General features: G+C 39.3%; 1 protein-coding gene and 1 long non-coding RNA gene across 6 annotated transcripts; both read left to right on the top strand.

Annotated features, from left to right (window-relative positions):
• The first annotated feature begins 44,222 nt into the window (after positions 1-44,222).
• Positions 44,223-89,330, top strand: LOC137166953 (uncharacterized). Its single transcript, XR_010923898.1, has 3 exons — positions 44,223-44,326; positions 79,046-79,154; positions 89,230-89,330. It is a non-coding gene; the product is annotated as an uncharacterized lncRNA (long non-coding RNA).
• An 11,065-nt stretch (positions 89,331-100,395) lies between these two features.
• PRR16 (proline rich 16) lies at positions 100,396-236,041 on the top strand. 5 transcript variants are annotated; one of them, XM_067568916.1, is made up of 4 exons: positions 100,396-100,464; positions 101,708-103,418; positions 233,072-233,134; positions 235,171-236,041. In XM_067568916.1, exons 2-4 carry the CDS (start codon positions 103,254-103,256, stop codon positions 235,936-235,938), a joined length of 996 nt encoding a protein of 331 aa, XP_067425017.1. In that variant the 5' UTR covers positions 100,396-100,464; positions 101,708-103,253; the 3' UTR covers positions 235,939-236,041. The 5 variants fall into 5 exon arrangements, with proteins under 5 accessions (XP_067425017.1, XP_067425019.1, XP_067425018.1 ...); XM_067568919.1 differs by lacking the exon at positions 100,396-100,464 and adding an exon at positions 189,369-189,459 and having other exon boundaries at positions 103,310-103,418; XM_067568918.1 differs by lacking the exon at positions 233,072-233,134 and having other exon boundaries at positions 100,398-100,464.
• The last annotated feature ends 24,234 nt before the right edge of the window (positions 236,042-260,275 follow it).

The raw sequence follows: 260,275 nt of genomic DNA, 5'->3' as shown, positions 1-260,275 counted from the left end.
CATAAGACCATTAGAGTTAACAGTAAAAATGATGTCAAAAGCCACTAGGTTTCTTTTTTCCCCTCTGGGAAGCAAAATGGATTGAAACACGCACTGACAAAGCAAGGGGATAGGATTGAGATAAAGCTAAATGGACAGATGACAAATATTTTTCATTGCACATGAAGCTTAAATTTGAACTCGTGTTTGTTGTCACCAGTAGGATCTGCAAAGCTAATATCTTGTCCACCATGCAGAAAATTTACACTTTACCATCCACAGATTTCTTACATATTTATCTCTTTTTTTCACAATTGATCTGTTACTTTTCCTTTCACTCTTTTTTATTCCCCTTTTAATCAGAGTCCAGAAACTCTCCCAGTCTGGAATTGGCAGAATGATTGTGATTGTAATAAATAAAGAATAGGGGAAGATGTGGAGAAGATCTGAAGTGCCACATCTTGTCACTCTTTCCCAGTATGCCACTCTGTTTCTGTAAAAACTTTTTTATAGCACCCCTACTAGCAGTAACTACTACTTTAATTGGTGAGTAATCCCAGTTAAATTAGTGAAGCTACTTACCAAGTAAGGACTCACTTGGAGAGAATTGGGCCAGGATTGGGCCGGTAGGTTGTACGGCATCTTCCTTCATGTCTTGTACAGTACTGACCACCCCATCAGTTCTTAACAAACAGCGGTAGTATGCACCAGCTGAATCCAAAATGAGTTTCATGCTTGGAACAATTGCAGGATGTGCCTCAAATTTAAGAAAGTATTCTGAAAACAGGGCATTGTTTGCACGTCTACTATACACACATGCAGTTTTAGGAGGCTTGTCTCCACTTGCTGTGTATGACTAACTCTCATTAACTTTAAGGAGAATGACATGCATCCAGCAAGGGGAGAATGATCCTTTAAAACTAAAATCTGGAAGTGTTTCCTTCAACCTCTTTCTTTAAGAAATAATCAATTAAAGTTACAGCACCAATTTTATCAGAAGGTAAAAAACAATGCTTGTTTTGCTGTCTGTCTCCCAAGTATAGATCTTTTAAGTAGTAAAAAGGAACAGATTTTTAAAATAAAAATGCCATCTTATATATATAGATACTATGTTCTTATTTTAAAATGCAGCAGGCTTGTCATGCATGGAAGCTTGCCTCTTATACTGTATCTGATGGTTCATAGAGCTCCTTTTAGATTGGTCACAGGACAGACAAAGCCTGATCCAGTGCCCACAGAAGTCAATAGAGATACTTCAATTGTCATTGGATCAGTACCTGTGCTCTAGTGAGTATCAAAAGCTGCATTGGATAGAGGGTTTTTTGTGCATTCGCTTAAATATATGGTTAATTTAAATTTAATTTGTGGATTGGGTCATTCTTTCTTCAGTCAATAGATGCATATCCTGTTTGTTATTAGAACAAGCACAATATATGGCCATTTAAATTGGGTATTAAGTGAAGCAAATTACTAAACATTAAAGCAAACTGTTCCTTTTAGCACAGTTCAATGGTTGTACTGTTGGTTTAAATCCTTGCATACTGTGTGCTTGATTCATTATCTTAGTAATGAATGACTCTGTACACCTTGCAGATTTATACAGAAGAATGTTGGACATGTCACAGAGAAACATTAGTGTACCTTTGTCAACCCACTGTATACCAGTCAGCCCAGTTCAGCAGAAAAATGAATTTATTTATGTGAGAATAGAAGCAAAGCTTTTATAAATTAATCCAACCCAGAACTGCATTAGTGATCGCATATCCCCCAACATACCTAAACAATATGAGTTATTTCCAGTAGCTTTTACTTTCAAATATACAGGAAGCTCTTTATATCTACACTAAACCAAAAGTACCTTTCTCAACAGGACTTGATTTTATGAGAATAAAGGTTTTGCCATGTCTCTTTCAAAGAAGGTATCATTTTAGGGACACCACAAAGACAAATTGTATGTATTGGAACCAATTATGCCTCCGTAGATGTTATACTGCACATACACTAATGCATTTTGGGGGGAGTTTGTAGGCCAGGGGAATATTAAATGCATGTAAACTAAATACCAGTTACAATACATGGTGTCACAGACTGTTTCATTATGACTGATAATGTGGAAGCAAGCACTGAGATATTTGTTATAAACAACAATATTACTTCGAAATTTTAGGACAGTTTTTGTACTTACTGTATAGAATAATCTTATAAGCTTTTGTTCCTGTTTAAGATGATCATAATGTCTCATATGCAATAATTAAAATATGCCAGTTTGTTTCCTTCATTCCTGCCATATTCAGTGACCAAATGGGACTTCTTGTATTTAGGGAGATGGAATAAATGGGCCAAAGATGTTAACATAACCCAGTCACTGTCCAACATTAAACAGTGTTGAACAAGGTCTGGTATACAGAGACCTCAGCCTGTTTAGTACCCTGGAAAACACACCTTTTTAACCTTTTATTAAAGATACAGAAAAGCATTTGAAATGTAAAGCATTAAATACAGCTTTCATTTTAACAACATTCCTTGTTCCCTTTCCTTTTGTTTGACAGTGTCTTCGATGGTATCAAAGGTAGTAAAAACTGTTCTTATGGGGAAAAGATAAGTTAATTGAGATAGTTACTGGTGGTGGTGTTAAAGTCTGATCCCATTTCATCCCTGGTGGTGGCTGGGATTCAGCTGGAATAGTTTTGGGCCAAATAATTGAATCTTTACTTACTAAAGTCAGTTGCTCTTTTGCCTGAAAAAAGCCTGCAGGATCTGGTTATTAACAATAGATGGATATCTAAATATTGAAATAAGTGGTTTAAATAATCCTCCAGTCTATCATGTACAGCTCATCTGAATCTCTTTTGCTGGAAATCTTGCAAAAACAGAGTTTCAAAAAGGAGCTCTTCATGGTTCCAGAAGGGTCAGAAATAGAGCAAAAAATTCAGATATGATATTTCTGGTCTTCACTGGAACTAGGCGATGCCAGAAGTGTGAAAGAATTTAAAAAAGCAAACAAAAAGTTAACAGAAGTGTTTCGATCCTCACAAATGGTTCAGTATGGAACTAGGTTCACATTTTATCCAACTTGGTTTGTCTGAGCAACTCTAATTTTTTGATGCATGGTATAGGGGACTATTTGTTCTAGATGACAGGGAAGAGACAGGCAGTGCTTCCATTCTGACAGTGTTATCCCTTTCACAAAAGCAGTTTATAAAATCTGTCCTTTTATAAAATGATCCCATTATAGAATACGAAATCAGATATTTCATACTGAAATTATGAATGTGAGCTAGAGCAATATGAACTTCCTCAAGCATTAGATCATTTAATTGGGACTCTATTTCCCAAAATTTTATAAAGGATTTCAGTGTCTTACCATTAATTCTTTATAATAAAAAAAGAGAAACTGCACTACAAAATTTGATAAAAGATAGCGAGGAATTGGGCTTGTAATTAAGATACTCCAGCCTGTCACATAATAATAAAGTACACTTTAGCAGTGCCACTTTTTTTAAAGTGCTTCTGTAATGTCAGGAATTCTTCCTCTCCCACTGCTTATCATTCCTCCTCTTCTTGCCACACTCATTAGGAGAGACATGGTTTTTTATTATTATTCTTTATTATAAGGAAACAGTCCAGACAGAAAACATTTTTTCTTCTGATTATTTACTATAAGGGCCTGGGGAGAATTTCTACCTGGAGTCAGGAAACAAGTTGTGAGAAGGAAAGTAGAGAGAGAAGCAGAGAGGCAGTGTGATCCAGGAGAATAATGTAGTGGATTAGGGTTCAAGAGACCTGGGTTCTGACTATGCTACCTATCTCTTTAATATTGCAAACTTTTTGGGGGAGATCGTTTCTTGTTTATATAGAACCTAGCACAAAGCGCTGCTACAGCAATACTGCTGTTAATAAATTACTGGGGTTGGGAGGACTGTTTCCTGTGAGCAGGGTTATTTTACTCTCTCTTGCTCTATTGTTGTGTTATGTTCATGGTGTACACACACACAGAAGTTAAATAAAAAACATAAAAAACTATTGTTGGAAGGTTGCAGTGTAGCACCACTTTAGTTCTTAGAATTCATAGAAGAATGGCCATACCAGGCCAGACCAATGATCCATCTATCCCAGTATCCTGTCTTCCGACAGTGTACAATGCCAGGTGCTTCAGGGAATGAATAGAACAGATAATCATTAAGTGATCCATCCTGTCACCCATTCCCACCTTCTGGCATTCTGACAAATAGCCATTGATGGACCTATTCTTCATGAATTTATCTAGTTCTTTTTTGAACCCTGTTATAGTCTTGGCCTTCACAACATCCTCTGGCAAGGAGTTCCCCAGGTTGACTGTGCATTGTGTGAAGAAATATTTCCTTTTGTTCATTTTAAACCTGCTGCTTATTAATTTCATTTAGTGACCCCTAGTTCTTGTGTTATGAAAAGGAGTAAATAATACTTCCTTATTTACTTTCTCCACACTAGTCATGATTTTCTAGACCTCTATCATATCCCCCCTTAGTCGTCTCTTTTCTAAGATGAAAAAGTCCCAGTCTTATTAATCTCTTCTCATAAGAAAGCTTTTTCATATCCGTAATCATCTTACTTTCCCTTTTCTGTACCTTTTCCAATTCCAATATATCTTTTTTGAGATGGATGACCAGAACTGCACGCAGTATTCAAAATCTGGGTGTACCATGGATTTATAAAGAGGCAATATGATATTTTCTGTCATATTATCTATCCCTTTCCTAATGGTTTCCAATATTCTGTTAGCTTTTTTGGCTGCCGCTGCATATTGAGTGGATGTTTTCAGAGAACTATTCACAATGACTCCAAGATCTCCTTTCTTGAGTGGTAACAGCTAATTTGGACCCCATCATTTTATATGTATAGTTGGGATTATATTTTCCAATGTGCATTACTTTGCCTTTATCAACATTGAATTTCATCTGCCATTTTGTTGCCCAATCACCCAGTTTTGTAAGATCTCTTTGACACTCTCCACAGTCTGCTTTGGTCTTACAAAACTACTCAAAATAGTTATCATCTGCAAATGTTGCCACCACCATTTACCTTTCTCCATTCTGAAAACTGACCATTTATTCCTGTCCTTTGTTTCCTATCTTTTAGCCAGTTACTCCTCCAGGAGAGGACCTTCCCTCTTATCCCATGATGGCTTACTTTACTTAAGAACCTTTGGTGAGGGACCTTGTCAAAGGCTTTCTGAAAATCTAAGTACACGGTATCCACTAGATCACCCTCGTCCACATGCTTTTTGATACTCCCACCCCCCCAAAGAATTCTAGTTGATTGGTGAGGCATGATTTCCCTTTACAAAAACTATGTTGACTCTTCCCCCAACAAATTGTGTTAATCTATTTGTCTGATAATTCTGTTCTTTACTATTGTTTCAACCAATTTGCCTGATACTGCAGTTAGGCTTACTGGCCTGTAATTGCCAGGATTGCCTCTGGTGCCTTTTTAAAAAATTGACATCACATTAGCAATCTTCCAGTCATCTGGTACAGAAACTGATTTAAAAGGTAAAAGTTACATAACACAGTTTAATAGTTCTGCAATTTCACATTTGTGTTCCTTCAGAACTCTTGGGTGAATACCATAGGCTCCTGGTGACTTATTATTGTTTAATGTATCAATTTGTTCCAAAACCACCTCTAGTGCCACCTCAGTCTGGGACAGTTCCTCAGATTTGTCACCTAAAAAGAATGACTCAGATTTGGGAATCTCCCTCACATCCTCAGCCAAGAAGACCGATGCAAAAAATTCATTTAGTTTCTCCGCAATAGCCTTATCTTCCTTGAGTACTCCTTTAGCATCTCAATCATCCAGTGGCCCCACTGGTTGTTTAGTAGGCTTCCTGCTTCTGATGTACAGAAAATTTTTTTTGCTGTTACTTTGAGTCTTTGGTTAGCTGTTCTTCAAAGTATTTCTTGGCTTTCCCATTTATACTTTTACACTTCACTTGCCAGATTTTATGCTTCTTTCTATTTTCCTCAATAGGATTTAACTTCCACTTTTTAAAGGATGCCTTTTTGCCTTTAACTTCTTTTTTTACTTTGTGGTTTAGCCACAGTTTCCTCTTTTTTGGTTCTCTTACTATGTTTTTTAATTTGGAGTATACATTTAAATTGAGCCTCTATTATGATGTCTTTAAAAAGTTTCCATGCAGCTTGCAGGGATTTCACTTTTTGCACTGTACCTTTTTAATTTCTTTTTAACTAACTTCCGTGGTGGTCTGCTTTGGTGTTTCTCCCCCACACAGAGATGTTAAATGTTATTATGTTATGGTCACTATTACCAAGTGGTTCAGCTATATTCACCTCTTGGACTAGATCCAGTGCTCCACTTAGGACTAAATCAAGAATTGCCTCTCCTCTTGGGGATTCCAGGACTATATCTGCGCCAAGAAGCAGTCATTTAAGGTGTCCAGAAACTTTCTCTCTGCATCTTGTCCTGACATGGTGAAATGTGCCATGTCAATATGGGGATAGTTGAAATCCCCCATTATCATTAAGTTTTTTTTTAATTTGTATTGCCTCTCTAACCTCTCTGAGCATTTTCAGTCACTATCACCATCGTGGTCAGGTGGTTGGTAGTATATCCTTACTGTTATATTCTTATTATTCAAGCATGGATTTACTATCCATAGAGATTCTATAGCACAGTTTGATTCATTTAAGATTTTTACTTCATTTGACTCTATACTTCCTTTCACATATAGTGCTGCTCCCCCACCAGTATGACCTATTCTGTCCTTCCGATATATCTTGTATTCAGAATGATAACACACAAGAACCCAAAAACAGAGAGACACAAGCAGGCTGTGCCATTTAAGAAAACATAGGCACAACTCCATCTGCCTTACTTTTGGCAAGTTGTTTCCAAACTGACTCTGATCACAAGCAGGACCAGGAAACCTTTGTGCTTTCAAAGTGATAGCTCTACAACTTTAATACAGTCTTCCATATACCACAAGTTGGTCTTTTCAATTATGTGATAACTTATGCCCATTTACCCAGCCTCAGTGATACATGTGCTGAGGTGCAATTAGGATAACTCTGTTCATGAAGGATGAGGGCCTAACGTAAGAGGGAGGGTCACTGTTTTGCAAAGAGGAAGGCTCAGGGTTGGTACTCAGTGTGGGATTTGATTGATTCATGCAATTAGAAAGAGAATATTGGCCTTCCTATTTCCTAATGTAAAAAAAAAACCATCCATCTCAGTCCTGGATAGGCTCTCCGCATAAGGGTGAATTTCATCGATGGCTTCTGGTAAAAATAACACTGAAGATAGCAATAGAATTGTCATGATTTTTGGAAAAATCAACTTTTTATCATGAGCAGTAGATAAATCCACTCCCAACCCAAATAATGTATCTCTTCTTAGAAAGAAACAGAAATATTTAAAGTGGCCTGTTTACCCTGTACAGAAATATATAATTGATATACAGACACTTAAACAGTAATTGGGATTGATTTATGTTGTTTTAAACAGGAGTTGGTTTGGTGATTACACCCACTCCTTTGCAAGCTATTCTGCTCACTGCCACTGCAGAATGATTGACAGGTTTGCCTGCCTGAAAATATATATAGGATTGAGGGCTGGCAACTTTAAAGATATATACCACAAATAATACATTTTACTTTGGAGAAATAGATAGAGGTTCCTGAGGCATAATCCACAGATTAACCTTTGCTCCTTGCTAGGCTAGTTGACATTTGTATTCATAGAACTAGATCACTAGTAAAGAATTTAGTTCAGAGTTCCTTTTATTATCGCGGGTATTCAGAGCATTTAAGAAAGCTACATGTTAAAATGCAATTTCTGTGCGTACAAATTAATTCCAAACTATGATGGCTGCAACCCCACAGAGCCCGGAATATGTTTAGTCTCTTTCTTTTGAAACACTTTAGTGGACATAATGAACACTAAAGCGTAAACAGGTGAATCTGCATCTCCCTTATGGGTCTATTAAACATAGTCAGAAATGAACTTTCTTTGTCCAGATTTAGCTACCAAGACCCACATAGGGCATCAGGTTACTGAATAACTGAGTGTCTGTTATTTTATTTATTGCACCGTCAAATGTAGGTATCTGCTACTGCTCATGCTTGACTGCCTTGTTCAGGTCTCATGGATCTAAGCACAATCACAGCACTGTTGGGCCTGGTTTCTGCACTGCCAGAATGTACTCCACTGTCTAGTAGGATCAACTAATTTTGACAATCAGACCTCAATTTTCCAATATCAAAATCTTTAGACAATCAGTTTCACAGTGAAACTGGAAATTTAGTTTGAGCATTTGAGATCCGTAGAGATCCACTTTAATCTTCAAATTGCCTATATCCATTAAATGTACCTTGTATATTCCCTTTTTCCACTGAAAAGGGGGTGAGGGTAAAAAATGAAAATGATAACTCCAACGTTTTTAATTTTGAATTGAATTGAAATGAATTTTCTTTGTTTTAACAAAATTGGAATACTTCAAGGTACATTTTTTACAAGCATTTTTGTATAGTTCGAAAAGCCATTTTTAATCAGGAAATGTGTTGACAAAATTTCAATTTGTTCTATTTACAATGTGAGGTGTAACAAATATGTGCCTGAATCTACATTCTGTTACACCAAAACTGATGAAACAAAACGGAGATTCTAGCTCTTTGTATCCTCAACCATGATGTAGTACAGGTTCTTGCACTGTCTTTTTGTTTCACTTCCATCATCAATTTCCAGGTGATGTGTGTGAGGTGTTTTCAGAGCTCTGCCTCTTCTAATGTTCTTGTTGGTGTTACATTAATTTGTATATCAATGTCCATTTTAAACTTAGCCTGTTAAGAGGAGGGAGATCAGGACATATCCCTCTGAGAAAGGACAAACAATTAAGCCTGAGGAGGGCAAAGAGCAACGCTATTGCAGAGGGCTGATGGCTGTTTTGTGTTTGGACTTATTTTTACATTGAAAGGAGAGGACTCTTATTGGGTTGGGCTAAATGGCTAAACCCCAAAGCACTAAAATTCCCCAATCACCAAGACAAAAAGAAATCACCAAGACCAAGGTGAAATAGAGGCAGCACTATGTCCTGATGCCTGCGGGTGGTAAAGTGTAGTTACACGTAACATGCATCTGGCTTGTGCTGTTACAGGTTTTGCCTGTTTTAAGGTATCATGTCAGTTTGTTTTTTTTAAACTAGCTGAAAGCATGGTCAGTTTCTTCTTTAGCCTTGGATTTTAGTTCAGACTGCATATTCAAACTACAAACAGCATGTTTGGAAGTTACTGAGGTTACTGAAATAGATATCGGTAATAAGCTGTGGTACCTAGAGTTTGAAAAAGCTGTGATCTTTTGTTAGCAGCATGTGAGCTAAATGAAAGGATAAGACCTTCTCTGCTCATTCAAGGTTTAAGATGAGTCTGTCCCCTGGGATTTAAACTACAAGGATAAGAATAGTCTGATCTATCAAAAGCCACCACTGCCAAGAGCTGTCACTGCTATTCTGACACTAAAAAACAGTTTCATCTCTTGCCATACTGAATTGTTTTAGTGTTAGCCAAATGTACAGTTAGGCAGGAGCAAATCAGAGAAATCCCCAGGTAATATCAATGAAACGGTCTAGTTTCCGTGTTGAGTGTGCTGTAGGCACATACTAAAGACAGCCTTCTGCTTGCGGGCAACTTTAAAAAAAAAAAAAAAAAAAAAAAAAAAGGTATTTTTAAATGGACAACATCCAGTAGTACCATGTCACATATTGATTAAACTGGCTTTTTGTTGTCTGCAAACCACATTCCTTTATTTTTGGTCCTCTTTAATTGAAATAATACAATCTGTAACAAAAACACAAACCAGTTTACCACAAAAATATACAGTACTATGGGATACTTTCCTTAATGCGAAATTCAGCTAGTATGTCAATTCTGCACAAAGATGGAAGAATATAGTACTATTATTTTAAGGACAAATGCTTCTAACCAAATGAAATAATGTGACATATATCTTAATAAGTGTTGTGTTTCCAGTTCCATCAGTGCTTCTAGTAGCAGCACTGGCAGCTGCAGTGATGTCTGCAATCCCTATAATATTTTAGTCAAACTCTGAATTAGGAGTACATCCACAACTGAGACGAGTGAGGACAAAACGCTATAAGAACAGTTGTCGCAAAGGGTAAATTATATACCATCCCAGCTATGTATATATTCCCTAGAAACGTTGGCACATCAGGTAATAGCCTTGTGCTATTGGCAGATATTTTCATTCCATGTAGCAGAAACTGTTGCTTGAATAAGACTGAAACACTCCATTAAGAAATGGTCACTCTTGTGCTATAGGCTGAATTCCCTCCTCTGTATTTGTTCAGCCCTGTGTTTTTTACAGACCAGAAATATACAACAGGGAGAAAACATGGTCTGTCACTTCATAACACTGTAGAATACATTGTGGCCAATTTACAACATTAAGATGCAGAGATGCAAGGCAAAAAATGCATGAGGAGAATTGATAATAACTGACAAGTGCTTGAAGCTCTGCCATGCTAGCAAGGAACTGATTTCACTAATGTGGTTCCCTGTTATCCCATGGCTGTCACTGGAACAGGTGTTTACCTTGCCCCATTGGATCCTGATGCAGATCAGACATAATTCTTTAGTCTTTAAATGTTGGTACTATAGGTTTATTTTTGTCACATCTCTAAGTAAGTAATCTCTTGGTTTTGTTCACCCAAATATTATACTGCACAATAGAGAATATATCAGATATCTATTAAACTTCCTTCTAATCTAATACCACCCTCTTTTCTTTTACAAGCCCTTTCTCATTGGCTTTCCTCCTCAGCAGCTGGTATTTTATTCCCTGGCTAACATTCCCAGTATCCTTAGTAGAAAGAGTGAACAACTCTGTAGCTCAATGGTTCTCAACCCATGGCCGACAGTCACTTGCGGCCCAATCAGCACACAGCTGCAGCCCAGGTGACGTCCTCAGGGCCTTACAGGTAGTGTGTTTATATATTTTGTGGCTGCAGACCACATAACACAGAGAGCTGCATATATGGCCCACAATGGTAAACAGATTGAGAAGCACTGCTGTAGCTTCTTCAGTCATTGTGTTTTCTGGGCAAATAATTGAACTATTTAACTTTAGCAGATATGTTCAATATTGCACCAAAGTGAGCTTTCATTTAACAGTGAACAAACATAAAATTCAAACCCATATTTCACTACTGCATTCATTTCTCCTTCTATAAAATGGTGCCATATCCATGTTATATAATATGACTTTAATACTCTCATGAAAATCTTATCCTTAAATATCTCACTTTCTGAATAGGGTTCATTCAGCTCTGATTGTTCTCCAGATCATCATCAGTTATTCATTAATACCTGATGGAAAGAGGTCAGCTGGCCCATTTAGCTTGCTCTAACATTCTTACTGAAGGTACCTTTATTGAATGTTATTGAAGGTACCTTACTGCTTAATATGTTTGTTAGAGTTTTCCTTCAAATGTTCTCTATGACTAGCATAATCAGTTCTTTGTCACGTTAGCATCTGATCATGAAAAGGAATTCTCAAGTATGTGGGAGCTAGAGTCTTGATTCACAAATTATTTTATCCCATCACTCCCAGTTCTTTTGTTAGACCCACACTATTTTGACATAAGGTATATAATATGTAACCTATATTAGAAATGTGTACAATTTAGAGATTGTCAAATTAATCTTCAGAAACATTCTCTGCTTTTGAAACAAAACATAAAATGGCTGCTTCTCTTGCAGCAGAGAGGTACTCCTTTACATTTAAAAGTACAGTCCACAAAACTGATCGTTTAATTTTATAGCTACATATACCTCAATATGACTCTTAAGATTAGTTGTTGTTGGGTTTTTTTTTTTTTTGAGGTCTTGCTTTTCAAAGATCAAGCTACCAAAAACCCAATCTTGTAACTATTCCTACTTCTTGCTTTAGCAGAACACAACCAAACTAGATTATCTCTTAATTTCCTAAACCTCAATTGGAACACAAAATAAAATACTTTATAAAAGCGCAAGAAATTTTAAGTGATATGGGATTATTCCTTTAACATAAGAAACATTTCCTATAACCTAAATTTCATTATGTTTAATTGCTGATGCAAATAATTTGCAGTAGTATGAGTGACATGATGTCAAGGTGATATGGGTTGAAGGTAAATTTGGGTCAGAAACCACAGATATCATAGTAGTGAGGGACAGTCCCGAGGGCTGGCTCAAACCTCTTTACAAATCTAAGTTAAGCTTTTTGACATTACACATGTGAATTAGTTAACCATTGAAAGTGAAGTAATTAAGAAAATCATGGCAATTCAATACATTTGCAGACTGATGGTAATATGTCTTCCATTAGCTAACTCTTCCCTTCTCCATCTATGAGTAGTAATAGGTCCTTCCTTCACTAATGTAAATTCGTTAGTTACAACTGTGTAATGAAAACAACTACATTGTCACAGCATATAAATACCCTATACATTCATTTTATTGCAGGTCTACCAAAATGACCAGATATTGTAGACAAATGTGATGCCATCACTTCTAATAGTGAGAGATGGGCCTGAGATACAAAGTTGGGTTGGAGTCTGGAAACTTGGGTTGGAAGTGAGTCTGGAGTTCTGATTTGGGTCTTTGGTCTGGCCCATTATACTATAAAGCTGGGGTCTAGCTATAAAACTTGGGTCTGGATTCAGAATTTGAACCTCTCTAGAGCCAGGGATGTTTGGATCCAGGGCTGTCTGGGGGCCATCAAATATGGAAAACTCACAGGTCAAATTATACTTAAAATGAGGTTTCACCACCAGTTTACTGCAGTTGAATATTTATACTCTGCAGCCCAAAGATATAATCAAGCAGCTTCTTGCTCTGTGGTCCTGTCCATATGAAAATGTGTTTATGGAGACTTTAGACATAATGATTTGTGTGTATAGGGAAAATCATCACATTTCCATGAGTATAAAGAATTATTAAATCAAATCGTCTTCACCAGCAGAAAATGTAGAATGCAACAGGTATGGGAAAGATGCATAATTATATTTCCCAAAGACGTAAATACAGGATCATAGCAAAAATGTATGTAACTGTTTGTGGCCATTGAATATGCCTTACCATTCTCTGGATTGGCTATCTCAGCAAGAAAATGTCACATCGGTGTGTGAAGGAAATCACTAGCAGCACTGATACGCTAAATTTATTACAGAGAAAATTGTTAAAAATTAAGATTAATTTGTATTCCTTTGTTTAGATCTTAATGTATTTTATTGTCTCTCCTTCTCAGTGCTGTATTTTTGTATACAGTAGGTTCATTATATATAGCAAGTACGGCTGCAAAGAATGGGCATATGGGGATGGGGTGGATACTCAGTGCTCTTAGACAAAAATGAGATTTGGAGCCATTCTTTCATTTTTGCTCCTTTCCTCTTACTGACCCACGAATCTGAGAAACTCTTCCCCACTCAACCAATCCTCTGGTTCCTTTTCTATTTCATTTCTTAAGGCATCTATTTTTTTTGCTCATTTGTGTGCCTTTAGTGAACACCAGAATCCTATTAATCAGCTTCAGTAATGTTCTGGAAGTGCTATGACACAGGCATAATGGATACTATGTCACAGAGACACACGATCTCTTAGCATTGGATCTCAAACTTAACTATGGTTTGAGGTTTGATCTGTATATTCAAACTCTCTCTTCCGTTTTTCTAAATAGCTTCTTTTATTCATCTCTTACAATAGCCATCCTTTCTATCTACAATAAGGCTCAAAATTCCTCCTTCCCAAAGTTGCCCTCTCACTTGGTAGGAGAGGGGGTGGCTGGCAAGAAGGAGGAAGAAATCACCTGAGCTGATGGGCTGGCTGGTGGGACTAGGTAAGCCCCTGTGTGCCTGAGATGGGTACATAAATCCTGTCCCTCTTGCCTGATCCCCCTCTCATGCTCTAAGTTGACATGGATAGAGGGGCATGCTGTGAAGTCAGTGGATATCCTCTTATGGTTGTTGGCCAGGGAGGGGCCATGTGAATGCAACAGTGTGCACCTGAGGGAAATAATTTGGACGCTTATTAAAGGAGTAAGACATAAAGTTAAGGATAAAGTCAAGTCCAGAGAAGCTGAAAGGCCTTCACAGGTAGACAAGACCACAAGATGAGTAAATTGGATGGCAGCTAAATTGCATGAGTGCCCATTGTGAAGTTACAATGGGCTCACGGCATACAGGTGACTAGTTGCTGGCATTCAAATGTGTATATATGTATGTTAGGCCTCCAAATGAAAATGGAAGTCCAACAGTGCTAGTTTTGATGTTTATCCAATTTTCAGAAGCAAGGGAACAGGTCATGAGAGCTGTTGTTTGGACCTACAAGCACAGTATTGTGCATTGGGCCCACAGATGGGCAGCCAGTTCTTCTAGAGGTTCAGAGCTAGACCTTGGTGCAGAGGTGAATTTGAGTTGGCAGAGGCTTGCTCTGGGACCAGATGATGCCACCTTTACACTCTTTGGCAGCCAGAAAGCAACTACCTGAAATTATTGTACAACTAAGTGGAAAAGATTTGGGATTTTGTAAGGGGGTTGAAGAGAAAGTTAGGGCAGATCCAGGACCTTTTCCCAATTGGTCTTAAATTCTACAGTGGAGGGTCTGATGGGAAGCTCCCAGACCTCCATGGACTGAGAAATCCAGAAGATGTGAATTATTGGGGGTAGGGGGTAGAAGTTGGGTAATTACTCACCAAAATATGTCATTTGGTACCTGAGTTATCCAGGAACAATGAGGTACACCTCTCCAACTGGGAACCTGCTACATTTTTGGTCAAAAATGTTCAGGATTGAAATGCTGATTATTTGGAAACTGTTGGGAGGCAGCCAAGCTGTCTTTTGGTGCCTCTTTGTGGCTGATGCCCAGGATTCATTACATAGAGGTTCTGATAAACTAGAACTGAAAGTAGATATGTGGAAGACATCCCCTAAAGATGATACAGATGAGACTGGAGTTCCTAAAGTCTGATGCAGTGAAGAGTCAACCCCTTTTTCCTAACTCCCACTCATATGTGGGGAAGTTAGTGGGGTCCTAGCAATTGTCTGGGGACCAGCTGTGTAGGTGGGGGGGGGGGGGGGGGCTGAAGGCAGACTTTGACCAGGTGGAAATGATTAAAGAAGATTCACAACCTCCACTATGAGTTATTGCCAGATAGTTCCCAAATAAATTAAGTTAATAAAGTTACAGCCTAATTAAACCACTCTACTTGCATCTTGCCTTTCTTTGCCTTTCTTTACCGTGTGCTCAGGACTATGTGAATTTGCAGCTCCACTGTCATTCTTAGCTTCAGAAATGGGAAGTACTGGCAGGGTCCCCACATAGGGGGGAAAAAGGTACACTTTACCAGGGCTCGGAGGGGCCTGGCTTATGCTGCAACTCCCATTACCATGAGGAAAAAAGGTTTCATGGCTCATGAAATTGTATGTATGGGATTAGGGATTGTGGTATGTGTGTGGAAGAGGGCCTGTGTTGCAAGTTTGTACTGGGCCCGAAAATATTATGCTTGGGCCCTGAGTGCTGGTAGGTCTGAGTTGTTCCCTCTGTTTTTCTTGAATTAGCTCAGTGTGGCCTATGACTAAAGTTGAGGTTTTGTGAGTGATGTTTGGGGTTGGTGGGGACTATACATGTTTATGCTAGAAGAATCCCAAATAAATTAGATTGTTAAAGCAACATTTCAAAAAGTGGAGCTGCAAAAGTCAGAAAATATTGGTCTTAGAAAAGTACCTGAAAAATTCAATTGTCCTGTGAAGTGTTATTGTCCCAAGTTTTGGGATTAAATTCAGATTTTACAATCTATCATTGCAATGTAAAAAAGAAGGATTTTAGTCCTCCTTTAAGTGAAAATCTGAACACAGCCTTATTTATGGTACTGCTACAGATGCCTGTGTAATTCAGATGCACTGTTTCCTGAGCACCTTGATATTTAATGTTAAGGCTTTGGAGTTTCATTGGAATTTACAATATTACTCCTCTAAGGGCCTTCAAATGTTACAAGACTGTCTATATAAAGAATAACAGTAAACTGAAAATAGAATGATAGATAACTTGACAAACAAAAGCCTTGCATAGGTAAAAAGATTTCCCTAGGCAGCTAGGGTTCTGAATGCTTAACTCATCATGTAAGTTACAAAAATTACTTATGGATGTCTGCATTGACATAGTGATTACTCTTACAAACCAAATGATGTGCCTGCTTCTTCCTGCATATCCCATGTTTACCTCATTGTTTTGTAAAGTGCATTGCTATAGCTTTTTATGGTAAGAATTATATACAACCATAACAGCAAGTTAACATTACATACAACAATTCCACAAAAGATTCCCTTTTGTAAACAGCCCTTTTCATAACAAAGAAGAAATGTTCTTTTCTAAAGAATTAATTTCCATTTCAGGGATCAAATTGTTGCTGATTATGGCATCTAACTGAATAATTGCTGCTGAAGTGCTGAACATGCTGCTGCCATGCAAGACAGAATGGAAGTGTCAGCTAGGTAACTGGAACTTACCTGTAGGGGTAGTGTAGTAGTAGCTGTGTTGGACCCAGGATATTAGAGAATCGAGGTGGGTGAGGTAATATCTTTTTTTGGACCAACTTCTGTTGGTGAGAGAGGCAAGTTTTTGAGCCTCACAGAGCTCTTCTTTAGGGCTGGTACCCAGGGCCCCCAAGGGTACACTTTACCAGAGCCCAGAGGCCCGGGGGGGCCTGGCCCAGGCTGCAACCCCCAGGGGTACGTGGGGTGGGGGAGGGCAGTATTACAAGTTTGTAGTAGGCCCAAAAAAATTATGCTTGGGCCCTGCTGATACTTCACCCAACTTGTTTCTGTAGAGATAATGACAGTTCCCAGGTAACCACCCTAAAATATTCCAAAACACATTTTTCAAAAATTAAAATTGTACACATATATTCTTGCATCTGAGATTATTAGATTGGTCTTCAGCCTCTTGTCTAAATTTTTTACTAAATTCTAGACAATTTCATCTTTAATTCAAGATTAAATTCCTCAATAAATCCTCATTAAGTTCTAGTGTTTCACTGGAGTTTGTAATTAGGAAAATATATTTCCATCTTCTAGGGCTAGTGGACTGTTACAGTTTAAGATTCATATGCATTGAAAGCATTTTGATTTTGTGATTAAGACAAATAAGCTTCTTCCTCTCCAGAGATGCCAGACTTTTTTATAATTCATACATGGAGAATACAGAAGTATTGATGAATTGTTTATTAAAATGAGTTTAATACACAAATATGAAAGAGTGATGCTGACACAGACTTATGACATTCTTCTCATGAACAAGGAAACATGAGCATTAACAAGGACTTTTTCAGTAACATTAAAACAAATATTTTATTACTATTTATTATTTTATATTTTGGTAGTGCCAAAAACGTGCAAAGCACTCTGCCTGTAGAGGTAAGCATAGCTTCAAATAGAGTAATGTTTAGGAAGATAATGGAACAAGGGTGAGTGGAAGAGAAATAAAAAAATAAATAAGGCACATTTAGATCTATTGGAGTTTTTCTATTAACTGTAATGAGCATTGGGTCAGGCCCCAAAAGATCAGGGTGATGACAGAATCATGTCTTGTTAGTTGCATTAAATTCTTCTCCCACCATCCTCCTTCCAGCATTTAACCCTCATGTATTCCTTAGGGCAATCTCCAACTTAATTTCCAATGTCATTATGCCCCTGTGTACTTACACTCAATCCCTTCCATCATCATAGATGAGCGACTTTTTTCTCATAAGATACATAAAGCAAGTGACTTAGTCAGCTAGCTTCTTGCAGACATTGCAGAAGTAGTTCTTCCAGAGGGATTAAAGTGAGGTGAATTGGCTTTGCAGACCAGTACAAGAGGGACTTTCCATGCATAAGGGAGTGTTGTAAAAGAAAGCATGGAGGTAGTTGCATTAGAAGCAGACATCTGGATAGTTTTTGCCACAGTCAACAACTTTTAAAGTACTGTACTTTTTCTACTATTGCAATGAGTCTTTCTTCATCTGTGGGATTTTTAAGTTCGCTTTCAGTTATTTTTAAGTGTGTTGTTTTGAAACTCAGTCCAAGTCTTACAGGTATAGTAAAATCTGCACACCAAGAACCTGCAAGATTATTAGCATTTCACAAGTGGTAGGCCCTATTTTTCTTCCTCAGTTTGGGGATGGAACAAGAAGGAAAAATTGGATGGCTTTTTCTATCCATTAAGGTTTCTTAGACCGTGTCTACACTAGCACTTATGACAGCATAACAGCTTGTGTGGACAGCACTATGTCAACAGCAGACATAGTTTTTTTCACACTTCTGAACAACAAACGTTTTGCTGCTATAAGTGCCAGGGTAGGCAAGGCCTTATTGAATCTGGAAAGAGCTGATGATTCACAGGAACCACTGAAGCAGGCTTCAGCTACATCCAAAATAAGCAACACTTTTGGTCTGGTCAGTAGTTATTTGATCCTAGGTGAATACAAAAAGAATAAAAATGTCATTAAAGGCATGTAAAATCTCTAGGTTTCTCAGGTAGCTGCTGCACATACATAGCCAGTCTTGAATTAACTTCAATAACAAGAAGGAAGAACAGTACACACAAACATTTTGTAACTTGCTGTATACAGAGAAACAGTGTTAGGGGAGTTCTGTTATTCATTCTAATACACTACAACTTCCTCTAACTCCCTGACTTCAGTTTTTTAACCTTAACAATCAGATGGCATAAGATGCTTCAATAACATTATTTCATAGGTGGATGTTGAATGTTCTACTCAATAAATGGTACTATAAAGTATAAATTCTTTAATTAACAAATAATCTTGAAGATGGATGGGTAACTGTCTCTCTAGCTGGGTAACCTTGAAAAAGTTCCTGGATGATCTTTTTTGATTGTGGGGTGCAATTTCTTGAGTCGTCTGAATTATGGCATCTATAGTCAGCTCAGGAGTACTGGAGAGCAATGGAGCTATGATAATTTAAATTAGTTGAGGATCTGTCCCCTGTAACTGGTTATCACTTTCCTGCCCATGACAACAGAGAACCTGTAGAAGTCTCTACAGTTCTGTCTTGTAACTCTGGAGTCGGTAACAAATTTGTGGCTCTGCTATGCAATTAATCTGTATGGTTGAACCAATCTTTGACATCTGTAATCTTTAGTGTGTACAGTCCAGGATTTAAGTGTGACTGAACAAGTTGCTAGGACCATATTTTGGTCTCCATGGATGTCTCTTGCCCAAATAAAATGCACATGAGATGACATGTTGTCTACTGGCAGTTTGTTTTACTTGCTTCTTATAAAGGGATTCCCAAAGGTTTAGTTTCAGGAGTTCCAGTCAAGAATGAATGATTCATCCAAACACTAAAACAGATGGTGCCTTGCTAGTGCAGCTGTATGGAGTATTTCTGGATGCAAATAAGAACCTGGACAATGTTTTTTCTCTCGAGTGCCCTTTTATGCCCTTTCATAGATTGTAATCCTCTATCTAACATTTGAACAAACTGTCCTAATAATCCATTGGAGGATGGATGGTATGCAGTTTAGCCACTAAAAACTGCAGTAAATAAACCTGAAGGAAGAGAGAAAAAATTGCATAATAAAAGGAAAAGTCAAGAAAAACATTAATTGATAATTAAATATTTAAAAATGAGAGGGAAAGATGAAAACACTGCCATAATTCTTTAGCATTGGCAATGATTCTGAACAGTGTAACTTAGATCTAGATGTATTCTGGAAATTTCTTAGGAGCATCAGACATCAAAGATGACTCAGAAGGGAGAGCCATGTTGATGCAGTGTGTGGGAGAGTAGATATACACCATCTATGAGTTTCTGTCTGAAACTAGAGATAATTATGCATTGGAATTTAAAATGCTAATTGAGTATTTTGGCCCACCACAAGAATTTGTATGAAGTGATTGTATATTTCATCAAGCAAGACATCAATCAGGTCAGAAATTAAACACTTCCTAGACCTGGCTATGCCAACTAGCTGCCGTGTATGACAGTGCTGATGTGGACAGAGATATAAAGACAGAGATATAAATCAATGGGAATAGGAATAGGGTTTGGTCTGTAATCTGATTGCCCTAAACCACACCTCTTCAAGGCTATGTAGATGAACTTTAGGGGATCTGGCTGTGATAGTCAAGGACATGCTTGACACTATGTAGAGTAGTCTTAAATCCTTCCTGTGTAGCAGTAAGATAGTGATTTAAAGTGTTGTAATTAAAATACAGAAAGGAAAAAAATTGACAAGGGATTTCATCACTTCTCACACATTTTACTCAAGATACAATAGCTGATCTCATTTAATATTTGTACAAGAAGCCTTTATCTATCTAGACTGCAGTCTTTCCATTAAATCCACATTGACATTAGAGGAAATTTGTTATCTTTATGTATTACTGAGAAGGATACACTAAATTATATTATTTTATTTACAGTCTAAAAAGTATAATAGGAGCAGTCTCTTGAGCAAGCACCACCCATGGGAATGAGGATGTGTAGTGTATGACCCTTCAATCACACTTTTAACAAAGAATATCAGAACAAGAAAGTTAAGTGTGAGTTAAAGATGGGGAGGGGAATGAGTTGGAGATAATATGTAAATATCAAGAAAGCACACTTTACATTGCATGTTTATGACTTATTGTTAGACATTCACTGCTTTTTAAATGATTCAGCATGTTCTTGTCCTAATTCTGATTAGGTTATACACACTCAAAAACCATTAAATTCTGTCCTTTTCACTTCAGCAGAATTACATTGTGTCCAAGCAAGGTTATAATGTAATGTCTATACAATTAATGGCATATATTGTATGTATGGTTATAGTGAAGTGGACTTAAAGGAATATGATATTTCCAGGACATCTGCCTCTTAAATGTGTCCAGGTATACTAATTTCTTGCATTCCATTGATTTCTTTTAACATGCATTTTGTTAAGAATATACCAATTGAAATGTTGAGGACCAATATTTTATCTCTTTTAAAAGCTCCTTGGACTACATCTCCTGACTGAGGACAATTTTCTTCAAGAGGTGTTCCCATTAACAGTACTCCTTGTTGGCCAGCTGTTGTTATGGAGGAAGATACTGTTCATTCACCTCTTTATAGAGTTAAGCAAGTTACCATAATACAGCTGTTGGTGTTTTCCTGCATGGGTTAGACCAGTCAGTTTTCTTATTTGTAAACTGGCCCTTCTCAACCTCAATAGTGTAAAATAATCCATTAATATTAGTTAAAAATTTTAAATGGACTCACTTTTTAATTTATTCACTCCCCTTTTGGGAATAAAGGTCTAATTCTGCTACTCCTACCCATGTTGAGGAGTACATTTCTCTATTAGTGAATTGGCCCGTTAATTAAATACTATAATAAAAGGATTGCGTGCAGAACAAAAATGTTTCCACTTTCACAAACAATGGGTTTGACTTAACTGAAGTGTAGGAGCTGTAGTAAGAGGGGATATGAGACTGATGCTTGTCAGGCATCAAGTCAGAGAATAGAAATCTGTGAAAGATAAGTCTATGCCTATTGTGATAGAGAGCCCCAGATCCCAAAACCCACTCATAAATGCTAGGAAACAGTCTACTGTGGGGTAGAAGGGAGAGGAGGGAACCACTTTGGGCTGCTTACTCTAAAAAGGTATGGCCAATGCCAAAGAAAACCAAGAGCAAAACAATACATGGTTTGACCTTCTCCAGGTTGGGAGGAAGTGGAGAGATGTTTCTCCCTAAAGCAACAGTCTCCTTCTGACATAATTGCCTCTGTATTTACTCCCTAATGATTGATCCCAGCTGTTGCAGCATCCTGCCCCTTGAGAACTATTCCACAGGATCCTACATTTCCTCTCATTCTGGAAAGCCTACCCTGTTTTATAAGGAAACTGGAACATGGGAAAACATGACCCTGATGGCATCTCTGCTGGACCCAGAAGGTCTGTACTGACAATCACTACTGTCCATTACAAGATGGCTAGTGATTTTATAACCATTTATAGTACACAGTAAGTGGGATTCGTCTGCTCAATTTTGATGTGAGAACAATGTGCTATACACATGAGAGCAGAAGCGGATACAAGTGCTGGCTGTCATAAATGTAAATTCTAAAGAGATGTACAAAAGAAAACTTTCTAATGTTACACTAAGAAAAATGGAGGTAGTGTTGAAAAATTATAGTCAAGGTGAGATAAAAGTTTTATGATACTTTCTGGTAAATGTAAAGTAGAAGGGTACTTATTTACTGACCATTACTATTAATTTTCAAAAGGAAAGGTCCTTAACTAATTGCAGTGAGTGGCTTAACAAGATAAATCTGATTGGAGTACTGAGCACTATATGTAGGATCTGATGACCATATTAAAACAACTCAACTCTTTGATACAAACATCATTTTGTGAAAGGCATAAAAGCAAAACAACATCAGGAGAAATATCATTCCTAAATTTCTTATGGCTTATCTGTGCCTTGTTTTCTTAGAACCTGGAGAAAGGCACTTAAAAGAATTGCATCTGCTGAGTTTAGTGAAAGGGCTGCACCAGTTGTGCATTCCTAATGAAAATACGAGGATTTATGGGGGCTATAAAGTCATTTCCCTTCTGTTTAGACAAATATGACCCGGAAATATTTGTTTAAATTTGCAGGATCATGAAGTTTATCCAGCTTGTCTTGTCTCCAGCATAACAACAGTCAGTATTAGAGGGAGATTCTCCCTGTATGCTAGATTGTTTTGTCAGAAAAAGTCAGCTTTTTGTGGCAAAACAGTGCTGGTGTGCATACCAGCAAAACTTGTCGACAAAACTTTCTAGTGTAGACAAGGCTTTAGGTACGTAGGAATTACCATAGTAGGTCAAACGTGAAGTTCATTTAGTTCAGTATTCTGTCTCCAACAGTGTCCGGTACCAGAAACTTCAGCGAACAGAAGAATGGTCACGCTGGGTCAGATCAATGGTCCATCTAGCCAAGTATCCTGTCTTCCGACAGTGGCCGGTGCCAGATGCTTCACAGGGAATTAACAGAACAGGGCAATTATTGAGTGATCCATCTCCTATTGTCCAGTCTCAGCTTCTGGCTGTTGGAGATAGACACCCAGAGCATGGGGTTGTGTTCCTGAACATCTTATCTAATAGCTATTGTGCCCTATCCTCCATGAACTTGGAAGCAGGTGTAGCTGGAGTTGGTTTGGAGATGTGAACCCAGGAAATAGCCTGGATTTACTTTTGGAAATAAGGATACTAACATAATTATATTTTTTGGTATTTTATTTTAATCTTGTTCTCATGAATTCAAGATATTTTGATTTATTAAAAAGATGTCAAACTTAACCTTATGGGCACAGATTTAATTGATGATCAATCCCTTATATGTAAGTGGAGTTACCAGTCTAAAGAACAGCTGCTCTGTGAATACCCAGATTATTGTGGTCATAATGTCATTTGTTAACTATGAAACTTTATTATACATCTAAAAAAATAATCTTTCCAATAGCGTACAGCATGCACTGCAGGTCCAAACCAGCAAAGACAAGTTTGAGTGTATTCAGCATTCATATACACATTCATTCCAAATTCCTAAATGATAAAAGTGGAATATGGATGCATTTTACGGTAGATAGCCTAATGAAAGCTGTTGGAATGATGATTCAAATGGTCTGATTCTTTTTTTACTCACACTGGTGTAAATAGGGAATATCATCATTTCCGACATTGAAATCATATAGGCCTGATCTAAACACAGAGTTGCACTGATTTATCTAAAGGTGTGATTTTGTTTAAACAGATTTTGTTAAACAATTTTGTTATGCAACTTCATGTGTGGCCACTCTTATATTGATTTAAATCTAGTTTATATCAGTTTAACTTGTGCCAGTAAATTTATAGGGGCAAGCTAAATTGATAATAACCAGTTTTAAAATAAATATGTGCATGCACAAAGGGGTTTGCACTGGTTTAACTAAACTAGTGCAAGTTTGTGTGAAAACAAGACCATACTTACATTAAATTGTTATAAGTGAGAGGAGAATCGGGCCTAAAATATATAGGCAGAGCAATATTATAAGTTGATATAATTTTAATAGGGTTTTTGACTTTTCATTATGCTCTGTGACTTACCTATATAATCCTGTAATAGTTTGATATATATGTGCAGGTCATGTACATTACCACCTCCAGCTGTACTTCAGTTCTCCCTGAGGAAGACAGAGTAGCCGAAATAGTGGAGTGAGCAGATGAACCGATCTTTATATTTAATATAAGACATAATGCTGACATTAAGAACTCCTGTACTTTAAGATCTTATTCCAAACACTTGTAGGATTTAGACAATAATGAAAAAGATTGCACTTACTGGATCCTGGCTTTTATATCCAGTGAGAAAATACACTGTTGCCTCGAGGTCAAAAAATGGATTTCTAATCTCCTTGTTTCTTTGATATAAACATAAGAACACCTATTGAGTCAGAATCTTTCATAGAAGAAACCCTTACTTACAACCATATTTATATAGTCAGCTAGTCTGACTTCAGCAAATAAAGCCAACTTTTTCTGTTTTGTGCAGTTGGCTATAATAGATGTTAAGCATAACTTGCACCATCTACTTAAAAGACAGTACTACGGTACTTGTCTGCTTTCAACGATCTCCGTTCCTGCTAAATTATATTCTGGCTAGGAAAACACTCTACAGGAAACTCTCATATTATTATTTGGTGTAAACAATGCAGTCAAGCCAAGCCACAGTGTTCTTATCCACAATGTTCAAGGCACAAAGACCTCCAGGAAGTTGAGTCATTTTGCAGTCCCCCACAGTGTGTGTCATGGTTTCTGGGTGCCCACATCGACACAGTGGACTGTCTCTAAAATGCCACCTAAATTCTGCTGCAACACAAATTACATGTGTGGTATGAAACCAGTTCAAAAAGGAATTGTGACATAATACATTTAAAATGAAAGATGACATTATGACACACTAGTCCATGGAAGTTTATTTTTTGTTCAACATCTTCATTAATGATATGGAGGATGGGGTTGATTGCACCCTCAGCAAGTTTGTAGATGACACTAAGCTAGGGGGAGTAGTAGATACCCTGGAAGGTAGGGATAGGATACAGAGTGACCTAGACAAAATGGAGGATTGAGCCAAAAGAAATCTGATGAGGTTCAACAAGGACAAATGCAGAGTCCTCCACTTAGGAAGGAAGAATCCTATGCACAGCTACAGACTGGGGACTGACGAGCTAGGTAGCAGTTCTGCAGAAAAGGACTTGGGGGTTACAGTGGATAAGAAGCTGGATATGAATCAGCAGTGTGCCCTGGTTGCCAAGAAGGCTAATAGCATATTGGGCTGCATTAGTAGAAGCATTGCCAGCAGATCGAGGGAAGTGATTATTCCCCTCTATTCGGCATTGATGAGACCGCATTTGGAGTAGTGTGTCCAGTTTTGGGTCCCCCACTACGAAAAGGATGTGGAGAAGTTGGAGAGAGTCCAGGGAAGGGCAACAAAAATGATTAGGGGGCTGGAGCATATGATTTATGAGGAGAGGCTGAGGGGAACTAGGCTTGTTTAGTCTGCAGAAGAGAAGAATGAGGGGGGATTTGATAGCAGCCTTTAACTACCTGAAAGGGGGTTCCAGGGAGGATGGAGCTAGGCTGTTCTCCATGGTAGTAGATGACAGAACAAGGAGCAATGGTCTCAAGTTGCAGTGGGGGAGATCTAGGTTGGACATTAGGAAAATGTTTTTCACTAGGAGGTGGTGAAGCACTGGAATGGGTTACCTAGGGAGTTGGTGGAATCTCCATCCTTAGAGGTTTTTAAGGCCCAGCTTGACAAAGTCTTGGCTGGGATGATTTAGCTGAGGTTAGTCCTGCTTTGAGCAGGGGTTGGACTAGATGAGCTCCCGAGGTCCCTTCCAACTCTAATATTCTATGAATCTATGATTTGACACAATACATTGTATGGACTCATTTTTTTCCCAAGTATTAAGAATTTGGAGTATTTGAATAATGTTTTTTCAGCTTTGTATATTGTGATGGCTCACAAAGTATTCTCATTCACTGCGCTTACAGTCTGTAGCTTCAAGGTGGCAATATGATCCTGGTGGGCAGAACTTCAAGCCTCCATGAAGCTTTATTAAAGTCAGTGGGACTCTGTATGCTTGCGGAGGTCTATCTTTGCAGTTCATATTGTAACTGGAGGATTTTTCCTTAGATTCCTTAATGCCAAATTTTAAGAGAATGAGCCTGCCTAATAAAGGTAGTTGCCTTTGGAGTGGAGAACACCCAAAAGAGGTGTAGCAGCACTTCTGATTGTGAAAGAGCTCTTAAAGGCACAGTGAGCAGTATTAGTATTGCTTAGACTCTATGAGTTATCTTGCATTCCAGCCCTGTCAACCAGTTTTGTAAAATCTAGTTCTATCAATGTCCCTGCCGTCCATGTGTATCTGTGTGTGTGTTTTGCCATTTTCTCTAGCGCAACTGCCACATTGATACAAGACCTCATACAATGGCTATCTCAATGCCAAGAAAAAAGTTACATGCAGGGCCATGAAGAGCCACAAGTGGTATTTCCCAGCTGTAGACCGAACAGTTCAGAAATCATGTACATATGCACTGTAATGTACCCTGTGTGCTTAAAAAAACAAAACTACTTATCAAGATAGGGAGACTTCTGAAAATCAGGGCCAGATGAACCATATAAAACCCCCAATCTCTATTCAATTGCAGTAGTTTTTCTAGATGCAGTATGTTCTCTGAATTCAGAAGAGTAAGAAGGAAAAAAAGGACCTTAAGTTTCATCTGTATTAATCAAATCTCTTAAAAACAGGACTGTTTTTGGGAAATCTCTGTATTAGGTCTAGTTTGTTGTAGATAATTGACTTTCTGCCTCTCCTGCTTTCTGAAAGCTAACTTCCTAGAGGATAGCAATAATTGGAAAATAAAATAGGTGTATCATGGTGTGTCACAACACTTACAGACAGTCTGCTGTACTCAAATTTACTAGAGATTGCAATTTTATCCGGCAAAATTATAACCAATAGGAAGTTTGTATAGAACTTAACGTATATTTAGGGGATTAAGTGGCTTGCACTCCATTTAAAAGTACTTTTAATAATATATAGTTTATAGAATTTAATGTTAAAAAATAATTAATTAAATGCTAATGTGAATCTGTTCTGATCTGGTTCAGTAGTCTGAAATTGATGATTATTACGGTGAAAATCTATCTTCCTCCTCCAACAATTTTTTTTTAAAAAAGCTCTTTAAACTGTATAATAAAATTTTTACTGAAGTAAAGACTTGCTTAAGAATTCAGCAGGATATTTAAAAAAAAATTGATTTGAAAATGCCTTGAAGAGGTCAGATGTTCTGTCTCTTTTTATCTCATACCTTCTTAGTACTTATGAAGTGCAAATCACTATTATATCTATGCATGAACTACGTATTTTAAAAACACAAGAAAACTTACTATATAGGATTCCAGCTACTCTTACTTAAAGATAGAAGTACCAGGTTGTTCTTTAGCTCTGTCGTTACAGGAAGGCCTGCTTGAAGAAATGGATTTTGTATCACACTCTGAATTCAACTCCAGTTTATTCAGACCTTTGAAGACTAGAACCGGGGTTCAGAGTTCCCAGATTTTCTTGATTTAAAAGGCTGGATGTTGCTTGTTGAACAAGTTGAAAGACACCCGAGCTTGAGCTAGTGAAAATCACCACAGCTTCATAGAAGTCAGCAGTGGCTTGCTGATTTATACCGGTTCAGGATCTGACATACCTACTTCACTTATTAACATATGTCAAAAATAGACCCATAAACAAGTGATTGTGTAGTGCACTCTCTTTGATCATGTCAGGGTTTCTTAATCATGTCATTCATTCTTTCAAGCTAAGCTTTACATCTTTTTACCAGTGTCTTATAATTATATTTTTAGCAATCATAACATTTACATTTAATCCTTGTTTATACAGATGATGTAATAGACACTTTTCAGAAATAACATAATATTATATGTCTTATATGGCTAGTTTTCTAGAGTTTAGAGTCCCACCATCTTTTTAAAGGGGCAATCCAGAGTTTACCTTACATAAACAGATGTCATGGCACTGAATATGGAAAATGCAGAAAGATGGATACGTTTTTGTGGGGAGGGGAAGAGGAAACGCTACAGAGAAGGCAGGAAAATCAAGGCCATTAGTTCTTATGCAGCAATTTCAATTGTTTTAATAATACAATTTATTTCCTGATACCTATTCTGAATCTATTCAAGTCAATGAAATACCATTCATTTACCATGTTCATTGATTTGTAAAGGTACTTTCACTTATCCAATAATTATCCATCCTTTATCATTTTTTTTTTAATTCAAACTGCATTTATATTTTAGATGAATCACACATTTCTCACCAAAAACATTCCTGGATGAAAGCCTACATAGTCTTGGTTCTGTATTTCAATTTACTCAGCCTAGCTGGACCAAAAAAAAAAAAAAAAAAAAAAAAATCAAGTGCCCTGCTACATATTTAAAATATATACAATAAGAGTAAAAGGTGACTAAAACTCATTGCTGGCTTTTTACACAAAGAATTGAATAGAGAAACTGTTAAATTCACTTCTCTTTTGACTCTTAATTGTTTAGAAAACAGTGATAATTTGAAAATTTGGTGCAGGACAAAAGATGACCGCCCTGAGTTAGAGCAAGAGAGAAGAGGTGGAAATACAGAAAACTGAAATAAAGGAGAAACTGAACAGAAATGAAAGTAAGAGTTGAATAGCAGACACGGGGAGTTAATATAGAGTAGACAGTGAGGCAGAGACTGGGAAGTGAGGAACAGAAACTCATCAATGGCCATTGTGACAGGCTAAGATTTGAAAGGAATAACTGAAGGAAGTCTTAGAAAGAGGTGTGTCATAGGTTAATGGAGGGCTTCCACTTCCAGAAACACTAACTGTTGGGAGGAACTGGTGAAAGGAACCAAAGAGACTTCAGCATCCTCAGAGCCATTTATTCAATAGTCCTGCTGCTGCAGTTGTCACTCGGAAGATTCAGAGGTGTAAATATCTGCAATGGAGGTGATTTTTTTCCAAACCAGAAGTTCTGACAACTAGAGGGTTAAAGACTGGTGAGTTTTTTTCCCCCTATTGTCTTGAAAATGCTTGAAAGTAACTAAGTTTAATGGAAGCTCTTCTGAAAGGTTTCTGCACCAGAAGAGGGGATTATACTTCATTCCAATTTGGGTCTACGTTTAATTTTCATGAAAAGATTGGGTGTACTGGGTTACATCTGTAATATTAAAATGCAGAGGAAAGATTAAAGATAAAACATGATGCTCATGGCAAATTAGAGATGCATTTTGTTTCAAATACAAGATTTGCTAATGCCCACTTAGCCTGCTGAAGGGAACAAAGCTGATGGCCATTATTTTGTTTTAATGCCCACTTTTAGATATACTGGTTTTTGCACATTGTCTATAGACAGTTCAGAATTTGTCTTCACACACCAGAGGTCCTTACTTTGTATAATTTGGCTATATGTGCAGGAAGTGCACAGTCTAGCCCCAAATACATTAAAACAGTACAAGTACAAGAAATTGCAATATATAATATTAGGGCCAAATCCTGAGGTACTGCTGCAGAACCCAATTCTGGAACCCTTATTTGAAGAGGAAGATATTACTCAAAGTTAGGGTGGCAAAACTGGAGCCTTATTTTTTTACTCAGTCCTTACTTAGACAAGCTTCCATTCATTGCAATGGAAGTTAGGGAGTCCTTCCCGGTGAGGAACAATATATGGAATTATAAGGGAAAAAAAGGAAGATAGTAGCAATAAAGTTATGTTTTGGGATTTATTAGCTGGTGACTAATCTGCAAATAGGAATCTAGACACAAGGGGAAGAATGAGTCAGGAAAGCATCATGAGAGCAAATATCACTTATACTATGAGACACACTCAAGCTATGTCTAAGGAGCAGTAGTGAATCTTTGGAGAGCTTTCTGTGAATTCCTATTTCAGGGTATGTCATGCAAATTAATAATAATAAGAAGAATGAATCAATAATACTAAAACCTGGTTTTCAGTGGACTTCATATTACTCCAGTGTTTCATTCTTAGTAAAATAAGAGGCCCTAGATAATCCTACTGGGTGGCGTTCTCATCCAAATAGGCTTTATCTTTTTTTTTTCTCTATATGGAAATAATGGGAATGAAGAAGTGTAGGTCCTCCACTTTAGGAGCAAAGGAGAGCTAATAACTGATGACATCAAGAAAGCTAAGGTGCTTAATGTGCTATTTTTGAGGTGCTTAATGCCTATTTTGCTTCAGTCTTCACTAAAAAGGTTAATGATGACCAAATACTCAACACAATTAATATTAATGACAAAGGGGGAGGAATGCAAGCCAAAATAGAGAGAGAAAATATTTAGATAAGTGTTTTTAAGTCAACAGGGCCTGATGAAATTCATTCTAAAGTACTTAAAGAACTAGCTGAAGCAATCTCAGAGCCATTAGCAATTGTCTTTGAGAACTCCTGGAGGACAGGGGTGGTCCCAGAAGACTGGAGAGGGCCAACATGGTATCAATCTTTAGAAAAGGGAATAAGAAGGACTTATAGACCAGTCAGCCTAATTTTAATACCTGAAAAGATACTGGAGCAAGTTATTAAACAATCAATTTGTAAACATCTGGGAAATAATAGGGTTATAAGGAATAGTCAGTATGAATTTGTCAAGAACGAATTATGCCAAACCAACTTAATTTCCTTCTTTGATATGACTACTGACCTACTGGATGGGGGGAAGCAGTAGACATGATATACCATGATTTTAGTATGACACAGTCCCATGTGATAGTCTCATAAGCAAACTAAGGAAAGGTAGTCTAGATGAATTTACTGTAAGGTGGATGCGTAATTTGGTTGAAAGACTGTACTCCAAGAGCAGCTATCAAGGGTTTGGCGAAAAATGGAAGGGCATATCTAGTGGGGTCCCATGGTGTCAGTGCTGGGTCCAGTACTATTCAATCTTTTCATTAATGACTTTGATAATGGAGTAGTGAGTATGCTTGCAAAATTTGCAGATGACACCAGCCTGGGAAGGGTTGCATGCACTTTGGAGGACAGGGTTAAAATTCAAAATGACCTTGACAAATTGGAGAATTGGTCTGAATTCAACATGTTGAAATTCAATAAAGACAAGTGCAAAGTACTTCACTTAGGAAGTAAAAATTAAATGCACATCTACAAAATGAGGAATAACTATCTAGGTGGTAGTACTGCTGAAAAGGATCTGGAGTTATAATGGACCAAAAACTGAGTGAGGCATCAATGTGTTGTAGCTGCAAAATAAAAAGGCTAATATGATTCTGGGGTTCGTTAATGGGAGTGTTGTATGTCAGACACAGGAGGTAATTGTCCTACTCTGCTTGGCACTGGGGAGGCTCCAGCTGGAGTACTGTGTCCAATTTAGGAAAGATGTGGACAAATTGGAAAGAGCAGAGCAACAAAAATGGTTAAAGGTTTAGAAAACCTGACCTATGATGAAAGGTAAAAAAAAAAAATAAAATTGGGCATGTAAAGTCTTGAGAAAAGCAAATTGACGCAGGACTTCATAATAGTCTTCCAATATGTTAAAGGTTGTTATAAAGAGAATAGTGATCAACTGTTCTCCATGTCTACTGATGATAGGACAAGAAGTAATCAGCTTAATCTGCAGCAAGGGAGATTTAGGTTAGATGTTAGGAAAAACTTTCTAACTGTAAGGACTAGAATAAACTTTTGAATAGGCTTCAAAGGGAGATTGTGGAGTCCCTGTCATTGTAAGCTTTTAAAACCAGTTGGACGAACACCTGTCAGGGATGATCTAGGTTTACTTGGTCCTGCCACAGTGCAGGGGGCTGGACTTGATGACACAAGGTCCCTTCCAGCCCTGCATGTCTATGATTCTATAATTTTCATTAATAAGAGTGGGAATTATATGTACACATACTTACGTGGTTCTCCTCAGACTTACACCAGTGTAAATCAGGAGTAACTCCATTAAACCCAGAGGAATTACACCAGTGAAAGTGTAATTAATAAAAATAATAATAAAATGACATCAGGGACCCAATTTGCAACAAATCACTGAAACAGGTGTGAAGTGATCACAGTGTGGAAGGGTCAGCTCTATCTCCAGGAACCCTGGCTGACGAAGGGAAACGCAGAAAGGGGAACTGGCCCTGGAGGACTGGGAGGAGAAGGACTGGAGAAGAAGAATATCTAGGTATTGGGTGCAGAGAATATCTGATTATTTCTAGGCCAATGGGCTGGTACAGAGCTAGAAAGAGAGAAAACATGCTGAGGCCTGATCACACATTGTGCAGTGTTGCTGCTGCTGCTGTGGTTGAAAGGAGCCGTTCAAGCACAGCCCAAAACTAAAGTAAGGGGATTGATCCAGGTAGCAAGCCAAGGGTCTGGCTGCAGCCAAACTGCAGTAGCAACCTAGACCCAACAGAGGAGTCCTGACCAGCACAGTGTCCATAGGCAATGCAGCACACTTCAAGCTCACACTGTGTCGAAGCAACAGCAACTAGTTTGTTTCTGAGAGACTTTGGCTGAGGGGTTGGTTGGACACTTAATCTGTTCAGAGAATACTGATCTGTCTGTCTATATGTCAGGTACTTGGTTCATTGTAATATTGCTGGGCGGATGTATGTATGAGTACCGAAGGCTGTCCCTACCCCAAAATAATCCCTGATACTAATTGATGGTTTGTGTCAGCTCAGATGAAAGTGTTATGTCATTGTTGAGTGTAGCTCTTGTTTATGGGGTTAATTCCTGCCTCCTGTGGAACGGAACCAAGGTGTTTGGGCCTAATCAGAGGTAAATGGGGTTTTCTTAGGCACAAAGTGTGGGATTCACGATCTACATAACCCTCACCACCCATCTTACCAAGGCAAGTAGTAAGTTCATTGTCAGCTGAAGTTCCTAAATCAATACTGGAAGTCTTTCTAAACCAAAAATGACTGAGTTCACTGCTGTTCTCTTGCATAAGACTGACGACTAATTCCTTCCATTGCAAGCATTACTGGGTGAAATCCCATGGCTTATGTTATGTATGATGTCAGGCTAGATGATCAAAGTAGTCCATTTTGGCATTAAAATCTATTAGCCTGATTCACTCTCATTTAAAATGGTATAAATCAGGGTTCCTCCTTTGAAGCCAATGAAGTTACATCAATGCAAAACTAGTGTAAATGTGAAGAGAATCAGGCCCTATGAATCCATAAAAAGCCAAGTCCAGCCCTCCTGTGTGGGTGAAGGTGTCTCCCCAGGAACATAACTGATGTTCTTTCGCTGCACCAACTGGAGCAGGATTTGAGAAGCCTGCACAGGCTAGACCAGTGTATATATTGCTAAACCGATTTATTGTGAATTACAGGGGTGCATTGCTAAATTAATTTATTCTGAATCATTTACCAAATTTTATTTGTATCTCACTCGGTAGATCACTTACAAAGCTAGTCACATGTGAAATCTCAACATGCTCATGTACATGTGTAACTGTTTTATATGAATACAACATCCAAAGAGACCCTGCTACCATAGAAAGCAGAACTGAAAACATGATTCTGATGTATTTTACATGATCTTTAATCCAAAAATGTTCACTCACTTGTATTTCTTACTAAGCTTCTGACAGGAACCAACTTGAATATTTAAAAAACCATGCAGAAAAATGTCAAACCACAGAATGCAGTGAATGCTAGCCTTGAGATGGCTAGCATGGTTAATGATACTCTTCCAGCAAACTCTTCAAGTGCAATGTAGAGATGGGACCAACCAAAACATCACATTTCATACTCCCAAACTGTATGGGGCTGGCTTATCTCTATTATAATAAAACATTTTGGCCCCATCCCCCCCCAACTTCAAACTCAGTTAGCATATCCCAAATGGAAGGTTGCTTTTAAGGCAATTTAGTGTCCTCTCAATTCATACTGTTCTGGGCCAGTTGCCATCACGTTAGAATATCTTGAGAACTAACTTAAGCCAACTGTTTATAGCCCCAAAGACACCAGCCTCAAAGATGTGTCAGACCAGTTCAAAGTTACCATAATGTAGGGGATAGGATAATCAGGTCTACACAGTGTAGTATTTATGGTAATCTGTAAACTTGCATCTGAACACGTTACTGTCCCTGAAGGTCACCTTCTCAATCCATGGGGTAATCATGTTCCACCACGAAATTCTTATCTCCAGTCAGAGTGGTATGTCTTATGTTGTATTTGACTGTGACACACCAGTGATGACAGACTTAAACAGCTGCTATGGACAAGGCTAGCTCTGACCCTGTCAGTCATTTCAGGGGTGGAATAAGGGTTTAAAAGCAGCAAGTTCCAGATAGTTTCTGAGAATCTCTGGGAGAAAGCAGTCAGTAGCGCTACAGTTCCCCAAGACAGACTCCGGAAGCCTTCAGGGAAACTGCCTTCAGTTCACTGACCTCTTCCCTCCCCACCCAGGCCTACATGGAGACAACAGACTGGTACACCAGAAGGGTAGGATAGGTTCGGCAAGCCCCTAGGCGAGGCATTAGGCAGTTGGTACTGCTAGCTTCTACCCCTTCTGGGGTTAGGGAATCTAGTGCAATACTAAAACTAGGGTCTTGGGAGCCAAGAGCCCCATACCCTTCAAATGCAGTTGGGTAGTTTGACTCAATTTTGTATCACACAGGCTCCTGCTTAGGCAGATGATGGCACCCTAAGGATTTTTCAATGTCCAGACAGTAGGCGGTCAGCAGCTCGAGAACTGTTACAGTGACATTCTTCAATTAATAACAGATTTCTTTATCCACAATATGACATCTGTTCATTATCTGCATATTACAAAAGCTAATCTGTATACATCCAGTAAGAGAAATCCAGCTACACATTATTTGTAAGCAATTCTAATAATAGTTCATACTGTCTAGTCATCCGTTCAACCTACGTAATTAGATTGAGTTAATGCTCTATCTAATAGTTCTAATTAAAAGCCATTTTGTTTCAAGCAACAGTCCCACTTTTCATTAGAACTATCTATGGCAGTCCTCGTTACTGTAGTACTTGATTCTACGTTCTCCAACATTCTATCCTTTAGCAGGGTCGAATCAGTGCTATTTTAGTTTAGCGTTCTGGCCTCATGGCTTCACAATTTCCAGCATTGAACACATCACTTCCAGATGTTCACTCATAGTATTCTAATACACCAGGGATTCTGTTTGTGCCATTATTGTGATAGAGTTGTTTTTCCCTATCCAGACCCCTCTTTTTCCAGAGATTTACAACTTGGCCATAAAACCTTGCTCCAGGCTAAAACTTGGCATATACATTTCAACCCAGGAACAACTTTTCCCTGAACATTGGAAAAAAAAAAAAAACTTGCTTGAAAACATTTGGATGATGTAGTCATGTAAGTTTAAAAAACAACCATTTCTTTAGGAAATGTCTTCACTGTTTTTGCTGAGATGTGGACTGGAATTTTCAAAAGCACCTAAGGCCAGGTCTACACTGCTGTAAAACACCTGCAGCTGGCCTGAATCAACTGACTTGGGCTCACAGGGCTCTGGCTGTGGGGCTATAAATCTGAAGAGTAGATATTTGGGCTCAGGCTGGAGCCCAGGCTCTGAGACCCCCTTGAAAAGAGAAGGTCCCAGAGTCTGGCTTCCAGTCAAGCCCGAATGTCTACACTTCAGTTTTATAGCTCCACAATCTGAGCACTGTGAACCCGAGTCAGCTTATCTGGGCCCACCGTGGATGTTTTATTGCAGTGTAGACATATCCAATGTGACTTAGGAGTAGAGCTGGTCAGGAGCATTTCAGTGATGTCAGAATTTATCAACTGGTCAAAATCTAAATGTTTCACAGAAACAGTTTCCTTTGAATTAAGTTCTTCCAAAATCCAGGCAGAGGTCTATTGGTTTCCTGCCATCTTCCCTGCCCAGCTCCTTGGTGAGCTGCTGGGGAGCCCTGGCTTCCAACGTCTGAGGCTCCAAGGCAGTCCATCATGCAGACTGCCTCAGGGCTGGACTCTAGGATTTCCAGGGTCTGTGGCCATGGCGCAGTCCTCCCTGTAGCCTGCCCCTCAGCTGGGGATCCAAGGGCTTTTCCTTTCATGGAAAATTTTGAAATTTTGTGGTTTTCTTCTTAATTGAATAAATGTAGGCAATCACTACCACTTTGTCCTATGTTTATAGGGAGTTCACAGCACTAATTGTCTTAGAAGGAGAGCCTTATTGAAACATGATGGTTTAGAATGAGGATTCTTTTATCTACAAATGGCTGCCTAACAGGGCAGAACTAGATACTACAGATTTTCTCATGGTAAAACATAAAAACAGAAAATTCAGACAGACAGATTATTCTTGCAACAGTTCTTATCTACAGTATTTGAATTACTCATTATGGGCTACACTGTAAACCTCTTCTGCTGGTGAGCAGTTACTCTCAGATACCTTTGTGTGTATTTTAAAACATATTTCCATGATGAGATCCTTTAGTATCTGTTTCTGCCTTGTTAGAAGAAAATTTGACTTCAGTGGGACTACTCTTGTGAATAACTGCTCATCAATGTGAGTAAGAGCTTCACAATCTGGCCCAATATTATTACACCTCTGGAAGATCTAGGATAAACTATTTGGTTCACCAAAAGTCATGCAGTGGAGAAAAAGATATATAATATATATAATCTCAATTTGTGATTTTAGGTTTTGTTTGCAAAATATGTGCACCTCAGTAGTACATGAGCATGATGATGATATTAAAAACATGATCTACAGACAAAGCCCTCATCTAGGAAGCCTAGATTTAAATATTTCACAGCCTGACAATAAATACATTCTCAGGGCAGAGTCACTAATGAAAGTGGAATTTCCACATCCATGCTCCAAAGGTGAATGACCTGTCCTTGAATTAAAATAGCTTTTTCTCATATTTGCTTTGGGTGAGCAATTACACATTCATTAAGAATGAGTAAAAAGATCTTCAGTTCTCTGCTTATGGATTTTAAAAAATGAAGTTTATCAGGTCCCCTCACTAAACATGTATTCATTTGTGATTCTTTCAATTGCTATACACTGTGATCATTATAATCACATTAGTTTGTGATCCCTCTAAGTAATCTAATATCTATGGCATTCTTTATTTTTAGACTTGTGCCAGGGAATTTGATTGAGATGAATCATCATCTTTTGGTTAGTGTTTTAGTGGTCAAGCTTCTGAATGATAGTTTAATTCTACATCATTATTGTACAGTGATACACAAATGCAATCCATGACTGAAATGAGTCAGCTTCTGTACCAGAAGACTGGAAGATAGCTAATGAGATGCCAATTTTTAAAAAAGGCTCTAAAGGCAATCCCAGCAATCACAGGCTGGTAAGCCTAACCAGACAAACTGGTTGAAACTATAGTAAAGAATAGAATTATCAAATGCATAGAGTCAACATAGTGTTTGATGAGGCATGATTTCCCTTTACAATCTACTAGAATTCTTTGAGGGGGTCAACAAGCATGTGGACAAGGGTGATCCAGTGAATACAATGTATTTAGATTTTCAGAAAGCCTTTGACAAGATCCCTCGCCAAAAGTTCGTAAGCAAAGTAAGCGGTTTTGGGATAAGAAAGAAGGTCCTCTCCTGGATGAGTAACTGGTTAAAAGATAGGAAACAAAGCGTAGGAATAAATGGTCAGTTTTCAGAATGGAGTGAGGTAAATAGTGGTGTTCCCTAGGGATCTGTACTGGGACCGGTACTGTTCAACATATTCATAAATGATTTGGAAAAAGGGATAAACAGTGAAGTGGCAACATTTGCAGATGATAACTGTCATGAGTAATTTTGTAAGTCCAAAGCAGACTGTGAAGAGTGACGAAGGGATCTCAAAAAACTGGGTTATTGAACAACAAAATTGTAGATGAAATTCAATGTTAATAAATGCAAAGTAATGCACTTTTGAAAACATGATCCCAACTATACATATAAAATGAGCTGTTACCACTCAAGAAAGAGATCTTGGAGTCATTGTGGATAGTTCTCTGAAAACATCCACTTAGTGTGCAGCAGCAATCAAAAAAGCTAAAAGAATGTTGGGAATCATTAGGAAAAGGATAGAAGATACGACAGAAAGTATTGTATAAGTTTATGGTACACCCACATCTTGAATACTATGTGCCGATCTGGTCATCCCGTCTAAAAAAGATATATCAGAACTGGAAAAGGTACAGAATAGGATAACAAAAGTGATTAGGGGTATGGAAAAGCTTCCATATGAGAAGAGATTAATAAGACTGGGATTTTTCAGTTTGGAAAAGAGACGACTAAGGGGGGATATGATAGAGAACTATAAAATCATGACTGGGGTGGATAAAGTATTATAATTACTTCTTCTGATAACACAAAAACTAGGGTTCACGAAATGAAATTAATAGGCAGCTGGTTTAAAACGAACAAAAGGAAATATTTCTTCACACAGTGCATAGTCAACCTGGAACTCCTTGCCTGAGGATGTTGTAAAGGCCAGGACTATAATGGGGGTTCAAAAAAAAAAACTAGATAAGTTCATGGAGGATACGTCCTTCAATGTCTTTTAGCCAGGATGGGCAGAGATTGCCTTTTGCCAGAGACTGGGAATGGCTGATGGGATGGATTACTTGATGATTACCTGTTCTATTCATTCCCTCTGAAGCACCTGGCATTGTCCACCATCAGAAGACAGGATACTGGGCTAGATGGACCATTGGTCTGACCCAGTATGGCTGTTCTTATGTTCTTATATATATCTAAATCCCCTAATGATTTCTCCTACACGTTTCAGATGGGAATTACTCACATCAGCCACATCCAATTGTCTTATGGAAAGTCATTCCACAATAATTTATAGTGAAATACAGAAGCAGTGTTATTATTGGCAGCATTAGTCATACATGTTTTATGTACATGAGGAGATAAATCAAAACCTCCTTCCTATGTAAATGCCATAGGGTTTCTGGGGTGTTGATAATTAGCACCTTCAACCACATCTCCACAGAAAATAGAATTCTAAGTATTTTCTATGGAAAAGCTATTTTGTATAATTTGAATTTTCTAAAATGTATTAGTTATCATTTCCATAATTTTTCAAACTAGCTTTTGATTTTTTAGGTACCTCAGTTTTTTGGTGCCCAACATGAGACACCTTGTGCCTAAGTTGTGTTATGATTCAGGACACATTGTGATTGCATCAGTTACTGAGTTTACAGTAACAATCAATCTACATATTCTGGAATGTGTTTTGTGTGTTTTCTATATTGCTTCATTGATAAAAGGGAGTGCATGGGCAGAGAGCATTGCCCTTGGCACTCAGAATATTCAGGGAATGGATTTATAGTAGCACAGAGATCTTTCAGAATATGCTGCTAGTGCCATGTTTCTGTTAGAAAATCAATACAATTCATTTTCCAAGAAAGGTGCATGTAGAAGCCGATGAATAGCGTATGATAATGTTGACTGCTCATTTCTGTGGTGTTTCTTATGGTAGTTGAAAAGATCCTGTTGCCAGGAAGCATAAAATTGTTGTTTGTTACCTAGACAACCACAGGTGAGGCAAGATTAGATTTGACTTTTCAAATCCCCATTGTTTAGAGATTAGGAATGATTTGTCAAAACTATACCTCTGAAACTTGTCTCTAAGAAAGATTTAAAAATCAGATGCTTTGCCTGTATATTTTATGTTCTGGATATGCCTCTTCTCTTGCATTTGTTTTACTACAAACAATAAAAATATTTTCCAAGTGCCTCTGCAACGCTGTGTGAGTCAAAATATTTCCCTGTGCTTGCTCACGCTCCTGCTTTCTCATACAGGATGTGTGTGTTTCTTAACAAGCATGACAAACCAAGGACTTTTAAAGCAAACCAATTGATTCCACATGCAAATCCCATGACTGCAGTTAAATGCTGAATTAGATGACCAAGTCCATTTCGTAAGTGCTGAAAATTACAATTATGTGCCTAGCTGGACAGCCAGATGGTTCTGTTCAGAGTCTGAATCAGAATGATTTCTTCTTTTTTCATCATTAGCTGAGATTTGTTTGAATTGTAAATGGCAATGAGTCTACCAAGAAAATACATAAACACTCTCAGAACAACTTTGCAAGTGGTCTCCTTGCCCTGGCCCTTTTTCTTCTGATTTTCTTTCCTTCCCTTGGTCCCCCTGATGACCCCTTGAGTGGCAGTCCACAAGGTCAGTGCTCCTGGGATTGCAAACATAGCATGAAAGGAGAGAAGAAGAGGAGCCAGGGAACAGCCATTCTCCGTGGAATGCTCCTCTCTGTAACTCCTGGATTTCCAACTGGCAACTTGATTGGTTATTAAAGCTACTTGAAGTTGTAGCTGAGCAGTCGTGGGGAAGTAGCCATGTCAGTACAGAGCTGCACTGTACTGTACTAGAGCTGTTGGTTTGTCATGCTTGACTGCCGAAGGTAGGGAAGACAGCTTTGTGGAGACAACAGTAGGGTCTTCACATTTTTCCTGAGATGAGCAGCTTTTGGGTCACGATCCTTTGCCCTTATATAACAGTACTGAGGAGTAGATAGAAAAAAATCTCATAACCCTACAGAAAAACCACACAGTTACTCCATGAGGTTCACCCACTACACTAAGAAAAAATAGGGGAGGTGACACTAACTTGAACATTTGGTTTCTGTGTATATACCGACTCAGAACTTGCACATATTTTCTTATTCTTCCATTTTTACTATATTTCAGTTGTAAATATCAATCTCTGTTGTTGTCTGTTTTGTTGAGAACTGTCTGACTTATTGTTCTATTTAAAATTAAAGCTTAACATTTTATTTGCCAAATTACTTTTCTTTTTAATGTAGTTCTTCTGTGTTAATCTTAGGTTCAGCATTTTGGTGTTTGTGAAAAGTGTTTTATTTTAGTTACAATAAAACAAAATACAGCAAAGCCTGGCCTGTATAAAAGAACCACAGCCGTTCACTTCTTGGCCTCCTTTCTACTAATATTGCCAACAAGGGTAGCACTTATGAGTCTGTTTTTTATTACATGGAAATGCACTTACCACACAAATTCATTTCACATAAATCCCTCTCCATCAAATGATAACCATAACAACACTTGTTAAGTATCTGCCTCAGTACAATTCAGATCTGTGACTTATGAAATGTTCTGTCTCCTCTTAGTAATTTCTGGAGTTGTCCAATCCCTTTTATGGTATATTTGTACAATCTTTAGTGTGGATGCACTTGTGGAACCTTAGATTCGACACACTGCAGAAATATACGTGATAATTATGACTGAAGTTTATTGTAATAACAAAACTGATATTGGCTTCCAGGCAAGCATAACAGTGCACTTTAGAAAAGGGGCTAAGTATAATTTTCCCAGTTTCATATGCAAGGAAACTAAGGCACAAAATTAGGTGACTTAAAGTCACAGGATAAATCAGTGGCAGAATGGTGAATAGAACCGAAGTCTTCTGTCACCTAGTCCAGGACCCGTTCCACTGGAATAACCTGGCTTCTCATTGGGTCCCTCTAACTCATACACAGGAAGTGGCTAGGTAACTCCCTAGGATTTTACCAAAATATTTTGCAATTTCCTTTTAACACTGTTGATAATGGTGGGGAGGAGAACTGCCGCATTGTAAGGAAAAACTATATAAGTAGAGAAGAGTTCAAAGCTAGTGGACAATTGCAAAAAGGTTTCTAAAAAGAAATTAATTACACAACCTGATCCTTGATATGTAGGCTGAATTGACCTAGAAGCCTGTAAAGAACAAATTCACTGACGGTTTGCAACTTAATCCAGTTTCTGAGCTTCAAGATCAACATACAGGCTGTCGCTCAAGAACTTTCTAAAGACGTTTAGAGTTCTCTTAATTTCAAGGATTAGTGCTGCTATTGGAATGAAAGAATAAGGGGTTTTGTGAATTTATCCAAGTGAAATAAATTGTGTGGATATTTTTCTTTCTAAGACATGAACTTTATGTCCAGATTTACTTTTGCAATGTCAAGGTCTGCAATAAACATGGCATACTGGGTAAAAAGAGATAATGCTCTAGGGTACATAGCCTAAGTGATTTATTAGGGTGTCCAGGTTTCATTTTAAACACCCACTGATCCAATCATCATTCTCAGTGTAAAAAAGTAAAAAATAGTCAATATGTCTACACCGCAAAAAGAAAACCTGCAGCAGTGAGTCTCGGAGCCCGAATTAAGTGACTTGGGCTTGTGGGGCTCACATTCTGGGGCTAAAAATAGCAGTGTAGACATTCCTGCTTGGGCTCTGAAAAGAGGAAATTCTCCTTCTATTATATATTTGAAGAAGTTTTCTCCTTGCTGGAGTCATTTCCCTGAAAACAAGATTTCTGCCATTTTCTGATCATCTGCTGCTAGTGGGTCTCCCTCATCTGAAATAAATGGCCCCTTATTTTGACAACACAATTGCCTGTTATGTAAAATTATCATTACTTGACTGGTTTTATATAGTACCTTTCAGAAGCCTCACAGTGCTTTGCAGGACTACAACTTATGGGCCAAATTCTGGAGCTGTGTGATAATTGGTTTTACATAAATAGTACAAAAGCTGTGTTAGAGCAGAGCGGCCCTATATAAAATTTCCTCTCCAAGCCTTGCAGATACCAAGTTTCTGCCCATGGAAAGAATAATGGGTCAGATTCTCCGCTGGCATAACTCCACCAACTTCAGCAGAGAATTTGGCCCCGTAGATAGGTGTGTGGGAGGAAGCACACAGCTGTTGCTAGGCAGATACAACAAATTCTAGACTGAAAATGCAGATTGCTTGACGTGTAGGCCCCCACCTCAGAATGATGCTCTCACGGAGAGCCTGAGAAACAACTTCTCTGATGGTTCTGTAAGAGCCAGAATAGGAGCAGAAAACTTCTGCCTCATCCTACCCTGTTGCACATAAGTTTTAAATCACAAGTTATTGGAGGCTTCTCTTTCTTTTGTGCCTCTGGACTGGGGCCATCCACAGTCAGAGTGGGGATTGCTGTCCCTGTGCTTGTGTTGCACTGTTTTTAGTGCTACTGTAGCTGCCTCAGAACTGGTAGGAAGGAGTGGTGAAGGGAGGATGGAGCAATGGAATATTTTTGCTGGTTAACTGTTCATTCCCCCAGGATGTTTGTGGTTCCTATTATTTTTCCTGCATTTGTGAGTTAGCTTATTTTTTTGAAACCAGTCTACAAGTCTACTTTTTTTCTATAATAATTACAATGTATATGGGATAGCCAGATTTTAGAGCATCACAGGGACTTTTATCAAAGCATTATGTTGCTTGGTTTTATGGCTCTGTGTCCCAATATGTCACTCATTTGCTCTGAACACTAAATAAGAACTGCAGGCTAATGAAGGCGGGATTTACAGCTTAATCCTTGCCTTAGAGTTCCACCAACAATATGGAGTGCAGCTTTATGGATTTCTTATTTCATCTCTAACACGCATTATTTTGTAAGGGATAACTGAACTGAATCAATGCAGGTATTAAAAAAAAAATGGGAGAAAGAACTGATGTTTAAGGCAGATCAATAGAATAAAATCCTGATTCTTACAGAAAAAGAAGCAAAAATGAAACAATTTAAATTTCAACTCAGTTCTTATTAGATGCAAACTTGGCTATTAATATTATGGACAATGAAAAAATCTACTCCACATTCATAAAATCCAAGTAATTGGATTCTATGGCTGTCATTTTAAAAAAAAGAAAAAAAAGGGAAAGGGGGCAAAAAAAAAAAAAGCTTGAGTCCATTCAGGGGCCTCAGCAAGTGACCAGGAAGGAGTTGAATACCCATCAGTGCACCATTAAGCTGTATAAGAACTACTGTGTGTTCAGCACTAGCGCTGGGGGGAATTTTTCTGATGAATATTCTATTTGCTGAAAAATGCCATTTTGGTTGACCTAAAACTATTTGCAAATTTGACTCAATTAGTTTCACCTGGGAAAAATGTTTCCCAGGCCAACTTCAGCAAATGGTGTATCTTCAAATCTTTTCTCTGCCTGAGTCAGAGGAGGGATTTGAATCCACATTCCCTACCTACCAAGTAAATGCCTTAATCACCGGGCTCTGGAGTCATTTTTTTTCTCCCTCCCTCTCTTTCTCTCACTATGATTATTTAAGTATTTATACAAAGTGGAACAGCTGCACCAGAAGAGACTGAGTGTAACCCAACCACCCCTCTTTTGATTAACCTATAACCTGGTGGTTAGACTCCTTACTTGAGGCAGAGAAAGAGAGCTGAATTCAACCCCCCTAGTTCAGTGTATGGATTTAAAAATAAGTCTTCCACATCCTAGGTAAGTACCCTTATTACTTGTCTGAAGGTTAAAAATAAATACACATACAGATGTGTCAGCTTGCTGAAGCTGACTGGAATAAAGCATTTCATACAACCTGAAAAGGACTTTTCTGACTTGCTGACAATTTTCAAATCAAACTGAATATTTTTTTTCTGATTTTTCAGTTTGCTGGCTGAACTGAAAATCAATTGTTATTACTTAACCTAGCTCTTGCAATTCAGGCCACTTAGTAAGATGCTTAAATATGGGTTTAGTAGTTGTGGTGATTTGTGGAATTGGTCTATGTATAGTTCATGAATTCTAGTTTGAGATTATGAACTCTCTGAATATATCTTTTGAAAAACAACAAACCCCATTTGGAATGTGGGACTGGTCTGTATCTTCTTTGTATCCTTTTACCTCCATCTTGGGATGAAATTCCAAGAGACTGACACACAGGGAACAACAGAGGGCCATTAAACCTTGATAGTCTTCCAGTCAAATGGATGAAAAAGGTGGCTAGACCAAGACAACCAGTCTACATGGGTAGGCTAGTTACTAAGCAACGGATCACCTGGTGGGGGACTTGGATCATCTGACAATGCTGATTAGGAGTCACCTGATCAAGAGGACTGGAGGTTATAAAAGAGAGGTCTCTTACTGACCATTCTGGAGCAAGGAATAGAGGGTGGGTTTTTTTTTTTTTAATAGCTAAGAAGTCTCGCATGACTAGCTGAGGAAGCTGGTTGGCAGAGAGATGGCAGACTCCATTTTCTGGAGAAGTCATGAGAAGAGGTTTGTGGAGAGGGGACTTGGAATCCTGAAAGGAAACACCCAAATCCTGGAGAATGTGCCAGAGTAGTGAGGAAACTGAGGCAGGGAATGGTGTATAGGTATTATTGATTTGTCTAGAGCAATATCTTTCTTGTGCTGTCTAAAGTAAAGAATGATTGATTTTTAGAAACTTTTGCATAGTCTGTATATGTTGAGCTTCAACTATCACGTGTCCCTGGAGAGGTAAACAGTAATCCAGAGCTCCTACCAAGTTGGAGTTCTGGGAAAGAGTGTGCTTAAGTAACTGGTGTGTCTATAAGGGGTCAGCACTTGTCCTGGGGGTTTAGGATAGCTGGACCCTGATAGCCTATTTCTGTGAAAGGGTAACCGAGAAAGAGAGAGAGCACAATTCCTGTATACCGGCTAAGAGGACAGGAAAGAGAGTGTTCCAGACTTCTCCAGACCACTGGACACTTAAGATCACATGGGTCTTGAGTGCTGGGACTCAACAGAGCAGCTTAGTGCATGTTCAGAGGTGAAGCATTATCAGTGCTGTTACAGTAGTCTGTCTACGTTCTTGTTTTTGAAAACCTTGACCCAGTTGCATGTATCTGTGTGTTTGGGGTTGTGGGGAGGAAGGCATGTTGAGAAGGTGACATTCTAGGAGACAGTGTATTGAAGGACTGGGAATACGAGGACTGCTGATGAACACAGCTTAGTTTAGCCAAAAAGTCTAGTAAGGGACAGCCTAGCTGCTCATCCCTTCGATAATAATGAAGGGTGGCACTGAAAAAGTAATTAAACTGAGTCAAAAATAGTCAAACTAGAAAGATTTCTATTTTATAATTTGCATACTGTATAAATATACTAACTAGACTCACTTTAAAAGAAGTGTACAAGGGCAAAGGGAGTGTAAATAAATTAGTGAAATATAAGGGCAGGTACCAAATTATTAGTATGGGAGTAACTAAGTTAATACCCGTGTTAAGTTGTTGTGCATGCCCAGTGTGAACTAGAAGGTTCCAGATGACTGATGACTCAGTGTTCATATGGTTAATAAAAGTGCCATTTGAGCCTTCTTCTTTACCAGTCTCCAGTGTGAGTGCTGACTAAACATTACAGATACCACAGTTGGAAATAACCATATCAACCATATCAAGTGTTTTACACTCTGATGCTGAATCTCATCCTGTTTACTGGAGTACTCCTTGAGCAGCACAACTAATTGTTGCTTTGTACACTGGGCTTGTGGCAAAGCTACCATTGAAAATTGTGTCCTTTCCCTCTCCTTATACGTCTTTCATTTGTTTAGATTATGCACTCCGTAGAGCAGCGTCTGTCTTCCTGTGTTTGCAAAGTACTTCACACACTCTGATTACTACTAGAATATAAATAAGAATAACACAAACAGGGAAACCACTGTTCCATAATGCAGTACAAATTAATGATTTGTTGTTTACTAATGTCATTTCAGAAGCAAGTGCTCCATTTCCACAATAAACATTATTTAAACATCAACTCCCAGTCACGTCTAAATTCTTATGCGAATTATCTCATGGGCAAGTTAAGGCCTGTGGAGGGTGCACCGAGGATGCACCAAGTAAATAGGATTCCAGATGGAAATAAAAGCCAGCCAGTGCTTGTAGATCTCATTGGAAGACTGAGGCCTGAGATAAATGTCTAAGTATGTCCTTGTCTTAAGAAATGGTTAGCTGGAGAACATGCAGGGTATTTCAGCTCTGTTGTCTCTTGTTTTCCTCTTTTTGAAGAAAAAGTAATGAAAGCAGAGGACATAAACAAAACAAGGATTTATTTTAAAAAATCCACAACTTTTTTCAAGTCTGCTTCAAGGGGACTTAGAGAAAACAAATGTCAACCATCCAAAAATGAAATAAACAAAATGCCTGCCAATAATGGCAAATGTTCAAGTAGAAAAAATACATTCATTTAATTAATAATGATGGATTTGTAATCCAGCAGTTATTCCAATGTGATTAATTTTGGGTCAACTCTTAAGCTTTCGAAAGTAGTCAGTTCACTGCATCATAAAAGAAGCCACTTCCGAGCCAGATTCAGTGTGTTATCAACTTAACAGACCATAATGTTAAACAACTTACTTTCCAAAAATTACTTTGTAATTATAGAGATAACATTGAACATATCTGAAAATGAATTTTATTATCATTAAGTGAATATCCCCATGATATATTTTTTTAATTTACAATTCTTTCTGCTGATCCATGACTCTGCATTATCAATTAGCACACTTTACTGAGGCACAAACCAGATAGAATTAGCTTTTGTTAATGGAAAAATTGAACTACTATAGAACGCTACCTAGCACACGAACATTAATTAAAATGCATTGAAAAATAATTTTTGGGAACTTGTTGATATTTAGAAAAAAAGCAACCAAAAAGAAACTCCAGATTGTCATGTCTGGAAACCCTCAGGAAGATAGAGTATTCTAGACCCCCCTTGCTTGCTGAGTTTGGATTAATAATACAAGATAACTCCACAGGTATTAGGGGGGTAAAATAACATGACATCTTATACTTTAAGATCCCTGGATACAAGTATATTGAGTGACAACATAGAAACATTTTGTCATTAGAACAATGATCAGAGGGCAGAACCTCATTATTTAGCTGCTACTTAAAGCTCATTATTACCCCTTCCCTACATGTCATATATATCCTATCCCTGAACTATTTTATCTTGAACTTGGCTACAAGAAGGAAAAGCTGTTATCCACAACACTAAAATATTGCATTTATATAATGTCTGGGAGTAAGTAAGCCAAATCTTTGGAGTCTGGCATGCCAGCTGTTGGTCCACTTGTTGGCAACTGAAGGTCATGTGTTTTAATACCTGACAATCTCTCACTGTTTCTCCATGTCACCTACAAGTCTAATTTATACTATTCGCTACAGGAAATCTCAAATTTTGGTTATAAATTTTAAAACTTTTATGAGACAGAAGAAAAGTTCAGACTAAACACAGTTCAGATGCTTTTAAACCTTCACAACATTTTACAAAGCTAATTTATGTCTTAACCTTACCATACTTTCAATAAAACTCCCCATAGCAATGGCTCATGCACTTGCAGAGAAATGGGTCTGGATCTGAGCTTTGGATCATATTGTTTTTCCATTTAAAAAACAAATACTTTATCATAACCATAACCAAGTCACGATGCAAAAGTGTTGGGTCTGATTCTCCTCTCACACTTGTTTAATTTTCTACTCCTGATTTATACTGGTGTGAGTGAGAGTCCAATTTGGCCCAACATGTCATTAAATGTCTTTAGGGGTTAGGGTATTTTTCCACACAACTTTCTAATGAGAACTTCTTGGGCATACACTATCCCTAAAGCCCTCTGGAAACCATGAATTTTGTCAGATAAAAGATATGTGGTTTTACACCTCTCTTCTACAGCACTGACTTAAAATATTCATGAGTATGTTTAAGATTTTGATAATATACTAAGCTTCAAAGATAACAGCACAATGCCACCAGGCTCCTCCAACCTGGAGACTAATAGCTGATTCTGCAAGATATGAAAAAAATGAATTCCTCTGTATTAAGAACCAATATGGTACACGGGATGTGAAAAGTAGATTCTTTCAGCTCTGTATTGTTAATGCTGCCTGTCAAGTCTTTGTGCAGGAGTGAGTGTGTATGTGTGTAAAATCAGTGTACTTAAATTTGTCATTTAGATTTAAACTAGAACACACACACACATTTAGCTCACTTTTCCTTTTAGACTACTGCAGTAAAGCACAATGAGAACTGATTAGCTATCAACTTGCTACTGAGTTCTCAGAAAAGGCTCTCAGTAATGTTTTTGTTCTGATTCATAGTATTGTTCTCTTAATTTGGTCATGATAGAACAACAATTATTGAAAATTATATTTTAATAGTATTTTTGTTTTTTGCTGTTTTTGTTTTTTCTTCTCTTTTCTGTATGGTGGTCTCATTTTAATGCATCTTAGGAGAGCAGAAGAACTAATTCACTTTTTGACAGGAGGAGAGCAGTAAGAAATGAATAGGGCAAAAGGCTTTCTTCCTGATGTATCAGAAGCATGACACCAAATACATTCACCAGAGGTTAATCTGTGGAGCCAGTCATCTCTATTTACTTCAGTGGGGTTAGTCCACAGATATGCATGGCTCACTTTTTAGATGGGCAGTTTACAAATGTTTTATTTTGGTTTATAGGACAACGAATGCAAACCGTGTTTAAAATATGCAACTCTAACAAACCTAACCCTCCTTGATGAGTTGAAGAGGTTAATTTTGCCTTTCTCAGTCTGTGTACATCATGGCAGTTGAAATTCAATGTTGATAAGTGCAAAGTAATGAACATTGTATGCATAGTTGGGATTATGTTTTGCAAAATGATGGGGTCTAAATTAGCTGTTAACACTCAAAGAGTAGTTCTCTGCATATTGAGCTGATGTTTTCAGTGGCAATCAAAAAAGTTAAGACTGCAGGGAACCATTAGGAAAAGGATAGGTAACGAAACAGAAAATATAATGCTGCTGTATAAATCCATGGTACATACCCACACCTTAAATACTGCATACGGTTGTGGTCACCCCATCTCAAAGATATTAGACTTGGAAAAGGTGCAGAGAGAGACATTGAAAATGATTAGGGGTATGGAACAACTTGCATATGAAAAAGAGATTAAAAAGACTGGGATGATAAACTGAGAAAAGAGACGAGTAAGGTAGGGTATGATAAAGGACTCTGAATGGTATGGAGAAAGTGAATAAGGAGTGTTAGAATCATAGAAAACAAGGGTTAGAAGGGACCTCAGGAGTTCAACCCCCTGCTCAAAGCAGGACCCCAACTAAGCCAGCCCAGCCAGGTCTTTGTCAATTCTCACCTTAAAAATCAATAAGGATGGAGATTCCACCAACTCCCTAGGTAACCCATTCCAGTGCTTCACCACCCTCCTAGTGAAAAACTTTTTCCTAATATCCAACCTAGACCTTCCCCACTGCAACTTGAGATCACTGCTCCTAGTTCTGTCATCTACTACCACTGAACAGCCTATCTCCATCCTCCCTGGAACCCCCTTTCAGGAGGTTAAAGGCTGCTATCAAATCCCCCTTCACTCTTCTCTTCTGCAGACTAAACAAGCCTAGTTCCCTCAGCCTCTCTTCATAAGGCACGTGCTCCAGCCCCCTAATAATTTTTGTTGCCCTCTGCTGGACTCTTTCCAATTTGTCCACATCCTTTCGGTAGTGGGGAGGTGAGCCAAAACTGCATACAATACTCCAAATGAGGCCTCACCCGTGCCGAATAGAGGGGAATAATCACTTCCCTCAGTCTTCTGGCAATCCTCCTACTTATGCAGTCCAATATGCTATTAGCCTTCTTAACAACAAGGGGACACTGTTAACTCTGATCCAGCTTCTTGTCCACTGTAACCCCAGGTCCTTTTCTGCAGAACTGCTGCCTAGCCAGTCGGTCCCCAGTCTGTAGCACTGCATGGGATTCTTCTGTCCTAAGTGCAGGATTCTGCCCTTGTCCTTGTTGAACCTCATCAGATTTCTTTTGGCCCATCCTTTAATTTGTCTAGGTCACTCTGTATTCCATCCCTGCCCTCCAGCATGTCTATCACTCTTCCCAGCTTAGTGCTATCTGCAAACTTGCTGAAGGTGCAATCCACCCCATCCTCCAGATCATTAATGAAGATGTTGAACAAAACCAGCCCCTGCACGAACCCCTGGGGCACTCTATTTGTTACCGGCTGTCAACTAGACATTGAGTTGTTGATTGCTACCCTTTGAGCCTGATGATCTAGCCAGCTTCTGTCCCTCTTATAGTCCATTCATCCAACCCATACTTCTTTAACTTGCTGATAAGAATACTGTAGGAGACTGTATCAAAAGCTTTGCTAAAGTCAAGGTATATCACATCCTCCGCTTTCCCCACATCCACAGAGCCAGTCATCTCATTACAGAAGGTAATCAGGTTGGTCAGACATGACTTGCATTTGGTGAATCCATGCTGACTGTTCCCAATCACCTTCCTCTCTTTCAAGTGCCTTAAAATGGATTCCTGGAGGACGTGAACCATGATTTTTCCAGGGACTGAGGTGAGACTGACAGGTCTGTAGTTCCCCATATCCATTATCTTCCCTTTGTTGAAGATAGGCACTATATTTGACTTTTTCCAATTATCTGGGACCTCCCCCAATCACTACAAGTTTTCAAAGATATAATGGCCAATGTCTCTGCAATCACATCAGCCAAGTCCCTCAGCACCTCCCTCAGCATCTGGCCCTATGGACTTGTGTATGTCCAGCCTTTCTAAATAGTCCTGAACCTGTTCTTTCAGCACTGAGGGCTGCTCACATCTTCCCCATTCTGTGCTGCCCAGTGCATTAGTGTGGGTGATGACCTTGTTTGTGAAAACGGGGGAAAAAAGCATAGCGTACTTCAGCTTTTTCCACACAATCTGTTACTAGGTTGCCTCCCCTGTTCTGTAAGAGGCCCATGCTTTCCCTGACCTTTTTCTTGTTACCCTTCATGTCACTTGCTAGTTGCAAATCCAGTTGTGCTTTGGCTTTCCTGATTTCACTCTTGCATGCTTGAGGTATTTTTATATGCCTTCCTAGTCATTTGATCAAGTTTCCACTTCTTGTAAGCTTCCTTTTTGTGTTTAAGCTCACCAGACTTCTTTGTTAAGCCATATTTACTATTCTTTCTGCACATCGGGATGGTTTGTTCTTGTGCCCTTGCTTACTCCTTCATGTAACAACAAGAACCAGGAGTTACCCGATGAAATTAATAGGCAGCAGGTTTAAACAAACCTAAAGAAGTCTTTCTTCACACAACACATAGTCATCTGTGGAATTTATTGCCAGGGAATATTGTGAAAGCCAAAAGTATAACTGGGTTCAAAAATGAATTATGGATGATAGGGCTATCTGTGGCTACTAGCCAAGATGGTCAGAGATGCAACTCCATGTGCCAGGTGTCCCTAAACATCCACCTGCCAGAAGCTGGGACTGGATGGATCACTCAAAATTACCCTGTTCTGTTCATTCCCGAAGACCGGATACTGGGCTAGATGGACCAATGGTCCGATCCAGTATAGCTATTCTTATGATACTAGGGAGGGGTGGAGGGAAGGAATATTTCTGATGTCCTTTTATGGACATAAGAAGTACTTTTATATAAGTCTCAAATTTAGTAGAATAAAAGGCATGTCATTCATTCAGTTGATCTACCAATATAAGAATTGTTGTCCTTGAAGTATGACTATATTTAGCAAACTAGGGGGAATCCTGAAGATTGGAACTGACATAACTGCCAGTCATACTACGTAATAAACCACTGTGATTATATTGCATATAATCAATATGGGCCAGCCTTGCAGTCTCACTGATATCAATGAGAGTTTTGTTTCAAGTACCACAGGATCTGATCAGTATTGGTATAACTTGTGGAAAATACTATAGTTTTATGGAAACAGTGATTTCACACACCACAGAAACATTTCATATATACAGTTTGAATATGCTACTTAGAAGGATGCATAAGTGATGCAAAAAGTATTAATAAAATAAAAGTAGATATGCATACACTATTAAACAAACACTAAACTTATAAAATCAACCACATTTTGAATATCCCATTTCCAATATGTACCTAATCATGACCTATTTTTTCTCCCTGTGATGGGGTGTGTGTGTGTGTGTGTGCGCGCGCGCCTCACATTAGGACCAAAAGGGTTAAACAGTTCTGGTCCCATGGGGCTCTATTCTACCACATCTGCACAGCCTGCTTCAGCTGGAAGAGGAGCTTACAAGAGAATCAGATAGTTCAGAAGAGGTCAGATAAGAGGGGCTCCTTAGTAAGGGTACACCAGGAGTCCTAGGTGTGCAAGCAGCAGCTACCTTGTGCTGTAAAGGATATGCCTTTCCTTAATACTAGGGAACCCTTTGCTTGAACTTCCGGTGGATTGTTTGCAAGGCTTTTTGACCACACCTTGGACTCTGAGACATTAACAGCTAATTTAGACCTCCCCCCGCCCCATCTTATTTTGCAAAATTTTGCAAAAGCCCTGGCTGGGATGATTTAGTTGAAGTTGGTCCTGCTTTGAGCACAGGGTTGGACTAGATGACCTCCTGAGGTCCCTTCCAACCCCAATCTTCAATGGGGATAAGAAGTCGGAAGTGGATCAGAGAGGCAGTCCTGAAGCATTCTGGAGCATTTGGTATCACTGCCACTTGTAGGGCCCTGGGTCAGAGCCTATTGGAGAGGGAGGGCTGGGACTTCTTTCACTACCGTGCTCTTCTGCTACATACCCCACAGATTAATGGGGGGATGGGCTGGAGATATTAAACCCTGAGGCAAGGATGTGCAACTTACAGAGGAATGGAGGGGGGCTGAAGGCCCTTTCTTGGACTGTATGTGTTCTGTTGGACTCTGTTACCTCGTACGGGGCAGACTCAGTTTGTGAGTTGGCCCCGGGGCTGAATCGCTTCTTACTGAAAGGAGGACCATTGTACTGTTAGAGTGGTGAGGGCAACCAGAGACACTGGAGAGCTGGGATCCACTGACCTAATCACCAGGCAGCACCACTGGTAAGCCCAGTCTCATCACAGTCCCTTTGGGAGTCTTAGGCCATTATACTGTACATTACACAGAATTAGCTGAACCCTGTGGTCATCATAGTTTGTCACTCCAAAACCATAGCCTAGGACCTGGTGTTGTCACTCAAATAGTTCCTTGTGAATAGTTGTAACTCAAATAGTTGTAACTCAAATAGTTCCTTGTGAATACAGGATATTGACAGGGGGCTGTACATCAGGCAGTATTCAAGTGTTTGCCTGAGGCCTTCACATAAACTTGGGGTCATTCCTCAGCTTCCACTTGGTCATATTGTCCCCAGATTTTGCTACTCCAGCTCTTGCTTGATTTAGAGTACATCACTGTTTCATCTGGGGTCAGTGCCTCAGATGATTTATTCTGAAGCAACCAGGTTCTCCAAGATCATTAGCATTCCTACCTTTTTGTTGCTCTGTAGCCTTCCATCATGGTTTTTAGGGTAAGAGATTTTCAGATGCAAAGGTCTTTCTGGAATTCCACCTCTTGGGTGGTGAGATGTGCACACACAGAGGCTGTCTTGGGTCATGTACCTGTTTTTGCCTCTTCTTTTTATTGAAGGCACCCCACGTCAATGACAGTGGTGCAAATTCTCATAAGACAGTATGGTGACAGTGGGGGCGGCGGTAAGTTTTAAAGTCCCTGTGATGATCCTACAGAACTGATTGAATTCAGTATGACTTTTGGGTGCATGGCTGAAGTGAGACTATATGGGGGGGAGGAGATGGGAAGACAGCACTCTGCAGAGTGAGACTTGCTTGGAGTGTTTTGGGGTCAGCTCTCCATTTTTGTGTTGGCCAGTTCCTGTAGCCTATGATTCCTGGAGTTGACTTTCTTTTTCAGCTTCTTGATGTGCTCTTTGAATGTCAGTGTTCTGCCTAGTATGGTGTGCAATGGTGATGTAAATCCACGGTAGTGATGCTGAAGCTGGTGGTGACATTACTCAGGTTTACACCAGTTCAACTGACAGCAGATTTTGCTCTTATATATATTTGTAATATTAGAAATGAACATCATCTAGCTTTTGGGGGGCTTTTTCTCTCCATTTTAAGTAATCATTTTATTACTATATTTTATAAATGACATCTCTAAACCAGCCAGCTGAACACATTGAACACACTTACATATATATTTACAGTATGTGCCTACTGTGAAACTGTAGAATAAAGCTGGCTACTTTACTGTTGTATTGATCTTGAGGGGTTTATTCACCAGAACTTGAATCCATTGCAAACAGCTTGCAGCATCTGCACTAGGACTAAAGCCAAAACCATAGCTGACTAAGGTTTGGAAAGGATGCAAGCAGTGAAACACTCAACTTACTCCATTCCGCTTCAAACTTCTTTCCATCTCAATGAATATTAACTGAGCCTGTTGCTTCATTTTGAGTCTTACAATGTAAAATGAATTATAAGTATATAATAATGCCTCTTATCTGATGAGAATAACTATAATCACCATAGGTATAGTTTGGGTATTCGTTTATAGCATTCTCACCTGTGACCTTTGGTGAGCAAATGAGGAATGAAAATTGCATAGCTGGACTAGAAGAGGCATGGCAGGGGAAGGAGCTAGCTCTGCAGCATGTCCTCTTGTCCTATTTCCTCCTTGGAAATCCAAATTCATGGCTACTGCCTGCACTTGCCCAGATTGTTCTACCCTCCAACCCATAAGACAAAAAGGAGTAAATTAATCAAGCAAACAAAACAATTGAAGGCTCCATTTGCATTAATGTACAGTGGTCACCCTCTCTTCCTGGGGGACCCTGCAGCCACAGTGGCTGTGCCATCAATGGCAACAGTACTCCTTGAAGAGTGATGTTGTCAAGGCTCAGCAATGAGTTGTGAGTGGTAGTGGCATGTAGCAGTGCAGACTTCCCCTTAGCTCCATGCAAATCAAAGGCAATCACTGGATTTGGATCCTCAGCCTCTTGCACAAAGGCTGTGGGAGGACAAACCATGATGGAAGACGAATGGGGAAACTGAGTTTAAATCGATTTCCACTTGCCTAGACAGGAATAAATTATATATAAGGATCCTTTGGCTTTGCTCCTTTCAGACATCAGATGACATATATAGGCTTAATGTTAGCCTTGGTGATCAATGGCCAAATAGCTTAAAAATGTAACGGTCTTACAAAGTACTTTGAACCTTCTTTCCATGTTCAGAGACCAGATACCATAATTTTCCTATATACATTCTGTTTCAGTAGAAAGATGGGCTAAAAGAAAATCCATCTCTCACACTTCAGACGATATTTTATTTAATCATAAATAACCACGGCCAAATGCTGCGCTCCTCCATGTGGCATGGAAGAGAGCACATTAAGCCTAGGACCTGTGGAAAGAAAATAACAGACTCTACTTTTCTTACATTTCCCACTACTCTCAATCCACTGCCAGCCAGTATTCATGAACAATGTGTATGTACAGACCTGTAGTTTGTTTTTCTTAAAGGCAGAGCCAATTGTAGGAGCTAATTTATCCTGAGATCAGTGAAGTTGGTGTCAGGATTCCCCCAAAGATTCACAGATTCTGGGGAAAATTCTACCTTCTTCCCCTGAAGGCACATACATATAATGTAATATTCACCCTAAATAAAATATGCATCTAGTCAGTTTAATGCACAATTAACATTTTAATATTCCTTAAGCAATTGGCAGAGAGAAATAATTACTTTTTTGCTAGACCTTTTTTTTTAAAAAAAAGAAGACTGTACACATTCTATTGCTATAGTTATTTTCTGACCATGGATGGATTAGAAAACCAGATTCTTTCAAGCGATCACATCTTTTACAAAACCACATTTTAAGATGGAACTGTAAAAAAGAGCACTGCAAAAAGCTATATTTCAACACACTGCAGCCAAATGACTACGTTCAGAATATTCAGTTTTGCAGCTCACTTGCATTTAAGTCTTGGCTGCTAGCTTAGGTACTCTAGTGTGAATCAGGAGTAGATCCACTGAAGTCCATGAATCTCTACAGGTATGAATTTGTAACCAAGAAAATAATGCTTCTCCATTGTAGTTGTAACTCTGTTCGGCAATGCAGAAATGTAGGACACAACGTGGAAGGAAAGATTTTTTTTTTTTTAAATAGTGAGAAAATTAATATTGCAAAAAATTTAAAATATTGATCATAAAATTAGTGATTTGCACAATCATTGGGACACAGACATCCCATCACACTCCCTCTGCAGAAAAGATGGATGGCAGAGGTGTGGTGGTGGTGGTGGTGGTGGTGGTGGGGGGGGCGGCGGCGGCTGTACCCTACACAAGAATCCCTTTGCAGAAATTATTCTGGAGCCATTAGCTGAAATTATGGCTGCTTTGTGCTGCTGGAGGGCACTGGCTCCTGGTTTCTAATTCAGCTAATGGTTTACGAACAAATTATTAGAGTATTTTGAACTAGCTCCAAATAAAAGTAAAATACAACTATCTGCAAGAAAAAGAGAAAATTGTATGTACAACAGGGGAGAAGTATGTATGGAACACCTTTTATAGCTATGTTCTTTTTCAGTTCTCAGTGTTAATGTCTATGTTCTCTCAAAACACTGACTCCAAATAGTATTTACGCCTTTAATTTTTTTCTGTACAGTGCCAGTTTAAGAAGTTACAAGAATTAAAAATTTCACACAACAGTTCATAATTTATTTAACTTCATTGCATCCTACAGCATTGATAGTTAATAATTTAGTTAAATATTTTAATTGTTCCCTTGTATTTTTTTTAACCTTTTTGCTTTGATTTTTCGAAGTGCATTCTTATTTATTACATGGCCCAAAATGCATTTGCTGAAAGGATTTTTCTAAAGTGTGGAACCAAACCTTTATTTTTGTTTTATTCTCTTTTTCTGATACATTTGAGTTACTTTTCTAATTCATGATTGTCAGAATCTGGGAAGAATTAAAGTAATTAAAGCTTACTAAGGCTGGATAAATCTTTATGCTAAAGCAACTCATAGGCTACAAAAACTGGATTAAAATAAAAACCAGTTACACATTTTTATTACCTCTGTCCCAACTGAAGCCATCATGCATAATGATGTGTATGGGTCAAACCAATACTTACTCATTTAGGTCCAGAGTCTGATATACTTATTTATAATGAATAGTACCTTATTACATGAACAGGTCTACTGAAGTCAATGGGACTACTCATGGAATAAGGAACTATTAGCCTTGCATAAGGATATCAGAATATGGCGCTTAGTAACGAATGGAGTGATTCTCCTGAACCTGGCTCTTCGTCCATTTAACACTGTTTTCTTCAACAGAAAAAAATGCAACAATGTAGAATATTTTGGTTTCAGAGAACGTACATTAAATACAAATCTGGGCATTCATGTGTGGCTGTCAGACACTATTGGAATGATAAATCTTTGTGATGAACTCTTGGGTCCAATAGTAATATTTTCCTAGCTATTATATTTGATTATCTGGATTTTTTCCATAACTGAATCATGGCCCTAATATGACTGTAATTGAAGTCAGTGGTAGTGTTTCTAATGGCTTCGTTGGGAGTTGGATCAAGACCTTTAACAAATGTCTCCCCAGAAGAGACAGTTACAATTAGGTCCTGAGCTAACTCTTCATTCCCTATGGTAATGTTTCTTCTCTGTTTTCTTTGTGCTTTGAAAACTCAGGTTTCATTTTTATGGATAAATTCTAAGCTACATGGTACTGCTGTCTAAAGAGGAAACACACTTTGAAAATTAAAATTTCTCCTGTCATCATCACGTAACAGGCTCCATAGTAACAAAACAAACAACAATAAAAGCTCTGGTATAATTTCTGCCCTGAGATACAAGCACACAGCTTCCATTGAAATCAATGTGGCTATACAGGTGCAACTGAAAGCAGAAGTTTTTGTATTTAGCCTCTTCTGATGAAATACATCCTAGAATATTTAAGGAGCTGACCAAGGAGATATCTGAGCCATTAGCAATTTATCTTTTTAAAAAAAAACAAAAAAACAAAAAAAAACTCACGGAAGAGATTCCAGATGACTGGAAAAGGGCAAATATAAAAAGGGGAATAAGGACAATCTGGGGAATTACAGACCTGTTGTCTTAACTTCAATAACGAGAAAGGTAATGGAGCAAACAATCAAACAAGCATTTTACAAATAACTAGAAGATAAGATGATAACAATCAGCATGGATTTTTCAAGAATAAATCATGTCAAACAAATGGAATAGCATTCTCTGACAGGGTAAGAAGCTTTGTGGATATGGGGGAGTGGCATATGTGGTATATTTTGACTTTAATAAGGCTTTTGATATTGTCTTTCATGACTTTCTCATAAACAAACTAGGGAAATACAACCTAGATGGATCTTCTATATGATGGGTGCATACCTGGCTGGAAAACTGTTCCTAGAGAGTAGTTTATCAGTGGTTCACAGTCAAGCTGGAAGGGCATATTGAGTGGGGTCCCACAGGGATCAGTTCTGGGTCCAGTTCTGCTCAATATCTTTATTAATGATTTAGATAATGTCATAGAAAGTACACTTATAAAGTTTGTGGACAATAGCAAGCTGGGAGGGTTGCAAATGCTCTGGAGGACAGGATTAAAATTCAAAAGGATCTCGACAAACTGGAGAAATTGTCTGAAATTAATAAGATGAAATTTGATAAGGACAAATGCAAAGAACTCAACTAAGGAAGGAATAATCAACTGCATACATACAAAATGGAAAATGACTGCCTAGGAAGGAGTACTGTGGAAAAGAATCTCAGGGTCATAGTGGATCACAAGCTAAATATAAGGCAACAATGTAACACTGTGCACACCAAAAAAAAAAAAAAAGAAAAAAGCAAATATAATTCCAGGATGTATCAGCAAGAGTGTTGTAAGTAAGACACAAGAAGTAATTCTTCTACTCTGCTCCATGCTGATAAGGCCTCAAATGGAGTATTGTGTCCCGTTCTGGGTACCACATTTCAGGAAAGATGCAGATAAGTTGGAGAAAGTCCAGAGGAGAGCAACAAAAATTATTAAAAGTCTAGAAAACATGACCTATGAAGGAAGATTGGAAAAAGTGGGTTTGTTTAGTCTGGAGAAGAGAAGACTGAGGGGGGACATACATTTTTCAAGTACATAAAAAAGTTATTACAAGGAGAAGGGAATAAAATTTGTTCTTGTTAACCTCTAAGGATAGGACAAGAAGCAATGGGCTTCCATTGCAGTGAGGGAGGTTTAGGCTGGACAGTTAGGAAAAACTTCCTAACTGTCAGGGTAGTTAAGGACTGGACTAAATGGCCTAGGGAAGTTGTGGAATCTCCATCATTGGAGGTTTTAAAAACAGGTTAGACAAACACCTGCCAGGGATGGTCTAGAAGATAATACTTAGTCCTGCCTTGAGTGCAGGGGACTGGACTATATGACCTCTCAAGATCCCTTCCAGTCCTATGATTCTGTGAAGTTTGAAGAATTGTTGAACAGAAAGCTGCAATACTTTTTAACTAAAATTACAAAGAGGCATAATGCTTTGTCACACAGATGTATAATTAAACTGGATTTAATTGCCATAGGATGTCATTGAGGCCAAGAACTTTAAAAGATCTAAAAAGGGACTGGATATTTACATAAATAGCAAGAATATCCAGAGTTATATTAACAACAAAATTAAAACCAATTATAATTTAACAAAAATGATAGCAAAAATTGTGGAAGGGATCTTAAACCTCCTGCTTCTAGGTTCAAGTTAATCTCTAACAGAGATCAAGATGAGACCTAATATGAGGTTAGTTTATCCCACAATGACCTGCTTAGAGGTTCTTACGCCTTTCTCTAAAGACTGGTACTGGACCCTGTCAGAGACAGGATACTGGACTAGATGGACCATAATGTCTGATCCAGTATGGTAATTCCTGTGTTCCTATAAAATGCACACACTCAAAATTAATTATAAGTCAGCAAGTCACCTGTGTCTGCAGACAGGGGATAGGACAAATCCCCAATATGGTTTTACTTTCATCACAAGCTAATTCAAATCCTGAGTAAGAATTGGGATGCTCCAATTTTTTATGTTTGTCTTAGGGCGCATAAATTGAGCTGACATGTCCTGGGCCTCTTTGCTTCTTAAATTCTGCTCTGCTTCCCTTTGCTTGTTCCTTGTCTTTTGAGAATTGTAAGCTCTTTGTGGCAGGGATGATGATTTGTGTGTTTGTAAAAACACACAACAACATAGAGCCCAGGGCCTGTCTGTTACTACAATATAAACAGCAAGAAATTATACATTCAGAATGAGAAATATCCATTGCCTTTGGATGCCCACTGTTCCCTATCTTGTATCCTAAGCAACTATGATCATTGATCTTTAGTTCCTTTTCTCTTGTCTTTTCTGGAAATTGCAAATTATCATTTTCATGATGATAAACATGTATTATAGCACTTTTCATTCAATACTCTAGAAGTGTTTGAGGGATGTAGCGTCATCTCCATTTTACAGAGGGAGAAATGGTGGCGCAGAGAGGTGAAGCTACTTGCCCAAGTCACAGAGCAAATTAGTAAAAAGAGCCAGGAATGGGACTAAGGATCCTGTCTCCCTGTTCTTTCCTCTGAAAACTCAATCACACTAAGGCCCCATTCCTGCAAGTGACCCTGCATGTGTGACCCCTTCCCTGAAATGGTCCTTGTTACCTTCTGATCGTACAAGTGAAGTCATGTTTATACTTCCGCCCCAGAGTGTGATTTCAGCTCAAGCAGACATACTTAAGCTTGCTTTAAGCTAGCTAGCTTGCATCCCAGAACAGTGAAGCTGTGACCGTGTGCACTTCAGCAAAGGCTAGCCTCATGAGGAATTACCCAGAGTTCCAGGCAGGCTTATACCACCCCAATTGAGGCCATGGCTTCATTACTGTGGTCCCCCAGCTAGCTAGACTAAAAGTAGCAGAGGTATGTCTGCATGAGCTGTAATCCCATCTTGTAATTGCAGGGTAGACGTATCTTGAGCCTAAAACTGTACATGCAGCTGATCAATAGGTCAGGAGTGAATGTGAACGCAAGCCAAGTAGTGCACTCTAAACTCCAGTTCTTTTAATTTCTGTGATACTGCCAGTCTGAGGTGGCAAAGGAGCTTTGGAAATGAAGTCACTTTCCAAACTTTGTCTCCCAGAAGATAGTGCTGCTGACCAATGTTACCTGGCCAGCAGTCATCAGACCAGTTCAGACATACCTTTTGTCAGAACGCATTGGGATTCTTTCTAGTGAGAAAGTTGAAAATAAGACTGCAAAAATGTTTAGTATTTTTGGCCATTCTATGTAGATGAAAGTGTGGGGTTAAGATTGTTATCCAAAACAGCAAGCACATATTGTTATCAATGTGATGTTTCTCACATCTGCTCTAACTAACACTAGAACTGGGGCACAGGTTACCTGAAAAGAAACAGCAAGTTTGGGTAGCTAGCCAAACCCTTCAGGCAGTGCTGCCAACTTTTCTCAGTACACCTCATGAATAAAAATCTTTCCCTCTACTGAATAGGAACCCCTTGGCTAGTAACCAACATGGTCCTATTATTTCAGCAGTGAAAGGTGTTCTGGATTTTGAATGTCAAAACTCCAGTTCCTAGAAGAGATTCCACAGCAATATAATTACTACTCTTGCTTTACTTGATGTCTTTGATTTAAAATGCTCTCAAATCACTTTACAATAGAACACAAGAATGAAGGAAAAGCAATAGAAAATAAGGTCTTCCACTGGGATTCAAGTAGAGCTTCTCTATGCACAGACCTGAGCCAAGAGCAAGAGGTTCTTCATAAGAGTGAAGAATTTTGACAGTTTTACAACCTTGTGTAATATAACTTGCAAGGTAAAAGCCTCTGTGGAATGCAGAGCTATAGATATTAAGGATTAAGAGCTTCATCTTTTCATCTCATATGTCAAATGCATTACCGTGTAACTTGGAAACTGGCTACAATTCTTAATTAGGGTACTGGCCAAGATATCAACACTGAGAATTTTTGTAATATATCCTGGTGCTAAACTACCACTGAACTAACTCTCCTTGAGATAGTGATGTTGGGAATGTCAGTGTGGACCAGCTGCTAGTGGTTTTTACTACTATTGTCTAGACCTGGTAGTGAAATGGCAGTGACTATAACAAAAAGCTCAGTGTAGACACAGCTGATGAGCAAGGCAGGTCAACAGTAGAATTTTCAGATGTATCCCTTGTTAAGTGATTGATTCAAGGATGTGTAGCTCCTCGTTTTTGCACAATACAGCACATTGGCAGCAGAACCTGCACAAGCTGGAAATCAATTTTGTTGGCAAACCAGCAGGCCAAGCATTAGAGTAGTTCAGAATGAAGGAGAAAAGAATATTGCTGAGCTTACAAGAATCAGGCCTGGCAATATGTTTGCAAATAGAGTTGCATTTCTTTCATGATTTAAGTATGCTATGTTGTCTGTCTTGAGCTATTAGAACCACTAACTACCACATTATTGCATTACAGTAAGCATGGAGGTTAGATTTATCTATTCATTTTCAGTGGAGATTACAGTTCTGATCCTGCAGATACTGAAGTCAATGGCAAAGCCCCCAGTGACTTGCATGGTGCATCATCTAGCTTTATACCTGAAAATGAACTGGCACTGGCAGCAGCCACAGCTCTATCAGACAAGTCCAGGTCAAATGATATTCTCATATTTACATTATGATTGTATTTTTCCAATTTCCTATCCAGTCAAAAATCAGAATTGAATGGTTTTATTCTTATTAGCATTAAATGGGTTTAATTTTTTCCCCTTCTCTCTTCATTCTCAGGCAATACTTCTCTTGAGTCATTTATTACTTCTATTGTCAGCCATCAGTAATCTGAAATCAAATAAACAGCTGCAATGAACTGAATTCAATTGTTTTGGAATCACCGACAAACCAGTATAGTTTATAATTCCATTTTATGACAAATTGTTCTAGTAAACTCTCAACATAATTAAAATATTTTATTATATCTATTTAATCTTATTGCAATATTGGGTTTATACTGGACAACTTGAATAAATTAGATCTTGCACTCTTAATACGCAGAAGATCAACATAAGACTCACCAGCAATAGCTACAGTTAATAAATGCTTATTGCTTTGCAGGCAATCACCATGATTTTAAACAAGTTGTTTAGGACAATTAACACAATATGAAACTCTGAGGCTGAATTTGGCAAATTAGCTGATATTCATTCAGTATGTTTTTACAGTAGTATGCCTCTTGCATGGGAGGGGGAAATATTTTTATTTTAAACAAGTTAAAATGCCATTCATTAGTTCAATGTTAAAGATGTAGATATCTCTGCTGTGCATGATGAAGTAGGTATCTATTAATTGCTCATAATTACCTTTTTTCTCTCTCTCTTACATGATGCATACAAAGTAAATAACACACTGTGATGGGTTTGACTAGGCCCAGAGGCCCTCTGCTGGAGGCATCAGGGTCCTGCCACACCCATCTCAGGAAAGATTAGATGACCAGACAGCAAAATGTGAAAAATCGGGGTGCAATAGGTGCCTATATAAGAAAAAGGCCCAAATATTGAGACTGTCCCTATAAAATTGGGACATCTGGTCACCGTAAAAGGAGCAATGGAGCTAAGTCCTCTGAGCTGCCTAGAAAGACTATACAGGAAGCAGCTAATCGGGCCATATATGGCCATGAGGGCCATATAAAAGGAGCTGCAGAGTCAGAAACAGTCATTCCCTTGCTGAAGCCAGAGGAGTGCATCTGGTGCTCCTAGTTGGCCAAAGAGAACTGCAGTACCATGGACAGCTCAGTGCTGGCAGGGACCCGAGGGGGGCAGCGGGTAAAGAAAAGTTCCTCACTTGGTGCTGGGCCTGAGCTTAGATGAGCTCTGATCTACGGGTGAAGCTTTGGCAAAGGCTGGGATTGCGGGGAAGTGGCCTAGAAAATTGAGTTTTGCTAAAGGGACATGGTGGCAAGTGGCTGCTATTCTTCGGGTCCCTGGGCTGGGACCTGGAGTAGTGGGTGGGCCTGGCTCCCTCCCCCCATAGGTTACTGGGGAAGTGGGCATACAAGTGAATGATGATACATTCCCAGAAGGGGAACTGAACTGCTGAGAGGCCGATCTGAGGCCAGACCAGACCACAGAGGACAAAACTATTGCCTCCAGGGAGGAAGTCCATGGGGTATGGCCCGATACCAGCGCTGGGACTGTTTAAAGACTGCAGACACACTGACCAGAAGAGGCACTTGGAAGTTAGGTTGCCTCTGTAACCTTAATTTTGCTCCCTGGGCATCTGTGTTTTGAAATTCTTTAATTATATGATCACATGCTATTTTTTTTACCAGAGGACTCTTGTGTCATTCAGTACACAGGGTGGATGCAGAATGGGGCAAAAATAAAGTTGCATGGGCAATCATAAATCTGACACTTCCTAAACATTGAATGTGCAGCTTTGCAACCTAAATACTACTCTTTACATAGCTTGTTTATTTGTTAATGTAATTATAAATTGGGAATGAAAGTTACTTTTAGATCTATTTACTCTTCACCTTCATCTTGCATAGTCAGTGCTTCTACCAACTGGAAGTTTTACTTTCTGTTTTTGTTGAATGTTTTTTAAGATTTGAACACTTACCAATTTGAACAGTTTTTTCTTTGGGGGTGGGGCGGGGACAGATTTTTCTTCATTAATAAGAATGCAACCTCCTGAAAGGCAGTATGAACTGCCTGTTGAGATTTCCATCCAGGTCTTCGGGAACAAGTGCAAATCATTTTATAATTAATAACCCAGCAAAATGTTCTTTCAGCACCAGGCTACTCACTTACTATAACAAATTGCATATTTATTCAGGGGAAAAATGAAAAAAGTCAATACAGTTTGAGAATTTCTAAAAATTAATCCCACTGGTGGGATTTCTACGTATATCAGGAATAATGGAATGAAACATCTCTAATGGCTTCAGTCCAAAAATACCAATTACATTTTACATCTTTCACATATTCTTGATAATTAATCAGGCAGAAGAGACACTTGTGATAGTTTTCCTTTTGTCTTGGAGTACAATGGGAAACCTGCACACTGAGTACTCTTATTCCACTTCAGTGTTTAATGGTTTTTAGGCATACTATATCTGGTTTTGATGGGATTAAGCAAAAATGATGAGTAATCCTAGAATGTCTGGGGCAGATCCAGGCCCCTGTTCCTCACTCTGGCAGCTCAAACTAGAAAGAAAACTCACTTAAATATCCCACGGGGATTCCTTCTCTCTGCACTACTCTTCCCTCTGTCCCATCATAGGAAATACAGTAGAATCTGAGAGTTCTTTGGAAATGGAGATTGTTCATAACTCTGAACAAAATGTTATGGTGGTTCTTTCAAAAGTTTAAAACTGAACACTGACTTAATACAGCTTTGAAGCTTTACTCTGCTGGAGAAAAATGCCACCTTAATTTAAATGAAACAAGAACTGAATCAGTTTCCTTACCTTGTCAAATCTTATTTGAAACTTTCCCTTTATTTTTTTAGTAGTTTACGTTTAACCACTGTACTGTACTGCATTTGTTTGGTTTTTAGGTTTTTTTTTGGTCTCTGCCTCTGCCTGATTCCACACTTCTAGTTCCAAATGAGGTGTGTGATCAGTTTGTAACTCTGGTGTTTGTAACTCCGAGGTTCTACTATATGCCCAGGAAAGTGGGGGCATGACCAGAGCTCTGTTATGATCCATAGAAGGCAGAATAGTACCTTCGGGGAGGGGGCATCACTAGCTAGCAAAACTTAGAGCAGCCCTGAGACTCTGAAGTAGAACTGGCTCTCATATAGCCCTAGAATGGAGGGTGGCAAACATGGGCTGGTGCCAGATGCTTCTGGCAGTTGGAGATTTATGGACACCTGAAGCATGGGGTTGCGACTCTGACCATTTTAGCTAATAGCCATTCATGTACCTATACTCCATGAATTTATCTAATTACTTTTGAACCCAGTTATACCTTTTGGCATTGACAACATTCCCTGGCAATGAGTTCCATAGTTTGACTGTGCATAATTTGAAGAAATTCCTTATATTTGTTTCAAACCTGCCACCTAATAATTCTTAAACAATTAATGATTATCTATATAAATTAAAGATCGGCATCAATAAGATTTATGGTATTGAAATTAATAGCATAATGAGGACATCCTCAGTTACATTACATAGATGCGACTCTTTTAAAGAAATATAGTCCTTCATGTTTCAGGACATAAATCAATCACTAAGTGTGTAAGTTAGAAGAAACTATATGGCCAAATTGTTCTATAATCTTCTAGCCTATCTGGTACTGGCCACTGACAAAAACAGGTTAATAGACTAGATGGTCCATGGCAATATTCTGGCAATTCTAGTGTTCCTAATGTGATTTCTTAGTCTTTTGGTGGAGAGAAGAGAGATTGCACTAAGCATGTGCATGAATTCTAGAAAAATCTCCTACCATTGCCTGAGCTCCTAGGTAGCTCCACCAGTGCTGACAATGCTGGGAAGACAACTGTAAATGGGCCACCAGAATCTTTTACAACTTTTATCTTACTTTATTCAGAGCTGTTCTAGACAGTAGTGATGTTATAAAATATTTTAAAAATTAAAAAGTTAATTGGAACTAAACATTTTTTTTTATCAAAATAAAACATTGCGATTGACCCATAACAATTTTTTAAAAATCTTGTTTGAGGAAATTTCAAAATCCATTATTCCAGGATTTATTTACCTATCAATTATGAGTTTGTTAAAGTCTGCCTTCTTGAAGTCCGTTGTCTTTGTTTTACTGTTTTCTCTCCTACCATTCCTTAGAATCATGAACTCATCATTTCATGATCATTTTCACCTACTCTACTTTCCACGCTCAAATTTTCAAGAAGCTCCTCTTTGTCAGAATTAAATATAGAACAGCTTCTCCCCTAGTCACTTTTTTCCACCTTCTGATATAAAATTTGTCCCCAATGCATTCCAAAAATTTGTTGGATAATCTATGCCTGGTGGTATTATTTTCCCAGCAGACATAGGGTAGTTGAAATCCCTCACCACCACCAAGCCCTGTACTTTGGTTGATTGTTAGTTTTTTTTAAAAAAAAGCCTCCTCCACCTCTTCTTCTGGTTTAGGTGATCTACCATGCCATCACCTTTTGTTTTTTACCCTTTTTATCCTTACCCAGAGACTTTCAGGTCTGCCTCCTGTTTTTATCTCAACCTCTGTGCACATGTATACATCTTTGATATACAAGGCAACACTACCTTGCTTTTTTCCTATCTGTCTTTTCTGAACAAGCTATACTCATCTATACCAATATTCCAGTCATGTGAATTACTCCACCAAGTCTCTGTCTCTCCAGTTATGTCCTCTTCTCTCTTTGTCTCTGCTCTGATTCCCCTTGTTTCCCCTCTCCCCCCTCCACCTCCCAATTCTGACTCTTCACCCAGCTCTCCATGTTCTGGACTTACCTGTGGGTTTTTTGTTTCCTGCCCTGACTGAACCTGGTTTGAAAGTCTACCTCACTAGGTAAGCAAGCTTGTATCTGAAGATACAAATTGCAAACCTGTTGTATGCAAATTATTATACAAGAGTGCTAAACATTCACATCTGGTTTACATAAAAGTCTACTTGGCTCTTTATAAATTAAACCCTTTGGTTCTCTCACAGGGCTTGCCCAAGAGAGCTGAATTTTCAGCAACCATATGTGCAAGATAACTCTGCTAGTGAAGAAACGAGGAACCAAAGCTCAGAAACCATGATCCATATCAATGGAGCTGTGCTGATTTATACCTACTGAGGATTCTGTCCAGTGTATGTATAGTCTGATCACAATAAGTGTTTCTGACTTTTACTGTAGAATAGAGTGGTTTTTTTTTATGAGGGTGGGCTTAGAAATATACAAGGATAGCAATAGACGACAATTGTCAAGCACAACAACATGTTGTTGCCCCTTTTCGACCTGAGTGGCTCATCAAAGTCCAGGTCCCTATGCAGTTGGAAGTAGAAATTGATGGAGTCTGGTATTTTCCTTGATGCAGTCTTCGTTTATTTACAAAGAATGCACAAAGTCCTGTTCCAAATGCAGAAGAAACCAAGAGTGAAAGGAGCAGTTTCTTAGCTTACAGTCCCAAGCTCCTTTAGCAAAAAGACTCAAAAGTCCTCTCTAGCTCTTTCCAGGGTCACACTGTATTCACAGGCTCCTGCCTGGCTTCTTGTCTCTCTGTTCTTGACTCTTCCATTTCTGTATGATCTCTTCCCACCCCCCACCCAGATACACAAAACTGTACTCAGCCAAAAGCTCCTGGGTGGGTTCACATATATCTTTCATTTTAGGTAGAGTCTTATGCTTACAGTAATGTTAACTGAAAGGTTAGTTCACATTTACCAATCTCAGTGGGATTTTAACTCCACCCATAACAAAGTTTCATCCAGCTTAGAACAACATGTTCTGAGATAATTTTAAGGTAAAACACAGTCCATCTGGAGTTATAAACCTACTCTTATTTAATCTATTTTAATTTACAATAAAAGGAAGGTCATTGTTTAAAACCTGTGCTTAAGTACACAGTCTGCCTAGAAACTGTCCTTTGCTTTGAGGGTTCTTACTGATGTGTACCAGGTAGAAAGCTAGTTCAATTGTATTGCTCCCAAGAGCCCATACCAATCAAATATTATTGAATAGGGGCCAGATTTGTACAGGTATTTAGATGTCTAAAGATGCAAGTAGGTGTCTAAATACCTTAAATCTTGCCCCAGGCCCCTAACTAATAATTCAGTCTGGACAAAATACTGCTCTTATTTACATCAATGAAATCTGATTGAAATGCGAACAATGTAACTTGTGACATTTGATTTCAGTAACTTTGCACCAGTGTAAGTAAGAACAGAATTTGGCACTTTAATGTTTATAATGATTGAATCTCACCGGAATCCATAATTTTGATTTTACTATCCATTCACTGTGTGGTGCCGCAATTTATGCTTTTTAGTAGAAACCTAGTTTCAATATGCTCTTAGGAGCTTTTCAACCAGAAAAGAAACCAGAATCATGAGTCTCATGTAAATAACAGACCCTCATTTTTGGTATGAAAATGAATCTGCACGGGTTTACACCTTTCTCTGAATTATTCAGTTTTTTTCTTTTAAAAAAAGTTGTCTTAACTGTGAATAAAAGCAAGTATGACAGCAGACTTCTCTGTAGTTAATAATAGTTAATGTGAAGACCCCCAACAAGATTGTCGTTAAATGTTTGCTATTAATAAGCTTCTTAAATAGGATAAATGGATTTAAACTGGGCATAAATCTTGGAGTGCTTTGTTAGTTCACTTCAAAAGCTATAGAAACGTTGCTGATACATAAAAAGGGCTGGTGCTTGTATACACTTGTAAATTAGTCCCTGATGGAATCATAAATTGGACCATGTCCACATTCATCAATCAGGTAAGTGTGGCACCATTATTATTTATTTGCATTATGATAACACTTCGGAGCTCCAATCATGAATCAAGATCCCATTGTGCTAGGCACTGTAAAAACACAGGAGAAATAACCGTCCCTCCCTGCTCCAAAGAGCTTCCAATATAAATCAGATTAGCTGGAGTTTCAGCAGAGGACAACATTTAGGGCCAAAAGGGGCATGCTTTCCCTAAAAAGGAACACCTTTGTTTGGGCTCAGCAGTGCTGTGGGGGTAACAAGCTGTAAGGGAAACTCAGTCTTATCTCTAAAATGAAGTTGGCTCCCCACTCTTAAAATGGTAGTAATACCATGTGCAGTTTCATCACTTTCACGTAGCTTCCACATTGATCCGGACAACAGTGGGTCACATAAATGTGATGCTAGGTAAGTGTTAACTGCCAACCACACAATAAGTTGCTCATACACATGGATTTTCCACATAACCCATACTCATTTGACTCCTTTCGTTTGGGTAATCTATTCAGGGATGGGAATAGATGTCTGCCTAGAAAGATCCCCCCAAAGAAATGTTTGAATATGACCCTGTAAAACACACTAAGACCCCCTGAGATCGAAAAGTAGAAGATGCTGAAGAGGATCTGCTAGGAAATTTTAATAGTCACTATGCTTGTCTTGGGGTCCTATCATTTCTGCAGATGTACAGAAACAGCAGCCCTTACAGGCCCAACCTAGAATCAGGGCTAGAGTGCTGTATTTGATCTAACATGGTGTAAATACACTAATTTTGTTATATTTCAAAGCATTTTCATTTTCAAACTCTCCTATCAAAGAGCATTAGTCCTCATATGGCATAATAACCCCCCAAACACTACAAAACTTGTCAATGCGAATATTTGCACCTGAAAAGTGGATTCTCTAGTTATGAACTAAATATTTTCTAGTACTGGGCAATGATAGACCCAGCTTTCTCTGACACCAATTTCTTCCCTCTGCACATGGCAGTTCTATAATAATTTAGAGATGGCTCAGAGATGCAGGGCTTTGTTTCTACAAAACCAAAATTAGGCTGGTTTGGATGTAGGTACCATTTACACGAACAAGCAAAATTAAGGAGAGAGCTGGAAAATTAGACTTTGGCTTTATACTGGAGCATTAAATGTCTGAACCTTATATTTTGTCATATAAACATACAATCTATAGTCCTTCTTTAGTTGATATTAAACATCTTATTAATATAGGACTTTGCAATCTAGCCTGAATAAGCAACAATGTGTAGCTGTGCTCCCTTGGGAACTGAGCATGAATCAGCTGACCCCGAGTCATAATTAAGTCTGTGCTTCTCAGGATAAGTAACTACATCAGTCCTTCTCTTGAAGTGCTGGCCCAGTATACTGGGGGGAGGGGGCAGAGTCAATGCTTTTGCCCACTCTCCAGCTCTTGGCTGCTGCTTCTTCTACATCTACCTGCCTTGGAAAGGAAGCTCCAGTCTGGTGGTGGTGATAGAGGTAGTCCGGGTTGAGGACTTAAGTGTCTGTATATGCACTTTTGCTCCCTTGTGTGGGCATGTGGCAGGTCACAATTCAGCACGTAATGATAACATACTAGTATAAATGACATATTTTAAAACATCTTTGTACACGCAAAACATACTATGAATTTACAAAGATATTTACAAAGTCCATATATATGCTATTCATATTGTTTAATATACTCTATATATTTTACATTACAAACAGGATCCAATATTTTTTTTATATTCTTGACAACGCATGCTGGCCCTGGACTATATGTGATGGTCTGAGCATCTGAGAGGGTTGCTTTTAACAGTTCTGCTTTGTTCCCTTAGCTTTGGCTGCAGGTTTGTCACTAGTGCTATATATTGGGATATGCAACATGCCTAGCCTGTCAACTTCATTTTTCCAGCCTGCTAACTCACTGTGCCTGAGATTTTTAACCTGTTTTAGGACTTCAGCCTATGAAATGCTGAGTGCTTCCTGCAAGCTGATAAGATCCCATCAACTCCCAGTATATTTGAGTGTTGCATTCAGAAACCCACAGGACTGGACTTTTATTTTGTTGTTCTGTACCACAGAACTTATTTAGATGTATGGTCTTGGACACTAGCAGCTTAACAGGTACACTCATTTTACACCTCTATAAAAAATTTTCCGTCACTATATGTGTTGTATTGTGAATTTGAGCCAGTGGTATTCCTTGGACTGTTAGCCTGTTTGTCCTATGCTTGATGAATTTCAGAGAAACGGCTATAGATGTTTAGGATCTGGCCAGAAGAATGGAATTTCTGGTATTTCTGAAGTTAAGTGTCTTGCTTTGTAATAAAGGCTGAAGCATTCTTTAAAACAACTTAAAGATGCAAGACTGGGACTTGTCTACTTTTGATATTCTTCTACTAGAAGATACTGCCATAAAAAAAGACTACTTTAACAGAAAGGTGGTTTAGGACACTCGTATTCCAAGGGTATCTGTGAACTGGTTTCCGATTGAAGTTAGATGCTGCTTTTAAGAATCTCTTGACATGCTGAGTGTAAAATAAATAACCTGATCTGATCCAGTTACTCTATCAACACTTCAGTTACAACTTCAGCTCCAATGTTAATCCAACATTCTGAAGAAATTGTATATTTGGAATTCAAGCACTGGTGATCAGATTAAAAAAACATCAAGTCCAATCTAATCATACCCATCAGTGGAAATTCAATGTAGTATCTAAGCAATGGCTATTTTTGCCCAATTTTGGAATAAGATCTGTTTGGTGAGTACTCTGGATAGTTGAATCAAGCAGACCTGATCTTCCTGGCTGCTGGTGCAGCAATAACCTTTGGCTCAGTAAGCCGGAGTCTGTTGAAAGAACTAAGGAAAGATCTGTTTATATACTGATCTGGCCTTTGATGCCTATGAAGCCTGTGGTCATAGGCTGTGTCCTGATTTTTGGAATTCTATAAATGTGGAGTTTAATCTAATCTAATTTCATTTTAGATAAAATTAAACTTCTAGTGGAGGTGGAGGAGGACGGAACAAAAATCCACATCAACAGAATATTGAATAAAAGATCATATTTCCTTTTTTTCACGGAATTTTGAAGTTTTCAAAAATGTCCTGACCAGTTCTAAACTCTAGATCTTTTAGCTTTGCAGAGAGCTTTGAAAACATAAACCAATCATGGGAGTTGAAATTTCCGGGGAATCTTTCTTACGTATTATGGGTTATTCACTGTCTACATACAGCTGCTCAGGGCTAGCCTTTGGTGCCTTTATAATGCATCGTTGTGGGTTTAGTCAATTTTATAGGAGACACCAGACCAATCTGCAGCTTCAGGATAGGAATAATAGCTGGCTGCTGCCAGTACGATTAGAGCTATTGCAAGCTCCTTCTTGGATGCTGTTCAACTGCCTGCAGCTGAGCCAGCTTCTCTTCTGAACAGCCAAGATATTCTCTACCTACATGAAGAGCAGTGATCAGAGGCAGCATCACCTAGTGGATTAAACAGAGAACTGAGAGATATGGAGTGCTTCACTAGAAGATGGCATTGATCAAGAAAAATACCAGCTCACTGAGCTGCCATGAGGCAGTCTGATTTGATCCTTGGTCAAGGGAATGCCCATGTTCCCATTAGAAAAATACAATTACGCATTTTTTAATATATTTCTCCAACCTGTGCTATAGTAGCAGCTCTTCACCGAGGTGACAGAATAGCAAATTCTATTCTCTCCATTATAACATTTGTTTAATAGCTATGACAAAAAGTGACTCATTTGACAGTTCATCTTGAATTTGTACTATTTTCCATGAAAAGGATAAATTCAGCTTTCATAGAAAAGAACCTGTTCCACAGGGGGGAGGGAAGAAATCCAGTAAAACAGGAATAAATTCATGGCAACCTTGCAATTTGTTCTAAATGGAAATGTTCCCATTTTCCTTGCAAAAACTATATTTGCTAGTGGAAATGGCAATATTTTACTAGTGGCTAAATCCTCATGAAAGCTGATGGTTTCACACCATTCTACGTGCCTGTTAGTCATCCTGAGTCTGGCCCATATACAGTTGGAGGACTATGAAGCACAGCTTTACTGTCATTGAGAAGAGGACAGAGGACTCTTCAGCCTAGATGCAAACACCAGATGTTCATGCATCAGACCTGGAGAATTGTTTCTGTTCACAATGACATGTTTGATTGCTGTAATTGAGAAATAGAAATCTAGCCAACTGCATGGAGGAACTGGGAAAAATGAAGCACACATTTGCAAATTGAGATTATGGGTCCTTCTGACAACTCAGGTAATGAAAAATTAGAGGCTGTTTATAACTAAATGGATTGTTCAGCTCTGCAACCCTGACAAGTTTAATGAGTTAGTGAGATGAGTCTTGATCAACAGGAGGCTGCCCCCAACTAAAGACTTTTGCTGCACCCCCTTGCAGCCACCTTGCCTTATATAAGAACCTGCATCTGAGAAATATCACTTGAACCATTGCTTAGAAAGCTGCTGAATTACTTTCCCAGGCAGATGAGATTTCTCCTGACTACATGCTAGACCTATCTAAGAGGTGGAAAAAATTCAGAGGTGTTAAGGGGCAGCTGGGCATGAGAGACTTGGAAGATGAAATCATTTGTTGTATCACAGGGTGGAATTCCATCCAGTGAAGGTCTGCACTTTCTGCACAGGGCAGAATTTCACCCATAATGAAACGCTAATTTGATAACATGAGGTGACTGGTCTGTAGCATCAGTACATTTCTCAGAATGTAAAGGAGACCCCATAATTTTATTTACATGATCCAGTAGCTGGAAGTTGACGCTAGACAAATTCAGATTGCAAATAAGGCACAGTTTGTTTTGGTTTTTTTTAAGAGTGGGGGTAATTAACCATTGGAAAAACACACTGATGACTGTGGAAGATTCTCACCATGGACTATTTTAAAATCAAGATTGGATGTTTTTTTGTAAAAGATATGCTCTAATTAAAACCAAATTAATTCAGGGAAGTCCTATGGTGTGTGTTATGCAAAAAGTCAGATTTGATGATCAGTTGTCCCTTCTGGCTTTATAATCTAGAAATCTGTTGATTCGGCAAGGTATGTAAGTATGGCAGTAACTTGTAAATGAGGTTACTTACAGGCTTAAGTCAGTGAGACTACTCACGTGCTTAAAGGTGTGTGTGCTTAAATGCTTTGTTGAATCAAGAACGTCTCTCAGTTCATCTAAGAAATGTAAAGATATATGCTTCTTCAGTTGGCTGAGTCACCAAAGAGTGATGCTGTTTTTTCTCTTCCCTCCTCACATGTTTCTGGGGGCTATATTCATTTTCTTCTCCACTTTTCCAGATCCTTCTGGCCCAGAAGTGAGATATCGAGCTGAGGTCCTGAATTTGGAATTCCCCATATAACAGCTCATTGCATTGCCACTCACTGTTAAACACCTAGCAAGACCTGCCATGTTGTATCCTGCTAATACACTAAAATTGGGTACCACATGACTGCATTTTCTTTCCATTGTGTCACTGATGTAAAGTTATCGTCAAACAGTTTTGATGGAGAAAATCTTCCAACCACTCTGAGTAAATTGGAGGGGATTGATTCAATTTTCTGAGTATTACTCATTGATCCTTTTTTCTTACTACTGATCTATTCATTACAGTATATAGACTTTAGGAGAGGAATAGATCTTTGTATTCAAAGTTGTGGAAAGGCCTCTACACACACTGCTATAGTGTTTTTTAATTTATGCCAAGAAAAAATGGTAAGAGGCAGATTAACTGATGGTTGATGGCATCTCCAGCATTTACTATAGTTAGCTAAACTTGCTTTATTTAGTGCTCTTATGTCCAGTAAAATCCATTTAGGACATTTTTCAGAACAAAATTTTAAAATAGATTGGGTGTATTTCTGAAGTTCTGTCCTATTTCTTGCCGCTCTTCTAACAATGAGATGTAATTTCACTTCCCACTGATATTTTATTTTCATTTTCAGTGGTCATGAAAAGGGTTAAATCATATGTAAGTATTTCTTGCAAGGGTAACCTTTATTGTCAAACTTCCTAATAAATTCTCCTAATGGTAACGTTAGTCTATTTTTTTTTCCTTGTACTGACTAATTAATGAGAGTATTCTATGAAAAGTGCCATGCGATATGGACAGATGCTATTTTTTGTGCAAGAGATTGAAGGGATCCAGTTTGTCAGTAGAACTAAATCTATAACCATGTGTATTCAAGTTAATTCTTTGATTTAATATATTTAATTTCAAACCGTTTGACATGAGTAACAACTGTAAAATTCTTTGCATGAAAATATTAGGTTTTCATTTTTAATTTTACAGTTGTTGCTAGAAGTCCACACAAGCCATGAAATTTGGATCTGGATTTTGATTTAAATCATGCTTGTCTTAATATTTGCATTAAAGCCTCAATCAGGATCAGGGCCTGAATTTGCTAACTGCTGCACAAATGCAAAGATAGACATGACCCATGCCCTGAAGACCACCTCACTCCTCTAATAATTAGCTGCCATAAGTTTTTTTTTGTCTCTGGGAACTGGGTGCCCCTTAAATCAAGACATTGTCAAAACTTCCATTGACTTCAGTGAAGCCAGAAGTTCACTCACTGAGACAGGATAGTGAGAGAGAAATTGAGGTCCCAATCTTGCCAATATTTATGCTCATTCTTAACTTTAAGCAGATCAAGTAGTCTTTTGGGGATCTAACAGGTTTACAAGATTGGCACTATAAACATGAGCTTTTTTTATTTCTGCCTTGTGTGTAAAAGTACTCAAAGCACTCACCAGAGGCCTGATCCACTGCACTGCAGCTGGTAATGAGCTTCCCAACCCGGGTAGACAGACAGACACTAGTTATACTTGAGCGAGTGCATTTAAAAATAGCAATATAGACATTGGGGCATGGGTGGCAGCATGAATGAGCCAGCCTAATTCAGAGCCAAGCAGTCTGGCAGGCTTGTACTTGGGTGGCTAACCTGAGCCACTGTTCATGCCACAACATCTATGCTGCTATTTTTAGCATGCTAGCTGGGAGGCCCACCCCAAGCTGCAGTGTAGACATACCCTGTGAGTCTTTTTGTTAGCTTAATGGGCTTTGGATGAGGCCTTAAAGTCCACAAATCATTCCAAACACCCACTGAGCATGGTATAAAACCTAGCAAAGATTTCCTGGGGACAGTGTCCTTTTTTTAAATATTTTTTTCCAAAGTCCTGCTCTGAGGTGTAGAGGGCAGATTGTGTTTTATCTAAACTATGGCAACTTCTTATTTTAATTTAAAATCATGTCTCCTTAGTCTTTGTTTTCCTGAGTTCTTAACATTCACTTGAAAAATAAATCATCAAAAACCTCTGAACTGCAAAATCTAGCCAGACAAGTGTTCCATTAAATCACATACAACCAACACAGGGTGGGCAATAGAAGGGGTAAGAGTTCATATTGTTTAAACAGGAGAACTTAAGAGGTTAGAAGGGACATAAGTAAGCCAACTTACTCCAATATATTTAGAAAATTAAATGCCTTGGTCTTCACACACTATACGTCCTAGCATCTATGTCTTAGGGATCACTGAAGCCTTAGAAGCTTTTCTGTTACAAATGAAACAATTTATTATTAAGGTCCCAGCAGTACCAAAAGCCAAGAGGATGCTGTGACTTCTCGTTTGTGGGTATTGTAAGCAGACCTAAGCAATTAGTGGTGGTCCCTGGCTCTCCTGGCCAGCTAACAGAACAGCAGGGACTGCCAGCAAATGTATATGGACTTGGCAGAATGCCATCCTAAGGAGGCCCCATGAATATTTTCTTTTCCATTTTAAAAAAATAGCTGTTGTAGCTACACATGGGCAGAAGGGCAAGGGAGGGGGAGGTGGGCCATGAAGGTAAAAAAAAAATGCAGTTTGACATTTCTGGAAATTATTATAATGCACACTTTGGAATATTTATATTTTTGAGAAAGGAAAATAATAGTTTCATGCAGCTCTAACTGTAATTATTCAGCTCTGGATTGAGGTAAGAATACCAAAGAATAATATGCTTCTAAGTAGTGTGAGATTGTTTGTTTAGGCAGCTTGTCTAATTGTTTAAGTAATCCCAGGCTTTTCTTGATCTAATCCTAATAAATAATCAAAATGTGATAAATCAGGCTGATGATGGGAGACTGTTTACTGCATGCTGAAAATGAACAAAAATATGTTGTCTGATTTGTAATAATGAGGTTGAGCACTTAAAGGCTGCAAAACGGAAGTGTTTGACATTAGGAAAGCTGACTGTATAGAGGTCTGTAGAATTTCACAATCCTTATGAAATCACCAGCAGACCAGTGGAAAATATTTAAGAAACATTTGGAGGGGCTGAAATGGAAATTCATCCTATTCAAGTTTAAACAGGAAAAGAAGAAACGGGGGCTAATGTGGTTAAGAAAAGATATAAAGAGTTAGAATAAGCAGAAGGCTTTTAAGTAGTATAAACAATCTGGAAAGGAAAAAAGAGTGGGAGTCATAAAAAAAAGACACTAGTTAAGAGTAAAGGAGCAAAAAGAAACACAGCCTTGAATTACAGGGAATATTTCAACTAACAGTAAAGGTTTATTTGAATACATCCTATTTGCAGTAAACAGAAGGAAAACTAATTGTGGATAATTCAGTACAAAAAATGAGGCAAATGGCAGAATTGTTAGACAGTTATTTATTCTGCTTTACAAACTAGAAAAAGGAATTAGGGTTATCTAAAACTGGGAATATTTGTCCAGTAAGATCAGGGAAATATCTAACATGTATAGATAGAAATGACTGGGTAAAGATTATACATTGTTAAGTTCAGGGGTTTGAATCACCATCTCTGCATAGTGCATTTCCCTGAAACAGCAGGAATTCATCTCTGGAAAAGAGTATGCTGAACCAGGTTGTGTCAAATTGCAGATGGTACTCAACAAATCCCATTTTTACACTAGGTTAAGAACTGATGTAAAGAGCAACCAGAAAAAACCACTTACAGCGCCCAACAAGATGTTTTATTGATCCTACAAAAGACAAGAGAGAATGAGACCTCATGTTTTACAGGTAGGGCACTCTAACAGTCCAAAGGCTGCAATAACTCATCATGGCCACACCTCCTCTCAGGCTGGCACTATCTACTTTTGCAAGTATGCCCTCAAGCTGTGCGAAGACCTCCTGGCACAGCTATGGTTGCAGGTATCTTGTGCTCTTATGATTCGTTCTTCCCGCTCTCTAATTTAACATTATGTTGTTGTGTGTGTGTTTGTTTGTTCATTTGTTTTTTAAATGACAACCCACAGCTAAATCTAACCTTGGGTCCACACAATGTATCCATGAATTCTAGAGTAATTATAAACTCCTGCAAACAATGGGGCTTCCTTCCATCCCTCCCCTTTTGCAGTCCTGTAGGCCTCAATATTAGGAATTTATTCCTGTCTTCAGCCTGAATTTTCTATTGTTTGATTTCATCTTCTTGCACTGCCTTTCGTTCTAAGCATTGCTAATGCACAATAGTTTCTAAGCATTCGTATAGGACCCCCTACATGATTATTCTTTCTCCATAGACATCAAGAAAAGGGGAGGGATATTTATTTCCCCCTACTTGGTTCCCATGCTGGAAGTCTGGATTCTAGAAGTGGGAGATGGGAAGTGTGACCCTTCCTAGGGGTATCCAGGACTGTGAGGCACCTGGCTACCGCCTACTCTTAGTGGGAGGCTAATTGTGGGCTACAGAGAGAGAGAGAGAGAGAGAGATTGAGCGCAGTCACTGTTTGGGGAGAGAAGGCAAGACAGAAAGTAGCGTTGGTATACAGCAGTAAAGAATAGGACTGTGCAGACCATGGCTGCTTGAACCCAGTGGGACTGGGTTCCCCTGCCAGCCTCTGAGGAAGTGGTACTGTTAGGGGCAGTGAAAAAGAAGACTGCCTGTGACAGTGGGTCCTGAGACTTTGATGCATGTGATGTCCCTGAAAGGGCAAAACCACAGTGACCTGGCCAGAGGGGCAAGCTGTGAAGCAGGAGCAGTTGAGACCTTAAAATAGCAAGATAGGAGGAGAGATGGAGTGCAATTGCAGGAAGGGGTGTTGGTCTGACAGAGCTAATCCCCCAGAAGTGGCCAGAAGGATGCACTCTAGCGCTGAATAGAGCACCTTGCGGCAGGGTTCCTTTGCTTTCATAAATTCTCAGACCTGCACCTGGCCCAGATGGTAAACATAGCCTGTCTCCATGGATGTTTGTTGTTTGGTTTGCTGAGTGAGTCAGCCTTGAAGCTCACGTTGACTCAGGTGACAAATCTTTCTTCAACGGTTTTGGAATCTAATATTTGACTTCAACTCTCTTCTGTAAAAACACCTTGCAACAATTATGACGACCAATGAGCTACTGGCTCTTGGGAGAGACCTCACATATCACCCTTTGGTGAACTATTATGCATATATCTGACCCACAGGATCCCTGTAAAACTCTTTCCACCCCTTATGCCTCTGCCAGTTGGCAGCAAGACATTCCTGAGCCACAAGGAGACACTTCAGTTTACAAACGATTTTCTAGACCAGTTGTATGCATATTTTAATACAGTAATTGCCCATATCTTTTTGTCCATCTGTATTTTGTATCGGGATTTTATAAAAATGCTTTGCAAAAATTCAGTGACAGACTGTTAAACATGTTTATGAAAAGCTAGCAGGAGAAAGTTTATCATCCTTTATTTCATTTCATCAGATTGAACTTTGGAAAATTGAAGTAAAATGCCATTGGTTACTTGCACAGAATGGCATATTTTGTTTGATAGACAGCCTTTTCACTTCCAATATTTTCTTAACATGAATGAAAACAAATTGTTAGTTTATATTTACATATTTCCTTCAACTAACTTAATGATACACAGATATTTCCCCTTTCTTTCTCTTGGTAACCCTCCTCCACAGATGCAAAAATGCTTTGAAATTCAAAACCTACAATCTCATCAAATGTACTTGGAAGTCTCTTATAAATAATTTTCATAACCACATCTTGTTTAAGTCAACTAAACTATGAAATATGTTCCCTAATCCCAGAAGAACCTTCTACTCATAGTATGCCAACTCATGATTTAAAAAAGTATACAACAAATTTTGTTTGCTTTCACTGACACTATAGTATTTTACTTAGAGTAAGATGCTCTTGTTTTCTGGACTAGCCAGTAACAGGAAGATTATTTTCACAGGTATGACAGCATGTGTTCATGTTTTAACCTTTCAGTTTCTCATAAATTCATGATGATCTAGTTAGTAAGGCATACTAGTGGATAAACAATGTGAGCCTTACTAAAGTTACTTTTTAGCAGTGTTTTTATATTAGTGGTGGTGTTTTTCCCTCTCCATAATATCCATCATGTTCACACACCAGGAAGCATAGCAGATGAATGACCATCTAATATACAGGATATAAGAAATTTTTTTACATAACTGTCAAATTAATGGAAAATTTGATCTTCCATGGAGTGACTTGTAGGATTCTTGTGTTATAGTATGACTAGAAAGTATGGACAAAATGGGGACTGGTAGTACACTATCACCTGGGGCTGAAGGATGATTTGGTCTCACCTCTTTAGATTTCAGGGCAGGGACTATGTCTTTGCATATGCTTGCAGACCTTACAGCAATTCCACCAACTTGAAAGACAATTCCTAATGGTGTGGCAGACAGAGCAGCAGAAAAACTTGCTGTAGTTCGTTGGAGCAGGCACAGGTGCAACAACAGTTAGTACGGAATCTGATGAGTCCCAGTCAGGAGACTGAGAGTCGTAAGGGAATGACTATGAAAGTTGGGCTCAGCTGATGACCCAGAGGCATTCCAGGTAACAGCTGGGGAGCGGGAGAGGTGGACTGAAAAGCCCCAAGAAAAAAAGGAACGACGCAAAAGGACCTCTTTCAGGGAAGTGTGTGAGTGAGAGAAAAAAGCTGCACTAAGAAAGAATGTAGATTTGCAGCATTCTGCAGATGGACTGGGACTCTCAGGAATGGAATAAAGTGGAACTCATCAACTGTCACTATTAAGGTGGTAAGGAGGTGCCAAAGGCGTTGTAGACCGTTCCTCAGGTTGCTCATTGATCTAGGGGCATTTGGTGAAGCGCCACTGGAGGCTCCCTGGGTAGAGGGTAGAGTTAGAATGCATTAATGAGGAGACAAAGCTCTGCCTAATGGCAGTGGTACACTAGTGGTAGAGGGGAAATTTAGGTGGAAGCAGGTAGGGGTAGTGGAGAGGCTATCCCATCAGGTCATAGTGAAGACAGACTGGAGCCCCTTTCTGTATAGAAAGAAATCAGGTAGCTTGAGCCCTACAGGGGTTTAAAAAAAAAAGGGGGGGGGGAGGTAAATGAAGAAAAAGGAAGGGCCTGAGTCAACAGACTCCAACCATCCTAGATAGCATGTTACAAACCGGGAGGAAAATAGAACTGCCCAGGAAAAAAAGGGGAAGAGAAAAGTAGAACTAGGCTCAGGAGACGAGCAGGGCATGCTCAGTCCCAGGAATTGAACAGCCCTAGGAATCTGTTTCACAGGATGGGTGACTAGAGAAACCCAGGGGCCAGTTCATGGGACTAGGAGAACCAAAGACCTTAGGGAAGGAGGAGAAAGAGCAGGACCTACCTGAACACAAGGGGGAAGAAGATAGGGAGAGCAGGACTACAGGTTGTCCATGGTGTGAAGATCTGTGGGCTGAGACTGAATTATGAGGATGTGATTTCTGAGGGTGGAGGATGGAAGGACCCAGAAAGGGCATCCTATAAGACCACCCTGGGGCAAACAGCAATGTAAAGAGGCAAGTGTGTCCTACATGGAGGGGAGGCTGTGTGTGTGTGTGTGTTTGTTTGGGGGGTGGGGGGGGGGAAATCCCGCTCTTAGGTAAGCAGGGGAGATGTGTGACAGAATGCTGAGACCTAATAGATAGGTCAGCACTCTGATCACTGTAGACTTAATTAGCTTCTCCAGTCATAGTTGGCTGAGGAAATAGGAAGGAATTAGCTAGTCAGAAGGGAAGCTGAGTGCTTTAAGGAACTGAAAGGTCCAGCAGCTGATTAGGTTGATAAAAGGCAGGAAGGAATTGTTACATGAGAGCGAGGCTAAGACTAACTATGCCCAGAATGAAGGAGAGCTGTTCATCAGGGCTCTTGGGGAAAAAAGGGGACTGAAGGCAATAGGGCCGTAGGTGTTAAAAATGTAGTATTGCACCATATAGGTGTTGGTGGAGGAGACTTGAATAAACTATATGGAGTGGACATTAAAAGAGGAAGATCTGAGCAGTTTCTGTGGTGATCAAGAATTGATGTGGGGGGAGAAGCAAGCCCAGTTACAAGCCCAGTTTGTCCCCAATACTGACAGGAATCTCAGTGCTGCTATAACATCAGTAATAACTTGTGACTATACTACATTGTTTGCTCTCCTTTAAGCACCTCCACTTCTCTCTCTGTATTTATGCTAGTCCCAAGTCTGACCTTGGGAATGCGATCACATGCTCAACCACTTGTCCTCTCTTGTGGGTTCATTGCTCCCTGACATGAAATCAACTGATGTTACATTACTGCCTCAGGCTTTGGGCTGGCTGCTTTTACCCCAACCATGCTACTGCCTTTGAAACTGCAAAACAGATTTTTATGCTCAAATCTGATTTCATAGAGCCAGAACATTTTTAGAAAAATTTTCCTTTCAAAATCTCTGTTCTTGGATTTATTTTATAAAAAATGGGAAAATAAACATAATTAGTCACAACCAAACAAAATCCTCTTCAGAAATGGAACAGCTGAAGTATACACTTCCGAATCACAAATAACAGCAGCAAGGGTTCTCTGAGAACCCTTAACTACTATACTCCGAGGGTCTACTGAGCTTCTCCTTGGGTCCCTCACTAGTCAGTCATTGGATCCACATGTTCTCTGCTGTAACTTTCTCTCTTGAAGCTGTTTTGTGTTTCTTGTCTGTTCAGGATCTTCTGCCCCTTTAGTCAACATGGTACTGGAGCACCAATAGGATGAGATGCTTTGGCTGCCAGAGCTCTGCTGTTCTATGATATATAAACTTCCATTACATAAACTGTCTTCCAGCAGGGTTACTATCTGTCTTCATTGGCATGTAGCTGTTGTTGTCAGTTGTTGGCTGCATGTATGTTATCCCAGTGTGTATGGTGCACAGATAACCGGGATACCAAACTATGATAGGATTATCCAATAAGACCACAGATTCATTTTAGTTACAAAGGCACCAGGACAGGTTTATTTTCAATTGAGCAAGGTAAAAAGCACCCTATATGTGCTACAAGTACACTTAATAATGTATGCCCGTGACAATGGACCAGCTCAGTAAACGGCAGGATTTTCCATTCCTCCCTTGGCCAGACAAAGACACTCCTTTATACACTGATACAAACAAGTTGTGCATTGCCTTTCTGATGTGTGTAGTTGCCACCTTTTGATATAGTAAGATACCACCTTTTGATGTGGTAAGATACCACCTTTTACCTCTGACTGGATGATTCAGCCAAAACATCTCTATCCATCATATTGTCATCCTGAGGGGTCAGTAAGCCCTCATTATCTTTGGGGTATTGGAATGTTCTGGTACCTTCTGCAATGCTTGCATGAGTGCTCTGTATCTAGTGTTTGTCTAAGAATGTGTGTGTTTGCCAGTTTCTGTGAACTTACAGGCAAGCTCATAGCCTGACTCCTGCTAACTTTGCTTTCTAATGGCAGGGCTTGACTGCTACTTTAGCTCAGGCCTCATATCTGGCCTGTTATACTGTGCCTCATGTCTCAGGCTCTCACTTTCTACTCCATTTTTGTTTTATTTTGTTTTTTGTTTTCTCCAACCCATCAAGAGGACATTTGTATGGTGCCTGGTACTACTTCCCAGGACTCAAATCACGCAAATCAAATACATCATCAAAGCAACAAAGACAAGTGCTGGATATGATTCATACCCAGTACATCTTTTTTAAGAAACATATAGAACATCAATATTTTACCTTTTCATAATATTTTCCATGCTGCAGGTTCTCAAGTTCAAAATTTTCCTTTCAGTAATACATAAAATGCAAATTATGATAAGTGAGAAGAGACTGAAGCAAATTTTTCATTTAAAATAGCAGTCTCTAATTTGATGAAGACTGGTCATTTCCTTTGTGCCACCATCAAAGCAAGTAATCAGAAAGTAGATGGTCCATCAGTTGTTCTAGCCTTTAAAAAATTGTAAAAGTTTGGATGCTTGCTGAATGCCATGTAAGAGAGATTATTTTCTCTTTGTGTGATGGGATTCCCTGAAGATGACCAAGTTCTGGGTCCTGAAGTTCAGTTCTGAAATTCATACTAATTTGTCCCTTAAATGTCAGGTGGTACTTCTCACTTACTGGTGAAAGAGACCTACCCATTAAAAATGCTAGACTAACTTCACACCTTTTGGTGGCTGTAAGGTTACGGCGCAATATGAAAGGTGGGAAAATGGAAAGGAATATTACTTGGTTTGGCAAATACTTATGAAAAGATCATAGATTATAAGAAAATTGATCCAATTATTTTTATACCATTTTTGTTCTGCTTTCTATTAATACATAGACACAAGATAACCATCCCCAAACAATCAGGAGACCCAATAAATAAATATTCTTTGGATATAATTCATGTACATTCTTTTCCAATATAGGATTAGCTCTCCACTGTGTTTCTGGATTTTTCTGCTGTGGTAGCAGTTTGTGTAAATTTAAACAATCTTTGTACGTCTTTGCCTATCCTTCGCTGATTTCAAACATTTGACTTTCTTCTGTTCTCTCTGGAAACCAAATAAACAGTTTAAAAATAGATATGTACACACAGAAAAGAGCCAAAAATTTGGCTACTGTGACAGCTTCAGTCCCTTCCATGGCATTCATATAGCCTGAGATTAACTTGATGCCTTATATGTTACGTTCCTGAGATGCTAAGTGAGTTTCTTAGCTCCCTATATAGATGCACTTCAATCTAGCATTCCACTTATTCTGATTCCATGCTTGTTCACAGATGATTTTCAGCCCATCACCACTTCCACGTTAGGTGCCTGAACGTTTTCCTAAAAGTGCAACTCTCTCTGGCTATAGGCCAATGTTCTATTTAAAAATGCTACAGAATGTCAAAAACCAACTTGGAGCCCAGTTTGAAAAGATATAGAAATCTAGTGCTGGGTAGTCTCCTTGTAACTTGGGAGAGTTCTCAAGCATGCAGTTTGATTGAGAATTCTTTCATTACAGGTAATGCTCACAAATTCTCCGTAAATAATTAATATAAATCCTTTTTGAAACAAATGTTTCTAAATTGTGTTAGAAACATAATAGCATGCTGTTATGAAGGAGTAATAAAAAGGAATGTCTATATTACATTTTTATAGAATGCTGCATTTTAGATGGACTTTTTTCCTCTTGTTTGAGGTGCAAAGTATCTACATGCTGCAGACAGTTAGTTACAGGATAAATGACAAAACCGTCATGCTTACTAGATAAATTACACAGACCCCTTGAAATGTGGCACTAGAACCCTGTTCCTTCAACTCCAAAAAACATAGGCTTCTACTTAACCCCAAATACCATGATTACTGAGGGAAGGAGGAGTTATTTGAAAACACCTGAACTTCCCATGTAGTTTTGTGGACCTGGATGCTCATCCAATGTTGAAGTTCACATAGATTCTATCTATAGATCATGAATGATTTTAGTTGGGGTTGGTCCTGATTTGAGTAGGGGATTGGACTAGATGACCTCCTGAGGTCCCTCCCAATCCTAATATTCTATGATCATTCTTAGGACATACTAGTACTTTCTATTGGCTCAGTGTAACTAAACAGTACCATGACCCTTCAAAATTATATCCTAACTGCCTTCACAATATGTGCATGTGTGTGGTAGTTGATAGTGATGAGGTATACGTACAGACCAACTCATTGTCTATCAGCTAATAGAGTAAATCCTGTTACCCAGATTATTTGTACAACTTCTACTGGCTCACTCCCTAAGAATGATAATTAAAGTCCTCTAAAATTTATGGACCTGCAGTATGGGCTGTATTGGACACAACCACAGACTAATTCTCTCCTTTATAAATACATATATGCCTGATCACTGAGGGACATATGTATAAAGTTGACTAAAAAACTTTTACTGGAACCGTTAGTAAAAGAAGAACAAATCTTTCAAACACTCCCTCTCCTTCCCTTCTGCCCTTCACTCCCACCCTCAATTCTGTGGTTGAAAAGATGCCATTATGCCAGTTTCCAGTAAGTATGACAAACGGTTCTAATTAAGCCATTTAGAACAACAGTTTTATTGCAAACATATGTGAAACCAAATGTGTTTCTAAATTAATTTCCCATTGCCCATTTGTTCAAATTAGATAGTTTCAATCAATGTAAATGTGATTTAGGAAAATTAGAATTGCTAGGACCCACTTTTTTTAACAAGAAAATAAATTCTTGTTTGTTGAAATATGTACCTGTAATTCATGCTTAACAGAACGTGTGTGGTTTTTTTGTTTTTGTTTTTTTTTAATTCAGCCATAACTATTTTAACTACAGTAATGTGCAAATAGTTTAATTTAGGAAGATGAATAATCTGTGATTTACCATGCAGGACTTTTTAAACTAGTACGTTCAGATAAGAAAAGTTTGATTGTAATTCCATTGATGATATAGCATGACACGCTGGTTAAGTACAATTATAAGGATCTATTGATGTCTTCATTATAAAGACCATTTTAAGGGGTTTATTAATCAGCCAGTGTTTGGGGTATTAACTCTTCTTTGAAATCACAATTATTAAGCAGGAGATATCTGCAGAAACTTCTAAATTACCAATTAAAATCATAGTAAACAAGTATGAAAACAAAGAAATTGTTGGAAATGTCCTTCAGGAGCACATATCCTATGAAAAGCACATTGCATAAAACTGAATAGAAACAATGAGCAATGCAAAAGAGGAAAATCTGTGCTGTGTGGTGATGAGTATTGCACATTCCAGAAATGAGTGCTTTGTATATTAGAGCACATGCAGAATCGATAACAGTACCAATTTTCAAAAACGTGCAAAGCATACACTCTGTATGCAGTTACAGAAAATGATGCAAGTACAGCACTAGGTAAACTGTTCATTGAAACAGTGTTCTAAGTCAACCCAGAGGGGCAAAAAAGAATGGACAATGACTTTGCAATTGAATGGAGAACCTGTCAGCATTAACTTGATACAACAACCCAGGCCAACATGTTATCAAAATCAAAAATAAAATTGACCTAGAATATGCGAAAATCAAGTTAACAAAATCAAGTGGAGAGAAGTTGCCAATAATTGGGATAGCAAATACATACTTATGTAAAGACCATGTGTTACATAGCTTTCTAACTAGGTGTGTACATTTCAGCCTGTATAGCAGATTAAAATGTGTATCTGTTATATAAATCTCTTTTTTTCCTTCAAATAGAAGTTAATATGCCAAAGAACTCTCTGGTGTGTTTTGAAATTCGGTTACAGTGCATGCACACATAACCCTGACGTTTATTACTCAACCTAGAGTAGGAAAATTCCATCTGACGTAAGACCAGATATAGGAGGAATTAAAATGGATGGAGAAAATAAATTTTAAGAGTCAGTGAACTAAGCAAGTGGCTATATCTAGGGGTGGTGGTAGAAAACCAAACGAGTCTCTGACAATGGGTCTGATCAAAAGAAACTCATTAAGAGAGTTCTTTCTGCTCCCAACTGTGGCAGAAATAAGTAACAGATCAGTTGGAGCAGAACACTTTAATGTTTTGGACACATTCCAGGGGAATTTGGCAAATGGAACTTTCCACATCCAGAGCTAACTACACCACATTTGCCACAGAACTTGGCTGATACTGTATTTTCCTGCAGTTACAACTTAGCATCTCAGTGAACCAGGAGTGTTCTACAAGAAGACAGTAGAGATATTAGAAGGAATAGATAGTGACCCCTTTATACTGATGATGTGCTAGTCTCAACCAAACCAGAGAGTAACGTATTAGCCTAATTGTCTTTTTGTCCAGGTAATAATATGGCTTCTACCACCATAGTATATGAGTGCCTCCCAACTATTTAAGAATACAAAATAAACTAATAGCATCTCTTTTCCTTTCCAGCTTATAAAAGCATCCCTCTCAACCTCCCAATCTACAAGTGTCTGACAGAAGTATTTGAAATGTGTAACACATGACCAAAATACAGAAAATCTGAGTCTGGCTGTATGTTGCACAGTAATGGCAGATTATAATGATTTTTAGCTTTCTCATTGTATGAACTAAAAAAACCAATTGTTTAAAAAAAAGAATTTGTTTTTTCTATTGTGCAACCATGGAAGCCTATTCCATGACTGATTTGGAGGATCTGAATCCAGAACTGACCCCCTACCACTAGACCTAAAGAAAGAAATGTGATTCTCCTGTGGACTAGCTAGAAGGGGGAATGTGACACCCACATTTTGTCAGTGGGTTATACGACTATTTGCTAGACAATAGTAGAATGTTGGGGATCTTCTGATCCTAGAGAGAAGGGTTACCTAGTGTTTAGACCAAAAGCAACCCAGGCTTGCAATGGTAAGTGTTTGAGTACACAGAAATACATGCAATAGTCAGTGGAAGACGATAACTTACAATTTATAGTCTCCTGTCTCTCAGTGCAGTGAATCCTCTCCCATGTCAAAGGGTATTTAGAGAGTGAAACTTTCTCTTTCCCTCTCTCATTGCCTGGCTTGGCCATACTGCAAAATAGGGAAGCTGAGTCACCCAAAATATAGAGCATACTATTCCAGGGCACTTGACTTCTATGTAGAAGATATAGCTCAATTTGGTTTTTTGTTGGATTTTTATTGTTGCCATCTTTGGTTTTTGCATTTATAGATGTGTGTGAACCTACTTAAGGAAAAGCCAAATCATAGAGATAAAATTTACATTTAGTTCTGAAAGTGGAGTAGCTTGAGGCAATTCTTAACTTTTTACGTGCTGAGTTCCATAGTCTAGGATTTGACTGTTACTGAAAATCAGGTTTGAAATGTAAATACTGCATAGCAATCCTAGAACTAAAATAGCTGAGAATTCTAGCAACTTAAAAGGGCATTACACAAAAGGAGAGGCTACATTAATAACTGAAATACTTCAGAATAATCCAGCACTAGAGAGATTCTTGAAAATGAGTATGGATTTTTTTCAATTTCCTGCACAAGTGTCCACAGTAAATACATCATTTCCTTACTAAAAATAATAAAATAAATGGCTGTAGAAACTCTGAAACAATGGAGAAGCAGAAGCCAAGCGATCTTGTATTAAATGTTCCCATTTTGCATAATTGTGATCAAAGCAAATTGGCTAATTTGACCAATGCCGCAAAAGGCAGGCTATGGGCTGCATTATCACAGGATAGGACTCAGTTTCTTTTTGACATAGAAACTACAGGTCTTCAAATGTACATTACTTAGGCAATGCCCAGAGGCCCACAGAAGTTTCATCAGTAGCTCATTATCAGTCTGTTTGTGATGAACTGTTTGTAACTGTTACTGTAGTGAACTATACTGTTTGTTTGGTATTTAATGTATAGCGTTTGTGACTGGCATTCCACCACAGTAAGTAGTCCACTTAAAAAAACCCTGCTTTTTCCTCTTCTCTCTTTCTTTCCAATATTTTGAGGTTAACTACATCAGAAAAGTTCCAGAGGGGTACCCGTGTTAGTCTATATACAGCAAAAACAACGAGAGTTCTGTAGCACTTTAAAGACTAACAAATTGAATTTCAGCAGGCATAAGCTTTCGTGGGCTTCAGCCAACTTCCTCAGATGCAGTTGGTAGAAATAATACAGCAAATATTGGCAACATATATAGGAGGCAACATATACATATCCAAAGAAAGTGTCTTTATTAATTGCATCAAAATGCTATTTTTTAAAATTTGTGTTCAGGGCAGTCTTTCTCTGTATACAGCTTTAGACAGGGAGGCAAACCCTGTACTTGAGGGGTTTTATCACATGCAAATATATTGGGATCAATATATGGGGCCTAACCAGTGGTTTAGAATAATAAACTTGACTCTTATAGAAAGAAAGATAAATTAGGGCTGTCAAAAGATTTAAAAAAGTGATTGCTATTAATTGCAAGATTAAAAAAAAAAGTTGTGATTAACCAGTTTTAGTTGCACTGTTACTAATAGTAGAATACCATTTATTTAAATAATTTTGGAATTGGGAGAGAGGTGTTTGTGTGTGTATGCTTAAATGCTTTTTCAGCCAGCAGCAACTGGCGTCAGCAGCGCTCACTCCTAAGCCGTCAGCAACAGCCGACAGGAACCACTGTTCCCTGACCCCAGTTCAATGGGTAGCAAGAGGGGCACACCCCAACATCAGCCCTCCCTTCCCTCTCTGACTTCCGCTCTGTGCAGAAGGCAGCCTCCCAGGCTGGAGCAGCTTGACCGGAGTGGCTCCATGGGGCGGGGGGAGAGGAGGCAGGAGCAGCAGTAGAGCAGCGAAGTGGGAGGAGTGGTACCCTTGCCTCAGAGGCATGCAACGGCACCATTCCTGAGTACAGCGCCCTGGCGTGTGATTAATGTTCATTTTATACAAAAGCGTTAATTTGTTTTGAGTTAATTGCATGCATTAACTGCAATTAATTGACTGCCCTAATTATTATTTTTTATCACAAATATTTGCAGTATATAAAAGAAAATCTACAATTCAAAGCATGAAGGAGCATAAAAAGGTTAAGCATGTCTGGCGCATAAATACCTTGCAAGGCCGACTACAAAAGTGCCCTGCGAACACCTTTTCTCACTTTCACGTGACATTATACATAAGAAGCAAGCAGCATTATCTCCCATAAATGTAAACAAAATTGTTTGTCATCGATTGGCAGAACAAGAAGTAGGGCTGAGTGGACTTTGTAGGCTGTAATGTCTTTCATTGTTTTGGTTTTGAGTGCAGTTATGTAAAAAAAAAAATTCTACATTTGTAAGTTGCACTTTCATGATAAAGAGATTGCACTGCAGTACTTGTATGAATCATGGAAGATTAGAGTTGGAAGGAGCCCATCTAGTCCCACACCCTGCTCAAAGCAGGACTAACCTCAGCTAAATCATCCCACCCAAGGCTTTGTCAAGCCACAGCTTCAAAACCTCTAAAGATGGAGATTCCACCACCTCCCAAGGTAACCCATTCTGGTGCTTCACCACCCTCCTAGAGAAAAACTTTTTCCTAATATCCAACCTAGACCTCCCCCACTGCAACTTGAGACCATTGCTCCTTGTTCTGTCATCTACTACCATTGAGAACAGCCTAGCTCCATCCTCCCTGGAACCCCCTTTCAGGTAGTTAAAGGCTGCTATCAAATCCCCCCTCATTCTTCTCTTTTGCAGACTAAACTAGTCTAGTTCCCTCAGCCTCTCCTCATAAGTCTTGTGCTCCAGCCCCCTAATCATTTTTGTTGCCCTCCGCTGGACTCTCTCCAACTTCTCCACATCCTTTTTGTAGTGGGGGGCCCAAAACTGGACACAATACTCCAAATGTGGCTCACCAATGCTGACTAGAGGGGAATAATCACTTTCCGTGATCTGCTGGCAATGCTCCTACTAATGCAGCCCAATGTGCTATTAGCCTTCTTGGCAACCAGTGCATATTGCTGACTCATATCCAGCTTCTTATCCACTGTAACCCCAAGGTCCTTTTCTGCAGAACTGCTGCCTAGCCCATCGGTCCCCCGTCTGTAGCTGCGCATGGGATTCTTCCGTCCTAAGTGGAGGATTCTGCACTTGTCCTTGTTGAACCTCAGATTTCTTTGGCCCAATCCTCCAATTGGTCTTGGTCCCTCTGTATCCTATCCCTACCTTCCAGTGTGTCTACCACTCCCCCTAGCTTAGTGTCATCTGCAAACTTGCTGAGGGCGCAATCTACCCCATCCTCTAGATCATTAATGAAGATGTTGAACAAAACCAGCCCCAGGACTGACCCCTAGGGCACTCCGCTTGTTACCGGCTGCCAGCTAGACATCAAGCCATTGATCATTACCCATTGAGCCTGATGATCTAGTCAGTTCTCTATCCATTTTATAGTCCATTCATCCAACCCATACTTGTTTAACTTGCTGATAAGAATATTGTGGGAGACTGTATCAGAAGCTTTGCTAAAGTCAAGGTATATCATGTCCACCACTTTCCCTACATCCACAGACCCAGTCACGTCTTCATAGAAGGTAATTGGGTTGGTCAGGCATGACTTGCCCTTGGTGAATCCATGTTGACTGTTCCTGATCACCTTCCTCTCTTCCAAGTGCCTTAAAATGGATTCCTTGAGGACCTGCTCCATTATTTTTCCAGGGATTGAGGTGGGGCTGACTGGTCTTAGTTCCCTGGATCCTCTTTCTTGAAGATGGGCACTATATTTGTCTTTTCCCAATCACCAGGGACCTCCCCCAATTGCCAGGAGCTTTCAAAGATAATAGCCAATGGCTCTGAAATCACATCAGCCAACTCCCTCAGCATCCTTGGATACATTGCATCTGGCCCATGGACTTGTGTATGTCCAATCTTTCTAAATAGTCCTGAACCTGTTCCTTCAGCACTAAGGGATGTTCACCTCCTCCCCATTCTGTGCTGCCCGGTGCAGTAGTCTGGGAGCTGACCCATGTGAATTGAAAAATACTATCATCTTTTTTTATAGTGCAAATATTTGTAATAAAAATAATATAAAGTGAGCACTGTATACTTTGTATTCTGTTTTGTAATTTAAATCAATATATTTGAAAATGTAGAAAAATATCCAAAATATTTATAATAAATTTAATAAATGTAAATTAATATTCTATTTAACAGTGTGATCTAGTGACTTTGTTTTGTGCTAATCTCTCGAGTTAACTGAGATTAATTGACAGCCCTAATGTAAATTGAGTTAGTTGCTGAGAGAGGTGTTCTCGAATAATTAATTGTTACAGTAGTTCCAATAAAGCCACTAACGGTTGTGCCAGCCTTTCCATTTGGTAAAAGCAATTTTGTCAGTTTAATACACAGTTGTAGCTTTACTTTGGGATAGCATACGATGTGAAAGTCCCAGGTGGAGTGCTATTTTAAAATTGGATTGGCCCTTTTTGATGATCAAAAAGATGCAGAGGGTTTTTGGTGAACTCAGAAATGTCTCTTTTAAAAAAGACCATTTGCAGGCCAAGGGTTAAATCCTCAGCCAGTGTAAATCAGCGAAGTTCCACTGAAGTCAAAGAGCTAGCCCTGTTAGTTAATAACATTAGGGGGGCTTCCTTGAGAATGGATATATGTTGGACCCATTTTCCCCATCCTATACAGTGTGAAAAACAGCCCAGATAAAATGCAATCTTCTAATAGTTCAATATGAATTTGTCAAACACTCTTAAACTTTTGCATAAACTATCCTGAATCTTCATTTGGATGGAAAATTTCAGCCTATTCCAATTTCTCCCTATAGCATGGTAGGTCAGCCTTCCACTGCAGAACACCCCTAAAGCCCCTTGTTTTAAGAACTTCATACAAAGCAGTCCATCAAGCCAAGCCGCCCTCTTGCTGAAGTCCGAGTGCTGCAAATTTCACACATTGCCCAGCAGGTTTTCATAGCCTTCCCTTAAAATCAGAAACTGTGCCACAGGGATTCTGTTGGCAAATAAATATTTAGGAGATGAAAAACTAAACTCAGGCTGCAGTGTTGTTCTGGTGCATCATAGCTGACATCAGAGTCACTGGTGTCCCTCTTTTCCAAGTCAGCTGGTGAAGATGGACCACTTTTTATTTCCAAACCCATCTCCCAGTGTCTGAATGTAGAAGAGTATAGAAAAATATCTAATCCTCATTATACCAGGTTTATAGCCATGGTTGGTCTCCTAAGAGTTCCAAAAATGGTCTAAATGCATTGAAGGAATGGACTGAGGAAGCAAATAGCAAATTCAATTATAGTTATGCCAGTCTGCCTTGTTAGTTTGTATCACAGCTTTAAAGTCATTTAAACTTGGGGAGTAAGGGAGGAAGTGGGTGAGGTTGATCATGGCAATAGATACTGCACAGCTCTGGAATAATTTTCTTGGGTTGTGTAAATGTACAAATCTGTAACCAAAGGGTTTACAGCCTATGACGTAAAGGAAATAGGCTGTAATTACTAACTGGAAATGACTGGAAAATAAATTATTTCTTTTTTATGTTCCTGTAAATGAAAGAATTGTATCTGTTTACTTTTCCACTCATTAACAATTCAGTGTTTTACCTTTCCAGATCCCCTTCCTGCTTTTACATTACTTATTTAGCCAGGTAATCCTTTTGCTCAGTCTGCTCTGATTGAGATACTTTTGGAAAGAATCCAGACAGCGTTTTTCTGTTTTGCTCCAGATGTTTGCAATAATGTACTACTGAAGTGAATGTCAGTGGTAAAAGGATACTTTTTCACAGGAAATAGTTTGCATCTGACACCAACCAATGGCTTCTTTGGAGTTGGGTGGGGGGGACACAAATTGGTTGGCTGACAGTTACCCAGTAACTTTGTAACAAAAACTTAAGGTTACAATCTTTAGTGACTTATTAAAAGATCACTCATTGAATTTTGTATATTAAACTGAACAGCTATAGAAATGACTAAATTTTAATGTTTTTTTTTCTTCAGGATTCAGCTAGAAAAGTTTGCTCTTTCAAACCTTTTTGCAACCACTACCTGCCATTCAATCCTCACACCCTCCTCCACCCCTTTTTTTTTTTCAAAGGCCAGCTTAAACGTTTGGTTTATAGCTCTTTCCTGGTAGCTTCTTAGCATGTTCCTAACACAGCAATGGTCCAATAAACTGCTTCTTGTACCATTTTCTCTTTCCCCCATGCCTTAGGTCTTTAAAAATACTTTTACATGATGCTTACCATAGAAAGATAAGAATACCTTTGCTGAACATAAACGTTTTTCCCCAGTAACCACAAATAATCTCCCTTCCACTGCCCCACCTCATGTTTATTTCCTGAAGTAATCAGAAGATAATATTGCATTGTTTTGGCTGTAAAGATCATGTTTTATTTCAACCCTCTCTCCACTGAAGAGACAAAATGTATGGGGCCAAATTTGTGAAATTTAAATTTGAGTGCAAACAGAATTTGTATATGCAAAGCATGAATATATATGCAAACTGGGAGCTTTGCATTCACAAACCAGGTAATAAGATGGCTATCTCACTTACATATCCACAGCCTATTGTTTGTGGAAGCAAAGGTTTGTGTACAAAACAATGCATGCAAAGTTAGAAGCAGGGATGAAAATTTGTCCCATAAAAAGAATATGCTCCCTTGCGTTACCTCCACTAATTAATTACTTGTATTTTAGGAGCAGAGATGTTATATTACGGAGCTCTCTGGCATCCTAACATCTCCGTAGATAATATTATGCTGCAGTTAGAAAGGGTGTGGATCCCATAATTAAACAAGAAAATTCACACAGACACATTGTCAAACAGAACACAAACTGTTTTGTGGGGAACCTCGTTATTTCACTGTAGAACTTAATTGACATAAAATTGAGAAATTTCAAAAAGAAGATATTTGAAATCTTTGACTATAGTATCTTGGGACACAATCTAAAACATCACAAATTTGACATTTCATACAGGTTGTGACCTACAGAAAAGCAAACCACAGAGTAATTGCAGGGGGAAATCGCAAATACAAAATGTTATTTGGCTTGTTTGCTATAAGTGTTTTGTTTTTGTTTTACTATGGGAACCAATTGAGAACTAGATCTTCAAGGAGAATTTAAGTTTACTGATTCTGCATCTTTCACTAGTTCATCTTCCAGCCCAGCCTCCCACATCTTAGCTACCTTTATGCCACCTTTTTCCAGCCTCTCCAGCCTCCCTGTGATGAGAGAAGCCCTGGCAACAGGCATCCCAGTCCAACAGAGCTGATAAGGTGCATTATATTGGTCTACTTTTGTGATAATGGATATGCAACTCTCTACTGGTGCAACACAAGAAGTGGGGCAAGGAAATGAGGTGCGGGGGGTGGGGGGCAGGAATGAAATAATAGGGACTTAATGGGATGGGAAGACCTGAAGGAGAACATCATAATAGGGGATGTACGAATCAAGGGGACAGTAAAAGTTCCTAGGACTAGTATTTGAGTTGTAGGTGGGGGAAAGACACTTCATTGTATTGGTCATTTAAAAAGAATGGAGAAATTCTCCAGTCACAAGCTTGTTAACTTACATTGTTGAAAGGAAATTCACTTAAGGGTACTTGGCCTAAGTCTAGAGAATTGCCACCTGGCACTATATTAACTTTCACGCCAAGCTTAATTCAAATGCCTTGCCAAACATCATGAAACCCAAATTATATGTCCCAGCTGCAGTGTAAATGTACCTTCAGGCTCCACAGCAAACTTCTTAGTTCTAATGCAGAATCTCACTCACAATGCCCTTCCAGCCCTCAGGAAACAAACTGAGGAAAGAGGTTTTTCCTGTACAAATAATCCAATACAGCCTTTACCAGCATACAAATGTCCATAGGGAACATATCTTAATCTCTGCGGTCAGAGTTGGGTTGTGCATTTAAGTGGAACTGGATGTGTGCAGTATAATTAGTTATAAATTAGAACTGAAAGGTGGTTTGTTTAGAGCTGAAGAATCTGAATGTGCTTGAGTAGTAAAATAAGTGAACTGAGATGGATGTGGATATTAATGTTGCCTTAACTGGTTATTTTCACGATTCTTAATAAGCATATATAGGAAATTAAATGCACTATAGCAATCTTAGCCCAAACTCACTCAATTTCTTGTGTGTATAGGCAGAGTCAAGAATTAAGTAGTCCTGATGGTTTTCTTTTAAATGGGTAGCTTCAGTCTTCTACTGTTTGTTAGTTTTGTGTTAATGAGGTGAAATGAAATTGGGAAACTTAAGAGTAACTGTATTGTACTGTATCTTGTTCTTGTTTTTATTTTTTTCCTCCATTGTGTGATTGAGTCCTCTACTACCATGCATCCACTTCTAGGCTGACCTAAAACAGCCTTTGTAACTTCACCAGTGATGCTACATACCAATGTAGAAATAAGAATTGAGAAAGAATAACATATCCAATTAAAGATATGGGAAATTTGATAACCAGAACGTAAATTATCCATATTGGAAAGATAGTAGGACAAATGCCACTATACTTTTGGGAAGTGGAGGAGAAGATGACATCAAAATCAGTTTTTACATCTCATCTGGAAGACTTTACTTTCAGCAGCACAGTGTTTTTCTAGGAGACCTTCTCCAGCTATTCATGACAAACAATATACATTCTGATGTAATCTTTTTTCAGTTCATAAATAGTTTGCAAATTGTTCCTGATTTTTATGACTATTCTAATTAGCACATGCTACACAGGTTTGCATATGAACTATAACCCATGTTGCATTTGCAAATGGTTCCCTTTGACTATATAAAGTGTATGATTGATTATCATACATGGTATTGTATGAGCTCCCTGATGCTGTTCTCTTTAAATAGGCAAATGACAATAACTAATGAATAACTTTCATTGCACTTTCAGTGTGAATTGTCCATCAAAATGATTTGTGTAAAAATTTGTAGTGTAATTCATGAACATTTTCACAAATACCCGTAGCTGCCTGAATGTTCTCACAAATAACAGCAAATTGCTGCTTTTATTCATTAATCCTTCTTTGTATTGTTCAACTGGCTTTATGCCTTAGCACAACGTTGAAACAGTGGATCAACTCCTCTAAAGGAAACGTGCCATCTAACTGAGTTACCAAAACAAACTCTTGCAACATCTTTGTTTTTCCTTGGAGTGTCCCATTCAATTACTGATCAGACCTAACACTGCTTCACTTGTGCCCTTTAATGAGATCACAACTGGCAGTGATATGGCTGAGTGCCACATTCCTACATCCAGTATTCATTTAATTGTTTTCTGGTATGGAGCACAAAGTGTTGCCAGAATGAAAAACCTGGGGGCTGAATCTTAAACTTCTTAATCAGTTTTTTGCTCAGGAAAAACTTTCTTAAAAACTTTAATTTCAATTTACCCGGAAAAGAGCCCAGGAGGAACCCTGCTCCTCCCCACCCCATCTTAAGAAATTCATTAAGAAACCTACCAAAGAACCAGTTTGCACAAAGTCCTCTGTGGGGGGGGGGGTGGAGATGCATTGTTCTGAGACTGCATTAGATCAGATTACTCTCTAAGGCCCATGTGCTCTGTTCCACCACCACTGCAACATGACCCTGTCTCCACCTCCTCCCTGCTAGCAGTACTGCTATCATAACTGGCTTTTTTTGGTGAAATGTGCGAGAAGTTGTGATGTTGTGGAGTGGCTTTTTGCGTGTCTCTGGTTCTATGTAACTTTTCAAGGGCCTATCACAATTTTGGGAGATCACTTGGGTTAAGAGGTGACAAACCAAAGAGGAATAAGGAATGAGTGTCCTCCTCAAAAGATGATGGATGAATTCTACTCTAGATTATACTTTACAGGTAGCCTTTGAAGAATTACATTACATCCAGTAAATGTCAATAAACGTCAATTTCACTCTACACACACAAACCAACAAGAACAAAAATGCATTGATAACAGAAATGTATAGGTAACCTAAATAAGAAAAATGCTGCTTGAGAATTTATTAGTTTGAATTAAGGCTATTTATTTACATTTTTACATGTGACGGTGACAATTTGTGTTAACAGTTATAAAGCTTTAACTTTTTGAATCTCAACATCTATTGTTATTAAATAATCATTGTCTGACCCCCCCTTCACACTTCATTTATTCCAACTTTGCCAAATTGATAATTAAAAATGCTTAACTCATAATTTTGAACAACTGTGAAAACTTAAATTTATAATTGAAAAATAAACATCTGTATTAATTATCAAAGATGTATAATTGAATACTACCAAGCCTATTTACAGGTAAAAGTGTGGTACTATTAGAAAAAGATGTCAAAGAGATGAAGGAAGTATGTGAGAGATTAAACTGTAAACCCTTAGGGCCAAATAGCATTAATCTAGACATTTAGAAGGAATTTAAAAACAAAACAAAAAAACCTAAGTAGCAGAGCTACTAACAAAAATATTTAACTGATCATTAAAAAACAGCTATGTCCTGGAAGAGGAGATGAGGAGTAGTCCAGTACCCATATCTTTGAAAAGGCCCTAAAACTGATCCCCAAAATTAGTCCACTAGCAGAAAAATAGAGAAAACCATTACAGGTAAAGTATAAACAGCTGGATGAATATGTTATGATAGGGACAAGTGACCCCCAACTCCTCAGAGAACAACTCATGTCTCTCTACCTTCAAATACTGTGAAAAAGTTAACAATACTGTTCATCTTTTCAAACGTGTTTGGACAAAGTATCTGAGGTATGGCTAACTTGCTAACCATAGGGTGAAGTCCTATCATGATTTAAAACTAACTAACAGAGATAAAGTAGGAATAAAATTCTGGCTTTTCAGAGTGGAAATGTTTAATAACCGGATGCCCCAGAGATCAGTATGAGTTGATATATTTATAACCAGAAAGTGGGGCTGAAGCGAAAAACATTGCTAATGGTACAAAATTAATTAGGTTAGTTTAAATAAGGTGAGTTGTAAGAAACTCAAGATAAAATTACCAGGAAACTACCCAGGACCCATTCATAACTTGGTAATGTCAGTTAAGTGACAGGGAATTTATGCCTTCCTTTGACACACGTGGAATTAGCCACTCAGAGAAAAGATACGTCAGTGGATAAACCACTGATCTATTCCTAGATGGTAATTGTGAATTATTTCTATATAACTGTCTTTGCTACTACTGAGACTTTTTACTCTAACTATAAACTGGGGGGACACAAAATCTACATGAATAGCTTTTGATGAATCTCCCCTTCTGTTCAGAGAACTTATACAAATAGAGCCGTACTTCTCAAATGGATTAATCACTGGAAATCAGGAAACAGTTTTTGCTGTTTTTCCCCTTGACATTTGTTTATTCTGGTTCTTCACTCAAAATCTGAGATTCAAGGTGTAATGCTTAATGGTGACTAGTCACTCAAGTTATATGTATTTTTTGTTTCTAGCCTGGATGAGCACGAGTAATCGTGTTTCCAGTCTGACTGCTCTGGAAAGTGAATCTTAAAATTGCTTTCCTAGAGTATCTGAACGTGTCTCCTAAAAGGAAAGTGAATGCAAAGGGTATGAATAAGGCCCTAGTGAAATTATTTAAAGATTCCAACGAATACCTGTGGAAAATACTTTTTACAGTATTTGTCCAACACTAATAAACCCTTTAAGCCAAGCCCTGTGATTTCTTCTACAGGCAAAACTCCCAATGGCATTTTAACCTCCTGAATAAGGACAGCAAGCTGTGGTGCATTGGCTGCGGAGCTAACAGTTCAGCCCGTATCCACTATATTAATAATTCCCCTCTCAGACCCACTCCACACCCCTAGCTGTTCACCACCACCTTGTCTGCATCGGGTGAGATCTGAAATGTTATGCGCGCACACACACAGCTCCGAGCGATGTTTCCACTCTTTCCCTTGTCTTTGCTGGTGCTAAGTTAGAACAGCGCTGCGCAAACTGCAAGAAATCCCTTCGGAAACCGAAACGTTTACAATTTCAGATGCAAACCTCCAGGGCGATCTTCGACGCAGGGCTCGGCTGTTTGCCGCCTCTTGCTGTTCTGAGCTGAAGTTGAAGACAGAAATTCGTAATACAATTTACGGTGTCTGGACATGACGTCTTCTGGCAATAAATCCCCAAACCCCTGGAAGTGAATGATATCTGATCATCTCTCTCCCAGCAAATTAAATGCTGAAGTAAACCAGCAACGTGCGGAGAAAGCCCTGCCCTTAATTGTACCTCTTGCACTGAAGCAATCGAGGGCTATTTTCCTTCGTGTACCCTTTCCCCTGTACCTGGCTAAATGCATAGGTTTTGTTTTTCGAGTTAAAGAGAAGGTTTATTGCTCTTTCTGTGCTCACTGAATAAAGACCCAGGTCCCTCCTGCCAACTTGGTGGCGTTTGCAAATCTCCATCCTCCTTACTTATTTTGAAGGCGGGGAGGGGAGTCGGAGGGGCATCATTACAGGAGATGAAGCAGACTAGAGGACAGGAGAACGGGGGATTCATCTTCACAATTCATTTTCTATGAGCAGCAGAAACAGAGCCGATGGTCCGGCGGCGGACCGGGGAGTCTTGCCACTCTCGGGTGTCTAAAAGTGCTTCGGTTTTCCTGGGTGGTTGTTTTTTCTTTCTGCGAGGTGGCGAAAAACTGCCCCTGAACTAACTCAAGAGAAGCAGCTCCCGCTGGGTAGCGTGAAAGAGACGAACTCACCCCTGAGCATCGCCTGCCACCGGGACCCAATGGCACGCTGCCGCCTAAGCCGCGACTGTGCGCGCTGCAAACCCGAGGACGAGGTTGAAGCGCCTCCTCTGGAGGAGTTATAACTACTCCTCGCCTGTCTCTTACGCACTCACACCTTCTCCCCCCCTCCCTCCCCATGCGATTGCAAAGGAAAAATATTGTGGCCCTGGGTGTTGGGGAGGAGCCGGGCCCGATCCCTTTCTCCGGGCGAATGTGCGCAGAGAAGAAGAAAAGGGGAAAGTTTGGGCCAAAAAACTGCCCCCCTCCATTAACCAGCCCCTCCCGCACCCCCAGAGCAGTCCTCAAGAGCATGCTCTGGGGTGGGGGTGGGTTTCAGGCTTAAACCTATGACGAGCGGTCGGAGGAGAGCCAGCCAGCCAGGCTGCTGGGGTGGGCACAGCGGAGACTGCACGCGCGGCTTGGCTCCTTCCCCCCGCCCCGAGCCGACTCGGGCTCGCCTCGCTCCCCTCGGTGAGCGGCAATGCCCTGTGCGTGCGCGTCTGCCACTGCCCGCCGGAGGGAGTGAGGCGCAGGCGCACCGCCCGCCCGGCTGCAGCCCGGGCGCCGCTCTCGCGCTCTGTCTCGGCGCAGCTCCCGGGGAGTTGATGGCAGCCGCGCGGTGCAGCAGCAGCCGCCCGGCAGAGAGCGGGGCGCTGCCGAGCCCTGCGCCCAACATGTGCGGGGAGGAAGACAGCGGCTGCAGCAGCTCCGGGAGCCCGAGGGACGGGGCCGGGCACCCGCTGGGTACCCAGCTCTCCTGACCTGCCGACCCTCCTCCCCACCCATCGCTGCCCCCCAGAGAATGTCCGCCAAGTCCAAGGGGACCCCCGCCTCCTCCTCCTCCTCGCCAGCCGAGGGGCCGCCCGCCGCCTCCAAAGCCAAGGTGAAGGAACAGATCAAGATCATCGTGGAGGATTTGGAATTAGTCCTGGGGGACCTGAAAGACGTGGCCAAGGAACTTAAGGAGGTGAGCGGCGGAGCGGGAGAGGCTGGGCATTGGAGAGAGCCGGAGGGATGGGGGGCAGCCCCCCGTTTCCCATAGGGCGGAAAGGAAACCCAACTCTTTGGGAGCTAGCGGGCACCCGCCGGGCGGGACTCGGGGCTGGGCGTAGACTGGTTCCACCTGGTCTTCGCCAAGGGGAAATCAACTAGTGTCTCGCGGAAGGGGGGGCAAAAAGCCACCCCGCCCCTGGTGGCGGTGGCTGCGGCTGCGGCTGCCTTCTTGGTTTGCCAGGCTCGGAAAAGGCGCTGGTGTTTTCTGAATGAGTCATTGGAGGGACAGCTCTCTGTGTCTGTCTGTCAGTCCCTCTCTCGTGTGGGGTTTGCTAGCCAGCAGCGGCCCATAGGGGGGCTCTTAGTCATTTGCGTCCAGGGGTTTCCATCACCCCCCCCCCACACACACACACACGAGTTTTCTCTGGGGAGGGGGCAGTGCGGTGATGACTCTCACACCTTTCCAGCAAAGGGCTCCGTAGGGAGTATCAGCCCCTTCCATCCGCCCCGGGGGATTCAGGTTTCCCTTGCGCCGTGCTCCGAGGGGTGGTGTTTGTGTCGGTCTCCGAGCTGATGTGCCGCTTACGCCCCGACCCTCGGTGCGTGGTGATCGCTGCGCCTTGCTATCGCGGATGGTAGGGTCAGGAAATGGGCGAGGAGTGTTGAACTTATTACAGCTCCTGCGTTGGGGAAGTGGCCTTGGCGGCACCGGAGTACGGGGCATCTCCATGGCGGGCGAGGGGGGAAACAAGCGTGTGATTCCCTCTAGCTCCGACGTTAATTTTGCAATCCTAACCCTATATTCGTCCCGGAGCTGCCTGACTCTCACTACTCCGACTGATGAAAGATGGGGACAGGGAACAGAGGGGGTCCCTCAGTTGTAAAACTGCTGGAGGCGTATCCAGTTATTGGGGAGGGGAGGGGGTGAAGGACAAGGCTCTAGAGATCCTGCTAACATTTATAAAGGTCATTGTAGCAAAGTCTGCGTTTTCCTTCTCAGCCTTGTATCACGATCAAGAGATGTACATTAGGCAAAATATCTGTTTGTTTCACATATATGGGAATCCAATGTCCTATTTCTTTGGTCAGTGGCGAGTGTCCGCTCTTGTAGGTTAATCTGCAGACAGAATGTAATTACCGGGGAGATGTTCTTAAGTAGCAAAATACTGTAGCTAAAATAATGTAACTTGGCTGTCCTTTTTGGAGCTTTCCCCAAATCTTGATTTTGCTACACAAGTGGTCGACAGATGGCTGGATTGGATTATGCATTGAAATTCAAGTCCAAAGTCTGTGTGCGTTGCTTGGTAATCCTTTATTTGACATTTATAGCAGGCTGTGTTTTTGCTCTCAAACATTAGTTTTCTATTTTAACAACATTTTCAACAAGTTTAGTCAACAGTCTTCTGCCTTCAGAGGGAGTCTTAAGTTCAATGGTGTGCTAACATTAAGAGTATGTATGTATACACCTATATCCACTAGCTACAGATGGAGTAGCTATATGAGCACGATTAAAATAATCACAGTCCCAGATTTTTTTCACTGTCTTCATAGAAGACATGTCTGTAATTTTCCATTTTCTTAAAGTGCTACCTCCGCTCTGTGTTTTGTATTCTTTGGGGATGTTTTAAAAATAAAAATGTTTCTTCTTGTTATTTAAATAACAATGCTTTGGACATTTTAAAATGTTGCTAGAATTGGTTTCTGTGGCTGCACTAGTACATGTTGTTCAGAACCTATCCTGTGTTCTGTCCCATGAATGTAAATCATTCTGTACATATAATCAGACTCCGGGCTTTCCTTTAGTAAGCAAATAAGATCTCTGTAGGTGGAGGTCAAGTGTCATCATTTACTGTGGCATGTTTTATCTAAGCAAATTTGTCTATTCTGGCTGACTGCATCTGTGAGAGAGAACTAGGTTCATCTTTGCCTGATGGGAGGGAGAATGCCTTATTTGGAACCTCTTTTCCCAGTTAGAAGTGAAACCAAAAGTTAAAAATTCCGGTACTGCTGGGCTATAACTTGAAATAACTGTATGCATAAAAAGGAAGCACTGTTAAAGAGTGGATAATTTGAGAAAATGTAAACACTTCTTATAACGACAATTCTTAATCAATGCTCCTAGCTATGCTAACACCTGTGAATAACTGTTTACTCTAAGTACCCGCTATATAAAGAGCCATCATTGCACTGACAGATAAGTGTTGCATGTGAAATTATCTACCATATCCTCTTAAAACATTGCTTCATAAGTTAAATACATCTTGCACTGTAGTTATTTTGAGATATGTCTATGGAAGTTTGCTATGTGACTGCTACTACAGGCTAAATCCATCCAAGAATTCTCAACATATCCTGTAATGTACTTTATTTAAACAGGGAGTAACTGAAGATATTCTAAATTAAGAGTCTGGCTTTGCAGAGTCTCTATATAAGTTGTATATAGATATTGCTGTGCATTTGGAAGGACAATAAACATCTTGCATTAAATAAAACTCTAGGCAGTTTATTATTGTTTATTAAATATAGACCATCAGACTTGAAATGCTGGTTTTATAGACAGTGAAATATTGACTTTGAATTTAGTAATCAGTTTTCACTATTTCCAAGAGTGATAAATACTAAAACCCAGTATATTTCATTGTGGAACTGTGTAGGGCTATAAACTGTAAGACAAATCTCTTCTTTTCTATTTGCATTCTAAATCAAATACACAATGTTCTTTTGGAAATGTTTTGGCTATCCTCCATCTTTACTACATGTGTGCCACAGTCAGACTCCTTTATATAGTGCCTTTTCTTCTGTTGTTAATGTTCCTCTTCATACTCTACCAGGATGAATCTTTTTTCAGGAGTGTGGCAGTCTGAGAATTTGCCTTCTATTCTAGTATACTTATGCCTTTTAAAAAGAAAAATTGTACCATATTGTGATAGGTCAGATCTCTTTTGTACTCTTCTAGAAATCTGCAGCTGCTAAATTGACAAATACAGCATTTGTTTCTGGCTCAAACATATGTTTAGGTTTGGGATCTTTTATGATATATCTTTTGAATGGTAACTGTAAGTTGCATGCATAGTCAATGCATTGTTGAGCTGAAAGATTCAATGCTTCAGAAGTGAACTCTCAAAATAATGGGTATGGAGAATGGATGTGATTACTCCTTTACCCTAGAGAGTTACCTTTGGTTGTTCTATATTCCACTTAATTTACTTCTCTCCCATCTGTTCTTTGTCCTAAATGTTTTCTTCTGGTAACTTTAGTAGCTATGGCCTAGATTCCTAGAAGATCAGAGAAACAGGAGGACTCCTGTAGCATTCTAAGGTAGCAACAAGCACAATTGATAGTAACGTCCTTTAGTGCTGCTTTCTAAATAGCTCTACATTTACTGAATAATGGTCCAATACTTAATCAAAACAAAATAGTCTGCAGCTGATCTGTCTTTTTTTTTTTTAAGCAGTGGTTGGTTTTAAACATAAAAGTAGGGCCAAAACAATCTGATATGACCTGTTAGCCCTCTGCAGCTTCTACAGGTACTTCCATATGAAATCATGAGAGCCCAACTGCTTGAATCATCTTTACATGTTTATCTGGGTAAGGAGCATATTTGAGAGAGATACTCTAATATATGAGAAACAAGCAAAACCTTGCTTAACTTACTTTATTTGTGTGAGATCTAGACACAAGTCTAGAAGATAGTAAAAGTTCTTTAAAAACAAAAGACAAAATTACATCATCTGTTGTAATGGAGTTATTGTGGCTCAGAAGTTGAACTTTATGTAATTTACGGGTATGTTTAGCATAAGGCAGCTACAAAAGATTCAGGAGGGTGAAGGGGTGACTGAGAGATTTGTAGGATGGAATAGTCGGAGGGAGAAGTTCTGAGTTGCAGCTGATGCACATCTAGTCCTTCCAGGGATTCAGTTTACTCACTTGAGAGTCAACCATCCTTGTGTTGTTGCTGGAAGAAAAAACTACTCTGGATGTGTGTTAACTGCAGCACGTACCTTGTGCTGGAAGAACGTGCTGTTTAAACTGAGCTGTGTGGTTCCTGTTTGTTTAATTTTTTTGGTTCCTTTAGAATATTTACCAACCATCACAAAAGTATGCCCTTAATGTAGGCCATTTTAAAATTCATTTGAGGATGAGGGCTTGACCTAGATATGGTGTATTAGGTTCTCATCCAGAGTACTGGATGTAGAAGTCTTTTTTGAAAGATTAACACTGGTTCTTGTTCTGCAGATGAAATTTACCTATTTACCTGTGAAGCACTTAGCTGTTAAGGTGATGGCCCTATGAAATCATAAGACAATATATACTAACTACATTTCTGTCCTCCTGTTTAAACATTGTAAGGAATTCTTTCCTTTCTATTTGGTATTGGTGAACCTAGAATGCACATTGTAGGCCCAATTCTGCATTCTCTGTGACTTCAGTGGGGATGGAAGGATTTGTGTTGTATCTGTAATATAGTGTCATTGTTATTTTAAAGGTTTCTCCCCCCACTCTCTCTGAGTTGATTGCACTAGGAAAATCTCTAATATTGAATCATTTGGTAAATACTTTTATAGAGATGAAAAGTTCAACAACCAGAACAGATTCCTGAAATTAATTTGTGAAACATTTGCATAGCTTTTAATTGGTGAATGAATGTGCGAACATGATGCTGGGATGTATTAGCAGGAGTGTTGTAAGCAAGACACAAGTAGTAATTCTTCCGCTCTACTCCATGCTGATTAGACTTCAGCTGGAGTATTGTGTCCAGTTCTGGGTGGCACATTTCAGGAAAGATGTGGACAAATTGGAGAAAATCTAGAGAAGAGCAACACAAATGATTAAAGTTCTAGAAAACATGACCTATGAGGCAAGACTGGAAAAATTGGGTTTGTTTAGTCTGTAAAAGAGAAGACTGAGAGGGGACATAACAGCTTTCAAGTACATAAAAGGTTGTTACAAGGAGGAGGGAGAAAAATTGTTCTTCTTGGCCTCTGAGGACAGGACAAGAAGCAATGGGCTTAAACTGCAGCAAGGGAGGTTTAGGTTGGACATTAGGAAAAACTAATCACTCAAATAAATTGCCTAAGGAGGTTGTGGAATCTCCATCATTGGAGATTTTTAAGAGCAGGTTAGACAAACACCTGTCAGGGATGGTCTAGATATTACTTAGTCCTGCCATGAGTGCAGTGGACTGGATTAGATGATCTCTCAAGGTCCCTTCCAGCCCTATGATTCTATGAATTTCTTAGCTCTTGATTAGTGTGCTGGTACTCTAGCCAAGGGAAGATATTGTAGCTCCGATCCTGGAATAACAAGCAATGTGCATCAGCAGACTACTTACAGAGACTCCTCCTCTAGGAGATGGAAAAAAGGATTAGAGAGAGAACAACCAGTCGTGCATCCACATCCCTGATGTGCAGGCGGCGATGCCCTCACTGTTACGGAATGACATTCCATCATACAGGTCATAGTTCAGGCATGGCCAGATGCAAATACTACACAGGGACTTGGAGAGAGGTATTCCTTAATCCCTAGCCCTCCACCCACTGTTAATATCTCATTAGTAGTTATGCTCTGAATGCAGCGCAGTAGAGTAGCCCATGTTTCTAGGTCTGATGATGGAGTGGAAGACTGACGTGCAGTGCTATGTGTTCCTGATATAGACTAAAGCCTTCATGTGTGTTGCATTAGTGTGGCCCGGGATAGTTCTTGGCGTAGACATCAAGGCCAAGATGTCTCGTGACTGGTTGTTATCAGGATTATATGCTCCAAAATTTGCTGTTTGTTCCAGGAATACACTTCTACCTCTGTTTCTCCATCCTGTTCCCTTGATGAGATATGCAGCTGAAATCTTTGCCTTCAGTTTTCTAATGCGTGCGGATGGAGTATGATTCAGTATGTATTGGAAGCACTGCATAGCTTCTTCACTTGTGATCTGTCCAGTGATATCAAAAAGGGGCATAAATTGTCTTCCCAGTTAACTGAATTTTAGTTTTGTTACTTTATATACTCTAAGCTATAAAAGGAGTATTTACACATTTAAAATGCTACAAAAGTACAAATGTATTAAAGTGAACATCTGTTCAGAATTTTAGTAAATAGCTATGAATCTTGTGTGTGTCCCTGAACCTCTAACACATACCTGATAATCTTAAAATAAACATCAAATGCTGATGTGGTGCTTAGTGAAATTGCTTTGGATCTCACTGGAATCAGGCTGCCATGAATTAGCAGCTCCTTTCATTCTTGTACAATATATAGTTAATAGAAAGAACCTATATATATATATATATATATATACACACACATATATACATACATATACAACCTATATATATATATATATGTATATATATATACACACAGCACTATTAACATCATGTGGCTTGATAAAGGAGGTATGCTATCAAATTTATGCTAGCTATTTTGTGGTCAGCTACATTCATTCCATTTGTGCAGTAGTAAGTTACCTGAAAATACAGTATATTGTACAAGCATGGACTAAATAGAGCATATATAAATTTGGTTTTTGTATAAAAATAGTACCACAGTGAGACCAAGCATTTAAAAAAAAGTATTAAAGTATTAAAAGGATTTAAAAAAATGCTTGTATGAACATGCAATCTAGATGCTTCTGACAGTGATCTGAAAACAAACTGTAAAGCAAGAGCATGAACCTGGTCCTGGAAGTTTTGCCATTGACTTCAGTGGGAAGAAGACCAGGTTCTAAACTCAGATACATTTTTAAGATTTCAGTAAGTCACAGAAGAGGTTATGGCTGTTTAGTGTGTATATGAATATTTAGAGATGTTTAGATTATAAGGCCAGAAGAGACCATTATGATCTAGTCTGATCTCCTGTGTTACACAAGCCATAGGACTTCCCTGAATTAATTCCTATATGAACTAGAGCCTATTTAAAAAAAATAAAAAAATTGAATCTTGATTTAAAAATGTCCAGTGATGGAGAATCCACCACGACCCTTGGTAAGTTGATCCAATTATCTTAAAAAAACTCTAGTCTTAATTTTTCTAGTTTCAACTTCAAGTGGTTGGATCTTGTTATACCTTTGTCTGCTAGACTGAAGAACCCTCTATTATCAAATTTCTGATTCCACATGGATGTATTTATAGACTGTGAACAAGTCACTTCTTAACCTTCTTTTTTGTAAGCTAAAGAAATGGAGTTCCTGGAGTCTATCGGTATAAGGCATGTTTTCCAATCCTTTAATCATTCTTCAGTTTATCAACACCCTTTTTAAATTGTGGACACCAGAACTGGATATAATATTCCAGTAGTGTTTTATACCAGTGCCAAAAAACCGAGATAATATAACTTCCCTACTCCTACACGTGATTCCCCTGTTTATACATCAAAAGTTTGCATTTACCCTTCTGGCCACAGCATTGCGCTGGGACCTTGTGTTTAGCTGATTATCTACAGTGACCTTTGAAGTCCTTTTTAGAGTCACTGCTTTCCAGATTAGAGCCCCCCATCTGTAAGTATGGCCTACATTCTTTGGTAAAATCTAACACTGCTGTTGTAATAATGAACATTTAAAAGGATACTGCCAAATTGTCATAATCATTTTCTAAAGGTTTATATATTAAGGGGTTTCAAAGTATGTAACTTGAATTGAGAGATTTTCACTAAATTAAAAGCAAAACAAAACTTGAAAACCCTTTGTTTAGAACACCCGCAACCTTATTTGCATCTGTGTAAACCAAGCACAGTAAGGCTGAGGCAGTAATACTGAGGAGAACCAGAAAGTGAAACTGACTTAAAAAAAAAAAAAGGTGAAACTAACCAGACTAGTTTTCCTATCTCAGCAAAATGAAGTGTAGAAAGCTTAAGAAGAAGCATAAATGGTGAAAAGTAAACATTGTCTTTAGTTATGATTATTGTCTAATGTATACATTATACTTACTCTTCACAGTAGTATGTGAATTGTTATATTTGACAAGCTTCCTTGTTTACACATTTGTAGAGATTAACAACAAATAATGATCATCATTATTGTTCTGGGAAAGCTGGGTTGAAGATCTGGGTTTTGTGTATTATTCTGGCTCATGGTTATTGTTAACGCTTGTAGAAGAGTGTTCCAGAAGCTGTGGACTAGCCACAAAGATGTCTGTCTCCTGCTCTCATAGACTGTAAAGTCAGATGGGACCAATATGATCATCTAGTCTGATCTGCTGCACAGCGCAGGCCACAGAACCTCACCCATCCATTCCTGTAATAGACCCCTGACCTATGACTGATAGGGCCAGTGGAAAACAGCTAATGTGAGAGGACTTAGTCCTCTAGGAAGAGATGATCCTTGAGATAGCCCAAGCCCCAGTTGTTGAAGGTGTTGTAGATTAAGACCAAAGTTGTAAATTTTATCCTAGTATTTGATGGCGTGCTAGTGTACAAAGCACCAGAGTGATGTGCTTGTGACATCCTGTTTTGGTTAGTAAATGGGCTGCCATATCATGCGCCAGTTGGAGCATTTTCAGTGCTGGTGGTATCATTTCAGGCTTCAGTGCAGTGTAATTATTGAGAATGGAGGGCACAGTTGCATGAGTAATTGTGGCCAAGTTCTCATCTGAAAAGATGAGGCATAATTTCCTGGCCTACCATAGGTGCATGATGTATTTTACAGATGCTTCTCGGGTAGCTGTAGCCATTTGTAGCTATTATAATTTAAATTGTCATATAAATAGGTATTTCTTTACAAATCTGACATTCATCTCGTAGTACCCCATAATCTAATTTTCTCATTAGACTGACATTCATGGGAACCTTTTGCGATGTCACCTTTTTTTTTATAACGTTTGGAACTCTCAATTCCAACAATGAAAAAGATGATTAAAATAAATGATTTAATTCTAGAAGTTAGCAGGCTTCTTGGAAATAACTCAGACTTGAAAACATTGGGTGAAATTATGGTTTGCTATGCAAAGCCTGATTTGTGAGGATCCCTTTAGTACAGGGGGGGAAATAGAAGTGATATAGGGAGGAAACAGTCCTTTAATTCGAATCTTAAGGGAAGGTGCATGTTACCTGCATAGCTAAGCCATTGCTATATTAATAAGTGCAGGGGACTGGACTAGATGACCTCTCAAGGTCCCTTCCAGTCCTATGATTAGCCCATAGGCTGTGTCGTAAAGGCTGCAGCCTATGCTCCCTTCCCACATGGCTTGTGGCCAGTCCCTTGATTGGTTATAAGTCATTGATTCTCTAGCTATCCATGCATGTCACTCACAGTGTCCTCTGTTATAGTACTGTCATTGGGAGAGCCATTGCAGAGCTTGCTTTAACCATGAAGGGGGCTGAGAAACATCTGCTCAGTACCTTTCCACAGCTCCCAGAACAGTAGCAATTCTGCTGCATTTTGTGTCCATTGCAGTGGGGGCTAGAGGCCATTGGTGTTGTTTTGATTTAATACTATTAAACTAAAATAAACTGTAATAGTTAGGAGCAATCTCCTCCAGACAGAAGGAGTATTGTCAGTCCTTTCTTCTCTGTAGATAATAGAACGCTCATGTGTTTAAAGGTTAACACGCTCATCCATTGTTTCTTGCAACATGTGCCACAGTGCATAATGGAGTTTGACAGCACTGAAGGTTGAATCATTTCCCGAACTCATTGCCGATTAAGTTTGCTCAGTAATCAGAAGAATGCTTGTAATTTTAAAACATTGTTTTTACTAAAGCCTTTCTTGGGAACTTCAGCATTAGATCAATCTTGCATCACATTTGGTTTTTCTTTCTTCTCCCTGATATGGTATACTCAGAAAGGAATTATGCCCCTTTCACTGATGCTTAATGAAATCTAAGAGCCAGATTAAGTTACCCTTACTGATGTTGACTTGCACCTTATATGACAAGTTATCCTCTGAAGTTAATGGCGTAATGTACTACTCAGTGGGTATAAAGGGTATCTGAACCTGTCCCTCCATTTATTATTGTAAACCAGGAATTCCAAGTCTGTGTGCCATGAACTGAATTGTAGAAGGTGTGACCAAGTGCCTAAAAGATTATATTTTGTAAACTATGATCTTTCAGTAGATTATAAAATTTTAGTTGTCATTGCAAATACAATTGCATAAAATAGAAAATTCATGTAATGTTCCTCCAAAGGGATTAAAGTAAAACAATAAATAGGAAAACATTAGCAAATGAACAACGTGGGCCTGATTCTCAATTCCGTTACAATACCTTTGTCCCAGTGCACCTCCACTATCTTCACTTATGTAAAGGAGTGGAGAATCAGGCCCAGTATCTTTACTAACACCTATATAAAGCAAAACAAAAATTAATGATTCTTTTGCACACTATAGTCTTTGAAGTGCTTGCTTTCATTCATTGTATGCTTTCTTTCATATCTTTTGTTGAAACTTAAGATGAGAACTGAATGGCTTTTTAAAATTAGTTTCCATGACTGTTTAGAGAACGTTAAATAAGTGCACAGAGTATTGCTAATGAGAGAGTAATAGATAAAATAAAATAAATTGAAGATACACTAATTATTGAAAACAAAATCAGCACAAGTACTTTGTTACTAAATTGAATCAATTACATATTCAGTAATAATGGTATATTATGAACATTAGCATCCCCAATAAACATTTATCTTACCAAAACATGCTTCAAAATTTTGTCATTAAAGTCACAATAATAAACAGTTATGGCTGCATTACTATTTGTGATTTTCATGTGAATTTTGCCTAATTTCAAATCCAGTAATACCTAGGGGATTTGAAAGTTAGATTTCCTGTACCTGATACAGTACATAACATAGACTTCTCTTTAACTCTAATATGTGCTTTTTTCCTTTCCAAATTACATTATCAGGGCAAACACAATGAGACGCAATCACTCAAATTAACTTTATGAACTGTCTAAATTAGTATTATCCCTGTCACACCCCACTCTCAGAACTACCCTGAACACAGAGATGTAAGCCTTAACTTGAGTTACTTAGTTTTTGTTGATTTGTATTAACACCCTTAATTCTGAAAACAACTTTTCCTTTCTCTGTGTTCTCTTCTTCCCATTTCCACCTCTCCCCAAATTCACTCCAGTATTCCCTTTTAATCTGGGCTATTGTATTAATGGTTTTCAAGGCTTTTTGTTGTCTGTTCACAATTTGATACATACATATTTTAAAGCATTAGTTTCTGTGTTCTTAAAATCTGAATAAAAAATTCAATGCACAGATGGTATTTGTGCTGAGGAATTTCAGAGGCCTTTTATGAAGTTAACCTTAGTAATGTGATGTCTCCTCCTTCTTCCCAATTTAGTAGTAACAGACTGGCATGGTGGCCGAGCATGGAGTTGTGTGAGTAATTATCACATGATGAAAGCTTTTTCTGTTAGAGTTCATAAGGGGTTAAACTAATATTTTTCAGGCTTTCCAATTCAGCATCCAAACATATTATTTAAAATTCACTCCATCCTTCATCCAAAGACTGTGATGCTGCTACCTTTAATAAATGGTGGTTGCTAGCTTCCAGTTAAAATGCTTTTCTTTTCTTTGGGCACCTTTGATGATGATCATACAGTCTGGAAGAAATGTGTGTCATAAATATGGTAGATGGGTTTTCCTGATGCTACTGTATGTGTGATCTGAGACAGGATGGTAGGCATAAAGGGTAGAGTTTCTCACTGTCAAAATTTAATCTCTTTTGCTATCTGAGGAGATTTCTGTGTTCGTGGACACTGTAAGGTATCTCACAGTTCGGGGTAAGCAAGAGCACCTGTATCCCCCTCTCTGGGTCCTTGAGGTCACCTAATTAAGGGTTTCCAGGTTTCAGCTGGCACCTCTCTTGGCCAGAGATCCACATCTCCCTTCCTCCTGATTGGAGGTTTTAAGGCTGCACAGCTCCCTACATAACATTATGATAACTCCAGCAAGCCAAACTTCCTAAACAGGTCAGTGCCTGTGCTTTACTTGCTCTCTGAAGGCTTTGATGTGTGTATTGTCTGCAGTTATAAATTACCATACAGCACTTTCTAAGCAAGCACATTTATTCTTAAGGTAGGAGCCTTACAGAGAAAACATATTAAAACAATAAAAGAACCTAAACACATGCTAAATAGCTTTATAGAGATCACTGCCATCTCCAGCCTAGCATTCTGGTAGGTTTCAGTCCTTCAAACTCACAACTGGGTATTCCCATGGTAATAAGTTGATCTCCAGAATCAGAAAGAAGGCGGGGTGGATCAGTTGTTTCTCATATGTGTCTTGGGCGTTTGATCTTGGCCTTCTGTAACAGGTAATCAGCAGCGAATAAATCTTTTCTTGTGCAGGCATCTTTGGGTAAGGTCCCTTTCCTGAGGGTTTGTCACCAACCCAACTTCACCAGAGAACTTTGCATAGACACCTAGACACTTGTACAAGGCTTGGTGGTTGCCCTATGCAGTGGCTTGGAACAGAGATGTAGCCTTACTATCAGGCCAGTGCATTGCTGCAGATAAGATTCTGTGTAGTAGTGCCAGATGGGTAAGTTATACAAGAAGTGATAACCTAAGATACTGAGAATCATAGAATCACAGTCTTGCAGTGGAGAAGCCTTTTTAGGTATTGATAAAATTCATCTGGAATACTGTGAGAAGTGCTGATCATTGCCACCTGGCCATAGGCAGCATTTTATTGTATTGAAGGAAGGTTTTTATAGGACACTAAAATCAAACCAATAGAACCTATATACTCAGCTCTGGCCAAATGGGAGTTAGCCATTGCAAACTGTATAATGCAATGGCCCTTCCTGTAGATTAGCCTCTTGCAGACAATGCTTAGCGTACAGGAGTTCTGGTATTCTGCCTCTGTTATGCCACCCTTTATAACACTAATATTATTGGGCACCTAAGAATGGTAGTCTGATGATGGAAAATACAAATAAAAGCGAGAAACACAACTACATTTGGCTATAGAGTAGCTATTTTATGGCATTTCATAACAAGCAACTCTTTCTCCAAATTCCCTTATCTCTGGTGAATAAGTGAATCGTATTTGAATACCTATTACAGAATCACAAGTCTTGTAGGTAGCATTTGTTGGCAAATGAAAAACCTGTCTGTAGCATACAGCATGAAGGCTATGTATTATTATTATTTATTTCTGTGATGACTTGGCTAGCATTTTGAATAACAATTGCATTACTGCAAGTTTCCTAAGGATCATTAAAAGGGAGTTTTGTTGTCCCATCCCTGTCCCCCCCCCAGCAACGTACCTGATATACAAGGATATTCTCTCCGTGATTTGATAGTCTGTCACAGAGCTGCATCTAGGTTAAGAATATAAATTATTTCTGAGCTTCAACATTTAACAGACATCAGTCAACGAGGGACATAAAACAAAATGCTAGAAGCCAAAACTGATTAGAAAACCCCACACTATCACTTCTAAGCAAATTCCTTTAGTGACATTTTCAGCAAAAATGAAAACAGCCTTGACTGATCTTTTATATTTTAAAGCTCAAATACAGTTGTTAACATGTTTATTGTGAAGAGGAAGTAGGATCAATCCTTTGGCAGATGAATTGTTCAGTCCAGAACCTACCACTGATTTGTCAGGAACTTGCACTACATGACATTTTATATACTTATTTATATATTTATGTACATATAATGTGACAGCTTTTTATGGGATGTATATCTTATGCCTATAGGATTTTGAAGGACTCATAAGGGATTTGAAATCCTATTGAGATTACATTTTCTGAAATCAAGTACTTGTTTAGACACAGACTCCACTTGTACAGGAAAAATACATTTCCTTAATTCTTCTTTTCTCTTTTAAGCTTAATTTGTTTTATTAATGAAGAATGAAGAACCACTGTTATTAGTGTGAATTACGAATATGAAATGCTGTTCTTCTATGCATGATTTCTTATTAATAATGTAACTAAGTTGTCTGTTACATAAATGGTAATATACTACAATTAAATCTTAATCAACTGGCAATAACTACTACATTATATGGTCATTAAATGTCTATTTTGGATAGTTTACTTAAATTACCACCTTATTTCTTGTGCAGTAATTGTAGTCTTGCAATACCACAGTGACATTTTTCTTTAAAGAGCTTTGTTTTAGACCAGAAAAGTGAGCCATTATAATCAGAAGGCAAAAGATTCTATATATTCTTGCCCCTTCTTTTGACACCGAGCAGTAGCAGATGTCTGGGCCTTGCAGGACAGCTTCCCATTGGAGGGGAAATCAGTCCTCTGGAGTCTGGGTATATCCTTGGTATTAGTTGATTTATTTACACATGCACACCAGTGCTTGAACAAAGGCAGTCACAAACAACATGCAGAGCAATCTCTTTTTTCAGGAATCTCAACCTACCTGCAATGCTCAGTTCCTTGGGGAACAACTCTGGCTTTGTATATGTGTTTTGAGAGGTTGACAGAGAATACTTGACCATGAAGGATAAGGATGTGAGAGTGTGAGATTTTCTTTGTTTTGGATTGGAATAAAATTTTCCATGCCTCATGAGTGACCCCCTTTGGTTGCGAGCCACTGGTTGAGAAACAGGGGCCAAGTGACAACACTTTGGTAAGAAATTCAAGAATCCTTTCTGGCAGAGGGCTTCTTAGAGGGCTTCCCTTCACTTTTTGTATGGCCCTCTGCTTGGTAGGAGGTCTAGTAAATTTTTCAAGCCTTGGGAAACGTTATATTAATGAACACAATTAAAAATGAGTGTGATGGTAGCTGAAGATTGCTGTTTAAATGATGTTCTTTTGTAAGACAATCTGAGTGTGAAGGAATGACATTACTCATTTGTGTTTGCATGCTCTAAGACCACTACTATGTAAATGAAGTACAATAATGTTTCTGAGGCGTTCTGGGTTGTCTACTATGGTAGTACCATCCTTGTCAAAGGAAATCTGACCTGAGCATCGACTACATGCACCAGACCATCCTGAGTACCTCTTTGCAAGAATTGAGGGTTTTTTCTAATTTGATTGTCATTATATTTCACAGCCTATAATCTGTATAGGCAAGGCTAGTAGTATCACTTATTATTGCCTCACACTTCCCCTTGTAAGACTTTGTGTTCAATTGTTTATAACTTTGCCCAAGTATAACTGTTTAGGCTGAAATTTGCCATGCTGTTTCTTTTGGCCAAATTAAAATTGGCCTTGGTAAAAATTGTGGTTTGCACTACAAACTTTTTAGATTTTAGTAGCTAAACTCTCCAAAGATTCTATTTGCACTGAGCATACTCCAACCCAGAGCTGAGCAGGAATCCCGGCAATTGCAGCTCTGGATTGTTGCAGACTTGGCTGGGTCCGAGTCCAGCATTGGAACTAAGATCAGGGAAGCTTTCTCTCCTATGCTCTCAATGAGATCAGGGCTTAGGCAGCATGGAGGAAATTGCCTGATTTTTTTTAATGGAATAGGGAACAAAATCTGGACCTTCAGGAAATCTGGGGTGGGTGCGGAGGTTGGTGGGGGGAAGAGGGATACTGGACTGGCTAGGTAAAGGGACTGGGAGCTATAGGCAAAAAATTGGGACAGTCTGGGCAAGGAGACCTGAAAGCCAGAAGGGAGACTGGGGCCCAGTAGGAAGGAGTGAGACTGAAATTTTCTGATAGCTGGGGGAGACTGGGACTGGCTGGGTAAGGAAACTGAGACGGGGAACCAGTAGGTATGGGGAAAAAAGGTAGGGGGGAGAGGTAGACTTATCTGATGAGGAACTGAGGTGGGGCAGAACTGGACTAACTGGACTAAGAGACTGGAAAAAGGAGCTGTGTGTGTGTGTGACTGAGATTTGACAAGGAGCCTGGGGAACAAGATGGAAATTGGCAGGTAGTAGGAATGGAGAAAGTGTGCAGGGGTGATAATGGAAGGCCAGGGTTGGATTGGATGAGGAGTTAGATGTCGGAGAATTGGGACTGGCTGGGTAAGTAGGCTGGAACAAAAAAGTTGGGGGTTGGGGGTAGAACTGAGGAATGGCTGGACAAGTAGATTGGGATGAGGACTGGAGGAATGGAGACTGTGACTTGCAAGGTGAGGAAAATGGGACTGGGATGAGAAGCTGGAGGGTGGGGACAGGGAAGAAGGAGTCAAGCTTGCAGGCGGAAGAGTATGTGTTCACTAGAGCACACTCTTCTCCAGAGCCTTGAATGGGACCCAAGAACCCGAGTCTCACCATTCCTCTGTTTTCAACAGATACCGGTGAAATAAGATGAGGAAAGTGCATTCCCTGCAATGCCATATAATAGTAGGTTTTAATCCTTTTCTGTCAGTTACACCATTAAATGCTCAAGTGGTGGAGGTCTCTGTGGTTGATCTAAAGGTTCCCACCCTGCAGATGACCCATGTAGGTGTCACTATGATGCTACCTGAAGGAATTTGGTTTGTTTCAGTTTCTCTTTTAAAAACGTATAAAATGACACAAAAAAGTACACTAAAAATATTAACATTCCAAGTCGTATACTCAAAAATTCAGAAATGCCAGAATGAAGGTTGCCTGTGCAACCTTAATTTGACTTCCGTGCATCTGTGTGTTATGATACAGTCTTTAATACATGATCACATACTATTTTTTCTACAGACACTTGCCTCATTCAATGCACAGAATGGACCTGCTCTGGGGATGAATCAAGGCTGTATATGGGATGTATAATGAAGCAGACTGTTGTCAGTAGTGTCCCTACTTCATTTGTTGCAGAAGTTGGAAGGTGTATAATGTCTGGAGCAGGGGTTTGCAGGAAAAGAAAAGATGGTCTTGTATTTAAAACAATTAAATGCTACCCTGGAGAACTGGATTCTGTCTTGCCTCCGCCACAGAGTTCATATGTGATGCTGGACAAGTGATTTAAATCAAACTTTTCACAGGTATTCACTACTTGTGTGTTCCTCATGTTCTCAGTCCCCAACTTGAGACCCTGGCGTCTGATTTGCAGAAGTGTTGCGCACTGACAGCTGCAGTGGAAGCCTATAGGAGCTGTGCTTTGAACATATTAAGTGCTGTACATGCGAAGTTCTCTGAAAAATCAGGACCCCAAGTATCTCCTATTGGACACCCCAAATTATTGGTACTTTTGTCCTTAATCTTCCTGTCCATCAATTCCGCATCGGTAAAATGAGGGTAATACCCTCTCACCTTATAGGAGTGTTGTGAAAATAAATGAAGTAATATTTGTGAAGCACTCAGATACTACAGTGAAAAGTGCTGTTGGGAAGCCTGAGGAAATTAATAACTCTTTCTTCAAAGCCAGGTTTGAATAGCATGTAATAAATAAGGCCTGCAGCCACATATTGAACAACGAGGATAAAATAAAATGTTCAATAGCTGCTCATAAAGTGAGCACCATTTGAACCAGTGTACTCTGGAAGCAATAGTATGTGATCATGTAACTTAACACTATCATAATGCATACAGAAGGGAATAAATTAAGGTTGCACAGGCTACCTTCATTCTGACACTTCCTAACTTTTGAGTGACTGACTTTGCAATCTTAGCAATGTTATTTTAATGTTGTTTTGGTATGTGTAATATTGAATATAGTACAATAAAGATGACTCAGTTCTACTAGGACACAAAAAAAATGGATGAAGTGAGGCAGATACAATTTAGCATAAAATTTTTACCTTATTTCTTTGTTTCTTCATAGAAAAGGAAAAACATGAACTGAAGACAATTAACAGTTAACTCACTATTCCAAATTTCAAAAACATAATCAATTGTAGTTAAAGTAAAAATAAATTCAGTTCCCAGATGTAAAATGGAAAGGATGCTATCAGCTCTCCGATTGTAGTTTACTTGAAGATCTAAACCTCCTGTTTCAGCGTTCTTTGATTTTTGGTCCTCATTCTGCAGTGCATCGCACTGTATCGGGCCAGACAACACACGGGTCCCGGTGTTCATGGAAGCACAACATATTGCAGGATCTGGACCTTATCAGTATATAATAAACATTTTCAGTAATGATACTGTAAAGGAGTTTAACTGAAACCTTAATTTAAAAGTATCTGGATTAAATTATGTTTGTATGAAGTATTTAAATAAGGGACATCTCTTCTGACTTAGAAACTGTTTAAAAAAATCAGTTGGTGTAAACATTGGGTTTTTAATATTTGTATGTTATTTTGTTTCTTTGCCAAGAAAGGATATATGTTCTTTTCATTAAAATTTAGTGATGCTTTTTAATCAAGGTGCACTGTCTGCTGAAATGTTGGCTTTTGATCATGAATCACATTTAAAGATACTGCAACCTCTAAAGAGCAGCATTTATTCCTCAGTTATTGCTGATCCTGGTCGTGCTGTACGTATTGCATACAAAAAGTGTTTCTTTCAAAAGGATCAGTGTTTGCCCTTTTATGCTGAATGCATACTACACAAACTGTGATTTGTGGATGTGGTGTGGGCAGTGGCTAGGGTTGAGTCTCATCTCTGGTTATTTTTTTTTCTGGTTTTATCTTTTGCATTGTAATTTTAATTATGTCAAGTTACCTAGCATCCAGGATAGATGCTCTTTTTTATATTAGTTATAAATGTAAATATATCAAAACCTGGATGCATTTCTCTTCTATCAACTAAAACTACAATATACTCGATTTAATTTCCAGGTCACATCCAGCATTATGTAGTAAAAGGAAATTAAACACAGAGAGAAGAAGCTTTTACAATACCCGCTACACCCATTTCCTTCTGTATATTCCTCTCCCTCTTTTACTGGATACTGTCTGCTCTTTCTGGCTATAAAGGTAGTAGTGCCTCCAGGATAATGTACCAGCGTGAAAGATGTTATCAAGCCATCACTCCAGCATTATTTCTAAAAATGTTTTGTAACTCCTGAAATATATTGCATCTTAAAGACAAAATCAGGGACTTTCTGTGCCTCACATGTACCAAAAAACTCGTCATAATTTGGGAGTAATGAGTAAGAGAGAACTTGAAGTCACTCCCATATTCAGAGATAGTGAATCTTAAATAGCTAAAACTATGGGAAAGTTAGATTTTCAGTTCACCATGTGAAACTTTTGGTTTGTTTGTTTGTTTTTGGTGTCACAGTCTTTGCATATTTTAACTTACAGGGTTTTTAACTGTTGTGCATCTACCTAGAGGCTATAATTACCACATTTATGTTTTGAATAACTGAATGATGGCTAAACAGTTTTTGTGTTTCATTGTGTTCTTTGGGTTTGCACAAACCACCAACCTCCAAAGCAAAACTGAGCTGAACCCTCCAATTTGACCTGCAGTAGGCTCCTTTGAAATGTGGTAGTGGTTCACCAAAATCTTCACTATCCCTGGGTGCAACTGGCCTAGATTTCAGGTATGTTATGACATCCGAAAGGAGATGATTTGCCCCTGGCTGGCTTGATTTTGGGTTTGTTATAAAAGTGTCCCACAATTCTGCCTGTGACATCTTCAGATAAAAACAAATCTTAAAAAACGTAACACTACACAGCATTATCTATATCCTAAGGCCAGCTCCCTCTCTGTAAAATGGGGATAGTAGCACTTCACTATCTCAGAGAGGTCCTGAGAATAAATGCATCAAAAATTGAGAGTTGCTGAGATGGTGTGGTTACAGGACCATAGATGTGGTAGATGGATAAACAGATACTGTTGGTCTTTTATAGGGTTCCTGGAGGATACTGACCGGACTAAATTCCAGAGTTGTCCTGTGCAGCAGTGCTAATTGCCAACTTTTGGCAGTTGCACATATGCTAATTACTTTTTTATGGAATCAGTGGAAGAGAATTTTCCACTCAGCTTCTATGGATAATTATTGCAGATTTTTTCCCCAAGAGCTTGAAGCTTTGCTTAAATTTTACTCTTTCACCATCCATCAGATCTATTTGTACTGAAATGGTAAAGTTACACAAATGTATGATGAGATTATGTAATCTGTTAATTCGTACTGTCCATGTGGCTACACAACACTATGTAAGAGACACACCTGCAGGGTTAGTCAATTGTATTGACAGCCCCTGTAATGAGGATTTATAACTATGCTAAATAAATACAATGTTCAGGAGCGTTAGGATATAGTGTTCTAAAATAACCCCCCCAACCATCTGGGGAGAATGGGGGAGGGAAACATTTGTTTGGACTGCAAGGGTTTGGATTGTCTGAAGAGGGGTTGTGGGGGTGGAGAGGGGACTGAAGGGAGGGCGAGCCTGTGCTTGAAAAATGCCTCCCCTACTCCCTGTAGATCAGAATATTGTTGTAGGGTGCGCCAAGAAATGGCATTGTTGTAGGGTGGGCCAAGAAATGGGATGTGCTGCTCCAAGGAGGGGGAGCGGAGGTGAAGAGGACATGCCAGAGGCATTGCCAACCTCTCTCTCTTCAGGTTTCACTGTGAATCATTGGTTGGACAGAGGTGGAGGTTGGTAGCTGATATTAGTTTCCACTTTTCTCTCCCCAACTAATATCTTAAATCTTTCCCTGTGCTGCTCCAGCTCCTTGCTGCATCAGCTGTCTTGTCCTGCCTACCTGTAGCTATAAATAGGGAGCTGTGTTTCCAGGATGCAGTTTATCTGACTGATCACCTGGTTTTGGGGACCAGGAAGGAATTTTTCCCATTTGACCAAGTTGGCAGAGGTCTGGTGATTTGACAGTTTCTCGGGGCACCCGGGACCATGAGCCACCTTGTTACCCCTTGCCTCCAGTGTGAGGGAATCTTGCCTGTGACTGGCTGAGTGCCAGCTTCCTGACCTGACCAGCCTTACAGCCACTTGTTAGCTAGTAAGTCTGCTTCTATGAAAAGTGATATTTATATGTTTGTTAACATCACTTTTCACAGTAGCAGACTTGCCAAGCTAGCTGGGAGGCAATGAAAAGTGATACTAACAAACATACAAATATCGGTTTTCACAGCAGACTAACTTAGCCCTGGCAATTGGGAGACTAATTAAGTCCTGGATGGGGAGATGGGTAAGGGTGATGGGGAGTGGTGATGAGCCGGGGACCACAGCCTGAAGCCCAGCGGTCAGATCCTGGGGTTCCATGGCCGGGGCCCAGTGCCAGCCACCACACCACTGGCCAGGAGACAGAGCGTGCAGGAGTGATGTGTGGGGGGTGGGCTTGGGTGCTGGAGCTTGGGGCCAGAGACAGTGGGAGGGTTGGTGAGCCCTGGCCCAGAGCCTGAGGATGAGTGGAGCCTTCTGCCGTTTGGCTGGAGCCTGCCTCCCATCCCCCCCAGAGCTGAAGGAAGCCCAGTGGCTAGAGCCCATGGCCAGAGCCAGGGGCCAGAGGAGGCAGTGGGGACTGAGGTGATGATCCCAAGGCTGGGGCCTAGGGTGACCAGACGTCCCCATTTTATAGAGAGAGTCCTGATATTTGGGGCCTTTTTTTATGTAGGCACCTATTACACCCCATCCCCGTCTTGATTTTTGATGCTTGCTGTCTGGTCACCCTACTGGGTCCCGAGCCCAAAACCATGTGACTGGAGACTGGCGCCTGCTCCCATGTGGCCGGAGCCTGCTGTTCCAGGCGTGAAGCTGGAAGCCCAAGCCCCATCGCCCCTGGGAAGGGGGGGAACTCTCACTGGCTGCCTGCTCCTCCTGCGTTTGTGGCTTCAGAAGGGGCAGGGCCCAGCTCCTGCTGGCAGCCCTGGGGAGGGGCTGCACTTTGCCCCCACATCCAGGAGGCTGTGGCCACAAGAGAAGCAGTGTGTATCCTGTGTGCAATGTGAAGAAGTTCTAAAAACATATGACGTGATTATTAAATGTTACAAGTGTGATGTCTTGTCGGTGGACTAAGATTAAGTTTGAGTTTGAGTGTAGTACAGCAAGTGCAGGTAATACCTGTCCATTTCAGTGAAAAGCAGAGTGTGAATATGTTGTTATGAATGTTGTGGGGGCAGCATTAAAAGAGGGCAGAGTTAAGATTGTGTGGGCATTTACCTTAACTTTATTTCCTGGTTTTCACAAGTTTTAGTCTTGCTGAATTCAGTGTTTTAGAAGAGCATAGGCTATCACCGGACATCCTTAACTTGGCGTTAACAAGTTATTGGCCATTTAGATAGATGTAGTTCTAACTAGGTTTGCACTTGATATGCTACTGTGGCTAGGTAATAATGAAAAGACTTAGCTTTTATACAGTACTTTCCAACAGTAGATCTCACAGAATTTTATTATACCCATTTTACAGATGGGAAACTGCGGCACAGAGCAGTGAAGTGACTTGCCCAAGTTCACAAAGTGGCAGAGCTAGTACTAGTCCCAGTCCAGTGGTCTTTCCAGTAGGCCACACCATTGCTGTGTGATTCCTCAGTGTTCATCCCCTTTCTGTACATTTTGTTGTGGTGGAATGAGGATAAAGGTTGTGCTTTGAAATATTTGCAATATGTAGTTGCTAATAGGGCTGCTGGGAGAGATCTCATCCATGGTCTGTGTCCCAGAATCTTGACAGTTTTATTACATGGCAGTTAGTGTGTGAGAGAAGACTAGTGTGTCTCCCTCCTTCACCATTCCTCACAACATGCAGCACTCCCTCCCTTTCCCGTCCCAGCCCATTAAGCCATTAGTTGGCACTGGGAGCACATCACCGGCGTAGTAGGCTCAGAGAGGTGTGAAGTGGCCCATTCAGCTCAATGAGATGTTCTCAGCTGAAAAAGAATACCCAGTGGAGATAAATATAGCCTGAAAAAACAGTTGTGAGGCTTAGTGTACACTAGGAAATTAGGTCTGTATAACTACATCTCTCGGCGTGTGTGTGTATGTGGGAGGGGAAAGAGGAGGAGGAGGGGGAAATCCACACCCCTGAACAACACAGTTAAACCGACCTAACCCGTGGTGTAGACTGTGCTAGACCTCTTGGGGAGGTGGAGTATCTATACCAATGGGAGAAGCTCTCCTGTCTTATGATAAGGAACCAAAAAACCACAACTGTATCTGCCTTCCCATCAGCATAGGTAGAGTCTTTGCTGAAGTGCAATAGCAGCACAGCCTTTCAAGTGTAGACAAGCCCTGAGAGACACTATGGCTGGGGCTCCCTTATGCCCAGCTGATTTTACATGTGTGAACTGCTCCACTCATGTCATTGAGTGTTCCCATTCTGCCCTTAATCAAGGCTTCAGAGGCTGGGGTATGCATTAAGCATATCTGTTCTCAGCTCCTCACCCCATTTTCAGCAGTGTGTTCTTGGTGCATGCTCTAAGTTCTAAGCTCACCATTCAGAGGGGCAGGACTTCCCCATATCATGGCTCACGTGGAGGATGTGAGGAGATGGGTTCAGACTCCTTTAGAGGGACAAGGCACCCCGGCTGGTTTGATCTCTAGCTGTGTGGGAAAAGAGCATTGCTAGGCTAGGTCAATTTTAAGAAGAAGCTGGGGGGGGGGTCATGGAGCTATATCTTTGGACTGTCTTGGGCAAATGACCACTACCCCCGTCCTGAACCCCCATGAGAGACAACAAATTTCGAGGCAATCCAAGTTACTGTATGGAATTCAGAGCACTTAGCACAGTCCAGCTTTAAACAGAAAGCTTGTTTCAACTTTTAACTGTGGCAGAGCTATGATACGGCTCTGCTGTGATTAACAATGTTGCAATCAAACGGTTTGAATTTACCCGTAAAATTGGTAATTTTTAAATAAATATTCCCCAGCTAAACACAGAAAGATGAACAGATAGTAGACAGGAGAAGCAAGGGGCTAGAGGTAATGAAAGAAAGTGCTCTTTTATAAAACTCTGGGGTAGGTGAGTGATGCTCTTTGTGGCTCTTTCCTTCTCTAGGAAGAAACTCAAGGTCATACCAGTTTAAGCTGGAATGGAGTGTGAGTCCTAGTTGTGGGAAGTTCCCTCCCCCACTGAGTTTTTATTTGTTTGTTATGTATAGATTAGACACTCCCTGCCCCAAAGAGTTTACAGTCTAAATATAAGACTAGACAACAGATAGATATGTACAGCCAGCTGGGGGAGTATAAAGAAGCAATGAGACACTATTGGTCAGCATGATGGGCAGTCTCTGCACACCAGTAGCCTAATTGTTAGGGTTTTTGCAGGCATCACAGAAAAGTAGAGTTTTGAGGAGGGATTTGAAGGAGGATAATCGGGTAGCTTTGCAGATGTTTATAGGGAGCTTTTCCTAAGTATGCTTGGGAGAAAGCAATCAAGGTGCTTGTTTGAAAATTTAACAAGTGGGTGATGGAGGTTCGCGTCAACATCTTGATGGGTGAGAGGTGAGAGTAGGCCATGACAGGCCTTGAAAGTGAAAATAAACATCTTATGTTTGATGTAATAGAGAAGGGGAAGGCAGTGGAAGTATGAAAGAGAGGGGAGACTTGATCAAAGTGATGAGCTAGGAAACTGATCTTTGCAGGTCTGTAAGTGCATTCTGAATTGATATGAACAGGGCAAGATTGCATTTGACAAGGCCAGAGAAAAGGGCGTTGCAATAATCAAGACATGAGATGATGAGAGCTTGGATGAGAGTAAAGACAAAGCCTTCTCCACCTCCTGGATTATGGTACATTTTCTGTTTACCTACTCCAATGTTCACTGAAGTAAATGGAAAGATTCCCATTGATTTCAGTGACTGTTGGATTAATCTCCTTGTATGTGGAAAACTATTCAGGTTTTCCATAGCAGCCCTTTCTGAGTTTTCCTGTAGTCTTTTAGCCCCAACAGTTTTAACTCCCAACACAACACCCTTGAACATAACAGAAGTCCAGCAATCTAAATAAAGTTCCAAGCATGTTATGGGCTCTCCTTAGCATAATTTAGTCTGAGTGGTTTTAGTCCTCTTCTGCAGTCCCAGGATTGTACTTCATAGACCTTATTAAATAGGCTGCAGTCTGTCTCCTGTAAGTTGTCAGATGTGTTGATTCCATTGTCATGACACCTCTCTTGGAATTCTGACTGCAGGAGTGCAACAGGGAACATACTGCGGACATGGTTATATCTAAAATATTGCAGGTGCTAATCTGTTTTTAGTAAGACAGCAGTTTGAGTTATGGACTTTTGGGCAGTAGGATTCTTTTCATTCTGATCTGATACAAGAAATAGCAGATGTACAATAAGCTGTTAATGGTGTACCACAGAAGTCGCAGTGTTTGAAATGAGTTTGTCATTCACACAGAGAGCTGGATTCAAAGACAATTTATTCATAATTCATGAGAGGATATGAAACAGCTTGTGGTTCTTAGGGGAAATAAATCTTTTCTGTAGCAGAATGCTCAGTGTGTCTGTCACATTTGGCACTTTAAGTTTGCAGACGAAATCAGGAGACCCAGAGTTAAGTGTACAAATGGAAAGTGTGTATTTTCCCTTAGTGGTGGGAATGGAGCTCTTTTTTTGCCAGGATGCACTGACATAAGAGACTGTGGATGCTCTTTTTAGTTGCCTTTTGGGATAAGGTCATCCTGCAGATAAAGTTCTACTGTAGGATAACCGTTATATTTTAGTTAAATCTCTGAAATGTAATTCTTAGAAAACTGACTAGTTCCCCACTGGATAGAACCTGAGAATTGGCTGTTTCTAAGAGTTAAACAATTCAAATAAAGGATGTTAGTGGGAGTAATTTGAGGGTATTTAAGGGTATTTGAGGGAGTAGTAGGGAGGCAGGGCGGAAGTTGATCCTTGCCTGGACCAAGTACTGTGTTGCCTTCCCTTTTCCCTGCTGGAAATATTTACTGATCTCAAGCTATAATTTGCCAGAGACAACCCTCCCCACCACTGGTTCTCAGATCAGCTGGGAGTCATTGTGGGCAACTGGAGGTCAGATAGGAGTACATATAAGAGGAAGAGAACCAGCTGGAAGCTAGAACTGGAAGGTTGGCCATTAACACAGATGAGATAGAGGCGGGAGGTATTCTGTCCAGTTGTGGGACTGATAGGGAGGGTTTGAAGAAGGCTCATGAACAAGTAAACTTATCCCTAATGCTATATAGCTTAAACCTAACGTATTTAGTTACAAAACATGCACCTGTAATTGTATGCTCAAAAATATTTGAATGTTTTTTATATTTATAATGATTTATTTCCCTGAATAAATGTTGAGACAGAGATGACTTGTACTTTGAAAAATGGGAAATTTGTCAGAAAATAGCAATATAATAATTCACTATGTACAATATTGCAAAGTAATGGGTAACATAGAAGCTTCATCCTTTAAAGGTAGACATAATTAATCTTATTTATGCATGACACTAGCTATTGTATAATCTCCAATTTTGGTCCCAAGTCCCTGCAAGAGAAAAAAAAGGGAAAATAACTTTGCAAAGTCAGAGGTAATTTTTCTGGCAGTTCAAAACCTGTACTTATCTTTTGGTTTTCAAAGCTATCTGAAACTGAAGCTTCATTTAGATGTATCTTATTTACTTGTATACTTTCTCCTCAACTTGGTCCCTTAATAAATAACTTTTATCCTGTGAATTTTCTAGCTGTACATCTAGCTGGCTAGATGATACAAGGCCAAATCCATTTCTTTTAGGAACATGTATGCAGGACATGAGATGTCCACTAGCACAATTTTTCTTGTTTCTTATTACTCTGTATTTCTTGATAAATATTTGGGCAAATAAAATAACTTTTATGCTTTTTTGTTAAGATAGAAAAGAATAATGGGCTTAATAACCACAAAATGGCATATAAATCTTTTTTTTTTTACTAGTATGTGTTTCAGATGCATTATTTTTATGACAGAAATAGACTTATTTAGCATCACAGAGTAAGTGATAAAATTCTGGTTGCAAAAATTGGTGCAATGAATAATATTTATAATAAAATATAACTTGCTTGCTTAGATTCATGAACAATAATTTATATAGGTGTTAGGTGCTTATAGACGAAACAGAAAAGGTCTTTGTTCCAAAGATCTTAAAGTCTAAGTCTCTGATCCTCAAAGACTTATGCGTGCACTTAACTTTATGCATATCTAGTTCCACTAATGGCAATGAGACTGCTCTTATGTGTAAGTCTTTGCGGGATCAGGGCCTAAGATTTCTAGGCATGTTGGTGGTTAGTTTTCATCATGTTTAGCCTTTCAGCTCCTAGTTACAGAGGGTTCTGTCTAGATTTAAAAATGTTCCTTCTTTGTCTGCAAGCTGAATTGCATGTAAAAAAACTATTAGAAAAATAAAAGAAACAGTTTATTTTCATAGTCTGTAGTATTCTCTAAAAATTCTAAAAATGTCATCTGTGGTGAAAAGTACATTACTTTTTAAAATTCTTGTAAGTTTTAATAACCTAAGAGGCCATTAATAGCACAGGCAAGGAAATTGGTTTTCAAATGAGTCCCAACCTGCCAATGTCCCTGTATTACAGATGATTTATAGTGATCATTCATCAAAAGCACAACATTTAAACACTAACCTTCATTTAATTCTTAATGAACAGACCAATAAACTAACAAGTTTATCATTGTATACCTGGCCATTTGCCTGTATGGGTTCACTCTGTATAGGTACTAGAATTTACAGAAGGATTGTGTCATGAAATACTTGCAGCATTCTCTTATGTTACATAGCTGTGTATTATTTATCCAAAGCCCATTGAATTCAGTGTGACTCTTTCCATTGACTTAAGGACCTGATCCAAAGCCCATTAAGAGAAAAACACATACAGGGTTGATTTTTTTACAGGCTTTTGGCAGGATGCTGAGCCTCCTTAGCTGTCACTGCCCAGTATCTTGCAGGATTGGGCCAATAATGATCATTTCTCCATGAAGACACCTTTCTTATTTGAGCTGTAATCCAAAAATCTAATATATATTGGGGAAGGGGTTGTTGTGAATTTTATTTATAAAATTAGAACCTGGCTGAGGAATAGAGAGAGGAATTGACAGGCATACTTATGGAGGACACATCAGGTTTCTTAGTAGTACTGTAGTTCTGCCTTTCATTAAATCACGAAGCATACTGAATTATGGAAAGCATTGCAGTGACTTTGATGCTGTGAACTAAAAATAGTATGTTGATACCAAGAGACTAAGGCTTGGTCTATACTACCAATTTATGTTGGTAGAACTACCTAACCCGTGGTGTAGACAGCACTATGTCAACACGAGGGTTTTTCCCGTTGACGTAGCTACCACCTCTGAGGGAGGTGGAGTAGCTCTCCCATCAGCATAGATAGTGTCTTTACTAAGCTCTACAGTGGCGCAGTAGGTGTAGACAAGCCCCAAGCTACTTGTGACTCTGCTAAGATGGAACCCAGTCTCCAGGGACAAAGGACTAGCTGTGATTACTACCAAAAATTACCATTTTGGTGGGTTTGATAATACTAAAATGGTCCTGCTAAAAGTCTAAATAACATTATGTGCAAAATCTTCCTGAGAAAGGAGCTGTCATGGACTGTAATTAAGGAATGGAGAGAACAAAAATCAGTCATGTCACATTTGTTACCAAGAAGATGTTTTTTTACCTTTGTGACCCAGTTTCAGTATGAATGATAACTGTCATTTGAAAGATTCTAATGTCAGCAGTTAAAGACTGAGAAGCATCTGGAGGGGAAAAGAAACTTACAGCTAATGCAAATCTCCTAAAAGCACAATGTAGCAATTTCAGAAATATACAGGAAATGACAGTTATGAACCTTTTACATTAGAGTTTTTAGTCACTTTACTCGTAAAATGTCAAGAATGTACTTTAGTTTATTTTGAGCCAAATATGCTTTTTCTGCTATTCATTAAATATTTTTATCTTTTGAACAAGTGGCTACTTCTTTTGTTATGTCCTTGGGGGATGTACAACCCTAAAAAGTGTGTGGGGAGTTAGGGAGGATGAAGTGAACTGGAAAGGAGGCATGGTGGACTTCAACATGCAAAAAATTCCGTTCAAGGGAAAAATATTAGCTGAGGAGAGTCTGTATGCCACAGTTTAAAGGCCGCCTCGGGGAAACCGTAACCTAACATCATCAAGCTTCATGGGTTTTATGTGAGTATTTAGTTTGCTATCAAAACAAAACACCTCAGGCTGTGATTGTGCCATATCTTATAAGCTAAATAGGGTTGGGCATGGTCAAAATTGGATGGAAAACCAGGAAATCTGCAGGTGGCTGCTTTAAGTGGTGTTGGTAATGCAGTAGGTGGCTTTCTTCTGAGGCCTTCACAACCAGTCCTTCCAGATCCTCCATATTGTTGGTGCACATCAACATTTTTCATCCTGTTTGACATTTTCAAATGATTATGAAAAGGGTGAAGCTGGGTGCCTGTATAGTGGAGTCTAGCACAAGCCACAAATGTAATCTATAATTAAATATTCCTCCTTCTCCTACAGTGTACTTACTAGATTAGTCCCTCTTTCTACACACTCCTCTTACCCTGTGGATTGCTTGTCTCCATAGGTAGTCAATCTAGAAGGAATATTGTGTGGCTAACACAGTACAGCTATATCAATGTGTGGGAATTTCAACAGTATTTATCTCTGTGAGAGAGAGAGAGAGAGAGAGTAGAAGCAGAGTAGTGAGAAACACATTTTTGCAATGTCAGGGACCTCTGGCTTCCACTGGATTTAGGTGGTCATCATCCCTTTCAATGAGGCTAGGAAAACTAGGAAAATTCATTGCACCAGCAGAATATCAGTCCCTTCTCCCTCAATCAACATAAAATTCCTTTTAAGCCCACATCAATTAATCCTCGTGCCATAAAAAGCTTCTCCAATCTCACATATCCTGCCCAATCCTCCCATTCTGCCACTCAGAATTGCCATCAACACAACGTTTTTCCACCTCCTGAGTCCCAGATAAAATTAGTGTTGCCAACTCACACTTCTTTTTATTATGAGTCTTGCAGCATTTTTTTTTCTCTTAAAGTCCTAAATTCTGGAGCTATGTGAATGTACAAGAATATCTGCTTTCATTTAACAAACAAAAGGAAGTTTCTAGCCCTCATGATTGCAGAGATAAGCTTGTAAACATAACCCTTACAGGTGTAAAAGCCACAAAGCAAATAAAAAGAACTCCAAATGTAACATTTTTAAAATCGCATGATTTTTAAATCAACCTCATAATTTTTGGGGCCCTACTCTTGATTTTTGAACACCTGGCATTAGCAACAGTGTTATGTCGGAGTGGCGTGGTTTATGTCCCTCTCTATAGAATGGGAAAGAGCGTTCCCAGAATTCACATGTCTACCACGAATGATCTGCTATGTGCCAGGGCAATTGGCATGGAAGACTTGTGCTTCCACACCGGCTTTATGAACCCCCTACTCACTTCATGAACCCAGCCAGTGTGGCTCCAATGGAGTCACTGTGCTACTAGGACTTCCGAAGATGAATACTAACCCCAGAAACTGCCCTTGGGAGAAGGGGAGAGGGAATGAGGTAGTTCCACAGAGCAGAGGGAGGTCCCTCAACAAACAAACTAGCCAATAGTACAGCCAGCAGTTGTTGCCTGTAGCAGTTTCCTTACTGGTTTGTTTTAGTGTCAGTAGCGCCATGTGAGTTTTTCTCGAGTAATTTATGATGACTTGTTTTCTAATAAAACCACCTAACTCTTAGGTAGTGCTTGCCATCTGTAGATCAGAAAGTATTTTACAGTATAATTATCCTCATTTTGCAGACCGGGAAACTGAGTCACAGAGCAGCAACTTTCCTCAGGTCACCCAGCGAGCCAGTGGAAGAGCTAGGAATGTAGAATCTAGATCTCCAGATTCCCAATCCAGTGCTCTAGCTACTTAGAAATGCTGCCTCTCATAAGACTATTGAGAATTTTCCTAAAGAAAAAAATGTTTAGAAGAAATATTGGAACATCTTTTGTAAGGTTTATTTTTTTTTCAGAGACTTTTAAGGTAGCTACATTTGAATGAAGTTGTGCCGTATTGTATAGATGATTCACTTTAGTTAAAAAATGAGACTTTCTGTGTTGGTGATTTGTGTATATTTTGTTGCCACCAGTGTTCCTAATGTTTTTTCACTTTCATCTATAATATGATGAGATTGTTATAACAATGTGACTTTATCCGCCAGAGATGTCTCTCTCTCTGCTCATTCCCATTCTTACTCCTTTGCGTAGACTCCATTCTCTAACCAATTCTGTGCCGATTGTGGCTTTACAGCGTGGTGCATGCTGGGACATTATCTCAGAGTGAGAGCTAGATGGCTATAGTGGTTATGGTCATAATAGAACAGAGGGATGGTAAAGGTGTTTTATAGTAGGCTGTATGCTGAACTGGATGTTTCATAGCCTGATTTCTCTTTGCATACATAGCTCAAATTGCCGGAATCTACTATATTACCTTTGCAGGTCAGTTTTGAGCAATTATGCATGCCAGTAAGAGATGTTGACTCTTTAACAGAAGCCAACAATAAAAATATTGGCCAAATTCATAGTTTAACACTGGGGTGAATTTTGCCCAGCTTCACTGAATTCATTGGAATTGAGCCAGAGATTAAATTTGACCAGTGACATTGCAAATGGTTTTTCCAGACCAGACAAGGCTTTTCTGTTAAACTTGGCTTAAATTCTGCACTGCTTGAAATAAGCATGGCTTTGTGAGGAATAGTGTTCTTCAGATTTTCGGATTTGCTGCTTGACTGACACAGCCTGATGTGACTTATTACAACATGGCTTGTCATCTGAAAATAGCTGAGAAAACAAAAGCAGGGTTCTAGAAGCTAATGCTAAGGAAATCAGTGTTAAGAGACGAACAAGGAAAATGCATGTTTTAAAGATTAACTTCTCTTCCTTCCCTCTCACCCCATTCCACCCAACATAAAAACAATAATATTAATAATAATAATAATTAATAAATAAATAAAAATCTGAATACTAGAAACTTGACAGATAAAAAACCTGTACCAGAGGAGATCGTTTTTCCACTGCCCATAGAGAGGAAAAGTACCAAGTATTTTGCTCTGGCTCATGTCTAGTCTTAACTTCTTAATGGGGTATAAGACAAATAATTAATGAAGTCAGTGTGCAGATTCATGAAATCTCAAGTACAATCACCTTATGTAATTTCAGAGATCACTTATGATACTAAACAGCTCAGAGACATTCTCAATAATCCATATTTTCTGGTTTTGTTTTGATCATCCAAGCCGCTGGTTTTTGAAGTCGCCACTTTTCTAACTTCTTAAATTGCTCTTCTAACTAATGAACATTTGTGCATGAATCCGGAAGGGAACACAGAAACCAGAGCATGTTCTCCACACAGAATAATAGTTAAATATAAATATTTGATCATTCTGTGTGTTTGTGTGTATATTTAAATAAGTAAATGTTTCAAAGTATAATTAATTCACTGAAGACGTTTTGCTGAGCTGTTGTAGGAGGAGACAGTGATAAAAAGATTGCTAAGTAGTGTGTAATGAGTTGAAGTCCATGTTCAATTTGTTAACAGTGAGTTAATCTGAATGTTTATTATAATAGAAACAAAATCAGGTGCTACTTTCTTGTATTTATTCCAGCCATGGTCTTGTTTTAACCATCAGGAAGGGAAATGAATGCTATCATGATGGCAAAGATGACATCAACCATATAATTTATATAACTTATACTATTTCATCTCTCTAAATGATCCCACCCCACATATTTAACCCTTTTATTGCTGGTCATCCACTGTACCTCCATACTCAAGAGAAGGATTAAAGCAGGATGTGAGGATGTAAAGGGCACTAATGCCTGAATGGGTTAGAGAGTAGCAGGCAGCATAGTTCAAAACTGATTGCTACGTATTGGTGTACTGCTGTCAATTCAAGATAAGCGAAGAGGGATGCATTATGGGTATGCGATGCCTTTCTGAGCACATTAATTCTTGTCAGAAAGTGGTGGTAGGTACAGGGTGAGACATATGACTCCAGCTGAGTCAGCATGTGTTGGCATTTGAGACTTTGCACTGGGAAGAGAATGTTTTAGTGGATCTGAAACTAAGATAATATAGTTTTGATCTGCCTTGGTCAGTCTGTTAAAATTCATTTTGAAATCAATAGAATGTTAGAGGTATACTTGACATAGTCAGCACAGCGGAGTGTGTAATCTAGCTGGGTGTACCTAGAACATTTAGCAGCGAAAAAGTTAAATGGCATTTTAAGATTTCCTGAAATAAATATTTTAAATAAATGATGGGGTGGTAATAAGATAAGTGGTGAGTCTGTGGAATTCACTGTCATGGGATATTACTAAAGCTGAGTTAATATTTGACTTTGAAAGAAAATTTTGATTTCCTAATATGCAAGACCCTTTCATGTTTGTTTTCTGTGAACATTCAAGTGCTTGAACTTTACTAGTACTAATACTCTTAAAGTGTATATTTTTAGATAGATATTGAACATTCTTTCTTCGAGTGATTGCTCATATGCATTCCAATTTAGGTGTGTGCGCGCCCCGTGCACAGATTCCCAGAACCTTTTTCCCTTAGCCTGCCCGCAGGGCCAGCTCAGGCACCCCCTGGAGTGCCGCGCTCATGTCGCGGTATAAAGGGCATTGCTGGCCACGCGGGTCCCCAGTTCCTTCTTTCCGCCTCTGACAGTTGCTGGAACTTCTGCCCTTGCTATTGCAAGCAGCAGTCCTTAGCCTTTATCTACTTTAGCTTCTAGCTTCAGTATTGTGATTTAGATTTAGTTAATTCGTCGACACTTCATTTGAACTGTTGATTGCCCTTAGGGGCTTGCAAGTCGGAAACCATGCCGTTTCGGCTGGTTTCAAGAGCTGTTCCATCTGCTCCAAGCAATTTGCGGTGAGTGACCCTCATGACCGCTGCCTCCGGTGCCTCAGAGAGCAGCACCGCAAAGAGAAGTGCAAGATTTGCAAGTCCTTCAAGCCCCGCACCCAAAAAGAAAGGGAAGCCAGGCTGAAGGTCTTACTCATGGAGTCGGCGTTCCGTCCGGCTTCAGAGCCATCAAGATCACCGGCACCGAGCGGACGCTCGGTGCAGAGCGCACCGCCGGCACCCACAGCGGCACCGAAGGCTTCGGTGCTGAAGAAAGCCAAGCGATCCGGCACCGCCTCCATGGACTCCTCCCTGCGACCACGCACGCAAGGAGAGCCTCAGGAGACACCCCAGCCACGTGCCATAGAGGTCCCTCCGGCACCGGTGTCTCCCCACAGGGAGCCTCCCCCGACTCCTGGAAGTGGGGGAGCGCCCCTGCAAGGGCCGTCGACGCTGGAGGTGTTCGTCACGGCAAAGGCTCTCTTAGCTTTGCCAACGCCTCCGTCCCCCCCGCGGCCGAGGGGTGCGGGACTAGCGTCCCGGGGCAAACCCGCGCTGGGTAGCCCCGGTGGGTGGAGGAAACATCGCTCCCCATCCTCACCCAGATGGCCACGGAGGGTGGAGAGTGCATCCCCTCCGGGCTCCGACTCAAAGTCGTCGAGCGCCTCGGCACCACGGCACCGGGGGCGGTCAGGAGGCACCAAGAGCCAGCGCAGGAGCGCTAGTGAGGACTCAGACACCTCCCACAGCTCGGGTTCGAGCTCGTCGGTACGGGGCAGGTCAAGGCACCGATCACTGAGTGGTGCCCATTCCGAGGCCCTCTTAACCCCGGCAACAGCAGCACCGTCTCCTCCGGCACCGACTGCGGTGCAGACCATGCCGGCACCGGTGGTGATGCCAGCCTCATTGACGGCGTCTTACGTCTCTGTCCCGTGGCCTTCTTTAATGGGCCAGGCCATGGTACCTCCGGGGCTGCCGGCACCGGGGGGAGCGGCACCGTCGATACCACCGGCGCAGATGTACGCGGCCTATGTGGCACCGGGGCTTCCGACTTCGGCACCGCTGACTTTGGCACCGTGTAAACCGGTGCTTTCCCGTTCGACTTCACCGGCACGCAGCAAGTCGAGTCGCCGCTCTCAGTCCCGTAGTGGGAAGCGCCGCTTCAAACGGTCGGGTCGCTGGCGCAGGAGGTCCACTAGCTCCTCCAGCCGTTCCTCTTCGAGGGGACATCGTAGACGTCGGCACCGATCCTACTATTCGTCCCAGAGCCGTTCCCCGCCGAGAGGTCGCAAGAGACGATCGGGGGCTCCTCTCATAAGAGACAGTACGGGGACACCCAGCAGCCACCTGTGCCAGGGTGGCCGCAGGGACCGTGGCAATGGCCATATTGGGGACCTTGGTCCGCTCAGCCGGGTCAGGCCGCTGAGTCCCTCCACTCTGGGGTGGCACAGCCCCCGCCTCCTCCTTCACAGCTGGCCCCTCAACTTCCCCTCTGATAGGGAGTCAGACCCAGAGGAAGGCCCCTCTACAGGCCCTGTTCCCTTGTCCTCCTCTTCATCGCCTGACGAAGGGACGTCCAGGGATCATAGGGTGCCCCTGTTCGATTTCCGGGCGCATTAGGACCTCCTTAAGCGGGTAGCCTCCAATTTGGGGATACCGCTTAAGGAAATGTCAGAGGAGGAGGACCCCCTCTTCGGGCCTTCGGGCTCCTCAGGCCCCTCTCGGGTGGCCCTTCCTGTACATGAGAGGGTCATGAAGATTGTGAAGGCACTTTGGCAAACGCCCTCATCTGTTCCCCCAACATCCAAGGGAACAGAGAGGAAATATTATGTGCCTAAGGAAAATTTTGAGTTCCTGTACAATCATCCCCTCCCGGGAACCCTAGTAGTGGATGCGGCGAACCAAAGAGACCGCCAAGGGGGTCAAGGCAGTACCCTCAAGGATAAGGAGGGGAGGAAATTAGATCTCTTTGGCCGCAAAGTTTATTCCACGGCGGCTCTACAACTAAGAGTGGCAAACCATCAGGCCCTCTTAGGGAGATATAATCAGAACCTATGGGGTTCGATGCAGCGCCTGATTTCAGCGCTTCCTGCTGATCAAGCGGCTGACCTGGCCACACTGGCTCAGGAAGGGGAGACGGTGGCCCGAGCGGCACTACAATCTGCCAGCGATGCGGCAGATACCGCGGGCAGGGCAATGGCCTCCGCCATAGTAATGCGCCGATGTTCCTGGCTGCAGGCTTCAGGGTTGTCGGTTGAGGTCCAGCAGGCTATCCAAGACCTCCCATTTGAAGGTTCCGCACTCTTCTCTGAGAGGACGGATGAAAAATTACATGCCCTGAAAGATTCAAGGGACACCCTGAGGTCGCTAGGGTTATACACCCCGCAGGCCTCGAGACGCCAGTCTCGCCCACAGCCACAAAGGCAGCCACCTCCCCCGCCAAGACAGGCCCCCAGGGCTACTCAGCAGAGATGGGGAAGGGAGCGCTTCAGGGGCCCCAACCGCTGTGGTCGGCAGGGCTCCTCTGCGCGGGCGCAGCATGGCACAAAAACCGGGAGTGGAAACGGTAATAAACGTTTTTGACGGTGGCTGTGAGGGTGGCGCTCTTCCTTTTCCCCGGGAGCTTGACCCACCCTTTCGGAATAGACTTCGACCTTTCTATCAGGCTTGGGAGTCGATTACTTCGGACCGTTGGGTCCTAGGGGTGGTCCTTAAGGGTTACGCCCTTCAGCTTACAGCTCGTCTCCCGGACTCCCCGCCCATTACAGCCCCTTTGAGAGATCCTGTGCATAAACAGCTTCTCATTCAGGAGGCACGTTCGCTCCTGAACCTAGGTGCCATTGAGGAGGTCCCGGAGTCGGAGAAAGGAAAGGGGTTCTATTCCAGATATTTCTTGATTCCCAAGGCCAAGGGCGGCCTAAGACCGATCCTGGACCTCCGCCGTCTGAATAGATATATCAGACGTATCAAATTCCGTATGGTGTCCCTAGCCTCCATAATTCTGGCATTAGACCCAGGGGATTGGTATGCGGCCCTGGACCTAAAGGACGCCTACTTTCATATCTCCATTTTGCCAAGGCATAGGAGATTCTTGAGATTCATGATTGAAGGGGGCCACTATCAATTTACGGCCCTCCCGTTTGGTCTGTCGTCTGCCCCGAGAGTCTTTACAAAGTGCATGGCCGTAGTGGCGGCCTACTTACGCCGTAAGGGAGTTCAGCTCTTCCCATACCTGGATGACTGGCTCATTAAGGGCAGATCCAGGTCTCAGGTGCAAGACAGCCTGGAGTTGGTCTGCGCCACATGCACCAGACTGGGGCTTGTCATTAATGAACTGAAGTCCACGCTTACCCCAGTGCAGCGCATTGACTTTATTGGGGCCACGCTTGATGCGCTACAGGCTAGAGCTTTCCTGCCTCGATCGCGCTTCGAGACAATGGGTTCCATCATTGCAGAGTTGCATAGGTCCCCCATGACGACAGCTAGGCGCTGCCTACAGCTGTTGGGATATATGGCAGCCTCCACCTATGTAGTAAGGCTAGCTCGCCTCAAGCTAAGACCCTTGCAGGCCTGGTTAGCTTCAGTCTATGTTCCCTCCACACATGTACTGACAAAGGTGGTCACGATTCCCCCTCAGGTGCTGTCCTCCCTCCGTTGGTGGATGTTCCCGAGGGAGGTGCTCAAAGGAGTCCCATTCAGAGATCTGGCTCCGTCAGTGACCCTTATCATAGATGCCTCGGATGTGGGGTGGGGAGCTCACATCAGCGGCAATCTGGGTACCCAAGGGATATGGTCACCGATGGAGAGAGCCCTACACATCAACGTCCGCGAGCTCAGGGCAGTCCGTTTGGCCTGCAAAACCTTCCTCAGAGTCCCGAAGGGCAGGGCGGTATGGATCCTCACAGACAATACAGCGGCCATGTTCTATATGAACAGGCAAGGGGGAGCGTGTTCTTCGGCCCTATGCCGGGAAGCCACGTGTCTTTGGGAGTTTGCAGTGAGACACGATTTTCATTTGTTTGCCTATCACCTCCCGGGGAGCAGGAACGACGAGGCGGACCGCCTCAGTCGGTCGTTCTCCCCCAGGCACGAGTGGTCGCTGCACCAGGAGGTGGCAGCTTTAATCTTCCAAAGGTGGGGAGTTCCCCAACTGGACCTGTTCGCGTCGTCGCTGAACAGGAAGTGTCCCAATTACTGCTCACTTCGAGGTCGAGAGCCAGACTCCCTCTCCGACGCGTTCCTACTGGAGTGGGGAGGGGCCCTGATGTATGCGTTTCCCCCCATTCCGCTCATCCCTCAGGTCCTCCTCAAGGTCAAGAGGGACAAAGCGAATGTCATATTGATTGCCCCAGCGTGGCCGAGGCAGTACTGGTACAGTACACTGCTTCACCTATCTATCGCCACACCGATTACACTCCCCAGGTGATACGACCTGCTCTCCCAGGACCAGGGGCGCCTGTTGCACCCGGACCTGGATTCCCTCCATCTAACAGCCTGGAGGCTCTCTGGTTGACGGAAAGGGAAAGGGCTTGTTCCTTGCAGGTCCAGCAGATTCTGCTTGGTAGCAGAAAACCCTCCACTCAGGTTACATACCGGGCTAAGTGGAGGCGCTTTACGGGGTGGGCAGAGGCTAAAGGTATCGCACCAGCCTGCTCACCTATACAAGTAATCCTGGAGTATCTCCTATATCTTAAAACCCATGGATTAGCCCTAGCATCCCTAAAGGTTCACCTGGCAGCCATTTCGGCTTTTCACCAGCCGCTGCAAGGGAGGTCACTATTTTCCCACCCCATGTCGGTTAGATTCTTAAAGGGGGTGGAGAGGATGTTTCCCCAGGTGCGAGACCCTACCCCCCCCTGGGACTTGAACCTGGTCCTCACCATGCTCACAGGACCTCCCTTTGAGCCCATGGCCACGTGCTCCCTGTTACTCCTCTCCTGGAAGGTAGTGTTCTTGGTGGCCATCACTTCAGCTAGAAGGGTCTCGGGGAGATAAGAGCTCTTACTTTGGAGCCCCCCTATACGGTCTTTTTCAAGGATAAGGTTAGGTTAAGGCCTCACCCAGCCTTCCTTCCTAAGGTGGTATCCCAATTCCACTGTAACCAAGACATTTTCCTCCCTGTGTTCTTCCCAAAACCCCACAGGTCGGAAGAGGAGCAGAGATGGCATTCGCTGGATGTCAGGAGGGCACTGGCTCACTACCTGGAGAGGACCAGACCCTTTCGTAAATCATCACAGCTGTTCGTGGCTGTGGCGGACAGGATGAAGGGCTCTCCCGTCTCTGCCCAGTGAATCTCTTCTTGGATCAAGTCTTGCATTAAGGCGTGTTATGAGCAAGCGAAAGTGCCTTTACCAGGAATGGTGACAGCACATTCAACTAGGGCTCAGGCCTCTTCGGCAGCCTTTCTAGAGAACATACCACTGCAGGACATCTGCAGAGCTGCCACCTGGTCATCAGTTCACACCTTTACGACCCATTATGCCATTGTTCAGCAGGCTAGAGACGACGCAGCTGTTGGCAGAGCCGTATTGAGTAGAGCTGCTCGTCAGTGACTCCTACCCACCTCCATGGGTATGGCTACTCAATCACCTAAATTGGAATGCATATGAGCAATCACTCGAAGAAAGAAAACAAGGTTACTTACCAGTAACTGTTGTTCTTCGAGATGTGTTGCTCATATCCATTCCAAACCCACCCCCCGTCCCCGCTGTCGGAGTCGGCAGAAAGAAGGGACTGGGGACCCGCGTGGCCAGCAGTGCCCTTTATACTGCGACATGAGCGCAGCACTCCAGGGGGCGCCTGAGCTGGCCCTGTGGGCAGGCTAAGGGAAAAAGGTTCTGGGAATCTGTGCACGGGGCGCGCACACACCTAAATTGGAATGGATATGAGCAACACATCTCGAAGAACAACAGTTACTGGTAAGTAACCTTGTTTTCATTAAAAATTAATTTCAACTATTCAGCTATAAAATGTGCTGTTTGTTTGTTTGTTCATTATTTACATAGGTCATCAAGTCAAGAAGCATGAACAATAACTTATGTACCTAACCAATGCAGGGTAAATATTTCAGTTCTATGTATCATTTGACATTTGTGCTATATTGGCTATTTACAGTATGTAACTAATAGTTGTTCCCTCACTGGATGGCTTATGGATGCAAAGCTGGTGATTTGAATGCGCAAATAAAAGTGGTGCAGGCTCACATTTTGCAGCTGCAATTTAGGTGCCCACATCTGAAAATAATAGCAGAAGTATTAAAATACTATTAATAATAATTAAAAAGATACTGTGGTCAAATCAGTACTAGGAGGATTGTTTGATATCTCCTTCTCCACCCCGCTGGATTTGTTAAAAAATGATAGAAAAACAAGCTAAAAAATATTACATTACAATCCTTTCTCAAAGGTTTTTTTTTTTTTTTTTTTTAAGTGAATGATAAGTATACTAAAATTATCTGTAACTGGTAAGGACAAATAAGAAAAGAACCATCTGTTTAAGTGAAAAGTGTTTGTGAGCTAGAAAGCACGCCCCCTTCTGAATAGAACATTGCCAACTTGCAACAATTCTTCAGGATTTACATTGTAATCTTTTTCCCCCAGAATGTATAACTTGGCTGAAAATACCCCAGAACCTTTTAAGAGGTTCACAACTTTTTAAGGTCAGATGCCAAGTCAGCTAGCCTGACCTCCTGCATAATCCTGTGTAGGAGCATCAGATATCCAGTTCTTGTGGAACCTTGCAGACAAAGAGAATGAATCAATAATGCTGATATGTAGCAATTTTTATTTTCCAAGCCCTGTACAAACATCAATGTTTCTAATGCTGAACAAGGTATATTATTATTATCCCCATTTTGTAGATGAGGAAATTGAGGGAAAGACATTAAATGGTGTATGAAAGTCACAAAGGGAGGCAGGAATTAGAGATTAGGTCTGGGTGGGTGGGTGAGGTTCTGTGGCCTGCCTTGTGCAGGAGGTCTGATTAGATGATCAATAATGGTCCCTTCTGACCTTAAAGTCTACGAGTCTGTGAGACTGTCTGGCTGCCAGTGTGGCTAGACCACACTTGGCTCAAAACAGTGAATTTTCTCTTGCCAAGTATTTTCTTATAGCTGTGTTATTTTGGTTCCCAAAGATTCCTTTTGTTTTGGCTGTATGAATACCTGTGTGCACCTTGTATAGTTGATGTCTCAGAAAGTTCTGGCTACCCATTTAAACCAGTCTTCGCCTTCCTTGCAAATCCATTCTTTCTGTTGGGAGTTCACTATGACTTCTCCGCATGACTGTAGCAAGCTTAATTTGTTTCTGAGAAATAAGCTTCAGCAGCATGTCAAGCCTGAGATGTCTGGGAGAAAAATAACTACAAAACCCTATTAAAAAACATAAACCTATAAAATGTGTCATCTAGAAATATTTATTTTTCAAGTATTTTGAAGGGCAATTGTTCTTTTTCAGGTTGTTTTTGGCTCTGTGCATGATAGAAGTATGAAAAGGGGCTCCCCCCCCCCCCCCAAGGCTCCATCAAGCCAGCAGCCTGAGGGAGGAGATAAGAACAAAAGGAAAATAACATAATTAAAATGCAAACAAAGCTTAAAAAGAGACTCTAGTAGATTCCCCTCCACCCCCCATTCTCAGGGCTTTAGGGCTTGGCAAGCCTTTTTGTCTCTGTCTCAGCTGAGTGGCTCAGTACCTCACACTCCTCACCCTCCATCTTCCTTGCCACTAGACAAGATTTTTTTAATCCGTACATAATTTTCGGATAGCTGCACTGATTTGACAATTTTCAAATTGTAGGAAGTACTTGTTTGCAAGCTTAGTTTAGGCATGTTCTACAGTAATTTCATTTAATTGTGTGCAACATGGCTAAGGTACTTCCATAGCCTGGCTACCTCATTTATTTCAACTTCTTTTCTAACACTGTTATTTCATTTTCACCCTGGTTTTCTTTGTCAGGTGTATATCTTAAAGTCTCATTGGACTCAGCCCCTCTGCTAACATACTTCCTAACCTGTTAATAAGCACAGCCCAAAACATGAAAGAAGGTGAAAACACAAGTGAAAGGGAATCAGTCATTTGCTATTTGGGTTCCTCTTTCACAAGCTCTTCAGGTTTCTCTGCTCATCAGCCCTGGTGAGGGATGTTTTGTTTGTACAAAGATGGACAAAGCTTGGGAAAAAAATTAAAATCTGTCTGGAACATTCATCCATCTCTTGAATGCAATCAGACCAGTGAAAGATTGGTAAATTAGCTTTCCCCACCATATTTAACTTTGGTTACAACCTCTCTTTAGGGGACCCAACTGAGGTGTGATCAATCAGAAGTGATTTTCACCAGAGCACTGAAAGGCATCTGAGATCACGAAGGGCTATTTCCCTGCCAAATTTGAAGTTCTTCTCCACCAAATTGGGCACCAGAGCTACTGCTATTTACAAAAAAAAAAAAAAAAAAATCAAACTTCATAGCACACTTGGAAAAGTGTGGTGGTCTTTTCTTTTCATTTCTCAAAACAGCTAAACAGTCTTTGCTCAAACTTGTTTAAAAAAAGAACCAAAAAAAAAACACAAACAAACCCCAACCAAACAAACAAAATTCTACCCTGATGCAGAGCCCAGATGTGGAAATTATTCATTCTGAAAAATGGAAGTTAGGGAGCCTGCATACAGAGTCTTAGAATAAAAATATTTGGGCTGTCTTACTTTAGCTATCAGTAGATCACTAGCTATAATATATATACATTAAACACAATTATTCCTCCATTTCTTTCTTGTTTTCCTGTCCTTCAGCCCGTTTTGTCTTTTCTTGTTGTTGTTTTATATTGGTGTAATTTCCCCTCTGTTTTCAGTGTCCTTTCCTACTTATTTTCTTTCCATTTCTCTTTGTTCCATTTTCTCCTTCCACCTACCCCTCTTCCCTATGTTTTTCAGTCTCTTCCTCATTTTTGTCTTTCCTTTCTTCACTTATTTACTAACTTCCATTTAATCTCATTTCTCTGTCTGTCCCCTTTGATGGTCCCATTTTCTTCAGCTTCTGTTCTCATAGCTCACCTCCACAAAGACATTTACCTTCCTTGTCCATTATCACTCCAATCTAGTATCTCTTCCTCCTTATGTCACAGTCCAGTGCTACACCTGTTTTATTCCTCCTCTCTCTCTTTGGGGTGTTGGAGTGTCCTTATCCCATACATTAGTACGTTAATTAATTAATCTCGTTAGCTTATATATTAATTAGTTATGATAGCTACTTGGGTTAGGCATCTACTGATGTTTTCCTCCAAAAATACCCTAAGCAGGAACAAACTGCCTTCTTGTGGTTACCTATCAGCAGTTTATTCTTAATAACTTGTGATTATTGCAAACAAAAGTCTTATGCTATCTTGTGACTTAAGGTCACTCTTAATATACTTACTTATGCTAACTTCATTAAGCAGTTTACTCCTACTAAGGCTGTAATATCTTACTCTGATACGAAGTATTTAAGCTAATTCTTATAGGCTAGGGCCTGTAGGTCTCTTGTATTTCTGCCTTATTATTCTTACCTATTTATCTTCTAATCAGCATGTGTGTTACAGGCAAAAGATTCCCCATGGTTTGTTACCCTGTGTGGTGCGGGCAGCTGACACCGATAGGCAGGGAGCACAAGGTGCCTTTGGCAAAATACATGAGTTGCCGTCATGGGAAAATACTTCCTGGTATTTCAGAGGGCCATAATAGACAGGTCCATGGGGCGGTATGAGTACCAAAGATTTAGGCCATTGCCAAGAGAAGTAAGTGCTGACAAAAACCACTCTTCTCCATCTCATATGAGCTCTCTATAGTATGTACTTGGGAATACAGTGGCACATTCAGTCTCAGAGTGTGCTCATAAAAACTCTTGTTTTGGCCAAATATCTTCAGTGTTGCAGTGATGGTATTGTAATAAGCAGTAGGATTCTACTAGTGTCACCGTGGTTGGGTGCATTTCTTAAATAAATGAAATTTGGAAAAGATCCCAGATTATACATCTGCTTCTCTAATTAACGTTTCCTAAAGTGTGGGTGACCAGAATGGGCATATGCACTTATTAGCAGTGGGTGTACAGCTCCATCTGAAATAATGTACCAGATCCTCTAAAATACGTGGCTACTGGCTGGGTATTTCGCTAGCAAATGTAAGCTGAAATCATGTCTGCCTGTTTCACCAATGTACTGCTGAATGCGTGCCACTCTTTAATCCCTCTGCAGAATATGCCACCTATCCAATGCTTGATTTAGCAGGTTTAGAGAGGGAAGGAGGAAGTCAATAAGGATTTATTTTCTTAGCGCTGCTTTTATTTCCTCATTTCCTTCTCTTGTCTGTGGGCCAAGTCCTATGAGATGCTGAATATATTTAACTTCTAGTGAAGTAAATGGGAGCGGAAGGTATTCAGCAGGAGCTTGGTGCCTCTCAGAATCTGATCCTTTCTGATTTGTTTTCCTGTTTTGTAATGCGGTACGAGATATTGCTAAGATAAGATAAAATTAGGTAGAAGCTTCAAAATGGTCATTTTTGGGAGGTGAATTCTGTTTCTAGAACTGCCCGCCATTCACTCTTTAAGTAATGCGATGGCTTATTGTCTGTTTGCTTGTTGGTAATTTTGCCCAACAGGTGCCGAGTAAGGAGAGGTATTTTGATACCTGTTACGTTTCGTTCAGTCTGGGGGTTTGAAATAACCTTTGACAAGCCTTCTGTTTATATCTTCTTCACCTCTCAGTGCCTGCTGGCGTGAAATTAGAGAAAAGTGATTGTATTTAAGTATTGCAAAGTCTCATGATTTCATTGCAAGTTTTGTGATTTTCTTTTTCTTAAACCCTCAGTTCCCAAAGTCAATTGATTATATAAGAATCTAAGCTTCAATTTCTTTTCAATGTAAGGGCATGTCCACATGGAGACTTGATGAGCAGCAAGCTAGGGCGTGAACGTACACCAGCCTGTCCCACACTAAGTTGCTCTGTGGATCTGCTGAGTGTGCATTACAAGCTTTGAAGGCACTGTAGCAGGGTCCATGTGCCAATTAGTGCGCGGCACACTAGGGTGCTGTAGATTTATACCCTTGCTTGCTGTGCACTAGCTGACCATGTAGATACGTTCTCAGTCTCTAGCCCTTTTGGTTGCAAAAGAAAGCTTGAAAACTTGACCTGAGTGTCCTAGAAAAAACCAGAGGGCCAGATAAGAAGAATCCCAAATTTATTATTTAAAAAAAAAAAAAAAACAACCCCTCATGATATTTAAGGCAACCTCTGTGATTTTGTAGGGCCTGATTCATGATTTTTGAATGTTTGAACACAGTTTTCCAGCATAATAATAAAAGATATTACCTTTATAAGATACATATAGTCTTGAAATATCCTGAAGTCTTTATGAACTAGGAACAAAATCTTTCCATACTCATAGGTTATACCCAAAAAGAGGTGAGGAAGAAGAGGTTAATACAAGATGACTCAGGAAAGATCCAAATGCATGGTAAAGTGCTCCAAAAAGGAGCTGGTTAATGGGTTCTGTACGTCATAGGATCCACAGATCCTGACCGGGATCCCAAGCCATCATATCAAACCCTTTGTAGCTGGGGAACACAGGAAGGAATGTTAGCTGGGCCCTGGCCTGTTGCTCAAGGAAGAGCTAAGAGAAATACATTTTCTGTAGCTGTGAGAAGCGTTTGTTATATATAAGAGGCTCCCATTGCCCTTTGTACTCCCCCAGGTAAACAGCATAACTGTGGCTCTATTCATACAGAAGTGGAAGTAAGCCATCTTTCCTGTAGCAGGCAGTAACCAACGTTCATAGAGCATGCTACACAATGAGGTAGGAGGGTAAATTTGGTTCAGGACACCAGAGTAGGCCCCTTATGCTGACTGAAAAATACAATGAGATCCTTACTGTCTATGTGGAGCAGCCACTCCATTTTCCCTTTGTTGTTCCTATTTTAAAAATCTCATCCAAAAGCCATTACATGATTAAACTGCAAGGAACTCAGGGCACGTCTACACTGCAGCTGCTACAGCAGCGCAGCGATGGCGCTACAGCTTCACCCTTTGTAGCAGTGTAGTGTAGATGCTTCTTATATCAACAGAAGAGGTATTTCCATTGATGTAGTTAATCCATCTCTCTGAACAGTGGTAGCAAGCATTCTTCTGTTGACATAGCCACATCTACACTGTGGGTGAGGTCAGCCTAACTACAGGGCATGACATTTTTCACAGCCTTGAGCGATGTAGCTAGGTCAGTCTCATTTTTACATGCAGACCAGGGCTCAGTTTATCTTCCTTGGAAAGTAAAGGAAATGGGTGGAGTTTGCTGGGATTTGAATGTTGGCATCATGGACTTCAGGAATTTCAAACCTGAGACTTCTGACAGCACATCTGTGTGGGTCAGGATGTGAAGAGGTGTCGTCCCTGACCCACAGAGCTCTGTCAGCTGAAATACCTAGTGTAGATGCCACTATATAGGCAAAGCCCTGCTTTTATGGGTAGAGCTTGTTAGGCTCACAGGGGGTGGTTTTACTGTACCAGAATAGAATGCAACTTGGCTGGTTTAGCTGTGTCCACACTAGGAGTGCTTCGCTGGTGTAGCATATTGGTATTCCTATACTGGGAAAGTGCCCCTAGTGTACACATGGCATTAACCTACTAATTCCTTCTAACACTGCTTAAACTATGTGATGCAATAATTAACATTTTAGGTGAGGAAATCTCTTTCACAGGCTAATTCTGAACAAACTGTCAACACAGATACAATGAAGATATAAAGGGTCTCATGAGGATTGATATTAGTGCCACCACCTTTATGTGCTATGCAGGGAGATACTATAAGCTAAACGGCATATCCTCTCATCTTTTCTAGGGATGGATGTGCAGTAAAATTCTCCAGGTACTCAGCAGAATTCAAGGCATAGGATCATTATTTATTTCTAGATACCAAGCCCTTTTTATGTGGTGTCTAGAGAGGCACTAATCTGAAGAATCTGGCTGAAGGCCATATATAGGTTCTTACTGGATCTCACAATTAACTATCCTTGGAAAATCAATTTACTGTTAAATTATCAAATCTACAGCTGGCCATAATGGTACACAATGAAGAGCTAAGGTATGTTATGTGGGAAAATTGCAATGCGTTTGTGGTGAGCTACAATCGTGGGATAGGGGGAGGGTGGAGTGGAGATGGATGTAATTTACAAAAAAAAAGCAGGATCCTGTAAGTCATTTACATGAAAATGTTGCAGTTATAGTGCTGTGCATCCTGGAGCATCCCACAGAACTTTACATTGTGTGGTTCTTCCGTAAAGATCATTCAGCCAGCCCTGTTATGGGATGTGGCATTCATTCTGCACCATCAGCATTACACAATGGGATTTTTAGGAGGGAAAGTAAAAAATAATTTCTCCAGTTGAATCTGGAGGGAAATCTTAAGAAGACAGAATGTAATTTATTTGAGCTAGATTTTGTGAAAAGGGATTTTTAATAACCGGACATGGCTTCAGCTTTCTGTCTGCCAGATTATCCAAATTAGGTGAGATCTCAAAGTGGTGGTTTTTGTGGAAATTTGTGTGTCTCATGTTGCTCTTTGTCTCTTTGGACCATATTTAATCTCTCCTAATTTACAGAGAAATATCTGTCTATAATTAGTTATTTTAAAGAGTCCAAGGAGCATTCTGTTTCTATGTAGAAAGATCCTGTAGCTCAGGATTTGTGTCTTGTTCTTAGAGATGGGTGACACCTGAAAAATTCAGATCCTGTTTTCATGCCACCCAAAGTTAAAGATTTTTCAGATCCCATGGTTTGGTTCAACATCCATAATTTATATCCAGATCTGAATTTAGATTCTGAACCTTCAGTCCCCTAGAGAAATTCAGATATGTTTGGTTCTGGGGTTCAGTTAATTTGCTAAGTGTATTTGCTATTAAGCCACTTTCTTTCTTGCTTAAAGTGATTTTCTATAAAAATCCTGCAAGGAAGAGGTAGCTCTTTCATGTTTTTAGCGAGTAAAGCTGAAGTATCAAATGCCCTTCTTAGGCCTTAGTCAAATACTCAGTTCTTTTTGTTTTTTTCCTAAGGAGACATTGGTGAGCTTGGCAAACAAGCATGATTTAATTTGATTTCCAAGATCTGAGTGCCTCTTGAAATGAAAAGGCCCACTCTTCTGCAAACCTGAAATTAGATTACAAATAATGCTTTCAAAACTGATGTAATAAAATTGCTCCTTGATAACTATCATTTTGTTGCTATGAAATTTATTTTAAAAATCCTCTCTAACTCTCTTTGTTCTGAGTGACATGTATATATCTTTGCACCTCAGGGCCCTGCTCTCTGATGGTTTTGTATATCATTTCTTTTATAAGAGGGCAGGGATGTGGAGGAGTGTGTATGTGTGTGAGATTGAGAGTGAGCAGGAAATTTCCATTTTCATACTAAAATATGAAAATCTTCTGAGTAAGGTTCTGGCAAATCTCAGCACTCACAATGTACCATGTCCTCACCCTTGACTCCTGAAGATGTTCAAACCTGTTAAGGTGTAAAGTTACCTTGCAGAATGACAGTGCTGCTGTCTGCATTCATATATGATCTAGAAGCAGCGTTTATAGCTATATTTCTCTTGTATTGGTCTCACTTCACTAAGGGCCTAGTTCTTTGAAGTGCTAAGATCCCTGAATGCCTATTGGAGTTGAGGATGTTCAGCACCTCGCAGGGTTAAGCCTTATATTAATCACCATATTATTACAATTTCTTCAAGCCACTCTAAGTGTTGCCAAGCCAAAAGCAAATAAGCTGCAAACATAGATAAACTTGGGACTACACACCCATCCAGCACTTCTTAAACCTCTCCTGCAAAATGTCTCCATTTCTAATGCTGCTGTTTTTTCTAAAGGGCTGAAGAGCTCTATGTTAGTACCTACTCTACTTCATACAAGTACCGTTTGTTGATGTTACCTCTCCTAGCAGCAAGGGAAGATAGAGAAAATAAAAATATTATCTCAGCCTACATAATCTGACTATTCTGTGGTTTCCTCAGTTTTCTTTGTCACAAGCAGGTTGGCTGCATTCCCCGATTCTGGTTCTGTTATTCATGTAGTCTAATTTTCTTTTACCATCATGGTGCCTATGCTCGCTCTCTCTTATATATTTGGAAATATTTACCCTTCAGAATGAGTCACTTGATGACATTTCAGAATGCAGAGCTGTGTGTCTGAATGGATCTACTTGTGTCAAAGCTGGACACAAGATTGATTTATGTACAAAAGAAAGGGGGCTTAGTGAAGAAGAAAATAAGGATTTAGTTGATTTGCATTAAGCTGTGTTTTAATTTACTTTCAGACAAAATTACAATTTACTAAAACAAATAGTTTGTAAAATGTATCCCTGCTTAATTTCCTTTTCTGTCTAAATGATTCTTCTGCCAGGGCATATGTGGACATGTATGGCCAAATTAGATGAACTTTGATTGTGTTTCCAGGCATGTTAAGAAAATGAGGCCGAATATCCGCTCAAATACTGAAGCTGTTCACCTACTTTTCTCAAACGGCTTGTGCTTGGCATGGACATAAAAGGGCACAGTCCACAGGTGTGCCAGCAAATATATGCACGTTTGTTTATAATATCAGCAATGATGCACATCGTAGTGGCACATCACATGCATAACTACCACAAATTTGCAGGTGAGTATTTAGAGATGACAGTACTACAATTATGGATGCACATGGTACTCAGGTATCTAAATTCTTGCCCATATTTGTATGATACAATTATTACTGTACATATGTACATTTTAAATACAATAGTGTATGGACAATATACATTCTTCAAAAGCAATTTTAGACCAAGTATTAGCTAACTAAATTGTGTATGTGTGAGAGAGAGAGAAAATAACAAATATGTGATGCATATAAAATGTGCATTTAGGTGCATATCCCACATAGAGCACTGGTCTGGGACTTGGGAGACTTAGGGAATGTCTACACTAGAAATGTAAGTCAACCTATATTAGGTCAACTTATAGCCACCACTTCATGTCCACACTAGCCTCCTAAGAGGGGCAGTGTGAGGAGCTGAGAGGTCTCTCAGCTCCACTGGCAGCTCCCTGCTGGGAGTTCGACTGCCGCACAGGCTCCTGGGTTCTCAGCGGGCTGCCCCCCTCCCATTCCCCACTCGGAGTGGGAGAAGCCGCCCAGGGCTTCTCTCTTCTCCCTGTTCCCTGCTGAGTGTGTGTGGGGGAGGGTAGCCAGCCAGGGCTTCTCATCCCCCCCCCTTCCTGCTGGGAGCCTGGCAGCCTTGTCAATTTCCATTCTCTCCCCAGCTCTCAGCTGGGAGTGGGGGCCAGCCAACCAGCTCTCCAGGGGGTGAGGGGGCAGCTGGGCTCTAGCTGCCTGCTTTTCTTGTCAATTTCATGGCAGGAGCTATGAAAGTGATAGGACAGCCAACTGCAGATGTAGGTAAGGCAGTATCTACACAGACACTGTGTCACCTTAACTACACTGACATAAGCCTTACACCTCTTGTGGAGGTGGAATTACTATGTGGGTGTAGTAGAGCACTTACATCGGTGGGAAGAAGGCTGTAGTGTAGACACTGATAAATTAGGGTGACCTAAGCTGCCTCATGTCGACCTAGCTGTGTTGTATTGACCAGCCCTGAGGTCCTATACCTGGCTCTCCCACAGGCCTGCTGGGTGACCTTGGGCAAGTCACCTCACCTCTCTGTTGCCTCATTTTTGCTCTCTGTAAAATGGGGATAATGATACTGATTTCCTTTGTGAAACACATTAAGATCTACTGATGAAAAGTGCTACATTATTGTTAGTGGTATTAGTAATATTTATTTATCGTATGCTTTCAACACTTATGCGCCATAACTGGCAGGACTACTTATGTCATTCCAAACTTCTGAGGAGCTTGAAACAGCTGGCATTTAAAAAAAATCTGTCTGCTGGAGAGAGAGAGAGAGAGGGATATTCTTCTTCTTTCCCAAATGTGGAGTTCTATTCCCCAGAGACACAAACTAAAATAACCTCCCCACAACCAAAACAACCCCTCCCCACGAACAAACAAAAACAAAAAAGCAAATTATCTTGGACCAGTGACAGATTTCATTTTCGGCTAGAAAGAGGAGCTTTATCCCATGGGAAAAGGCAGATTTCTAGCTTTCCAACAGGAAATATGACATTGGCTTCTAGCCCTGGAGGGTTTTTTATGTATGAAAAAGGTATCCCGGGTATATTTGTAGTATTTATTCCTCGTGATTTTCCTCTTCCCCGGTCTCCAGAGTTGGGAGCATGAAATATGTGCAAATTTTGATTAACTTCCATATGAGACCCTTGCATGCCTGCCTTTATTGGTAGAGGAATACAAAAACCAGTCCCAATAAAACTTTTTGAAAACTCTCTCAAACACTGCTGAAGTATTTTCCTGCATGATGTATGGAATAAAGAATTGAGAAGGATGTGTTGTTGAGATCTCCCACTGGCCAGGAAAGGGTGAATGAGGTGCTGTGGGTTCAGTCAGTTCCATCCTGATACACCTGCAGTAGGTGTCAAGCTTGGAGGGAGGGGTTAAAAAAGGAGAACCCTGCTCAGTAGGGAGCTGGCTGGGAGGGAGGACAGCCCTGCAGCCTGACCCTGACAGGACCCAACTACAAGTATTGCGTTTGGGTTGGATCAGAAAATAGCCTGACCCTTTTGGGTTTGAAAGGGCTCTGATGACCTTCTTCTGTCTGTGGGGTTGGTACCTTAGTGCCTTGCCAGCCTCCACCACCTCACTGTTCTGTGTGTGCTGCTGGTGGAGTACCCCAAGGAGCTGTAGCATCTCTCACGCTGCAACGCAGCAGGGGGCAGCAATAGGCAGAAGCGGGGCACGCAGCTGGCGGCATGTGCAGTTGCCACTGTGCAGACCTCATGGGCTGGTGACTCTTACTCAGGTTTGGGGGGGAAGGGTTGGGTCCAAAAACAATGCAGCCCTCTCAGGGTTGGATCAGGCTTATAAATTAGGTTCAAGCAGGCCTCCAGGCAAGGAGAATAGACTTCCACCTGATGTGGGACTGTTTGACTTGTTACCAGTGATTTGCTCGTTGTTGCTGAGTAAGACTGCTGCAGGTGATGCCCTGCCTCTGGGGGTGACAGCCAACTAAAAATCTTTTGTCTTGTGTGCGTGTCCAGGGACCCAGCATTGGTTTGTCATGAGCCCAGGAGCGATCCTTTTATAGTTGTGTAGAGCTTTTCTTGATAATAGTTTGTGTATAACCTGCAAACAGAGAAGAGCCAAAGACTTCCTACAATTTACTAGGGACCTCACCTACTACCAATCTATTTTATATGAAAGGTGCTCAGATACTATGGGGAGGGACAGCAGTGTGAAACCATAAGATAGATGATCTACATAACTCATTGTTGGCTTTGCCTCTTGTGTGGAATGCAGCCATCTCAACTTCATGCAGATAAAACTTTGATATCAAACCACTCCATTTGAGCAGAAATGGTTCAGCTAATTTGTGTGAGAATGAAAAAAGATTTTACTTTGTCCTCCCCCTGTATCTTCTCTCCTCCACACCTCCTCTCCCCCAACAAAATATCATCAGGAATACTTAATATGAATAAGGGTGACAGAATCTGGCCATTAATCATGAAAATAGTATCTAGAGGATTAGTCTCAACTTGCAGGGCATGACCTGGCCATGAAGCGGGGCATGCGGAGTGACCAGAGATGGGAGTAGCAGGAGGGAGAAGCGGGGGTTCAGTTTCATGGTACTTGAGAGAAAGAAGAAAGGCCAAAGACCAGGTTCATTCTAATAAACCTTCTGTGTGCTCAGAAGCCACCTCTTAACATATCCTATGTTCACTTATCACACCATCTCTACGTGCACTGTATTTTCACTTATTTTCATAGCTAACGCACCATTTAATAAACCAGGACGGTGCTTAAAGGCTGTGGTGATAGGTGTCTAATAAATATCTAAAATAGACATATCCTGTGTAGTGCAGTATACATTGAGATGCAGTATATGGAATAAGACCCAGTACTTTCCTGAGTGCAGTAAAGATGGGGAGGAAGTTTCCCTACACACACTTAGGGTATGTATACACTGGCAGCAGCAAATTCGCCACCGTCAGATCGATCAATCCGGATTGATTGAGCGGCTGTGAAGACCCGCTCAATTGATCTGGAAGTTGATTCAATTAAACCACCTCCTTAAAAGGCGTAGCGTTGCACCAACAGGAACGCAAAAAGGATTTAGTAAGTCGACGTGAGTTACTCAAGCTCTGTGTGGCTTGCATAACTCCCATCGACTGCTGCTGAATTTCCTGCTAAGTGTATACTAACTCTCACTTGTGCTAGTGCAGGAACAATCTGGTCCTATACTTTCAAACAACATACTTCCATTAATAAGTTGATCTCTGCTTGGCTGTTGCTAATTCAGTATAGCTTTTCAATAATGGCATTAGTGTCTTACGTCAACATCCATTGGCTAAATGCACACCAGCCACTACCTATGACAGCAATTGTCTAATTGTAAGACTCACAGGGTCATTGTCTCCTACAGTGAAAATATCTCAGCTTGATTTTAGCATTGCATTGATTATATCCAGCAGCATGAGTTTAAAATAAAATTAGGATGCTTCGATGCATTAAAAAGGGATTGAAAATAATAGAAAAAATATGAAAATGATACATTAAAAATGACTCATTCATTTGGAATACTGCATCCAATTTTGGTTTCTCCTTAAGGAAGTGATAGCAGAGACTAAATAGGGCCAGACAGTATGGATGAAAATGCTTAGAATTGGTGCATAGTGCGACTTATAGGACATAACAGAGATAACAGATAATAAAGGAAAAGAAAAACAGTAAACGGGGATTTGGCTGAGGTATTCGTATTATAAAGGCATACTAAAAATAAATTGCTCCCAATTTCTTATCCTGTTGCATAAAAAAAAGGGTTGAGTGAAATAAAAGGCAGTACTGATTGTGGTGTTCAGTAATCACGCTGAGCCAAGGAGTCTGAAAGAGGCCAGCTTTATTCAGTATCTGAGTTCTGACTGATATGAGCCGCTATATAATGTAACAGCCTGTTCCAGCTGGCTCATGTTAGAGCCTCTTGGAGGTACACTTCCCCAAACTAATACAAATAAATACTATTGAGCAGAATTACATTAATCTGTGGTATTTTCTGCCGCACGGGATCATTGAGACAAGTATTGCTGCTGGATTATTTTATGATTGTTGTTAAACTGCGCAGCTAGCTATTCAAGGTAGAACAATCAGATTTATCTAATTGTAGGATTCAGGGCACAGAGTGAAGGTCTGTGGGAATCTGAAAGGACTATGGGTTAGGATTTGTCCATTTTGTTTCTTCTAGCATTCTTGGACGTCATCGGGTATGGGCTGTTGCTGGGGGGAGGGGGGGGGGGGAAGAGTACCAGACTAGAGAGACCCCAGTGGTCTGATCCAATATGGCAAGCCCTGTATCCCTATTATTGTAGAACTAGGACAATGTTAGGTACCATGTATGACTTGTCTTAATACTAGCAAAGTAAAGAAATATACAATGGGTATACTCCTCATAGAGCAGGTGTTAGGAAAAGCACATCACAAATTTTAAATGTGTTTCTCTCTCCCTTATAAAAAGAAGTTCACTGGGTTTATTTTTCATTGACGTGACTGTAAAACCTTATTGAGTTTGAGCAGCTTCTCGTTATTTTACTGAGTCATACTGCTAGCATTTGAAAACACAGTTGACTGAAAAAATCTGTCGTTAACAGTCTGGGGGCATTTTTTGGCTGTTGTCAGAAAATCTAAGCTTTAGTTCCCCTCCTGGAAAATGTAAGATCAGTAGTGTGGAAATCAGTCATTTTTGTTTCTCACGCCCCCCCCCCTCTCGTTCTTTTTCCTTCTGTCATTATTCAAGCTTCTCTGCCTTCTATAGATTTTTTTTTTTTTTTTGTTCCAAAGCAGAAACCAGTGACATCTGCTTCTGGATGCTCTGATTTATAGACCGTTAACCAGCAAGTTGCTGTGCTGGCTCCATAGTGCATAATCACAGATAAGTTGCTGGAGGTGCGGATCCGGCAGGTTAGGCAATACTGAAGGGGACCTGGACTGCTTTCTGCACTGTGTATCTGGCCATTTGGCCCAGGGAATTGCTGAATGAAACATCTTGCTAAGCTATGCAGAAAGCATGTCATTAGAACCAATTGGGAGTTTACTTCTTTTGTGCTTAAAGGATTAGCAGCCAATGTTGTCTTTGCTATCTTGATTATTAATTTGCATACTTAAGAAATGCTGCTCTTTGTGTTGTTTCCTCTAGAGTTAAGGGATTTATAAATAGCTTGAGAGGCTATTTTGGAGGAAGTTGACTGTATCTCTTCTTTAATTGTAGGAGAATAATACTTAGTGTTCTATATAGCTCTTCATATAGTCAAAGCATTATACAAACATTAATTAGGTAGCCAGGTAACAGGTCATTCATTAACTCTGAAAGATTCAAAGAATAAAATAATTTGAAGTCTTAAATCTGAATGAAATAATTAGTGTTTTTAAATCCTTACCAGCAATTTTATTTTTGATTTGCTGACTGCATACTTCCCAGTTTTGACAGATATACTGTATTTGATGTAGGTGTTATATGTATATATATTTGCAAGATGAGTCCAAAGAATTTAGCTTATAGAGAGCATGTAAGCTTAAATCTTATATTGTTCAACCACCATATCAAACTGCCTTTGTTGTTTCCCCCTTAATGTTAAAATCAATTAAATACAGCAGAATTATGAATTTCATATTGACAGCCTTTTAAAATATTTTATATTCTAGTTAAGCTTCCCTTTTTATCCTGTGGTATTATGCACAGAAGCTTCAGAAAATAAGAGTATTTAAATGCAGATTGCCTTGTCTGGCCTACCAGTGACTCATATTAAGGCAATGATCAGCCGACTTAAATGTTTGTAATTGTTTTCAATATTAGCCCTTTTTTTCATTTTTTTTTAAACCAAATCATAAAGGGTTCTGAACCAGGAAGCAAAAGCACTTTATTTTATGATGAAAGATGGCCCTTTCTTCTCCTTTAAATTGGGGGTGGAAGGAATTGAGTTTGTTTTCAGATACCTTCTGTGCTCTTATTTTTTTAAAGCTTAAAAATTAAAATGACTGTTTGTCAAACCTTAAAATCACTTCACGTGCATATGTGAAGTAGCAACAATTTTCTATAGAGCCTGTTAGTATTCAGTTTATGGGGCATGACTATATAATACATGATGTGTATTTACAGCACATTAAAGTATTTTTTTAAATTTGGAAATTATTCATTTACAAAATAGACCATAATGTCTCTTTTGAAGCCCTGATGCTTTTCCTGTGTTGGTAATCCACAGATTAAAGCACCCTAAATAGGAATTGACACAAGCTGTTACAGTCTATTATGCCAGTAATCCACGATTTAAGAGTCCCTGGGAGTGCACATTGGTATGATGGACCATAATAGCTGAACCATCATGTCAATGGTCTGCAGAAGAAATTGTGTTTTATGTATTTCCACTAGATGATATCCTGTTCTTATGGGAAAAGCCCTACAGAATATAATAGTGATGAAACAAAAAAGATTCCATAAATATGTAATAGGTTTCCATAGAAGCTATTGTAAAAACCTAGAGAATCTAACAGGGAACAATTTGTTTTCAGTAGTATTTTTAATCATCTGAAAAAATTGATACTTTGCTATTGAATTCAATGAGATGGCTCAAAATACTTCTAGAAAGGTTATCATTTTATTAAATCCTATAGGATTTATCATAAAACATATTTTTTTCATAAACTAACAAAGAACAAAATAAATCAACAAAAAATCATTATTTATATATCTGAAAAGTGAAGACTAAGAAGTGCTACTGGGTGCAGAAAGCATAAAAAAGTTTCAGCTATGCTAATGTAAATGCCAACATTTCAAAGAACTGAGGACAACTATATCCTTGCGTACTGCTTAAATTTAAAGCTACAATTATTTTTGAAACAGCTTCAGCAGACTGTGGGCACAAATGATAGCATTTAAACTTCTACCAAATATGACCTGCAAAACAGGTAGTTAAAAGTCTAAATGCTAACTACCTGATTTGTAGGTGCTATTTGGTATTTAGAGGGCACAAAGCTGTAAACATAAATGGTAGCATTTAGATCTATCGTGTGCCCACAGTCAGTTGGAGAGGTTGCATAAAGTTTAAGTTGTACACAAGGATGTAGTTGCCTTCAGTGCTCTGAAACGTAGCTGTTTATATTAGCATAGCAGAGACATTTTTATAACTTCAGTCTTCAGAGTTGCTATAATGCTAAAGGGGAAGCTCTATAAAGAAATGACTCTGTTGAGTTCAACTTTTTCTTTATTCCATTTTTTTCCCACCATGTGCTTTGAGCAAAGCTTTTACAGATCATAAAATAAGGCTACTCAGTGCAAGTTTAAGCTATGAATGAAATTTGAAGAGAATTCAGTACAGACAATTGGCAGACATGGATTTAGAGAAGCTGTTGTGGGAGGTTTTGACTAAACCTCTTTGATGTATTTGCTAGTTAGGAGAAGTAAGAAACTTTTTGATATGAATGATGAGTTGGAAGGAGGTTTTTAAATATTTAACGTATATTTAGGCAACTGAAACTGAAGAGGTAGGAACACAGGCTAAATTCCATTCTGTGTTGCTTATATCTGTCTGTCTTAGGTACTTAAATGACCCCCTTTACTATCATATCTAAGCCTCTTTAATGTATTTATTCTTACAACATTGGTGAAGTAGGGAAGTGCTATTATCTGCATTTTACAGGTAGGGAATTGAGGCAAAGAGACACTAAATGCCTTGCCAAGATCACAAAGGAAATCTGTAGTGGACCTGGGAATTGAATCCAGGTCTCTTGGGTCTCATGCTAGCATTGTAACGGATGAATCCTCCTCCTCTATGATAGAGTGGGTATTGGCTTTAATTAGCATGAGCATGTGTCTTCTACGAAAACTCTTGATGATTTGTGATAAAGTGCTGAAGGGGCTGGTTGGGAACTTTCAAAGAAGATGCATACTTGTAACAGTTCAAACTGCCACCCTATTAATTTCTCTACTAATATAGCCATTAATTGTAGAATTTGAGTGCCACCCAAGTATTTCTCAATGTATTAATATTCACAACATCCTTGTGAGTACAGAACAATTATTCCCCTTTTACATTTGTGGAAAAAAAGAAAAAGATCTGATCCAAAGTCCATTGAAGTCAACAGACTAACTTTAGCGGGCTGTGAATAAGACTTTAAGTGACCTGGCCAAGATCATATAGAGAGCTGTTGAAGAGTGGAACCCAAGCCAGATCTTTTGAGTCTCACTTCTGTTCTGTTTTAATCTCAAGACCATCCTTTCCCCAACAGAAGGCCAAGAAAGTCTGCTTGGAACAGGCTCTTATCAGAGTACTTTGAACTGTGCTCAGAACCACAATTGCAGTACTTGATTTTCCCCTAGTTAAGCATCCCCAGGAGAAGGAAAGAACAGGACCAAAAAATGAGTGAAACATCTGGGAAATGTATTAATCCTCATGTATCTCCTCCTGGGTAACTCTTCAGCCTTATGTTTTGTTAAGCCCTTGAAGAGATGGATGTCAGGTATTGTCTAAGGACTACTCTCTAGAAAATTTCATTAGCTGCAGACTTAGGACTGGTCTATACTGGGAACTTATATCAGCATCCTCAGGGGTGTGAAAAATCCACACCCCTGAGAGATGTAGCTATGCTGACCTAACCCTGGTATAGACAGTGCTAAGTCAACAAAAGCATGACATGCTGCTGTATTACCTACGCTGCTTTCCCTTTGGTGTAGGTAGTGTCTACACTGAAGCACTCCAGCTGTGCTGCTGTAGCTTTTAACTGTAAACATACCCTTAGTTTCAGAAGTCTTTGTGGATGCCCTGCATTTCTCAGCGATAGTGATGGGATACAGTGGAATATTTTGCAGGCATATGAAGAATGGATACCTAGGCAAAATGGCTCTTGGCAGTCTCCGTGTATTCTGGAGAAGTTCTTTGGGAGCCAGTGAGCAAGATAGCTATGGGGTCAAATGAGACAACTTTAGCCCCTGCCAAATGCTACAGAAAGAAATACAAATCATATGTTAATGTGAAACAGTGCTTTTGGGGTGTTCAGTCCCTAAAGTACAATAGGAGATAATCCCACTTCACAGGAAATAGATGGAACAAGTCCAGGGGAAATGGAAGTAGAAGCTGATACAGAAGATGTTTTGTAGCTTCCTCAAAGCAGTCTGTGTGACCAATATCCAGATGTATCTAGAGCGGGCACTACAGACAAATAAGTGATGGACATAGTCCAAAGAGGCTATTTGATAGAACTGTATAAGAAATTCAGGTGCAGATTTATTCCATTCCCAATTTCAACACTAAGGAAGCATCGGGGCATAAAGGAAGCCATACAGCATCTTCAGATTCAAATGACAGAACCTGTCCCTTAACAAGCACAGGAAAAAAGAGCACAGAAAAACAGTACAGGGTCTGTTTGCCATCCTGTTTCTAGCCTTAAAAAGATAGGTGGGAAACTGAGTATTATTTGATCTGAGTCACCTGAACAGATGCATTAAAGAAAACCTCGTCCCCTAAAAAACCACCACCACCACCAAACACAGACAAGATTCAAGACATAGGGTCTCGGTGCCACACCAGCAGCCACATATGGGGGATTTGGTCTTCTATAAACCTGGAGTTCTCACTTCACCATCTCAGTTTTCTCTGCTTAGCCAATCGATGGAAACAATTCTAATACTAGTTCTCACCAGTGGTACATCACCAGGGTCCTGGAAATACTAATTGTAGGCCAGAGTTAGCAGGAGGTACACATCTACTTCTTTTTGGATACCTTAGTGAAGTGAGCACAGACCCATTTTCTGGCATATTGTGAATATGTGATAGAAAGAAAACCCAAATATTTCAAGTGCAGTCAATCATACATGAGAGCAAAGATATGTGTTATCAGGTAATAAAACCTTCATATCAAGGGGACTTAGCAGATGATCAGGTCTATTAAAAAAAAAAAAAAAAAAAAAAAAAAAAAAAGTAAAATATGACACAAATGAAAATAATCTAATCTCTTTTGAGCTGATTGAGAGTGTTGATCTCATGCAAAGACATACTACAATGGTCACAGCTTATAACAAACCTCTGTAGAAATTTCTGTTTCATGAATTCATAGATTTTAAGATCATAAGACTGTGAGGATGACCTAGTTTGATTAAGGTCAAGGACCTAGTTTGACTAACGTCAAGGCCCCATAGACTGTCTCTGCTCTCTCAGCTGGTGGAAAACAAAGAACAGATTATTGGGGGAAAAAACAAAACAAACCTGTCGGAAAGCCAGACAGCACATCATAATGGATGTTAGTTTAGAAAGATGGGTTTTTGGGAGGAGACATTCACTCCGCATTTCAATCTAGAGAATATAATCTTGGAAGGAGGAAAAGCATAGCATCCACTCGCTAAAGCTCAAAATGATTGGATATGGTCTCAAAGCATTGCTTTGCTCAGTGATCATGGCAGTCCATGTATCTGTCAGAACTTTATATAAACAAAGCAGAACGTGATCTGCACCATTCAAGAAAAAAGCTGGCTGATAAGTTACCATAATTGATCTTTAGGACCTTATTTATCCAGAGAAAAGAAACTTTCAGGTAAGAGATACTTGACGGGAATTAAAACTGGGAGTTTTTTTTTTTTTTCTCTAAAGAAAAGGATGTGCCATTGAACTAGAATATCACTCTGATTTACTGTAGGGACTTCTTTCTCAGAAAATATGCTCCCTTTAAGGCGATAGTGTGTTAGACTAATGAAGTATACATATTCTTAGGAGAACATTCTAAAACGGCAGCATATCTTAAACTACAAAGCTTATATAACATATATTAAAATGGTAAAAGAATGACCTGCTGCTCTTAAAAAATATATCCAAATTCCTTTTGTATTTTAAGATTAAAGGGGGGTTAAAACCTCTTCCTTATAAGAGTATAGAAGTACAATACTTTATGAACAAATGTTGCATTTGTCAGAGAGCAGTTAAAGAAATGCCACCATGTATTATTTTTAACATTAATACATCTCAGAAAATGTTCTCATGACTTTGTTTAATTCAGGAAGGTTTTTTTTTTTTAATTGCTTGATTCTAAATACAACTGTCTTTAGTACAAAATGTGCTAAACTAGCACAGATCAATTTATTTAATTCTCCCAGTCCATTAATCCTGTACCAAAGAATCTATACATCAAAGGCATTTTACTCCTGTATGGTTGAATATAATACTAACTTGCCATATTGTTTGGATGAGAATAATCAGTGATATTTATACATCATATCCCTGGTTTTGTGCTATATTCTATTAATCTTTATTCATTTTGGGAGCTTCACAGCAGGGAAATAAACTTCAGGCATATTTGACTATGGTATTAGTAACTTGGATGATTTCTTCCTGCATTCTCTACAGTAACAGATATATTCACATAGAACAAGAAGCATTTTTGGAAGGGGGATTACATTTTAATAATACATTAGTAATGTTGCTAGTATGAGGAGTAAGAATATCTTATTTAATTCTTCAATTGGTTATTGTGGATTCAAGATATATGTATATATATATGTATATGTATATATATATGTATATGTATATGTATATGTATATGTATATGTATATGTATATAAAATAACTCCTATCTCTTATTTAACATATTACTACAATATGCAAATTTGCTGTTACAATAGGTTACTGCAATGTTTTGGACTATTACTATAGAATATTATTGTAGGGATTACAATATGGTCCAAAAGACAGTAGTGATATGGAGACCAGGTTTTCAAAACAAACTACCCAGGAATGTGTCACAGGAGGTGAGGAATGGATGAGCATGTGGATGGAGGACTTTTGTGGGCAGTCAGGAAGGTCACAGGAGAGACGTCTGAGCTGATCCTCTGTCACTTCCTCCTACAGAAGATTTGCAGGTTTATATTAAAACAAGTTGGTGACTGTTTTTAGAATAGCGCAGCAAATGATAGGAATGGCACTGAGAAACGGTGGGACTCTCACTTGTCCAGGGCATTTTCCCTAGGCAGGGATTTGTTTGATTCCAGTTATTGTCATTTTAATTCTTAGGGACACCTTTTCCTGTCCACGAATGGGCAACATTCCCATACCTACAGTGAGTCTGTGTTCGGAACACAGTCAAGCTGTTACGTGTGGGTAAAGCTTGGGTTCAGAGAGTATGCACACTATTGTCCCTCATCAGCTATTCAACATTTATTTTACAGTTTTCTTTATGTTCACAATATACACTTTATATTCTTATTTTCCGATCTGTTTCCTCTCGGCCACTATTTTTATTTAGAAAACCTACATATTGATCTTTACAATCCTATGTTTTTGTGATTGTTAAAAAATTAACCAATACAAAATTGTTCCTGTATATTTATTTCTCATTAATGATATACATTTTGCTCAATTTTTGTTACTACTTTATACAGCTTGTCTCCCCTTTGTAATGTAACAGTGAATTCTTACCTCTGCTCTTCTGTTTGTTGTTGAATTTCATATACACTTGAAAAAGAATAAAAGCTTAAGAAATTCAAACCTAAAACTTAGTTAGTTCTCATTTCTGTATGAAGGCTCCCCCTCATCAATCACCATATAATTCCTATTAACTTTAACAGGAATTATGCATGCACATTTAGAAGAGATTGCAGCCCTTCTATTACAAGAAAATAGAGCCTGTTTTTTGCAACGTTCGAGAAGAAGAATGGCATTGTAGTTAAACTTCCAGATTGGGAGATAGGGATTCATTTCTCAGTTCTACCATTGACTTCTTATGTTATTTAGGGCAAGTCTCCGTGCCTCAGCTTCTTATATGTTAAATGGGCTTAATATTTAGCTCTAGTACTTCACATAGTGCGAAGGTTAGTTAATTAAAGTTTTTAAAGTGCTTTGAGATCTGTAGATGGAAGTATCTGTAGAAGTAACTTGAGGATCAGTACAAGTATTCAGAAACATTAACCTTACAGAAACAGTAGGTCTGATTGGAAATTTTCTGTTGAAACTTTTTTGATGGAAAATTTTTTTTTTTTTTGACGAATGAAAATTTTACAGAAAGTGTCTGCTTTTCTCAGAAATGTTTGATTTTTTTCCATTGGAAAACTGAAACGTTTTTGTTTTTTGGGTTGGGGGGGAGGTGTTTGGGTGTTTGCTGAAAAATCAAATTTTCCACTGAAAATTTAAATAAAATAATTTTTTGTTCAGAATTTTCTACAGGGAAAAACAACTGCCCCCCTTTTCCCTTACTCTTCTCTGATCACCTTTTACCAACAGCTCAATATATAATGACCAAAAATAGATATTTAATGGCATCTCTATAGTTTTTGTGAAATAAGTTGGAGTATTTGTTCAGTTAGAAGATGGGAATCTACATCAGAGTTGGCAACCTCTTTTAAAAAATTGTTTTCCAGCTCCTAGCATCCATTCTTGCCGGCTCCCACTTTGTGTTATATCCTAGTACGTACTACAGTAGTGATACAGGCTGCAAACTAGATTCAGGCTATAAGGAGAATGAATTCATTTATTAATATTGCTGTTCTGCCAACTTTTAAAAAATGATATAAAATAAAATAGGAAGGGTAATGAAAAGCTTTACAAAATTGTGACCCGCTCCCCCCCTTAGGCCATTTCCACTCCAGAATCATCTTACAATTGATTATAATGTCCATTGTGCAATATGCAAAATGGAGGATCAAAGAGAAGGGAACCAGTGACCTGGAAAAGCTAACTTTAAAGTCGGTCTTGTGCTCTGTGACTCATTACCTTTGTTTCAGTGTATCATGATAAAGCTATGAGTCTTTCTTTTTGTTTAAACAGTGTATCACCTGTGAGATAATTGAGTTGCAACTTCAGCCAAATTAATTGAAGTTTGATGTAAGGCAGCTGTTCTGTCTCTATCTTACCATGTTATCCGTAGGTAGGGTAGATATTTCAGAATGATAGTGTTACCTGTATACGTGATGTGTCCTACAATACTTGAGCAGTGTGTGGGTTGAGTTTATAACAGCTTCAGGGAGTCGGGGTGTCTGAGATGCTTCCATTACAAACAAACAAACACTTACGAACTCTTCCATTGTCTGCATGCCAGTATGTCAGTTTTATGGTTCTTCTTACATGAGATATGTTAATAGTCATTTGATTCCTTTTATTATGGAATACATTCACCTACTATTTGGCCATTGGGGCATATATTGATGGAGCTATCAAATTTTCTATTAATATTGTAATGACTTCAAGTTACAGTGACATAGAGCACTCTGCTATCAACCTCATATTGGACCCACCTGTCCTTCAGACATGATAGTTTGTTACAACTCTGCTGTAATGTGTTAATGTCATTTTCAGTGCTGCAAAAAAGTGATAAGAGGAAGAGAATTTGTGCAGGTTTAGGATTAGAATTTTAAAACCGTATTCTAAGGAATTTTAACCTTTAAAACAGCTTCTCCTGAGCCTCTATTTGTGTGTACATAAAATTGCATGTGAATATGTCCATGGCCACTCTTTGCCAGGCACAAGTCCTTTAAATGGAGCAACACTTGCTTAAGTGTTGGAATAGACGCTAACTTAGGCTTTGGTTAGTTTTGCAACTGCAAATTCAGACACTTATGTTCAAAGCTGTTTATATAAAATGTGAGTGCCTATGCTTACACTTGAAAAGTACAAGCACCAGTACCACAGTGGTCCAGCACTATTAGATCTTCCCTTGTTCCCCAAACTCCACCATGTTTTTTCCTTAGCTATTACAATGCTGGAAACCATCAGGTTAAATCAATTTCTTTTGAATCAATTACTATATCTGGTGCTGATATTAAACCAATTCTTTCAGCTGTCCATGCTCAAGATGGATGATTTGATTTGCTTGAAGGTAATCTTGACAATGTAATGGAATAGAATCTTTCATATTGTAATTTGATTGAAAATTACAAAGGGCATTGAAGATATGGAAAAAAAGGAGTTGGAGAATAAAGATGACAGTATCAAGACCCTCACTTGGACTTATTAAAGACCATTCCTTGTTAAATAAGAAAGTGGTACAACTAGAACAATTTTAACAATGTCTCTAATATGTTCATATTGGGCATGTGTTTGATGTGTGTGAGGGAAAGATATAACTGGTACTATATTGCTGTTATTGAATTCTTTAGAAGAATTTCATCGTGCACCTAAATCCTAAAATCTTTAGGATGCGCCAGTTCTTTACCTAAATCTTAAGACAAATCTACTCTTTTTCTGTTGCAGTTGCTAAAGTAGATTGGAATAGGAAAGGGAACACTCACACCACCAGCCAAATAAAAGGAGGAACTGAGGGGAAATGCTGCTTACTAAAACTAGGGAGAACAGGAGAGCTCCTCTCTGCTTTTAGCAGAGGAGGGGGAGCTATGACCCCCATTCCCTCTGCACAACCTTTGAGTGAGTTGGAATAGGTACTAGTCTCCTTTGGTAGCATTTTAAAAAGAGAAATGGAAACAACCCTCTGTCATCCTAAGTAAAAGTATGTTTAAAACAAGAGTATAGAAAGTGCTGAGATACCTGTGGACGTGTGAGGTTACTATGTGCGTAGGTAAAGGTGAGTGTTTGTCTTACCTGTTCAAAACGTTGAATAGCTGTAGGTTGACGGGAGAGAGCGTGACATAACAGAGATATTTTACTGGCTTTGGAGACTGATCATTCAAAATAGGTGGTTGCTGGTTTGAATCCAATTCAGGATAATAGTGACAAAAGTTCTTATGTGACTAATGTATGGTAAATTTTTTAAATCAGTTGGTGATCTTAGTCCAGTTTCTCATGGACATGTGTCCATATCACAAGAACCAATCCATTGCTGGCATTAATTGGTTCCTTTTTTTTTGCCATCTCGATGGAGAGAACAAGGACTGAATTAACCAGCAGTACTGACTAATTTGAGATGGAAGGACAATAGTGTTTTGATAATTGTGTGATTTTACAGGACTTAATTTTTATGTGGCTATAGTGTGTTTTGGTACCTTAGATGTGTATATCTGTTTGTCTCTGACAGTTACACCCTTGGCCTGAATAATGCTTGCTTTACTTCACGATTTCATGGAAGTCGTCATGCGCGTTGTACAGGCGTTCAGACGAGATGATCATAATGGTCCCTTCTGGCTTAAAAATCTATGAATTTATTAACTTAAGCATGACAGTTCTGCCTGGATTCAGGAATTCTGAAGGAAAATATGGTGTGCACAGCAAACATGTTTGCATATGGTTATGGCAATCACAAACTATTTTTGTAGCTTATCAGACTTGTTTGAGATCTAAACATTGTTGATTCAAACGGTAAAACTAATTATTAGGATCCCCATCTGCATGGACCAAGATTCAGTGTGTGGCTTTCCGTTCATCCCCTTTCCTGCCCTAAATTTAGAACAGGATTATGAAGGGCGTTTGTGTGTGTGTGTGGGGGGGGTGGAAAATAAAAGATGAACAAGAGAGAGGAAAACCGATGTGCTCTAGCAGGGCCATGTTCTTTGATTCCTGAATTATTTTTACAGAGCGCAGGTAGCCCAAAGCACCTCAAGTTTTGTTCCGTGGAGCATGACTGGTAAATGACATACTGGTATTGGTAGTCTCCATGACAAGGTGGTTTCCCTGTCTTTTCAGTGGGAAAAGCTGTGCTTGTACACTGGCCGCTGGAGCTTGGCTGCCTGTGTACAAAAGGCAGGAGAGGGGCAGGGCCATGGTCTCATAACCAACTGGCTTATATGTGTACCACCTTTGTCCTTGTCCTCTTACTTGAGAGTGGTGGCTGTAGCATAATCATTGTCTTCTGTGTGGGAGCACTACAGTGTTCCTTGTTCTGTCCTCCACACTCCATGCAACTATAATTTGGTTCCTTTGGTTAATATTGGCAGTGTGTAACTAACTGAGTAGCAGCCCATGCTAGTTCTGTCTAACAATCATCCTTCACATGAGTGCATTACATATATTAATGAATTTCTTCTCACAACACTCTTATGACGTAGGGAAGTAGTATCCCTATTTTACCAATGGGGAAACCAAGAAACAAAGTGATTGTGCCTTGCCCCAGGTCATCCATGAGTCTGTGACAGAGCTAGAAATGGAACCCAAACCTTCTTCATCTACTCCAGTGCTTTAATTGCATCATCCTTTCTGTAAGAAGAACGATCTGCTTCCCTGAGCAGCCTCCCAGTACTCTCCTTGCTACTTTCATGTGTTAACTTGCGGATTGGCATCTCCCTGTTGAGTTGTTGTGCCCCTTCAACAGTTCAAATCCCAGAACACCTAGTGTACAGAAATTGGGATTTGGGGTGTCTGGTGCTCTATTATGCATGAATGTGTGCCACACTTCAACAAGGAGGAACCACAACAGAACTCCCCACCTCAGGCATAATTCCCAGATCAAATCTTTTAAGGTAGCAGTAGGCCAGAAGTCATGGAGTCGTGGCAAGGAAGGGAGTGAGCACGGGGAGAAGGCATAGAGATCCAGAGGCTTTGATTGGGTAAAGAGAGGGAGAAGTCGTCCAGTGGGCAGGTAGTGCATAGGGAGACAGCCTCTGATTACAAGCATCCTCAAGCAAATCAATTCCCCATTTGCCAGAACTTTCCCCACACCTCGCAAGGGACAAGCTGCCTCATGCTTCCTTCCTTCAGGCAAACCATCATGCCCCTTATGATAAGGATTCTTATCCTGATCAGAACCAGCTGCCAAAACTCTCTCACATCTGCTTCCTCATAACCTGCTTTCAGTGTTTCAGTTGTAGCCCTTAGCGGCTCATTAGTCCATGTATTGTAAAAGGATATGAACAAAACAAAATCAACCGAACAAGAAAACTGAATCTTATAGATTTGTTTCAATCCTTGTTTCCGTATTACTCTTCTCGTCTTATCTTTCCACTCATCTAACTTCTCTTGCCATACTCGATCCCTTTGTACCCATTATCACCTTTAAAATAAGATGTTTTCCTCCACAGCCCTGCACTGCTTTGCTTCTGCTCTTCCATCTTTTGCACAGTTTCTGAATGCAGCTAACAGTTGCTCTTCGTGAAATCATTTATTTTAGAGAACCTCCTAAAGCTCTCTACAAAAAAAGGAAAAAAGAAAAGAAAATCTGTCCTTAAGCAGGTCAAATCAGATTAAATGTTAATATTTCTCTTATCTTGAAATTTGCAACTGGATTATGGTGACTCTGAGGTGATTTCAGGAAACGAGTTCCCTAGGATTAATGAGGAAACTGCATTAACTCCTCCACCCCATCTGCCAGGAAAAAGAAATCTCTGCTCCTGCTGCCAAAGGCTATAATCCTTTTAGAATGCGAGACTACCACAGTTTTCCAGGAACCCATTTTTTTAGTCTGTACACTTCATTATTGCCCATACTAGTGACTCTTTGAATATTCAGATTTGAGAAGAAAAAATGTTTTTTTCTGATACAACACAGCTATAGCAGGAAAAAATACCTTTAATTATTCTTTCATGCTGTTATGACTATTTCATCATTGATAACTGCTTGTTGCACTTTAAATTGTTTTTTGATTAGATTGTGAGTTTACTGAAGCAGTTGTAGTAAATATGCTCTCTGGAGATTGCCAGGTGCATCTTCTGTAGTTTATTGTGGAAACCTCAGGTACTTTTTGTAGGCTGTAGAAAGAAGCTCACCAGGTGCCAGCAGAAGATGTCAAATGCCTTGTCAATAAATTTAATTCTGTTTTGACTCACGGATGGTTCACATCAGTTCAAATAATATATTTACCCCATTGCTGAATATCCAGTACATTTGAATATATAATAATTGCTGAAGACTCATTTCAGAGACAAAAATCCATTAGGCTTTCATTGCTACATGAACAGATGGAAGCAAGGTTCTTTTGGAGGTTTGATGCCTTGTATAGCACAGAAACGGGGATAGCTTCTGTAATACGGAATCCTAATGTTGCTGCAGCATTTAGAACGTGTCATTTTACATATTTTGCGGAGACATTTGCTATTGTATCTCTATCTAAAGCATACTAAGTAGTAGTTCAAGACAGGAAAAGTGTATCTTAGGTGTGAAGCTTTTGAAAAATCTTTTCCTTCTGTTGTATATATTCTAACTTTTAAATTTTTTTCTAGTAAGTATATTTTCATAGTTGCAATTTCACAAAGGAGGAGAGCGAATGAGAGCAAATACAGTACATATAGTAGAGAGTTGTTTGTTGCTATATAATTCACTTCCATTTGAGAGAGAGTGGCTGTAACTCATGGGAGGCAGAGAACTGAGGTCACTGTTTTCCGTGCAGAAATGAATTATATTATATTCTGATGCCCACTATTATGCAGCTGTAGTTACTACTTACTGAACCAGCTGCTATATTGTTTATTTTATTGCAAATTGAGAGTCTTTTGAAGTAAAATTGCTAATATTTTGAGTCAAAGATACAAAAAGAACGAAACAGGAGATTATAGGCCAAACTTTTAAGCACTTAAAAGCCCTCGTGCCCATGGAAAAACACTCATAAAATTGCATGGTTCTGTGTGTTTGTGGAGCTGTAGCAATTAAGGGTGCAGCTCTCATTTTGCCTGCTTAATTGATCTTTTAAATAAGTAAAAATGTAGTTGCCTGTTAAAATACCTGTTTTACACATGGTTATACCTGGGAGCAAAAATTGTACCGATGCTAATGAACTTTTGGTTTTTTAAATTTGCAGTATATCTCAGATCTAGAGTAGACTGGAAAATGGGTTTTTTTTTCCCATGGAAATTGTTCTGGGGGAAAAAAAATCCCCATTTGAAATTTTTCCCAGTGGAGATAAAAATGATATTCCATGGGAAAACTAGAAAAATTAACAAAATATGGAAAAACCAACACCTCTACTTTGTTACTGTTTTTCAACCATTGTCATTTGGAAAACAGTAAGAATATGTGGAAAGTGGGGTTTTCCCTCTTTTTCAAGCACTGTGTTTACCAACTGAAGAAAAAATAATGGTTAACTTTGTTAACATCTATGGCTTAAAGTGAGCAAGTGAGGAAAAAGTTACTCCTAAAAGTGAGAGTGTACGTACCCATTGAAAATGAAACTTTCACTTTAAAGTGTTTAGTTAATACTTTAAAGATGAAAATTTTACTCTTCTCCCTTTTTTAACTTAAGAAAAATCTCCCCACTTTTCTAGGGGCAAAAAATAGAGCGTTTAAAATTTTAGTGAAACAGGAAAGAGTATGTTTGTTTTGAGACTGGACTTGATGTTCCTGCGAGGATGGAAATCCTTTGTTAGTTATCTGTTTATCTTTTTGTTTTTGTTGCATTTCCACCAACACGGAGCCCTTGTTTACTAGCAAAAGGGCATATAATTGAGCACAGTGTGCTGCTTGCTCTTTGATTTATGCTATTCACTGATACACATATCGTGCCGTCTTCTGTATAATGACACAGAATCTGAGCTATAGCTCAGGAAGTTTTAGTACAGCTCATTGCAGGAATGAGGAGTGCAAAGATAGCTTTTAGCTACCATTGTGCTTTACAAATCCTGGGCCTATCTGCACCACACCAGTTCCTCATAACAATTTACAGCAACTTGACAACTGCTGTAAGTTGTGCTGACTGCCAAAAGTCCAAAGGTGGCATTACAGTAGCCAGGAATTGACAGGATATAGTGATTACCTGTCCATATTCCCTTTCCCTTGTTTGTATTCTGACACTGGCCACAGATAGGGGGATGGTAAAAGAGGGCTACAGTTACCCAAGTAACTGTATTACCCAAGTATCCCATAAGGTGGAAAGATCCTCTGCTGGCCAGTTATGCCATCTTTACAACAACTTTTGTCAATAGAGTGGTGTAATGTTTCCCTAATGTACTATCTAAGGGGGGATTCTTTACCAGGTCTGGCAGAAAGGAGAAATATCCTAGGTACAATACTTAGAATTTTTAACAGGTCAGCATAGTAGTTAGTGTCTAACTCCAGCCCTAGGGGCCAGGGGTCAGTCCAGGGGAAGGGCAGAAGGGTAATCTGTGCACCATAGCTCCTCAGTCTTAATAGCTGGAATACCTCTTTTAGTCCATCTTTTTCTTAGAGAACAATTAAATGCTGATCCGTAGACCACGCAGACCACAGTTCAGCTTTGTTTGTGGTTTTACTGGGATTCTTTCTGTGGTGGTGTCTTGTCATCTGGAGAATCTGCTCTTCTTCTTTTGCAGCCGGCCCTGATATTGGCATTTTTAGGTGGGCTACACATGGGCCCACACCATGTGACCTACTAACTTACTTTTTGGATTATGGTAGCACATCTTTATAAATGGGAAAGAAACCCTCAGAAGAGGAAATAAATCATGTAGCCTAAAACAGTGCTATTTTTATATTAGAATTGATCACGTCTGTCTACCTGAAAAAGGAAATGGTTGAGCTAAGACATGGAGAGGGAAGCTTGTTTTTTATCTGCTTGTTCCCTTCCCAAATTTACTTTAAATAATACTTACCCAAATTGTATTGCTGCTCTATATCTGTGTTGCAATTATTCCATGGAAACAGAAGCAACTGCTGTTTTGTATCTCTTCTCCAGACTCCCATTTTCTAACTGAAATTGAAATATGAAACTTCAAAAACAGGAATAATAATCTGAAGTACAAATTTCTTTAATGGATTGTGACAGTTAAATCGGTCCCATAATGGCTGGGTGGAGACGGGGGAAAAACCAAAACTTTCAAAGAACAATCATGCTGTTGCTAGAACTAGAGGGTCCAATGGAGCGGCTCTTAAGGCAAAAGAAAAATGAACATCTCCTCCATAGTTAGTTATTCTTTGTATGTGAAATTCTAGTAATCTGGGGACATATCAGCTTCTGAAATCTTCCCCTGATAGTTATAGTTATCTTTTTGTAGCAATAGTCCTCATTTTTCCTAATTAATATTTTATTTTGTAATGTAGGAAAACTTGGTATTTTATATTATGCAATATATTATTATTGTCTTCCCTTCATTCTTTAGACTTCTCTAGTTACACAAAGATTCTTCCAGAGGGAGCAGAAGTAGGTCCCTCTAATCTTTCAACATAAATGTTAGAATCTATATGTGGAAATTTCATGCTTAGGCCTCATTTTGGTATTAAAACTGTGTGGGCAACTTGTAGTATGCAAATGAAGTAGTTGATTTTACAAGGAGGGACTTGTATCTAAGATCAGAGTACAGCCATTTGTGTTTAACAATGGACTCACCTTGCCCATGTGCTCTCTGTATCTAGTAGAATAGCTATGCTCTCAGAGAAGAGAAAACTTGGATGTAAAGGAACACTGGAATGATTTTGAGGATTGTAAAAGATTGACACATATTATGTGAAATTCTGGCCCCACTGAAGTCAGTGACCAAACTTCCACTGACTTCATTGGGATAGGCTCTCATTCATTATGGTTGCTTTAATTTGTTACATTAGTCATTACAAATGACAGGTGTGTGGCCTGGTACTCATAAAATTGTCACCCTGATATATGTGTCAATGCAAAGAGAAAATGACAAATTGATTCTCTTTTGCAGATTCTCATGCAAATTTCTCATGTTTTTAGCCAATCAATATGAGGATACTTTTATTTTTTTTAAAAATACGTATTGTTTTTCTCCTGACTCTGACTATCCCTTACATGACAATGAAACCGGTATTTAGTTTCAATTCTTACTGATATTATAATGGGAATATTTTGCAGTTATATCCATCTCCTATTCAAATATGGAATTTGACAGATACAGGTCATTCTGTTCATCAGTGACAGGCTATGATTACTGTTTCTGCTTTGTATCTATCTCTTATTATCATGACATTTTTCCTAACGATGCCTGACCCAAACAGGAAAATAATATGGTCTCGTGTCCCGGAACTGGATTTATGACAGATGCTGGCTATTGCACCAGATTGTGGCCCTGATCCAGCAAAGCACTGACGCATGTGTTTAACTTTAAGCGTGTAAATAGTCACATTGGCTTCAATGGGACTAGTAATGTGGTTTGGTGTAAGCTAAGACAGAATCTAATTCAAAGTGTAACCTATTTTAACTCTTTGTGGAGGGGTTTCTTAGTCTTGCTTAGCCTGGGAAATGAGATCTGCTAGGCACTCTTTTCTTCTTCTTGGAAGATGTTGTCTTCTGAACCGTAAAGCTAGCAAGGGGTGGTTATTTTTGTTTTTTAGTGACTCCTGTTATTTCAGAAATGATTCTGCAGAGGCATGTCTTACTCCCATATCACTTACGCATTCATTTAAAGATTTGTGTGCTCGTTATTTAAAATGTACTGTTTATAGTAAGAAGCTTCTTTTCAGGTACCAAAAGGAGAATTATTGTTAGAGGTATCTTATATGAGAGAGAAAGAAATCAAATATTCAGATACCTTAGGCAATATATTTTGTATAGGATGTGTTCCTTTTTATTCCCTCACATTAGTGTGCATATTGTATTTCTGGAGTGACTTTAACTTTCTGATGTCCTCTTCCTTGGATGGGTTGTCCAGCCATGAGAACACTCATGAAAACCTTTTATCGAGGGTGGTCAAAGACTCTTCAGGAATAGACAGCAAGAAACTCCTGCATTTAAAGTATCACTTTAAAACAGTATTCTTTCATATAGCAGACAGTTTAATTCAAAGGCTTTAGCTGACCAAGTGGTTAATGCAGAATGCTTCATTCGGATCATGTCATACATAGTTTCAGGTACTTTTGTTGCATCTCGGGAAGAGCAAGCACAGGTTTATTTAAATGCACTGGTTTCACAACTTAGTCAGGGGAAAAACATTCAAACTATTTGTTAAGACAACCCCCCCCCCCCCCCCCCCCATTAGTGAAATAACTCTTCTTTATTCTGGAAGACTGCAAAAGCATTTCAGAGTTTATCCTATCATATGACTTTGCAAACATAAAAGAATTAAGATGAGTTTACTGGAACTTGAAGATAAGATAAAAGAACTTGAGGCTAAACTAACACATCGGTTTAATTTGGAGGATAAATCTGACTCACATGCTGGCAGGTTTTTTGTAGTGTTGTGGTAGCCATGTTGGTCCCAGGATATGAGAGAGACAAGGTAGATGAGGTAATATATTTTATTGGCAGGTTGGCATTTAAGACTCTTCTTATCAGAGTCTCCATATTAATTATTTTTAGCTAGGCATAGATTTTTTTCCCCATAAAGCACTAAACCAGGGAGATTTTTAGCAAGATTGACTTTAGCAAGATGGGAGATTGCATTTCACTATGCATTGAAGAGGGATTGGCTTCTCCAGGCCTGATTATTCCATTTTTTGTCTTATTGCATAAACACATCCCCAAACAAATCATCTATCATCTTTTAATGAGAACCCTTATATTCACTTGAAGAAATTTATGTAATTTGCTGGGTGAGTCTTTGGATTTCTCACCATTGTGACCGGCTTATATTAATGGTACATTTCCTCAAAACAGGCTAGCCCTATTTTTTAACCATGGACGGATGAAATGCATTAACAATTATTTTGTTGTGCATGTGCATTCATACAGAGACTTTTAGTGTACCTCTAATCTTCCCTATGCTAATTTTGTTGCTTATTCAGACCTTTAAGATTTTATTCACAAATTTGTTGAGCTAAAAACTTTGGTGGAAGTAATCTTCAGTATGTCTGGTGTAATTAGAGGCTTAATTTATCTCCTCTATAAAGAATTATATAGATCTTTTTATGCCTCTGGGAGAGTGAATCAGAAACACCTGGGAGATATCGAGCAAGGAACAAATTACAGGTGACATAGGAAGTAAGATCTCATTGAATGGTCATGAAATTCCTCACACAACAGATACACAGGGATCTCAATATAAAATAGCTGATATAATATATATATCACACCACCTCTCCATACTTGGGTCCCAATTCTGTGTTGTGATGTGCGCAGGTGGACAGCTGCATTCATATGGAGACCCACTGAAGTCAACAAGGCTCTGCATATGCACAGCAGTCCACCAACATAGATCACAGTGCAGGAATGAGGCCTAAGTATGTTATGAGATCTAGCCCATTTTTTTTCCAGTGTGCAAGGAGGCCTTCACTAACCAGAAACACTGGTGGAGATGAAAGACTTTTGTGTGAGAAAAGGAGGCCATACCTGAAATATCTTCCACAGAAAGCAAAATATTATCCTGACTCTAGTGTGAAAGATTTTCTAACAATTAATTTGAAACAGTGGTGGAATTTTTCTTTTGAAATCTCTCAGGAGAACATACTAAAAGATGCTGGGGAGAGAGGAGCATTGGAAAATGTTAATAAAGAAAAACAGGTTGTTCTTCAGAGATGTGCAGATCCATTAAGTGGGTATATGTGGAAATTTTTTTGTTTGTTTGTTTGGTTTATTTAATTTATGGAACTGGGGGCGGGGGATATAGAAGATGTGAGGGAAGTTAAATGTTGACTCTTCAATGTTGGTTTGCTGTGGCTGTCACTGGGAATAAATAACATTTACTTTAAGGAAAAAGAAGATAATTTTAATGGCAAGGAGCCCTGGACTTCTTTGTGAATCACATTATCTCAGGAACAAAAGCAATCTTCTGCAGTATACCGTTTGTTCCATTTTTTTTTTTTTTTTTTGCAGATATGAGCACTCTTAAAGTAATTGGCTCATAGCTTCACTTCTCTCAAGCAGTAACATATATTCTTTTTCTGTTTGTTGTTCTGAAACTCTCAGGATTTTTTCCACTTGTGTCTGTGTCATAAAGAGGATTCCCAAGATTCTGGTGATCCTGGGAATCCTATTCCACAGTCCTTTCTGTGTCAATGTGAGGTCTCCCATGTGTCATGCTGCTATTTTCCAGTATCGTTCCGACAGTTGCAAAGTATATCCCTCCTTTTTTCTCTCTCCAGGAATTCAGCTTCTTCTCATTGAAATGAATACAACAGTTTACATTTCATATTCTTGAGCAGACAAGGACATCAAAAGTCTCATTTTCCAATAGCCTTCCAATTGGAAGAGAGCTGTGCTGTTGGGGAACTGGGAGAATATTATATTGGGGGGAGGACTGCTTGTTCTCTCATTTTAAATGGAGTGGTAGATGCTATGCATACACAGGGTCTAAAATAGAGAGAGGCCTTTTTTGTTGTGTTACTTTATATTTTTACATGTTATTTCTTGATTTTTGTAAAGCTTTTGACACAGTCCCACATGACATTCTTATAACCAAACTAGGGAAACGTGGTCTAGTTTAAATTCTTAGAAGATGGGCGCACAACTGGTTGAAAGACATTCTCAAAACAAGTTATCAGTGGTTCACTGTCAAACTAGGAAGGCATATATAGTCAGTTCCCGCAGGTGTCAGTCCTCCCTCTGGTACTATTTTATATTTTCATTAATAACTTTGATAATGGAGAGGAAAGTATGCTTATAAAATTTTCAAATGACATGAAGCTGGGAGGGGTTGCACGTACTTGGGAAGACAGGATTAAAAGTCAAATTGATTTTGACAAGTTGGAGAATTGGTCTGAATTCAACAAGATGAAATTCAATAAAAATAAGTGTAAAGTACTTCACTTAAGAAGGAAAAATCCAGTGCACAGCTACAAAATGGGAAAAATTGGCTGGCTGGTAGTACTCTTGAAAAGGGTCTTGGGATTATAGTGGATCAATAATGGAATATTGGTCAACAAGGCTTCCAAGGAAGGTTATGGAACCTCCTTGATTGAAGGTTTTTGAGAACAGGTTAGACTGGTCTAGATATAGTTTCTGCCTCAGCTCAGGGGGGCAGGACTTGTTGACCTCTTGACATCCAGCACTACATGTCTGTGATTCAACGTTAGCCACATTTCTTATGCCATTTGTTGTGGTTGGCTTCCCCAGACCAGATTATCCAATTTCCTTTCTTGCCAGATATGCAAATCCCAAAGCATATCAAATCAACACTTTTAATCAGTGCCCTTATGTGAACTTGAATAAGCTTATGTAATAACTTTATGGGGACAGAGCAATGTGGAGATATGGGGCCCCTGTGGATCTCCCATGTTTGGGGGTGAGATCTGAACCCTCTTCTGTGTGAGGTGTGTGAGCCTATCTCTCCCTCCCTCTGTCCCCAACATGTAGCCTGCTTTTGGAGTGCCATCGCTATGTTTAACATGCAACTATAATTTGAATGTGGTTCTTAATGCTGAAGGTAGAAATGCTGACTGATTGTCCCAACCGATGCGAATGGTTGCGTGAAAAAGAGATAACGGGAGTCAATGGGTCCAGAGAGACCCAAGGGTTCAGAAATATGCTTTGGAGTGGTTGTGGGGCTGCCACAAGCAGCAGACATGTATATTAGTATCTTAAGAGATGATCATGCGTGATGTCTAAATATACCGACAATTGGTTGATATCTGGTTTCCATAGCCCTGTAAATAAAAGGATAGAGTCTCACTGGCACTTTGTCATAAGCTAAGAGAATGAACAGAGAGCAAGAAAGGAGGACTGAAGGAACAGAAAAGAACAGTGTAGAATGAGCCTTCTGACCTTATCATTTTTGTATTACTGGACTAAAGAAAAACAACAGGTGGACATTAGAAGTGCCGGCACACGACAGACATCCATTAACAATTTCTATCCAGAAATTTAAAAAGCTTTCAGGGAAGATTTCCAAAGGCAGTTAGGCTGCAATTTCCATGGACTGTCAGTGCGGAGCAGGCGGTCTAACTGTCTTTTGTGCCTTTGGAAATTTCCACCTTCTTTTTTTGCTTATTTCAATTGAAAATGAAACATATGCCTTTTTAGGGATACTTGAATCTGAGGATCAGGTACAGAAGAAAGGATGCTAGAACTTTTGTGAAAGGCTCTAATCAGATAAAGAAAGAGTAAAGCAGATTTTTAGTGGAAAGATACAAAGGAAGAAACTACATTTTGACAGAAATCCCAACATTTTAAGCCTTCCACAGCTGTTACAAATTATATGTAGTATCATCTGCTTGAGTTCTGTCTGTAGAATTTCCAGAAAACTGTATTGTTATCTTCATCAAAGCTCTGCTGGAAAAAAAATATAAACTATTATTTTTGAGCTATTGCATTCTTCTCCATGTCAAAAGTGCCTCTTTCTGTGCTGTGAAACAGCCACCTGGAAATTGGTAAAAAGCAGAAGGACTTTGAAAACCAGATGCTGCACCTGAGGTTAGCTGTTCTAGGAAAATAAATGACAAAGAGGAATAGTATAACCATGAAAAATGTGCCTAAGAATCAGGAGAAAGATGTGCAGAGCAACTCTTGGTGCACATATTGAAGTTGCTGTAAGGTCTTACTCAATGTCATATTATTTTGACAATTAATATGTAAAATGAAAGATGTGTAATAGTAAAGTGAAAACCAGAAATATCCTTTACATGATTTTGGAACAATCATTCATCTCTTGAAGGTGCAGCCAATGAGTCATGTTAGTTGATTTCAGATGAGAGCAAGATCTCTAACATTTATTTTTTCACTAATTTTTTTTTTTCCTCTTCCAAGAAACCTAGTGCTAGTTGTTCAGCATTGTCAATATTGAACAATTGATTGACTCGGTTATTTATTTAACATTGGTCCCACCTGGAAATATTTGTTTTCTGAAAGGGAAAGATGTATTTACTTTTCTCCTCAGCTATATGCTACAGTTTAATTAAGGAGTGAAAAAAAAAAAAAGGACAAAAGTTCACCGAGATTATCAATTACAAGCTTATAAAAACCACTCTATCCACACTGATATAAAGGTCTTCCTGGGACATATGAATGAAGAGTAACAACTTTTCAGATACAAAAACTTTATGCTATAAAATATAAAATATATGAATAATAAAATATATGAATAATTGCAGGGTAAATATAGTCTGAAATTCATTATATGTAATTGATATTAATTAAATTATATAGTTTCTGGAAATTACCATAAAGTATGAAAGAAAAAGTCATAGCTGTATGACAAAATCATTGGTAGCAAATTGATACATTGTGCTATATGGAATAATAATAAGTCAATAATATACATAGAATCAGCCTAACCATCAGCAGCAAACATACAACAATGGGAAAAGTCTGTCTTGGAATTCTATTAATAAATTCCTTCAGTGCCACTTTTATGGTTCTGCTGTCCCTAGAGCAGTCTCCTGGAGGTATGCACAGGTTTTCCGGGGGATACATCAACTCATCTAGATATTTGCCTAGTTTTACAAAAGACTACATAAAAAAGCACTAGCAAAGTCAGTACAAACTAAAATTTCATCCAGACAATGACTTGTTTATACTGCTCTATATGCTATACACAGAAATGTAAGTACAATATTTATATTCCAGTTGATTTATTTTATAATTATTTGGTAAAAATGACAAAGCAAGCAATTTTTCAGTAATAGTGTGCTGCGACACTTTTGTATTTTTATGTCTGATTTTGTAAGCAAGTAGTTTTTAAGTGGGATGAAACTTGGGGGTCCTCAAAACAAATCAGACTCCTGGAAGGGGTATAATAGTCTGGGAAGATTGAGAGCCACTGCCGTATGGCTCCTTGATCAAATTATTGCTTTGTATTACAGAATTTACATATATGATTGGGTGCACTTAAATTTATTTTTGGTTCTAGACATTAACCATTCTAGGGAACTACCACATGTTAAATATAGGGCGTATCGCTGAAATCTATGTCTCTAAAAACTGGAATAAGCAGTATAAGCGCGCACACTGTAATATGGCCTAATATTCAAAGATACTGAGCACCTGCAGCTGTCAGTGTTCTCAGTGGGATTTGTGGATGTTCAACACTTCTGAAAATGAGGCCACTAATGTATATTGAACAGGATTTCCTTTGTGATGATATTTTCAAGTGTTTGTTGGCAAAATTATGAAAGTTGCTGAGTCCCTGGAACTTCCTTTGGCTTCATAAAAGCCCATAAGGGGCACCTATTCAGCTGGTACTTCCGTCACCCAGCCAATGTGTCTTTTGCTCACAGAGGCATATTGGAGCCTTAAGAGTTCTACTTTCCTAGTCACTTTTATTGTAACAGAAAGGCTGAAAGTCTGACTGCTTCTGTAAATCACATTGGTTCCCCTTTAGTTTGTGTTTGCTGCTGCTCTTCCATTTTTTCCTTTACAAATGCTACTTTGATAAATTCATTTTGGCAGGCATGCTTGGGGAAGATTTTTTGTTATTTGCCACTTCTTTTTATACACAATATATTTTTCTTGAAAATCAAGAACTGACATTATTCCCTTTTTTCTTTCTCATGCTGCTGAATTGCTTCTCCTGGATAATGATAGTAGTGACTAAAACTTTCAAACTTGGGTGTCAAAATCTAGGTTCCCAAATCCACGCTTAAAAAACAATTTTCCGAGGTACAGAGTAACCCTATTATCATGAAGTTAATGGGAGCTCCAGGTACTCAGCAACTGTGAACACGAGGCCACTTTGCTCTGATTTCAGGAAAAAAAAAAGCTTGATTCTTTTCAAGATTACTGAGGACCTGGAGCTCCCATTAACTTCAAGAAACGCTGGGATTTCTCAGCATCTCTGAAAAGTAGCTTCTTTTTAGGTTTCTACATATGGATTTGGGAGCCAAATGTTAGGCATGCATGTTTCAGCATTCTGGCCATAGCTGTTACCCCAATAATAAATAGAGCATTTAGCCACTCACAGTGCCTGAGAGAGAAACAACTTGAGTTCAACTGGACTTTTCCGTGGTGCAGTTCCCCTGCGCGGTAGGTGTCAATGGTCATAAGTGATATATAGATGTGTGAGGGTTTAGTTGGTGTTGTAAGGGAGCACAAATGGAGAACTAAATAATGTGCTCTTCATTGCCCACACATCCCTTCCAGGATTTCCCAAACCTTAAGTTTGCCCACTTTCTGTACGTGGCTTACTGTTTTACTGATTGATTTTCTGACCCCGGCAGGAAACTCACAATTAAAGGTAGACGCTGCAGCCAACTATCCGGAATCCTGTTCCCACTTTATTGGGCAGTCTTACTACATACAGCCTTTCAGTTTTGCAAACACAATGCAGATGTTTAGTCTCTTGGCTACTGGAAGTGATTAGGCAGTAGAACAGTGCAAATAATGGGTTTTTTGGTTTGCTGCCTATTCCAAGATATTGGGGGAAAATCTTTTGTTTGACCCAAAATGAAATTCTTAGGTTTTAGGTTTTGTGGGCTTTTTAATTAAAAAAAAGAAGGACATTTCTAAATGAAAAGCCACTTCTAACTGGAAAATTGCAAAGTTTCATTTTAAAAATGTTGAAACTTATTTTTTTACAAGAACAATTTTGATTAAACCAACACAAAGTTATAAAATGTTTTGGTGTTGCCCAATCTGTATTTTTTGCCAAAGAAAGATTCAGACCAAAAATTTCACTCAGCCCAACTAGACAGTCTAGTCACTGTGTGTATTTCCAGCTAAACTCCACATTAAACTGAATTGAAGGTTGAGTACATATGAGTAATTTAAAGGTGTAAATATTACAGGGATGTTGTAATTAACTCCAGCCCATCACCCCCCACCCCTCAAAAAGGCATTACATAATCCCAGGAAAGGAAGAGTCAAGTTTGAATTGAAAAGAAACTCAAGCGTGTTGGGGTTTGGCAATGTATAGCTGAAGCAACTGAAGCATCTTCACTTCATCATGCAATACTCATACCGTTTTGATTTGCGCCTCGTAATAGTTCTAGTCCCAGGTTAGATTAAATTGATATTCAAAGACACATGAGAGTTGTTTTCATTCAATTTCCCTCATGGTGTCACTGTCTAAATGGGTGTATAGGGACTTCTCATCTTTTGAAATCCTAATTTATTCATTTTTTTAAAATCCAGTGTAACCATTAATTCTTGAATGTCTGGAACAGAACCGGTTTGGTTACATGGCTTAATATGTTATACAGCTTGAAAGGTTTTTTAATATGGTTTTTAGTTTGTAGCTTGATTTGCTTTGAAATAACATTTTGAAACAAAATTTTTCATTTAATTGGAATGCAGTAATAATGTGTGAAAGATGGAAATGTTTTTGATCGAAAAATTTCAACTGAATCTAGACCAGAAAGTGCCTGACACATTGTGGGTATTACTATAACAAATAAATGATGATGATGATGATGATAATCATGCTCTTACTCAGAATTTATTTTCTGAGATCATGGCCGAATCAATTAAAATATGAGATCATTAGGAAAACAGCTGCCATTATGTCATTTGTAGCAGGAATGAGAGGTGCAAATATGAATGCTGCATGGGCCTAAAACCAAAGTGGGCCTTAATGAGAAAGTTTGGAAATGTTAGCATTCAGGATTTCCCTTTATGTCACTTATTCACCAATAAGTGTCTAATGAAGCCAGGGCTCGGTTTATTTGACTTGGTCATTGACTTCAATCATTAATAGCATAGCTGAGATCAGTGAATTTAGTATAATAGATTTCTGGTTTCTTTTTAAGGAAAAGAAAACTTAGGAATTTGCTGCTTCTGTAGTTCTACCTGTGCATGCAGGATGCAAATATTCTGTAAAATTGATTTATCAAAAATAAGTAAATAATCAAATCAATCATTTCTGCAACTTCATTTTTTTTTCATATTGAAATTAATGTTATATTCTGTCTAAGACCACAACTTCAGTCAGCTGTGAGAGAGTTTACTTTGTCAAGTCCCTTGAAAATGTAGTAATGGATTCTGAAACTGTTCCTCACTAAAGGAACGTTGGCAAGGACAGAATTAGAGCAAATGCACAGGGAGAAGGCACAACCTGGAAGATGTCTTTATATTCCCAGACAAGTGTTCTGCTCATAAAGGCCCATGTCTATGTTCAGAGCTATTAGAATGTGTGGCAGACAGACAGTGATCTTTACACCATTGAGCTACTATGGTTCAGAATTAAGTTTTTGTTCTAAGCCAATGTGATCATTCTGAGGAAATAGCAGTTTGGGATCATAACTGAAGAAAACTTTTTGAGGTGGTTAAAAAACATGATCTGTAATCATACCTCTGGACGGTGTGCCTTCCTCTTTATTTCAAAATGTATACATGAAGTTTCCACAAAGGGCTGTGAGATAAATTAAGGCACTGAGATGCAGATCAGTAAACTATGGCTAGAGGCTACATTACACCTCTCTGCCGGACCACAGACAAATGAAACATCATAATAATGAAATTAAAAGTCTGATCTCCAACTTCTGATACATTAAAAGATGTAGCACTGATGTACTAGAGGTGATCTTGGGTTCCTGGAAACTCTTTATTAAAATTCAACCATGCAACGGAGAGGAAGGTTGGAATGATTTATCTGCCTCTGACAAAGTTCACACCCTTTTGGGATACTGCTAAATTGTCCTTTCCAGAGATTAATTGTTTCTGTGGCTCACCAAAGTACTTCTGAATAACACTTTTTTTTTTTTTTTTTTTTTTTTTTTTTTTTTGGGGTAATGAACAAGATTGTAGTAAACACCGTTGTTTCAAAAAACTTCCAGGGAAAGGAAATTCTCACATCCTTGAAAGTCTTTTTCTGAATCCACTGCTTTAAAATGTGTTGAATACTGTACTACGCTTTCAATATACTCCCTCTATCAAGGAGTTTAGGATTTAGCCCTCTGTGCTTTGCAAGAATGAAATATAAACATTGCTACACCAAGTTAAACTATTCTAACTAAGGTGGTCCCCATTTTCTTGGTTATGATTATGGGAAAGTATGTTTGTACAAGGGGGAAAAATAGATTCCCCATACTCTCAGACTTTTTCTGTGAACCTACATGGTAATTTTGAACCTGAGGTTTATCCTAGGCTGGGGGAGAAATTGAATGGGAGCGGCTTTGTTAAAATATTGTCAGCGCAAGACTGGGAAGCAGAGCCAGAAACTCAAGGCAGGAGAAGCTTACCACAAAGCCTCTTCCCACATGTCAGCAGGAATTGGTCTGCTTCAGTTAGTTAAAAATTATCAGACTTGTGACTAACACTAAATGCTAAATACCTTAACACTCTAGAGATGCATCTTAGATTGAATTGAAATAACTTCCTCCAAATTTAGAGGGGGGAAGAGAAATAAATAATGAAAGGGTCTTCCCATGTGCTGTGCATATCCAGCATATCGCCTGTGTTTTTTGTTATCTGGTGATTACCATTGAGGTATTCTGAGATAGTCCATATACAGAAAATGAATGTGGGGTATGGGACCTGATTACAGCACAGTATTCCCCCAACACAGTTAAAGCATGGATCAGTCTTGCTTTGTAGACATAATAAATCTGCATTGTAATCATGTTCTCTTCAACCCTGCAAAGTTGAACTCCATAACACAATTCAGCATCGCCATTAAAACACGTTTTGGCCTGTGTATCCTACAAGAATGAACCAAATTTTAACCATGCCCAGGAGTTAACATGTTGAAACAAGGTCCCTCCACACTGTAGGCTTTATAGTGTAGATTAAACTTTTATTATAGTGTTGTTAAGTTCTTGTTTCATTTGTTGGACAGTTTCAAGGAATCTAGATCAAGTGGTCACTATTAGACACTTCATTATCTTTTACCAAATTACTGTTACTGCAGTTTTTGCCATTTAACTTACGCAGCACCTCAAGTACCACAGTTATGAATTGCAAACAGAAATTTTAAAGATGCTTCTGGTGACCATTGCACATTGTCATCTTTTCTTCACTTGCACTGACATTGTTTGCTCAAGCATCCCTGCTGGGAATCAGAAATGGGAGAATTTAATGTGCTCCCCACAAAGGCTCTACATTCAATGGGTGCAGGCTTGAGAGATAGAGCTCACGTAGGGAGATGTTGCACTGCCAGTACACCACTGAGCAGCGATTTGCAGAAACTGTTTCCATGGTTAGACAGAGTGGGTGATTGGGGATTGAGGGAGGGTTGTGTCAGCCCTGCATATGTACATACGTGTGTGTGTGTATGTGCGCACGCATGCAGTGGTTTTAACTACTGTTATAGGTCACAGGTTCATCTTCACCCATGGTGTATGTAGCTGGGTAGGATGAGTGGAAGGCTCCACAATAATCACTTGCACAAGGTCAGCTTTCTTGGGCTTTGTTCCAGGGCTCTGAATTTGACCATGAGAGTTTGTGTAGGTGGTACCAAGTCTCAGTCTGCCAATATTTGACATGGCTGAGTTATTTTATAGCCCCACTAAGTACTGATACTTCTATATATGGGGACGAGATTATTTTAACATTGCGGTGTGTGTGTGTGTGTGTGTGTGTGTGTGTGTGTGTGTGTGTGTGTGTGTGTGTGTGTGTGTGTGTGTGTGTGTGTGTGTGTCCCCTTCCCCCCAGTATCTTATCCCCGTTTAATGTAATAAGTGTTATAAGGAGGCTTTTTATTATCAGAAAACATGATTATTGGAAGAATTTCCTGCCTTTGAGCTGTCTTAAGGATTCCCATGTAACGAATCTGTTTGCTTCTGGAGATTGCTGTTAGGCCAGATTTTCTAAGAGCTATATACTGAATAATTCAACACTATAATACTAATTTCAGTTGTATATAAAGTACTGAGTCAATGAATAATCTGTTTGGAAAGTGTGTACTGATATTCTTTGTCAATTCAGAATACAAAAAGGGACTGTTTTAACCAGAACAGTTGAGAAAAATAAACCTTAAAAAAACTGAGTATACACAAGAAAATACAATAATATTTAAAGCATACGTAAGAGACTGTTATATTTGACACCCCCCCCCCACCCGTCCCCCGGTCCTCTGTAGCACTCTTTGCACTTACAGCCTTCTTCTCCCTTCCCCGTAGGTTTGTTTTGTAATGGATTCATTTTCCCAGATATTTTGATCTTGGTATTAAAAAGAAGTTTTTCTAATTTTAGATAAACAAGATATATGAAAATAATAAAAGGTCTAAGTTCATATTGGGTCCTATATTATCCCATGGCATATTATTTAATTAAGATTCAAATATCTTTAGTTCGGTTTTAAAAAAAGTCTTGTACAGCAACATGCAATCATCAAGAGAAATTAAATTTACTGCATGTTATTTGTCAAGAAGTTCATTTCTTTAATTTCAGAAATTGATGACTGACCTGTTCAGACCAGGCCAAATAGTAAAATATTTCAGAGAATTAATTGCCATTAGATTCCCTGTATAGATGTTTGTCGACTATCCTCGCGGGAAGTGTGGCGTAAGATTTAAAAAAAAAAAAAAAAAAAAAAAGATTTTTAAGGGCTCTAGCACTGAACATCCAACATATTGTACATACACCTATCCCCATTCCACTCCCACACACCTCTGTGTTCTTTTGTACATATCTACATATCCGTGTAGACACAATCAGATACATGGGCACCCCTGTCAGTGCCTTCAGCCTAGTTTCCAGTTAATATAGTTTGGAAAATCTGAAATCAGTAAATTCTTTTTAAAAGGTTTCTGATTTTTTTTAACAGAAGCTCCATAACCTACTCCCACCTCCTCACATGATGAAACAGGGAAAGCAATGCTGCAGGCAACCCAGGACAGCAGGAAATACTTGAAAAGGTCAGCCTCCTTCTTCCCATGATGTTTTCAATAAGGTAGACACCACACCTAGTATCTTATGATCAAAGAAGCTGCTCGTTAATTAAATAAATAAGTAAATAAGCTGCTCATTAATTCAGTTACTGCTTTTGAGCAAAGTTTTAACAATTTGAGGTTATCCATTCATTCCTTCAACAAAGACTTCAGTTATACTGAGCTAATATAGCATTTCACATTGATCATAGCCACAATGCTAATCATCAAAACTTCAGTCATATAAAATATCTTCAGTCCTGTACTTTTTCCATAAAGCCATTGCTGGAAAGTCATATTGGGTGTAACAGTGATGCCATGATCATCAAGCATATTTCTAAAATTGAAGAAAACTATAGAATACACAGACATTAAAGTAAAGATGAGGTACAGTATTTTAAAATGACATAGCTCAAGATTTCTTCAACCGTAAAATGTGGAAAGGGATTTCATAGTTAAATCTTGAACGTTTCATGCATTTCTTACTAATCAGGATTATCTACAGGGATTATTTCATATACAGTAGGGTCAGGAAATCCCATTCTTCCTTCCTTGGGATTAAAAATGCCTAGCAGACATCAGCATTTAATGTCTAACATTTACATAGAAGATGTCAAATTTCCTCCCAAAGGTTGATTTACAGAGCATGTAGCTAATTCATAATTGGGGATGGTACTAGGATATACCTTATGTGACTCTAAGAAGGATCATTATTTTTAACAGACGTGAATTCTTGATGAGGTTAAAGCAAGCAGCAGTCAAGGTCACTAATGTTCTTCAGTTATAATTTTTTTATTTTCCTCTCATAAAGATGTCTTTTTAAGGTTTCATGGGGAACATTTTCCCATCCTGTGTAATGGGGATGTAGAAGTAGAGTATGTTTGATGCTCATAGGACTGTAACTATGCAGTCTACATAGCTGTAAAGAGTTCCCCACCATCATCTCTCTAGAAAATGATGGATAATAAATTTATTCCGGTTTTAGTGGAGCCATGGAAAATACCAATATCATTTAACTATTTTTACTGAGATGAAAACCAAATAAATCTGAAGCTTTCAAGCCAAAAATATTTACTCCTGGATGATATTTCAATACTGAAGCTAGTGGTAGAGTTATAATAAATCTGTATATGTTAATTCATTTGTCCTTTCATCTCATCAATTCAAAGATAGTATATTTTGAATGCAGTTCTTTGGGGATATTAATTTTGAATTGCAGGACTTTTTAGGAAATTTGCAGAACTGGCTTGAATTGATTCATTTTTTCCTCTCAAATACGGAATATGTTTACATCCTGAAAAAGTATTGGAGAATAATTCAGCAACTACTCAAATTCAGTTAGTGACTCTTGAAAATATCTGTGTGTGTTTCCCTTCCATTTTCTTGGCTCCTACACATCTTTATAAGCACCTTACCATCTTTAGAACTCTAATTATGAGTTTTACAGTTTTCAGTGCAAATCTTTATTTCATCACTTGTTTAAACTACATTTTTTTCAGTAGGCATTTCAGAATTAAAGCCATTCTACCCCATGTAAATTATCCTTCAACCTCCAGGTCCATGACCCTTAGCTTCCAAAAAAATAGCCCAAAGGAAATATTTAAAGATCTTGAAAGGAACTAGTGCTTGAATTGGGGGAAGAGGGTGAATATGCTCCAGCTTTTTTCCAACTTTTTTTGTGTTTTGTCTGGCAGCAATGAGAAGTAAAGATATGGTATTAAGCACCTAAAACCTTTTTACTGTCAAGGAAAACAATAAAAGGATTATGGACCAAAATTTGACCTACCATAAAATTATTTTGCAGGTTTAACTGCACAGTTCCTGTTGGCTTTACTAGAAGTCATATGGCAAAATGCTATATAATGACTTAACATTTGGGGTTGATCTTATTTTTCACGAGATAGCATTTTTGGAACTTGATTTCCATTGGTCAAGATTTCAGAATAGGGTTAAGAAAAATATCCTGTGAATGTAGAGATTTACTGTGAATCATACGTACATTACATAAGTATATATTTGGAAAATGTCTGTCTACAAAGTATGTTCTTTGCACAAGATATTGTATACCAATAACACACAAAAGCAGTGGATTTGTGTAGGATGTTTTCAAGTACTTTCTTTTTTTTTTTTATTACTCTTTATTATACTATCATCTTAGAATATTCAAAGTGAATAAAAAATGTCCTGCTTACTATTTTTTCCTATTTCCAACTGGTAAATGCTGATATTCCTTTTCAAGTGCAACTGATATTTCTAAGGCCTCTTGCTTACTACCTTGTGTGCGTGAGCATCATCAACTATATCAGCACTGTTAAGGGAATAGTGTTTGTTAGCTACCTCTTGCAGCAGAACTCATAAGGGAGCTGACATACTGTTTTGCCCACTCTAGTTTAAAAAAAAAAAAAAAAAAAAAATTGTGGTTATTGATGAGGTGCAGTAGGTGTTCTTAGTCAGTTAGGAAGAAAGAGCACTGACATTGTTTTAGAAAACAGATATTTACCCAGAGGTTTTTCCAGTGTGAGGCTTACCTAGTCCAGATTAATACTCTTTAGTTTGCTTTCCCTTTGGTATCCTCAAAGGTGGGAAACATGGCTGACTAGTTTCTGATAGTGGCAGATTCTGTGTGTGCCTGTTGTTAAGATGGAAGATATTTGTAGTTAGCATCTGGAGGGCTCAGGTCTTTTAAGATGACTTTTTTAAGGTCAGTCAGATATATGAGGCTGTTGGAATCCAATGGCAGAATTGAAAAACCACAAGTCAGACCAATCTGCCTTCAACCAAACAGTGTGTTTTATTTTCCAAATATTTCCTCCCTCATCTGAATGAGCCATTCGGGTACATGATCCAAACACAATGCCTTGGAGTTTGTATTTCCTTTGCTTACAAGTGCTCTCTTCATGTAGAAAGTCTGCCCGGTAGTGCAGGGAATTCAGAGCCATGTATACTCTTTTTAAGATATGTAAACTAATAGCTTTATGTTTTTTATAATTTTGTAGGGGTTTGTTAAGGCCATATACATAAATGGAAAGTAAACATGGAGAACTGTGATGAGGAGGTCTAATTTTGAGGCCTGTTAAACTTGACAGTGTCCCTTTTTAAACTACTTGAGAATGTTTCATGAGTAGTAGCTGCCATATAAAAGTTTGTCAATAGAAATTCCATAGGAGTTTCAAGTTTCACTTTGAAGCACAATGTTATGGCTGAATTATCCCTAAAATGGCTTCCCTAAAATAATCCCTAAAAGGGTTCTAACCTGAGAGACACTAGCCATCCAATCTGTAAGCCCGAACTTCTGATTGTTGCTGTTATATTCACAAAAAAATCTTACAGAATGCAAGTGACATTATCCCAGGGCAGCAGTATTTACTAACGCCGCCAGCTTGTTCAGCTGTTAAAGGGGCAAAATGCTTTCTTTGCATCACAGAAAACTCTGGAGCCAGCATGGGTGGTGGGGAAAGGTGTCAGCTGCCTTTCCATGACACAGCTCCATGGGAGTTCTCTCTCTATGCCCATAGAATGGAGAGGCATGAGTTCGGAGCAGGTGGACCTGCCATTTGCCTCTGTAGAGTGAGAGAGTATCAGAAACACCAGCAATGGCATTAGTGGTTTCCTGCTGCTTTGTGCCTTGAAGTACCAAACGCAATGAGGAATTTGGCCCAATGTGTGGCATCAAGTTCAGGATATGGCAAAGATGGGGACCAGGTGTCCACCACTGGTTCTTCCATTCTATTCAGGCTCAAGCATTTTGTAGCCATTTGAAATACTTTTCAGAAGATGGAAAAGGTGAAAGGAAAATCTTACTAGTAACTTGGCAAATGTCTTTTTTGAAAGCAGAAGATGAAAAACATGTTCACTTTTGAAAATCTGGTACTTTAAATATTTAACAACTTGTAGCTTTCTTTAAATCAGACACTTTTTCTCTACTTTTTCCATGTTTTTTAAAAAAAGGCAGTAGGAAGAAAGGTCGGATATTCTGTGTTGGAAAGCTGCCTCAGCCTCAGGCAACCAATGAAAAGTAGGAAAAAATAAAAGCAGGTACTATCCTTTCCCTGCTTGTACAGAACGTTTTCATCCCCTTGAGATCTAACTTAATTTACATGAATTAGCTTTACAACAGGTAAAGCAAAAATAATAGGAAGCAGCTGAATTTTATTACTTTGGAGTATTTATAGAATAAGTTGCCTTTTGTGAATGTGCTGTCATTGCAGATATATCAAAATGGAAATTGAAAAATATTACTCACATCTCATACTTTACTCTTGTCCAGACACTATAGAGTAAAATTATCAGATGGATGGTTTTTAAGGATGTGCAAGTATGACATACCAGATTCTTCAATTATAACTTACTAAATGCAAGTAAATCAGTGTTATGTAATGCATTTGTGGTCTGACCTGTTGCAGGAAATTTAAATTTTACCTCCCTACAGCCCAGATAACTTTTACCTGGGGGAAGGCAGGTCGGTATCCACAAATGGGGTTTACTTGCTCAGGGGGAGCTCCTAGGAGCAGTGCTGGTGGAGGTTGCTGAAGAGTTACATGGAGTTGTCATACACCCTGGCCATGCCTTCTCTCCAGCCACTTCGGGTCACTTTTTTGGCTGGGCTTGCTTCCTGTGAAGAGGAGTTTTGCAGCAACTCTCTCCTGCCCCTGCTCACCTCATTCCCTCAGACTTTCAGCCTTGTGTACTCTCCTCTTATTATCTTCTGGCAGAAACTGGAACTGAAACTGAACCCTCTTTTTAATATATTCTTTCTATTGTCACTACTTCTAAATAACTGTCGTCATTCTTGCATAGAAATAAGACATCCAAAGTGAGAACATATAATTTCCAGCAAAGGGGGGGGGGGAGCGAAGAAGACATCAAGCTTTTAGAAAGTAAGTAAATACTCAGAAATCTATAATAGAGCAGATTTAAGTTTTAAAAAACGTTTTCAATAAGTGGGTATGTATAATTGGTGTTTTAGAAGTGCAAAATTTGGACAATTTGTAAAGAGACAGACACAGATGGCTGCACGTACAAGTACACATGCACATACTCCTTGTAATAAAAAGATAAAGGAGAAGATTTAACACTCAAGTCAGAACAATCTCTGGCTATTGAGGACAATTGAGAAATAAGGCCATAAGGTCTAGATATGTGGGTGGCTTAGCTTTAATTCATTGCATATGTCTGTCATGAATGAGGCCATTTAGTGTGACAGTGAAGGAATGGTAGGCATCATGTGAAGTTCTGTCTTTGCCTTGGGCTGTTAATAGTCAAGTACTGTGTGTAAAGAGATTGATAAAATTTAAATAAATAGGCTTTTAAAATGCCAGAAATGTAACTGAAATAGAAAGGTCTGGTGTCTTTATTTATGGGGGCCTCTAAGCTCCATCCTTACTGATCAGCAAATAGATCTAAACCAATGGAATCAGTGGGAACACGCAGAGGAATTTCTGATTCCACTGGAGGAGTCTTCTAATGACACTGGGTCTTCTTTGACCCCGAAGCAGAATTGGAGACAAGGGGTGTTTTCTTTGGTAATAAAGGGACCTAGTTAGGACTTACCCCCAGGCATAACACATAATGTCAGACTAAGGGCTCATCTATACAAACACTTAGTTTGTAGAAAGTTGGGGTGTAAATCTACCTTGCACTAGCCTGCTGTGTACTAGCCGCCCACATGAACCCAGCCGTCACTGTGAAGTTCCTTTGTTTGCTTTAATCTATCCTGCTTTGAAACAGGAGTAGATCTAAGTGCACTAGCGAACTTTTAGTTTGCAGCAGCAGTGTCTTTATGAACACTTAGTGTGCAGACTATTGCCTGGGGTATACATCCTAGCTTGACGTAAACTAAGTGTTCATATAGACAAGCTCGGAGACTGAAGTACAGCATTTGTGCTGTACAAAACTCTATTCAAAGAATCGGCCTGGATATAGCTTTTCTCCAGCAGAAGAGTCTTAGTCTAGCTCCTGAAGTGGGACTTTCAGCTCCTATGGTCCTTAAACATTGAAAAGGCTGAAGAACAAGTTGAACATCCCAGTCCACCATCTACAAATATTGCTGTAGATGGTATGGGAAGTGAGAAGGGCATTCCCTGATAAGCATATGTTACCTTCGTTTTTTACAGCGTGAATAACCCTTTGTTAAAATGTGGTCCTAGGATGCATCAGGCAAGGTATTTCCAGTAGAGATAGGGAGGTGTTAGTACCATTATAAAAGTGTTGGTCAGTCCTCATCTGGAATATTGTGTACAGTTCTGGTCTCCCATGTTTAAGAAAGATGAACTCAAACTGGAGCAGGTGCAGAGAAGGGCTACTAGGATGATCCGAGGAATGAAAAACCTGCCTTATGAGAGGAGACTCAGAGCTTGGCTTGTTTAGCCTAACCAAAAGAAGGCTGAGGGGAGAAATGATTGGTCTTTATAAATACATCAGAGGGATAAATACCAGGGAAGAAGAGGAGTTATTTAAGTTCAGCACCAATGTGGACACAAGAACAAATGGAAATAAACTGGCCATTGGGCAGTTTAGACTTGAAATTAGATTAAGGTTTCTAACCATCAGAGGAGTGAAGTTCTGGAACAGCCTTCCAAGGGGAGTAGGGGGTGGGGAGAGGTGGGAGGCAAGAAACCTAGCTGGCTTCAAGACTGAATTTGATAAGTTTATTGAAGGGATGGTATTATGGGACAGCCTAATTTGGCAATTGACTGATCTTAGATTACTAATGGTAAATATGTCCAATGGCCTGTGAAGGAATGTTCGATGGGGGTGGGTTTTGAGTTACTACAGAGAATTCTTTCTTGGGTGTCTGGCTGGTGAGTCTTGCCTACATGCTCAGGGTTTAATTGATTGCCATATTTGGGGTCAGGAAGGAGTTTTCCCCCAGGGCAGATTGGAGGAGGCCCTGGGGGTTTTCCGCCTTCCTCTGTAGCATGGGGCACAGATCACTTGCAGGTGGATTCTCTATACCTTGAAGTCTTTAAATCATTATTTGAGGACTTCAGTAACTCAGTCTTAGGTTAGGGGTCTATTACAGGAGTGGGTGGGTGAAGTTCTGTGGCTTGCGTTGTGCAGGAGGTCAGACTAGATGATCATAATGGTTCCTTCTGACCTTATAGTCTGAGTCTATAAACTATGTTACCTGAAATGGATCCAGTGATCCTATTACCACATGAATTGGTTTCAGAATCACTTCAGCTAGTGGCTCACCAAAGTCACTGGTGTTATACCTTTGGTTTTGATGGAACAAGGGATCTTAGTGTTTCAAGCAGGTGGCTCACAGAGTCAGTTGTGCCAAATTCTCAGCACCAAACTGATTCAACCTGGATGGATCTGGGGACCCCGCACAACTTATTCTGATTTTGGATTTCTTCAAGCAAGTGGTACATTAGTTAGTGATGCTGAAACCTTGGCACCAGACTCTCATAACTCAGACCGTTGTAAAGACATTAATGATTTGTATAATGGACACTGAACACATCACCAAGTGGCAGTCCTGAAAAGACAATAGAAAAGGAAAAACCAATGAAGAAAGCATTGAGAATGCTGTGTGTGATTTGAGCTCACCTGCGCCTTTGGCGATTAGATGGAAATGAGGATGGTTGGGCCACTCCCCTTTTTAAATCCTGGGAATCCTCTGTAAGGGAAGGCCTCAAGAAAAACAATACTCTCCGGAAGATTATTCAGCTCAACGCCAAGAGGCGCCAATTCAAAAAGATGTGCAGAGGCCATATGAAATGGGAATAAAAATCTTCCTAGATTGATTCTTTGGATTTGGTTAAGAAATAAGCACTATGTATTTCTGCAATTCTAGATGTTAATGATGAATCTGCACTCTGGTCTATGTTGTATACTATTGTTTGTATTCTAGTGGTGTCTCAACTGAGATAGGGCCGTATTGCATTAGGCACTGTACAGACACATACTGAGAGACAATGCCTGTCCTGAATAGTTTACAATCCCAAAAGACAACATAGTTGAAGAGAGGAAGGGAAACAGGCACAGAGTGATGATATGACTTGTCCAAAATCACACAGCAGATCAAATACTGAGCTGGGTATACAACCAATGTTTCCTGACTCCCAGATACTGTCCTTTCCTCTTACATCACACTGTGATTTTTTTTTTTTTTTAATTACAGCATTGGTGTTAAAATGATCTTACTGTTATGCACTTCCATTATTTGATTTTATTGATAAGTGTTCTACTTATGATGTTGGGCTTATCAGGTAATGATTAGGTGGTATCTGTGGCCATGTCACTCACCACAGGCTCTTATTATGTATGGTGTATCTATTGTTTTATTGTGTGTGTACTTAATGGTTTCTGCAATCTCTGTGAAATGAAGAAAATCCATAAAACCTCAACAAGAAGCAGAGAATAGCATTCACAAAAAAGAACAAGGGTATGCAAAGAGGGATATGTGCACCGATATTAAATATCAAAAGATAATTTGTCAGTGTTGGAATTACTGGAACCCAGCGTTTGTTGTCACAGTATTGCTGACAAGATTTTCCATATAACTTCCTTGTTGTAAAAAATTATATTTGATTTATTTTTCACAATTCCCTGTTGAGTAACAGCATTCAGAATCATATTTTATTATTGATGTTCCTGCTTTCCAGGCAAACATTGACTATTTGTCCAGTGATAGTATTTGAAGTTAGAAAGATGTTTATTTGTTGGTACAGATATAAAAATGTCAATCATTCCGTTTTGAAAATCCAGAACAGTGAACATTGTAAACAAACAATTGCATGAAGGAAGTCCCTGTGAAGTCAAAAAGGTGGTAAAAAGCCGTGACTGTTTTTTTGATCAGTCTTGGGAAATCCTGCCTACAGCCAATTCTGTCAATGCATGTCTTCAGACTAACCATACCAACAAACAGACCTTTAAAGTCTGCCTGCATATGTCAGAAAAACATACCAATCAAACTAAAACACTTCCACATGTATTGACCAAAAGGTAGATAACGTTTGTTTCTAAGTGGTATCCCATGAGAAAGAGCTCTCCTGCTTTCATAATGCATTGATTTTTATTGCGATTATCTGACACTCTGAGTGTTACTTATTTTTAAAAACACATTTTAACAAAGTGTATTACATATAATGTTAAAAAGCCTCCCAAAGCCAGAAAACCTTCTCAAGCTCCTCAACCTCAATCACCTCCCTTATGACCATGATCATGATTAAAAACCCCTTTGTAACATTCCTCACAATTCTTATCCAACCACACTCAAACTTCCTTTCCATTCACTCCATTCCTTTCCATTCACCTAGGGAAAGCCAGGAAAAATTGATCGGTCTGAAAGGTCATCAAATCTAAGTTCTGGTGAATTACAGCAAGAAACCACACCAAAAAAAAGGCACTGCCACCAGCTCCTTACCAATGATCTCAAGGGGTTTTCATTTGAGCACCTCAGCTGACTACAACTGTGTGGCATCGCACAAGGAGAGTGGTATTCCCTGGGGTAGGCAGGGCTCAGATCCCTTAGCACACAGGAAGTGAAAAGAAACCACAAAAGCTTTTCATTCCCATTTATCCAAATCTGATCCAGAGCAGCGAAGACAGAAAAGTTTTCATGAAATCAGAAGCTTTTGGTTATGGCAATCAGTTTATTGTGGGTGGAGAAGGTTGCTCTTTCTTCCTTTGTCTTGTTTTGAGTTTGTCTCAGTAAAGTAATAAAAATAGAAATGTTATCAATTAGCTGCCACTACATTGTCATTCATCCCTTTTCTTAATTCATCCTATGGAAGGTTTCAGTATTAGGATACCATGTCTCGGGAAGCAAGCAGGCAAAGACCAGTGAGTGACAGAGGATGTATAAGGACAGATTCCACCCTCAACCATTCAGTGTCATTTGCTTTTTCTCCTGGATCCTTGCAGCATAGCTCTAAGCTTTTTGAATCCAGCCGGTTTCTTTCCAGCAACCCCTCAATGCGTTTAGAAGAGAAGAATAAGGCTGACTCCAGGAACAGTGGTATCCAACTGAGGAAAAACTTGACTATACACCAGTCTAGTGATCCGACAGAGATTATGCGGGGGGGGGGTGGGGTGTGTGTGTGTGTGTGTGTGTGTGTGTGTGTGTGTGTGTGTGTGTGTGTGTGTGTGTGTGTGTGTGTGTGTGTGTAAAAAACTTCAAAGACCATCATGCAGGGGACCTTGTGCTAACTGCATAGGCCCTGCTTTCTGAAAGGGTAATAACTCTATTTGTGAGACTCCTTATTCCTACCACGTGAACTAGATCGTAGCTGCCTGCTTTCCAGTGGGCTGAACTCTGACACTCTTCCTGGATCCACTGTTCTTTGCTTCCTTTCTTTCCAGTCGGTGTCATAACTCTTTGTTTGGAATCTTCTGCAGGATGAGAGGAAAGAGGAGAGACTCCTACAAACTGAATTACCACTGAATAACTTTTCCTTTTCATACCTGCCACTAACTGAGCTTTTTTTTTTTTTTTTTCAAAAGTTGAGCATAGCTAATGGCCTTACTCCATTTTATTCTCCTACATGACTATTTATTTTAAATAGCAGTTGAGTTTAATTTTCTTGCGTCTTGAATTAATTGCCTTGGTTTCCTTTATGAATCCTTTGCTCTTATCCATTTCAAGACTAATAGTTGACTTGAAATTTGACCTGCAACCTTGAGTGCTCCTTTTGTTATAAGCTTGTCTTTCTCATTGCTCTGATTGGTATCTAGAAATTCAAAAATTGTGTTGAATCATGAGAGCTAGGCTTCCAGTCAGGCAGCTGGAAAGATAATGTGGGATTTGACTGACTATACATTTTATTTCCATTATTTATATGAAATTAATTTATGGGTTTCAGTTAATGAAATGTTATTTTAAAACTGGGTGTCCGGAAAACTTACAAAAGGTTCTTGGGGTCAGTGAACTCAACTTTTTTAGGAACATGTGGAGTAATCAGTTCGTTTAGGGTAGCTGAAGTCGCTATATTCTCGGTGGGTTTGCTTCCCCCCTCACCACTTCCAAACTTATTTCAGTACTTAAAATACATTTAAGTGAAAATAATTCCTTTGAGATTTGTGTCAGGGCTCAGGTGGGGCAGTTGGGAGGAAAAAAATAGATGATACTCTAATCAAACTTTGCCTACAACTTAAGAAAACAGAGGATCGTTTTACTAAAATGTTCATCACTAAAATAGCTAATGTTGCCATTTAAATTATCACTGAGCGTTAGTCCCAGAGAGCTTGCATGTTTTCTTCTTTGACCTTTTTTGCTATGTAGCTGCATATGTAAGAAGATAGCCCTGTGTCTGTTCATGTTTGGACTGATGTCTTCAGGGCTAGAAACCTATATTTTTGTTACAGGACATTTTAAGTTCTGCTGAACGTGAAGCAGTATTAAACAAATGCTGGTCCTTTGTGCCATCACATCAGCCCACTCTGACCTAAAGAGAAAACAAAAGTGATAACAAGGCGACTGATTTTTGTCTCATTGTGGGCATTATTCTAGAATGGTTCTCCGCAATTGTAAATGAGGAAACATGGTGTTAAATATTGCTGTAAAATGGTGTTAGATACTCTTGGGGTCTATAGAAATAGATACATTGGGTTTGATTTTCATAAAAAGGTAGCCTGAGGTCTCTGCACCTTTTTGTGTGACAATTTTTGCATGCACAATTACCATAACTTCAAGAGAAAATTGTCCATTTGCATTCCTAAGTGTCTATGAGTAGTTTGTGAGTTTAGCATGCTGACCTGTGCATGGAATTGCAGTGATTATGCTCAGAGCACAAAAGTAATCATACAGAAATTAACAGTGACTTCTGGCCTCAAACCATTAAAATAAGGTCATCTGTAACATTCCCCTGACAGTGCAGGAATTTTTACAGCAGCATATTTTTAACGCTTTGTACAGTTTCGTTTTAAAATTATTTAAGTGCTCTTCCATTTACCAGTTCTCTTGATAGACTATTTACAGACACCTTTCCACATTTGGGGCCTTAGCATTCTGTGTGTGATCAGATATAAATAGAGGAATAAAAGGTCAACTTTTCTAATTTCTTTAGCTCGTCCCATTCCTCTTTCTTTTTCCCATGATTGGTTCCTCTTAGTTCCTTCATATCAGATGCCTTCTCCGCTCCCCATTCTGAAAAAAGCCCATGTGGATTTTTAATGTTAAAGCACTTATTTAGTTCACTGTAGTGGCCACCTTTAGACATTTTCAAAGCACTCTTGGCACTTTTTCAGGTAGCACAACTTAAAACTGTGAGCTGCTTTTGGAGAGCTACTGCTGTGCTATCCACTGATATATTCCTCCTTTCCCCCCATTCTTCTGTTCTCTCTTCCTCCCCAGTCCCTGATTGTATATCTGGTAAGGGTCTTTTAAGATTAGTGTCACGTTGTCTTTTCTAAGGTGCTGTTTTAGTTACATTTGTCCTTTAAATGCTTTAAAGTCTTCTCTTTTCAAAAGCTCTTCAATTTAGAAGCTCTATTTATCTGCTGTTTCTCTAAGGGCTGCCTCAAGTGAGTTCGTCTGCTGCCTCAGCAGAGTATGGTGCATTATCACATGTGTGCTAGAGACAGGGATAACACTCCGGAGAGTGGAGGTGAGAACATAGGAATAGTTATAAAGTCTTTATTTATTTATTTATTTATTAATTGTTTTTAATTGAACAAAAATAATGGGAGGATGTGAAACTCTGGCCCCTACTTTGTATTAGCAGAATCTTCCAGTTTTGTTTAGAAATAGTCCTACATCTTTTCCCTGAGAATAGGCACCACTTGATTCCTAGGGAAACAGTGAAACATAGTGCTATGGGTTGTACTAGACTTGTGCTGTATTTTGCTGGAAGTAGTTGTGTACATTTAACTGGATATCTGATTAGTGTATAATAAAAACCATGCTGTCCAGACAAGCTGTGCTTTTGCACTGGCCATAGAGATACTGGCTCAAGTGGAAGATGACCCTTTTTGAGATTGGATGATGTCATGTGCAGTAGTAGCTGAAACTAACATAAAAGGCTCAATCCTGCTCCCATTGAAATCAATGCAACTCAGGTTTCTGGAATGCAGCTAAACTATATAGGCCCTCCAGGATGTATGTGCAAAGTTGACATTCTCCTGATCCTGGTGCATCTCTGTGTAAACTGGGTCCTTTGCACTGTCACAGCAGCCTAAGGGCTGCTCTAATTTATCGCTTGCTGCAAAGGCCACAGGGGCTGAAAATGCAGCAAAGGTTGGCGGGGCATGCTGGCCATACTCCATTCCTATGGCCAGAACCTTTTTTACCCACTATGAAAGTGGAAGGTGAAGTGAGAGAGACAAAAGCCTCTATGCACCAATGAAGGGTAAACATTACTTAACCGATTAAGTGTGAAGTGATCTTTTAGTCAGATTGCTCCATGGGATCTGACTCTTTATCTCTAAATTAAAGATGAATTATTTGGTTTGTGGGTTTCAGTGTAGGGACCTGGTTTTGTCACAAAAATTAAGTGTCGGGTGACTTGTATGAAAGAGTCTGTGCAGAATTAAAGCATAATGATTGGGTGACAATTTTTGTTAAGAAACCACACATTTTGATTCCCAGTCATCTCACCAATGCTCATTGCCCATTAAAATATATTAGAAATGTAATTGGCGGCCGGCTGATATCAAGTGCTTTCTTCATGTGTAATAGTAATTATTATTTTGAGTACTCCTTTGCTGTAATTCTGCTAGGTAAATCTTTTCTAAAGCACAAGAAGCTTTGCAGAGAAATAAACCCTTAATCACAATATTTTCCAGTTCAGCATTATGCCAACATTTCTAGGAATGGAAATATGATAAAGGCTAGTGAATACATTTTTTTTTTTTTTTTTTTTAAAGTTCACTTACATTGACAGAAGGACAAACATTGTGTCATTAATGTATGTACTTCCATGGTTTTGTGATTTTTTTCTTCAGATAGTCCTTGATGCTGGATGGAAATGTCCTAAGTAATAGATTATTAATATGTATATATAGCCTGATGATTTTCTTTGTACCATCCTCTTCCACAGTTTCTAGAACACACCCTACCATATTAAACCATCTTCACTGAATTAATATTGACTTCTTAATAATAATATTCATGTGTCTATGTGGAATATGAAAATAAAATTATACAATGTAGCTAGAGTACTTCAATTTTAAGCAAACATGGGCATTTCAGTTTGTTTCATGAAGTACAAATCATCAAATACAGAATTAGTTATGCAATCTGCCATCATGTATTATTTGGGGAGGGGACACATCTGGTGAAGGAAAAACAAAAACAATACTAAATATAAAACTGACAAACTGAGGTATGGGAATACAGATGCTACTCAGGAAAAGAGACAATATTTTCAGTGATTAAATCCATTTTATAAATAAGTGTTTATTTTTAATGTTGTTTAATACCTATTCATCTCTCTCCCTTTTTTTTCTATTGGTACTCTGGAGGTTTTAGTGGTACATTGTAAAGTCACATCAGCAGATTTGCCCATCACACTTAGGAGCAAACTGAGAGTTTGAGAGTTGATCCTGTATTCCTTACACAGGGAAATCTTCCATTCAAGGCAATAGGTCCAAAGTGTCGTAGTGCAGGTTAAGGATCAAACTGTAGTAAAAGCTGCTTTCACAAATTATTTTTTAAAATCTAAGCGAACACTGTGGCTCCTGCATCACTAAGGGTCCTGTTGTATGAATAACTCTAGTTTATGGACATCGTACAATGAATTGGAAGTCACTATTTTAAAATCATTATTTAGAACAAGATAAATGTCAGTAAAAATAGTAGTCTTATATTGATGTTAAACTTTTCTATGACAGATTCTGGATTTAAGTTCAATGTCAATACAGGCCAAAGTAGCTTCTTATTGAAACTTAGTCCTGAGGTCTGACAGGCGCAGCGTGCAAGAGAATCTAAGGGGTTTGTTCTGCAATAGGGTGGTGAGAAATGATGTCGTTGTGGAGGCTACTTCAACCCATATCCAATAAAACTCTCCTAGGTGTCTCTGGAAAGAGATAGTGACCAGACGTGGCCCTGTCTGAAGTTTTTTCAATTGCAAAAGTTATAGCAGGCCCTATATGCTCCACTGACACCTGTTTGTGTCAGCCAATGTCTAAATATCATCTCTGGATGTTGAAGAGGGTACTGACTTCTCTAATGTCATCCCATCAGTGCCTAAAGTGCAATATGTGTCAAATGAGCAGTGGGATCTCTGGCTCTTCCCCCAGGGATGGGTTAAATAGGCACAGAGCACCATGGGTATGTCTACATTACAAGAAAAGACCTGTGGCATGGCCATGGCTGGCCCAGGTCAGCTGGTTCAGGCTTGTGGGGTCTCAGAGGGGTGGGTCTCAGTATCTGGGCTCCAGCCCAAACCTGACCATCTACTTTGCTATTTTTAGCCATGCAAACCCAAGTCAGCTGACCTGGGTCAGTCACAGGTCTTTTATTGCAATGTGGATGTATCCCATGTGGCCACTTTGAGAGAGCCTCTTAGGAGTCACATACAGTTGTGCAGTTGTAAAGCCTATTAGCTCATGGATGTGCCGAGTGTTTTTAACCCTGTGGTTGTAGGTAGAGTTGGGCTTTGATCCACAGGTATGGAATTATTCACAGCAACTCTGCAGTCAAGTAGTGAGCTAAATTTTTAACATTGGTAGATTTAAAAAACAGTCGGGGCTTTCTGTTCAAGAAATGTCCAGACGATTTAACAAGGTTTTGTGTAAGATTTGCTGTTCTAAGTCCTCTCTCTGGAATTTTGCTGGTAATGATACCAATGAAAGCAAGAAACAGATTATGCAGCAATATTAGCTGACTGTTTTGTGCAGTCTTGTCATTTCAGGATGTCTATAAACACTTTCTTCCTTCAATCATTCATCATACTTCAGTATCCGCAGACTTTAAACTTCTGAGTGAAGCATGGACCTTACATATTTTAATACAGCAAAGCTTGGTTGCATGCTCTGCATTCACTGTCATGCATTTGAAAAGAAGAGAATGGTCCATAATCACTAACACTCTCGTTTCTTTGAAGGTTGTGAGTTTTATAACTTTGAAGCACGAAGAAACAGCAGGTAATTCAGCATGTTCTCATTAAAAGTGGTTCAAATGGTTTTGAAGCTTTCAGAAGACTGGATTGTTGTTATACTGCTACCTACCTATATGAATGTTGATTATGTATAGCACTAGGCGATACGTGAACTTTTAACAGCCCCTTTCATGTCATCAGTGTGGCTAATTTGGTACATCATAGTGGTACATCCTGGAATACTGATATCTTGGCAATATAGTTAACATCAAACCACCACATTCTGATCTTTATGAACATAGTAGATGGTGCTGGAGAACAAAACAGGAGCTCAATGAAAAGAAGATTAATTTTCTTTTATTACTGTATGTTCAGAAAGTGATTTTTATTCAGATTAATATAGCTGCTGTAAAACTCGACTAGTTGTAAATGTCACAGGTACTTCTGAAGTACCCCGGTTTTCCTGTTTTTCTTGTCACAGTGTAAAATAAGTACTATTGGACCTTCACAGCAGAGATGCTATTTGGCAAATGGCAACACCCAAAAATATGAAGAGCAAACAGATGAGAGAAATGTCAGATACTGATTATATTAAAAAAGCATGTTTAATTTTGTGCACACTTTTAATAAAAATAAGGCAAATGAGATTAAAGGCAGCACAGTGCAGATGGGTAGGATGAAATACCAGTCACAGTATCTGTAAGCAGGGAATTCCAAATGATATAACAAGCTAGTACTGCATTTATAACTGTATGTACAGAAAACTGAATCACAGTCACATTTTCATTAAGTATTGCTTCTTGGATCAAAATATTTTATAACTCCGTGGCTGAAGACTTGTACTGTCTCATTTTCCATGAAGAATGGAAATGATTTCTCCCGTGCCCCTGTAATCAGAAATATCCTCCCAGTGCTGGGAATGCACTGAACAAACTGAGAAATTAATGCAGGGAAACATCACGTCTGGCCTTAGTGACAGTTGGAATAATACATGCTGAGCTTTCTTTTTCTGATGAAAGGGAATTGAATTCATAAGCCACAGGGAAATTTCAATAACCAGGGGAACGGGGGGAAATAAACAGCTTTGACTGAACCCCTCTGGGTCTTTCTTACCTGATTTTCTTTGTAAATAAACACTAATCTGACAGTTAAATGCAGTTAAATGGCTTAGCAGGAAGGGCCTTAAACAAAACCCAGTGCATGCTTTTTAATAGTATCTGTACAATTTAATCCTGCCAGTTTAATTATGAGATTGTCACAAATCATCATAGCCTGTCTAAAATCCATATCTTTCTCCCCAAAATGATCAAATCCCACAACCTGGATTTCAATTCATCTGTAGGCTCTGGTGGGCTGTCTCTCTGAGAGCTGTCTCTCTCAGAGCTCTCTCAGACAAAAGCTCTGTCTTTTCACACACTTCATTCTTTCTAAAGATGGATTATGGACAGGTTTTAAAGTGTGACTGTATTGCTGTAGCATCGGGACTGTAAAGAACATACAGCTCATGTTATGGAAATATACTTACCCGTTATTCCCAGGAAAAAACCATACATACCTTCCCTCATTAACTCTCTCTTTCATAAATAGAAACTCAGGAGGTTGGGTGGGAAACAATTTTCCTAATCTATGAAAGCTTTTAAGATTTAAAAAAATTTTTGCTGTTCCACATTGAGACAAAACCTGAGACCTTTTCTTTTAACCTGAGAAAAAGCCTCCCAGTTCTTAGGGCACTTACCTGAGATGTGGGAGACCCAGGTTCAAGTCTCTTTTTCTATCTGATTCAGAACAAGGTGGGGTCTTTCCACATTCCAGATGAGTGCCATAACTACTGGGAATCAGTTGTTCCTCTCTCTCTCTGGCACTGTGAATATTTATTTATTTATGCAAAATGACCCAACCCAATCTAGGCAATAGCCTAATGGCTAGATATTCATGGGAGGTGGAAGGAACTAGGTTTGAGTTCCTGTTCTGAATCAGGCAGAGCAGGGATTGAATCAGGGTCCCTCAAATCCCAGGGGGGTATCTAACCAGTATGATGTTGCTCACTGAAGTCAGTAGATCCCTGTTTACTTCAATAGGAGTTGGATCAGGCCAGTATTTATTTACTAAATTATATCTGTGCATTACTCTAATGTATTTATAATTAATGTTTACAAAAATCACATTAGTTGATAACATTAAAATCCTTCCCATGCCACCTGTGAGGACGCTATCCATTCCTCAATTCAGTTTTGAAAATAGGGCTTGCAAATTATGAACTGAATATAAGCACTCTTGGGTTTTGTTAAACAAAAGGAAAGAACAGGGTCTAGAGTATAGAATAGTTCACTTCAAAGACCTTATCACCAACCCTATCCTCCTCTCTTTAATAAAGGGTCTTGCTTATTGTCTCTCTTTGTCCGATGCTAGTTTACAGAGGTGTGTGGATTGTCCCTTTTTCTTCTCACGTTGGAGTGTACCTTATTCACGTTAAATATTTTTTTTCCTAGTTGTGTTTCTCATCTATATACAATGGGAATCTCTCCAGCTTGTTTTTAGTCACCATAAATTAATTTTCATACACAAGATGGAAAATTCACCTTTTCCAGTTTCCATAGTGAAATCAGTCTACTGAATACAGTTTAGTGATTTAAAAGAAAACCCAGCAGCTTCTCCTAAGTAATCCTTCCAGATGCTGTCATTCACCTTTTCTTATCACCCTGGTTTTATTTTTTCCTCCCAATGCAAATGGGGTGTGATTTTTGTCATCTCATACACAAGAAACATATTTCTATCTAATTTAAGGGGCATTCTAACTATGGTCCCAGAATTTTTTTTTCTGTTTATGAGATTCCCAAATTTTGCACTTTTCACATTCATATGTATATATGCGAACACACATGCACACACCAGAAAAACAATCAAGCTATTTCTTCTACAAGCTGGAAAGGAAGAAGGAAAGAAGTATTGTTTCCTATGTTGAAATGGTAGAATCATTAAAATACTACTGGGGGAGGGGCGTAGTAATAGAGATAGAGTAGATAGAGAAATATTGAGTATGTTGTATGAGAAGTAGATCATTTGTTTTGGAAAGCCATGATTCACTTTGGCTGAAAATTGCTTTTGCATTTCTTAGAGGCAAGGCAGCCCCTGCAGTTCAAGCTTATGATCAACTCCAACCATTAAATTATTCTTTACATTGAGCTCTTTCTCTGCTTGTGTGTGTGTGTGTGTGTGTATATACATATTTTTTATAGCACTAGATAAAACGCCTACCCATAATGGAAGGTATGCATTTACTGTGCTTCACTGTAATTATTAGCTGTGTATTTAGAGATTATTGCCATGCTTTTTTGATAAGTGAATAGATTTATTTGGAAAAACATTCATTAAATATTTCTATAGTGCTTTTTGAAGACGTAACATTTAATTTCTTAGCCTGTAAATAGTAAATTAAATAAGGAATGTAACATAAAATAGGGTGTGTGGCCAAAAAGTCATAGTACGTAGCTCAGTGTTTTGTGAGGCTCAGTGTCAAAAACTGAATGCATTCAGGCATGTAAAGAGAAATCTTTTCTACCATGCTGTTGTGTGGTGGTTTGGCAGACTGGATGGTGCCTGAGGGAAAGTTTGCTTGATAGAGAATTTATAAACATATTTATGGTGTGTAATATTTATTATTTCTATTGTGTTGACAGCTAAGGACCCAAAACAGGGATTAGGGCCCCATTGTACTAGGAACTGTGCAAACAGATCACACAAGGCAGGCCTTGCCCGAGAGAGTTCACAGTTTCAGATTTAGACAAACTGCAGCAAGTGAATAAATGGACAAAAGGGAGCAGAGAGAGAGGACAAAGTAACTTTTAGAGTCAGTGATCTGTGACACAACTCAGATACTCCTGTATTGTGTTAGCTTGCTGTATAACTTGCTTGTACTGGGTAGAAAGTTAGAAAAGACTTCTAGCAGGCCCAGACAACAGCCTAATTGTGCTCTGTATGGGAACAATCAGAGATTAATAGAAAAAATCAGAAGCGTGATTGGAAGTTGTTATAATTTGTGTCCGGTGTGTTGTGATTCAGGGCAATATTGCTGGTGCTTCCTCTGCAAGGCCCTGTATGCTTTAGGTCACGGTGGATAATCTGCTACAAGGCACCAACCACCACATCCATCCAGGGTCCTCCTAGGCCCTGCCAGTTGGCCTCTCTTCACCAACCAACTGACCTATCAGCTGCTCAAAATTTTCCTCTTCTTCCTGACCTGTCGTCCTCTAGTCAGGAGACAGAAGAACAGCATGTTCAGTGCTTAGTAGGTTCAGCATATATGGCTGCTCAGCCGATCTGTCATACTGTTGCAGAAAAAGATTTTGTGGACTCATCATTGAAATCAGTGTAGAGGGTCAGGGTTGAAGCATTCTTGGTGGGTTTTCTGTCCATCTCCCTACATGAAGCCAAGGATAATGCCTGTATTGTTGCACCTCCCTTCACATTGTCAGTATAGTATGGTGGTTTTCAACCTGTGCTCTGCGAACTCCTGGGGTCCGCAGACTATGTCTAAGGGGTCAATGAAAGGTCATTACTATAGAACAGTGGTTTTCAACCTGTGGTCCTCAGACCATGTCTAAGATTTCCAAAGGGGTCTGCACCTCTATTTGAAAATTTTTAGAGGTCCACAAATTAAAATAGAATGAAAACTACTGGTATAGTAGAGTGTCTATATTGGCTACAATTCCCTTGTCTAATTTAATATTTGATTTAGCCATTTCCTGGTATTTAGCTCCTGTGAATGATATGATTAGTATTAGAAGGACAGTGTCACATTTGTTAGGATAAAAAAGTAATCTAACTATTATATATTACAAGTGTGGTAATAAACGCAAGACTAAATGTGATATTATGCCAGTGTCAAGATAGCAATTGTAATATAAGCATGTGAGCTCAGACCTGCGTCTTTCTTGGGGGAAGGAATGTGTGTGTTTGTGATAGTATTTGTGGGGAAATGTAATGCAGGTACTTATAATATTTTGTGACATTTTGCACCATTTTCCTTGTTTGCTCCATTCTTAACATTGCTCAGACTTAAATAAGTAAATTGCGATTGGTGCTTGTGAAAACAGATATAACTCTGTTTTTCATTTACAAATTCTGATTTAACCCTGACCATACTACTGTTTCTAATAGAAACAGAAAATTCTGTTTGTGGTGCTTTGAAACTACTTCATTTTGCATCATAATTTCTTTATGTTGTTTACATTAAATCAGATTGGTATTTAACTGCATTATTAATTATATGGTATTTATGATGCATGTAGCATTAATTAGTACTAGTAATGTGGCATTAATGGGTTTTTAATAGCAGTACTTAATGGCATAGCATGGTTTGTCTTTAAAGACGTACTGATTTATGTTAAAATAACCCTTAACTCTAAATTCTAGTTTTTCATGTGTGGCGTCCAACTAAAAAATAGTCCTATCTATGTTGTCTGTGTGCAGAGGGGTGGCAAGTGATTTATTGAGCTTCAGCGCAGCAAAGCATCTTAGACTAGAAATCAACCTTAAATTTAAGCAATTATCTAGCTTGTACAAAACACTCATTCACTTTAATTCATCTTTGCTTTTACTTAAAACTCAGAAGGCATTACAATTTCGTTTTTAAATCTAAAAAAAAATCCTTCTCTTAAAAATTATTCTGAATCATTTACTAAAGTATGTTTTTCTTCAGGTATTTCAGAGATTATATTTTTGGGTTGAAAAGCAGATGGTATTGTGTTTCTTTAGGTTTAAAGTACTTATATCTGAATAGATTATCATATATAGTCTCTCTTATTTAGTCTACAGGAGTGTGCTGTTAAATCTATATGAACTGAAAACATCTACATTTTCAATGTATCATATCTTTAGTGTTTGAAATATATTTTTGTTAAATATATGTTTTTGTTGAAGCACTTGCATCTAAAACTCTAGTGTTGAAGGGCTAAAATATGGATGACAGGTTTAAAGTGTCTATAAGTAATTTACATTTTGCTAATGGCACAGGAAGCATAAAAGAATAAACTTATTTGCTCAACACCACTGATTATGTCAGTTAAATCACTAAAAAGCAAATTTATTATGAAACATTAGTGCATGCATCTAATTTTTAGGCATCAAAGCCATTTTATTCTTGCCAATCATGTTCTGTTGGGTAATAGGACTATATTTTCATTTGAAATAGACAAAGCCAAGATAATTTGTGCAGTAATGCACCATTTGGCAATAGGCAGCAGATGTTCTGCTCTTCTTTGTGCTGCTACTTCTCCTCGCACACCTTCCACCAATTCTGGTAAAACCCCACTGCCTTACACATAGGAGTCACTTCAGCATAATAAACATAAAACACATCACTCATCCTGCCTGAAGTACTGCAGAGATCTGTAAGAAATTGGGAGCTATGAAAGTTGGACAAGAACTCTTCTTTTTAGAGGGGATCAGTCACTTAGATGGCAAATCAGAGAGATGGTGTATCTACTGGATATCTGAATTAACCTGGGCAGAAGCTGTGCTGCTTACATATTATTGCCTGCTAGATTATCACCTGATGTTGAGTTAAAAAATTCCTGAAATGGGACAGAAAGCTGTAATAAACCCACAAAAATTGGTCTTTTATATAAGGTATGGTCAGATTTTCCAAGTAAAAGCAGTAACTACCAGAAGAATAAATATTTATATAGTATTGATAAAGTATTTTGTATATTTTTCTTAGCTTCCTCACTTAGTGAAAATATTTAGAAGAGAAGCCAAAGTGTTAATAAACCTTCCAAGTCTGAGTACCACCTATTTGTTTCAGGGTGGGAATCAATTTTACCTTGTCTGTACTAGAAAAGTTATAGTTCCTATATTTAATCTGCTCTATGAGTAACAGTGATGCAAGATCTACAAGGCTTGTGTTTTCTTGTAAACAGTAGGATTCAGCCTCTTCTACATTAACTGTTGTTGAAACAAAGAGAGGTGATTGGGACAAAGAAAGGTGGGATAAGATTCCAAAGAAGGAAAAGTAGTTAGTTATTGTTTAAAAAATGTATTTAGTGCTGTGTTTTAACACAATTTCATTAAATTACCTGATCCTCAAGATCCTGAAATAATTCTGAGCTGCCAACTTCCTGGTTTCTCTGTTGGAGTGATTGATAGCACAAGTACCAGAAATAAAGATTTGAAAAAAGCAGACCATTCTGAGAACCGAAGTCTAACCTCAGATAAGCACATGCAAATCTTATTCAAACCAGTTGGGAATTGTACTTGCACAGCTGTGTGCAAAAGTTGGCCGTAACCATATTTTTTCCAACTTGTTTATAGTACAGTACTAGTCATATAATTCACTCTGGAAACAGGAAGTCTGAAGTGCAGGTTTTCAAGTTGTAATGGAGCCGATTTTGTTAAAATTCATCTATAATTAAAATTTAAGAAGCCTAGAATTATGTTATGTTTCAAACTGGTCAGGAATTCAACAAAAATATTTTTCTTCAGAAAGTGCCAATTCATCAAAACAGTTCATGAGAACATACATACCAGTTTCAACAAAACTTCTGTAGGGAAAGATTTCTCAGGGCCAGGATGGAATTTTTGATCAAAAACAGAGACTGAGAAACCCCCCAAAAAGCCAGTATCCTGTTGGTCAGGGCATGTATCTGGAAGATCGAGGTTCAACTCCCTGCTCTGCTTGATTTAGACCAGGGACTTGAACTGGGTCTCCCACATCCCTGGGATGTGTCCTGACCACCTGGAGATTGTTTTGGAGGGAGTGGTGTGCTCAATCCCTCATGTTGGAGCTGTCCTGTCCAGTTTTGTATAAATAATTATTCATTGGGCTAGAGAGAGCGAGAGAGAGAGTGACTGTAACCCAGTGTTTTGGACACTTGCTTGGGACGTGGGAGACTCAGGTTCAAGTCCCTGTTCCCATTATTATTTTTTAGAGAGGAACAGAAGGGGAAATTGAAAAAGACTTACCCTAGAATAGTTATTAACCTCATGGTTTGAGTACTTGCCTGAGATGTAGGAGAGGCAGGTTCATGTCCTTGCTCTGAATTAGGCAGAGCAGGGTCTTGAACCTGGGTATCCCACAGTCCTAACCAGTGGGTGAGTGTCTCCCCCATCTTTTGTGAAAAATTTCAGAAGGTCTTAGTTTAGTCATAATGTGGAATGGGAAAATAATTTCCTGCCCAGTTCTCGTTTCAATATTTACTTTGAACTTTCCCTTTAGGTAGTTGACTATCTCTGCAGTGTGCCCATCAAATATAGGATTACAAAGTAACATTTGCTTCTAAAAATATTTGTGGTGACAGAATATTTTTTAAATAAATATTTAAAATCCATACTATACCCTCTAGTTTATAACAACATGAAGGTCAACTTTTGGCCTTTATGTACATTACTAAATATTCAGGAATATTGTGTCCAGTTTTGTGCACCATACATGAAGAAAGATTTGGACAAATTCGAGACTGTCCAGAGGAGACATGCAGATATGATAGAAGGTTTAAAAACATGATCAATGGGAAAAGGTTAAAAAACTTGGACATATTTAGTTGTAAGACAAGAAGACTGAGCAGGGATTCGGTAACAGTCTTCAAATCTGTTAAGGGCTGTTATTAAGAGGACCATGATCAACTGTTCTCCATATCCATGGAATGTAGGACAAGAATTAATGGGCTTAATCTGCAGGAAGGGAGATTTAGGTTAGATGTTAGGAAAAACATTCTAACTATAAGGTTCAACATTCAAAAGTATTCTAACTTTAAGCTCTGGACTAGGCTTCCAAGGGAGATTGTCCCAAGAGTTTTTAAGAACAGGTTCGACAAACACCCATCAAGGATGGTCTAGGTAAACTCGGTCCTGGCTCAGCATGAGGAGATGGACTAGATGAGCTCCAGAGGACCCTTCTAGGTCTACATTTCTATAATTCTATGTTGAATAGGCTACAAATGCTTAGAGAAAATTCTAAAAGCTATGGCTAAACTGTATTAATATTAGCCCTTTCCTGAAATAATTTATTTATTGAGCCAGAAGTATAGCCAGACTAACGGCAGATCTGACTGTAACTCGGGGCAAACAACCTAGCATAGTGCATTTTAAGAAGTAAAGAATGTGAAATCTAGAAACCATGTCAAAAAAAAACAAAAAAAACAGTCAACCTAAGACTACCATATTGACCTTTATGATATTATCAGGCAAGATATAGAGTTTCGAAGATAGGTATTGCCTGAAAATCTCGTAACTAGCTTGGTTTTGAAGTGCTTTGACATTGTACCACTTTCACTTAGTCTTTGGGTATTTGCGGTGTGGTGGAGTGAACTGCAAGTACTAATCAGTGGTCTGTCCAACAGTGATCTTTAATCTCTCATGTTATATGGACGTCAGGATGATCTCGGGCTCTGATTATTACATAGTCAAGGAGGTGCCAGTGTTTGGACTGAGAATGTTTCCAGGGATTCTTAAATTTGTTGCTCTGCCTGAAGATGTTGTTTCTGATGAACAGATCATGCTCCACACATTTGCTGAGGAGGAGAATGCCATTGGGGTTTACATTTCCCCACCCCTTCTTTGCCTGTTATTCCACTCCAGAGTTGGGAGTCCCATTCAACTCTGGCATTGAAATCTCGCAGGAGAATGAGTTTGTATTCCTTAGGTGTGGCTGTCAGGATGGCATTGAGAGTGCTGTAAAACTGCTCCTTGTTGTCTTACTCATCAGCAAGTGTTAGGGCGTATGCACTGATGACCATGTTACTGAGCTTGAGCCAAAGAGTCATGAGACACTCATTGATCCCCACGAGAAGCTCCAAAGGCTGACCGACTATCTTATTTTTTATGGCAAAACCAATCCCATGGATACATCTCTCTTCAGGTGGCTTTCCTTTCCAAAACAAGGTTATAGCCTCCTCCATCCTCTTTTAGTTGGCCCTCATCAGCTCGGTGGATCTCACTAAGGGCTGCAATGTCATTTTTTAGTCTTGCAGGTCCTCTGACAATTATGGCAGTTCTTCCTGGGCATTCATTTTCTAGACCTTCAATATGCTGATGATTGAGTCAACCCCATACCCACAGAGGCTGACCTGCAAAGCACCCTAAATCTTTTTGCAGATGCCTATCACAGTTTGGGTTTGTCTCTCAACATCGGAAAAACCAAGGTACTCTACCAGCTCTCACCTGCACAAACTGTTCTTTCTACTCCACAAATCACCATCGGCAGAGAACCCCTGGACCGTTTCCCATACCTTGGCAGCCACCTCTCTCAAACAGCCGGCTTTGACACAGAAATCAAATACAGGATCCTCTGTGCCAGCACATCGTTTGGAAGACTACTTAAACTAGTCATCAAGACAGAGGTCTGCAAACAGGCACCAAGATCTTGGTCTATAAAGCAGTTGTCATCCCCACTTTCCTCTATGGGTGTGAGACCTGGGTGACCTATAGATGACATCTCAAGTAGCTGGAGTGGTTCAGTGACTCTGAAACAGGTAATGTCATTTTTATATAGAATGCCACTCCCTCTTCCCTTTTACCCACTTGATGCTTCCTAACTAGGCTATAACCATTGATTTTAACATTTCAATTGTGGGAATCATCCCACCAAGTTGAGTAATACCAACTAGATCAAATTTATGCTATTAAGTGAGCAGTTCCAATTCCTCTCGTTTGCTAACCAGGCTCCTAGTATTAGTGTATAAGCAATTTAAGAATTTCTTCTTTTCATGTCCTTTGGATCCTTGATTAATTTTGTTCAACATCTTGATTTTTGTGCTGATTACTCTTTTTATCCTCTCCTTTTTTATTAGTTTAATGCCCTCCTGACTACTCTAGCCCACCTGTCCCCAAGGAGATTGGTCCCCCTTCTATGGACATGGAGAATATCAGTTCAAATCCTGATGTGAGACATGAACTTACAGTCTGCTGGGTAGAGGCATAAGAGTTATCTGCTGAGCCATAATGACACCTGTTAATAACAAGGTTATAGCAAAGCTCTGTGAAACAGGCTATGGCTTGGCAGAGATTCTTGCAAGCAAGTCTATTTTTTTAATTCACATGGGCTTGCTCTACAACCCCCAAATATCCCTACAATCCATCAAGTTTCACTTTTAATTCTGAGTTTGAACAAAATGCCAAAATTTAAAGCAACGCTCAGACAAAACGACTGTTTCTCTTCTGGTTTCACAGTGATAACATGAAAAAAACATGAGTTTTGATGCAACATCAAATCTGTGCTCTTGCTCTCTCTTTTTCTGGTATTTCTAAGATATTTATTCCATTGGTAACATGTTAGCCTGAAAAAGAACCCTTGTTCATTCTAAAGGCTGATGAATCTTCCTTAGGAACAAAACAATAATGATGAAGATGAATAATTTATTCAATACCTTCAGTCTAAGAATTTTAAAAAGTTGCTCAGTTACACATCTTTCTTCACAGTAAGCCCATTTGCCACTCTATTATGACTACCTCTTGCACTGCAGTAGCACAGGGATAGAAGTAGAGTAGCCTCATTCTCTACTCTTTTGTGCACCCACACTGGAGATGCCATAATGTTGACTTTATTGTCTAGTTCTTAGATTGTGAGCTCTTTGGGGACAAGAACTGTCCTTTTTGTGTGTGTGTTTGTACAGCATCTAGCACAATGAAGGTAACGTCCAGGACTAGAACTCCTAGCTGCTATGGTAATACAAATAATTACAATAGATTTACAATTTGAGAGGATAATGGGCAAATTGCAGAATAGAGCATATTACTTTGATAACATATTGTTGGTGGCTTTTAGGAATTATTACTCAACAGAGTAGTACTTCTGCTCATCCTGTATGACAAAATATTTAAAGAGATGAGCATATTTAAAGAGTTTAACAAATAGTCCCATCTTTCCCCTTCTCCCCCAGGCTGAACATAACTGGGGCTCCTGCCGTGCTGTATGCCTGCCAAGGAAAAGTGAGAAAGTTGTGTTTATAACTTGTTTGGATCAAAGGTGTGAGTGCACTCACAATACTGCCTCTGTCTAGTGTTTCTTTAGCATTTGCAGATGTACCCTTTTGGACCTGCAAACTGGCTGAGTGGCTCCATTTGATAATGAAATGAAAGAAGAGGAGAAAGGAAGGAAGGAAGACACTGCTACAGACTAGGGACCGACTGGTGAGGCATCAGTTCTGAAGAAAAGGATCTGGACAAGAAGCTGGATATGGGTCAACAGTATGTTCTTCATGCCAAGAAGGCTAATGGCATATTGGGCTGCATTAGTACGAGCATTGCCATCACTGAAGGAAGTGATTATTCCCCTCTATTTGGCATTGGTGAGGCAACATCTGGAATATTGTGTCTAGTTTTGGGCCCCCCTCTACAGGAAGGATGTGGACAAATTGGAGACCGTCCAGCAGAGGGCAACGAAAATGATTAGGGGGCTGGAGCACATGACTTACGAGGTGAGGCTGAGGGAACTAAGTTTTGTTTAGTCTGCAGAAAAGAAGGGCGAGGAGGGATTTGATAGTGGCCTTGAACTACATAGGGGCAGGGTTCTTGGGAGCTAGGCTGTTCTCAGTGGGGGCAGATGACAGAACAAAGAGCAATGGTCTCAAGTTGCAGTGGGGGAGGTCTAGGTTGGATATTAGGAAAACCTTTTTTATTGGAATGGGTTATCTAGGGAGGTGGTGGGATCTCCATCCTTAGAGGTCTTTAAGGCCTGGCTTGATAAAGCACTGGCTGAGATGATTTAGTTGGGTTTGGTCCTGCTTTGAGCAGGGGTTGGTCTAGATGACCTCCTGAATTCCCTTCCAACCCTAATACTCTGTTCTGGGAGGTGCTGCAATCCTCGGGTGTTTCCGATTGCAAGCAGAGAGCATGGAGAGAGACTACCAGTGACAGACTGTGAATGGATAGTCAGGATAGGAAACGGGGCAGAAGCAGATGATAAAGCTGCTCAAGGACCAAACAGACATGCTGAGGTCCCTGACTGAACTTCAGGTGGAACACATCCATGCTTGCATTATCCTGCTGCCTATACAGAACTGACTTCCGGGATTTCCCCCCATTGCCCCTCCCCATTCCTCAGTGTTCCAGGACTGTTGTAATACCTCAGACCCTCCACCCCAAAGGAGATATTTCACAATGACAACTGGACATACACACAGCCATGAGAGTCTCATTGGCAAATGCGCTCTTGTTCCTTTCCAGAAGATAAAAATGTTTGTATGGATGTTGAATGTAAATGTAGTTATAGAAAGTGAATGAATCTTTGTCTCCTACCTATGGTGGTTGCTGCTAAAATTGCCACTCAAAAGCAGCAGCCAGCCAATCCACGTCAGTGCTCCACAGCTTCAGAAACTTCTCTCCCTTTAGCACCACAAATGTTGCATCCCAAATGACCATGGGAATATTTTCCTCACAGAGCTCTAGCCTGCCAAAGAGGCAACACCAGTGCCCCTTTAAGCAGCCAAAGGTACATTGAAAAGTCATTCTGCACTTGCTGAGCCTGTTGTTGAAGCATTTCTTCCTGCAGTCAAGGTTTCTGGTGTAAGACTTCATGAGCCACAGGAGAAGGGGTAGGCTGGGTCACCAAGGATAACTATTGCATTTCCACATCCTGAATAGGAATTTTCTGGTCTGGAAAGAAAGTCCTTGCTTGTAGTTTTTGTACAGGCCAGTGTTCTTGAAGATGCATGTCATACACCTTCCCTAACCAGCCTGCAGTGATGTCAGTGAAATGACCCTGGTGATTCACCAGTGTTTGCAATATCATAGAAAAGTAGCCCTTTCTATTGAAGTACTCCATCAAAAGGTAGTATGGGGCCAAAATGGGGATATGCGTTCCATCTATCACTATTGTCTCTTCTGTCTTAGAATCCGTGAATCTGTTCAAAGGTGACATTGCTGTACAGTGCTAGAAGTGGTGCTGCATTGCTAAAATGTACTCTTTGGAAAAGGGAGGTCTATACTTAGATTCCACCTCAAGCCTAGATACAGTAACAGACTTTCTCCCTTCTTACTATTAAATCTCTGAATCTAAAAGGATCGAATATATTCTCCAGAGAGAAGTATCAACTGTTAAATTGACACAGTACTATGTTTCGCCTTAGCAGAAAAGGGCATTTAAACAGTAGTGTTTGACAAGTGGAATTAAACATTCTAGAGCACTTTTAGGAGATAACAAAAGTGTCCTGGCTACAGCTGTGCAAATCAGTGATTTTTTTTTTTTAGGTATGGTGGATGTTCTGAAAAATGGAGGGGAGGATCACTTCAGGACTATTCCTAAAACAAAGAATTTCAAAATTTTTAGTGAACCAAACAAAAATCACAGTTGAACTAAATGTTTTGTCACCCAAAACAAAATGTGTTGTTTAGTTTTCATGCTTTTTTTTAAATGTTTGTTTTTAATGGAATTAAAGTAAATTTTTAATACAAATAATTTTGAATAAAAAGTCAAAATATTTCATTTTGAAAAAGTCAAAAGAAACATTTTGATTTTTTTCAGTCTTTGTTTTGCTTTAAAAAAAAACAAAACAAAACAAAAAAAAACACAGATCAAATCAGCAAATTCAGCATGAATTGGAAAAAGGTTTTGGTTAACCCAAATTTGCATTTTTTGGCAAAAAGGTTTTGGATGAAACATTTTGTCCCACTTAGACCTGGCTAATGTTCCTCTCCGTGAGATGTCCTAGATTGTTAGTAGGCTATCAGCTAATTCATAATGTTCTTTGATTACAAAGTAACTTCAGCATAGGTATTTATGTGTTCATCAGAAAGCTCACTGAGGTACATTCAGTATTGAAGGGATTATACAGAGCCACATAAAAATTTTAGAACATAAATTAAATCTCTCTGTTGTAGGTATTTCTAAGGTGCCACCATGGTATCTAAATGCTTTACAAGAAAATATTTTTTGTTTTTAATGGGGATTGACATTATTTTAAAAAGGGAAAAAGACACATTACGGGAATCTGAGTCTACACAGTGAAATGCGATAGTATGGATTTATGTAATCTGCATGTAAAAATACATTGAAATATATACATACTTCAATGTATTTTACATGCAGATTACATAAATCCATTCCATGACTAGGGACTAAATCTAGTATTTACTTTAACTCTGGTGATGTAAATTTATTCAAATTTTCTATTACGAATTTTTTTGTCATATGAAGCCATATTTAGCTCTTTCAGAAATATATTGAAAACATACAACAGATTTTCAAAAGCCATGTTTCAGTGCTAAATATTGGCTGTTTTACAGCATTTTTATTTGAAAAAATACAAGAAATGGTGAAACTACATGGACGAATTACCTGCCAAATTTCACTTTTCAATTCAAGCTATTTAAGAAAAAAACCAAAACCTCTTTGTTGTTTTTCAGAAGAAAAATGCTATAACAGGCAGCAGGTTCTTTACAACTTATTACAATACATATGCAAATAAAGAGGAATTCTTTGATATATATGTTCTCTAAAACAAAATGTGAATTCTTCAAAAACTGATATGTAAAGGCCAAATTCAAAAAGCTTGCTGAGTTCATAGTTCTACGGATTTCACATGTATCTGTGACTTAAATAACCAAATTATTTTCATTTTGAACAGTTCTTTATTATGGGAAATGTGATCCTTGGCTGACACGTTCTATTTTGAGTATGGGACCAGACTGAACTTTTCTTTCCAAGTTCTAAGTCCTTGGCAAATATGACTTGCCAACACACAGACCCTGGCCAGAGGAGGGGCCGCATGAATCTTTGAAGAGGGCTAGTGTTCATGAGATACCTGATGCCCCTCCTCTATGCAGAAGAGGGAAGATCTGTATGTGAGACCATATGACCTGGGCACTTTTTTTAAACAAAGCACTTCTATACAGCAGGCAAGATTATTTTATATACTGCACTGTACGCCTCCCAACCTAGGAAGACCCTCTTTGCTTGTATCCCCCCTAAGGAGGACAGGCATTGACTTTCACTTTGGATTTCTTCCAAATTCCCCAGTGGACTTTCTGCCACCAGGGTCTTGCGTCAAGGTTTAAACTGGGATAAATCAATCTAATACCAAGCTGAGTCTAGCTCATTGCTTAAAATAAACTTTGGAAAGAAAAATATCTTCTGCTGATAAACTATGATTATTCCAATAACCCCTGAAATCGGAATTTAATCTTTCTTAAATCGTGATTTTTGTTCTGAAATGCTGATTCTTCTCAATTTTGAGTACATTCCCATAATCATTTTCATAGATATAGCTTTCTTATATTAAAACTTTTTCTTTTGTACTAGAAACTTTACTGTACTTTGAATTGTGAACTGTGGTAATAGCTAAACTCTCTACATTAGGTAGGTGGAGACTCTACCTTTATAAATGGACATAACTGGAAATATGATGATTGGCTAAAACAGTGATTTTCAACCTCTTTTCACTTGCGGACCCCTAAAATTTCAAATGGGGGTATGGACCCCTTTGGAAATCTTGGACATAATCTGCGGATCCCCAGGCATCCACGGACCATTGGTTGAAAACCATTGGGTTAAAACAAATGTCTGGGAAAAATGAGAGAGTATGTAAATCCATGTTACTTTTCATTTGTGGGTGGATAGAATCACTCTGAAGATAATAATTAAACATTGCAGTTTGGCATTGTTCAATAACAGTGCTCAAGAGAGACTCTTCGGTAAGAAGCAATATCAGGTGAATTGGTTGTGTGAGGAAGCTGAAAAACACATTGTTGTGTCTTTGGTTCAGTGCTGAGGGAACTCACTGACATAGGTTAATATTGAGGTAATTTGCAAAACAGATTCAATATATAGGGCCACATTTTTTAAGAGTGGTCATTATTCAGAAATACCTATGCAGATTTGTGCCCACGTTTGCATGTGCAAATTGGATTGCTAGGTAGAGAATTGGCTAGCAATTTGTTCGCAATCATATGATTTGTGCAAATGAATTTGCTAATTGCACATGTAAATGTACATGTACATGATGCATATTTTTGCATGCAAGCCTCCATTCTAAAAAATACTGCTTTTATTTCCTTGTCTGCAATTACACTAACTATAAAACACATTGCAGTTTAGCAGTCCTCATGCTTCAAAGATATAAGTTTATCACCAGCTAAGTTCAGAAAGAAATTTTCACCAATGAAATATTATGGCAGTTGTATGTTTTCCTCTGAATTGTCATATATTAGCCACTCAGAGATGGGACAAGCAATGAATAACTATTGGGCTGTTTCCAGTTGGCGATTCAGATGTTCTTCTATTAATCCCTAACTTTCATGAGCTCTGCCATTCATCCAAACTATATATAAACTATAATGAACAAAATGAGAAAAAGAAATAAATATGATAATTTCTTCACATTATGGAAGTTCAAACTGGTTCCAACTAACATGAACCTAGTTATATGAAAATTGCTGATTTTGCAAATGTTATGGAAATTTACTCAGTACATGCTTTATTGCACATTATCTCCCTTCCTTTTTCCAGTACTTAAAGCCTTGGAAATTGTGTGTGGTTGGTTTGTTTGTTTTTTCATTCGTAAATCTTTTGTTGTTCAGAACATGCTGTGCCAGATTCATGTGCTGTTCTTGGAAAGAGTATTTGAGAAACTCTTAATTACCAGTGCTGTCCAAAGAAGTACATGGCACATGTGCTTTTTCAAATGCATAGATTGATTTCCTAGTTTTAGTATAGTTTTGACAGTTATTTAAGCTTGGTTCAAATCCAGGAGTAGCGGAGATGGAAAAATAAATACCCTATCCAGCTTTTACTTCTTAAATGTTGCAATTGTAGCTAATACACAGTTTTGCTTTTGGTCTGGTAATGCATGGAGAACTACTTATAAAATCATTGCATTAGTACGTTCCCTGAGGGAGGATAAAAACAACTTTAATATGATTAGGCTAAATGTGATGCATATCAGGTTAATCCTCTATATTTCCTAGAAATGAATGTGTCAGTATTATTTTGTCATAAATGATAAGACTTGAATATTCCACACAGGATCTGGAGTGAGAATTTTTTTGTTTTCATTTTTTACAGTGAATGCCAACTTTGGTATTTTAGCTGGGCTTTTAAAACAGCTGGATTTTTTTTATGGCAAACATTCTATAAACCTGTCTTTTTAGGCTATATCAGTTTCTCATAGCCAGGGGGCTTTTACAGTGCTGCTGTTAGATCTCTACTTAGTTTGATGCTTACTTAAAAAAAAAAAAAAAAACAACTTTCCAAGTTCTCATTTTTTGTGGTTGCAGCTAGAATCATATCATTCATTATGAAGTGAACTCTTACTATATTCCTGAATGCTTCAGGACTTCTTGTTGTTACGAAAAGGCTTTCCTAGCAGACTCTATTCCAAAGAGTAGACAGAGAAATTTGCATGTGTTGTATGAGGTATTAAATGTGCAGATCAGATGACTCCTTGTACTGTATGATTTGCCAGTATCATACCTTTTCCTTTAGAATGGTGAATAGGCATTTTTTCTGCTTGCCTTCATTGAATGTCCATTATGTCGGAATGGTAGTGCTAAGTTTTCATGGTCTTATTAGATCTCTATGATCCAGGCATAGTCTTAAATTTCTATTTTTAAAGTTATGAATAAGCTGCTAACTCAATGTGCATGTCTATTTTCAAATGTTTGAGAGCATCTCTGTGTGTGAGACACAGCAAATGGTATATTTCTGAATACATCTATTTATCAGGGGTAACTGCTGAATTTTTGTGTGTATGACATGCTTCACAGAACTGTGCTAGTTCCCTGAAGATGTCTGGATGTTGTGCAATTAATTCTTCTCTTGTGGTAGCAGCATCATTATATGCTGTTCTTGTTATTTCAGTAAAGTTAAACTCAGTGTAAGTTTCCCTATCTAATAGTGCTATTATAGAAACCTTAGTAATGAAAAATATAAACTGACCTTGCTCTTGGTTGTTGCTGCTGTGCAGGTGACTACCTTAGATTGTACCCTAGAGCCACCATATGCCATTAGTCTTATGCAGGATGAGTCCGAAATCTATCTGAAGATGTACTGGTAAAATGTTAACTTCAGCATCAAGTTAGAATTTTATAGAAACATTCCTCATATAGAGCATCAGATACCAAGTTCTTTCTTTGCTGGCTTAGCTGCATCACTTTTGATACGGTCCCTGGAAAAAGGCCACAAATTGACAATCTATTTCAGCCAGAGATTTCTCTGTGGTAGGTTTGTTTCTCTGCATTTTGTGGATGGTGAGATGGCTTTTCATGTGTGTGACAAATGACTCCAAATGCTAGACAGGTTTGCAGTAGACATGTTTTACAATGACAACCACAGTTTTTAGCATCAGCTGTGTGTGTGGTAACATTGTGTTGGATCACAAGCCATGTTTGTTTTATAACCTTCTTAATTTCTGAACTTTTTTGGTTCTGAATCCCAGTAAGTGTCTCTAACCCAAATCAGGTTCCCTGAGCAGCCTTTCTTTCAACTTCTTGCCAGTCCCGTTGAACTCAGTTTTGTCCATTACCGTATCATTTTAATTATTATCTAACTCAGAGTTTCATATTTGTGCCTCAAATCTGTTACATATTGGTAATCCTGTGTAGTTCCTTAGTGAGGATGTGACAAGAATTGGTGTCATTCAAAAGTAGAATTCTTTTTAGGATTCCATTAATTCTGAAATGTTACAATCCAATCCAGAGAAAGCTCATCATCCTCTGCTTGCTCTGGTTATCCATTATACAATCCAAGAGCGTCCCACACCTTAATTTTCAACAGTGCTGAGTGTGCAAAAACTTCTGTTCAGGTCAGTGAGAGATACTGGGTGGTTGATATTTTTGAAAATCAGACCACTTTTACTTGTCTAAATATCGATTTCGGTACCTTCTTTGCACAACCATTTTTGAAAATCTTTACATCTAATCCCTCTTCTTTTTAATATGCTCCAGTAGTCTTAAAGATTAGAAAGTGTTGATCCAAGTGTTCTCTCCCATGATACCAGCTAGAGTCCGGATGGAAGGAAATTTGCAGTGATCTATGCTTATTCACCTACCCTTGCTGTGAGTTTTAGATTGTAGTCTTACTTTGTTTTGCTTAAAGTTTGTTACCTTTTTTTAACTTCCCATGTGTACTTACCATTTCCCTGCATTTCTGCATCATCTGTTTGCTATTCTGCTTGCTTGCTTTCTTGTTATGATGTGAAAAGTTTGCCCTTCTCATCACATCATGCTGAGTATATTCCACTTATAGCATCATGTTGTGTTTGCTGACAACCTCCGGAAAAGTGGGTGTGTTCCAGACATGTCACCTTCGGATGTTGACTACAAAATCTGGACTCAATTTCTCTAGAAATGCAAGGGAATGTGCTTCCATATTTCCATAGCAAGGCATACAAAATGTAATGCAAATCACACTTAATTTATAAATGTGTTTAATTTAATTATCGAAGTGGGAATGAGAATAATAGGTCTCCATTTTTACTATAAATTTCTTCTTAAATAAAGCACCAATTAATCATTGTAATTATGAATAATTGAGTGGTTGTCTCCACAGAAATGCAATAATAATAATAATGTTTTCTAAATTCCTCTCTGCTCCAGACCTCTCCAACTTGCATCTTCATTTATCTTTCTCTCAATTTTTCCTAGAAGTCTAGCCATGAACTCAGATTCAACATGGCCAAAACTAATTCTCAAACATTAAAATCTTTGTCTTCACCCACCACTCCAACCACGTCACCCATTCACCTCTGCTTTCATTTTATACTTCTTACCTCCACCTTCAAAGTTTTTATAGCACCACTTAGCCTACATCACCTCTAGCATCCTGCACTCCCCCACCTGTGACCTACAGTTTATCAATGCAACACCTTTTGTGGCTTCCTTTGTCACTTTCTCTCCCAAATGGCTCCATGCCTTGTCTGACGTGGATCCTGTGCCTGTATTATCATCCTTTCTACTGTTTAATGTGCATCTTCCACTCTCCTCCCAACTCACATCCTTTGGATAACATTTAATCATTACCTTCTACTTTGTCCTTCATTCCAGACACTATTAAAAAGCTTTAATTTATCTAATTAATTTATAATGAAACAAAATCCAGACATGCGCTAACAAGCATTGCTCAAAACATTAAGCACTGTTGTCATTTCCACCTTTTCATTTGTGATATATTTAAAAAAAAAAAAAGTTTATAGCTGCCTTCACTTCCCCTCTAAACAAGGGCATTTTAAAATTAATATGGCCTTGTTCCTTGGTTATGGGGTTGGGTTTTTTTTTTTTTTTTTTTTTTTTTTGCTTTTTGGGGAGCTAGTAAAGTGTTCTTAGATGATTACCAATTATCATTCACATTTTTCTCATTAAATTCTTCATCCCAGCTGATTTGGTTCATAATTGTTTTCAACTTTGTAAAACCAGCCTTTTTAAAGCACTGTGTGTGTGTGTGTGTGTATTTCTCTCACTGGTCTGTTTGCACATTATGAATGTTGTCAAGTCATGATCACTTGTACCTAAGATATCATTAATTTTTATTTCTGTTATCAGTTTCTTCTTATCTTTCAAGATGAGGACGAATATAAAATTACCTCATGTTGGATGCAACATTTCTTGAGTTAGGAAATTGGCATCTGTAATATTTAGAAATTCCAAGGAAGTTTTAGTACTGGCAGCATGATGAGACCTCCAGCATATATCACTCAAACTGAAGGCCCATATGATCACGCAGATTTATTTTCCCTACACGTTATACATAGGTAAGGAGAGTGGTCATCCTGTTCCCCAGTGTTGTTTGATGGTTTGTAATAGACACCAACTAGTACCTTATCTTGTGCTTTATCTGTTAGGACATAGGTCTATAAGCATTCAAGATCATTTTTTTTCCAAGTTATCAGTGACTTGGAAACAGGTAATGCCATTTTTGACATAGAGTGCCACTCCCTTTCCCCTTTTGCCCCCTCAGTTGTCGCTAAATGGGTTATAACCATTAATTTTAGCATTTCAGTCATGGGACTCATCCCACCAGGTTTCAGAAATACCAACTAGATCAAATTTATGCTCATAAATGAGCAATACCAGTGCCTCTTGTTTGTTAGTCAGGCTCTTAGCATTGGTATAAAGGCAATTCAAGAATATCTTCTCTTTGTCCTTTGAGTCCTTGATTAATTTTGTTTTCAACATCTTGATTTTGTGCTTACATCGTCCCTCTTCCCCTCCCCTCTCCCATTTTGTTACTAGTTTAATGCCTTCATGACTATTCTAGCCAACCTGTTCCGGAGAAGATTGGTCCCTTTTCTACTGATGTGGAGGCTATTCAAAATACACCCCCTTCCAAGAGAAGGTTGACCAATGTTCTACAAAATCTAAACCCTCCATCCTATACCACTTACCTAGTCAGTGATTCACTTCCAGAATCTTCAGCCTACTGTTTTTCTTTGCTTATGGGACTGGAAGGATCTCAGGGAAGATAGCTTGGACATTCATCTTCAGCACACTTGTGAGTTCCCTGAACTCATCTACTATGTGTGAGACATCTCATGTCACAGTGTCATTAATGCTGATATGAGCCATTACCAATTTCCCATCCACTTCAGAAGCCGATTCAATCTTAAGAGTGACATCTCATGTCTTGGTTTCACGAAGATAGGCAGAAAATAGGACAGCGTGCTATCTCTTGCAGAATTGTTTTTCGATTTTTCTAAGTATTGAATCCTTATAAGGATCATCCATCTTCCTTGGACAGTTGAAGAACTCTTTTTGGACGATCTTGATTTTCTTACAGGTTGTGCCAAGCTGCTGTCCATAGGTGTGTCCAGTACATCTCTGTTCCCTTGGGCGAGCTGGATCTTGAGAGGTATTATCCGGTTTCCATGTTGAGGACCTGATATCAATTGGAAACTGCTAGCTGTGTAGAATTCCTCAGGTTCTCTTCTCTCTGGTGGCCACAGGCTACACATTGTTGTCTGTCTCCAGCCATGTATAATGGCACTGTCACCTCTTGGGTCTAGTGGTTATAAACTGCCAGTCCACCTCTCTAAATTTCTCTCTCTCTCTGGGTATGTCTAAATTGACGGCAGCACTGTTGGCGCCTCCGGATCGATTCTGTGGGATTGATTGAGCAGCAGTGAAGATCCGCTCAATTGATCTGGAAGTTGACGCCGTTAATCTGCCCCCACGAAAAGAGTAACGCTGCGTCGACAGGAGGGCATTTCCCACCAGCGCAGCGTAGTGGAGATGCCACTTTAGGTAGAAGTTAGGAAGTCGACAGGAGATTTGCAAGCTACTCTACATACCTTGTGTATCTCTCGTCGACTGCTGCCAAATTTAGCCAGCAATGTAGACCAAGCATCTTATTCCTTGTTGGCCAGCTCATTTCTTCCTTTGTCCTGGAATGTGAATGTTTCCTGGACTTGTCTGTCTAGTAACTCCTCAGCTTCTCTGATTCTCAGTACTGTCTCTACTTGCCCATCCAGTCCAAGAATCTTCTCCTCCAGCACAGCCACCAAGTTACACTTCAATTAGATGTTTCCTTTCTGTCATTGTTCAAGTAACTATAGTGACTCCCAGTACTGTTATTAAATCTATTTTTGATATTTTTCAAGCATCTGTAAGGAGTGAGAAGAAGAAACCCTTAAAGATCCTCTTTTATTGTATTGAAGTAGCTTTAAACTACTGTTTGATCTTTTTTGTGAAGATTTATCATATTCCAGTTTGACTTTTTAATTTGTCTTTGTTACAGTTCTCTTCAGAGGCTGAGACATTAGAAGGTCAAATGCTTAAGAAATATTCTCTACAGGAATTCTAACTTTTTCAGATCTCTGTCTTTGAACGTTTCCCCTATCGTTCATATGGTTGCTGTTTTATCTATTGAGCAGGCCATTTTGTGATCCAGAGTCAGATTTAAAAACTACTATAAAATTGCAGTCTCCAAACTGTATGTGAAAGTATTTTAATTTAGTACAGTATAGAGCAGTAACTCAACAGTAATGACATTTGCTTTAGATAAGGTCATGCTGTACTGTAGGAGCCAGTTTGTGCAACCCTTACTCATCTTGATGAACAGTTACTTGCGTAAGTAGTCCCATTCATTTCAGTGGAACTACTCCTGTAATTCAGTGCTCAGCAGGTGAGTTATGGTTGCACAATCTAGCCCAGTTTAACGGATTTCAGAAGTAGTGTTGAGGTTGATTCATTACCTGCTATGCTTTATTCATACATATTTTTGACGTATTTAATTACTGTACCATAGTTATTTATTTTTAAACAAATACTTGCTTTCCCTGGGCTTGTACATCTTAGGATTTTAGTTTTGCTTTTAACTGAAGTTGAATGCCAATTCTAAACGGGAATCTTAAATTCTTGTGTAGCTGTTTAATAATAATAATACCACCTAGCTCTTCAGTGGCACTTTTCATCAGTAGTTATAAAGCACTTTGCAGAAGCGGTCAATATCATATCTGCATTTTACAGATGGAGAAACTGAGGCACATAGATGGGAAGTGACTTGTTTTTCTTGCTTAGTGTACAGTGAGCTGCAACCCTGGGGTCAGTCATGACCAGGAGGAAACATTTGAGAGAGTCTACACTAGAATTTTATTATACTGTTAGCTAACTCAAATTAATTGGCAGTCAGTTAACGCAAGTTATGGGATGAGCAAGGCTTCCAGTGTAGACATACTTTCCTAGACCAGCTTCTTCTCCTATTTATCACCAGAAAGCATACAGATTTCTGTTCCAGTAGACTATGTTGTAATCAGAGGCTTGTCTTCGTTGCAGGACCCAGCTGTGAGGGAGAAATACAAAGCAGATATCAGACTTGATTTATTCCTTCGATCTAACTACAGGAATCTGGGCTGTGGTAGAAAGCCCTACCAGAGCAGAAGTGCAGTAGCATCAGAGGCATGTAGCTCCGATATCACTAGGCAGGTGTAGCTAGAGAGTGGCTCATCTCCTGGGCAGCCTCTACAAGGATGTTCTGATGGAGTTTTGCACAGCTCTTCTCATCTCCTTACAAAAACCACAGGGGAGTGCAGGCAATAGAGGAGCTAGCAAGTGCCCTTCCCTAGGGCTGGATTCCTCTATTGGCATAACTGCCCGGTGGGTGCAGAGAGGTACCTCTACCCCAGTTACAGGTGTGAATCAGGTGCAGTTACTAAAACAGCCTGGGAAAAAACCAGATACAGTTTTTTTAAATAAACATTTTCTTTTTACTCCAGCAGGAAAACTTCCTTTTGCAATGGAAACTGGTTTCTAGTTTCAAACTTTCATTTTCCATTGCGCTAATAGTGGCAGGATACTTCTCTTGTGATGCAGTTATTTTCTATATGATGTTTTCCTATTTGGATTTTCACTTTTTGGGCAAATAGGCAGGAAAAAAAATGGCAGTGAACAGGACCATGGTTCACAATGGCAGTGAACAGGACCAGGAAAGACAGATAAGCTGTGCAGTCCCTCCAGAGCCAAGCAATCAGGTTAGTCCGGCATGACTTGCCCTGGGTGAATCCATGCTGACTGTTCCTGATCACCTTCCTCTCATCCAAGTGCTTCAAAATGGATTCCTTGAGGGCCTGCTCCATGATTTTTCCAGGGACTGAGGTGAGGCTGGCTGGCCTGTAATTCCTCAGATCCTCCTCCTCCCCTTTTTTAAAGATGTGCACTATATTTGGGGAAGATCTTTCACTGGCAGGGGGATAGACTGAATCGACTAAAAGGTTTTTTCCATCACTAATTTCTATATCTCTATGATCTGTGTACACAGTGCTTAAACTGGAGCTCTGTACTTATATCAGAGATGTAGGATAACCTTTACTATTTTGGTCTCAAAGTGATGCCCACCAATTTTGTCTCAGTAAATTGCATTCTGAAGTGGGACAGATTTGTTTGTAACAATTTGCTCTTTGAAATAGGAATCATCTTGTCGTGTGTGTACAGGGCCTAGCACAATGATCCCAGATTGGGACTTCTAGCCACTATTGCATTACAAATAAATCATAATAACTGGCATAGATTTTTGGTTTGGAAAATGTACTAATTTTTGCTAACCTGCCTCTTGTTGCATTAGCACTTCAGCATTTGGGCATTCGCCAGAAACAATGTACACTTTGAGCTGAACTTTAAAAATCTTCAGCAATTATGTGTCTGTAGTAAGTAATAAGAGTGATTACTAGTTTATTTGAGGGCAAATATATGTTACATGATTTATCTGTATGGAAATATATGCTACAACCTGGTCAGCATGTCAGTTTATGCTTTGATACTTTTCTTTCCACTTGATTGGGAATTTGGTATTTGAAATTCCAAAAGAATTCATACCAACTTCAAGAAAGATTTGTTTGTTTATTGAGCAAATCTCTGTGAGCCAAATCTGTGAGGCTAATCATATTGTATAACAGCAAGAGGCGCTGCTGTGATCTCTTCACCCGAGCACCCTTCCCTATCCTTCAAGCCTACGTGGGCCATGTTGGTTATGCATTCCTATTTCAATTACCCAAAGCTCTATGAGGGGAAGGGTGGTGGGAAGCAAGGGAGACTGGGGCTAGCTGGGATGGGCAGGATTCTGTGTTCACAAGAGACATATAGCTCCCCAATGGCATTTTGACCTATCTGCTGAATCTGCTATTAAACATTGTTCAAAGCCAAGCCAAGCCAGTGAGGTGTTTACCAGTCAGGTCCGTATGCTTTCACCACTTCAGAAACCCGGGGCCAGCCTGCTCCTGCTTAAAACAGCTCCTGTGGTAGTTAAGAGGTTGCCACTGGATGTGTCTTTTCTTCCTCTTGTCTTCAGTTGCCTAATGGCCCTGTTCTCTCCCTGGCTGACAGCTTAACTTAGCTTCTCTGGTCTGTGCTGTATCATTCAGTTCTGTAGCTGTTATTTGTTGACACAAAAAAACTGTCTCTTGACTCTTCTGGGGCCCAGTTCTCTGCGCTGCTCTGTACAGACAGACCCTTACACTTACATGAAGCTACACTGAGCCTGTATGGATCAACTTGCATTATCAGGGATCTAGCACCCTGTTCATCCGGGTAGATTGACAGTTCTGTCACAGACTCCCTACGTGACTTTGAGGAGTCACTTAATCTCTTTACCTCAGTTCCACATGTATAAATTGGAGATAAGACTATATTTTTTTCTTCCTGTAAAATCTTTGGAAAAGGAAATGGCTCTTACTATGTCTTTGTACAGTGCTTAGCACAGTGGGAATCCAACTACATTTTGAGGCCACTGGGTATTACCAAAATACAAATAGGGGAGAGAAATAGTATACTCTCTCCCTCGGGAGGAGAAGCATTGGTGTGAAGCTGGTGAGGTGTTACACCTCTGACGGTGTCTCATCTCTGTCTTCATCAGAGCCAAATTCCTCTCTGATGCAAGTGTATACCTTGGAGTGTAGAATTTTGATTCTTATTTGTTTATCACAAAAAACAAAATTCTAAATCTAAGACTGGACCACAGAGGAATTTGGCTCTTGATTAACAAATAAATGTGAGGTCAATTGTGTCTACAGAGAGAAAAAAAATTGTAATAACCATTTTTTCAGATTGCTGGCCTTTTGTCACTTCAGAATTATTTTCCTATAGCCTGCAGGCTTTGTCCTCTTTTAAAGTAAACTGAAAGGGAAAAAGAAGTTCAGACTTTATTACATGTGAATGTTTGCAAATTTGAGAAATGTTGAGAGTACTAACACTACTTTATTTCTTAGCATCCAGAACCAGAACACACAAGAACCAAGAACAGAGAGAGGCAAAGCAGCCTTCTCCCTAAGGTAGAGAGGCACAGCTCAACCCACCTTCCTCTAGGTTGTGTCTCTGCAGACTGACTGCTGAAACTTCCCTGTGGAGCTCCTTAGTCTTCATGCAGGACAAGTGAAATCCATTACACTTAGTGATAGCTTATAATTTTAAAAGAGATTTCAGTACACCACAATTATTCTCCTCTTTTGTAATCTCTTCTGTTCCAATTAGGGAGCAGAAACAATACCATGTGACTTAAGTGACCAATCACACACCATAAACATAGACTAGAATAGCAGCAGTTTACCAGCACCCCAAAGAACAAAATTTATTTGCATAAATTACAGTAGTCAAATATTGTGAAATAGAAGTAAGTAGTTTCATAGGCCACATTTACCCTATGAGCACTACAGTGGCATAGTTACAGCAACATAGCTCTGTTGTTGACACCCCTTAGAGGAGATGCAGACTACAGCAACGGAAGAGGTTTTTCTGTCACTATAGAAACTCCACTTCCATGAGTGATGGTGGCTAGTTCAATAGAGGTATTCTTCCATCAACCTAGCTGTGTCTACACCAGGGGTTAGATCATCATAGCTGCAGATTTTTTCACATCCCTGAGTGCCATGTAACTATGTCAACCCTAAATGTAGACTAGGCCATAGAAATTCCAAATGATTCTTAAAAGAGAAAAGGGGCTAAATTCTTCAGGTAATTTATTCACAAAGAATAATTAGACTAACTGTAATAAATATTTACTGTATTATCTTGAATTTCAACCTTTTCTGAAGAATTACAACAAAAATAATATATTGTCACTTTGAAACATATAGTTCACAATAAAAGTACCTGAATTAGTCTTGTTCTGGTAGCATTTAGATAGACTTTGGATAAGTGTTTTTCAAAATGTGTGTAAATAATTAAATCCCCTTTAAAGATGCTACATGAACCCTTCCTTTTTTTTTTTTTTTTTTTTTAAATAACCCTTTGGTTAAGTCAAGTAGAAAAAAACTGTTATATGAAAACATACTAAAAATGGAAAATAAGTTTAGCAATAATATTTCTACCATTGGGTGTTGTCCAGGTACAACCAGCAATGGAAATAAGGGGAGGGGAGAGGTGTTTTGATCTTCCCTCCCTCCCCTAAATTTCTAGTTTCTTCCTATACTCTTATTACTGTATTTACTTTAAGGTTTAATGAACTAAGTGCACTTCATTTTTCTGGAGGGGGTCTTAATCATAGTGTACCAAGTTTTATATAGCTAGCAGAAGGCAATATTATGTAATATATAAACAAGAAATAGGAAGTATGATCATACAGAAGTAAGCGTAAGAGCATTAGAAGTATGGTAGATAGAGAATCATCTTATATAAAAAGGATGAAGTAATAGAGTGAATTATCCACTTTTACCTTCAAGAATAAACAGTTACAATATATTTATCTTATAAATGATTCTATTTCAGATTTGGGTTAGGAGGTGTCAGATACCTCAAGTAAATACTCTTAAAAGGAGTACGTGCAGTCCACTGCTACTGCTACTCACTACCTCCTGAATCTTTAGCAGTTTACATAAAAATTGCTGATATAGGTGTGTATGTAAACTTCTGATGGCATATCCACAAAATCTCCAGTTCCAAGATACATGTTTAAATCTGGATTTTGTTAAAAGTCAAATCTAAAAGATCTTCTACTGTAGGTCTGGATTAAAAAATTATCCTGTACAAGTTGAATAATTCAGCCTTCCCTATGCTGCGAGGCAAACTGTGTTACTGAAGGATTATCGTTCCCAGAGAGTGTTATTGGTAGGTAAACCCTCGAGGAAAAAATACAGAATTTCATTGCAGAGAAGCTAAAATTGTATTTCCTTTGTATTCAGATAAGAGGACTAACCAGAGTTTTTTTTAAATTAAACTAGATTTAGACAAGAAGAAACAGTAGTTCATAAAACTGAATATTAAAATGTTTCAGTTCCAGGAAGGGGATAAAGCTGATTGTGACTAAAGCTTTGATTGTTTACCTTTATTGGGGCAAACCTTTATCACTGTTTGTGTTCTGGTTTCCGTGCAGGTGGTTGACCAGATTGACACACTGACATCTGACCTGCAGCTGGAGGATGAGATGACAGACAGTTCCAAAACTGACACGCTGAACAGCAGCTCAAGCAGCACAACAGCGTCCAGCTTGGAGAAAGTCAAGGTGCATGCCAATGCATCTCTCATCAAGCCCCCAGCACATCCATCTGCCATTCTCACCGTACTGAGGAAACCCAATCCACCACCACCTCCACCCCGGTTGACTCCTGTGAAGTGTGAAGAGCCTCACAGGCCAGTTCCTTCTGCCAAACCTGTAAAGACTAATGGGACCCTACTTCGAAATGGAGGTTTACCAGGAGGACCAAACAAGATTCCTAATGGGGATGTATTTTGCATACCTAATAGTAACTTGGAAAAAGTTCCAATGCATCCTCTGATTCATAGACCTGATAAAGATAGGTGTCCTCAGACAGGAACGCGGGAACGGGTACGATTTAACGAGAAAGTGCAGTACCATGGCTATTGCCCTGACTGTGATGTTCGGTATAACATTAAAAACAGGGAGGTCCACTTACACAGTGAGCCGGCCCACACGTTGGGAAAGCTTCCTCACCAATGTCCTCCCTTACCACCACCTCCGCCGCCGCCTCCCTCGCTCCCTCCATTTCCTCTAGAAAATGGAGGGTTGGGAATAAGCCCCAGTAATAGCTTTCCCCCTCTCAGACCTGCGACTGTGCCTCCACAAACTGCACCGAAACCCCAGAAGACCATCTTGAGAAAATCAACCACTACAACAGTGTGATGTATGCCACTTGAAAAACTGTTTGTTTTTTCCCTATATATTAACATAAACAAATAAGTAATGAGCACTTTCTACTCAAGCAATAAAAAGCCCAAATATATTACACCCTGTGTTCAGTGAAGTGGCATAAAAATCATATGGTAAGTACAAAGAAAATGGTTCACCAATGTCACATGTATGCACCAAAGAATTTCATTATTAAAAACTCCAGTATAATGAGCGTGCTAGTAGGTCATGAGCTGCAAAAAGTGATTGCAGCAGAACAGCTCCAACTATGTTCTAAGCAGTGTTAAAAGTCCATCCTGAAAACATCATATCTGCAGTAGCAATTAGAGGTGAAGTTAAGTCTTCATCAGACAATAGAATAATTAGTACTATGGGGTTTGTGTAGGACAGGAAATTTTTGAAATACATTTGCTAGGAACATAATGTATGATTATATGGAACAAAATGCAACTCCCACTAATGATTTTTGACTGAATCTTAACAAATGAGGTTTTATATGCTTGGTTACTTTATTCGAGGGCATTAGGTCTGGAGCTGTGCATTATGATGTAAATCCTCACAATTTCAGGCAGCTTCCTTTTTGCATGTTTATATGATCTTGGCAAAATAAACAGTATTCATGTTTGGTTCTGAAATGCCCAATAACCAAAAATCAGAGAGAAGTACCATGCTTTTGAAAAGATGAGGCATGGCCTGATCAGTTATTTTCTGCTTTCATTGTTTCATCTCAAGTGGGGATTGTATTTATCTTCCTAACATGGATGAGACATATAGATTAATGAGTTAGAGCCCAGTCCTGAAGTCCTTACTCAATTTTTCCTTGTGCACATCTCCTATTGAGGGCAATGGAAGTTGTGCTTAAGGTCTTCAGGGATTGGTGCTTTATACTTGTAAAGAGCTTTGAAGATGAAAAGCACTGAGCAATTACTAAGTATTAACATGCACAACAAGACATTTCTCTTGTTGTTGCCTTTTGGTGGCTAACCCAATTAATAATCTTACCAGTGAGAAAACGCTCCAACATTTTACTTTTTCTTGTCTGTTTAAAAAAAAAATTGTTAGAACTAGGAATGTTGGCATCTAGGGTTTTAAAAAACAGGTGATCAGTGAACAAGATGTTATAATAAGCCTTTTCTTCACAAAGTCCCTCCAAAAATAAATTTGCACATGACCTGAACACTAGAATGTCAGCAGATGTTACTTGAGTTAAACACAAAACATGTTCTTAAGCTGCAAGGATGGCATTTGAGGAGTCTTATTAACCAACACAGAAATACATCAGTCCCTTATGTTTGCATACAACAATGAAATTCAACAGAAATCAGCCTTAAAATAGCTCCACTGTGTTCGCACCTTAGTAGTTACTTTGCACCAAAACAACAAAGGTCCTGGCAAAATAATTACCTTTTTTGCATTAAATTGCTACACCCTTATGAAACTTTTACAGATAGCAAAGGCTGCATTTCGTGCAAATATGCTTCTGGGGTTTAAGCCTCACATTGCACTATACTGTCTGGTTTACACAACCATCACGATGCAGAGAGGTCATTATTTCATGCATTTTGATCATATTCTCCAATTGTTTTCCATTGTTTTTTCAATCCAATAATTTGCATAATCAGAATTCCTTTACTACGTAAGAATGGCCATACTGGCTCAGACCAGTGGTCCATCTAGCCCAGTATCCTGTTTTCCGATATTGGCCAATGCCAGGTGCTTCAGAAGGAATGAACAGAACAGGAAATCATCAAGTGATCCATCACCTGTTCCCAGCTTCTGGCAGAGGCTAGGGACATTTCAGAGCATGGTTTTGCACCCCTGCCCATCCTAGCTAATAGCCATTCATGGACCTCCATGAACTTTTCTTTTTTTGAACCCTGTTATAGTCTTGGTTTTCAGAACATCCTCTGGCAAAGAGTTCCACATGTTGACTGTGTGTTATGTGAAGAAATACTTCCTTTTGTTCGTTTTAAACTTGCTGCTTATTAATTTCATTTCGTAATTCCTAGTTCTTGGGTTATGAGAAGGAGTAAATAACACGTCCTTTTTAACTTTCTGCACACTAGTCATGATTTCATAGACCTCTATACCCTGTTAGTTGTCTTTTCCAAGCTGAAAAGTCCCAGTCTTATTAATCACTCCTCATATGGAAATTGTTCTATACCCCTAATCATTTTTGTTGCCCTTTTCTGTACCGATTCCAATTCCAATATATCTTTTTTGAGATGGAACGACCAGATTCACAGTATTCAAGATGTGGACATACCATTGATTTATAAAGAGGCTATATATTTTCTATCTTATTATCTCTTCCTTTCCTAGGGATTCCCAACATTTGATTAGGATTTTTGACTGCTGCTGCACATTGAGTGAATGTTTTCAGAGAACTACCCGCAATGACTCCCAAGATTCTTTCTTGAGTGGTAACAGCTAAATTTAGATCCCATCATTTTATATGTGTAGTTGGGGTTATATTTTCTAGTGTGCATTACTTTGCATTTATCAACATTGTATTTCATCTGCCATTTTGTTGCCCCGTCACCCAGTTTTGTGATATCCTTGTGTAACTCTTTGCGTCTGCTGTGGATTTAACTGTCTTGAGTAGTTTTGTATCATCTGCAAATTTTGTCACCTCACTGTTTACCCCTTTTTCCAGATCATATGTAATGTTGTTTGTATTATTTCAGCATATTTAGTCTCTTGCGAATTGTTGTGAATGAAGTAATTTTGGATCCCAAGTTTGCAGTAGGGACAAGGAACTGGTTCTACAGATGGCCTTGGTCTGTGAAAGTCACTGGAAGTCCCTTTGCCTTGCTCATGAGGCTCCACAGCAGCTCCTCCCACCTATAATTAGGAATTTACATTTAAAATCCAGTGAAACTGGGTGTGAGTGAAACTTGTTCACACACAAACTACACAACCACATAGTGCATCATCATAAAATACTTTGAAAAATGTAACACTCTCTCTCTCCTTAGGTTTTGTTTTATTGCCTTTCCTTTTTCCAATCCTTTCGCTCTATCTTGGTGCATCTATTCATTCATTTTCTTTTCCATACCTGTTATTCTCAGGTCTAAAATTGATGTTTGAAATACTTTTTACATTTTTTCTCTTTTTTTTCCTCTCGGCTGACTGAAGATTTTTTTTTCCTCACAAAGCTTTTTCAGCTTAATATTTATCTGCATTCTAGCATGGTCCCTATTGTGATAGTATCTCTGTGCTGGGATCTCGTTCCTACTATGCCTGTCTCTTATCATTGTCCTGGGGCTAGGTCCAGCAGCTCCCAGGCCTATTAAGCTGTTTTGCTCCTCTACCCCTTCCTCAAAATGATTAATGCAGCAAATAGGTGGAGGGATAACTTTTCAGCTCTCCAAATGGCTCCCTCTTTCCCTCCCAGAACTGAACTGTTCATGGGAATGGACATCCTTTTGTTCCTTTCTAGAGCTCAAATGCACATAGGGTGAAATGAGAGTTGACTTCAGAGGGGCTGGGATTTCACCCATCGTGTCTTCTTCTCCGCCCTTTATTTTTCCCCTATAAAATTCTGACTATTGATAGTTCTATCAGATAGAAAACTTTACAACAGAAAGAAAGCGCAGATTAATTAGCATTTGTTATAGTCCAAGATCGAGAACTCAGGACTCCGCTCAAATAGCAAACTAAATTCTACTTTCACTATCTGTTAAAAGAAAGAGAGGAAAAAAACCCATACAAATGATAATACAATACAATGCAATTCTGTAGTTCTTGGGTGGCTTTGCAGAGCAATGTATGGTGTAGAGTCTGGAGCATTTTACATTGCATTCAATTAGCAGCATTCATTGCCAATCAGATAAACAGTAGGCTCAACTTAGGTGAAAATTTCTTACTGCATTTTTCAAGTAAGATGTTGAAAGTTAAAAAAGTTTTCTGTTATTCTAGCTGTCATTTTCAATACAAAAGATAAATCATATTTATTTTTTCTCCTGGAAATGTGGATTTTCAGATGACTGTTTTAGAATTTGTGTATTATAAGTGATTCTTAACTGGCCATTAATGTGAAAAGTCTTAGATGTTACTCCAATTAGGCTTTTAGTATGCACGGAATGTGGGATTATATTTAGTCTCTGTCCAGGTGTAGTTGCAGGTCCAAGGTGAGACAGCTGACTAGAGACCTAAGATAGAATTCTCCATTTCTTGTGTCTGTTCTTCTCCCAAAAACTGGTCCAAGGTGCACAGCTTTCCCTCCCTGCATTCTGTCCCTGGATTCTGCTGGAACTGGTAGATCCTTAGATCTCCTACTTAACCATTTTACCATACAGAGATTCCTTTTTCTGTTCCAGGTGCTAATTGTGCATCTCGCTGAAGTACTGAGTTTTCAGTCCTCAGCTTCTGCAGAAAAAGTCTGTGGAGAACTTTTAACTTCCAGCCTCGGCTTTACATGCTGAATATTTTGCTTAGTTGCTGAACTTTTAACCTCACATACTCATTCACATTCTACTTCCCATCTGCTCTCTGTCTTGTTCAATTTTTGGACATCTTTTTTGGTCCCTTTCTAGAAGCTTTCTGAATTCTTATTAACAAAATAATCCTTTTCCTTCTCCACTTTTACACAAAACATCACATTATTGAATTAAAGACTAATTTTTCAGGTCAATACACAAAGTTATGTTGCATGTATTAGATATCTAATAGGCCAGTCAAGATTTTCAAAGCACTCTAGGGAATTTAGACATATTCTCCATTAAAGTTAATGGAAGTTGTGTCCAAAAGTGGTGTGTCCACACATCTGGTATTTGTCTGTATAAGTCCATATACCTGTGTTCAAATCCTGATTTTGTCGCAGACTGTGTGGCCCTGGGCAGATTACTTAATCTCTCTCTATCTCAATTCTCCGTCTATAAAATGGTGATGGTATTACTTCCCTTCTCCCACTCTATGCCTGACTTGTCTGTGTAGACTGAGTTTTGCAAGGCAGAGGTTGTCTCATAAGTTTGCACAGAGACTAGCACAATGATGCCCTGATACCAGTTGAGATCTCTAGGTATAAATAATTAATAATTACACTATGAAAAAAGCATATATGATCCAGAGGAGAAACACCAAATCATGGACATAATTATAGTATGTGCCATCCTGGTCCTCCCACTGAAGGGGGGGGGAGAAAACAACCATACAAGCATGAAGGAATAACAGCACCTCTTTCTCTCTGCAAATGTTAAGCCAGTGTGGAAGAGCAAGTGAGAGGAAGCTATCGGGGGGGGGGGGGGGGGGACCCGGCAGTGCTCAGCACTGAATCCAATTGTGTTCAGTCTTTCAGCTTTGCTCTTTCCCATACAAAGGAAATATTCCTTGCATTTAGAGGCGCTGCTGCAGACAGCCAATCACTATGGGCAACAGCAGGGAAGATGCCTGATTTGGCCTATAGTCATTACATATAGAAGCCATGTATGCTTTCTATACCAGTTATGTTTACAAAACACGTTTTGTCTTGATTTTCATAGTAGTTATTTAGTACACATCAGTATGAACATGCTTGCATTAATTCATTTTGTCTAATGTTTTTGAATATAGCTTTAAAGATGGGATGTTGCTTTGGGCCAGAGATGAAGTTCTAAAGCATGAAATATTTCATTTTTCTGCAATACTTGCTAATCCAGTCCATCTTTAATGTTTCAAAGCTGACTATATTATCTACTAAGCATATTATAGATGATCTCTCTTAATGCTTCTCTGGTCTTTCTTCTATTGAGTTACTTTTACCAATATAACAATTTTAAAGTTTTAATCTAAATTTTGTTTTATCATGTAAAAATAAGTACATTTGCAAATCATTGGAGACAATTAACTTAAAGCTTTATAATGTTGTCTGGGAACCTGTAATTAAAATGCTATAAGGAACTATGCTATGCTATATTCAGCCAGCAACTTTTCTTAAATTTAAATTCAAAATGTGAGGATTGTGAAGCATGTTTAAAACACCTACAATGCAGTATGTTTTATATCTTCTGAGAAAGCCGCAGCATATCATCCAGAACCACAGTTCCAAAGACAGATGATTACTAAAATAAAACATCATTGAGATAATATATAATAAGCTACAGAAGTGGTGACACTTTGAATTTCTGTAGCTATATTTTAATATAATCAAAAAGGAAAGACACTAAATATTATACACACCTATAGTAACCATGGTTATAACCATTTCAGACTCTTACTCAAACTTGATCCATTATTGATACTTTTTTTAAGTCTGAATTGTAATATTGATTATTTTCATGTCTAAATCCAGACTTCACCCAGTCAAAGAGGAGGAATCCTGGTGTCTTCTGTTAATTTAGAGCAGGTCTATGGAAGAAGTTTTGGAATTTAAAAATACAGAATAATTGCTATTTTTTATACTATAATTGGTTAAGATGCAAGTGAAATGAGGAGGCTTCCAGGAAAAGGGCCAATGGAAATAAAAAAATAAAAATGTGTTGGAGTAACTAACCTTTCAAGCTATGAGGGGCGATTCAGAGATCCAGTTCCACCTCCCTGTTTGGACTGATGATGTTGTGTGTTTTATTACAGCTTTGCTGATCATAGTTTACTGGTCATGAAAGCAGTCAAGTTATCCTCAGTTTTGATGATGAGTTTTGTGATTTTTTTTTTTAATGCTTAAAATGTTTCATGAAATAATGGAAACATATCACCACACTGTTTGGCTTCATTTGGATAACCCAGCTGTTGGTTTTAGATTAAGAAAAGTGCAGAGTATATTGTTTAATTACCAGAGACTATTATATGGATCCTCTGGAGCTGTACAAAGCTCTTATTTTTGCATGTTCTAATTATAGCTCCTTTTTAGTGATGCCGTAAAGAAACAGTCTGAATAACGGTATGTGTAATTGAAATAGAAATGTTGTAATCATGCTATGAATCATTGCTCTGACTGCATTTCTTCTGGATTATTTTAAAGTAGGTTACGTTACAGAGGCCATAGTTTTACTTTGATAATATTTCTCTTTCATGGTTTGTATGTGTCAACTGGATCTAGAATTCTTCATCTTTTTCAAGTATATATTGAAGATTCTTATGTACATATAAGTCCAGACAGAAAGCATGCGTGGGTACATAATGAGTTTTTATAAAATACTTACATTTTGAGGGAATAATTTGAAAGGTAAAATCTCTTCAGACATGCAGCAGCAGAATAGAACTGTGGTAAGTACAACATTTGGAACATTTAATCTGAAAATTACTAGATACCTTTTATGTAGCTATATTGTATTTTATAGGGCAAAGTATGATATATGACATATAGTAATTACTTACTGGGCTCCTAACATTTATGAGTTTATTAGGACTGAATGTGCTGTTGCATAATTTAAAACAGTGGCTGCACTGATCCTTTCGAGTAAGCACACAGCAGTGCAGTTCATAAAACCTGCAGTGTAGTTATATCTTTGTTGTGTAGCAATTATGTGGCAAACTTGTTTTAAGTGAAGCACTAGCTGGGATTTTGTCATGCAGGCTTCTTTTGTGATGCAGAAGGAGCCCGAAGACAGTGGGCAGATTTGTTAGTTAATCATATTTTAACTAGATGGCTTGTAGAAGTCATCATGGTGGGGGGCATGTACAAATAATAAGTGACAAATAGTGGTTATTTTCTCTCTAGCTACTGCAAATCAGCCAAACAGTCATTGGCGCTTCTGTGACTTCCTGAGCTAAAAAGCCATAGAAATTTCAGCCCATAGTAAATAGGTACTTCAGATTCCATACAACTCATTGCCATATGTAGCGAATGAGTTCTATGTGGCATCCTCCTGTGGGGAAGGGTGGGCAGGTTCTTCCCTTGTTGACTGATGTTTTTGCCATTTATTTATTGTGTGTGTGTGCGCGTGTGTGTGCACACACGAATGCCCATGTAAGACACTGTTCCAATGCTGTTTGGCTTGGAAGATTTTGTAAACAAAGGCAAAGATACACATTTATATATGATGGGCTGCATTTCTTACATACTGTGTATTTACCACTCTGGCCACACTCACTTATAGGGACCAGGTAGTGTTTTGCAACACAGCATCTTCTGATTATTGTGGGTTTTTTTAAGCCATCCATGTCAGCAATTTCCCAGTGTTGAGCTGGCCAACCTGCTGCAGCCTATGACACAAGTAAGAGAGTCTGGTATGCTGAGAGGAGCTGAAGGAGCTGAAACTTTTATTTTAGACCAATAAACAGCATGTGAGTTGCGTGACAGATGCTCCTATTCAACAGTTATACATACTTGAAAAACCCAACCATAGGCAAATCCCAAAACGCCAACCTGTGATATTTAAATGTTATTTTTTAGTCGATGTTTTGCTGCTCATATTATAGGCAGTAATCTACCAGTGTTTCCAAGCTAAGCATTTTTGTGTCTTTAAGAATTTTGGATCTTTGCATCTTTATAAGTATTCCCTCAGTTTAGGAGCCTCTCTCATTAAAACAAACAATCCAAACACTGGGAAATGTCGTACAATAATGGTTCAGTATATTATAAATGAGATTTTCAGAACCACCCAGTGGAGTTAGGTGTGTGGCTCCCATTGACTCTCATTCGGAGCTATCTAACTCCCTTAAGTGTTTTTGAAATTCTGTCCGATAGCAGTACTGGGTTCTATTTTGACTCTTAGCCACAATCCTACATTGGGGGTAGGGCAGAGCTTCAAGGGGTATATCTAAACTTTAATGTAAGCCTAGGGTTAGTGGGACTCAAGTGAGTGGAACCTGGATTAGAGAACCCAGGGCTTGACTGTCTACACAGATTGTCAGCCTAGGGTAAGAATTTTCTAACCCGGACTTGAACCTGGGATTCTGGCATCCACACACCAGCACACAGATGTGAGTCCAACCAATTATATCCCAGACTTTCTAGCTCCCTCCTGAATTATGGCTTCTGTAGACCTTTGACTGTGGTTCAGTTTGGGAAAACTGTCTACCCTGCACATTCCAGAAGGTCTGAACAGTCCACGAACACATCCTTCTGAGCCATCATTTTGATCTGTACTGCCAGCAGTGCGGAGGAGGCACCATTTAAAGAACTTCTCTTGCTTATGCTTTCGCTCCTATTTTAGAAAATAGACAGAGCTTCCAGGAGATGTTGGTCGACATTTTAGCGGCATTTGCTGACCCACTGAAGGCACCTGACACAGCTAATGACAGTGGAGAAGGAAGATACAGACATGGTAGACTGAAACTGGCTGATGCTGCTCATGACAGTCAGTATAGCTGCTGATACCCCCTACATAGACCAGTGTTTCTGGAGCAGGGCCACGAATACAGACTGGTGGAATCACATTATCTTGCAGACCTGGGATGACCAGCAGACGGTCCACAACCTTTGCATGAAGAAACCTATGTTTCTCAAGCTTTGTGAGTGCTTGCTCCAACCCTCCAGCATGCAGACATGCTTGAGGGCGGCCATGGAAGCTGGTTACCCCAGACTGCTATAGGTACATTGCCAACCCATTTGGTGTTTAGAAAGTCGACTGTGGGTAAAATGGTGGTGGAGGTTTCTGAGGCGATGAGGCATGCAGGTTACCCAACGTGGTGAGTGTAAAAGATATACCTCAAGTAATTGCTGGCTTTGAGAGAATGGGATTTCCAAACTATGCTGGGACCATTGATGGGACTTGTGCTCTTAGTTTGCCCTCCTCAAGGAGCACATGAGTATATAAATCACAAAGGATACTACTCCATTGTCATGCAGGCCCTCATGGACCGCAGAGGCCAATTTATGACTGTCAAGGTAGGCTATGACGGAAAATTTCATGATGCCAGGATTTTTTGCTGATTGGGAGTCTACATTCATGGACAGGCTAGGACACTATTCCCACCAAATGATATTGTCATAAATGTCACCATTGTCCCCACTGTGATTCTGAGGGACTTTGCGTATCCCCCTTTTGGTTTGGCTTATGAAACGATACCCTGATATTAGTGGCCCTGGCAAAAGAAGGTTTAATGACACTCAAGTGTAGAATCATGGTTGAATGTGCTTTTGGTAGATTGAAATCCTATTGGCGATGTCTATAGACCTGTTTGGATTCCGGTATCATTAATGCTGTTTGCATTACTGTGGCTTGCTGTGCTCTTCACAATCTTTGTGAAGCCAAAGGTGAGCTGTTTCTTCCTGTATGGACCTCTGGCAGTGATGATTACTGAATTGGCACACTCAGCCAGAAAGCGCACCTACTACAGCTGGAGCTGAATGCATCCAGGCAACCCAAGTCAGGGATGCTTTGTGTTCCTATATTGTGGACTTGTGTGGACTAATGGAAGGGGGGAAGCAGCTTTATGATTGTGCTTGAGGTGGGAGGAAAGAGCTGATTGCTTGTGAGGGGTTTCAGTGCTTGGGGAAGGGTTTGGGGTTGATTGTTCTGTCCGCTTATCAGATACGGGGAGAAAGGGGTTGATTCACATTATGGAGTAATGTAAGGAAGAGATTGAAGTATGGATTGATGTAGCTAACTGTATTGAGAAATAGGGTTTGCATACAAATTCTAGGTGTGCCTGGTTATGTGTTTCTCTTTAAATACACTGCCTGAGCCTTTTCTCTCACCTCTTGCCATGCCTTCCTTCCCGTTATAAATCCCTCAGTTTTGTTATTGGATATGCAGGTTGGCCCTATCCAGAACCTCAAACATAAGTTCATCATGGAAATGCTTCCTCTTGGAATAGTTGAGCCAGGCTTTTGTTGCAGCGTGGATGAGCTGTGGAGTTTACTGCAGGCTGTAGACGTCAAGGTCTGGAACAGGACAAAACACTGATGGTTATTGTCTCAAATAGCACAGTGCTGGAGGACAGAAAATATCCTTGCAGAATTTCAAGGATATAAATTTCCAAATTGAACTTCAGCATATTGTGAGAGGAAGGTTTCAGACCACTCTGGTCTCAGCCAGGTTAATCAAAGTGAAAGAAGTATAGAGACAATGGTGAGTTAAAAAAAAATCACAGCTGTTTTTGTTTTTCTAAAAATTGCACAACTTGGGTTTTCAGGGGAGGAAAGGCGGTAATGTCAATGGCCATACTGCTCAAAGGTTTCTCTTGTGCTGCCCAGTTGGCAAAGGGAGATGTTGTTCCAAGCTGCAGGTGGGAAACCAGCAGTGTATGCAAACAAAGTATTCTAATGTGTAGTGACTGAACAGCACATCTACAAGTGTAGTAGGCTAGTCAGCTACCGTCATGGCCCTAGAAAATATGCCCTTCATTGAAAGTTGGACAGTTCCTCTCTGGAGTTCCTGCTACAGAAAAAGTTTGCTGCTATCAGCGCCTGCATTGGATCAGAATTCATGAGGGAATCAACAGGTTGATGTTAGCTTCCACATGGCTTAGCCTGTTATGACTGCATAAAAACACGTGGAACTCTACAGCCTTCCTCTTCCTCCCCACACATGGCACGTTTCTGGACAAAATTTCAAACCCCAATTGTATTCGGGACAAATGATTTTGTCACCTTTGGACTGCAGGGATTAGCTCTAACTGAAATGGACTAGATTTGTCAATGGAACACATTTCCTCTTCCTCCCCCCCTACTGTTTCCAAGTGACTTGTTACACCATTGAGTGGTCACAGATCAGTGTACTTATAGGCATGGCAATGTAAGACTATTATTTTTAGGAAATAGGAATGCTCGAGCAAAAATCTTCCAGTCAAAATTCACTTTTAAGGTGTTTTTATTCTTTGCATCTCCTAGTTGCCATCTTAAGCATCACATGGTGGGGGGAGGAGCAGTGCGGAGGGGGCAGGAGGATGCCAGCGCATCGGCCTACAATCTGTCATTAGCAGATACATGCTAATAGCTGGGACTTGTAATAACTTTTGCATTAGTTCATAGAATGGAAATCCCTTCCATTCCTATATTAATAAACATTACAATGGAGCAGGAAACTTAGCAGGTTCCAGAGAGGGTTCTGTCCTGTCTGTCTGCTGCAGGCTCGATGGTAGCTGTTCCTTGGGGGGATATCAAATAGCTCCTCCAAATATGGCCACAGAGTGTGCTGCTTCTGCACTTGCTGCAAAGGCATTTCAGTGACTTGTTTCAGCAACAGAGTCACTTCACTGTCCTTGCTCAGCACCTGCTACTGTCTCCCATCAGTCCCCTTGCTGGATTCTGGGGCCAGGAAGTGACCACCCTGCCTGACCAGGTCAACCTGCACCACTTTTGGCTCTGTGCTCGGTGCAGTATCCAACACCTGTCAAATGCCTCATAAAATGGGCATGATGTCAGGGAGTTGCCTGTGGTGCAGTTCTGGTCCCTGGTTTTACAGTACTCAATCTTGAGCTACTTAATCTGCTCCCTGCACTGATCACCAGTCCAGCAAATTTGCAACGCTGCCAGCTTCTTAGGTATTTGCTAGTATAGTGGTAATTCCTTGTACTCTTACTAAAATCCACTATTTGCTAGCCTTGCCTCTCCCCAGGCCTTTCTTCCAGCTTTAAATCCCTCAGAGCATAAGTTAATCATGGGAAACGCTTCCTCTTGGAACAGTCCATGAAAGTATGCTGACTGTCCAAGCCACTGCCCTGCAACAAGGGGGTTATTTCCATTTCCTTGGCAGAGAGGACAAAGGAAGTGGACCCAAAGGAAGTCGGCCAATTCCGGGGGGTGAGGGTTCTGCATCTACACTGCAAAGCAATAGGGCCTGAACCCTGGGTCCTGACTTTACTTTGACTCAAACACTCCACCGCCACAGGGTTCAAGTCTGAGTGACTTGCGTGTAAACAGAAGAGTGGTTTGGCCTCAAGTCTGGGTCTGAGCCCAGGCTTGCACTGCAGTGTAGACATAGCAAGGAGGCACAGTGCCCATCAGACATCCCAAGTAGGGCACACAAGGAAGAGTGTGCCTCATATTATATCTACTCTGGGAATGCAACATAAACTCTCCTCCATGGGTGCTCAGCACTGTGCTTCTTGTTGTAAAGGTGAGAGATGTGTTGGAGCCATTGTGCTGCTTCTTTTGGGGGTGGCTAACAGAGAGCAGTCCTTATGTCAGGAGAGCTCAAGGGCCAGTTGTAGCTATCCTGTCAGCATGAGGGAGGGGGAAATTTCTTCTCCCCTTCTCCATCCTTCAGGCCCTGTGCACGTTCTATCCTGCTGTCTCTTGTAAGTTATTGAGTTTAGAATCATTACAGTAAAGTTTTATTTTGTTTTGTTTTGAGAGCGTTTTGACCTCAGGACCACCCATTTTTACATTGTCCTTCTGATTCCAAAACTCACCTTTTCAAAAGCTGCCAAGCTTGATAGGGAAGGGAGATCTGATACACGAAAAGGAAAAATCAGTGATAAATTACAAAAACAAAATGCACTTTGACCAAGCGATATGTTATATCATGATCCTCAATTATGCCTGCCTGAGGAAGAAACAGACTTAGATCCCATAGTTTGCTTTTTGTTAAATAGATTTATTATCATTACTTTATATTTCACTTCAGATTGCTCTTGATGTAGATGAATGTGGAAGCAGCAGCTCAAGGTTAACATTTCCTACACAAGTGTTTATTGCCTTTCTAGTGTAGGACTGACTTTGTGAAATAAGAGCTGTTAAGGCATTTAACCTACCTACCCTCCTTCCTGAGTAAATTAGCATTGGAAAGATGAACAATATTTTTATACATGGTGTACTGACTGCCTCATTTTTGTTTTCAATTATAATATATGGCTGTACAGGAGCGGCTACCAATTATGTTGCCTTGTTTAGCCAAGGAATAACTACAATACACTGTGATTTTAATGTGCATTTGTTTTCCTTGATAATTTCAGCATAATTACTTGATTAAACTTCACAATGATAACATTGGGTTCCGGACTTGAAAGAGGAAAAAAAGTGTGTCCGTCCGTCCGTCCGTCCGTCCGCGTCAGCGTCAGCATCCGCCACTAAGACAAACTGGAATGAACAATCCAGTTCATTCCAGCGGACTCTTAAGCCAGTGTACTTTGCAGTCTTTTTGTTATATAGCTGATAGCACAAAATGTTTGTTGTATCATACAGCCAGTTATTTGATACTAGAATGAACTGGCACATAAAATATCATTTCAAAAGAGCTATCCACGGCATAGTGTTTGGTAAATATTAGATTTCCCATGTGTGTTGGCAGTGCGCAGTAACTTCCTAGGAGCTCCCTGAGTTACCATTACAAGACAGCTGTAAGGCAGAACACTTCACTGGGCACTATGAATGGTGGAGTGAAGAAGCGGGGTAACTCTCTACCATTGTGGTGACTGTCACAGGAGGATTCCATTTCTACCCTGCATCATGTTTCTTTCTACGCTGAGGAAATCTATAGAGTTCAGGGAGCGGTGACAAGCTTTTACTTTGGCCCTATGTCGTGCCAGTTTAGCTTAATTAATTTTTTTCAACCAATGCAGTTTAAATCAGTACCAAAGCACCTGAGAACATTCTTATTTAGATTTAAACTGAGCTTATTTTAGTTTTGCTTTAATTTAGGACTAGGTAGGCCTAGGTTCCATATCCAGGAAATACAAATTTTTAAACATTTTTTAATAGAAACATGCATATGTTCTTATGAACTCAGTCAAACACAAACCCCAATTCACTAAACATTCTCTATTTGGTACTGAAAACTGCAAAAATTACCTCTATTTGAAGTTCAGCTCCATTTACTTCAAAAAAAAATATTTCAAAGTATAGAGAGTTTGAAAAATGTCCACAAATGAACTTGACATTTGCCACATTATCTATAAATGAATTTTAAATGTTTTCCTGTCTTTTTTTTTTTTTTTTTTTTTTTTTTTTAAAGCTCATTGACTGGAAAAAGGAGGAAAAGGTGGCTTTCAAATATTCAGGAAGGAATTGAGCAATTAGTGTAATATGCTCATAAAAAGTCATTTAGTTCCTGTATGGGAACTAAAGATAGAGAAATAGTACAAACATCTCAGTGGTCTTCGTTGGGAGTTTTATAATTAGTTCTAAAATGAACTGTGTCTGATAATGAATGTACAGGAACAGTGAGATGTGGTGTGATACAGTAGACAGAAAAAAAAGGAGGGTGAGGTGTAAGTCCCAGTCTAAGGAGGGGAGGAGAAGATGAAATAAAAGGTGATGGGAATAGTAATGGAATAATAAGCTGTGCACATCTATGGGTTTCACTGGACACAGCCAATAGGAGGGTGTGCTGAAGAGCTACACTGCACGAGAGTACTGGGAGGCATACTGCTTCATGATGGCAGACTAACTCCTGGAACTTCTGGGATCAGAATCTGTAGGATACAGCTTGATACTCCTTGTCTAGCTCGCCAGCACTACAGGCTGGTGTATAAAGGGGAGAACCATGGGCCTGCCTCCTCCTTGCCCTCTTAAGAGCATGTGCCACGGGGGAATCAGGGAGGAAACAACAATCCCTTCACTTTGCTAAACACAGGGACTGGAATTCTGGCTGGTCCTTGTGGCCACATCAGGGGTTGGGGGGAGGTTCCTTATGCCCTCCATCCCCACCGCACGCTAGTGTAAGGGCCAGAGAAAATTTGTCCTCAAATCTTTGGGTTGAATTTAGTTCAGATTAGCAGTAACTAAAAGTTATCACCTCATGGCAGTTGGGAGGACCTGTATATAATGCACTGGTATTTTCAGTTAATTTCCAGTTGGAGATTACCAAGACACCCACCAGCATCATCGGCATTCATCCAGAAGTAACTAAATAGTACATGGGTAGGGACAATTAAATACCATCTTATCATTAGGATGTGTTTCCATAGGCTTGAGAGCAGCGTAAAGAAGAACTGACGTATTTCTTCTGTAGTTAAACAGATAACTTTGGTTCCCTAGGCTGTCAATCTGGAACTAGCACTAAATTAACTTAAAAAAAAATAAAGTAGATGATTGGAACTCTGATTGCTCTGTCATGGTCACAGGTGAAAGGTGTTACATTTCACAAACTGGGGGGTTCCTTGATATGTCTGTCAGATGGACAGCTTTTCAGATTGTGCTAACCATCACTTTTCACACACACACCTCCCCCCCAATATTCAGAATAAGGCTTTTGAAGCAGTCCTTCCCTCCTAGGTGGGGAACAAAAGAGACTTTACAAGCTGTTTATTTTCTGTGATTATGTAACTGTTAAGTACTCTAGACATTTTCATTACTGGAAATGTCTTGAGGCTGCAAGCATTGTTGATAACAGAGTCGTACAGAGCTGCACTGCAGCGAACATAAAAACCATCATGTGTGCCTATTTATTAGATCATAGGATTATTTGTGGCTTTCATATCTGTCCTTATTTCCCCCCAAAGGATGTTAACAGGCTGTGGTGTAAAATTTGAAAGTTTAATTTCGGGCTTGTCTACATAGTGCGGCAATGAGCACCACAGGGCTTGTAGAGCACTGTGAAGTGTTGCGCTGTAAATGCCCCAGGTAGACCCTGCTGACACACCCTAAAAGAAACCTAGTGACCATTGATGTAGTCCCGTCTGAAACAGTACTTCATTAATGCTCACTAGAAACATTTTCGAGTGTATCAGCAGGATCTACATGGGGCAGTTAGAGCACAGTAATTTGGAGCACTCTACAGTTTACAGCTCTCTGGTGTGTATTGCCACACCATGTAGAAAAGGCCTTACTTGTATTTTACAAATCAAAACAGTTTTTTTTTTCCCCCTATGTCTGCAGTTCAATAATATTCAGTGTGTGGTTTGTACTTAGCACAGTAAAAAATGGAAAGGAAAGAAAGGAGTCTGGCTTTTTACATTGTAAATACTCAAAAGATACTAACTCAGAGGGTTTAAACTTACTTAGAAAACTTCGGTTTGAAGGAAAAGGAGTGAAGATTGCATAGCTATATGTTCATTAAGATGCAGGAAATGGACAACTGACTTCTTTATTAGAGCTGGGTGAAATTTTTCAGATGAATAATTTATTCACTGAGAAATGCAACTTTGTGCGTGCAAAACTATTCATGACTTTGACATGAATTGCCAAATAGATTCAGCCTCCAAAAATGATTCACCATTCATAATGGCAATTCATCATTTGCAGTGGCAATTCATAATGACAGTGAACAGGGATTGCACCAGGGAGAAAGAGTGAGAATGGCTTTATAGCATGGTGGTTAAGAGCACTAACTTAGAATGTGGATGTGGGCTAACGTGTGGATGTGGATTAGGGCACTAACTTAGAATGTGGACATCAGTTACAGGGGAATTAAAGCCAGGTCACACACTTCCTGGGCATGTGCTCTATCTACTCCGCTAAGGTTACATGGGACTCCCTTCTGCTGCTACCTGGAAAAATCCATTTTACATTGAATAAAACATGTTTCACTTGACCTGAAACTGATTTTTTCAGTTCACTGAAAATGTTCACTGTGTTTTGAATCAGTTTGACCAGGTTTTTTTTTATTTTTTGAAACTGACAGCAAACCAAAAAATCAGGTACACACCCATCTCTGTTCTTCATATTGTTCCCTGTAATGTCTCCATTTATTATTTTTGATCAGCCCAAGCATTTTAGGCACTTGACAGAAAGAGATAGTGATGGTCTCTCCCAAAGAATTTAAAGTGTAAATACAGACACAGTAAATGAGTCTTACAAAATGACAAAAGGATGCAGGGGAGGAAGAGGATAAAAGGATATAATACTGATCTCCTACAATCAGGCATAAATACCTGCTGATAATCTGTTCAATTAGTATTTTCATCTTTGGACTCATATTTCATAGGTAGCAAGGTAACAATGACTTCTTTGAGGGATTTAGAGGAGGAGTGAGAAGGTGGTTGACAAATAAATTAAGGAAAGTTATTCAATGTATAGGCGGCTGCATGAAAAATGCATTGAGTCAGTAGTGCGAGAAAGAAATGAAAGGGTCATTGTAGGCAAGAGAGAAGAAATGGAGACAAGGTCAAAGATATAGATTTAGGCTGAGTGTTCCATAACCTTGAAAGAATCAAATGACCCTCAAACAGCATTTAATACTTTGCCAGAAATATATAATTCTCTGAAGACTCAAAAAAGTGAAAGATCATTGAAGAAACTCAGAGCTTGTCCTTTCTAGGAGTGAGAGCCTCCAGTTTCTGACTTCCCTCCAACAGGTCAAAGTAATGTCTTCCCATGTAGAAATTTAAAGGGAAACATTTTAATATCAGTCTTGCTCTTTGTAGAGCTAGATATCCCAAAACTTCTTTGCCTGAATGTGAAGGAGACGCCACTCTTTATAGAGAAGTGTGTGTTTTAATATAGCCACGTGCATGGTCATACATTTATGAACAAATAATGAAGGTCTCACTTGCTGTTTGGTGGTCTGTATCCTGAAAAGCAGTGATTCTCAGAGGATAACTAGCTAAATAGAGTGGATTTGAGATGATGATTCCATTCTGCAGCAATTTTAGAGGTTTCAGAACTTGTTTTCCTTCTACATTGGAATGAAACAAACCTTTTGAATGTCTTTGCAGTGTGTGTAGCCCAGGATGGGGGAGACTCAAGATTTAAGTTAAAACTGCCTGATTCGGAGCAGTTTTTATTGCAGATTATTCCAAATCAGGGAGAGCAGGGACTTGAACGTGGGTTTCCCACATCCTTGCCTAGTGCCCTAACCACCAACTTGTAGAATTTCTCTCATATCAGGAATATGTGAGTGTGTGTGCCTTGTGGAAACTGATACATCTCTGTGAAATATTTCAGCTTTGACAAAACAGCATATGTCCCAACCAGCTGTACAACTGAACAAGAGCTCCCACTGCAATGTGGTTGCTAAGAAGGCCATTATGATCTTTAGATGTACAAATAGGCATATACCGAAGAGAAGTAGCGGTGGTGGTATTACTTCTGCATATGGTATTAGTGAGACCATTCTTAGAATACTGTGTCCATTTCTGGCATCCATATGTCATAAAGGTGTTGAAAAATTGGAGAGGGTTCAGAAAGATCTGCAAAAATGATTTGAGGTCTGGAAAGCCTGCCTTACAATAAGAGATTTAAGAATATAATCTGTTTAGTTTATAAAAGAGGACGTTAAAAAGTGACTTGTTCATGATCTACATGGAAAGCAGATTTCTGATAATAGAGGGGGTTTTAATTTATCAGACAAAGATATGACAAAATCCAATGGCTGAAAGTTGAAGCTAGACAAAATCAGACTTGAAATAAGGTGCAAATGTTTAACAGAGAGAGAATTAACTATTGAAACAATTTACATAGGAATATGGTCAATCTTCCATCACTTGAAGTTTTGAAATCAAGATTGGATATATTCCTAAAAGGTATGCTTCAGCTCACTCAGAAGTTATGTGCTTTGTGCACGAATTACTGTGTAAAATTCTGATGTTCTATTACTGTGTAAAATTCCATGATGTTATGCAGGATGTCTGACTACAATGGTCCCTTCTGAAAGTCTATAAGCAGAGCTGCTCAGGAAGAGTGATGGAAACAGATCTGGAAAGATTATCATAACGATATTGCTAGTTAACTTTTATTCATTGTCCCTTATTCATTGTCCTGCTAAGACTTCCAGGAATAATTGGGGGGGGGGGGGGGAGAGAGGGGAGGAAGAGACCAAATTCTGTGAAGGTATAAGTAGACACAACTCACCTGCTGAGTGATACAGTACAAAAGCATATTAATTAGTGAGTACTTGGTGTGTATTAATGGGACTGTGACTTGGATAGAGGGATTAGAAGTCAATTTTTTATATCAGATTTTTGTATCCCTGTTGTTCCTTCTCCATTATTCAGAAGAATTATTCCACAGTAACCTGTAAAGACCAGATAAATGCCTGCTTTACATTGCAACAGACAACTTTTTGATATCAGTGTATAAAACTAGGTAGTGAAAAGATGCAGTCAGTTTTAACTCTAGTGATGGTGAGGAGAGGAAATCCCCTTTAGCAGCAGAGTCACTGGTCAGGATGCCATACTATAGGCACAGCCATAATAGAGGTTCTTCCTCCCTAGTGCAGTCAGACACTCAAAGTAAATCTGCACTGGAGCTGGAGGTATGATTCCCAGTGTGTGTAGTTAGAGTTAGCATGTTAAAAATAGAAGTGTAATTGAGGTAACATGGGCAGCAGCTTGGGCTCACTGCCTGAGGATACTGGGAGGTTTTGTACTCAGGCAGTGAGCCCAAGCTGCTGCCCATGCTGTCCCGGCCACATTGCCATTTCCAGGCACTACCTAGCAAGGGTATATCTGCATGAGGTGAGAATTACACCCCAGCTCTAAGGTACATGAAGCCTCATTTCCCCCTTTTCCCATCCAGTGAAGGAAGCGAGCCATACTCAGCCTGATTCCCTCACTGTAAACACTAAGACGCTCAGCTTACATGTTGGTGAGTTGTGTCAGGAAATAAGTGCTTGTGAACAATGCTGATAGGTGGGTAGGTAGGTGGGTGGTGGTGCTGGAACTCCCTCAGACATTTTTCTTTCTGGTCATTCATCCAGAACCCAGTGCTTACAAATGTTTATTAGTCCTGAAAGCATTTGTACTGGTATTGCCACAGTGTTTCTGTGTCCCAGGATGATTTGAAACATTGACCTTTAAAGCATCAGTGTCATTTAATTTCTACATTATTTTCTCAATATTTGTTCTTAATTATGTAATGCTTAATTATGTTCATTGTGTAAAGTTAATAATGTAAAGCTTAAGGTTAAGGTCGTGGCATCTCTTCCAGAAAAAAAGCTGAGAAGGCATTTAAATCTCATGCCACTGCTGATGTCATGAGCATTTATGGAGTACACTTTCAAAAGAAGGTACTATGGCTTATGAAGTTAAGTGTACAAAATATCAGATGTTGTGATTTCTCCCCCTTCCTCTCACCACCCATGGACAAGTCAGTTCACCTCTCTGTTTCAGACTATCCATCTGTAAAATGAAAAAATAAGCATACCTGCCTCACAAGGCTGTTCTCTGGCTTATAGTAACTAATATTTGGGAAGCACTTCTGTATGGGAAGCCCTTTGATAAAAAGTGCTGTATAACAAATGTGTGTATTATTATCATTATAAACATGATTACTACATGTAATATCATGATAATCATTAACATGACTAATATTGTATATAGTATATTATATGGTTAATACATGTTTATATATAGGTATATACTATATTTTAATAATATACTATATAATATGATTATATAATGTATGTTCTATAATATCATTAATATTATTTATTATCATCTACAAATTCTCCCCTGAGTGTCATTAGTGCAAACCTAGTGATTCAGTGGGATTTCACCAATGTAACTGAGGGGAAAATATGGCCAAAAATCTGAACATGAGTCATGCTTTCTTAGCAACCAGACTGTCCATACTAGCAAACCAATCTCTTAATTAGTTAACCTTTATACAGCCCTTTGAAAATATAAACCACTATAGGAAGCTGTAAGTTAATTACCTTCATTTTCATACTGAATATTGTCAGTGTCAAGCAGTTAGTGAGTTTTGAATCCAAGAAGTGGATTGTATCTTTTAGGAAAGAAAATGAATGGATTCTTATTCTCACCTTGTTTTATTTACAAAGATACGATCCCTGCAGATATGCTTGAAACAAAGATAAATCTTTAACAGCATAACTAGCACAACTCAAGTTTGCATAAATAGGGTAACAGCCAACTTTTTCTCATTAAGAATTTATGCGACAATTCGTTTTGTCTTTTTTTCCCCTTTACATCCTAGATGAAGGTGATTTCTTTTCTTCACATTTTCTCCTCTTAAAAGCAACCGGCAAAAAGGGGGGAAATGCATTTGTGCCTTTTTTGGTTTTTTATGATGAATAAACAGATAACTGGAGAATGAGTGAAATCCTGACCTCATAAGAACTAAGAGAATAAAATCTGAACAGATGAGAAAGGAATTAATTTTTAGTCAAACTGTTGAAACTTTGGGTTTTATTTTTTCAGATAAAAACCTATTTAACTTCAATGACTAACGAACGTGTTGGACAAAGGATATCTTTGGTAAAAATTCAATTTAAAGTGATCTAAGCTCAGAATAAATATGCTCTGAGACTCACCCAGGGTTGTGTTTTTGTCAAATTCTCCAAGTGTTCCACTAGAACCTGTGCAGCTCTGCTTGTATTAGCGATATTGGGAATATCAGTGTAGACCAGCCACATGTATTTTTACTACCTGATTTGGATAATGTGTATATTTATATATTTTATATCTTTGCGACTCCTATCATATTGAGAATTGACCAAGAAAGCCATTACAGTATGAAAAGGGCTTATTTACTTTAAATTATTCAGCAGTCTCAGGCTTATATTATATTACCAGTATAAAGATTAAGTGGAAAAACTCTTGTTACATTTTACAATACAGAGACATCTCAATTGTGATCACAGGTTCTTTGAAGACTGACAGTAAATTTATTTCTATGACAAGCTTATTCTTTCATTGGAGGATGTCTTTATTTTAGCAGAATGTCAAACTAGCTGTGATGCAGTGAGATACAGGAAGCAAGACAAGCTCCTTGAATCAGGCCTGTGGTAACCTGTTGTATAACATATAATGACTGCTGTATTTAAAAATCGGGATTAATTGTAAATTAGGAGAATTTTCATATTGTGCTCACAGGAGCATGTTCCTGGAATGTCAAGTATTGTTAAATGGAAAAAATAGGATTTTTGGGACTCGATTGTGCAGTAGGAGAACATTAATTATAACAGAAACAAAGACTGATGACTAGTGGTTAAATAAATATTCTGTGATTGACTCACTAAGCCACAGAGGTTTTAGGAAGATGACTGCCTATGTGCATAACTACAGTATTTTGGTTGCTGTTATAATACAAGCTCATATGCTGCTGCACTTGAGACATTATATAACGTCCTTGGTGTATACTAAATGTTTCTTTTAAGAGGTTTATTTCTGTGCCAGTAATTAACTGTACATTTATTTAAGAGTTTTACCATCACTGCCTCAGCCATAAAATGCATCTTTTTAATTGACTTTAAGTGAATACTTCATGAGCTTTCAGTAGTATTTCAGAAATCAGCATGTTGCATGAAATGTTTTCAAGGAACCTTTTCTCTATCACTATAAGTGTCTAAAATGTGTGAAATACAAAAAAGATAGTGTTATCGCATGGTTAGGAGACTCTAGGACTCAAAATCAAAGGCAAGATTTAAGGTGTAATAAGAAGTTTGTACTGATTGAGTACTCCACAGTGGTGTCAATCCTGCACAGTAAATCAACTTTACAACCCTTTGTTCATCAAGCTTGATTGGCAAAATCACAGCTCATGGATCTGATCCTGCAATCTTTACTTACCCAGTCCCATTGATCTTAGTGGAGCTCATAGTGAGCCAGATTTTGCCACTCTTACTCACATTGGGTGGGTAGCATTTTATTCTTGAAAAGAATCATTGATTTTTGAGGTGAGAAAGGGTATCTGAGTAAAAGCTGCAGGGTTAAGTTCTAGGCTTTATTATCATATTGTCAACTTGTGTTGGTGTTTTTTGTGAATTCTCTTTGCTGCCGTCAAGGGGGAAAAACTATTAAAAATAAAAAACAAAAATGACACGTTGGGATTCTAAGGGAAGCATATACTCAATTAATGTTCATTATATGTTTACAAATTGTGTGACTATTGAATCATTATCAAGTTTCAAATCAAATAAGCCAGCAGTTGATGCTTTAGTTCTGCACAACTCATGTTCTCTATTTCATATGAAAAATGATACATTTCAAGTACCATAACAGAGGCAATAGCAGCCATCTTCAATCTTCAGTATATTATGGTGCATGTGTTTATGAAATCATGTACTATGGTTATTTAGATTGATGTGGTAGCCAGTGTATTTTCAAAGCTAGTGGGTTGATTTTTTTCCAGGCAAGTTTCCATATGCGAGATTTGTTTTAACTTTGTGTGTTGGGTAAATTAATTTACTCTACAATAGCATGCATACTCTCTGATTGATTTTAAATCACCAGATAGGGCTTGAAATAAGCAAATTCAGCTTAATTGAAAAAATGTTCTGTCCCTTTTATATTTTCAAAGGGGGCTCCCAAATGTTCACTGAACATACACATGATAAATCATATTTTTGTTTGCTGGGTGAGATCCACTGTGGCTACTATGTGATAGGCAGAGGATGTTACAGTGCAGAGGACAGCCTCACAGAAAGTACCTGAAAATTCGTACAAGTTGACCATTGTAGACTTAGTTTGTAGCAAAGATCAAGAAATAAAAATATATCTGATAAACATTCTTTCTTTTAGAGTCTGTATAAATGCTCCCTTTGCTGACTGCTTATGGGGGGGGAGGGGGGGGCAGTGAACATGGCCCCACTTTCTCCTTGCTAATTCTTCAAAGGCTAATATAAACAGCAGAACTAGTCCTTTGAAATCCATTCACTTTAAGACCTTGTCTTTGGTAAGA

This window comes from Emydura macquarii, unplaced genomic scaffold (assembly GCF_026122565.2).
Source record: "Emydura macquarii macquarii isolate MOO-44397 ecotype Brisbane River unplaced genomic scaffold, CSIRO-AGI_Emac_v2 contig_2897, whole genome shotgun sequence".
In the NCBI taxonomy this organism is placed as follows: Eukaryota; Metazoa; Chordata; order Testudines; family Chelidae; genus Emydura; species Emydura macquarii.
The sequence above is the reverse complement of the archived record's forward strand: the minus strand, read 5'-3'. Positions and strand labels throughout refer to the sequence as shown.

Excerpts from the sequence above, each read along its gene's own strand:
- PRR16 (XM_067568916.1), top strand. The coding sequence starts at position 103,254 with ATGTCCGCCAAGTCCAAGGGGACCCCCGCCTCCTCCTCCTCCTCGCCA. Across the intron at positions 103,419-233,071 it reads TGGCCAAGGAACTTAAGGAG|CATCCAGAACCAGAACACAC; the intron begins GTGAGCGGCGGA and ends TTTATTTCTTAG. Across the intron at positions 233,135-235,170 it reads AAAGCAGCCTTCTCCCTAAG|GTGGTTGACCAGATTGACAC; the intron begins GTAGAGAGGCAC and ends GTTTCCGTGCAG.